At 41.3% G+C, this 253,173-nt stretch overlaps 8 protein-coding genes across 18 annotated transcripts; 5 read left to right on the top strand and 3 right to left on the bottom strand.

The window, feature by feature from the left end:
- Positions 1-9,107: 9,107 nt before the first annotated feature.
- Positions 9,108-13,178, bottom strand: LOC121187725. Its single transcript, XM_041047115.1, has 4 exons — positions 12,940-13,178; positions 12,073-12,285; positions 10,546-11,734; positions 9,108-9,853 (listed from the first exon to the last, which is right to left on the bottom strand). The coding sequence occupies exons 2-4, from the start codon at positions 12,209-12,211 to the stop codon at positions 9,667-9,669; spliced, it is 1,515 nt and encodes a 504-aa protein (XP_040903049.1). The 5' UTR covers positions 12,212-12,285; positions 12,940-13,178; the 3' UTR covers positions 9,108-9,666.
- A 12,458-nt stretch (positions 13,179-25,636) lies between these two features.
- Positions 25,637-50,905, top strand: LOC121187627 (alpha-2-macroglobulin). 3 transcript variants are annotated; one of them, XM_041046958.1, is made up of 36 exons: positions 25,637-25,862; positions 27,237-27,417; positions 28,359-28,515; positions 29,566-29,618; positions 30,607-30,627; positions 31,383-31,551; positions 31,669-31,753; positions 32,611-32,731; positions 32,817-32,931; positions 33,018-33,127; positions 33,628-33,783; positions 33,909-34,145; positions 34,313-34,376; positions 34,651-34,796; positions 34,903-35,052; positions 35,434-35,694; positions 35,898-35,988; positions 36,267-36,411; positions 37,457-37,682; positions 37,967-38,093; positions 39,203-39,324; positions 40,465-40,516; positions 40,914-40,997; positions 41,114-41,290; positions 41,875-41,956; positions 44,602-44,758; positions 44,932-45,006; positions 45,749-45,914; positions 46,245-46,441; positions 46,552-46,767; positions 47,209-47,327; positions 48,444-48,534; positions 48,705-48,773; positions 48,964-49,069; positions 49,526-49,567; positions 50,151-50,905. In XM_041046958.1, exons 1-36 carry the CDS (start codon positions 25,780-25,782, stop codon positions 50,171-50,173), a joined length of 4,476 nt encoding a protein of 1,491 aa, XP_040902892.1. In that variant the 5' UTR covers positions 25,637-25,779; the 3' UTR covers positions 50,174-50,905. The 3 variants fall into 3 exon arrangements, with proteins under 3 accessions (XP_040902892.1, XP_040902894.1, XP_040902891.1); XM_041046960.1 differs by lacking the exon at positions 36,267-36,411 and adding an exon at positions 36,068-36,206; XM_041046957.1 differs by having other exon boundaries at positions 35,898-36,000.
- Positions 50,906-53,094: 2,189 nt separating this feature from the next.
- On the bottom strand, positions 53,095-152,089 carry phldb1b (pleckstrin homology-like domain, family B, member 1b). Of its 4 annotated transcripts, XM_041046953.1 has the most exons (27): positions 152,001-152,089; positions 126,922-127,023; positions 123,374-123,497; positions 122,065-122,235; positions 100,352-100,477; positions 92,109-93,607; positions 77,392-77,709; positions 76,117-76,263; positions 75,719-75,856; positions 73,607-73,735; positions 71,441-71,596; positions 71,242-71,352; positions 71,069-71,158; positions 70,512-70,646; positions 69,655-69,777; positions 68,276-68,437; positions 65,795-65,935; positions 64,556-64,672; positions 64,284-64,389; positions 63,595-63,639; positions 62,081-62,423; positions 60,163-60,253; positions 59,355-59,501; positions 58,780-58,999; positions 56,324-56,409; positions 56,127-56,156; positions 53,095-54,224 (listed from the first exon to the last, which is right to left on the bottom strand). In XM_041046953.1, exons 1-27 carry the CDS (start codon positions 152,025-152,027, stop codon positions 54,084-54,086), a joined length of 5,025 nt encoding a protein of 1,674 aa, XP_040902887.1. In that variant the 5' UTR covers positions 152,028-152,089; the 3' UTR covers positions 53,095-54,083. The 4 variants fall into 4 exon arrangements, with proteins under 4 accessions (XP_040902887.1, XP_040902888.1, XP_040902889.1 ...); XM_041046954.1 differs by lacking the exons at positions 56,127-56,156; positions 152,001-152,089 and adding an exon at positions 128,152-128,197; XM_041046955.1 differs by lacking the exons at positions 56,127-56,156; positions 69,655-69,777; positions 152,001-152,089 and adding an exon at positions 128,152-128,197.
- A 2,706-nt stretch (positions 152,090-154,795) lies between these two features.
- Positions 154,796-164,437, bottom strand: arcn1b (archain 1b). Its single transcript, XM_041046381.1, has 10 exons — positions 164,275-164,437; positions 162,854-163,117; positions 160,219-160,398; positions 159,725-159,930; positions 159,428-159,589; positions 158,042-158,207; positions 157,704-157,851; positions 157,448-157,556; positions 157,023-157,227; positions 154,796-156,552 (listed from the first exon to the last, which is right to left on the bottom strand). The coding sequence occupies exons 1-10, from the start codon at positions 164,275-164,277 to the stop codon at positions 156,463-156,465; spliced, it is 1,533 nt and encodes a 510-aa protein (XP_040902315.1). The 5' UTR covers positions 164,278-164,437; the 3' UTR covers positions 154,796-156,462.
- A 1,507-nt stretch (positions 164,438-165,944) lies between these two features.
- On the top strand, positions 165,945-172,942 carry LOC121187726 (porphobilinogen deaminase-like). 2 transcript variants are annotated; one of them, XM_041047118.1, is made up of 14 exons: positions 165,945-166,104; positions 167,858-167,911; positions 168,267-168,339; positions 168,569-168,618; positions 169,034-169,089; positions 169,648-169,725; positions 170,435-170,512; positions 170,606-170,681; positions 170,827-170,940; positions 171,041-171,079; positions 171,241-171,360; positions 171,499-171,552; positions 171,999-172,088; positions 172,218-172,942. In XM_041047118.1, exons 1-14 carry the CDS (start codon positions 166,081-166,083, stop codon positions 172,389-172,391), a joined length of 1,080 nt encoding a protein of 359 aa, XP_040903052.1. In that variant the 5' UTR covers positions 165,945-166,080; the 3' UTR covers positions 172,392-172,942. The 2 variants fall into 2 exon arrangements, with proteins under 2 accessions (XP_040903052.1, XP_040903051.1); XM_041047117.1 differs by lacking the exon at positions 165,945-166,104 and adding an exon at positions 167,601-167,696.
- A 15,556-nt stretch (positions 172,943-188,498) lies between these two features.
- Positions 188,499-195,543, top strand: usf1 (upstream transcription factor 1). Of its 3 annotated transcripts, none has more exons than XM_041047167.1 (11): positions 188,499-188,592; positions 189,256-189,317; positions 189,462-189,511; positions 189,929-190,041; positions 191,197-191,310; positions 192,866-193,004; positions 193,329-193,416; positions 193,563-193,621; positions 193,739-193,833; positions 194,075-194,203; positions 194,734-195,543. In XM_041047167.1, exons 2-11 carry the CDS (start codon positions 189,310-189,312, stop codon positions 194,821-194,823), a joined length of 885 nt encoding a protein of 294 aa, XP_040903101.1. In that variant the 5' UTR covers positions 188,499-188,592; positions 189,256-189,309; the 3' UTR covers positions 194,824-195,543. The 3 variants fall into 3 exon arrangements, with proteins under 3 accessions (XP_040903101.1, XP_040903099.1, XP_040903100.1); XM_041047165.1 differs by having other exon boundaries at positions 188,502-188,592; positions 192,851-193,004; XM_041047166.1 differs by lacking the exon at positions 188,499-188,592 and adding an exon at positions 188,693-189,139 and having other exon boundaries at positions 192,851-193,004.
- A 199-nt stretch (positions 195,544-195,742) lies between these two features.
- On the top strand, positions 195,743-206,765 carry LOC121186759 (glucuronokinase with putative uridyl pyrophosphorylase). Of its 2 annotated transcripts, XM_041045549.1 has the most exons (23): positions 195,743-195,904; positions 196,644-196,750; positions 196,891-196,935; positions 197,041-197,194; positions 197,342-197,413; positions 197,734-197,822; positions 198,668-198,824; positions 199,217-199,294; positions 199,727-199,818; positions 199,949-200,054; positions 200,146-200,225; positions 200,317-200,385; positions 201,192-201,252; positions 201,366-201,382; positions 203,272-203,329; positions 203,636-203,728; positions 203,831-203,891; positions 203,976-204,089; positions 204,711-204,768; positions 205,065-205,133; positions 205,209-205,272; positions 205,407-205,478; positions 206,146-206,765. In XM_041045549.1, the coding sequence occupies exons 1-23, from the start codon at positions 195,848-195,850 to the stop codon at positions 206,239-206,241; spliced, it is 1,869 nt and encodes a 622-aa protein (XP_040901483.1). In that variant the 5' UTR covers positions 195,743-195,847; the 3' UTR covers positions 206,242-206,765. The 2 variants fall into 2 exon arrangements, with proteins under 2 accessions (XP_040901483.1, XP_040901485.1); XM_041045551.1 differs by lacking the exons at positions 195,743-195,904; positions 196,891-196,935 and having other exon boundaries at positions 196,705-196,846.
- Positions 206,766-207,017: 252 nt separating this feature from the next.
- Positions 207,018-249,813, top strand: ubash3bb (ubiquitin associated and SH3 domain containing Bb). 2 transcript variants are annotated; one of them, XM_041046833.1, is made up of 14 exons: positions 207,018-207,317; positions 238,792-238,845; positions 239,612-239,798; positions 240,574-240,772; positions 241,984-242,153; positions 242,278-242,486; positions 242,975-243,119; positions 243,253-243,376; positions 243,524-243,643; positions 243,757-243,849; positions 243,987-244,131; positions 245,342-245,448; positions 245,580-245,689; positions 248,234-249,813. In XM_041046833.1, exons 1-14 carry the CDS (start codon positions 207,190-207,192, stop codon positions 248,369-248,371), a joined length of 1,929 nt encoding a protein of 642 aa, XP_040902767.1. In that variant the 5' UTR covers positions 207,018-207,189; the 3' UTR covers positions 248,372-249,813. The 2 variants fall into 2 exon arrangements, with proteins under 2 accessions (XP_040902767.1, XP_040902766.1); XM_041046832.1 differs by having other exon boundaries at positions 207,020-207,317; positions 243,250-243,376.
- Positions 249,814-253,173: the final 3,360 nt, after the last annotated feature.

The raw sequence follows: 253,173 nt of genomic DNA, 5'->3' as shown, positions 1-253,173 counted from the left end.
CTACAAAAGTTACTAACGTCAAACTTTCTGCATAAGCACTGAACTGCACCTGCATGTAACTAGAGCTGTGTAACTCACCTCCCTCTTCCTTAGGCCACGAACTTAACAATTACCCCTTGCGTGTTTTATGGTGTGATGTTTTTCCATTGTGGCCTGACAGCATTCATAGTTCCTCTGCTGCTAACTGGAAGTAAAAACCACTGAAGAGTTAAAACTAATAGCAGCAAGCGCTGGCAAACCACAAAACGGTATTAATGCATTTCCTAGTCATTATGACTTCTATTACATTATACGACTTTAAATTCAGACAAATTATTCAGACAAAATATATAAATAACAAAGACCTTAACATAGTCGAACAGCACACTCCTTAAGCTGAAAGGCACTTTCAAGTATTGCCTAGATTTGTCGAGGCATGCTGGGTTGATGACTAGTTGCAGCAACTATGGACAGTTTTTGTTGTAAATGCCAGGGTTCAGCCTTTACTCTGGAAAGATTGAAACACTTTTTTTTTTTACTTATAACATGACTTACTGTAATGAGGCTTACTCACCGGTTTTTGAGTCTTAAGAAATTCAAGGAACCACAACCAACATGATAAGAGACTGAGGGCAAAAGGAAAAGAGCATAATAAGTAAGAGAGTAAAAGGTTGTGGCTGGGGTTTTAATCAAAGACACGGACAAACAATAGAAACAGAAGGCGTCACAAAATGTCCCACAAAAAAAGATCTAGTTCAGGAAATGAAATCAAGTAGAGGGAGTTTGCCTGTGTTCGTGCACATTTGCCTCCATATTCAAAAACAGAGAAAGGCAGCAGGAGGAGCCGAAAGAATGTCAGTGTGTTTTTCACCTGAGGGGAAAAATAATTATTGGCTCATCCCACCAGTTCTATATTTTAGTCTGATAAAAAGTAGAACTGTGTGAAGCTGTTGTTATTTGGAAGGAAAACTCACATTATTTATGATATAATATTACATTTAAAATCTAACTGTAAAACGCTGCATTGGTTCGACCATCCACAAATGTTAATGAAAAAAAGGCCAAGCTAAATTTAACCAAAAAGTCTATAATACTAAAACAGTGACTTTTCATGATGGTACAGAAAACAATTCATTTTTATGTCTGTTGTTTTATTATATGTACTTGTCAGTGTCTCTGTTGGAAAAATGAACTTTGGCATGCAGTGCTTTGAACACATACTTTGTGATTTACAGGCCAATGAGCAGCACTGATGAACACACACACACACACACACACTCACTCACACACACCCTGCCGGTCCACTCCAGTATCAATAGACATGATCAAAACAGGACTGACCTCATTTCTTTGGAAATATCTCTGACAGTTCTGTTTCCATCATCACTCAATTTAGGTGAAGAGATGCAGAAAAGCCCCCGAAGTGATGTCAAATAAAGTGGCGAAAATTACCTGATGTGACTGCAGTGGGATGGGCGTGGCCTGAGGTGCAACACGCTTGAGGGTTTCCATCCACAACAAGCGGTGCAGCAGTAATTTTCCACTCTTTACACATGTGCACAGGAGTGTAAACACTCATGACAACTGCAGCCACTGTCTGTCATGACCCCTCTCCATGGTGTTGATCATGTCCTGGCCGTCCGCCACATCCACACTAGCCACACGTACAGCTAACCTATCCCAGGACAGGCAAGGGAGGGATACATAGATACAAGGTTTGTGCCATTAAATGACAAAAAAATGATATGTTTTCTCATTCAGCTGTAGCTTTAGATTTTGGTTTTATTTTATTACTTCTACATCCAGCAGCTGTGTGGCAACCTTATCATTCATTTGGAATCATTGTTGTATTAACTTGGGCAAACTGGAAACCAGCAAAAGACAGAGCAGAAGACTGCTTTCCAGCAGACAAGTATGTAACCAGTGCAGGTTCCAGCTTCATTCAAAAAAATCTGCTTTATGTTTGTTTCACGAGGGAGGAAATGCAATCAACACATTCATCACACCTCAAGGAAACTCACAATGCACTTCACTGTGAAACATTGAATATAAATACAGCACAGCTCAACAAGGTAGCTTTAACTTCACAGCCAAACAGAGTGTGTTTGTGTTGTTTCCACCCTGAGGAGGACTTTCAGGGAGGATTTTGAACACAAGACAACAACATTTTTGGCCTGTGATAAGAGAAGTGTTCTTTCTTTGCTTTTCTTCCAAACACACTACCTTTCATTGTTATCATAGAGTTTTTGTTGACTCCGCCTGGTCGTTAAACACACTAAGACTTCAGGAGGGTGCTTGTGTAGAAGTATGTTTTCTCCTTGGCTGTTATGCTTTGAAACCAGCAGAAACAGATGGCATCTCTATTTTAATTCTGTGAATTATAAATACTCCAGACTGCCAGTAAAATGTCAGTGAGCACATTTGCGCAACCTGTACATCCAGCAGTATTACCTGTTTACCTGTGGTGGCACAGGGGATGCAATTGAATGAGTGAGAACTGAATGAGCACCTTATGCAGGGCGGAGCTAGTAACATTCCCTGCACGACTGCAGCATCTCCTCAGTGAAATATACAGAGGAAAGTAAAGGACATGTATGTTTATGAAAATGCCTCAGTGTGTTTCTTAAAACCAAAGTGACAGCCGCTTTATTGAGAGTTTGGATGCTTTTAAAGCTGATGGTTAAATGTTTCTGTGCCATCATGCTCAAGACAACAATAACTTAATTTAGATGAACAAACAACAAAAGCTCTTTCGTATCTGCTGGTGAAATGAAAGAACCTGTCTCAGTGTTGGTTATGAGGGTACAAATTTAGTAGCAACACCATAGTGTCAAAATTCTGTCTTACAATTTTAGATTGTAATAGTAGGTTAGAGTATCAGATCAATCTGTAATAATAAATCATAATTTATTTGTTGTTTAAATTGTATTTTCTGATCTGAATCTGCAGAGTAACTAATAACTAACTTTTTTTCCATGTAAATATAAAGGGGTAGAAAGTACAGTATTTGCCTCTGAAGTGGAGTAAAAGTATAAAATAGCATAAAAATGGAAGAACACCAAATCAAGTTAAGAGGAAAGTTATCGGAAACTTTTTCATAACTGATTCTCTGATATCAGTGGTTTATGATCTAGGTCTGGTCCAATTTGGTCTGGATATGAAAAAAAAACTGTAAAACTGACAAAACAAACAAAAGGAAGGATTCACAAATCTGAAACTGTGTTTTAGAGTTGTTAGCTTTCTAACGAATCTAATCTAGTCCAGATTTGATGGGTCTAAATTCTAAGTGTATTTTCTTTTCTTGACCTGGGAAAAAAGCAGTGAAATCACCCTTTCTTGCTTTCTTAAATAAAAGAAAGCACTTTGTTAGCTGCTTACTGAATTAGCTGTCAGCTCCAACGATCTGCCCAGAGCTCAGAGCTCTTTGTGGAGGCTGTGGATGGTTTCACAGTGTAACCGCAGGCTTATGCAAGAGTTTTAAGGTGAGACAGGTCTGTCTCTGCGTGTTTAATGAATATTGCCAAGGCTGTGTTTTACATGAGAAGACAAAGAGTGACAGAGTTTCATTTTGGGAATCAATACCATCTGAAAATGTGTCACGTTGTTATGTTTATAATTTCCTAGAAAATAAAGTTCAAAGGGGGATGCTGAATCTCTATTTTATCATCTTGTGTGGCTGATCGCTGATCAGCCACACAAGATGACACATATTCACAAGATGTGACACATATTGTCACTGGAATATGTGTCACATTAGCTGCCAGAGTTTTCCATCAAAGGTGGCATGAAGTTTAAAAAAAAAAAAGGGTACGCCATGCAAAGATGTGTATTTCATACAAATTCAATTCTAAACAGTCATCTGACAGTTTTCCATCAAGCTGCTTTATTAATAAATACTGAAAATGTCTGTATATAAGCTGTTATCAGTCTGTCACCCAGAACAAGACACCTTACAGTTCACTAATTGGTCTAAATGTTTATGCTCCACACAGGATGTTTTCTAATGATGACAGTGACTCTGAACTCAAATCTAGTGCCACACTCAGACCAGTGTTCCTCCAGACAAGCGTCTTTAATCACTAATGGACAGATTCCATGAAGTTTGGTCTGACTGATGCTGTGCAGAGGATAAATCCTGACAAGTTTTGCGACACCTTGACCTTTCCCCTGTAGCACCAGCATCAGGCAGGACGCATTAAAATCTAATGGCCTAGTTTTCAAAGACTTACCAAGCATGTTTCCCTCATTTTCCCTGGAGGATGAACCTTCTTTCTTCATTTTAACATCTCTCACCTTGGCACTTAAAATATCTGATATCTTACAACACTGGACAAATGTCTGCTTTTGATTTAATCCTACAGGAAGTAAAAAATGGAGTCCAGTGACTCCCTCAGCTCTTGTATAATGAGAGGTTAATCTAATGATGGAAGTCAAAGAGTTGCACCACCAGCCTGGTCTTCTACAGCCAGGCTAGCCCCCCACCCCCCCTCACAAACTCGCGCAGCATGTTTAACCTCAAACCCCCACCCCCACTGCTCCTCCAATGGCTGCGTACAGCTGCTCATAATGAATTTAAAACCTGCTTGCTGGTATGCACACAGCCTCAAACCGAGCTGCAGGCCATTCTGCAACACTGAGCTCCTGCTCATGCTCTACTCTCCACCAACGCTGGATGCTCGCTGTGGTCCCTCCACCCGCCTCCTTCATTTCTCTTCTTCTTGCATCAGATCCCCCCAACACCACCCCCCGCCACCCCCCCACTAACTCTAATATGATCTTGTGTTGCATTCGTCTTACTTCTTTGGCCTGCATGTCTCTGTTTGACCGCTCACAGGAATATCAATACCCTACTGAGCAAGTGAATTTGCAGTTGCTGTTTGTTACTGGTGACGTAATTTGTCCCATTTGTTGACTTGAACGTTTTGTGTTATTAGTCATTAAGCGGTGCTGTGCCCCAGTTCTGCATTCACACTGGAAAAGCCCCAGAATTCAGTCAACTCAACAATAAAGAATCTGGTTCACTGGTTAATGGACACTACTGACCACAATGCAATGCACAAAAGAAACTGCAATTGTTGACGGTAAAAGACAAAAAATGGATCTTGAGGTGAGATTGTCTTGTCAACTGATGTTTCCAAGTTCAGTCTCAACTTTTAAACCAGCGTGGACTAGAGGTGGAAATTTTCAACCACTACAGTTCCATGAAACTAAAGCAAACTCCATCTGCTGATGAAAACGGTGTAATACAGAGGAAAGCCCCAGAACAAGAAGGTAGTAAGTAAGTGAAACCTTGAACGGAGACGTTTCTGAAGTGTTTCCTGTCAGTCCAAAACATTTTTATATTAAACTATTATTAATATTATTATTATTATTTTGTATGCTATGTAAAATTGTGTTTATCCTGTGTACTGTTAGTATGAAAATGGGAAACAGCTTGTGTTAAATGTCAAGCTTGTTATTATCAGTTGCCGGTCATGTTACTCACGGTTATATTCATTCTGGTCATTTGTTACACTTACACTTATCTACAGCTGACTGTTATTTCAGACAGTCAGCTGCCAAACCAATTCTATTCCAAAAATTGCTTTTTTTTGTTTTGTTTTGTTTTTTTTGATCCTCTCAATGAAAATGTCAGCCTACGGCCTGGGTAAGATCACTCACCGTGAATCATCAAGCTGCTCCTTTTTCCTAGGGAAATCTGACAATTTCAACATTGATTACTTGTTTTGTGTTTTGGTGAAATCATGTCCAATTTGCCATGAAATGTGTGGCGGATTTTCATTTTCATAGGCCTAAAGAGAAACGTTGTGATAATTTTAGTCTTTCAGTGGTTTACTGCCTGCATTTAGGGCCAGATCTCAGCAGGCCATCATGTCACACTCGATAACCTCAGTGCTCAAGATACGCACCTCACTAGGCTGATTCACTTCATACCTGCGTGGTTTTTGAACGCCCACGCTGAGGTGTGGACACCCAGAACATCTGAAGACTTCTTCGGAAACACACTCAGATGTGTTAACAAACACATTTACTCAAAGTGTTGGAGATTAGTTTGATGTACTTAGTCACACACAGGCTTACGTGGACAAATCACACACTCATTTGTATGTGTGTGCTGTGTTCGCTCTTCCACAGCATTAATCTGTGCGGATTTAACAGTGGATCCTTTTTCATTGGTTTGTCACACTCTGTATTCAGTGACCACATTATTTAAATTTACACATATTTTCAACCACCAGCAAACTCCATGCGCATGTAAGTGTGAACCTTATATTCATTGTGTAACATGTCAAGTGAACAATAATATGTGTTAATTAATAAAGAAATACATACATACATACATACATACTAGATCTTGTAATGGGGTATTATAGTGTTTTAATTGTAATACTATAATAGTATTTTCTTTTTAATTTAATTTTATTTTTTGTCAGGGTGGTTTTTGTATTATGAGTGAAAAATGTTCTTTTTAGTAGATGTACTGCATCATAACTACCATAAAAATGGTAAATTATTTACTGCTGATTTGATTTTGATGAAGTATTTTGTTTACAAGCAAAAAACTGTAGAGCCAATATTATATGTCTATTTAAAAACAAGTGTAACTACTGTACCTCCAGACCTGTGTTGTATTTCTAAACAAGCCTCTTGTAGATTTGGTTTTATTGCAGAATCATAATGTTAGATTTTCGAAACCTTCCTACATGTATAACTTCCAGAAAATTATTTTTTTTTTCACTCCACTACATTTATTTGACATTATTATTATTAGTGGTAGTAGTAGTAGTAGTATTTTACTGATTAAGATTTTACATAAAAAACACGACAGGCCTATAAAATATAATGAAACCATCCAGGAATATAAAGCAGTTAACTATAAGTGCTATAACTACAATAGTAACTATAAGTATGTTTTGTACAGTATTAGAAATACATTTTTATCATACTGTTTGAATACAAGAATTTTACTTGTGACAGAGTATTTTTATGTAGGGGTATTACAGTATTTAAGAGTATTTTTGTATCTGGCTGGACTGATTCATGATGAAATGAATAATTGAATAATTGTGTAGTAATAATATTTTAGAAATCATATTTAACAACCCTGCAAGGCTCCAGCACAACAAGTCTTTTTCCAAGCTTAGAGGGACACCTGCTGGTGAGGGAGTCCAACAAACAGTAAAAATCTTACCGGAATATTCTGTATGCTCTCACAAGAAATGGATTAATCTCTCTCTGTGGACCTGTTCATGTGAAATTTACCCACATTTCCATATTCAGTATATATGTATATTATATATACTGCTAATTAAAATATAGTTCTCCACATATTCTCTCATCCTTATGCTATATGTACTTGTATCAGGTTTCATTGTTGCGTGTCATTTGTTTGGCTCAGTTCGATGATAACGTGAAAAACATTTAAACTTTAATTTGTGCACTTTTATTCTGTGTTTTTGTTTGAAACGATTCATTGTTCATATACTTTCCTTCTCCTCTATATGCTATATATGTTTATATATTCTATTTTTTTATTGTAATTTAACTAATTTGGAAACATTTACATTTCAAACTGTATTCATATAATTATATCCTTTACAGATAAGCAACTAAAAATGGATGGATCATCTCATCTAAAATGTTTAATAAGTTATTGTTTCTGAACTTTATTCAACACACTGGAAAAACACATTATATCATATATCATATATCACTTTTGTTTTTTACATTTCATGTGTATCAAACAAACAACAAACAGAAAGAAAACTGAATCAACAGATTTAATGGCATTCTCTGTCAACCCAGTACTTTTTTATTCTGATAGTTCACTTGTATCTCTCTCCTCCTTGTGCAAGTATTGTGTGATATTGCCTCATGCACTTGAAAGGCCTACGACTGCTAGGAGAGATACCAAGAGATTTCACACACTCGCGCACACACTCTCTCTCACACACACACACACACACACACACTCTCATACATATACATGCATTCGCACACCCTCCACGAGCTGGGAGATGAGATAGGCAATTCATGTTGTCTGTTGACTGCTGGAGCTTGATATCGCTCCACTCAGCCCTCTGGATCAATCCTAGTGCAACAAAGCACTGAAATACTGGAAAAATAACATGAGGAGTGTCCGTTTGTGTTTCTCCAAACATATTTCCCTCACTCTGTGTGGCTCTTTGGACAAGTTTACTCGCTCCTAGATCCTAAATCTAAAGGAGAGCAGGTTGTTTTGCTGCATAACGGTCAGGTGTCTTTCGAAAGCCTGCCTTGACGTGCTGCCGTCCAGTGGTGAATCTTGGACTCCGACTGCATTGCAGCCAAAAAAGAGGGCTGGACCCAGCAGTTATGGGGCCGGGCAGAAAAAAAGACGGGAGGGGTAGAGTGGGTTTATTCTACACGTCTCTCTATCTCTTAATCCCACCATCTTCGTATTCAGTGTGTGTGCTGCTCTGGGTGCAGAACATTCACATACTTTGGACACTTGTGGCAAGGCGTTTTAATGGCAACAGAACAAAGGTATAATGAACAGCATGCAGTGAAAAACAGTCCAAAGGCAGAAATGAATGATACTACATAACTTATTTTTATTTGGCTGCAATTTACCTGATGTATAATTTCCTGACATTGACATTGACTATTAAAAGAACCTGAATTTCAGATACATCAAATTGATCAATTGAAAACAAAATTCCCGTGAAGTTGTACCATTACCCAACAACAATTTATTGTTGCGTCAACAGGTGATTGTTTGTTCGCAAAATACAGCCGAGAGAGGAGAAAGGAAAAAAAAAGCCAGTGAATGTTTCTTGCGTTTCTCAGAGCCGAAAACCAAAACCTGAGCATGAATCACACTGGCGGGGAGAAAAGAAAAACTCAGAGAGAAAAGTCGCCAGCTGATGAGAAGAGTAAAGTCAACTCAGTTAAATTGACGCGGTGGAGATCTTGAAGCCATGCAGTTAACAGAATATTGCCTTCAAATAACACTCGCACATGCTTTTCCAAAATCAAACATGCATTGGGTATTTCAGTGGGGTAAAGAAGTGTAAATACTCAACATTTTAGCAATACAAATTTCTAAATGTTTCTGAAAATGAATATTTGTAGAGCATGTTACACACTTTTTCCAGCAATCCCTTTATTCACTTGATTGTTTTAAGCAAATGATAAATGAACATTATTAAGTAAAAATAAAATATAAAATAAAATATATATTTAGTATGGATCTGCCTTGATGCTGCCGATGTGTGTCACAAAAACCACAAGCAAATTCAATCACTACTACTAATTCAAAGAGCATTTTGTAAACGATCAATCATTGCAAGCGCAAACTCAGTCATCACAAGGCTGTGAGTGCAGTTCGGATCACAGTGGTCACGGACAAGTTCAGCATCTCCTCTAGAAGCCACCTAACTAAGGCTTTTAATAGTTTAGTCACCCATCTGGAAACTTCTCCTTTTCTTTTTTTGTTGGTTTTTTTTTTAGAAAAGGTGTGTTTTTGTTTCACCATCCTCTTGGAACAATTATGTTTTGTTTTTTTTTGTTTTTTAGAAAAGAACTACGAAAATCATGCAACTACCATTTCATTTTTGTGAGACAAAAATCAGTTGGTGCTCTTGACTTGATTTTTCTCTTGCTGCTGGTTGGGGAGATTTTGGAGGTGAGGTCAGCGTGGGCGTTTTAGGCACTGCCATCCTGTTTGAGCCGCTGACTGCGAGCCTTGTAGACCTCGATCAGTAAATCTTTGACGTACTGGATTTCTCGTTCCACCGACTCCGCCTTGTCACGAAGCTCCCGGTTCTGCCCCTCGAGGCCGTGAAGCTCCTCCTCTAGAGAGTCCAGCTCCGCCCTCTTACGCAGCCTGTACCTGCAGTAGGAAAGAATGCATTTTGGTTGGTTTTACAGGTTTTTGCTGCCTTGCACCTTTATTAATGAGTCAAGCAAGCGTGACCTTTGAGCTACATCAGGTGGATTACTCATTACACATTTCAGACATCCCATCCCTAAGATAACATGATGTGTTGTTTGTTCCACCTACTGCAGCATTCATGACTGATCAATATCCACCTTAAACTTAAAAAATACAAACTGAAATCGTGTCCCCTGTTGATATTATATAAACTCTGTCAACATGCATATCTCATTTTACAAAGATGTGAATAAATGAAACTTGCTCACACAGACAGACCAGACTTATAGAAATGGTTAGGTGGGGCTGAATCTGGCAGGCAGTGAGGGACTTTCCATTTCCCTCCTACACTCTGCAGGACATTTAAAGTGTCAGGGTGACTGGTTTATGTAACACTCCAGCCATGTTGAAGTGTGAAGCAAATCAACAAGTATTCAGACACCATCAAGTGATTAATAAGCTAAAAAAGCATGAACACTCCAACACTGGCTGAATTAGACATACATTGGTTGTGATTGTGTTTTGTTTTGTTTTTTTTTTACTTTTTGTTGTTGTGAATCACATGTTCCTTATCGTCCCATCAGTCTTCTATTCTTACATGTTAATGAAGGCTGACACCTGTTTTTAAGAAGAGAGAGTAAATCATTTACCTATGAGCAGCAGTTTTGTTCTGGTCTCTCTTCTTCTGCTTCCTCTCTCCGCTGCTGGTATCCAGAGAACCGGCGCCCATCACCAGAGATGGTTTGATGGAGCAGTGCTCATCCTTTAGCCTCTGGGTGGGGCGGTGGATGGGGGCACCCATCAGCGGCCCCTCGCCCTCCCCTCTGGACAGACATTCATAGCTTTGGTCTGCAAGGCATTCTGGATAGAGGTAGTGGCCATGTTGGGGCTCTACAGCCTGTGCTTGTGACGGCTGATCTAGGTCACCTATAAAGCTATGGTAAGGCTCTGTGCTGGCCATGGACTGGTGGAAGTAGCCGTCACCGGCCACCATTGTCTCTTGGGGAATACTTCCAGAAAGTCCTCCGTCTTTGCTGCAGTGCAAAACATCGAGCCCCGTGCTGTCGTAACTTACATTGACCTTCACGTTGTGCATCAACTGTCCCTCTCGCTTGTGGTGGCTCTCGTATGAGCCACCCAGACAAAAACCTCGAGCAATCTCTTCGCTGCAAAACATTCCTTCTGAAAAACAATAACTCTCCTCTTCCTTCAACGATAAAGCACATTCTCTCACCTTCTTGACGCTGCCGAGGCTGTTCTTGCTCACCGTCTTCAGTGTGGAGTAGTGGTTCACAGACAACTCTGTGCTTCCTGAGTAATTTCCCCTGGAGCCCCACGTATCAAGTCCAACTTCCTCCCCGACTTTCACAGCCTCGCTGATAATTCTTCGCCCGTTGTTGTGGTGGTAGCGGTGGTGGTAGTTGTACGGCGCAGGCCGAGCGATTTTGGTTCTGCCGATGGGACCGCCACAGAAGCTGGCCAGGTCCAATTCCCCTGTTGCCAAGGTAACAACCACAGGGCTGGTTTCTGATTGGCTGGACCCATACGATCCATAGGGTAACTGATAATAAGACTGGGAGCCCATGGCTTGAGCACCCTTGTCACATTTTGAGGATTTCTCCAACTTGCTTGTTGTGGACGTAGACTCGGAGCGGAAGTAGTCCTCCAGCTGAGCCAGCTCCTCCTGCAATAGAGAGGTCATGACCTCCAGATCCGAGGGCACCTTGACATCTTGTTCTAATGGCGAGGGTGGAAGTGAAGAGCTTGGAGAAGACTCGGTCGTCGACACAAATGAAGACAAATCAACTTTTTCCGTCATCCAATCTGAGTGACCATCACCTATAAAAATTAAAAATAATAACCATATAGTAAGTAAAACAATCCATTTTTTCATTCAGCTGTTTGTATAGAATAACAGAAATAAAAAATACAAATTCAGGAAAAAATTCTTAAATCACGCAAGTTCGAGAGAATTAAAGCTTAGACTAAAATCAAGCAATACATCCGAAAAATCCAAGTGAACAACTAACCGATCATCTGAAAATGATTGAACAGCATCGTCTGCATTCGATAAATATCCACTTAGCTGTACTCACTGTACGACATTAGCCCCGTGCTGCACTGCGGCTCCGACCTCGGGATGTGGAAAAATAAAAAAGCGTCTTGGCAAAACTCACCAATTAAGTGCTGCCTCTCCACAGGCTCCGCCCCCGTCCTGGGCCGTGATTGGCTGTGGCTAGCCTGTTGGAGAAGGGGAGCACCGAGCTCGCCTGTGCAAATGGGAGGAATTTTCCTGCGAAGGATCGATGCCGCCATTGTGTCGTCTGCTTCGATCAAATTGTTCAAAAGCACAAACCGTGCACTGGGTGGATGAAAGAGTAGTGGAAGACCTGTGGGGAAAAATTAGGGAAATCAACAAACATCACGAAATTTGATTCAGCATTTAAATGTGCCATTTCTAGCTCTAAAACAATGAATAATTACCCCAAAATATTTTTTAAAACATTATAATAATAAAAATTTTAAAACAACACTGCAAAATAACTTTATTTTAAAGATTTATTGAGTTCAAACTGACTCTTCACTATTCTGTTCACCTGCCACTAAACTGTTACAACAACTTAATTATCAAGCTACATGTAAAACAGTAAAATGACATACTTTGAGAAACAATAAACTATTTGAATATGCTAAAAAAAAATTACTAAAATCATAAATAAGACTTTAACATTACTTGAATAACAAAATTAAAGACTTGTACAGACATAACATAGAAAGTTATTTTACATAATGTAAGTTATTTGTGACACTCAAAAATGTATCATGAGTCAAAATTTAAACAAATTCTCTGTTTTTACACATGAAAAAGTAACTTTGAGTTAAAACAGCAATAATATCTAAAATAGCTCTGTAAATGACATAAATTAAAACATGAATTCACATAACATATCGTTAGTTTGAACGATGTCTGAGCTGGTTTATTAGCTAATTCCTCCCCTGAACTTTCCTCTGTTCCGCCAAAGCCACAAAACAGTTGTACTCACCCCATAGTTTCTGAATAGTCTTGTAAAGTGCGTTGCACAGGCAAAGCACACGAAGCTTTACGGTGAGGACGAAGACAGTCACGGTTTAAAAAGCCATCTTTTTCCCCTTTAGGAAGTCAGAGACTCTTCTTGAAGTGCTATTTCGACGAAAAGACTAGCAGACAGAAAGTTTTTAAATCCGCTACTTCTACAACTCCTAATGCTCGGACCTGATCACACGAGACGGAATTAATCCGCAGTTTGCAGCGCTCACCCGGCCGTTACGTCATGAACCTGGGGACTTTCCCATTATCCAGAGGCCACAGCCTGTTTGTGTAAGCAGCACACACTCACCCTGCATGTCCTGCCGTGTTTAAGTCCTCTTTATCTATTTTTTTTTTATTTGGTTTTCATTTTGCCTTTACTTCAACTAAACTGAAATATTTTTTGTAGAATTAAAAACTACAAACTACACTAACTGTCTTGTTGGTGCTTCGTACAGCAGTTATGATCTCCTCAGATGGCACAGAAATTAGAAATAACTTTAATGTACATAAATAAAGTACTGCCCTGCCATTAAAAAGTCACAAACAGCAACATGAACAAGAAGTTTTCCTCCTCACACACAGCTGCCTTTAAAGTCTATAAGCTCCCTGTTCATCTCATCCTGCCATACTCGAAATAACAAAACAACATGTTAAAGACGTTTCTAAAACCCTACGCGCACTTTTAAATAAGGACAGCGCAGAGGATCGAGGGATGTGCTCAGAAGACGGAATTGCCGGTACTAGTTTTCGGTGCGCCGTAGCGGAAGGACATCATGTTGCAGTTCGAAGGTGTAACTTTAGTTGCAGCCCTGTTGCATCAGATCCGCTGGGGATTCGCTGAACGCCCTAACAATGTGGCCACACCATTGGTTTATCTGGGGGAACTTTTCTATTTCTATTGGCCTGCTATCAGTCTTACTGATTGCTAATCATTACGCATTAGCACCAACCTGGGACTGGATCGCTGTATGTTATAACTGGCCACGGTTCGGTAAAAGGAAACCAATGACCTCCAGCTTGGATTCAAATTAGGCAAACAGATACTTAAAATCAGTGACAATTCGGCACATGCTTATTTTCTCCATGGTACACTATTTCAGCATCACTTCCATCAGTTTGTAATACCTCCTGTGTGGATTTTCTCCAGAAATACACATAAATCAGTTAATCTAACACAAATATGTAAATCATTTATATTTGCAAATGTTTTCACTAACATTAATGATATGGCAGCTAAACCCACCATAAGTACCTTTATCAAACTTTTCATGTAACTAATAAAGTTTACTACTTTACTACCACTGCACCTTGTGAGGCTTCAGTTTATATTTCAGATACAAACACATATTCAGTGTTTAGTAAGCAGCTTCATTAAGAATATATACGAGGATTTGAGGTCTAAGGTTATGGACTTTTCAGTGTGAAAATCTAACTCAGTGTTTTGTAAAACTATTTTTGGGGATTCTAAGTAAATTTTCTATCATTTTCAGAGAGGATATATAGAGACATACACAGATCAGCCACAACATTAAAACATACATGTTTTAATGTATATATTTTACCAGCTAAAATATATACATATATGCATATAATTTATCAGGTGGAAGGACTAACATTATTTTTCAGATACATATTGTATTAAAAAAAAAAACTGGTAGATTAATCTGACTTTCTTTTTAACATACATTTTCCTAAATAGTGTAATCCCAGTTCACACCCCCACATCCAAAAACACCCTGCCTGTGGTCACCCATAATACAGGATGGTGTATGAACAATGAATGAAAATATAGTAAAACACAGTGGTAATGTAATAAAATATATCCCTTCCCAGCTGAAGTTGTGTGTGAACAAACACAGAATTTGCTTCACTACACAAATCCACCTGCCACCTCACACTCTGACGCCTTTATAACGCTCATCACTGTCACAACAACATCATTATTTAACACGCCTCTCAACACAGTTCCTTTATTTAATCACGAGGTTTAATGAACCATAAAAAACAATCAATCTACTGCTGACTTGTAAATCAATAGCACACAAGATGTGGATGTTTTTACAGTCTGCAAAATGTGGCTGTCTGTCACTTCAAGTTGCTGAAGGACAGACTTTGATCCCACACTGATTGATCTCAAATCCCAAATAGAGTGAAAGAGACATGTAGCTGGTGCAGTTAAGTTTATGGACAGTGGCAGTAAAACTGCTGTTCTCCGGTGGCTACAATTTAAACGAAATAAAATGTGTGTATGACGATCACATTCTGCCTCTAAAAGGTGTCTGATAAACCAGCTGTGAACGGTGTCTCATGGTTGAAATCTATGAGGTGATAATGAGTCCGTTCATACCACAGCTGTTAACAGGTACTCAGGTTCACTTTTTCTTTAATCAGAACTTTTTATTCTCTCTCTCACCAGGCTGTCACTCTGTTTGTGTTTCTTTACACCTGACCTCCAGGCTGCCCGCGTGGCATGACAGGCAGTGTGACAGGTAGGACGTGTGGAGGTCGGACAGGCTGGCTGACACCCAGCGTTGTCCTGCTGCCCTCATTAGTAAAACCAGGACGGCTCTGCGTGGCTCCCTGGCTGGAGCACCGCTGCCTATCCTTGGCCTCCACAACAAACCAAGAGCTGATTGAAGCAGCCAGGTCTTCCTGTTGCTATAGTAATAGGCAACACTGGCTCACCCCTCTCAAAAACATGTTTTTGGCATCCCTGTAGTTGTGGCTTTTACGGCCTCCCCCTCAGAGCTCACACACTCCCATTGTTTACACTGTTCGTCTTGCTATTTTTGCAGGCAGTGCAGTTTTTTATTATGCATGATGCACCTCTTTAGTTGCGCATGAATTTGTAATCATCCTGGGTTGCGGAGATCAAGAAAAGTTGTGGTGCATATGTGCAATGCCCCTGCAAGAATTTTTAATTTAATCTGTTCCATAACAAATCACTTATCAAGATCAGATACTGAACGAATCAGCAGTAGCATTTTGATCTGACATGCCAGTGTTCTCCTAACAACATTCACCTGAAAACTCAAGATTTAAGACGATTAAATTCCACAAGGAAATAGAAAACGGTAAAAAATTATTACTTCAATTGAAATTAACTGCAAGCATCACTGTTTTATGTTTGACTATATGTTGAAAATCATTTCATTATTATTGTCCATTTAAAGAAATAAAATACTGATGTTTGCCTTTTGGAAAAATGTGAAATGTCAGTAATCCCGGCCTATGAATAACATATTCTGTTTGATATGAACCTCCCACACTGTATACTTCATATACTGTATATATTTACAGTCCACAGATTTCAGTGTTTTGTGCAATAGTGAATCCACAATGAATTCCTTAACTTGCTTTTTCTGTATTGCGGCAAAACGATTGCCTGCTTTTTGTGCAGTATTGCCCTCCGTCTGTCCTTTTGTACTGTACAACCATACAGGAGCCCTCTCCAGCAGAGCATCGTGGGATGGGAAGAGCCTCCTTCAAAGACGCAGGCGGCCATGCACTCCTCTACTATGGCACATTGGTATCAGTTACACCATAATTTCATCACCAGCAGCTCTCTGTGAATCCTGCTTACATTAACTTTTTACAGGGATTGGCAACACAGAGGCAGAGATGCATGGCAGTGCCAGCACTTGAACCCATTTAGATTTAGTCTCCCATTCAATAGTTGGTCTCAACATATTGTTATTTGTTGATGAAGTGTTGTATTTGTATGAACAAATGGTCTGAATTGTGAATAATCCCTGCAGTTACAGTGGGATTACAATGAGAGAAAAGGCGAAGGGGATTAAAAAAAACAAGAGGATGGGGAGACTTCAAAGTGGCAAAGTGTGCAGGGCTGTGTTTGACTGATGGCTGGCGTATTGTTTTGATAAGTGTTCCCTGAGGAGAACATGTGAGGCAGCGTGTCACTTTCTTCTCTCATCTCTGCGATAGGGAGCCGGGCACCGAGGGGATGTCAAAACCAGCCGCAATTACAGCATTCATACAACAATACTGCAGAGCTGTTGGCTCACGCTCACACAGCAGCGCAAATGTAAAATGCAAATGAATTAATTTGCTTTAAATATGAAATTAAATTAACATGTTAGGCCCTCAGATGGTGATAATAATCCTGGTGCACAGGGAGCGAGGAAGAATATAAAGGAATATGAAATGCAGACAGTGTAAATCAATCCCCATGATACACACATCTGCTTTCATCACTGCTCATTGTGATATTATCAGTTATTGTAATCGCTTGTTATGAGACAAAACACCGTGTCAGATACACTGTGAATTTCCATATTTGTTTACTGTGAGTCTGAAACTTTAATTAATCTTACACTGCTTCTGTTTACAAATTCAGAGCACAAAGCAGCATGAATAAACATGAATTAATTAACCCATTAATTTGGCCATGAACGTCTTTTAGATGATGAAACGATGATTATGGGAGGTCTCATTATTAAATCTGTTTATTAGGACATTTTGACTTGTTTTGTAGATTTGTAGGTTTAACTATTGCCCGTAAAATTTCGCTCACACCTTGTTTTCTCTAAAGCACACACGTGTGCATGAAAGTAGACAAATTACAATAAACAGCACACACATTTTTTTAGTGCATTAAAATAATCTAGCAAAATCAAGTAACCTCATCTTCTATGTTTTTCTCTCCATCGATTTATTTAAAGCAAGATTTTTCACAACACATTTAAATATCTGTTCAAAATAACTGGAGGAAGAAGCCCTGACCTCTATAGCAATGTCATTTAAGAGTCAGGACCTGAACCAACGGGGCCCACTCATAAGGGGCTGTGAAATGAATAAAGGGAGAGAAAATTCAAAAAAGAAATGTTACTACATGAAAAAAAAAAATGTTTTCATACCTTTTTTTCATATTGGTTTGATATAGGGCCTTTGTTACATGTCATCTCCCTGACTGCCTTTATATACTGTCTCTATCTCTCCTGCTACTGTCAAAATAAAAGGCAAAATGACAACAAAAAATAATGAACGTTAAATCTCTACAATGTCTAAAAATGTGGAAATCTCTAACATAAATAAATAAATAAGCTCTGACACAGACTTGGATGGATGATAGGAATATAAACACACACCATGTCTTGTACAGCATATTAAATTACAACAAGCTGAAGACAGGTGGGGTTTATTGAGTGAGACAGGCCATCCACCAGTGTCAGGGAACTCAGGTTAAAAAAAAAAGCCATGATGGACAAATAACATCATTTCAGTACACAGTGACTCTTTCATGGCAGGAATGCTGATTTTGTCATTATAAAACCAGATATTTTTTAGATCTCACATTTCCTCTTCAGTTTTCTAGCAGGATCACAAAGCTGAGCAGATGAGTTTACATCCAGAGAAACCCACATTACTAGATTACTGTTGTGTTTCTCTGGGTTTTCCACTGCAGTCTCTCGTAACAATGTTGTGGTTGGGGAAGAGTGTACCAAGCCATCCCAGCTATTTCAAGTCATCGTGGTCTCATTACAGCAGGCTGTTGGTAATCCTCTGCCTTTGATCTGGGAGCTAAAGGGAGCTACGTTTTACTGTAGTTCAAACAATGTTCTCCCTGCTCCCTCAGCACCTCCACCAGGAGCCCTGTGGTAACTGAGGAGCCACAGCCTGACAATAAGAAATGGAAAGTTGGGGGTTGGTTTGTTTTTCAGCTGAATGCAGGTGAGGCAGAAACACAGATGGAGGTTTGCTGGTGGTGTTTAAGTCAAACTGAGGTTAACCAGTCCACTTGGGACTTCAACAATGGGGTCAGATGGAGCGTGCTTCCAATACGAGCCTATTCAGAATTTTTATTCACGCCCTAAGGGATGAGTCAAGGCAGACGAGTCCACAAATAATGAGAGACGGGAGCACAGAATATCATTCATACATAAAAACCCACAAAGAAGAGAAAACATCAACAGCTTCATCATCATACAAGAGTCTGTTCACACACAGTGTGTTCATCAGTTTATATATCTGGTATGATATGATTGTTTATACCATAGCTTGTAGAGTCGTTTGATAAAAACCAAAGCTACTTCTGTTTTGTTTTATATAGCGTAGCTTCAAAAACACATCAGTGGTTTTAAATGAAAGACTCACTGTGAACATGTAAAGTTGATAAGACATATTCTTAATAGGATTTAGAATTGAATTCATTGCTAGAATTGATGAAATGAGTGAAGAGATTAGAATATTTTCTATAAAGAGTCAGAAAATGCAGCAGTGTCAGGATTCTGTCATCAACACAAGCTTGTCTAAATAAAACAGAGTCACGGTGAAGTCATCTGCACTCTCAGTTTGTAAAACAATACAGCAATGTCAAAGATTTTTCCCCCATGCTGCCATTAAAATGACTTCTGTATCTGGATGCATCACCTGGATAAGGAAAAACGCATGTGACTTGTGATGTAAATGCAAACAGAATGCATCTGAGATCTGATCACAAGCAGATAATGTATCCAGATACAGATCGTATAGTAATTCCAGGAATTCCAACAAGCTTGACCACACCTGCTCATTGCATCATTTGCATCATTTTGTGTCCTCAGACATTACAAGTTGAATATGCAGTACATGCCCTGACAAAGGTCACACCATTTAAAGAAATATTTTAACATTTCAGGAAATTGGACGAGCTTAGTCGTTAGGCGGTGGTTAACTTAGCTTAGCAAAGCAGAAAAAAGGGGGGAAACGACTCGTCTGACTCTTTCCAAAGGTTAAAAAATTTGTCTAACAGCACCCCTAATTAACACAGTATATCAGAGGTCTGGTTGTTATTCTGAGGGTGAGGCAACCAGTGGAGTCAAGAAATAGGAGAGGTTAGAAATGTTTTTCAAAACTATTTTAGTTTCTTTTTTTTTTATGGATGAAACACACTAGATATAGCATGTTGTTTAGTGAGCTTTAAAGGTGCTGGTTAGTGTTAGCTGTTTCCCCTTGTTCTCAGTCTTCATGCTGAGCTGTTGCCTGATAGTTCTTCAGAGCATTGTTGTGTTTCTATACAACATTGCTCCACCGGGCTCTCACTGTTTCACCGTAGATGCTTATGTCATTGAATCAGATGAACCCACCAATGAGCAACAAGCAGCAGCAACAATTAACAAGAATTGCAGCAACAATCGTCTCAACACTTTGTAACAAGAAAAAGATTGTTGCCAGATCTTGTTGATGAATGTCGTTCAGGTGATGTTTATATTTCTACCTCTGACTTACAGTGAGTCTACACACCTTTCTGGCGCACTGTCAGAAGGCATTCTGGGAAATGTAATATATGAGCACCACAGAAATATCCAGAAAGGTCTTATTTTATTTTATTTTATTTTATTTTATTTTATTTCATTTCATTTTAAACGCTTAAAGTTAGTGCTGTGAAAACATATTTCAGCTCATTTTAAATGATCTTTCATTTTCTTCATTCCAGAAGTGGCATCTTATTATTTCCTGTTTCAAGACGCACACACGCTTATTTATTGAATATTCTTGACATAAGCTGATTTCAGTTTGAAACAGTTTGAAGATTTCTATTGCCTTTTTTTTTAAGAAGCCAAACAAGCAGCGTAGCTCTGGGGATGGCAATCCAGTTTCTCTTTCTGTTTGTCTGTCTGTTTGTCACTGGATGGATCTCCATGACATTTGGCTCAGGCATTCATGTTCCCACCAGCTAAATTCAACAAATATAATTTTTCATCCATCAGGTCGAGGTTTTGATTTGTTCAGTCCTTTGGTTTATGACCAAATACCCAAGAAACTAATGACTTGCCAATCAACCGCAGCTGTACTTTAGCTGTACCTTTTTACTAAAATGGTGATGTTGCATGTTGGCATACTAGCTCAAAGTCACACAGTGCCTGAGTACAGCCTCACAGAGCTGCCAGTAAGACTGTAGACTCCTGATCTTGTCAGGATTTAAATATGGAAAGAAATGACTGATATTTCTGCAGTGAGTAAAGTGTGGACAATGTAAATGTAGACAATTCAGTTTTGGCTACATTTTAAATGTGAAACAAATAGGTCATCAAATACTAACTGCAATGTTTTGAATGCCACAATATGGTGATGTCTAAGGGGGTGTTTTCCTTTAAATCTTAAGTCAGACAGTACAAAGCATACTAAAGCTAAAAGGCAGTGTCCGGGTCTCTGGAGCACCCATGGGACTCTTGAAACAAACCAAGGCAGTGCTTAATAAACCTCTGGAAACTACACTGCCAAAAGAACTGAGGAAACCAAAGGCAGCCAGCTCTCTGCTATATCCACCACCTGAAGCTCAACATATCCTCTGCTCAAGCTCTGTACACATACACACACACAGACACACAGAGACAAACACACACAACCCGTGGATTTTCTTATATCAATATGGGAATCATACAGTCTAATATGGCCTCACTGACAAAAATTCTCTGGGATTGTGCTCATCGCTGGCTCATGTACCACCGCTGTGGGCTTCTGTTTGTCCCTGATCTTCAACATTTTGGTAGAAGTGTGGATTCCAATAAAGGCTTGTTAAACAACAGATTTCATTCTCCGACTCAAGAGGGCCCTACATGGCCCAGAGGCGTAAGCTGCTCCTTTGAACATCTAAATCCCCGTGCAGCGTCTGACTTCCCTTTGTTATTCACTGGTGGATGCTCCTCCACTGTTTTTTTCCGAGTGTGCTATCGCTCTGGAAACACTGCAGTGGACCGTGGGAGCTTTTAGCTGTAAAAGATCATCTCATTGAAATCATCAAGCCCCAGTTAATTGAACTTTTATATGATATCCTTGTAGGAGCATAGAGTGAACATATTGTTTTAATAAAGAATTCATCAGCCAGAGATAGGGAGCCAGATTTAATGAGCCCTCCCCTGAAATGGGGATGAGAGACAGGGAACAAACAGTCTGCTCTCATCCCTAATGTCTGCTGCCCTCCCGTGCCTGCTGCTGTGAACACACACATCACATTCAAACGCCTTGTACAGCAGTTATGTTGCCTCATGAATCCAGTGCGCTGAAAGTGTTATAGTACCAAAATAAATGCTGTTTATAGGCTTTTCTACATTTAATTAGAAACTTTCCCAGGCATGGCAGTATGATGGTAAAGTCCAAGGCCGTATTAAAAACTGGGAAAAGTGGACAACTGCCCTGCTCCCATTTGGTCTAGGGAATTCCTATGACTAATGTACAATACAAACCAACACAGGTCCTTTACTATCTACTCCTGTTGTGGCCACTTGATACTGGCTGAAGGACATGGCTTATTTAGCAAATTGTAGTTGAGTTTAATCAAACTGACACAAAGTACGACACTACTGACACACAGAAACTACTGGGGGGCAGATAATGTTTCAGTGTAAGAGTTATGGGTTGGTCTCTGGGCATAATAAAGCTATCATGGGATCTGGGTATATACATAACATCAAGGAGGCATTAGGTGAGATGGGTGGTGGTGTGGTCAATGGAGGCCCCACGGGGAATTTTTGCCCAGGGGTCACCTAACAGGTTAATCAGACCATGGTAAAATCCTGATACATCCTGATGACTCAGATTTGAATTTTAATCAGAATGAGAATCAGCTTTATTGGCCAAGTGTGATTCAGTTTACATAAAAGTGTGATGATTTCCAGCAGCTCCCAGTGTACTCAAACAAATGTGTACAGTGTATAAAGTACAGCCTGCCTAAATGTGATTTGACAGCAAACTGATATTTCGCAGCATTCAAACATTTAAAAGGCCAATATGACTCCATTATTTTTTAAAGAAACTACCAACAGCCTGTATGTTTTCAGACGCTATCAGATACAATATTTTAAATTTCATTCAGAGAGAGTCTGAGTATCACACATTTCCTTTAGGGCTGTCTAAAGGCATTCTGGGAAATCTTATGTAGAAGTTGTTATGTAGAAGTACTGCAGTCTTTTTGCCAAATTTTGCAAATCCAGTCAGAACATTTCGTCTTGTTTCTAATGAAAAACAATCTTTTCCCGGTATTTTCTAAAATCAAATCATTTTCCTTTTTCTAATGAAGTGACCTGCATTATTCATTCTTGTTTTAAAACACAGACTAATTTCTAGAATTTTTAGGGGTTTTAATTACGGTAATGATCATGACAGCAAAGTGTATGCAACTTAAGTTTAAGTAAAAAAGAAAAGAAAATATCTATGCCATCTGAAGTCACACAAAGCATGCCAAAACTAAAGGTGGAAGAAGCAGCAAGTGGAAAAATATTGAGTTACAAAAACAATGTGCATACACATTTTTAACCTAAGTAAAAGTAAACACGGTTTAGTAAAATCTAATTAAGCGTACAAAGTAAACACATTCAGAATGAGGATGAAGACACTTTTTGTCGCTTGAGTGCACTGAAGCCACATTAGAATCAGTGCAAATAGCCAATAACATTGTTTCCTGAGCAGCTTAATTTCTCTAAATTGTTTCTTGTTACAGACTAAACACCCTTCTTTTCTCTGCTCCACTGTGCTCCATACAGACTTTCCTTCAGGACAAGTAGAATCGTACTCTTAAATCTTAAATCTGAGGAGTGTTACTGACCTCAGTCTGTAGTTAGAAACTGTCAGAAAAGAAGAAGAAGTGCAGCACTGTGGAGAAATCTGATGCATTCACAGACAGAATAAGAACAGGGCTGCACACAGTCAGACTGAGGTACTGTACATTGTTATAATTTCTGTGCCATTCATTCCTATATTTGATTGATTTTTTTTATTCAGCAGCAGAGATCAAAGGCAGGAGGAGACAAAAGATAAAAGAAGATAAAAGAAGAGCTGGAGAAAAGACATCCTTAAAACTGTCACCTTGTCACCTCCAGTAGTGGCAAACAGGCTCTGCAGCAGACCTGATATGAATTAAAATCTTGCCCTTCCTATTGTTATCCCAATGTCCTATTCTTTAACTGGCTCATTTAGATATTTGCAAACTGGAAAAGTCAGACCACACCATGCCTGTGTAGTGGAAATTAATGCGCCCACTGATCTCTGTTCTGTTTCCTGTCCTCACACAGGAATGAGGGGAGGAAGCGTGGCTTTTCAGAGAGAATATTTTTAATATCCTGAGAGGAATTCTCCTCATGTTTACCCTCTCCTCGCAGGATGGCGGGCCTCTTCTGAGTTCCCCTTGATGCGCAATGTCATGTGCCAGATTCCCTCGGCTTTGTATTTCAATCACTCACCTCTGTCTGGTTACTGGGTGAATCTTGTTGTTCCCAGAAACACAGGTAGGACTACTTCAGCCCATCTTCCCACAGGATCCTAATGTTGCTAGAGGGAAGTGGAGGTCACTTATGTCAATGATGATAAAAGTGAGGTTGTGACCCCAGGGCTGTTTCAAGTGTTTTCTTGTCAACCACCTTCAAACTGAAAGACTGGGCACTCCATCAATTTTACTTACTCTAATCAACATGCATTTTGTGTATCCACACGTTGAGTGCATCTGCAAATATTTTAACTAAACTAACTAATGTCCCTGCTGTTTATTTCCCAAATCCATGTCCACTACAGCGTTTGCTATAAAAAAATAACACGAGAGAAAACACCACAGCTCCCACTACATAATTTCAGTGAAGTGAAAGTTTGCACAATAGAATCAACAAACTGTGTTTTGTTTATTTTCCCTCCTTAAATAATATTCATTCAACTTAGTTTCACTGCACATTTTCCCCCCAGTCATCGACGGCCCCTCTGCAGTTGCTCTGTGACCCCCAGGGGTTTCCCGCCCCACACTTTGAGAACCACTGGTTTAGCTCAAATTTAAAATTAGTGTATGGTGAAAATCTTGCTTTAAGTACCCTGTGGATGCTTTGACCATTGCTAATGCAATGGAGATACAATGGAGAGTGTGTCCCTGTTTTGCTTGATCTCATCCATGCGTGTGCATGGACGCACACACGCACGTACAAGCACAACCACACACACCGTTTTCACATAATTCCACTGCCGGTAATGCACAAGAAACACAGTGTGTGTGTGTGTGTGCTCTCTTTCAGATAGATTAGATGTGGAATAAAGGACACTGAGCATGTAGAGAGAATTTTGACTGCAAAGTCATTATCATACCTCCTCTAATTTCAAGAAATGATCCGGGGGGCCTCCATGAAGCCACTCAGGGCCCCACAGACACATTGGGGGCCACACTGTAAAGAGCCCTGCTTTGAACAGTGCAGGGGGATCCAATTGTGGGGGGGTGTTTCTTCATATACCTGTAAGACAATGAGACACAGTCAGGGAAGTCCAATGTGTGTGAAAGCTTATTACACAGAGAAACAATGGCAGGGAACAGGGAGAGTGTCTGACTGCGGCCTTAGGAGAAGTGTTACCTCTGTTGTCTTCAGTACTGCCTGCTGCGGTCAGGACTGTCGTTGCTCAACTGTGCTGAAACTGCATGGTCACCAAGCCTGTTTCACACAATGTCTCCTGTATTTGCACCTTCCCACCTACCCACCCTTTTGCACCCCTTTCTGAATTCTTCAGAAACCGGAGGAGTGGACCGCTGGCAGCAGGCAGGACTGAGTGATTCAGCTTTTGGGAAGTGAAATACTTTTGGGAATAGGGAGGAGGCTGCAAAGGTCCAACGAACTTGGGGGGGAGTGACTCAAATGGAGGAGGTGGCGGTGGTTTGGGGGTATAAACAGGAAAGCACCGCCACCGCCCCCACCGTTTGTGCAACTTTGTGTCCTGCACATTCGTCTCTCTCTGAGTCCGGCCCGCATTGGGGGGGTAACAGACTAGAAGTGCGTCCCTGTGCTCCGGTGCAGTCCGGTTCGCTAGTGTTGTCCCGCTGCTTGCAAAGCACCAACTCAGCTCTGCAGACATGACACCTGTCCTCCAAATATGTGCTGTCATCTTCGCATCAGCGCTCCTGCAAACTGCGACACCAACCCGCATCAATGGCTCGTAAGTAAACAGGCTTTTCATCAAAGTGCTGCATCTCACGCGGTCTGAAAAAGTTTGGTTTGTGCGTCACGCCAGAAGACGCCATCTACACGCGCTGGTTTTTGCAGGAGCGGCAGCTGCACCTGATTAAGTTTAGAAAAAAAAAAGTTGCAGTGTTTTGGTTGATTCATGTTGTAGAGTATTGTTGAATGTTTAGTAACGACGATGACATCGTCTCTCTGCTGAGTCCAACAGCCCAGTTGTTTTGATACTGTTATGCAATCAGTAGAGAAGATGTCCCATCAGTGTGTGTGCGTGTGTGTGTGTGTGGCAAAGTCCCTCCATCTGCTACCACTTACCACCATCTGATTAATAATCTGCTCCTTTCTACTCATGTTATCTGGACAAAGTGGAACAATGAATTGATGAGAGTTTATTTGGATAATCTGCTGTATGATGATAATCTGCTGTATCATCCATCAAAGATTTTAAAGATATGGGGTCAAACAGATGCCTTGCTTTTTATCAAGACCTTGGTTCTCAGATTAAAAAGAAAAACCCACTGTCTGTGATATTGATTTCCATTCTGATCTTTATTTTAAAGTACTGAGTGTAATGTGCACCGTGGTCATGGTGACTCGAATGCCTTTCATAGCTTAGTATCCAATGACTTTTCATCACCATGCAACTTCCTCTCTGGCAAAAAAAACGGCATCAGTATGCTCAACAGCACCACCCAAAACTCAGTTAAATGTGTCCTTTATTTCTCATTGGCAGCAGCAGGTCCCTCTGTGCCTACAAGCCAACCAAATACTGATGTGCAAATGTCTTTTTAAGCGGTGGGAGAAGTAAATCCAACATAATTATTACTATCAAACTGCACCTTTAAATCAAAAGTAAAGTTGAATATCTGATATTTTACAAATGTAGTGGCATAAAAAGTTGTTTATTTTTCTCTTATATGTGGTGCAGTAGAAGTATAAAGTAGCATAAAATGGAAAAATCCATGTAAAGTGCAAATGCATCAAAACAGTACTATCCATCTTGCATATTTAAACCTGCAGTAACTGATTTAGCAGCAGCAGAAACAAGCTGTGAACACAATTTAGACAAATTATCACTTTTCAAGTAGATGCAGCAAGTTTGTGAGGATATAGTGATCTGTTTACACTCCCAGCAGACATGGCGCAGTCTAATTTATGTGGAATCATTTTTTCTAGCCACTTGATTAATATTTTGTCCAATATTCACTCTCCTTTTAACTCTGCTTTGGTTTCCACCAGTTCCCCAGAAAAAAAAATATCTGGGTCTTAAACTGTTAAATATTCCAATATGTAATACCAGTTAGCTGCTGATGCAATGTCCTTTTTTTTTTTCTTTTTCCTCTACCTGCAGTATTTTTGCAGTGACTGTGAGCTCCCGTATGACAGGAGGTAAACAGGAGACCCTGTGTGCCCAGATGCACGGCGTCTCACTGCCCACCACCATGAACGTCTCCCTTGAAATGGGCTCTACCACGACCATGATCCTACAAGAGAATGTCTTACAGGACTTTTACCGCTGCATAAACTTCCAGGTCTGACTCAACACATGCAAGCACAGTTTGGCAACTTGCAGACTAGGCTGTGATACTTCACTTTAGACAGTTTTTAAATATTTGTAGTGGTTAAATGCATCCACGATGTTTCCAGGCACGGTGTACTTTCCTCTCCTCACACCCTAGCTCTCCATTAAACTAATGGCACAAATCCTGCCGTCATTATGTACCTAATTAACCAGGCGGCGCCGTGACTGACGCTGTCAATGCCAATGGTTCTCTGTAAATTACTGCTCTGCTTTCTGTCACACCACTGGTTGCTGTTATGCAACTTAGAGGCATTGCTACATATTGATGTGAAACAACCCGCTAACCCCAATCAGCTCTATGACAATAGCACTTAGTTTCACTTCGTTCCCCAGTGTTTGACCCCGTTGCAGGACCGGTCTGGAATTTGTTTATCTGCAACTAAACAAAGGTCGCTTTCTGCCAGAGGCCAGCTATGTACCTGCATTCCTCTGGAAACCATCCCCTGCCCCCTACTCTCATTCTCACAACACACACACACACACAAACACACACACACACAAACGCCCCTCACAAATTTTGGAAGTGGTTCCAGTTTCTGTTATGTAATGGCAGCTCCATTAGTAAGTGAAAACATATGCTGTACAAGTATGACGGCATCCCATAATTAACCTTGTGTCATGGAAGAGGTCTGTTATTGCTCAATATCGGACGAGCACAGATGGATTTGCTTCCAAGCAGTTATTCTATAACATTATAGCTGACAGATGTTTCAAAGCAAACACCACTCCAAAGAAGGAAAATGAGAAAAAAAAGTGTTTGTCAACTGGGCACAAATTATGGTTCTGCATGAGGTAAAATTGAAAAGTCCTCCCTTCCTTCCTTCCTCTCCTCCTGAACATTCAAATGAACCATGGTCCTGTCTGACAGATGTGTGTTTTCTGATATTGCAGGTCCCTGTGGTGCTCAGCAGAATCGTGGCAACAATTCGTGTCGCTATTCAGGGCCAGGTCATGGGCATGGTCGACAGTACCAAAGTTGCCATTGAGCCTCCTACTTTTATCCATATCATTCAGACCGATAAACCCATCTACAAGCCTGGACAGACTGGTAGGTGTCTAAGGTTATGAATCTGAATCGGAATAATTAAAACTCTGGCACTGTCCACTGGGAAGATGTTAGAAGCATTAGAGCATCCTGTGCGGTAGAACTGGTAATATCTCTGCTGCAGTTGTACAGTTCATCTTGCTTATATTATCCTCTCTGCACTACTTATCAATTCAGCTGTGCTTGCACAATTTTGGACTACTTCATAATATCTGCATAATGCTGAGTCACTACTTGACAACTTTAGGAATTATGTCTATGTTCAGCCCACAGAAGAATGGTTCTTGGTGAGGCTGTTTGTAATCTGAACCAAACAAAAAAAAATTACAATGCAGATTGTGTTTTTTCCCTTAATTTAGCTGTGTGTTACATTTGGCATTATTAATATGTTATTGCTAAATTAACTTGATCTTGTTATATTTAGGGTTAGGGTTTAAAAATTTTTTTGACCCTGGTTCAGCAAACGTGTCGTCTCTATCCTAGACCTGGCATATTAGTAGTATTGGTGTTTCTTTATTGTCCCATAAGACTATAGCATGTGTCACGAGACCCTTTCTAACAGGTAAACACCCGTGTTTCAAACTCCATGCCCCCAGGGCGTAACAGGGGCTGTCATTCAGAACTTTGAAGCCTAAAGCCCAGTCTGAAATAGCCCTGATGACATCTTTAGGGGTTACTCCGTGACGAGCGACAATTTTACACATTAAAACTGATGGTTGGTTGTTACTACAGCTCAGTACTTTACCTGAACGCCTCCTGAGTGGACCCACATGGACCACCAGAGCTGCCGCTGCTGATCTGCTAAGGTGTTGCTCTCACTATACCTTCTGTAGACACGGTGTTATCCGTATGAGGGGACTGAAGTTAGGAAAGCTAGGCCTCTGCAGCTTCAGCTTTAACCATTCTTTATCTTTATGGAAGTTCAATACTAAATCACTAGAATGTCCCTAAGACCACATTTCTCATTAACCAAAAACTGTTGATGAATACTTCTCTTTTTTCTGTACAATAAATTGATGGTAATTTTTTTTTCTTCTTCCTTTTTCATTATAGTCCAGTTTAGAATTGTCTCCATGGATACCAATTTCATCCCTGTAGCTCGAGTGGTAAGTTTTATTTATTTTCTTCAAACTCATGTGATATTGTGTGCTATGTGTAATAATTCCAACCAGTGAACTTAGTAATCTGGTGTGCTTTCTACTAAGCAGCCAGTGAATCTGACGAGTGAGGTCTATTTTGGTTCAGGAGAGTGGGAGGTGAAAGTAGGGCTGTTTGTTGATTTTGAAGACAGCGTGGGTGTGAAGCGCTGTGTGGAGTAGTGTGATAAACATGCTGTCAGAGTTCATTTGGCACACACTGCATTTGACCCAAACATCTGAATCAATATGGGCTTGAGGCCTTTTCCGTTTGTGTTCAGAGACTGAAAACACAACTGCGTGCAGTGACTGTGAAATCCATTCAGATAAATCACATGATGAAGGTAGCTTGCTAGAAAGTGGTAAATCCCATCAGGTATAACGAACATTTCAAATAGTCTCAACATTAAAGTTGTAATCTAGAAAATCTGAATGTTTTTTACACACTGTAAGAGCGTATCACACATTATGCTTGTTTTAGTGCTTTATCTAAGATATACTAACAAAATATTTGAACCCAAAATGTTTTGTCTGCAAAATTATCAAATGAAAATATTCTACATGTCTAGTCAATCTTTTTATTCACATTTATCCCACAATTTTCCACAGACTCACTAATGAACTATTTCAGTTTCTGTAAAAGACTAAGCTGCCCAGTCCCTCTTCTGTTTGTTTATTTAAATAACTTTCTCTGCATCAAAAATCTTGTTATTGAAAAACTGACCACATCATGATGTTTCCTCTGTGGACATAATAATCTATTATACTGGAATTATTGTACTATTATACAACATTATCATAGTGTAAAAAGACATTTTCTATTCTTAAAAATAGATTAGAACGTGGACACACTTACGGGAAACTTCACAAACATACTCTAATTGTATATTGTGCAAATTCTGTGTACTTCTAAGCAGCTTTTACAAAAATGTTCTGCTGTTGTTTCTTTGGTTTTCAGTACAAAGTGGTGGAGCTCCAGGTAAGGAACACTTCAACTTGTTGCAGCTTATTTGCAAACTAACTCTGATGTAACACTGATAACTAGTTGCTTCTCTTCTTTTTAAGAAATGTTTTATGACATTTTTGTCTTTATTCGATAGCAGACAGTAAATGGGGGGGGGGGTAAGACAAAGGTCCCTGACATGAATCGAACCAGCAACATTACAGTTATATGGTATGTGACTTGGTTAGCAGTGAGAGCATGTTTATCTGCAGCTTTAGCTTCTGTAGTGCAATGCATTTCCAAGGGAACAGTGAGTGGGGGAGGGCGTAGCAACTCGAGGGATATTTGATCAGATAGTCTGGGGATTTAATTGATCACTCAAAAGTGGGCGTGACTTTTGACATATGCACACAGAAACCAAGGATAACATAATTAACAAACTTGGAAACATTTAAAGGTGAATGGGATACACACAGGTAATCTTACACAGCTGTAGTAATGTGTAATTGTATGATATGTGCTGTATTATAGATCCTTTTTTAAATCCCCTCTATGTAGGATTTTAAAATGTTTGATGTTTGTTGATTCCTAGTGTTCCTAGGGACACTGATGAAAGGGTTCTACCTGCTCTACCAGCTCTACCTGGACTGCAACAATTTACACCATGATTTTCATTTTTCTAACAACAAATCCTATGCCATCCGCATAATTTGATATTATAATCATGTGACAAAAGAGGCTTTAATGTGGATGCAGCAGCCTTCAATAAATGTCTTTTTTACTGTTTGTAGGATCCCAATTCAAATCGCATTGCCCAATGGTTGAATAAGCCCATTGTTAGCGGCATCCTTGATCTTTCCCACCCCATGATTCCTGAGGCAGTACAAGGAAGCTACACGATCACTGCCTCAACGGACAAGGGAGAGCAAATATCCCACAGCTTTGACATCAAGGAATACGGTCTGCTGCAACTACATCTTAAAAAAATACCGCTGTCTCACATTTACCAAAAATAATGAGTTTGATCTGTGTAAATTTCCAGCTTTAACATTTTTGACTCTGTTTCCTTGGCTTTAGTTTTGCCAAAGTATGAGGTAAAGATTCACCTGCCCAGTGTGATAACCATCCTGGACAAAGAGGCAACGCTAAAGATTTGTGGAAAGTGAGTATCACACTTAAAAAGAGCAGACAGAGGTTAACAGTGGCACTGATGTTTAGAAGATAATAAGCTATCATAATAAGCCATTTATTAAAGCCAAACTGAAAATTGAAATCTCCTCACTTTTTGTAAAAAGAAACATAAATTATAATGATACTGTTGCTACTGTGCATTTTTTCTAATTCCTTAAGAGGATAAAGCCATTTTGGGAAGCTTCGAGACTCTCGAGTTTCCCATGGCAGTGGTTCAGTGGCAACAGTACCCATTCCACATACCTTCACCGATGAGCTACCATGCCCCTCCTCCATATCACCTTCATAATCCTCCTGAGCGTTTAGAGCAACCTTGGGCAGTTCTTACAAACCTTGTGAGCTTGCTCTTGCCTTCTTGACCACCTCCTGGACCTCCTTCCAGCTGGGGTCCTTACCACTGAATTCCACGTTTGGTGTAGGTCGGTTGATCAAGGACTCACAAGATCTCAGTCTGGAGCTGTCCACTGCACTTCTGCTGTAGCAGCTGTTTTGTAAACCTACATGGGTTCGCAAGAAAGGTGGATCTCTTCCTTGTGTCTCCTTCCCTGGCTCTGCGAGAACATTAAGGGGATGTAAGGGGATCTGTAACAGTGCAGAAAATGAATGTTATTTTTAAATTTCATTTTTTGGGAACAGTACAAAGACAAAAAGTACAAGAAAGTGTGTGTGTATACACTCAGCAAGTTTTAATTTCAGTTTGACTTTATGCATTACCTCAGCATAACCTAAAATGGTTAAAGTCAACTAAACACCCGCCGTCTTCTGTGAAAAAGTCTAAAATCAGGATCAGTTTAAAAAACATTTGTGTCCTTGTGTTCTTTCCTGCAGATACACCTATGGAAAACCAGTTCTTGGTTCAGTCAAAGCAGTATTTTGTAGAAATGCCTTCCGGTTTTACTGGTATTCAAGTGCCCAAGAAAATGATCTCTGCAAGACTTATGAAATGATTGTGAGTATTCCAGATGTGAGTCCTCTTTCACTAATTTTGTTTATGGTTTGAATTTTAAATTCACACACTTGTTTTTATCTTCTAGACGGATAAAAGTGGTTGTGCTACACAAACTGTAAACGTGACACAGTTTGCCCTCAACAAGAACATGTATGAAGACAGTTTTGAGGTGAATGCTGAAATAGAAGAATATGGCACAGGTAGGTTGACTGGATGGCAGATACAGTTCATTGAGTAATCAGCAGCAGTTCCTGACAAGCTGTGATCTGTGTTTATTACCATCTAGGGGTCATTATTAAAGGCAGTGCGCAGACCAGCTTCAACAGTCACATCAGGACGGTCACCTTTGAGGATGTACCTGCAGCGTACAAGCCTGGCATTCCATTTGAAGGAAAGGTAATCAGCCTGGGAGCTATAGCCGAAGATGTATGCTTCCTTTTTATACTTGCTAGTGGGGGCGGTTCAAGGGACTTTTAGGCAGTGTCAGTCGGTTGGCCCGCTACTTTAGTCCAGACTGAAACTGATTTCCATAATGTTTCATCATTCATGGACACCACATGGTGAATCCCACCGACCATTATTATCTCCTGACTTTTCTCTAGCGCCACCTTGAAGTAGACATTTTAAAGCTTCTGTTCATATTAGGCAACGAGACAGAAGTTTAAGCTTGGTGACTGTATGTTTCTCACTGAAATGCTCTTGATGTGCACTTTACTTTTTGACTTTTTATGAAAGAACCAAATGCCTTCAAATGCAGTTGCTCATTCTTTGTACTGATTGTTCAGTGGGAGAGTTTGTGGCCATACAGGTCAGTCACCTCACTGAATGATGATGAAGTCTTGTAACATCTTGAAAGTGTTCAATAGGTTACCTTCTATTTTCTGACTTGTTTGCAGGTCAAAGTGATCGGACCAGACAATAAACCTGTTGCCAACGAACCAGTGTACCTGTTTGCTGGTGAATCAGAAAGTATAACCCTCACTACAGGCACGAATGGCATGGCTTTGTTTTCTCTAAACACCTCCCAGTGGAAGGACACTGTGACTCTGAAGGTTGGTTACTGCTCTACATCTAATTAAAGAAACCTTACTTATATTCTAAACAAGTTTGTTTAGTGTTGTTTCCTGGTTGAGAATTTAAGGCTTTGACCTTTGGCCTGTCACTGCTTTGTCAACAGGCGAGGTCTACAGAGACGGAAGAGACCGAACCATATGTGCGCAATTTGCGCAGACCAGAGTACAGGTCGGCCCACCGCCTCGTCACAGTGTTTTACTCCAAGAGCAGTAGTTTTTTGAAGCTCATGCACATCAACAGGAAGCTCTCCTGCGACAGTGATACAGCCATACGCGCTCAGTACATCATCCAGGGAGAGGAGCTTAAGAAGGGACAGGAAGTCCTTGACTTCTTTTATCTGGTATGTGTTGTGGTGTTTAAAGTATGCCTTGTTTGTACTGACCTGGACCTAATTGTTTAGTTTACCGTGTTTAAAAATGGACATCGAAGCACTTCTTCCTTTTTTACGTGAGAAACGTGCACAAATAAATTTCTGTGCCTGCACTGTCTTTCTTTCTTTTTCTGTAGGTGATGTCCAGAGGTGCAATTGCGCAGCACGGCCATGTTCCAGTGGCTGTTCAAGAGGGAACTGGTACAAACTAATGTTATTTGAACTAAGAGGATTTATCTTAAAGCATAAGTTTGGTGATAATCTATATTTCCCTGCCCTGATTACCATGGACACATCCATTGCAGTATATGTTGTCAATCCCAATGGCAATTAAAACAAATAAATAAATAAAAGAATGTGCACTTATATTGTTTTGTTAGCAAAATGAGAAAGTATATTTTATGTATTTATATAATTATGTCAAACTTTCACGTGATCTTTTTTTTTTTTTGCCTCTCTGTGTTTTGTCCCTTAGTCAACAAAGGAGAGTTGTCCGTACCACTCCAACAGGTGACAAACCTGGCACCCTTTGCCCAGGTGGTAGTTTACACTGTGATGCCCAGTGGAGAGGCTGTGGGTGACAGCCAGGACTTCCCCATTCAGCTCTGCCTCAATAACAAGGTAGCTTATTAAATTAATCTTCAAAGCACCAAAGATATAGGCATTTATCACGTTATCTAATCTGCTCCCAAACTAATCACTCTCCACCTTGTTGTCCCCTATGCAGGTGTCTCTGAAGTTCTCCTCTGTCCAGCAGCTCCCAGCAGAGACGTCCACACTTACTCTCCAGGCTCACCCAGGCTCCTTGTGTTCTGTCAGAGCCATCGACCAGAGTGTCCTCCTGCTGCAGCCAGAGCAGGAGCTCACTGTCGACTATGTACGACACCGACCCTCAGTGCTGCTTTTACCCACATTAACATTTGTACCTGTACTGACGCCCTAACATGGTGTTTGTGTTGGCATAGCGTAATGCCCTGAATTCAGAAAGAGGAAAGTGGAAATAGTAATTTATCCACAAAACACAAAACACAGTCAGGCCTGAGCCTGTACTTGTGCCAACAGCAATTATTGGCGCAAGTGTAGCAATTAAGGTTTGCTGAAAGACATGTACATTCTGCATGTTATTTATCTTTAGGCCCACTGACTTTTTCAGGTACCCACTGACACACAGAAAGCAGTGATTGTACTGACCCTATTTTATCACTGAATTTAAGTCTGCTGCAGTTTTTTTTTGTTTTTGTTGTTGTTTTTTTTGCAGGTATACAGTAAGCTGCCTTTAGAGAAGTTGTCAGGATACAGCTATGACACTGAAGACACTGAGCCATATCCCTGCTTCCCTGTGCCAAGGCCAGAGCCTGAACTTGAATCAGGACCAGACCCAGAGCCTGAACCAGAACCAGAACTAGAACCAGAGCCAGAAACAGACGTTATCGTTAATGTGCAGGCAACTCGTCGAGTAAAGCGCTCAGTCTACTTTGGACAGGGCAATCAGAAGAACGATGTCTACAGCATCTTTAAGGTAGAAAACTGAGTTTGATTGGCTATTAAAGAACAGGTTTCTGGAGATATTGGCATTGATTGATAATATGTAGTCAGTTGTTGTTTACTTATGAAAAAACATCTTTTTTTGAAACAATTTACATGAGGTATAACATTGTCTTCTGTGTTGAGATAAAATAATGTACGGTATGTCTTCATTCTCTCTCTCTCTCCCCCTTCTAGGAAATTGGAATCAAAATTGTGACAAACTCCGATGTGAAAAAACCTTATAACTGCCACGAAAGGAGATTTGATACATATTATTATGATATGGGTACGTCTGATGGTATGTCCCTTGTATTTCCCATCGACTGTCCATTCCAGTGTCCATTGATACAAACTTTATTTTATAGACATAATGATGCTACAAGGCGGAGACATGGTCACGGATCTTGCTTTAGAAAGAGGAGTGAAAGTGAAAAATGAAGTTATGGTGAAGACTATTAGAACATACTTCCCTGAGACCTGGATCTGGGACCTGGTTTCTCTTGGGTAAGTTTAGTTGTATAATTAATTAATTTTTTTTTTTTTTTTGTATCCATGTGTTCCTAGATCTCGTAGACTCCCCTGTTCCCATGGCCTTCAACATGATGCCACAGAGTTCAGGTGTTTCACTGAAAGGTAAAGATGAGGAGAAGAAGGAAACCGTCAGGACATTCTTCCCTGAGACCTGGATCTGGGACCTAGTTACTGTGGGGTAATGATGATATGTCCTATAAAAAGGATCAAAACATTTCACATTTTCCCTATTTTCAGACATGCGTATTTTAAAGACTGGCAGTACGAACAATACTGAGATTCTCATCATTTTTTTTCGTTTGCCTGTTTTTGAATTGATTAGCTATCACAGTCTTTAACATGTAGAAAATAGTGAAAGTGTACATCACAGTTTTCATACATTCAGATGTTACCTTGTTTAGTCAGACCAACAATCCAAAAGCATTCAGTTTAAACACTGACCAATATTCAGCATTTAACAGAGGAAAACCACAAATCAGAATACAGAAGAAAAAAAACTTAAATACAAAAATGTTGTGTGTCCAAAAACCAAAACAGTTCTAACTTTCACAGAATGTTTTGTGTTTTATAGGACCTTATCACTCACAGTAAAAAGCTGATGGTCAAAATAGGTTCTTCTGGGCCTTTAAATGTTGGTTTCACCCCTGATACATTTGCTATGTTTTTGCCACTTTACGTATCATGGAGTACAGCACTTTTATGTACCAACAAAATTTTCTGGCAGTCAGTCTGGAGCAGACATTCCTAGATGAAGCCTCCACATGACCTCGGTGATCTCCTGGCTTTTTGCTTCAGCACCATGATGAGATTAACATTTGTGGTTTTGACTGAATGTCTGGCTGTTTAGTTAAGAAATGTTTCTGCCTCACAGAGCTGCTTACATGGCTATAGAGTCTTAGCCTCGGTGCAACTTGTGATTTGGGTGTCCAGGTGGTGGAGGAGTGAAGTTCCTGTTCACCACCGAAGACACAGTTTTGTCCTGCTCTCTGACTGACAGAATTAGCCACATTGGCACATTTCAGTGATATTTACTGTGCAGTCTATCTCCCCAGAGGAGGGAGTTTCCTTCTGCCCCACAGGCCAAACCACGAGAATTCTCACCACGTGTTACCACTGACTGTCATGAAATTTACTGAGCATAGTCATATTTCCAGTCATCACACTTTTAGGGCAACTCCGTGCTACTTGAGGTTTTTAATATGCCTTCTTGCATGTTTGTACAGAGACAGTGGGTCAGCCAATGTGGAGAAGACAGTCCCTGACACCATCACTAAATGGGCAGCCGGAGCTTTCTGCGTCTCCTCTGTGGGCTTTGGCGTGTCGCCTAACGTTGGACTCACTGCCTTCCAGCCGTTCTTTGTCAGTCTCACCTTGCCCTACTCCGTCATCCGAGGGGAGGTCTTTACACTCAAAGCCACCGTCTTCAACTACCTCTCCAAGTGCATCATGGTAAATTACAGACGGAATTCATTTAAAAAGAATTTGCAAAAGTATGAAAAAGTAGCCTATGAGTACAGTTCATTTGACTTAGATGTCAGCTCATCAAGTTGAAGTGATATGAGACATAATAATAATAATAATAATAGTAATAGACATGGGAGAAATTAATTGAGACATGTTAACACACATTGTGTCCTACATACTTAATATATTCGGTATATTTTTCATTTTTCATATATATTTCAGAGGCTGAGTTGTGATCTTTTGTATTTTTTTTCCCCTCCTGTGTGCAGGTGACTGTAACACTGGCTGATTCAAAAGACTTCACCTTCAGAAACTGTGATGGCTGCCAGTACAGTGTGTGTCTGTGTGGAGAGGAGAGCAGGACCTTCTCCTGGATTGTTACTCCAACCACCCTCGGTATGAACAGATAGCTGACCAGAACCAATGCAGACTCAATTCCATTCATTTTAGATATAATTTATTTAGCTTGGTCCGAGCCCATTAAGGACTTGAAATAAAGGCATGAGTAGGAGTAGTAGTAGACTTTGAATGTCTGAATGCTCTTCTAAAAAGGCTTTTCAACCTGACATAAGACGGTTCACAGGTAAAATGCATTCTCAGTGGAACTGTTTTAAAATAATTATCTACTTTTGTTATTATCTGTGCAAAATATCACTTGTTAGCTTCAGTTCAAAAAAACGTATTGGCGTTTTTTGTTTTTTTTTTTAAACTGATTGAACACTGTCTCAAACAGTTTCAGCCGGTCACAGCTCTGGGCTTCCTGCCTCCTCATTAGCACAGAGACATTTTTCAGTTGACTGTTATTATTGTCACCAGTGTCATAATGCAGATTTCACATCTTCAGGATCAGGATTAAATACTGATGTTGTTTGTTCTGTCCAATAGAATCTTATCTAGTTTCAGTGACAAAGATCAGACAGAACAGGCTAATTAATCTCTATTAGGGGCACTGACAGCTGTTGCATCTGCACTGCTGGAAGCAAAGAGAGGCGGCTGGTGTTGTAACGCTGGCTGGTCTGAAAGCAGAGGATTTCCATCAGCCTCCATCAGCCGGGATGGAGATGAGGCTCTTATGAATGTCAAATTGCACTCCTCTAACTCCCCCTTAGAGGAATGCTGACAATCACTTGTACTAACAAGTCAGGTAGTATCTCTGACGAAACACTCAGAAACCTCTCCCTCGGGGGGTGATCTGTACTTGTCCTCCGTGTGAAGGATTGTTGGCTGTGAAGGAAGGGAGGAGGGAGGGTGTGGGAGATGGAGCCGTATGGGAGAGAGGCAATATAATAAGACAACAAATAGGGATTAATGAGGGCAAATAAGACAGGAAACAGGGAGAGGAAGTGAAACACAGAGAGGAGGGATGGAGGATAATGAGTTGGGTTGAGGAGCAGATGGGAAGCTATTTTGCCTCCGTATGCAAAATGGGATTGTGTGGCAGAGCAAGGGAGCGTTAATCAATACACCCCTGCTTCCAGAGTAAGAGTATGTTTGTGTGCACACAGGTGAGGTGAATCTGAAGGTCAGCGCTGAGGCCCTGAAGACTGACGTACTGTGTGGCAACGAGGTGGCCACCGTCCCTGACACTGGCCGAATCGACACAGTGGTCCGCACCCTGCTGGTGCAGGTCAGTGACTGTCAGCTGTGACACATCAGAGTGGTTTTCATCACAGACGAGAGTTATAAACGTAACGTAACATATGCATATGAATATGCGTTATGTGTAAAACAGAGAGGAGATGTAAAATATTCCTAGAGAAACAAGGATCACTGTTAATGTCCACACTAATATTAGGGGCCTGACTCATTCCACATACTCTGATCTTCCAAATAACCTTTATTATGAAAAACCTGTCATAAAATGTAAATGGGATCTGGATTTACACTGTTTCTGTGATGAAACAGAGTGGAATAATCTACTGGAACAAGAGCATCCTAGGACATACTTACAATGTCTCAGGCAGCATAGATTAATTACATTAATAGATGATAGTTAAATAGTGTTGTTTAGTGTTCCAATTCAGTGTTCACTTTGGTTGTTGACTTAATTAATTAAGGAGCATTTTTTTGGACACCTGTACTGACTACACTGGACATGTGAACATGATGAACTTAGTATTGAAGATGTCCAGTAAAGTTACAGATCCCCATTGTGACTTATCAGAACACAAAGAAAAATATTCACAATGCAAAATGAAAAAATCTTAATATTTGAGTCTGTAAAAAAAAAAAAAAAAAAATCATAAATATAACACTCATCATTAATCTTCATCAAATGATCAAAATTGTCATCCATGTACTTAATCAGTCCTAGCGAAAGAACATTTACAGATAATTCTACCAGTTCTCTTCAGTCTTTAGCCACTAAAACACACTGGGGACATTTTATATAAACATCTCTGACAGCCTTTTTTTTTTTAAAACCACATTTGAAATGAACATCTCTGGAATGACTGAGCCTTTACATGTTCCACTTCTTCAGCTGGTCTGAAAGGTACAGATTCCATTTGCACTGTTCAGTGCTGCCATAGGTGTTTGGGCGTTTTTGTTTTACAAACCAAAGCTCGGAGAATGTTAGAACCACAGTTGTTTTCATTTCGTTTGTACTGTACATACACACAAAATTGTGTTGGTTTTTACAATCCGCTACTTTACTGCCGTGGTCCTCCTCTCTGATAGCAGCATTTTTGGCTGCATCACCCCCAGAAATGGGTAATGAAATCTATTATTCGCTAAGGTCATAATTTCCTTTGTCTCTCTCCACAAGGCTGAAGGAACACCACAGATGGTCAGTCACAACGCTCTCCTCTGCCCTGCAGGTGAGCTTTCACAGACAACCTGAGTATCAGCGGCTGTTTTCTGAAAGCCTCAGGGTGAACGGCCGTCTTGACCTTCTCGTTCAGAGCAGTCAGTCTGTCAGTCTGTCACAGAGACCTGTGTCGGGGACAAAGTTCTCCCAGATGTTCAGTACTGATCAGTTCTTGTTGGCTGCACATTTGCTTGTCAGTAGTAAATGGATGGCTTGCAGTGATTTTCCAACCAGACATTGCACAAGAGGACCAATTTGGTTAGCATATCTATATGGTCTATATCTATATGGTGACACATTGAATTTTAGCTTAGCTTTTATCTGTTCTGTGGACTGGAATGTAAAGTACCTGTAAGCTTATTCCTTTTTACCTGTGTGTCATTCACCTGTTGTGCTTTCTCTGCCAGAGGGGCCGGTGGAGAAGAAGATCTCACTTCTGATGCCTGAGATGTTTGTGGTTGGATCAGCCAGGGCCTCTGTCTCTGTACTTGGTTAGTAACATTATTATTTTATTTATTTATTTTTTTTTTCTTTTGCCATTGAGTTTGCTGTGTGCAGGGTGGAATCTTAAGAGTCTCTCTTATTTTTTATCTTTTTGCTTCTGCAGGTGATCTGATGGGCCGAGCCATGAAGAACCTGGACAAGCTCCTGGCCATGCCGTACGGCTGTGGGGAGCAGAACATGGTGCTGTTTGCACCTAACATCTTCATCCTGAACTACCTGAAGAGCACTGGTCAGCTTACCCCGGAGATTCAGAACAAGGCTATAGGCTTCCTGGAGAGCGGTGAGCCCTTAGGACTGTCTCTGAACCAGTTACTGTGTGTTCTCATCCCATTCAGGATGGATCAGATGTAGAAACAGCTGGAGGGATGACTCCCAGAAAACACTGTGAAACATGGACACTACTTTCAGACAGCAGACCTGTGTCTGACATGGGTCAAATCAACATGAAGTCAACCCACGTTAGACCTATTTATATGAGACAGTTGTCATCCTGCTTCTCACTGTCAGCACTGAATAATTTACCAGTTCAACAAGGCTCCACAGCGTCTGACCCTTGACCTGGGTTTAACCTACGCCACTGTGTCATGTCTGAATGGGGTATCAGATGCTCTGTCTGACACTGGATACTGGATATTGCATATTGCCATTATATAGATTATCACCTCAATATTTAATGTTTAATAAACTTTCAACAGCTGCATTTAACTAAATGGTTTCATTCAGTTAAGAATATAATTGGGGAAAAAAAATTTAAACTCCATTTATGGCAACTACCATTAGAACTATTTTGATATGAAAGGAGCTCCCACTTCTGGGGGCGGTCTTATCTAACTGTGATTTCCTGTGTGTGTCTGTGTGTTGTAGGATATCAGAGAGAGCTCAAATACAAGCACGATGACGGTTCCTACAGTGCCTTTGGAAAGAGTGACGTGTCCGGAAACACCTGGTCAGTAAAAAATTCAGACACTTGGCAACACGACTCTAGATCAGTGTACTGGCTTCATTAAGGGGGCCTGTAAGTCTAAGGTGGGACTTGCACCAGGTTCCTCTGATCACTCTGCCTGTGTATAGATCAGAGCTGAGGAGGGAGGTGTCAGTTAAAAGACAGGTCCTCTTGCCCTAAAGGGGAGTTTTAATTGCACGGTCTGCTCAGTGTTTAAGGAGGACTCCTCTGACGCTGATGAACTCACAGGCGTCGTGTGCACTTACATCTCCTTTTGCAAAGACACTCTGATTCCTATCAGTGTAAAAACATTTTTCCTAACAACAAACAGTGGATTTGCAAAGACATTAAGGGTCTGATATGTAAAAGGAAAAAATGCATTTAATGAATAATAAAAAGTATAATAAAGTATAGTAATAATAAAAGTGAGGGCTTAAACAAAGGAGGCTGAACTAAGGTGTAAGGATAAGACTGAGGCAGAGCTCAGCAGGAACAGCGGACAAGAGAGCCTGGGAGAGAATGAAAACTGTGGTAGGATCACAGAATGAGGGCAACAGGAGAGACACTGGACGGTTTTAATTCAGATAAAGGTCTGACTGATGAACTTAAGGTTTTTTAAGAGCCCAGGACCTGATGATATCTGTGGCCAGGAGCTGAAAACTTGTGCAAGCCAGCCCTGTAGCACCTTTAAGGATATTATTACACACTCTGAAGATTCAGAAGGTCCCCAAGCATTGGAGTCACTCCATTATTGTCCCTGTACCTAAGAATAATATCCCTAAAGTGCTAAATAATTTCAGGCCAGCAGCTTTTTGTTTTTAGAAAGTCTCCACCAGCCCCACTACCAACTTTCATCAAAGGAGTTGATATCAATAATCATTTTAAAAGAATACTAGTTTCTGTTTTATAGTTCACAAATGAAATTACTGTCTGGGTTCACCTTGCTTGCACCTGTCAACAGCAACTTTTTTTTTTGAAGATATAAATACCAAAATAATAAAGAATCAGTTCAGGATTATAAAACACATGGTAACATTGCAGTTACATTAATAGTTATAGAACATTTCAAACGCTTTGCTGATAAACTGAATATTTTCAGCTCAAATCTCACACTTCATTTGATGAGAGAATAAAAATGACAAGTAGACGTAGGGGGAGTTGGACACACACACAGTGTGTCCTCTCTGCGGTTTGGCACCAGCAAGCATCCTAATAATTTACTTTGTGAGGAACCTGCCAGAAAATATTAATATTTTCATTTAATGGGCTTAAAGAACAGTGCCTCAGGGGATTTAACAAACCCTCTGCTGTTCTGAAAGGGTGCTGGGCAGTTTGTGTGTGGGTGTGTGTGTGTGGTTGGGAGAAACTGGGGCTCTCAAGTGTTCAATTACATTAGAATTCCATCAGGATGCTGGATGAAAAATCACTGAACACAGTGATGTACAACTTTGCAACTTTTCACTAAAATGTGAGCAAATATATAGATTTTTTTTTCAGTATTTTTTACATGAACAATGGGTCAGAGGATTATGTTTGAAAGTGAAAGGAGTTGCTTATAGAGACAAGCCCAGATATTTTTCACCCGACTCTGTGGTTCTACTCACTGCTGCCAAAACTGCAGACAAAGTTAGTGACAAGCTCGTGGAGCTTTCAGCGGCCAAACAACCACAACTTCTGTCTCAGCGTTGGTGGAGACCAAAATACATCAGAGCTAAAAGGTCACTGAATATTGTAATCCACATCCATCGTGCATGATGGCTCCTGTTGCTCTGAGGCTTTATAAGGTGATAACACTTCATGTCAGTGGTGTTTGTTTGTTTTTCTTTTGTTTTTTGTCTGTTCCTAAGTAGCCAACAGTAATTAATGCAGCTTAAAAGCTGTGTTAACCACAAAAATAAGACCATGTGTAATGTAGAAAGGAAATCACTCACCTTTGCTGTTTCCCTCCATTCTAATGAGCATGTTAGAATCTTTTAGGTTACTGCTTTGGTGTAGCAGCCAGCCAGCTGTGTTTAAGCCTCGCTGCCTTAATCAGTCTGGTTTTCAGCCACAGTAGCACTGTACACCACCTGCTCAGCACCAAACAGCAGACAGACAGACAGACAGACAGACAGAGAGACAGAGACAGACAGACAGAGTCAGTGATGAGCTGGTGATCGCAGTTGAGCATTTAGCAGCTAAAGAGCCAGATATTTTTCAGGAGAGACCAAACCAGAGCTAAAAGAAGAGCAGATATCAGACTGAATTCCTCAAGAGGACAGAAACATGATGCTGGATGTGGGAATAAGGAATTGTTTGCTAACATACTGAAGGCGGTGATACAGTGTGTGTGAATTTGTGAATACAGTCTCCAAATCTATGGGATGTGGATATTTAACTTAAAAGGACCTTTGCTGCGTCTCTGTCTGCTCCAGCTGTCATTATTCTGCTGGGCTTGCGTGCAGCTCACAGGAATATAATTGTGTTGTTGTATATGAAACTCAGGCCAAGCGCTCTGTGTTAGTGTGAGACAGGAGGCTGTTATGTAATTGCCCTGAAGCTGGGTTCATTTCAGGGTTACCAACACAGGAACACGTGGTTAGATTTATTTTCTAAAAAAACGTGTGTGTGTGTGTGTGTGTGTGTTCACATGTATGTGACCTTTCTAGGCTGACCGCGTTTGTGATGAAGTCCTTTGGTGGGGCGAGACCATACATTTTTGTGCAGCCCAAACACATCAAAGATGCAAGGAGGTGGTTGTCAAAACACCAGCGACCTGATGGCTGCATCAGATCTGTTGGAAAACTATTCAACAATGGCATGAAGGTAACGACAGCAAACATAATCTATGCAATTATGTGTAGAGGACTGTAATAAAAGAGTAAGACAGTTTAATATGAGGTTTGGCGTATGATCATTACATGAACAGAAACGCATTCGATGAATCTGAGCTGGTGCTTTGCTGACTGTTCCTACCATGCTGCTGTGTTTTACACCAGGGAGGAGTGAGCGACGACGTCTCCCTGACAGCCTACATCACTGCCGCCATGCTCGAGCTGGATGCCAACGTCACGGTGAGTCCTTCACAGCCTCCCATGTTCATCTCAGACCTGTATGAGCACTTGTTGCTGCAACTGTGAGATGTTCACAGGTCGAACTCAGTACTCGGTCCCCATTTTAAATGTTTATTACTTCAGTTCAGTTCATTTTATTTACATAGCGCCAAATCATAGCCTTGAAGAGAACCTGGCTCATGGTGGGCGGCCGTCTGCCTTGACCGGTTGGGTTGAGAGAGAGAGAGAGAGAGAGAGAGAGAGAGAGAGAGAGAGAGAGAGAGAGAGAGAGAGGGAGGGAGAGGGGAGGGGGGCAAGAGGGGATGAAAGAGAATTTGGTACAGTGCAGGTTTCATGAAGACAGCAGGATTAAAAGTAGTGAGAGGACAGTAGCATGATTAATAATAGGACTAATAGCAATGCAAACAATAACAATAAAAGAACTAATGATGGTAAGACTAATAGTAGGAATAATAATAACAATTAATGAGACTAATAATGGGGGCAGTAGATCCACAGCAGCAGATCCAGACTCTACAGCTCTGAGGGCAGATGAACCTGTAGAGAGCGACAGCAGAAGAGAAGAGAGGAGAGGAGAGAAAGAACAAAACAATGGGAAAGGGAAGAAGTTGAGTTAGTAATGTGTATTAATGGGATAGGAATGAGAACAGACAGAGAGAGAGAGGAGCTCGGTGCATGATGGGAAGTCCCCTCAGTTGTTAAGAGTTCTCACAGTCTCATCTTTGTCTTTGGTCCCTCACAGGATCCCATAGTACAGAGGTGTCTGAGCTGTCTGAAGGAAGCTGTGGCCAGACAAATGGACAACCTGTACACCACTGCCCTGCTGTCATACACCTTCACTCTGGCTGGAGACGAGGACATGAGGAGCAAACTCATCACAAACCTGCACCAGAGGTCTAACACACAGGGTGAGACAGTGAAACCATCAGCAGTGTGTGCACTCCTGGCTTTGCAGCTGAAAATGTCCAAAGCAGTCGACTTTAGTAAGACTAAAAGAAAGTTGAAAGAACAGTTCAAGTCAGGAAACAGATGTAAAGTAAGAAAAGAATAAATAAAGAAAATGATTTTATTTAGGGAAACTGGTAAAAATGCAAAACTAGAATTTCTAAAACTGAAACTGAAACATTAAGACAGCCTCTGAAATACACCTTACACTGTGTAAATCTGTATCTGTACACATTTATTTAACTGAAGTGCCCAAAGGTAGTTATTGCTGACCTACTAATGGATGATTCCAGGGGGCGCCCGTCACTGGGACAGAGCAGGGGCCTCTGAGGAAGGCCTGGACTCTCTGGAGGTGGAGATGACCTCCTATGTGCTGCTGGCTCTGCTCTCTGGTCCAGCCATGCCAGACTTTGGTTTGGACTACGCCTCTGGCATCGTTCGCTGGCTGGCTCAGCAGCAGAACCCATATGGTGGCTTCTCTTCCACACAGGTAGGACAGACCACACACACACACACACACACACACACACAGGTGGTTCATGGGAAACTTTTAACCCTGAATCGACTCTAAACGACACGTTTAACCTCCCTGCTCTTCAGGACACGGTGGTGGCCCTCCAGGCCCTGGCTAAGTATGGAGCTGCCACCTACAGTGTGGAGGGCAACACTGCAGTGACAGTCACGTCATTAGGAGGCCTGAACAAAGAGTTCACGGTGGATCAGAGCAACAGGCTGCTGTACCAGGAGGAGAAGCTGACTGAGATCCCCGGAGAGTACACTATCAAAGCCGAGGGACAGAGCTGTGTGATGGCACAGGTACAGTCAGTCACTGCATGGGCCCTGGACAAGGTCAACTCCACAATATATGAAATAGGAAAGAGGGAATACAGTGAAAGGAGGAAGGTAACAGGAGAACTTACAAAGAAACATGACTGAAATAAGCCAAAACATAACGACAGAACACTGAACGATCTGCGTTCACAGCGAACAGGCTGTGATGCACTGTGCGTTGTGACCATCATTAGTTTAGATTCGGGTGTAGCCTTCTTTCAGGGAGCTTGAATTCAAAACGCTGGGTGGAAATCAAACCCCTGACTTTGGTAGTGTTGGTGCCTTTCTCTACTCACTGACCCACACAGGTCGTCTTCAGACTACAGTCAGTGTGAGCTGAGTTTACGTAGCTGCCGTCTTTATCAGTGCTGTGTCACTTCAATCTGATATGTCGATGAGTGTTTGTGACGTTACGTCTCTCCACAGATCTCCATGCATTACAACGTCCCCCCTCCCCCAGACTTCACTGCCTTCAACATCACCAGTAACACCATGGCCAAGTGTAATATCAGCAGGCCTCAACTCATCCTCTTTGTGCATGTCAGGTACTCGTGTGTGTGTGCGCGTGTGTGAGTGTTGACATACAGTGCAGATACAGATCAGTAAGATAAGACTTTATTGATCCCACAGTGGGGAAATTTACTTGTTAGGCTGCTCACAAGAAAAACTGAAAAACTGCTGATTGTGTTTTTGCTACCAGGTGTTCTGAGTGTCGCTCAGGTTCAGGTTTAGGTTTCAGTTTCTGTTTCAGATTCTCTTTACCGTAAGTTCTTCAGGTTCTGAGCTTCAGCACATTCAGTTTGAAATCAAATCATGGATACTACACTGAAGTGACAAGTCTCAGCTTTAATCTGAGTTGGTTTACATCAATGTAGAAAGAAGTGTGTGGGAGGAAGATCCATTGAAGTTAGTGACTGGAGTTTTTAACCCAGTAGCTGCTTTGTATTCTCTCCCACACCCTCAGCTCCTGCTTGGTGTGGGGTCTCTCTGTCTTCAGTCTGGTCTTCAGAAAGGTCTTCTAGACTATATATCTATAATGATTTTCTGCTCATCCACATGACCTATGCTCTACCTCTAACTGTTGATATCTCTCTGAGAGATTTTTGCTTTTCATCGCATCTCATTCTCTTCTTCACTTGCTTCATCACCTCTTTACGCCTCATACTGACGGACAACTTCACCTCAGTAAACCCTCAACATGCAAGCTCTGCATGAGCGAACGTTCAAACGATACACAACTGTCCAAGAAAAGAGCAGTATCTCACACACAGCTTCTTTCTATACTGATGTAAACCCGTTCGAATGAAAGCTTAGAATCAGTACTGTCATGTTTCATGTATCCATCATTTGATTTCAAACTGAATATTTGAAGCACAGAGCCTGAAGAACAAAAAAATGTTTAACTGTCCAAATGCTTACAGCATTAGAACAAGAAGAAAGAAATGTTAAACCAGACTAAAAGTCCAGCTTCTGAAAAGTTTCAGTGTAACACAAATAGAATTCAGGTTAGGTCAGCTGAGGACCAGAGTAAAAATACAAGATTATAGTATAAATAAAATATACTGAATGCCAGAACACATTGCTCATGAGAAAACAACCAGTTCTCTGGTGGATCCTCAGCATGTGAGTGTCTTCAGCATGTGCTGTTTGACTGTTGGCAGGTACCAGGGCAGGAGAGAGGAAACCAACATGGTGATCATCAACATCAAACTGTTGTCTGGCTACATTCTGGACGAGAGCTCCCTGAACCTGGTCAGTCATCCAACAGAGACAGAAATTTAAACAGCAAACAGCCGGCGACATACTGTTTGTGCTGGTCTTATATCAGCCTGCAGCTTCTGCTGGATGATTGCGTTACATGCTGCAGTGGGTTGTTGATATGTGAGTGTATTGATTGCAGTCTGTGCTCTGTGCTGTTGTAGCTTAAGAGGGACTCCTCAGTGAAACGTGTGGACGTGGAGGAAGGATTCATCAACATCTACTTAGACGGGGTAGGAAGCACTGCCTGAATCCACTTGGGGGGGGTAAAGGGGGGCGGGGGGGACTCTCCTGTAATATTAGTACACCTAAACAAGTAAATATTCATAGGTTATATCTAAACATGAGGTAAATAAATATTAGAGTTGAACTGATTTTCATTAACAGTCTGCTCTGTGTGTGTGTGTGTGTGTGTGGTTGCAGCTGAAGAAGGATGAGACAAAGATATACAGTGTGACAATAGAGGAGGATCAGCCTGTCAGGAACCTGAAACCAGCTGTGGTCAAAGTCTACGATTATTACCAGACAAGTAAGAAGCTCATCAACATCCTCTCACACGTTTTTTTCTTTATGTATCTGAAGTTCAGTTTTCTCTGCCACAGGTAATAAGCACAGTGGCTTCAGAAAGTATTCAGACTCCTTCACTTTGTTCACACTTTATCATGTTGCAGATTCATGTTAAATGGATAAAACTGCATTTTTTTTTTTTTTTTTTGCCCATGAATCTCACTGACTGTTCCCATCCAGTCTAAGAGAGCGTGAGAGGATCTAACAGCAAGAATAAGATGAATGAGATAAACTGTCCAGATGTTTCCACTTTGTCATTATTGTTACTGAGTGTATCGATGGGCAAACACTGTGAAGAAAGTGAACAGATCTGGATGCCGTCTGAAGCCATTGCTAATGTTTGACCTGAGAGTGACTCAGCTCTTCTCACTTTCCTCACACTTCTGTATTTCTAATGATTTCTTGTTTGCATTTGCAGGTGACGAGGCAGTAACTGACTACACATCCCCCTGTGCAGAGAGTATGTAAAATGTCTCAAAGCTTGTAGTGAAATAGTTTGATGTCTTTCAGCTGTCTTATCGTTTATCTGTTGTGCCAGAATTGACCAACCTTCTTATTTAGCACAGCACAGGTGTAAATAATAGAATCAGTGAAGGCTGAATGCAGCCTTACTGTCACTCTGTCATAGTTTAACATAGAGACCTTGAATCTCTAGAGTTTAAAGATCAGATTTTTAAAATTTGTCTCAAAACAATGCACAGTGCCCATAGGTTGGAGGAGTTACAAGATTGTTACACAGAATGAAATCAAGTTAGCAAGGAAATTTTTTTTTGAAAAAAAAGTGAACCTTTGATTCAGTAATGCCACAATGGTACAACTATAACTACTCAATAACACCAACATAACTGCCATGAGGTCTGCTTATCATTTTGTTTTCCAAAACGTTAGTATCCCATTTGTCTTAAAGCCAGTGGATAATTCATATGGAATTTAATCCACAGAACAGTGAGAGTGAAGAGTTTCCATTTGTATAAGAACAGTGGCTGTGAATGCAGATGAATGTGTGTAGTTTAAAGGTGAATAACAGTTTCTCTCCTCTCCAGGTGACAGCATCAACGAGCTGTAAAAAATCAGTTTGGGAAATCCTGCAAAGTCCCGACGGGACTTCTGTCAGTTAGAAGAATCACTGTGCTAAAGAAAGAAACTTCTAGATGTTTATTTTCTTAGTGTTTCTTTAATGTTTTTTTGTTTGTTTTGGTTTTTTTTTTTACTCCTTTTAAACTTTTTTAGCTGTTTCATGGAGTGAATCCCACTTTTGTGTAATTTTAGGAACAAATTTTGACTTTTTTTTTTTTCTGTTTTTGTTTTGCTTCCTGTTACTTGGTGTAGGCTTGTTCACGTTTTCAAATGATAACTGTTAGTGATGAACAGATGATCAGTTACTGAGCAGCAGCTGCTGCTGCCTCTCCTCAACACTGGAGCCTTCACATTATAACCCGCTGAACTGAAGAAAGACAGAGCTCTGTAACAGTTTTGTTTTTAATAGATTTGACAAAATCCATATTATTCATACCTGAAAGTGACGCATGAGACGTACAGGGTACCAATAACACAGTATGGTCCAAGTATTGATTCTGAGTGTGTGTGTCTGTGTGTGTGCGTGTATACGTGTGTGTGTGTGTGTGTGTATGAAACAGGAACTACTTTCTAGAAAAAAAAAAAGTACAGTCATCTGAGTGCTAGGTGAGTTATTCTGTGTGTGTTCTGCTGTACCAGTAATTAAAAAAAGGTAGAGTGATACATCACTACCATACAATTTCAAATGTAACTGACAATAAAATTTCTAAAATGACAAAAATAAGTAAAAATTGTACTCATTTTCATACAATACTGTTTCATTTCAATAGTAAGATAGTTTTTTTCATTCAGGCATCCTCTACAGTATATTTATTTTCCTTTCTTTTCAACATAGATAACAACAGTAATATACCATCTACTATCAACAGACGTGATTTAACAGCCTTGCCAATGTTGGATAGTTTGGTTTGCACATGTTAAAAGGCAAGGGGGATGGGGGGGAGCAGAATATATTAAGGTCTTTTCACTGGTCTTCTACTTCATGTTTTAGAAGTAAACATGTCACTATCTCAGGCACCACAATCATAAATTATCATTACTGTACCAACACATGAAACTAAACAACAGTTCCACATGCTCCATAAATCACAGCGTTAGTCCTCTGCTTCGACAAAACAGAAAACAGCACCCGGGACCTGTTAACGACAAACCGACCGATCAATAGATTCACAACGTGATGATCATCAACACAGACGACAGTTAGAGTCTGTTAAAGCTGAAGATACAAGGTTTCTTTATCCTCTATCCTCGTGCATGCAGGCCTCAGCTCACAGTGGGGATTCAAAGCAACTTAACAATAGATGTTTTTTGTTGGTTTTAAGGCAAATAAGTCCAATATTGATTCTGTAACCAAAAATCACGTTTTTTTTTTCTTAACCGTCCCCATTATTTTGAAATTACTTAGAATATTATACTGTACATTATAGTCTGAACTGATACAGTAAACAGTCTTTGCAGATAAAAAATTGGAGCAGAAACAAAGATATCTGACTTTTAGTCTTTGGTATTGGTCAAGAACACTAAACACTAAACAGTGTCATTCTTTAGATCCTCTTTGACTGGCAAGTGCCTGCATCTTTCAAACTAAATACCCCCAGTCTGGAGCACAGGCTTTCTATTAGAAATGTGTTGTCTCTAACCTCAAGCTGATAATCATCAGAGGTGTTTTTTTTCATCAGAGGTGTTTTCACTATGCTCCTCAAAAACCACAGAGACATGATACGATGTTTGAATAGACTGATTAATCCTCCTCATGATTAGTAGGATGATTATGATAAATTAAACTGGGGAAATAACAACGGATCTATTTAATATTTTGGTAAATGAAGGTGAGCTACTTGATCCCCAGTGTGGTCAGGGCCTCTGGTATCTCTGCCTGTACTGATGCTACAGGAAGACGTCCCCATAATGAAGTAGTAAACCTCATGCTAATCTGTCCACATACTGCATTACAGCTCAGAAATGCCTTCAAATGCATTCCTATGATTGTAGCCTTCCAGCAAGGCTGTGCTGGACTCACAAACACAGCATCAATAACAACACATAGTCAAGGCACAGTTCTGAATTGCATTAGTCCGTATTGTTGATCCTGTGTTAGTGTGGTCTCTGTAGCGCCCTCTAGTAGTTGTTGTTTTAGGCTGGCAGTGATGATGGCTGCTTCTCATCTGTGTAGTCACATCATCAAGTTAGCTAAAGGCTACTCGGCAAATAGTCAAGCTTCTTCTGTTTGTGTGTGTGCACACATAGACATGCAGTTGGCACCTTAAGGTGGCAACATGATGGCATCGTACAGACACAGTGAGATATTCCTGTTCAACGTATTCACAAGTACACACAGAGAATGTGGCAGCTATGGTTAGACAAATATACAGGTGAACCTCTGAGCGTTGGACATCATCCGGCGAGTCCTCCGACTGATATGATGGATTGATCACTTTTTTCTTACATAGTAAATAGTAATAAAATTAAAAATTTAGAGATTTAAAGGCATGTTCAGTCTTAGCTTAGCACAGAAACAGGAAGCAGATGGAAACCATCCCACCAAAAGAGATAAGTCCAGCTCCAAAAGAATTAACAAACAGAACTGGGAGAGGTAACAATCTTATCTAACTTTTGGCACGAAAGCAGCTACAGCTTAGAGAACAAAGCTAGGGCAAGGAGACTGCTAGCTTAGCTTAGCATAAAAACAGGGGGCACATTGCAGGCTGAGCCAAGAAATGTAGCAACTCCCTGGCTGGCTGTCTGTATGCTAAGTTAAGCCAATTGCCTCTGGAAAGCAAATAAGCACACTGCATTTCCCAAAATATCAAACTATTCCTTCAGTGTGTGCTAATCCTGAAAAAAAAAAAAAAAAAAAAAAAAAAAAATATATATATATATATATATATATATATATATATATATAGAGAGAGAGAGAGAGAGAGAGAGAGAGAGCGAGAGAGCGAGAGAGCGAGTGTGTGTTCTGGGTTTAGTGGAGCATATTAGTTATTGAAATGTACTAAATACAGCAGAAAATAATGCTTATTAGCAGCTTCAATACTAATATGAACCACAGAGCGAACTGCAGAATGAACTCCTGAGCTATCGTCTAACCAAACACCTCCAGTTTCTTTGATAAGCCTATGTGGAGCTATATGACTGGGATGTAGCCCTGGATACCTTAACGTGCTGGATATGCTGCGCTTGATTTAGTGTTAATCTTCTGTCTAAAAGCAGCACTGAGGTGAAGTGACTGTTGTGGACATGGAGGATGCAGTGTTTTACTGTGTCACAGTTACAGACAGACGTGCTGGACTCTTAAATCATCTCCAGTCCCTGCTGACTGTCTGATTTCAATTATGTCTTATAGATTTGTACAACTTTTTGAATGAGATTCTTTCAGATGTACTCCTAAAATGATTACACCCTCTGAAGTGTCTTTTAAACTCTTTCTGTATAAACTGAGCATAGTCATGATGGAACACTCAAACAAAACATTGGCATATGTCATTTGGCAATTTTCTCCATAAGTAAAAAAAAAAAGAGAAAGAAAGAAAGAAATGAAACATAATACAAAATTTCAACAAACAGTAAGTATAAGATCTCCATTTGGCAATATAGAAAGGCTTTTTAAAAGTCTCTGACAGGTATACATTTTGGTTTATATACAATAGGGTGTGTAAGTGTGTGTGTGTGTCCTTCAAGGGCTCCCTTTTTAAATCCAAACAGAATCACGTAGAAAATGTGGAGGTGAACATCTACAAAGTAAAATCAAATCGTGAGATAAAAATGAGTAACAAACAAGGCGCTGTGTCTGCTGTGGACTGGAAACAGGAAGGGCCTGTAGAGTCTGTGATGGGAGAGTCCCTGCCGAAACTATATGCTCCTCACCTTCACTCTCACCACTGTATACGTGTCTCTTAGTTCATGAACTGTGTGTATCCCTCTGCTCCTGTGACGATAACGTCCATCCAGATCCTCATGGCCTCTGCTGAGGGGGCCACCATGTAGTAGAGCCGGTCGTGGGTCTTCACGCAGAAGGTCAGCGAGGGGTTGGGGCTCTGAAGGAGGAAAAAACAGAAAGAAAACTAGAATGAAACTTTCATGCACAACTTCCAGTCCCGCTGCCACAGACCCCCCACCAACTCCCTGATTTCTCACTGGACTCTTACATGTATCAGGTATGGACTTATGAGGATTATATGAAGACTCCAGTCTACAGTGGCTTCAGAAAGCATTCAAATCTCTTTCTTTTTTTCCCCCACACTTTGTTGTAAATTTAATTTTAAATAGAAAAAATGACATTTTTGCCTATCAACCTACAAAGTGAAAACATGTTTGTATAAATGCTTGCACATTTATTAAAATAAAAAAAAAAATCTCTTATTTACAAAAGTATTCAGTTAATACAGTCCTTTGTAGAAGTCTCTCCGGCTGCAGTTAGAGCTTCTAGTCTTCTTTGGCAGGTCTTGATGGTTATTGAGTGTAAATTTAAGGGCGAAAGAGGCACTTTTACCAATGTAAAATAAAATCTACAACACAAAGTGTGCAAAGAGTGAATAAAAGCCAGTGTTTATTACTGCGTCGTGACCGGAACTATACTGGTTGACAGTGGGGAGACAGTTCACTGACTCTAATGAGGTGTTTTGATAAGAGTCACTCATTCATGTTTAATAACTGCTGAAAATTTTGGTTTTCAGTGGAATAAATGCTGTTTTAGAAGCTATTCTTTCCTAGCACCAGACTATGCCTCACATAATGTAATCTTAATTAATAATTAAAGTCAGGAGTCATTTTCTTAAAAAACTAATAATAATAATAATAAAATAAAAAATTGCCCATCTTTGAACAACTGTTTGCTAACAACTATTAACTATGTTTGTGTTTTTGTGCTGTCAGCTTGTTGTGCTGCCCCCTAGTGACAAAACAGATGAATAAATTAATGCAAATTTAAAGTCTTTAAAACATCACACATCTGTGGTTAAAGGTTTTATCATCAATCAGATTTCTCTTTGCATTCAAGATCAAAAATTAACAGTCACTAATATACTTTGTCTATATAGTTGTCATTTTCTAATACTTTATATTTTCCTACAAAATAATGTGTTCATATCTTTTTGAGTGTCTTGCGAAAAAAGCATGGAGATGGTTACCACCTGGTTACCATCTTAGGAAACAGGCACAGCTTGGGACACCACAGGTGTTTTCCCCATGATGTTGTTGTGTTATTGGAAGAACAACCAACCACACAACTGGACAATTCACATCCATCACTTTGTCTTTTCTAAACCGTCACACTTCTGTCTGTGCTGAGTGAACCAGACATTCAACTTTTTCTGTCTGTAATGTGACATTAGAAGTGACGAGTGAAATCAAAGTTCCAGCGTTGATCAGAGCCACCCAGTTAGTCAGAGTGCGACGCATTACGACAGGCCATCAAACACACACACACACCTATCAACACACACTTCAGATGAGGAGGGAGCAGAGGATCAGTTTTACGTTGGAGGAAAAAAAAAGGACAAGATGTGTCGGGCTGAAGTCAAACGGCGAGCAGGCCTGACTGTACAGAACAGAAACATGGTCAGAAAGTAGGAAAGTATCGTTCTTACCTTCATCAGTATATTTCATACAAAAATGAACTCTTCTTAAAAAACACAGTCAGGATATTTTTCTGTGCAAGAGCAGAAGCATACAAATAAGGAATCTCCTGTTTTTTTTTTTAACAGCTCCACTGGTTTACACTGGGATCACTGGGACAGACAGAGGGATCAAGCAGGATTAGCAATTCAAGTTACAAACTGACAGGAATCAAACCAGTGGACTTCCTGTAACTAAACACATCTCATAACCATGCAGTGTCAGTCGTTGACCTTCCATTCTCTAATGACCACAAACAGTTTGGACACACCACGTGGGGTTCAGTGGGGTTAGATGGGTGAACAGAGAGCACGGATACATACACTGGTCATATTCAAGTTGAAAAATCCCTTCTGTGACAGCAGCCGCCCCAAAGCAAAAGCACAAACAGGGAGAAGAGAAGCGAACCACAGAAAGTGCAAAAACATGGTTTAAATAAAAGAGAGTGTAGGATGAAAAGAAACAAAGTGTGAAATAACTGAGGAAAAAGGAATATTTTCAGACTTCATTAGAAGCGTACCTTTGTGGCACTGCGGAGGTGATCGTAATAAACCTCTTCTATTGCCTGGAAGTAGATCACACCCTTCAGTTTGGTCTCATGTTTATCTGTGGGGAAGGGAAAAAACAAAAAACAAAAAAACATGGGTTTGTTTAAAGACTAAAACACATTGACAACAACAGACTCTTCTCGGCCAGACGAGCCAACGTGCATCACTTCCATGTCACCTCGAACGACGGCGGGGAGAACACGCGATACGGTCATTAAAACGGAGGAATCAAACTTTGATCATGACCAATTTATGGTTCGTGATGATGGATGGAAAAAGACAAGCACAGCACTTTTTTTCTCTGTTTTTAAACCAATGGTGCTCTCATTGTATTTTCAGACTTGCCTGCATTCTTACGCTACTCTGGTACATCATTGCAGTTTGTTTCATCAGCCACTGCAGAACTGCAGTAAGGAACCGGTAGGGAACTCAACACCCCTCTCTACCTCCAGGCACAAACACTCCACAAGCCAACTTAAGAGTAGTAGGTAGAAACGCAGTGCTTCATTTCGAGGAATAACACTTTCCTTTTAATACGCAGCTATTATCTGCTAATGACCTCTTTAGCATTCAAATAACCCTGCATTTGCATCTCATCTGACTGCATCTAAATTCCCAAATTTCTGCTTGTTGCAGTGGTGGAGGCTGATTGAACGTGAATTAGCGCCGCTCATGACTTACGCTCATCACCTCTTGTAACTCACTGTTCAAGGTCAAGAGACAATGGCAAGCAACGCATCTCAATCAGCGTCCTCAGAGAGCGCCGCGCTGTGTGCATTTTAACTACCGCCGGAGTAATCTCAGCACACCTCCTCACCCTGGATCACTTTCAACGAGGTACGCTTTAAGCAGCTTTAAGCGGAACCTTCTGAGGACTTCAAAGGCCTGACAGCAAACAAGTGTCCCAGAGCTCACAGCGCAAGATCAAATTACACGACTGTGCACGCTGCACCTGCTCAAGGTCTGGAGGACGCATGTTCTGACTGTCGCTCATCCACGGCAGGAAATTTCTGCCACTTTACACGTTAAATGTAAAGCTTATTGCAACCATTTTCCATTTGTAACCTCTGATATTTCCATGTAGTTGCTATAATGTTCTGCCTTGGCCGGTTGGTGACAGCTGTAGCAAAAAAAAATCCCACAGGCACTTTAATGCATCGCATTAGTGTTGCATCACTTCTATTAACGCAGGGTGGACAAATTTAACAGGAACACCTTACAATCTAATACTAGCAGAGGTGGAATGGAAATAATTAGGATCTACTGAAATAAAGTACTTCAGTATAAATCGGAGGTACATGTACTTTACTGCAATATTTCCATTTCATGCTATTTCATCCTTCAACTCCACTGCAGTTCACACAGAAATATTGTACTTTTTATTCCCCTGCATTTATCTGACTCAACCAGTTATAACAGTAAGATGCTACTTACACATTACAGCATCAGTAATATTATATATAATAAAACAATATTTTTTTCTGCAGTATGACATTATTTAATGAAGACTTTAACTTGTAATTAAGTATTGTTATGTTGTTATTGGAGTATTGTCACTCTTACTTAGTAAAGCACCTGAATACTTCTGTCACCACTAAATGTAATACACTACATGAAACCCTGTTTTTGGTAAAGGTTGCCAGGTTTGATTTAAGCTGGGACAGTTTGTGGTTACTGTGGCTGGGATGTTATGTTGGACAGGTGCTGCTGTTAGTTTGCCCACACACCTTATAACACCTGTCCAGCACCCACGCCTCCATCTCCAGCTCACTAACATGAAACTTTCACTGCTAAATATTTCTCTTCTCTCATATAAAGCACAGCAGCCAGGTTTGATAAACTAAACTTTACCTGCAGTCTGCTGGTAAATACACATAACATTCATCTGTGTGTATAGCTCAGGTAGCTATGCTGGCAAAGGAAGCTCATTCTCTACTCTGACAGAAAGTGTGATTTACACAGCAGACGACACATTTCCAGACGTGTGTGTTCGTTCACTGGTGTAACATTGGCTCCTACAGTGTTGCATTATGGGGTTTTTTTCTGGACATAATGTTGCTAGGCTAGAACTTTCTTCATGTCTGTTTATTCTGTATTCTAAAAGTGTTTAGGAAGCCCAATTAAACCTGCTGGTTTCTGCTGGTTCATGTAATGTTTTTGTTTTTTTGTGTGTTTTTCTGCTGCAGACAAAATCAGCTCCTGTCTGACCACAGACTGAATCAACTGTCAAACGGCCCAATTACCAGTGTCACAGAATGTCATGGCGAGGACGTCAAAGACTGTCTGAAAAATGCCAACAGCCAGGGAAAATAATTCGGACCGCTTCAAGAGCCTGATGGTGTGTCTGAGCATGTTCCCCTCTCTGAGGGGTAGAGAGCAGAAACACCACAGCAGTGAGCACACAGCACAGCGTCCCAACTCTTCTTACCAACGTAGTAGGAGAGGGTCCTTTTGAGACGATCGAAGACGAACCAGCGTTTCTTCCAGGACTTGATCTTGCCTCCCATCTTTACCAGGTAGCCCTTGCACATCTTCTCAGAGAGGATCACGTGGTAGCAGGTGTCCACGCTGTGGCCCGACGACTCGACGTGAGAACGCAGGTCGAACTCCTCCTTCCTAATGGGCAGGTAGCGAGTCATAGGACGGGCCTGGATCAAGTAGAGAGAAAAACACAGGAAGATAAACAGCTAGTACATCAGATATTAACACCTCTAACAGGATGGACAGTTTGGTTATAAATTTAGTGAAATGATCAATATCAATATTTATGTTGTATTTTTTGCATCTTTGTCTTCAATGTAAAGGTTTTTTGTGTGTCAATGGTCTGACGGCTGTTCGGCACAGCACTGTCATATATCACACATCACTCTAAAAAAAAAAAAAAACAAGAAATCAACATTCAGGAGCCCACATCTGTGAAGCCCTGCCACGTTTCCAGCAGGCAGGTGGAGTAATTTTATACCTTTCTACCATGCAGACTCAATTATGTCTCATTTTACTGACCTGAGAGAAGTTCTTAGCCCTCATCTTGACCTCTTTCTCCACTAGCTGCTGCCGGTGGAAAGTTTCATCCTGTAGTCTTTTTTCCGCCTCCTCCCTTCTCCTCCTCTCCTCCTCCAGCATCTGACGGCGAGCCAGGCTCTCTCGTTCCTGAAGGAGAGCGCTTTCATTAAATATTTTTTTGATCTATGGAGGGAGAACTCAGCCTCACATTCATACATTCATGTACATTTTTCTGTGCTCAGAGTTGCCCACAAACTCACGCTGCTGGCCACCATGCAGCTCCGCCACAGTGGTCGATTCTTTTAACAGAAACATTCTCTTATTTGGAGAAGTAACGATTGACTCTGTGGACTCTATGTAGACCTATTTGAGAATATTTATTATTTGTTGCTTACAGAACAGTGGCATTCTGCTTTAAATCACAGAAACTGACTTGATAAATATATGTTAGCTTGTGAAAAGAGGCTGGTTACATATAGCAGAAAAACTGAAAAGCTAAACGCAACATGAGAAATGTGGGAGAAAAGGCTTCAGACCAGAAAATTGATTGGATCATCTTTATCGGCCTTTGTGCTTCCCACTAAACTTCTTCATCAGGGCACAAAGAGATGAAGACGTCTGATCCAAGGAGGCCAATAAAAATGAACGAGAAGACTGAGTTGCTGTCATGAAGCTGTGTTTCTCTACTTTATGCTCAGTTCAAAACTATTGACAGGAGCGCTGCAAGAGCTCTCATCAGTTACTATGTATGGATTCAGGATAATCGAGTTCTGGTGCTGTAACACACTCTTTTGAAGTTGTGTCTTACCCGCGATTCAATAAGTCTGGCTTTCTCCAGCTGCGCCTCCTTCAGCATTTTCTCCATCTCCTCAATCTTTAGCGTGTCCACTCCTCCAACACTGATATCAAAAAACAACAACACAGAGTTACCACATTAATGTTCGTCTGCATTCAAATCCATTCCAAGATATTAAAATGTTCACAACAACCCCTACACTGAACAACTACATGAAAGCATCATTACACAATTACACAACATAATTTATTTCCAACCAGGGTTCAGACAATATCTTTAGGGCAACTTTGTAGACAATGTTTTGTGAATTAATTTACATACAGATCTGACAAAATTCTTGTTCTTCAGTATTTTCTACAAACGTGTAAAAAAAAAAAAAAAACAACTCTGAAAATGATTTAAAACCACAAAAAGTCTCCCTTAAATTCCAGAGAACAATAGCCTCACTGAGCCTGAAATCAGAAGCTTCCCATCAACATCCACTGCGCTATTGTCCAGTGGTACAACACGGGTCCACTCATGTTGACGACTGTGCATCAGCAGTGGCTGAGACCAGATCTAAGAAAGCGGGCCAACTCCGATCTGATGAGTCGGTGTGTTTTTATCAAACTGATCCTGCTTTCAAAGTTATATAGGAGTTAGTGTAGCTGCAGTGGGTAAGCTCTTCTGAAGGGTAAATAGTTTAAAAAATGTATGTTATTGTGTTGTGAGGATCCATGTGTGGAAATATGATGAAATATAGGCATCTTCTGTGTGCCTCTGCTCACCAACACAACAGTGTCTCATGTTCTTTCCTCATTCTTACTGTTGCATAATAACTTTTTCATTACAGGTCGTACAGCTCAGAATCTTTGCCCCATTTGTAAATATGTGGTATTTTCTTAATGGCTGATAACATGTACATTATATGATGTAACACTGATACAGAGCTATTATTCATTTCACAGAGGGAAACATTTTAACATACCCAAGAAAATGGGGGCAAATGAAATCATTTAGGGGAGAGTGAATATTTATCTCTTCTATAAAGAAGTAGAACTTAAAGAACAAATGTTATATTGAAATTTTGTAACCAAAGCTGATACACTGCTGTGAAACAGTGTTTTTGAGCCAAAACGTTACCGTTACCGTTTCCTCCCTCCTCTCTGTCTCCACTGTGCATTTTTCTAAGTCATTTCAAAAGAATTATTCCAGCAGTTTTTGGGATTTGACTCTTGAGAGCTATAAATGAGATATGAACAATGGGAGCTGCTGAGAACCTGCTGCGGTGAACACTGCTGTAATGTAGCACACAGCTTCGCCACATAAACAGATGGTCTCCAAATTAGCCGACCTGTGGATAAAGACTTTAACCGGTGGGAGAGCAGCCCGGTGTGTGTGTGTGAGTGTGTGTGTGTGTGTGTGTGTTAGGGTCTGATTTTAGCTCCTCATTCATGTCTTGTTTGAAAAACACGCTCATCAATTTTCTATCAACTAACTGATTAATAATTTCAGCCCTAATTCTGACTTTTGAGACATCCGATACAACAAGGAGTAGAAAATACAGCAAATATGGACTCAAATATGGAAACATGGATCCTCAGTTGCAAGATGTCATTTGGTGACAACAGCAGATGAGAAAGAGAGCGGTGACTGTAAACATGAAACGAGATATCACCAGAACAGTGTTGATATGACCAGACCTGACGCTGATCGACTCAAGATCAAAGTCTCCAAATACTGACATAAATCTTTCAGTTTGAATCAATGTGCAGCTCTTATGCTTTTATCAAATTCCAAAAAATGTGGCACCTTTTCCAGTGCGTGTATAACCAGACTCCTCTCTAACATATTCTTTTAAACAATCTTAGTAATACTCATAAACCAGATTCATGTTATCAATGGTTTGACTGAATAAATGACTCTGTGTGTGTCTCTTTCTCTGTTGTACCTGGACATGTTATCTGGCGAGCAGGCTGAGTTGTTCCCCGTGGACACACTGGTGTCCATGCTGTCGGAGCTCTCCAGGCTCAGCGTGTCGTAGGGCTGCTCTCCGGCTGACGGTGGCTGGTGGTGCAGGATGGAGTGGTGAACCAGAGGAGGGGGCCCTATAGAGCTGTGGCTCAGTGTGGGGCTGTAGGCCATGATGGGGGAGTAGGAGGGCGATGAGGAGGACGCAGTCATGAGGTGGGGCTGAGAGCCGTGGAGCGCTTCCCACTGGCACTGAGCCTCTGCCGCCGCCCTCTGTTTGAGCTCGGCCAGACGGCGGCGCTGCTCTTCGATCACCTGCTGACCTGAAGGGAGGAGGGTGAGGATCTGATCAGTGGATTAGTTCTGATTTTGATCTGAGGTAGTAGATGGTTCAGCGACTGAACTTCAACCCTGCAAGCAACATCACCAACAAGTCAGCAGAGGTCCATTTGGTTCCTACAGAAACCAACAAGCTAGCTGAAGAGTAGGTCATCCCAAGCATCTGAAACTGAAGACCCGCTAAATTTACTACCATCACCAGCACCAGCCCACAAACTACAAGACCATAAACCATGCACCACACATACAGGTATGTGCTCTCTCTCAATCACAAGCTCAAAGGTAATTATGAAAACCAAAAAAGTCCCACCACCACAAAGTTGGAGCGAAAGTTAAGTACAGGTATCTGTATATCTTCTCTCATTTCAGATCCATGCTGCTCTGCACCTGATACCGGGCAGATACATCTGGAAAGAGGTGCCCAGGTCGGTAACTCCAGAGGAGGGGCGCTCTGAACATGCAAGATTTATTCTCCACTAGCAGGAACATTCATGGAAGATTGATGGAAGAAGAGAGAGTGTTCGGTGTTACAGATAAAAGAAAAGATGAAAAGAAATCTTTTGGGGAGAGGAGTTAATGACACACCCGAGATGGAAGAGACGGAGGGAGAGGGATGAAGAGAGGAGGGTTAGGTGAAGACAGGGTCTGAAATTAACAGCCGTCAAGTGTCAAGTTCTGGTAAACGCTACCTTTGATGGATAAATCAAGAGAAGTAACCTGACAGACTGGTTTAACTTTTGGATGAGACTTGGGGGTTTTTTCTCTAGGTACATACAGACTTTGGTCTTTAGTTAAAGACCAAGTCTAAAGACAACTGCTGATTGGCTGACTGTTATGCTGCTCTGTGTGAAGTGATGGCATCTAAGTCGCTGCTGCTGCTGCTGCTGCTGTTTGAATGGTTAACTAGCCACATGCTGTGTTAAATTTAATTTATGTGAATGATGAATTTAAACTCTACAAGTGAATTTACTTGTTTTTCAGTGATTAAAGGAATAAAACAGGGTGAGGAAGAGATCTTCTTCACAATTCTGTTCATTTCAGACCCTGCATGTGACATATAAAGAGACAGAAGAAGAAAAAACAGGATGAATCCCGCTGAGTGAAATGAAGAAAACATGAGGAATCATCAACTCCTGGACGCAGTGATCCGTCTACCTGCTGAGCTTTCCTCTATGGTGTTCTGTCTGGAGGTCTGGGGCTCTGTGGTGCAGCGGCACAGGAAGAGACAAATCCACAGACAGACAGAGACAGACAGACAGACAGACGTGAGGAAAACCTGTACTGCAGACGCTGATGAGCGTGACCGGCTCCTATTTTCCAACCCAGCACCCGTGGGTGGCAGCCAGCTGAGCTAAAACACCAGACGGCTTTGCTCTGATCCATTTAGTCAAACAGCACTCGACGCATAAGGAACAGTGTTCTCTGTAAAACTGCACCAGTGTCCCACACATCCAAACAGCTCAGAGAAGAAGAGCAGGGCAACACTGAACAACCACCAACACAAACAAGTGTTAGGACTTCCACACTGACTGGCACTGACTGGGAACCACTGACCCAGACGACGTGAGATGTCTAAGCAAGCCCATATTTATTTAATGTATGAATAACTATAGTACTATGTATTAATGAGTGATTTATCATCATTAAATGAATTCATGCTTTAATTATTTGCCACAAATCATTTACTATTAATGAGTAAACAATGTAGGGCATCTGTGTGGTGTTCAGATAGCTGCTTCTGAGTTATTAAATGACAATGAACACTGACTGCTTCATCAATGTTTCAGTGCTGAGGACTGTTGGTTTTTGTAAAGTGACACTCAGGGACAGACCAGGCCAGTTACCTTTCTGCTGCAGAGCGAGCTGTCTCTTGGTCTCAATGTCCTGCAGGGTTGCAGCCAGGTTCCTGGGCAGGCTGCCGGTGCTGTTGGCCACCAGCAGGGGGCTCTGCTGGGTCAGAGGGAGCAGGCAGCGTGTCAAGATTTTTATGGGGTTTGAATAATTATCAGGATTGTAGAATTGTGGTTGACATTCTCAAAGAAGATAAAGACGCAAGACTTGATTAGAGACCGATGGCCACATCCCTGCACCTGCTGAAGATGAACAACCAGCCTACCTTGGAGCTCGTGTTGCGTCCCAGTGTTGCTGCTCCGTGCTGAAGAGGGGACGCAGAGCCTGATTTAGGCTGATGAAGGGAAAGGCCCGGATCACTGTCCAGCTTGGAGCGGAACACCTGAGGGAGCAAGCACAAGACACCACGATCAGAAACAGATAACAGCATGTATTAAATCTAACCCATGAGAGGGCAGATGGAGTGTTAGAACAATGTTAGAGGTACAACTGAAATCCACCATGGATGAGTTGCAAGCACCTGATGGAAAATAATGGTTAAAAGCCTGATAAGCATTTGGCTGTGAGTGCTTCTGATCACTGATGCAGTCACAGCAAATAAAAAGCTGCAATCAATAAATCTAATGGCAATCAACAGTTGATTTCAGTATAAAAGCCTGCATGAAAAATATAAGTGCCAGCAGACAATACATGAGTTATGATGTGGGTTAATGCACACACACATAACACACACACACACACACACACACACACACACACACACACACACACACACACACACACACACACACACACACACACACACACACACACACACCAGAAATAGCAGCCCAGTCCCTTTCATTGAACAGCTCTTTGATCAGGCCACTTAAGCTAATGCTGCATTCATGTACTATAAAATCTGTGTGGACTTGATGTTCAAAGTAATGACTTGAAAGTGTTCGCACATTCTAACTTATTTAAAGCAGCGATTGAAGTTTTTTGCAGACTTCTGCTACAGACAGTTACTCTCAGCTTTATTCTGACCTTAAACACATAAAACGGCTTCCTGTTTTATTCCAGAGCAAACACTGAGATTCAAGTCACAATAAAAAAAAGCCCCAGCACACAGATGTGACCTGTATAACATCTGTGTTAACAAAGTAATGAATGAATCCAGTTTGTTTTCATTTGACTGAAATTAAGACACCCTCAGTTTTAAAGTCAGAATGAATCACTATTTAAAATGTGAGCTTAACTGTGTTTTCTAGTAGTTTTCAAGAGGCTTCAAGGGGAGAGGCTGTCATTGCAAACTTCTTCATATGATGTGAACGCAGCGTGATTAAACCCCTGACATGAAAAAAAGCTTTATTGCCGTCTCTCCTCTTGACACAATCACATACACAAACAGAAACAGCTTCTTCTCTGGATGTGACCTATGGCAGCAGGTTGAAGGCTGGCAGAGAAAAAGCAAAAGGATGAGTGGGGGGAAAAATGAAGAGAAAGAAGAAAAGAGGCCCTGTACCTGCAGCACAGGCCTGCGGCCTGAGAGAGACTTGGCTGGCAGAGGGGGAGGACATAGCTGGCTGGAGTCAGCCATCAGCTCCTGGTACCACTGCTCTAAGTCTAGCTTGGGCAGGTGAGGCCTGCTGCCCTCAGACTGGTACTGGAGAGCACACGGAAGAAGCAGCAGCACAGGAGAGAGGGTGGAGGAGAGAAGAGAAGGAAAAAGAAGACAAGAAAAGATTAGAAAGCATTCAAAGACAGTAGGAAGAGGGTAGAAACATTTGTTTTATACACTCTCAAAAGCTGTAATTAAGGTTTTTTTATACTTTGGAAATTAAATATCTGCAACACATTATTGTTGTCAGCTGCTTTATGCGTTATACCCTCCAGCAGCTAAATCTCTCTTTTACATGTCTGTGTTTTAATTCTCTGATTCTGCTGCAATGACCCAGTTTCTCACAAGAACATTAAAGTTTTCCTCTAATTTTATGTTTTACTTCACTTCAGCTTTCTTTAGACCCCAATACCCACAGTGTCTCTGCAGGTATTAGTTTAGAATTTAAAGTATCTTAAAGAATAACACCAGATTTATTTGGGTTTTCCTGCTGCCATTATTGTTGAGATTTTTACCACAGTGACAAGCAGCCACCGTCGGCTACATCTCAACTGAAAAACTCATTTTAAACAGCTGACTGAGACATGCCGCTTACATAATACAGCTGTTACTAACATGACGATCATGCAGCTAATCGCCATGTTAAATAGAACTGTCCTCGTTTTTTTGCATTGCTGCACAATAGTTCTCTTCTCCTTGTGGAAATGAAGGGATAAAAGTGATTTATTTAAATTCAGTTCTGGCACAGCAACAGTCTCATTTTAAGACACAGTGGCAGTGACTGAGAAAAATGCAGCACACATGATCTTAAATATGATGGATTACATAAGTAAGATCAGGAGTATGACTGTGAGCCACTTTTAGCAGATCTCTGAAAACAATGGGAGTCTGTGACTTCAGGCGAACCTGCAGTACAACAGACAGTCTCCAGCCTCTGACAAATACAGCAACATCACGGGGGTTTGGAGTCTTCATTGGCTTCAGCAGTGACAGGAAAAAAAAAGCCTGGTATTATTCTGTAGCGCCCAAAGCAGTACACACTGACTCCACCTGTAAGTAAGTCAAAATAGATTTTCTTTTTTTGTATTAGGCTGGGAGAAGCAGACGGACTGCAGAGCAGGGGATAGTTATCCAAAGGATGGAGACGATTAGAAGGAAAAAAAAAAAAGAGGAGGGTTGTCTCATTTAAGTGTTGGTTTACTCTCCTGGAAACTACAATAACAACAGTCCACCACAAAAAGATGTTTTGGGATTTGGAGTATTTTCTGTTGGGGTAAACAGAAGAGAATTTGGGCATACATAATCAGAAGGGATGAAGTAAACAAACGTAGGGCTGATCCATTCTTTCATCTAAGTGTGAACGGATTACAGCAAGGTTTCCAGGAAATCTGCATCTGTCTGTTGCTGCCTCTTCAAAACTGCACTGACTGGCACGAAGAGGGGCCGCAATGATGCCAGGTTCCACGTCTACACTACATAATAATTCTGAGCAGGTTCTGAATGGGTGTAATTAATTCTAAATAATTAACCAGTCAGTTTTTGATGTACACTATTATCCCACAATGCAGTGCAAGGAACTGCTCAGAGCACAGCTTTAGAAAACAATGACAGAAATAAAAAATCTTGAGACTAATATTTTTTTAACTGACATTTCAAAGTCACAGTTTGACTGATGTCTCATGTTTCACGTACTAACAACATGTACTATGACGACTAGCATGTAGTACAAATTTTGTATAAATAATATGTAGAATGAACTTTGGAAACAGATATTGTATTTGTATTGTATTCAGTTTAAAGCATGTATATTCCTCATATTCATTTTTTTGTGAGGTACAACAACAGATATTTTGTAATGTCAGAGCAGAAAAAGGACAGGAAGTGTAATTAATAACACTGATGAAGGCTGCATTCCATTTATGTGAGCCAGTGTTTGGTACTGTACATCAGAAGAACTGGAAATGCTTCCCCGGACACTTGATGGAACAGAGCCATTGTTCACATTAGTGGCTGTGAATTTGTTGCACCTGTCATATGACTTGGAGAGTACCTTACAGCTCCCAGCCTGGGGGTCGGGACTCACACGCAGGGTCACGAGATAAATGTGAGGTGTGATGCAGAGTACAGGAGAGATGAAAAACCAAATTTCATCTACAGCACTTATGTATTTCATGTTAAATTTGATAAGATTTCCACTAATATTTGCTTCAGTTCTTGTGAGTTACTGGATAATGTGAACCTGAAGAAAATACTTAGATAAAACAATGGTAAGATCCTTTGGTCACAGCAGACATTACTGTTCTATAAGCTATTGCCTTACACCCTCAAACAAGTGCACGCACACAGGTGTTTAGCAGGAGAAGAATAGGGAAGGACAGCACACACCTCCACAGAGAGAGACAGGGAGGAGCCATGAGGAGAGGGGAGGCAGGAGAAGGCGGGGTCTACTGCTCCAGACTGCAGGGGCTGGCGAAGCGGGGAGGTAGGGGACGATTCCACCTTTGGCATCCCATACATCTGATTTAACTGGCCCACTGTCACATACTCCTTTTCCAGAAGCAACACACACACACACAGGTGGAGAAGGGAGAGGAGAGGAGAGGAGAAAGAGACAGGAGTGAAGACAGACACGTCAGCAAGACAGGCAGCAGGTGGGGAATGTGTCGAGTACACTTAGTGACCTTCTGCATCATGAGGGTGTGAGGGAAGGAGGGAGTGAAAGGAAAAACACTGACCAGAATAAAACAGAGCACAAGGCAACACTATACACACAATCAACATTAGCATTAGACCCATCATATATGCAGCCAACACTGGCCTCATATCTCTCAGACCACCAATATGCTGTGATTAGTTCCATCACATATTCATTGTACAGGTTGTACAGATCAATACTACACTTTTGTCTACAGGACATCTTTCATTTTAATTTCTTTAAATGTGAAATTTTGATCAGAATCCCGACGAGTACAAATTACTTTTAATACATTTATTTTCATCCTGGGTTTCTGTCACATGTAACTAGAGTGAGCAATCACTGGGAACCAGTCAGAATATTTCCTCATTTAAATCATAATTTTGGTAATTTAAGACGTTATTAAGTTCTTTAATCGCTAAGGTCCTGTGTTCAGAAAAACATAGGAAACATGAAAGATAAACACGAACAAAGGGTTTACAAAAATGTTACTTTCTCAGTGCAGGTATTAATTAAAATAATGTTTTGGTGGGATGTCCTGACTCATCCATCTCACTCTACCCTCATCTCCTGTCACTTTGCTACTTTTGGCAATCAAATAAGCACATGAGCACTTGATCAAATACGTTATTCTGGTTCCAGTACCAAAGCCCAGATGTCACACAGACATTTATATAAAAAATCATATTATATCCAGCCCAGGGAGATGTTCTTTTCAGAATAAAGGCATGAAATGTTACAATTTACTACCTGAAGTTCTGAATAAAAATACCAGTTTTTGTTTGCCTCAATAAAAACCTACAATTTGTAAGTCAAACCCTAATGAAACCCTCTGTACTACTCTAAATTAATCTGTGCCTCACAGCTACAGAGGGTGAGTATAAGCTGCTTACACCAAAGGCCCATGTACCACAGAACAAGGCAAACAGTACAGTCAGTTTGATTAACTGCACGCCAGCAGAGGGAGCAGCATGACATGAAAATGGAAGGATGGGGAGACAAGAGAGAGGAGAGGAAGCCAATAAAGACAGATCAAGTCAGGAAAGAGACAGACAGGAAGTGATGGTACCTCGCAGGCGCCAGCTAATGCAGCATCAATGGCAAACGAGCAGCCGTGTGAGGTGGGCTTGCTGCCGTCACAGTGGCTGCTACCGCCGTACATCTTATAAACGTCCGACAGCTTCATATACTCCTGAGGCCAGCAGCCGACAACAGTCAGACAGGATGAGAAGCCATGAGGACAACGCAGTACTGCACTTCTAACACACACACACACACACACACACACCCCCAAGCACAGAGCCGACCCACAATGCCTTGAACTTTTTAGTTTCTTGACACTTCTTAGCAAACCAACAACCAGGCCCATATTTTATGTGGTTGTTGTTACGGCAGTTAAAAAGTGCACAGTGTGTGTGAAAACAGACAAACAAGAACACACTCAGCAACAAACACAGGGTGTCTTTAGCATCACGAGTGGCTGACACACAATCAGGTCACAGACAGGCACTTTGCTGGTTCACAACAACCAGTGATGTAGTGGTCCGTTAAAAAAATTAAAAACTGTCACTTCTGCTTGATCCTAGTGCAGAAAACAGCAGTGAAATGGTACCAGTAACTGTTCTGAACATAAAAGGTGAGCAAAGGGAGATCTTAGGTGGATGCTAATCCACTACATCCCTGGACAAAACCCAGCTCCAGCTGAAAGCTACTGTGCTGGCTCCTCTTAACTGGCATTAATTAAGGTCTGGTAGAAAAAGCGACCTGGGCCACCACAGCACAGCACAGCACAGTACATCACAGGTGCAATTGGAGCCACAGTGTGACCGGGACACTGACAGTGCAATGAGTGACCTTTGGGGTGAGTTGCACACGAAAGCAGAGAGGAAGTAGTGGGCTTCATGCAGGGATCATTAGTCTGATTACCTCTGTAGGGCTGCTGGGGTACAACTGACAGGGAGGGGAGGGATGTAAGTAGGAAGGAGAGGCTTGACAGAGGGAATGCTGGGAGGAGTAGACATCCTCCAACAACAGGTCAGCCTCGCTGATATGGAGCATTTCCTGTTTCAACAGTCAGGGATAAGTGTTTTTAAATTGCCTGCAGAAAACGTATAGGACACTGGACACAAGTTCATAAAGTTAAAGGGAAAGTGTGACACAGATGTTCTGTCACTTGCCTTCCTCTCTGTTGCAGCTTCAGCCTGTGTTGTCCAAAGACAACATGTAGGTAAACACTTATCAATGGCATTTTCCATCGTAAATCTTTGGATTAGCCTGATAACACCATGTTAGGTTCAATTCGACCCAAATGATTATCAACAAGTCTGCACACCAACAAATCGCTGCCAGTTAAAGGGGTTAAATGTGGTTACGAATCAGCTGTGAGTCATCAAAGCTCCATTTTGTTTTCAGGCCAGGAGCACTGAGGGTGGATGTGTGTTTGCTTTCACCAGATCCACTCTGAGGCTCAGTAGTTCTCTCACCTCTCTCATTGCAGTGGAGGATTTGGGGAAGCTCTTTCCTCCAGTCAGGTTATGGTATCTCTTCTCCAGGGCCAACAGTCTTTCCTTCTCCTGGAACATGAAGCCATAGATTCAGACCGAGGCTTTATTTAATGCACTGACAGTGTGAACAGTGTGGACAGGTAAATGCGTACCTTTTGGAGCATCTGCAGTGTCAGGGTTCTGTCTTTAGCTAGCCGCTCACACTCCTGAGTCGCCTGTAGGCTGAGCTGGTTGGCCTGGCTCTCCAGAGCAGACACTTTCTCCTACAGAACACAAAAACCCATAGTGTTCAAAACACTCAGGTCATTCTTGTATTCCTGTTCCTCTGCAGTCTTTCAGGTGTGTCCTCACCTTCCTCTTGGCCACACTGCTGTGGTACTCGGCTCTCTCCTGGAGCAGCTGCTGGCTGATGGTTTCTCTCTCCTCCTCTAGGCTGCTTTCTCTCTCCAGCTGCTGAAACTCCAGGTCCTCAAACTTTTTGGTTCCCGCTTCCAACGCCTCTCCGTCCTGATGGAGGCGCACACCCGTGTTATCAGCGGTTACAACACAAACAGAAAACGTGCTGCTTACACTTGCTCATTGTAAAGCCATCCACTATTGCCAGATTAGCGTACTTGCTAACAGCGACGTGAAAACACCTTGACATTCGTATCTGAAATTGTTTAAAACATTTTCCCAGCACAGCTGAAGCTCATTCTGGGGGACAACTAAAAGCTCAGCGTGCTCAGTCAAGCAGACAGCCATGTACAACATGCCCCTACTGCAGCACAGCTACTGGTGTGTGGTCATTAGATGTACTATTAAATACAGGAGCAAAGGGATGGTCAATTACACTGAAAAAAAAAAACAATATTCCAATATTTCATACTGGAAGACTTTGATTTTCCCTCCATCACTTTCACTCCATTCTTCTACTTTAACTGCTCCAGAATAACAACAATATGAGCTAATAAAGTTATAGCCCAAGTACTATAAGAAAAAAATAAATCTTGACTGCAAAATATATGTATCAATAAATCTGCTCTGAAAACAGTACTATGAAAACAGTGCTGCCTTCAATGTAAATACATATTCTACTGTGTATTGCAGAGATTCCTCCTGAGCATCAGCCTGTCCTTCCTGTTGTTGCTCTGTCACTATGTAGTTGCTGACAAGTTTTACAGCACTTCCTGTCAGCAACAGAGACGGGTGTTTGAGTCTGAGGGCTCTTGAGAGTCTGAGTAGCATTTGTGACCCAACAGCCTGCAATGTCAACTCACTGACATGCAGCCTGAGAAGAAAATGACTTATTTTTTTTTTGCAAGTGATCAAAACACAGGAACAAAGGACTCACAAAACGTCAAACAGGTTCAACTCATACGCCTTGGGAACAACTTCTGTTCTTCGTTTAGACTTTATCCTGCTTTGCACCACAGACTGAATGTACCTCTGCTCTCCTGGCTGAGCCTGAAATTCCCTCCTGCCCATCATAAAAATTCTGTAAAGTCATATGTCAAACTTCATACCTGCTGTTCACTGTACTCTCTGAACACGGGCTAAACTAATTACTTATTAGCTTTACTGAATGGTTGATATAGTATCACTGTCAACTGACGAGATATTTCAAGAAATAAACATAGTCTTAAATGATTCTTCTAGCCGGTAGAAACTTTTTTCTTGTTTACTTTCCTGCAGTAAGTGCAAGGTCCGACAAAACCAAACAACAACATTAATTTACACAGGAGAAGTCACAGGACGAGAGCGAGGAAAGACACAGAATGGATCTAGTCAGGGCCTATGTTAATTGATTAGTGCTGAGTTATACAAATTTATGCGAGCCGTGGCAAAGAAGAGATGCAGATCAGACTCACACATGCAGTGCAGCGGGGTCATGTCACATGACCCACATTTTTACCAAAATGCATCACTTGTAGCCGAAGTGACCAGAGGGCCATTTGTGTGCTGAAGGCTCCAGTAGCATGTAGGTGTGGTGTGGAGGAGGGAGCATTCCTGCAGCTGTGTGGGGCACTGAGAGGGCTTCTCATAAATACAGTGTGTGTGTGTGTGTGTGCGTGCGTAAACCATATGTAGCAGGTCCCTGCTAAAGGGTTAAAGGTGCCTGTAGCACTATGTGTGTTGGTATGTGTTGGGTTGTGGCACATGTGCCATCTTTACACTGTTAATACTACTTATCAAAAGTAATATAATAAAATACTTCACAATTTAATACATTTAAATGTGTCAACCAAAGGTGCTTTAACATCAACAAAAGTAGCCTTTGTGGGTGCAGTGTACAGTGGATCGGACATAACACGATAAACAGATGCTCCACTTTGTTAAAGCACCAGATGCTACAAATTCTAAACTGGTGTTTAATACCAAATAATCCCTCTGTGAGTCAGGCCGATGCACCTCGCCTTCTGTTTAAAAGAAGGTAAATCTGCAGCTGTTTCAAAGTTTCAAAGGGGGCAGGCTAATGGGACTAGAGCTGTTAGGTGACGGGGTGGTTTAGGTGCTCCTGCCGGACTGACGACCCACCCTTTTGAGCTGTTCCTGCAACTGTTCCCGCAGGGACTCGGGACAGTTATGAAGCTGGTTCTTCAGCTCAGCGTAGCCCTCCTGGAGGCTCTGCAGGGCCCGGCGCTCGGCCTCAACATTAGCCCTCTCCTAGAAAGACATAACACACACACCCACACATGGGATGGATGGGTGAGGGGAGAGAAAGAGGGAGAGAGAGAGAGAGAAACACACTTCTCAAAATCCACGCCATGCAAATAAAAAAAAGCTGCAAGGTGTTAGCAACAGACACGTCGTGACAGATTTTTAGGGTTTGGCAGAGCACAGGAAGCAGGTACGAAGCCACTGGGATGTTACAACTCACAAGACAATTACACTTCCCAAGCTTTTCCTATGACAAAGCCCTAATTTTCTTATACTTGACATATTTTTGAAATGTCATATTCTCTTTGTGGCTCCAGTCTTATCTATATCCATTCTCCAAATGAGAAAAGCTTGTGCCAACTTCGGACTTGCTAAATTGGACCATTCATTCTGTCACTGAAGGTTATGGACAGTAAACATAACTTCAATAAACTGTGAGACAATTGCCTCATAACTGACTTGAAATGTTTTTGGCCCCAGAACATTTATATAGTCACTGCGGCGCAACACTATCTTGACAGCAGTGAAAGTGTCTCAGTTTAAGTGCAGAAACATCGCCTCTCCTGGGGGCTGCTCTAGTTTCAAACTCTGGAATCAATCGATAACTACTAACTTTGCTGTTATTGGCTGTGTTGGAACAAAGGTGGCTTTAGAATTTCACCTTCTGCCTTTCGTATTTTGATGTGAAAAACTGAAAAAGCAGACAGGTCCTCCAGGACTGAGAGCGCTAACAGGAGTCTCACTTTAAAAAGAAACCGGTAGATGCTCTGTTGTTCTGTTCTCCGAGCTGAAGGGAAGCTTAGAGCAGTTAAAAGAGACAACGACTCCTTTTTTGTAATAAAAAATGCCAAAAGTATTTTTGTCAGTTGTACAACCACGATTCAATGAAGAAATTATCCTCTAATTTTCTACTAACACCTGGGGTTTCCCAACATTTTCATGCCTAATACGGATCCAACTTTGTGAAAAGGATTTCCACGTGTTCTGATTTTCTTGATCATAATCAGGCGCAAAACTCTCAGACAGGTTGATGGTGTAAGAGGTCTGGGAACACTGAGAGATTTAACCAAAGCAGTCAGTCGGTTCACTGACTCACTGGCTCATCCTGCAATAAAACAATCGGGAATGACACCTTCACTCTTTGGTGGCAGATGCAGACAAAAACTTTAGACTTTGAAACTTTTAACAACAGTTTAACAACAAAAAGTTAAGAAACTAGTAAATGTGTTTCTCTACACTTCCTTTCATTCTTACGATACTGATTGATTAACTGTGTTGGATGTAGGTAAAAGAAAAAAGGATCCCCCTAAATCCACTATAGAGGACATGCTAGTAGTTTCACCTATCAGCTACTGGAACACAATAAAAGTCTCTTGTAAGACCCATGCACTACAGAACCAAAGACCACAGAGGAAGGCAGGTGTCCTGGCCTGCAGGGTCTGACATGCAGACGGTGAAGAAAAAGGTGAGCAAAGTGGATCAGAGATCCAGTAACTTGAGGGCTGAAGAGGCGGGGAAAGGATTAGAGGTTAATGGATGTCAGTTAGTTAGAGGAGTCGAGCTGAGGAGAAAACAAATGAGAACTGACAAACCACTACGTTGAAAACATGCGAGGGAGAACACCCAGGGAGGTGAATCCAGTCCTTTACTGAGCCCTTTGCATGGCTGCAAATTCTCTAATCATCATGTGCAGTAAATTCACTTCTCCCAGTCCAGGAAACAGACAGGAAAGCTGACTTATGCAGGGACTCCAACAGTGACGGACCAGTAGAAAAGGTAAGAGACCAAAGAAGACTGTTTAGAGGACTGTAAAAACACAGGCAGTGAGTGTGTGTGTGTGTGTGTGTGTTTTCTCTCTTTTCTAAGTGTCAAAAAACATACATAACCTCTGGAAGTATCTGAATCCTGTATCCTCTGGAACATAACGTAATCACTGGATTCAATGTGAGGTGTGTCCACCCCACTCTCTTTATCCGCTGCTCTCTCTACCTTGTCTTTTTCCCTCTGGATGGCGCTCTCCAGTTCATCCAGCTTGTGCTGCAGCTGAGTGATGATGTCCGTTTCAGCCTCTATCTGGTCGAGCTCCGCCTGCCTCTCGCCCTGCAGCAAGGCACGCTCCATCTCTGCCTGGAAGAGGACACCACACAAAGTCACACCTGCCAGTCTGAGCTTCAGCCCTCCACAGACTAACACAACCACAAAGTAACAACGCTGTGATCATGAACTGATTCCAGCTTATGCTGTTTGACACTGTGGAAAATTTAGCCCTTTCCTCTGGTGATTTAGTTCAGTAAAAAGCAGCTTTAGCTGGTGTTTAACCTGAGTCTACACTGGGTTTAGACTGAAAACACGTAATAATCCATCAGCATCCACTCTGGTTATGCTACCTCTTGTTTGGACTCCTGGAGTTGTTGCTCTAGCTCAGTCAGTCGGGTTTTGAGCTCATCGATCCGAGCAAGAACACGAACCCTCTCGTCCACCAGGTAACCCAGCTCCAGACGACCTGCGCCGCCTGCACTGGACGAGTCCTCATGCTGCGGGGAGGGAGAACAGAGGAGGTCAGGCTTTCAAGAGAAGACGTGAAGTCGGGGGGGGGGCAGAAAGGCAGAGGTACACACCTATTTATTACATGTTTACAAAACGTGTATTACAAAACGTACTCATTCAAATCATTTCAAAATTGTTGGGTAATGACATATGTCCTGCTGGCAGCTTAAATGTAATAATACTGGCAATAAGAAGCCCTTGTTTGTCACAGCAAATGGAGAGAGAGAGAGAGAGAGAGAGAGAGAGAGAGAGAGAGAGAGAGAGAGAGAGAGAGAGAGAGAGAGAGAGGAAACAGAGGAGAAGGAGCACACAGAGAAAGGAGGTGACTGTTAAATGAGCTTCATGCAGGAGCCGCTGTAAAAACAGAATCCCGCTGTTTAAAGGTAACTTGTAATTGGAAATAAAAAAAGAGAGGGAGGTGCAGGAAGTAGCTGATGGTGAGTTTGTGAAGCTCATGTTTCCTTTTGCAGATTTTTCCTCACCTATGCAAGAAATATTTACAGTAATATTTACATTTGTTCAGCTGTGCATCTTCATATTTTAGCTAATGTTTCTTTGTACAGGTGTTGTTATACTGTTAAACACACTGTGCAAAACATTCACTGCAGTTCTTGCTTTTTTCCAGTCATGCATGGTCACTGATGTACAGGACATATGAGTTCAACCTTACATAGCATGCATGATTGCTCACGTCATATGCATCCATGCACAACAATATTCTACATGATAACAGCAACCTTATTCCCCTGATAAAGCCGCATCGCTGCAGTGCTTCTTCATCCTATTCACACTCTGCACTAAACAAATGCATGAAATCCGACAATGTGAGGAGTCACTGTGTGCATGTTTTTGTTTTTCATGACTTGAAAGAGCAAAATATGGTGCAGTGTGAAATAAGTGGATGTTCTTGTGCGTTCTCTCGTGTTCTTGTAATTTCAAACTTGTCCTTTCCTCAGGACCCCACTGAAGACTCTCATGAATCCCCTGTGGTCCCTAAAACCTCACTTCAAGAGCCACTGCATTAGAAAAAGCCGAGCACTTTACTTGCACATGCTGGTTCCACAGCGGCATGCAGAGAAAGCGTCTTTGATAGGGAACTATGCATTCCCTCTGACCTGTCTGTCTCCATTGTGCAGTGCTGGTGCTGTGCTGGGAGCAGGAGATGTCCTCACCTCCTGATGAGTGCTCTCTGTACTGCTACACTCCTCCTTCAGATTTTCGTCTTCGCTCTCCCTCAGTCTCTGCGCCAGGCGTAGCGTAGCTGAAGACGGTGCCCCTCCTAGGACGTTCTCCACAGACGGTCTCCGCCCAGAACCATCTGCCAGTGCCCCCGGAAAACCTGTCTTCCCTGAGCCCAGAGGGTCCAGACTGGCATTCTCTCCTTTGTTGTATTCAGCACAGAGGTTTAGGATGGTCTCTAGTCGCTGTCTCTCCTGTGGTAAAATACAAACACAACAACTGCATCAGGTCACGGTTGGATACGTGAGAGTATTTGTCTAATTGAAACTACAGACTCTCACACGTTCATATTATAACATGTTTGTGAGGAGAAAGCCTCTAAACTACCAAAAACTAAAACAGTAAAAATTAATTAAAATTTGAATAAAGGGATAATATTAGCTTCATATTTCATCACACTGATTAATCTGTCCAAACCTACATCAGACCCAGCAGTGATAATCTCATAAATACTAATATGAAACCCAAACTGGTGATTTGCCACCCAGCCTCAGTTTCAGTTAGAGCAGACGTGAAGTCTGTGGAGACTCCTCTCACGCCTGAAACAACACAGCAGTTTGCACACAGTGTTCTCTCCTGGGTGCTGCCCGGGAGTCAGACTCTGTGACTGGTTGTCCAGCTGTCACTATGAGGGGTCAGCCCACCTATGGGGGATCCGGCAGACCGGGCTAACCGAGTAACCTCTGAACTCTAAATGTCAGCTGCTGTCTGCAGCTGAACCACACAGATGCAGACACAGCGTCTCAGAGGTCTCCATGTTCAGACTACACCTTGATTTCATGGGTCAAATGCTAATTAAAATTAGCAGGTGTATCAATTAAAGTTTAAATAGTGAGTAATCGTAAACACAAGTGTCTTCATGTGCCAGAGGTACACTTGCTAGCTTTTTGGCAGATTTCAGCTAAGGCCTGTGTAATGTGTACGCCAAAACCAGTGAGGAAAAATATTACTGAAAACACATAAATTAAAGAAGTGGTAAGTTGAGTAGAAACCGGATTAGCATATTATTCTTTCTCTGGTGTGAAATGGTCAAATGTAAAGACACTGAACGCTCAGACAAGTGACAATGAAAACCAAAAGTATCAGAATGAGCTTTCAAAAACTCATATCAGTCAAACCTTAGCACAAACACACCTCCACAGTTTTTTTTTAACAGTTGTTAACAAAGAATAAGGTTTTGGAGCCAAAGAAACACTCTGTTACTTTGTGCTCTTGTGATTTAGTTCAGGCCCCCGTCTGCTTCTTGTTGTGTAGGAACACTTGGCAAGCCAAACTGTTCTCACCCACAAATAAACTCCCTGGTGTATCAGCTCCCTCGGACTGCAAGTGAGCATAGCTCTCCCTACTGAGGGAGCATCTGCATGATTATCAGGAGCTAGTTTTAACCTGTAATTTGGGACCAGCTAGCTTTTAACTGAGTGGGTGGGAGTAAAAGACCCCTTTAGGCTGTGGAACAGTGCTGTGTATTCACTACAACAGAGTCGAACTTCAAAACATTCTCTGGCAAGTCTACAACTACTCATGAGTCCTCCCACTCAACATCTGCTCGAACGCGCACACAGATTAGACCACTCAGCGTTCTGATGCCTGTCTCGTTTTTTTTTTGTCAAGAAAGTTGATTGAAAACCAGAGCTATCATTGTGTTTGCCAGACAGCCTTCAGGGAACCAAACCTGTAAGGAGGCTGAGCAGCAGGATCACAGACAGATTTTAAAACCCTTTAATGAGTTTGGTCTTGACATAAATCAACTTGATGCAGCATCAAATGTGATGCCCGACGTTTGTGCTCAAATTATGCTCCTAACTGACTGCATGCTGACAGATCTGCGTGAATCCCATATTTTCTGTGTTTTCTCATGTGGGTCTTTTAACTGTCAGAGGAATTTTTATGTTCAGAGGCTGTTGATACCACAGGTTCTAAAAAAAATACTTTACAAGTCTCTAGGTCTCCCTGTAGATATCATTAGAAAGTCTGAGAGCTGGCTGTGAAGGGAACAAGGTGGTACAACAGGTCAGTGTGTTAATCCAAACCTTTTAACCACATGTCCCAGTTGGAAACAATAAGGTTTTGGCTTGAACAACAGATATTTCCACATTTGTTCAATGAGCCAATGCAGTGTTAGACCTTTTAAACTTTAACAAATAGCTTCTTCTTCTTCTTCTTTTTTTTTCTTTTTTTTTTTTTTAATTAACAAGCCTATAAAAAGGTGTTTCCCAACCATTAACCTCACAGAAAATTCAGTGTGAAAGAATGAAAATCTGGGTTTACTCACTCTCATGATGGACACCGCGAGAAGTAACAGTTGAAACCTTGGCCAGCTTGGCCAGAAGACAGATGAACAAATACTGGCTTTTGGAAGCTAGTAACACCCACAATCCCTGACACCACCGCAACAACAAACCCCCATCCCCACCCCTCTGCTGGGAGGTTTGGAGGTAACGGTGACAGAACTCCACGGCAACATTCAATCATCTGCTGTTTAGAGAAGCTTTTCAAATCCAAGCCAAAGACTTAATCTTGATTTATATTGTTTATAACTGTTTTCAAGGTCAGCATGTGGCAGGTGTGAGAAAGGAGAAGCTGCTATCGACACTAATGCTGAACCAACTGACTTCAAATGTACAACACAAAATCAGCTAAGATGCAAAATTATTTGTTAAAATGATTCTAAGCCTTTGCTCAGGTATCTGTGTCTCAAGACAAAAAACAAACACTGCTGAAAAAAGTTGGAAAAGCAGTAAACTGCTGTTATAAATAAGGCAAAATTAAAATCAATAAAACATAATGCTCCGACACGCAAGGATAACTTATTATCAAACACCTTATTTTCAAATATCCGTGTCAGTACCGTTTTTATCTGAGCTGATCTGTATCTGTAAACCCAAACTGCCTCTGTAAGCCCTGCTGTGTCATTAGGGCATAGAGGAAAAAAAAAAAGTCAAGTCACAAGTCTGACACCACCAACAATGTGATGCACACAAACACACAGCTGAGCTCGGCCATGTTTTCTAAACACCCCCTGAAAAAGCAGTGTAGTCATACACTGTATTCCATTTAAAACCCATCTATGTATCTATGAATGCACACTTTCCTGTATGGATTTATCACTAATGTCAGTGCCATCAGTCTCAGTGCTTTCCTAGATACAAAACTAATTATGCTATAAAATTACAACCTAGAATTTTGCTCTTAGTTTCCTTAATTCCCAAAGTTCCCATTAAGACACAGACATCCTTAAAAAAGCAAAGCAATTAAACCTTATGTTGTTAGAGGTGAACAATTAGTCTGGTGTACAGCTAGTGTAAACCCCATGCACGCAAGTTTTTATGAACCAAACAACCATGGGGTTGTGAAGGAATGCCTGTTTCCCAGAGTTCTCCACGTTCGCACATTCCACAGCCCTCCACGTCTCAGCTAGTGGGTGGTTCTCATGACAACTGGGTTTGATGAGAAGATTTTGAGGTTGAAGCTGCTGCTGATTTATCTCTGAAATGTGGTTATTTCACATAAAAAAAGTGTTCTTAAAGTGGAGATTCAATATTTTCTATCCTTTCAAAATTAGTGAAATAATAAAAAAAAATGACTTGTCAAAGTTACATTACAGGATAACTGCAAACTGAATTTCCCTTCATGTGCTTTAAAGAGCTGCTTTAAAGGGAAAAAAACTAAAAACTAAAAAAAGCTAGGTTTAAGTGTAAATTCTACACATCAGGGGCCCCTGTGCCTGTAGTCTGAAAGCCCTCTTTTAACCTAAATGACAGCCTGCAATTGGACCAAAAACAGAAAACAATAAACCAAACATGTCTCCCTGTGAGAGGCCACGTGCTTACTTCTGGTTTTATTGTTGTAATAAAACCACAGAAATGTTCATTTGGAACGTACTGAAACACAATGTAACCCTATCACAGGTAGAGTAGAGCCCTGATTGTCTAATGTCACCAACACAACAATGTCAATCCCTGCTATATTAGCCACCTCATGCATCTGGCCACACCAGGCTAAGCAGGCCGTAGTACAAAAACCCTGAGAGAAAAAGGTTGTTTTAAGTTGGTTGTGAATTCAACATTTCATCTATGAAAAACCAGGTCAGCTGAAGTCTCTTCTTACAACATACTTTTAATGGATGCAGCAACATTGTTGTGTTAACCACAGTAAAACCTTTTCATTAAATGTGCAGCAATTAAGAATAATCCCAGAATGTGACATCCTGCGTCTCTCTCTCTGTCACTTCTCTCTCATTTAGTCACTTTGCTTATTTTCATGCTCCCAGCAGTCAGCATCTCTTCCTCATGTCTCCCTCTCTCCCCAGAGAGCCCTTTAATGTTTCTCCCTCCTCGTCCCCTCCTCCTCCTCCCCCAGCACCCCGGGGCCGCTCCCTGTCTCTGCACCTTTGATCAGAGCAGTTACTTCTTAAGTATACAGCTCTATTTTTTTCTTTGTTCTTTGTTCACCTATGTCATAGGTGTAAACACAAATCTCACGCACATAGTATTTTAGGGTTTCAAGAGTAAACCGTGAAAGTTCAACAAAGCCGTACTCTCTACACACAACTGCAGGCGGAGGGGAAGATTCACACTCAGCGTCTGTAACAAACCCCATTCAGGATCAGACTCCGATGCTCAGAGGGTTCATCACGCTCAGGTCCCAGGGGAGGAACAAACAGATGATCCTAACAAGAAATATAATATTTCTATTTTATTTTCTGCCTCTGGTTTTTTTTCTCCCTTGTTGAACACACAGGCATCAAAGCCAGACAGGGGGGGAATAGGACAATCAGGCTCTCCAGCGGCAGCCGCCCTCTCTGGATAATAGGCTGGTGGTCCTCCATGTTGCCATGGCTGGCACTGATCTAAAAATGAAATTATGGAGTTGTTGCTCCTGGTGGGGGTGGCTGGCATTTAAACCGCTGAAGCCTCCTCTTCAACTGGGATCCAAGCCCTGGAGGCATCTCTCAAAGTGAAGACCGGGCTCCAGTTATCTTGTCAAACACTTCCAGCACAGAGATGAGAACATCAAAGACTAGATACAGTGATTACAGGCTAGATGGGAGTCTTATTTTCACATTCTCTAAACATTGCTGGGGATAATAAACAGGATTATGGTTTGATTATTGTTATGGGAGATAAGATCAAGTCTGAGAGATGTGCAGCCAGTTGAATCAGCTTTGTTAAGTCAAATCCTTTGCTGTGCAGAAGAAATTGTGAGATTAAATATCAATATCATTCAAAAACTATGAGTCAATAGCATGTGGCTGGTTCAGTAGTGAACCATTATACTGAATATCCATGTGACACTGTATTAGCCAGAGGAGATTTATAGTGAGCATCCCCGCCAAAGTAAACAGCAATACCAAGCAAACAGTGGCCAAGCTGCCAAACTGGAGGATGCACACAGCTGCATGGAGCTCAACAGCTCGCTTTCATGCAAATTACAATGCACTGTATCTTTACTGTATATTTAGGAGCTGATACAGAGTATTTCCAACCAAGTGACAGATCTCTTTACGATTTATTTATTTATTTTTGTTTTGTTTTGTTTTTTTTTAAAAACAATGTCAATTTAAAATGTTTGAGTTTTAGAGTGTTGGTTGGCAAAAATAAACAATTCCAAGACGTAAGAAAAATTGCAATGGAAATGCAGTTACACAGTAAATGATGAATATAACACGAGGTGAAAAATGTTCTCAGATGATTGTAAAACATCAACATCACTGGTATCTGTTGACGGTACACACGTCTGAAATGCTTCTTTGGTCATGACAAGACCAAAGACTGTTTTCAAGTCAGATTCCTTGTTGTTTACTTTATGATTTCTTAACTGTTCTCTCATGTTTGAGGGACAACACTGGTTGTTGGTGATACTGATGTTTTCCATTTTACTGGGGTTTTATTTTGACATTCTGAAGCAGGATGCTGACACTTTGCTTGACAGTTGGATGGGAACAACACTCTGGCTTCAGTTTTTCAATTTAACATCATCCTCTTTCCCAAACATTCATATTCGCCTCCAACAGTCTCTGGCATCCGTCATCATTACATCCACATACCACTCTTCTGCTCCAAGTCCTAAATCAGTGAAGTCAGCCCCTCAGCAGGACCTGGTGATCTCTTCACCTTTCTCTGCAATAAGATTAGTCTTTGGACAACGTATGAGCTCCCTGATAAATCATTCTGACACTTCAGTACATATTTCTACTGTATGATTGTTATTTTAATTGTTTAATTAAAAAATATATTCCTTAACTTATTTGCTCGCTTTCTTGCCAAGACTTAGATGAGAGGATTGATACCACTCTCATACACATATATGACATCTGAAGCCACGGCTAGCAGCTGGTTAGCTTAGCTCAGCATAAAGGCTGGAAACAGAGGGAAAGAGCTAGCCTGGCTTCACTCAAAGCTAATTCATTCGTGAGCTTTACAGGTGCTGGTAAGCAGATTTCATTACCTTTGGACAGACTGACTCCCTCTGTTCCTAATCTTAGTTATACTGCCGCTTAAAACACTTAACACACAGACATGAGAGTGGTATGGATTTCCTCACGTAAGCCCGGTTAAGAAAGCAGATAAGTGCAATCCCTGAAATGCAGAACGATTTCATCCAGTATTTGACAAACTTATTCCTGTTTCCGAGGATTTTTCGACAATACAATTCCAGAGATTTTCCCCCTGGGTTTTTCCCAGGGGAAAAAAAGGGAAATTTTTGTGCAAAATTTCAATAGAAGCACAAATTCTGCACAAATATTGCACAAAAAATAATTCAACAGCTTCAAATCAATAACAACAACAGCTTTGTACTTCAACAGTAAAACCAGGTCCTTCTATTCCAGCATGGATACCAAAGAGTCTTTATGCCCTTAACATGCTAACAGTACTTGAAAAGGTAGCTCTTAAGGTTTATGTGTTCAAGTATTGTGTTATTTATTTACTGACAGACTCTTGGTTATGCCGCTTTTGAAAGCACCCGCTGAACACAGCCAGTTTCTCCCTGACTCTCAGGTTTACTACAGGACTGTAACTCCCACACTGTGCAGGTTATGTCATTTCACCTGCCATAATGTGAATATATGCAATACATTTCTGAAGCTCAGCTCATAAAACCCCAGCAGAGCAGTCTGAGGGCCTGAAAGCTGCCCTTGAGCTTCAGCTTAACGACTGAAACAGCTGAAAACTTGCAGCCACACAGCATCACGTGTAGTCAACAGGCCCCCTGAACAGTACACGTATTATCCACATCAAAAACAAAACCACAAAACCCCAAAGAACCCATCACAGGAACATCACTCGTCTATTTAAAATCCAGTCAGAGAGAAACGACTGGCAGAGCTTCGTTAATATTAGCAGTGGCATCAGTTACCTTCATGAGTGCTGCCACACTGTTGAGAAAGACAGGCTTCTCTTTAGCCAGAGCGAGCATGTACACCACGGCCTGCTCCCTGCTCTGACCTCGTCTCAGCGCCGGTACAGTCCTGCTGCCACCCAGAACATGATACCGGTCCATGACAGACACACACACACACTCTGCACCAGGACCGGAAGATGTTGCTGCTCTCTTGGGTCTCAGTCCTCAGAGCTGTGCTTCCATACAGCTCCTGCTGTACTGTAAAGTGATTTCACAACTGTGCTACTTTGGGACGGATGGAGAGCAGCCTACCCCCCACCCACACCTCAGCCTCCCCCTCCCCACCCTACCCAAGTCTTGTGGGAGGTGGTGAGGAATCTGTGTGAACAGGGGCGGAGTTAAAGACCAACATGTGTAGGGACTTCCTCAAGTGGGAGGACTTTTTGCTGGCTGCTTCTAAGAAAAGCAAAGGGGCTAACTTAATACAGCACGGAGAACTTTATACTGTATGCACTGTCTGCTCTTTACTTGAAATAGGCTGATAAATTTAATCCAGGCAAAAAGTGAAATGACTTCAGTTTCAGATGCTACATAGAAAACCTTCTAAGTATAGATAACAGGGATGAAACAGGCTTTGAAGCATATCTGCTTACACTCTAAGTTCTTATAATTATTTCTCTCTTGGCTCTTTAATAATGCAGCAAATACAGTCCACACTATAAGCATTTGAAGAGTTACACATTTCTTTTTTTGTTCTTTAGCACATTCAGTTTGAAATGAAATATTTGATAGCCCTTTAAAAACATGGTGCCCAAAGTGTCAAAGTTCAAAAGTACTTGAACAGATACACATGAAGACAAACAAAATCAGCACATTTAACATTATGTGGAAAATGCTTTGCTGTCAGTGACTGAAGTCTTTGACCCTCAGACATAACCATGGTGATGATGATCTTCCCGCCTCCTTCAGGCTGCGGCGTTACACAACGGGAGGAGGCCACAGAAAATCATGTTGCTTTCCCCGATAACATTTTAGTTAGGAGCTTTAAATTCAACTGAACAGCAAATACAAGGAACTGACTTAGCTTAGGTAGCTAAGAAATGCTAATTATGACTTTGTAACATTACTGCTTTACTGTGATATTGTTACTGAGAATATTTTGTTTCTTATGAAGTACAGAAAGAAAGAAAAGATAGATAAATCACAACTCTGAAGTCATAGTATGTTCATGGAGTTTTACACTGCCCTATGAACTCATTTTCCAGTGCAGCCATAAATTGTTCAGTGTTAATTAATTAAATAAATAAACTGGCATCATAATAAATTCAGACAGAGAGCGCATTGCTTAACCCTGAAATTGTGAAATAATCCAATAAATTTGTGGAGCTCAGCTCATTATTATGATGAAATGTTTTTTTAATCCCACATCTTTTCACAATAACAAGCAGGTCCTTTTTTTTTTTTGTTTTTTTTTTTTCTCACTTTTTTTCCATTTTAAATGTAATGCCAATTCATCACAAAGTCTTTGTCTGTCAGTGAAGACAGCCATGGTTATGTGGCTGTCTGCCTGCTCTTTCAGACCAAGGCAACAGCCCAGAATAACGGGATTATTTCAAATTATTGTTGTTGAATTAAGTGTTTTCTCTTTATTTATTCATATGACTTGTCCACTTCATATTATCTTAATTATTAATTCATTTATTTAGTAGTGAACATTTTGGATCTTTATCATTTCTGAACAATATCTAACACATGATCATTTATAATCATCTTAAAGGACGTGAAAGTTGGACTGTGAGGAATTACATGTGTGACCTGAGACTGCGTGGACTGCACTGTGGTACTGAGCAGTTACATGACCCCCTCTAGTGGCCAGGGCATACAACAGCAGGAAGCACTGCTGCAGTTAGGACAGCATGTTTAGTGTTAAAAAATATGACACATCAGCAACAAAAAAAATGTCAAGCCAAAGAGAAGATGGATGCAGCTTCATCTAAAGAGTGATAATTAATAATTAAGAAGACACAGGATAGAAAGAATAAGAGGAGCACTACATCGTGTGACGTGACGAGTCCTGATCTGGCACTTGTTCTCAGTAGAGAAAATCCACACGTGGCATATTTGTTGGTGCTGTCTCAAGACTGGATTACAGCAGCTTTCCTTTGGATGGGCAGAGAAACAGATTTATTGCTGTCCCAGATAAAGAGCCACAGAGTGGACTCAACTGTCTTATCTGTCCGAGCCTGTGTCCGCCGTGCTGTTTCCCAGTCCTGTTTAGCTTTCAACCAAAACATTCAAAATCATAGTAATCTGCCCTCTTGACACTAAACTGATGATTTAAACACAAACATGCAGATGGGCGGGACGATCCAGTAGTCTAAATATTTACTGCTTCCTCTTATTCCTCTACCTTAAATTACAGAAGGCTGTGTGCAATTCTGCAAAAACAGCACTTCAGCATGAATAAAGTTGCACCCGCTGGTCAGTGGGTGTGAGCAGCTCTATGTATCAGTGTAGTGCAGGATATATTTGGCTGCCTAGGTGGGCAGGTTTGGTGTCCCACAGTAGCTGGATATATTTGGTCCTGTTCTACAGGATGCTGGTATATACATGTGCAGTGTTCTGTTCGACAAGTGCGAGGGTATATTTGGGTCTGCTAATCCTCGTGGACAGTAGCAAAGATGCCAACCATGTAGGGAAGACTTTTCTGCGTGTCATGCACAGATAACATTTGTGACATCCTGTGGGGCTAGAAACTGACAGAGCAGAGAAGGGAAGGGAAGAGGGGACAGGGCAGATCGGTTCAGGTGGTTGGTCGGTGGCCATATGATGATGATAAAGGCCAGAGTTGAACTTCCTTTTGAATTTCCATTAAATGAAATCTCTGCCTGAGGAAAAATACTCAGAACTTTAGCCCAACCCCTGATATTTCAAGGACAGTTCCAAAAAAATATCACTTGACTCCAGACAGAGATGTGCTTCTGAGAAAAGGCCTTTATAAAAGATGTATTAAGCAATCTGTGACCTTGACTGTAGCAGGGATTGCAACAATAGATCTCCTTTTCCACAGGACTCTAAGCTACAGGACAGAGAGAAACTCAAAGTAACAGCAGACGCATACATGTCTGATCCAGTGTGTTACAAAACATGACTGCTCGTTAAAAACAACAGTGTAATCCTGAGTGAACGTCATAGGAAAGATGAGGTCATCTTTCACAGAGAGGAGAACGGTGTGTGTGTGTGTGTGTGTGTGTGTGTGTGTGTGTGTGTGTGTCTGACACAGATGAAGCACGCTGTGGCTCTAGCTTCATATGCCAAGTGTGTTTGCCAAGACAGCGTGTCAGTCAGATGGAAACGTAGAGATAGAGAGAGAGAAGAGCCAGGCTAGACAGCTTGGATCAGATGGACACAGGAAAGAAGTCTTCCCTGCTGACTGGCCATTAGACAGGGCTTACCTCCGGCCTCTAACGGAAAACCTAATTTAGCTGAATTAAATGCTGTTTAAGGACTTTTCCCCATCGTTAGACACAGGCATCATTTAACAGATATGGGTGGGTAGTGATCTTTTTAAATGATACTGCTCGCATTTCCCATGTGTACATATTTCAAACTGCTGCACATTTTTTTTTCTTCAAAACATGAGTAAAAGCTTAAAAATATCAAGTTCATTTCTTGTCCGAGTGGTAAAGTCTCCTTTAAAACACCATGGGAAACTAAGGCACTCAGGATACACAGGATAATATTACATTGCATATACCTTAAACTCCATGTTCCCAGTGTATAACAGGTTTTTACAGAGTAATATGGCCTTAATGTGACTGCCCCTTTAAGGGCTTCCTCTAATTCACCAGTGATTTCTGATAAGTGTGAGGGGGGCTCTCAACTTCTGTGTGATATCTGTCTATGTGCATACAGTCATTTTTATCAGTACATCATTTAAAATGTACCACATTATCACTATCAACCACATCTGCAGCTGAGACAACAGTGTTAAACTAAAGGGTTCAGAGGAATATTCAATATCTTGAAATTGTCTTAAAAAACTGTTTAGTATTTCTTATTGGGGTGCTGGGTATTACTCAGTTATACGATATAATTAAACCTCACTCAAACATCAACTGGCCAAAACCCGTTCAAGTCCAATATCAGGCTGATGAGTCAGTGCATCAGTGTAAGAGTGTAGCTGTATCTCCCTGCAGCCTCCTGCAGCCTCCTGCAGCCTCTGAGCTGTGTACTCCTGTTGATTTCACAATAAGACTCATTTTCCTGAATCAACTTCTCTGAGGATTCCCTGTTCATATAACTTTGCTTTTTGGTAATCAGTTGTGTGAATGAGTAGCAGGCTGTGTGTGAAATGCTTTAAATGCAGACGCTCTGGGGCAAGAAAAAAATCTGTCATGACAGTGAGTCAACTGTGACTAATTACAGGCCCTGCAGCTCCACGCCCTGCCTCCTCAAAGAGCTGCGAGTTTCTGCGCTCGAAAAATACAATAACATAACAGGCTGCAGAGGAATCTTTCCTCTGCAGCTCAGGCAGCCTCTGCTTGTCCCTGTATGTCTTATTTCCTTCTTTCTGACCTTGTATGCAATGATCTGTTTGCACAAATCGAATGTAAATATTATTCTTTGTGTGCCTGCTGTTGTAATAGTCCAAAGTCTGTTGTGGCTGATGGCCATGCAATGAGAACAAAAGATTTAGGTTTGACAGACTGGGATAAGTGAAGGCTAATATGAGCAGGAAAGATGCTAATGGTCTGTTATTAAGTATATTCTGCAAAGAAATTATGACTTTAATGAATCTCCTACAAACTCTTGCTGCTGTAAGATTAGCAAAGCTTCTAGACCACCGTTAAAGACTACAACTCTCTTCTGAACCCATGCTAATGGCATTCCTTTCTGTTAGCTGGCGCTGTAACCCACCGCACCCATTCAGCAGCGGGCTCTCTGAAATAAGTTACAGGTTTGAACAGTTAATTACCAAAAATAACACTGAACAACTGAATTCATTAAACGTGCAAAGAAAAGCAGTAAGTAAAAGCAGGTTTGTCCAGGCTGCTTTTAGACTGTAGAGAGCTGAAGGCCTGATGTCACGAGCTAGCTGAAGTTCTTCTAGCTCCTGTAGCTCAGTGCAGTCTCTCATTAAGGGTTATATTACTACAGCTGTGTTTTATGTTTACAGCACAGCTGTGTGCATATTACACGTCATCCTAACAGTTTCTCAACACTGCCTCCCTCTTCATTCTCATAGGTCGTCTCTCAGCTGGTCTTAGTCTGTCAACCTGGTGTCATCAACATGTTGATGCCAAACATCAACATGTTGATGGGGGCTTTCACACTCCTGTCAAAACACATATGGAGTATACCTGTATGTTGTTAGAAACACCTGTATACCTGCTTATTCATGCAGTTATGCAAACTGCCAATCATGTGTCAGCAGTGCAATCCATAAATCCCTGCAGAAACAGGTCAGGAGCTGCAGTTAATGCTCACATCAAACATCGGAATGGAGAAAAAAAGAGAAAAGGCACTCAAAGAGCAAGGAAATGCTGCTCAAAGGAGAAGAAGACTCTGTATCTGAGGTGAAGGCCAAATCTAACACATACTGACTAGTGTCTGATAATTAACAAAAAGTCAATATGCCAACTGCTGCTATCAAATGAGACATCAACAGACGTTCACAGCCTGTCTTGATGATAAAACTGACTTGAGTGGATCTCTCTCTCTCTCACTGGACTTGCAGTAATTAGCTCAGTCCACTTCACTATCAAGAGTTAAACAGTTTCGGTGTGTGCATGCGGTGCTGCCGACTCACTGTTCTACTGCCATGCCTCTATGGGAGTTACCAGAACATGACCTGGTATCGTCCAGTCTGTCCAACTGAGCTGGCTTCACTCAGTCGCACACTTTAAAAAACATGCACTTTGTAATTACATGCAGGGCGGACAGACGCCTTCTCACACAAGCACAAACACATATGAAGGCTTTTTAAAGGACTTTGTCTCTGCAATTTCATTCAGACTGGCAGACAAGTTCAAGATGTCTGCCGCCGCTCCCTACCCCCTCTGTGCAGTTTAGGAAACAACAAACAATGCGGTTGCTATGGGCTCATCTGGGCGCCCTGAGACCGCATGTCAGCAGCAGTTTAGACAGCCAACAGCCAAGTTACAGACAGTTCATGTTTGTTTGTTAAAGGAGGAGTAACCAGGCCCATAAATGATCTCAATGGAGATACTGCAAGCGTTACACTCCCTTCCTCCAGGAGGTCAAGCAGATTAGAGTCAGACCAAGTCTCTGCAAGAATATTTGCAACATTTCATCACAAACTCAAACTGTTCCAGTGATAATTCTACTAATGAAATTCCTTCAGATGAGTGAGAAGCGTGCCTCAGGCTTGCTTGAGGCAGTTTTCCGACCTCAGATCCTCAGTAAAATCCTCCCACGTCACACTGGAGAGATTTTCTATGTCAAATTAAATATCAAATCATATCTATGCTTACTTTTGCAACTGATCAAAAATTCTACAATAAAATCATTTCAACAGACTCATTTTAAAAAGATCAAGAAAAGTGCATACAAACTTTAAAAAACTACTTGCCCAGTCCTCATCAGTACCAGCACATTCAGTGATCCTAAAAACACACGTACTATCACCAGGATATTGTTAAGTAGATCAGTTCGTCAAAATCCAGAGAGCTGTGAGCAGCACTCCTTGCCAGTGAAAGAGCTGAAATGTGTTGTGCTGATTTAACTGCAACAGAAATGGCCTCTCCAAAAAAGAGAACTTAGATGAGTTAGAACTTAATGGAAGTATTTACATAATTCTCATAATTCTAGTTATAAATAAACATAGTCCATACATTTCAAATGGACTCGCACAGTAACTGTGGAACAGTTGGGGGCTCAGTGCCTTGCTTGAGGACATTCCCAAGACTGATTTAGAAACTGCGGTCAGGTACAAACCACGAATAACCTAGTTGCCGAGTACTAAGGCTAGCTAGTAAGTATGTGAGAGCCAGGAAAAGATGCTGTGTGGGGAAACTACAACTAAAATGTAAAATTAACCCAAAATCATGAGTGAAAAACTTTGGCCTCTTCCAAATCAAGTCAAGAAATGAGTCCAAATCCTGTGATGTCTTCAGCTAAATTGCTGTAACCTTTGAGTATGGTGTTTTGAGTACATGAATGAAATGAGTTTGTTTTACATGTAAACTGAATCACAGCAGTTTCCTGGTGATGTGTGTTCCTGACTCACCAGTCTCTCCATTTCCTGCTCTCGAAGCCTCTCCTCCCTCTGTCGTCGGTGGTACTCCAGCAGCTCATCCTCATTGTCGCTGATTTCTGTGATGCTGTTCTTCCTCTCCCTCATCCCAGGGTGGGGTCTCCCTGCAGACATCTTCCTATGGGTCCTGGGGCTGGCTACAGGGGACGAGCCAGGTAGGGAGCCCAGACTGTAAGCAGGAGACAGAGAATTCCCAAAGCTTGCTTTCCGTACCCCCACACCACCACCCTCCATCATCGCAGAGGTAGGTGACGGACTGCGGGCTCTGATCCCCCTGCTGCACACTGGCTCCTCAGATGTGGATCCAGTCTTTCGTCTGAGTCTGGGACTCTCTGGAACAAGCTTACCAAGACTTGAGGGACTATCTGGAGTCCTTAAGATGGGGACTGTCCCTGGTAGCGCTCCTGGGAGTACTGGGACCCCTCTCCGGGCCATGGAGGGGCTAAGAGGGGGCAGCTCTCTCATAGTGCTGCTTGCTCCGCTGCCTCCGTTCAGCTCCAGGTTCCTCCTGGCCATGCGAGGGCTTTCAGGGGGCTGCAGCGAACGTGGATGCTGTTGAAGCGGCGATCCTTGGATGACATGGACAATGGGATCCAAGGGAGGCTGGAAGGCCCTGGTGGGTTGGGAAAGCTGCCTGGAGGGGCTAGAGGTGAGGGAGCGATCAGCTAAGGTGGTCTGCTCTCTGAAGGGGCTGGCAGGCCTTTCCTGGAGCACCGTTGTTGTCTTGGTCCTGGGACTGGAGGGAGATGGGGACGAACAGGTAGGGAATTTGGGGGCGAGTCTGGGGCTACTTGGCACAATGTTTCTACTACTGAGAGATTCATTAGAGGACAGAAGGGGGGTCTGTCGAGGGCTCTCAGACCCATCTTGGCCTAACCCTCTACGGCTTGGCTTGGGGCTCGGAGGAGTCTCTGTTAAGACCTTCCTCTGCAGCCTGGGACTTTCCTGAACCTTCTGGCTAGTCCCACCGCTGCTGAAGTTAGGCAGTATGGTCCGTGGCTGGGGTACAGGCGGAGGCTGGGAGGTGAAATTGTAGCTAGAGGAGCGTACAGGCACTGGTGGCAGAGAAGAACTCTGGTCCTGGGGTCCTCCACTAGGAGACGGGCTGGTAAAGCTCCCACTGCTGGCTGCTGAGGGTGAGGAGAGAGGGGAAAAGGGAGGGGATGTATTCTCATAGCTGGACCCCACAGACATGGCCCCTGGGCTGGTGGGAGGGGACAGCAGATACCGGCCCCCTCCATTGACCATGGGCGAAAGCGGGGATTGGGGAATGGGTTGGCCTCCAGGAGGCTTTTTGGCCTCCAAAGAAGAAGGTTGTGGGTCATCCATGACTAGGGAGTCCATGATGTCCTGGAGGTCTTTCTCAATGGAGCTGACAATTGCACTGTGCTCAGACTGGATTTTCTCTCCAGGAGCTGGGGGAGACTGGGCTGGACTGGCCTGGTGATTCCCATTGACCAGGCTCTCTGTGTCTAAATGGGGAGAAGACAGAAAACAGACATCAGGCTTTGGAAACAAAAAGAAAATGTACCTAACACAACAAAGGTCCTCCAGCAATGTTTAGACTGACATAAACTGTGTTAATTCCTTCAGGAGAGCAATCCATTGGCGGTGGGATCCTAATGTTTACAGCTCTGCCAAAAAAAACTACAATTTTCTCCAAGTAAGTTGTACTTGGCAATGACATGTCTGTCAAGGTGCTGCACTGGTCAATAAAATAGGTGCAAGTCTACATTCCTGTAAAACCCTGTCTCATAGAATTATAACTCACTGTGCAATCCTCTGGTCTCTGTTAAAACTTCAAACTAACGGCTGTATTACTCAAACTGGCCTTCCTTAACCACATTTCACCGTCTCATCAGCACCTGAAGAGCACGCCCACACCAAGGCAAGCACTGTCATTCTCTGTCTTTCCCCAGAATTAAAAGCTTGTGCACAGTTCTCTTTACCACTGGCCTGAGCTATTAACACAAGTACCTTCAATGACTCTTACTCTGAGAGTCTAACACTGCATTATCTGTGAAAAGGTCTAATGCAAATTTGCAGGATGACCTAACCTTACCCATCTTTCCCTGAGAAAAAGAGAGTGACAAAACGCACAATACATTGTCAGACTTTCCATACTTAGAATGAGGTGCTTTTATGACCGCAAAATGTTCTTTTCTTCCTGGTTAGGTTGTGTTTCTGTGCAGAAAATATCTTAAGAGGATAACAGTCTGGGTTCACCTCCAGCTGGACTGAACAATAACATCTTTTGCATTTGTGAGACAATTCTGAAAATACATAGAAATAGTCCCCGACCTGCCCCGAGATTAGATCAAATTTCCTGATATTTCAGGACCTGCATGTCCAGTCGTTAACCCCTGCTATCTGAGATATTGTTCAAAATCATGATCACATCCATGTTTCCTGGCTCAGCGTAGAAGCCGGACAAGCATGAGGGCACAGAAAGGATTAGTGGTGAGGAAAGAAGTAAGGACACAGGCGAGGAGATGAACGGACAGACAGGCCTGTGCATCGGATAGGGATCAGGAGAAAATGTGCCTACATAACCCAATTACTGTCCAGCCCGAAAGCAACATAGGACACAGGCCGGGTAATCTAATCTTAACCGTCTCTCTTTAATGTCTGCATAGTAGATTATTACAACAGAAACACACGGCCACGTGGGAGATTCACCAAACGTGGCCTTCAGGCAAGGATCAGAGCACAGATCAGGTTTTATTACTGCTAATGAAATCTGTTTAAATGAACTCGTTGTCTCTTTCCGTGGAAACATGAGGATAATTGCAGCGTGGAGTCATCAGTGGTAACACGGGGGTAACAGAAGACAGCAGAAGAACAGAGCTGTCACGTTCAATAGCACTGTGATAACATTAGAAATCATAGAAATGACTGTGGAACGGAGCAAATGACAACACCAACACAGAGCAGGACAGCATTTAATGGAAAAGTCAATTCGGTCTCTTCGTGAAGATGATGTCAGAGGCAGATGTCCCAATAGCAAAACTGCTCTAAAATATAGAAGCTTCACAAATAATGCATTAGCTGTGCTTGTTCAGCAGAGATGGGAGCAGCTTCCTGCCTGCTCCCCTATAATGACTCTGCCATACAATGAAGCTCTGCCTTCATGACAGCCTGACCACAATTAAATCTGAACACATTTTCATTGAAATTACACAGCAGCGTGGTCTGCAGGCCGTCACAATAACGCATTTTATCTGCTGACTCCAGCATGAATGTCAATGTCACATCGCTTGTCAGACAAACCCGAAAGATTCTTCTGCGCGGGGTCAAAAACGAGGGGGGGGTGGGGTGAATAAAAGCATCCGTTTGCTGAGGGAAAGCCCATGCAATGATGTCATGGGATACAGACTATCGCCTACAGTACACCATGCCAAACTTCATTTAAAAACCTGGAAATTTAATGCTCGCTCTCCTGAAGGTAAAATTGCGAGTCTGATACGACGTGACTTCAGAGATTTTATTGCACACGACCACCTCTACATTTCGGCATCAATGTCATTATCAACAGCGCTATTAGCAATAAACATACGGTAGGATCATCTGTCATCCCCTACATCTCCCCTTCATAAGAACACACTGTGATATTTTCAAATTAAGGACATATTGATTGAAAACCTGTGCGCTGAATAAAAGACCGAAGTTCATTTTTCATCGCATGAGGTGTGTGATGTCCTATAAGCTGTGTGTAGCCTCCGAGATAAACAAATGAACATCAAACCAACAGATTCTGAATAGCATTTGGCGTGTGGCCGGTTCGTATCACTTCTCTCGCCCAAAGCTCTGGCATTAAGCAGTAGGGTTACTCACATGAAGGAATAAAACTGCGACCCGGTCAATGTCAGTGCGCTTCACATGCTATATGACACACATTGAGGCCCACATCCTCCAGACATCGGTAAAAGACCGAGTGTGACGGAGCCCTGCCGTGCCTGGCTCCACACACACCGAGGGAGATTTGGAGATTCACCACCGAGGTGATATTTCAGCCGGGGGTTGGGGTGCTAGGCACCGCCGCTGTCTACGGTACCACTGCCATCAAGTTACCTAAAACCTAAAACGTAACACAGCCTTTCCGGTCTAAACCTTCAAAATAAAGTTCTAATGTGGTTTAAGTACACGTGGAAAATACTACTGTAAACATGCGATAATCGTTACCAACGAGTAAATATTTAAAAATATAATTTAATGTCCTCCTCAGTGCGACAGTAAGTCCGTTTTGACTGAATACCTTGTGTACCGACAATATTCCTACAGTTCTAAAAAAATAACGATACGCTGGCTTTTGGACTGTGGATCCTACATTTAAAGGACCCTTAAATTCAAACATGAGACCACACAGCTCAGAAGAATAGCTCTCCTAAATGAGCCAATCCCATCAAACGATTAAGTGATGTATCGTATTTTGAAGACAACTCCACCATACTTCCGGTGTCAAGGCTAACTTGACGTCGCTCTTCCTATCCAGAGTGCTGTGAACCTCTGCGAGGTTTGCAGCTCTTTTAAAGAGTCACAGTAGTGGACTTTATGGCTTATCACTACTATTGTCTTTGGAATGCAAACTGTCTCAGTTTTAGATGAGACAGGAGAGAAAGCATCAACAAATCCAACTGAACTACAAAAAATTTTACCATACTGACCTTTTACTGGAATTAAATATAAGGTTTCTGAATGATTTGGGTTGGTATTGCGCTATAATTAAAACCGATACACACTGTTGTAATCCAGTGACAATGGCAGGCCACAATGATTTTAAAAATGCTTTTTGCAATAAAGCCTGATCACCAGGGAAACACATTAGCTTAAATGGGGACAACTTCCAAGAAGAGAAAAATGTTTTAAGAGTCACAGAGGAAGAGTTGTCTGCAACAAAAGAGTTTTTATCAAAGCTGATTCCTCAAAAAAAACTTTGTCTGTTTCGAGTTGTCAGTGCGCATACAAGTGCCAATATTGCAGTACAAATATTACTATATTACAAGTAAAATCACATTAGTAAAAAGAATTATTACAAAAATGTACTTGAAGAATCAAAAGTGTAATCATTCATAAAGCAGAAAAACTGGCCCTGTGACTGCTACACTATTATAGTTTTATTACTGTCTTATTATGTTTATGTCAGTGAAATTCTGCTGCAGTAGTTGGTCAGGGTGGAGCAATTTTTTTTTACTTTTCTATGTACAGTTAGGTATGAAGTAGCATGAAATGGAAATACTTAAGTAAAGTACAAGTCTGCATAACCCTGACTCTATACATTCAGAATATGAATACAGCCTAAACAAACAAACTTCTAAAGTTGTCACAGAGTAAGTTCTTGATGTCTAAAAATGAAGTCAGTAACCAAAACAAAGTTTTGAATTTCAGTAAAAACTACAATTATTTGACAGGTTATGTGTGTTTTGGCTGAACTTTAACACATAAAATACTGAATGAAATAAAACAAAATAATAGAATAAAAATCTTAATGATCAAGCATGGTGAAACATTAAAGGAAATAAATATTTCCCTCAGGGATGAAAATGTGGAGTTAAACGGGTTTGGAAATGGACAATAAAGGAAATAAAGGTGAAAGAAATGAGGTGCTGACATCTTTAAATGGCAAAAAGATTCTGATTTTATGTCCAGAATTTAATCCTATTTTACTGATGGACACTCAGTTTTATTGCCTAATACAACAAAATAAAAAAACACTTGAACATTAGAGATTCAACTGCAGCATGGTGCCATACTGCAAGCACAACAATCAACTGCACCACAAACATTCAGCTCTGTCTTTAGCTCTGCTTTTTGCAGACTGTCAAGCAGCCACTGACAGACACAGTGGCCAAATCACAGAAAGATAAAGATCTTTTGTTGAAAAGCCAGGCTCACACATAGAAAGCAGGTGGGTGGGTGCAAGAAGGGACCGAAGGGGAAACCCAGGGAAGGAGGGTGGAGAGATGGCAGACAGTAGAATGAAAGTGGAGTTTTATAAATAGTTCCTGAAAAAGATACTGTAACCCCAACCGTCGGCCACTTTAAGTAAGCAGCTCTGGGCCACAAAGCTGCCTGCTGGCCTGGCAGAGAGGCACAGGAAACATCCAATCAGTGAAGAGGTGGTAGCTGATAGACAGCTGGCTGAAGACAGCTGGTCAGTGGACCATCACTGACCTGGCAAAGCTCGCCAGAGCTCCACAACAGACAGGTGAATGTGACTGGCATCACAACAATACAGAAGCATCACAGAGCTGTGTTTCACATGCTGAGGAACATAAACACAGGAGGAGGATGTTTTCAGAACAGACAAGCACATTTTGTCCAGCTGGTTTTTATCAAACTAACTTCAGCCTGGTGTGTTTTTTTTCCCTCACATTTCACCATCTAAATGTCATCGATTGAGCTGTTTAGCTCTTTGTCTCCCCAAAAAATTCAAAAATGCTGTTTGTGGCTGTGTTTCAAACATTGCGATCTGCTGCTGGTCGTTTCTATGTGATGTATACTTGTTTTAACGCATGCTTTATAAGCCTAATATTATATTTCATAAAAAAACAAAAGTTACACAGTGAAGGCAGCCGTCTGACTGAGGTTCCAGGGTGGTGCAGAGCAAAGGCCAAAACACATCAAGTCTAGTTTCAAGCTTGGGGACAATTCACAGCTTATTTCCATTGTGATCCACAACTATGGACTGTCAGTGATGCTTCCACTAGTTTCAGCACAGGTAGAGCAGAAAAGTCCACACACTTATTAATCTTCTCTTGCTGACAGCAGTCAGCAGACATCTGGCTTGTTCGTGTTAGTGAGCTGACAACACGGCAGGGACGGACAGAATAACGTAGAATCTTTCTCAGACTGCTGCACACTGGAAAAAATGAAGCCCTATGTGTTTTAAAGGTATTTTAACAGGGCAGTGAGCAAGATTTTATGACCGTATAACACAAACTGACCATGTATATGTTCAGACAGAAAAGCTGGAAAATTTCTAATTCTCATAATTCTAATATAAAACTGTAGGTCTGTAGAGTTTTAATGGGTTTGCCCTCTGTTACAGCTCTGGCTCTAAAATTCATGCACAGATAACACGTGTAATTTTAAAGTATCTCCAAGCAGATATGACAGATATGTCCTCTTTATCGTGGGAGTGGTGTAAGCAATCTTCATCTGAATGCAACTCAGGAATGCATAATTGAGGAAAATGGTATGTTTCTAAACAACGGAAGGCTTTCATTACTGGATCAGGAAGTCCGCAGCAGCCAGCGTGCCCGTGTGCTATACTTATCCCCTGGTGGCAGGCAGTGTCAACAGTAAAGGGAGGGAAATAACAAGATGCTATGACAGAGCCCTGGTAGCAGAGCTGGCCAAGAAAAGATCCACTTACAGTTGTGAGCCTGTCAGGAGGAACATTCAGAATAAACACACACGCACGCAAGCAGCTAAAAACTTTGCCTAGAGACGCAGAGGAATGAGATGCTCATAAAACATGCATGGTGTGAACTCCGGCACCAGGTCCCAGCTGGGCACCATTCAGGCTTCAGAGTTCAACGGGTACTGCATTTTAAAGGCTGACACTGACAACAACGGTCTTGTAAGAGAGCTGCAAACAGGTATAACACGCACATTTGTGGCTTTATTTAATGCAGATGTGTTCAAATACGACCGTCTCAGGGCCTCAAAATCATGAGATTTTTCCACAGAATATTTATTTTGTCAGAGGAGGAAAATCAACTCTGGTCCATTCTTTAAATGGGTTTCCAGGTCCTACAGCAACAGTGGCGTAAACTCATTGGCCTTGAGCAACTTCTTTATGAAACAACAAGAAATAATCGAAATAACTGCAGACTGTCTTGTGCTGCTACACTTCCTCCACCCTTGCCAGGCTATAAAAATGGAAAAATGCTGGGGGTTTACTGCAGTGCAAACAGCCACCTGTAAAATCAAAGACCCTGCCTGTTGTGCTCTCCAACAATCCGGCCCATTCATTCATATAGGCCACGCTGAAACTGGAACTTCACGAGGGAAATGCTCTTTGCAAGCTTTCTTATTCATGTGACAAAAGGTCAGTGTGTTTTTATTCACACTGCGCCTGTGTTCGTGGAGGAAGAAAACCCCCGATATGATGCTTAGAGTAGGATTGCTGAGTGAAAACGGGCAGAAAACACAGTAAAACACACGAATGAAAAACTGTAAATATGAGAATGCACTCGAGTGCCATACAGTACCTGCACATATTCTGTAGTCCCCGGTGGAGACACTTCCTCCCTGGGGCATCATGCTCTTCATCCTGAAGGCTTCTTCAGGGTGGTTGAAGCGGAAGAAGCTTGACTGGCCAAAACACAGCATACAGCCTGGAAAACAGAGCGTACATCATTTTTATTCATTTGTTCCACACACACACAAAAAATGGCAGCTTAAAAAAAAACTACCAAGTTTCAGGAGATGAACTGAAAGTACATGGCTCTTAAAATGACAGTGTCCATTCACAGTAACATATAAGGATATAGCATGAGATGAGAAGACTGATACCACGCTGGCACTGTACAAGGTTTAAAAATGCCAACCAGTACCTCTGCATATCACTGTTATAGTTTTATTAACTTCCCATGAAACCACAAGGTTTTGTTTTTAAATTTCTGCTTGTACAGATACAAATTATTATTATTATTAGTAGTAGTAGTAGTAGTAGCAGAAGTAGTATTAGTGGTCCTTCAGCCACTTCTGAGTGTTAAAATAGTTTAGTTTATATTATTTCCAGTTGTTTCCATCACTTTGCCAGTGTGATAATCTGGTGTACAGTTTTAGAATGTATAGTTTATTATTTTTTAAAAAGTAAACTAATTATAGGGCATGGTCTGATGTGTATGTCATAAATACATGAATATTTTTTTTATATATACATCAGCCCAAAACCTCTTTCCTAGTGGACAATGCCACAACAGGTGCATCAATGTAGCCTCTGCATCACAACCATAGCAGAATAAATAAATAAATAAAGTACAATTAATGTTCTTCAATATACATTTTGTAATGTAGGCCCTGTGTATTATTCTGATGCAGTTTGATAGTTTTGAAGCACTGTGAAATACTATGTCCCACTGTGTTGAAGACATGAATATACTCATGTCACATTCCCACTGTATTTTTGTTTTCAGGGTTACTCTCAGCAGCCTGTCCACTGTTGTGGACAGGCTCTGCTGACATCAGTTTGTCTCAGCTCTTCTTTAAGGTTTGTCATACAAGTTAGGTCTGAGTGCGTAGAAAATAAAGGTTATAGTAAAATAAAGACTACAGTTGCGTAATTAAATTTAACTATGAACGTGATAAGAATTCTGAATCTTTCAACTCATACTGCACCTTTAACTGCTGAGACCACATTCCCACTGTTTGTGTACAGATTAAACAAACCAGATACAACATGTTAATCAGTAAGCTTTAGAGGCTAGCTGTTTCCCCCTGCTTCCAGTCTTTATGCTAAGTTAAGCTAATCACCTGCTGGATCTAGCTTCATATTTAAACATACAGATAAGACAGTGGCATCATCTAATAAAGGAGGTGAATAAACATATCTCCCAAAATGTCAAACTACTCCTTTACGTTGGCCAATGGAATAATCACCACAAAGCTTTGTGTTTGACTCTTAACAGCACGTTGGACAGAGAAACAGAGGAATGTCATAACAGCCAACAGAGGTAAGTGAGGTGAACACCAGGCGTCAGAGCTGGTCTGACAGTATCAGAGAGGAAAGCAGTGCAAACTGCTCAAACAGGGACCAACAGTACAAAGAGGCTCTGCTGACTCGGATCACATTATGTTCACCATCATCAGTGCAGACACATGAAAAAAACCAAGCATGAGGGCACACAGTCACTTGCCACTACGTAAAAGAGACGATGGGTGACACTTTGAGCTGATAAACTCACACGAGGAAAACTGCAGCAAACATGAAAAAAACAGAGCGGAGAAAACATCAAGTACTTCAAGTACATTATCCAAGTTTGGGTTTGCATCAAAATGAGAAAAGTTTGTATTTCCATCTCAATTTTTTTTCCCTTTCCTGAAAAAGCAGGAAGCTGCATCAGGAATGTAAACTAAAATGTTTAACGGCAATGTTTAACGGCATCATATTGCACAGTCAAACCGCCTGATGTGCCCTTCCCCAACATCCTGTTCCTACAGGAAATACATCCAATTAAGGAGATAAGATGCTCTAAAAATGCTGTTAGACATTTGAGCCCACACTAAACAACGATATGACTGACTGAATCTTCTATTTAAAGAATATCGTATGATACATGTCAAAAGGACAAATGCACCAATCCATACAGCCTGTAACTCATTTGAGGTTTTCTGAAAAGTGTGCATCTACTTAAAACGTAATGTCAGCATTGTGTTCATAGCTTGTTTCGGCATCTAAATGGCCAAACAATTATTTATTGCAGCTTTAAGGGTATAGGTGAGAGACACTGAATGTAAACAACACAACACAAAAACTCCACGGGGCACCTTTAAGTTGCCAGTGCTCCACTGAAATGTCAGCAGGTGCACAATATTACAACATTAGTCATGAACTGACAGAGCTGACCCTCACACTGATCAGGCCTGTATCTACTCACACGGCATAACTGAGACCCAACAAACACGCTCGGTCGCTATGGTAATATCAATAGCATCCGCTTTCCATACTTGTTTGAAATGTCAAAACACATAATGCACATAACTAATTCAGCCCCTTCAGCAAATAACTGATAAGCAATCACGTTTATTGCTTTCTCGATATAGCAGCATTGTCCCGCTGACATTATGAAGGAAAGGTCTTGCAGACCGAGCAGAGATAAGATCCCTGCCTGTCGTCACAGGAGAACATGAGGCCTGAAGACGGAAATTTTCTCCATCACACAGGATGCTGAGGTGATGAACAACAAAGCCAGGTGCCCTTTTATTTATTTATTTATTTTTTGGACGGACACACACTGACAGCTTGGAAACCACTTGATTACATCACAAGCTGTGAGCAAGGACACAACTGAGGCACAGTGATGGAAAATAAGTGATTGTTATGTTATGTTGTATGTTGTTATGTGGCAAGTTGTGTTAAGTGCATTCAAGAAGCAGTAGGAAAAAAAGAAACATGTTGAGACCACAAGTTGCTGCTACAGTCACTCAAAACAGACGTAAAACACAAGTTCTGACAAGAAAATACTGTAATTCCCTTTGTATTTTTTCTAATATGTACTCTCTATACCCACTAATACTTTCCAGGATCACGGCAGGCCACAGCCTGTCCCAGCACACATTAGCTAAGGGGCAGTGTGGACCCAAGACCACCATTTACATTCACAGTGATACCTACACGCAATTAAAGGTCACCAGTTAATCTAACCTGTATGTCTTTAGATTCTGTGAGGAAACCTGAAGCACCCAGAGGAACCCCACCGAGACACACAGGCAACATGCAAACTCCACACTAAAAAGGCCCCAGCCAGCTGGTGGATTTGAACTTGTGTTGCTGAACTGCTGACTAGTGCAGTGGTGGTGCTAAATACCGCTTACACTGATATTTTATATCTGTACAATAAATGCCAAATGCTGTGTGAGCCATCCAAATACAGAGTTTTGCTTATTTGCATAAGGGTTTCTTTTTTGCCTTCAATATCTGGATAAAGTGGCGCAGAGGCCTGTTTTTAAAGTTTCCATCAGCGTTCCCAGTTCAGCGGTTACAACACTGTCCTCAACATAATTTTGGTTGGTATTTTCCACAGCTGAAATTGTTTCTCTTGATATTTGGAAGTCTCATCAGCAGGAAAATGAGCGCACCATCAGTTTGGTCATGAAAGGGAAAAACAAAAAGATGCTGAATAAGGTATTTTGAAGGCAGTCATCAGGATGTTAATACTGCGGCCTGCAGAGCCACGTCAGCTCAGCCACCGTGTCTTCATGCTCTCCACCTCAGCAGTCATCCGACTCCTTCACCTAGCTCCTGTTTCCTCTGGATTCTGCCAGCAGCGCTCTCCACCCTCCACCTCCCTGTCTCACGACATACACTTCTACCTCTGACTTGCACGAACATGATTTCCCTGTTGAAGATCAATGCAGGCACACTTCCACAGAAAATGCTGGGTGAAAGAACGTAGCTTGAAGCAGCATGTATCTGGCACAGTCATCACAGAGCAGGAGGGGGGTTTGATGACTGCTCTGTGGTATGCCGTGTCATTTTTACTCAGCAGTTCTGCAAAAACAATGACAGAGGATTTGGGAGAACAATGATGACTAAGGTTCATAACTGCGCTTCCAACAGCAGTGTTTTTTATGATCCTCCTAAAGCCAATATGGGCCTCTTATTAGGATCAAATAGAGATCATATATCAGATATATTATTTGTATATATTTAGTATATGCTAACATTATGTCTATTGTATATTGTATATTTAACATTCTTAAACTAAGGCTGAGAACATGGTTAACATTAATGTTATGCTTGCTAAACATGTTAGCATTAACATGAAACTCATTGATGGCAGCTGATGCTCTGGAAGGTGCACATATGAGTTATATAGACTGGACCAGCCACTTCCAGACACAGAGTATCTGTGAGCAACTCACACTGAGCACAGGCAGCATTGTTGAGTGTGGTGATGCTGTGTGTATACACATGCAGGCCACAGTGGTGCAGAGGCTGCTGCAGGCTGATGGATGAGGGGAGACGTTTCTCCTCCTCTCCACTGTTTTCTCAGCACAAACTGCTGCTGACAGCTGACACTCACTGACTGACTGACTCCTCTGCTGGCCCCCTGAGGGAGCCTGTCCCAGTATCTCTGCAGCCAAAGGGCCCTGTGGTGTGGTCACTCACAAGACAGGGGCCACTGGGGATGAGTCAGCAAAATAGAGAGCCCACACAAACACATGCTCATTCAGAAGCAGTGGCAAGGGTGTACCAACATCCACTGTGCTACTATATTGTCCTCTGAGAGAAAATAACTGGATGCAGTGAAAGCAAAAGCTACAGCTCAACCGACACTTTAACGGCAGAACAGATTTCATTACATTTCAGTGGGTAAAGTCTGTGTTTAAATACATGCTGTAATATCGCTGTCCAGTGACGACAATTACATGTCGAAATTTAGTGATTTTGTGTTTGTCAGATAAAGTGTTAATTAACAGGATGGGAAAATCCTAACCCTTCTTCTCAAGGTTAATGAAATAAATTAAAAAACCCACTTAATAATTTGAAATTACTGTCACAGGCAAACAGGACTGTTTTTATCTTAGGAACAGCTGATGTGAAAAACATGGTTTTCACAGATCACTGTGTGGTAAATGTATGCAAAGTCATATTTAAAAGAATAAAATCTGTGTTGTGACACTTTCACTGTTACACATTTACTTTCATTATCAATTAGTGTGTTGATTGTTTTCTATAAAACCTAACAAAACTGTGAAAATGACACATCACACTTTCCCAAAGCCCAAACAACACCATCACACGTCTTGTTTTGTGCAACCAATAGTCCAAAACAATAAGACAATACTCAATTTATAATTTTACAAAAGCAAAAAATAATCCTCACATTTAGAAGATTTAAGAATCCGGTATTTTTTACTTGATATATAAAATATATCAAATGACTATGAAAACTGTTTGCAACTGATTGATTCAGAACGCAAAAGTTTCTCCACTCAGAAACAGTGACTTCAACATCTGACAATTGTCCAGTACGTGGTGCAGGATATTCAAAACAATGAGCTCCCACTCGACCACCAGAAGATCTGTAAGCTCTATTAATTTCATGAGGGTGAAAACACTTTGAACACTTGTCCCTTTATCAGTGTTTGCTAACTCAAAATCCATGTCTGTCTGCAGCAGGACGTTTATTGGGCAGAAGGCATTCAAGATGTATTAGCGCGCACTATCTAAGAGTATACCAAAGATCAATAGGTATTGGCAAGGGGTTAAAGATGAGGATCGTAGTAGTACAGTAGCATCCCATTTACTAAAGTTTAGAGTTAGAAATGTCAACTCAAACCCTGAACTTGATCCTATTTATGAAAACATTTTTTCTTCAATAGTCATTCAGTGTACTTGTATTCAGTAATTACGTCTCTGCACAGTAGTCCTTCCAATATCAAAGTCATATAGTCACATAGAGTTATTTTCTTTATGATCACCAATCCCAAAAATCTATTCAGCATTGAACATTGTCCCATACTGAACCGTTTCACACTTTGTTCAATACAACCTGATTTATGACTGAATCACAGAGCAAAGCCAGTGTCTGGCTGAACACACAGTATTTTCCTAATCAATTCATCTGCTTTAAGCTCGCAGTGAAATGCTGTCTGTAAAGACCATTACTGGCAGTCTCTTGGTACCAATTAGCACTCATCAATTCAGCCATTACAGCACCACATAGCTACTTATCATGATGGATCCTCCCGCAGCGAGGAGCCACGCTGCAGCCAGCGTCGGACAATAGATCTCCACAAAATAACTGCAGATTTATGGTCCTGAGAGACATGGAGCATTTATCCGGGTCCCTGGAACGGGTCGGGGTATGGAGATGCTCTAAACAGGCCGTGTATCATAGTCGGTGGGGAGGAGGTAGGGGTGGTTAGGATCATTAATCATGCAGTTATCCATTATAGAGCACCCATACAGCGTTGACACTGAGAAACTGCAGAGCTTCATTTTGCAATTACAGGAATGAAAGGTAACTTAATGGAAGCACTTGGCGTAAAGTCAATAAACTGGGTATGTCCAATGTACGAGGAGAGGTCTGCTGGGACATTTCCGACTTGAACAACATTTAAGATCACCAAAATAAAATCCTCTAGAAGGAGCAGACAGAACAGGAGCTTGTCAGTTCAGCATCTGTTTCTGATCTCAAACACCAGTCTCCACCCAGACAATGGGGGGGGTTTTCTCACCTTATCTCCAGCACTGGACAGATCTGCTTGCAGACATGCCACTCTCGTATTAAACAGGCCGATGGGTGGGGCTGTTAATGAGATCACGGAGATGCCGAACTCTAACCATGCAGAGAAATTAACCACACCTCAAACCACCAAGTCCTTTATTTAGACTGGACGGGCTTCAAGTGAAAGATGTTTGGGATGAGTCTGTTTTTCTGGCACGTCTGCAGGCTGCTCAGCACATTCATGACTTTATCTTTCTCACAACAGGACTTCACATTCTTCACTTCTCCAGAAAGCACCAAAATAGCAGTGAGTTAGTGATAATGTACAGTACTGTATAACTCAAACACCAACGCATTCTTTCCAAAAAAAAAAAAAATGCCTGAAGTTCACTTCACAAAATGGCTTCCGATACTCTCTCACACGTCTCCCTAGGTGGCCTGAGTTTAAACCCGTGAGGCCTCGTCTTCAAAGGTCACTTTCCTCTCGGTGATCAGTCATCATAGGAACTAATCAGCTGCGGTGACTGGAAAGGTGAACCCAGGGGCGACGGGGGTTGAGCTCACTGCTGATCAACTTTCTCCACAGCAAGGAGGGTGGTCTCTTTCACATTTGGTAAGGAAGCTTCAAAACTTGCAGCTACTGTGGTGGTACGTCTTTGGTTCCAGTGAGAAACGCCAACAGTACTTTTTGGGGTAAAGACAAACATTGAAATGTAAGCTCTGCGTTTGACAGAACACCACTGCAGATTAAGATCTGTACGTTTAAGTTGTTTCTATTCTGTTTTTCAATGCTGACAATGACAATTTTGGTCTCTGAGGGAACAAAGATTTACTGAAAGCACTGGCATCTTTCTCCTTCTCATCAGTATGATGAAAAATTAAGACGTGAATCTTGTTTTTTTTTGTTCTGTCTTTCTGCATCTTTAGTTAAAGCAGCATTAATTGATTTTTTGCCAATTTGTTGCAGAGAGACAAGCTGGTAATACAACACTGTCATATTATCACCATATTAAGATGTTACGGCTTAAGTGTTTTTACACACCCAGCAGGTATGGAGAGACATTAGCATTAGTGTTTTTGGCAACCTGAAGAATGTAAGTCTCCAACTGGTTTCCACCAATGGACCTGTGTCCATCAGCTAGGTACTGGCTTTGTTTGGTGCTGAGCAGGTAGTGTACAGTGGGTTCATCAGAGGCTGCTGTAGCTAGAAACAAGGTTAATGAGAAACTGAACCACGAGACTGAAAGAAAAATTAAAGCTGTGGGTCAGGAACCAGAGCAGTGAGGTGAAAGACACTGAACTGCCCCATGAAGCTCAGACGAACAGCAGAGCTGGGTGATAATTCTCTGTGGTTTTGTTAGCATTTTGTGTCATTTGATCCATTGTTTGTGTAAAAATACTGTTTAGTACAGCTTTTTTGTTTAGGTCCATTCAAAGGATGAAATGTTAAATTGATTCTCTTATAAAACATTAGCTTTTTAAATGATAAACCATCTGGTTTTTCCTCAACTCTAAGGCAGCTCTACTGTGTCACTGCTCAGTGCTTCAAACTGTATTTTGGCTGCAGCCTGATTACTGTTAGAGTATTAGTGTCGAATATATTTAATAGAACACATTTTCAGGGGTGGAGAGGCTACGACATTTCAACAATAGATTCACAAGATGTCTACTACATCCAGCCTGTTTATATCATGTCTTGCTTCCCGATGTTTCCTCTATTGAAAGTCTCATAAAAAGCCATAAAAAGCTCTTTCACAACAGCGCACATCTTGACTGTATTATTCTAGACATGCATTAAACTGTTATTTAGTCACACTGAAATAAAACATTCCCCTTTTGTCACCTCAGTTGCTACTTTCCATGGTAATTTGTGTGCAACTATTTCTCAAAGAATCTACCAAATTAGATTTATATCAAAATCCCATTATTTTTACTGTCTGGAAAGCAGACAATCTGTTTTCTATCTAATGTTCACGACATGCAGCACCAGGAGGCATTAATACAAAAACCAATCATTCAAACCATTATAGATTTACGGTGTCAATTTAAGCTGTATTTTTCTCCCCACGGTTAAACACATTAGAATGATCTCTCTACATGATAACTCAAGCGATGTCTGAGATTTAATTTAAGACGAGGCAGCAGACAGGACCGCTCCCTGTCCCTGCTCGTATTTGCATTGGCCACTGAATCTCTAGCAGCAGGTAGATCCAGGTACCAGTGGTGTTATGGTAGAAACTAAGAAACAAAAAGGATCATTATATGTGCATAATGTATACTATATTCTTCTTATTTAGATGAATATTCTTCCCTGCCTGTAGTCACTATTTCAAATGATACCAATTCCACTTCTTAGAGAAGACCACAGCTGAGAAGTGCCAGTATAACATTTATCTGCGTAAAGAAAAGGCCTCGGCTTAGATTTAGTTTCCTTTCTTTTCCAGCCCAAAGCCCAAGAAGAGTGAAGCCAAGAAATCTGAAAAACAGAAATCTTTGACTAATTAAACCAGAAAGAAAGGTATTTTGTGCTTAAGAAACGACTGCAGCGAAAGTCAGTACATTCTTCATTGCTGCTCTTTGCTGGACGGGTTTTGTTGCTCTACCTTCTACTTTAAAATACTCCAAAGATGTTTTATTGGATTCAAGTCAGGGGGACATACTTGGCCAGGTCATAGTTTTGAAAAACGCTTGTGTGATCTTTCCAGTGTGTTTTGGATCATTGTCATGTTGGAACATTCCTCTCCTGCCAAGCTTCTTGAGACTGGGAGTCATCTAAACAAACGTGCATTCATAGTACCATCTCCCCCTGACAAACTGTGCACTCATTCAGCTCCATATCAGCACACTCCCACCTCCATGTTCCTCAGTCAGCTCTGTGGAGTCACTGTGGCAGCCCTGGCCAGGCCCATGCTAAACATGCTGGACGCCATCTGATCAAAATATATTTATTTTGCTTTCAGTATCAGTCGAGGTCTGATCAGTCACTGAAACACAAATTTCCACAGATAATCACTGTGCCAAGTGAGAAGAAGCTATCTGTTTTTCAGTTAAGGTGTATTTGGGGCCTGTATTTTGAATGTAGTCTATTGAACCTGTTTCTAATTATATATGAGATCAACTTGTTGCATATTGTATCTTGGGGGAAGCTGCCCATCCCCAATATTACTGCAGAGGCAGATTAGAAACACAGTATAACAACACTGATTTGGGTTATTCCAACTTAAAATAACAAACCTCATTCACTTATATGAACCAGTCACAGGTCATCAGCAGTGATTTGGATCACTTCTGTTATGCACTGCCATAAAATATCAGCTCTACATCTGGCGTGACCATGCTGGCTTCAGTTATTCAAAACACACCAATATCTCTGCTTCTTCTTCTTCTCCCTGTTCCCTCCTTCATGAGAACCCTCTGACCCAGGATAAGCACGTCAGGATTCTTCCAAGAAGCAGTGGTTCGCAAACATCTCAGGATTAGTTTTCTGAAAGGCTGACCTCAGCGAAATGAGCTGCGGTCGAAACTGAGATCTGTTTAATCAGCGGCTGTGTTTCAAAGTCTTTCCAACGGGAAAATATGACAGATTTCCATTTTCATAATTACAATGCAAGAAGTCCTATAGGAAAGGAAGGGCAATGTTGGTAAGAGGGGCTGGATTCACAGAGAGGAGCATGAGTGGAGGTGTGCGTGCAAGTGTGTGCATGAGTTCCCCCCAGTTAATCAGTGAGATTGATTCCCTGACCGCTGTGCAAGAGAACAATTTCTTCCACAACACTCCAGGAACTACTGGTCTAATCACAGCCTTCATCACAGAGAGTGCACTCTGAGCATTACTGCAAGAACAGCATCTTCCACCAACCCTGCACTGTGCTCCACACAGAGAGGCTCCACCCGAACCAAGAAACAACCACATACTAACCAGGATTCTGTGTTAAAAGTGCTATATCAAACAAATTATGGGTTTTCATCCATTACATTATGCAATCAAAATGGAGCATCTGCACAGAGCTTTCCACACGTCTCATCTTCAGGAGAGAGGACATGTATTGTATTGTGAAGATCATCGCTACCTTCCCACAAGGACACTATAACCCCATCCTCTAATAAAACTACAGGAACACCTAAGTGGATTAAAGAGCACATACTGTAATGCAAACAGCAGCTGATAGAGATTGAGTCAAGGTGGCAATCTATGTATAGTTCTTGTTAGTCAGCAAAATAAAACACCCAAAGGCCTTTTTTTGCATCAAAGTGAGCTACACACTTAGAGGAGCACTATTCGAGAAATACCTTTTAATTACGTATGAACACCTTTGTTGCATAGTATAGACAGTACGTGTGAGATGTGTAATGTAGATATTTACATTTGTTTTGTTTCTGTTTAATTCACTCATTTTTGCAGGCAGTATAAGACTGACAGGGTTACAGCCAATGGTTATTTTCAATAATCTGTTGAGGATTCTTTCAAATAAAGAAAAAAAAATCAATTGTTTAGTCAATAAAATGTCAAATTCCCCCCCAAAAATTCAATTCACTATGATGTATTGATGAACCCATGTCAATTTAATCATTCATTCATAATAAATTAATCATTTAAGTAATGTTTTAAGTTAAAAAGATAAAGATTCTCTGATTCCAGCTGCAGCTTTTCTCTAATGTGAAAACAAAACACATCTTGGGCTTTTGAATGTTTGTTTGCCAGAACTCGCAATCTAAATACATCCCTCCAATACACTGGGTCTCCAAGATATGATGATATTATGATTTTTGCACTATTTTTCCAGATTTTATAAACCAAACGATTACTCAGTTGATCAAAAAACAATAATCAGCCGCTTAATTGAAAAAGAAAATTATCATTAGGTGCCCTACAACGATTTGAAAGAGAGAAAACCACAAATCCTCGTAATCTAGAAGCTGGAACCAGCAGATGTTTGGTGCTAACTGGTGAAATACTTAATCACTTAACTGATTATCAGTCTGTTGGGGTTAAGTATCTGTCAACTGATCAATGAAATAATTGACTTATGGTCTCTGCACTAAAGCAGATTTCCAAGAAATGCATCGCAACTAGGGCTGGACATGGAACCTTCTTTGAAGGAGCAAGGGCTTGTGGGTATTGTAGTATTTAAACCGGTTTGCCATGCCAAAATTACAGTCATAACACATTACTTTTTCCAAGAGAGTCGAATTCAGGACATCGTTTCAAGAAAAAAAATGGAACCAGTCCAGTTTAATCAGTCAGTCAATCGGTCCATTTTAACTGGAAAGCCTCCACTCAGCGGGTTTACTTTATCTGAACTTTATCTCAGCCAATCAGGATCCAGTATTGTGACAGTTCTGCCAATAAGGATTTTATTTAAACTACATAGGGAACATTTTTCCTAACCCTGAGTCAGTCCATGGGAGTTTATATGAAAAAAAATATCATAAAAAGAGAACATCTATTAAAACTACTAACTTAATACCAGAGCTGTCAAGGATAATAATTTTAAGCCCTTGTGAGTTTTCATTTGCGACCGTTCAGGCCAATCAGCATTAATGCCACATTATGCCTCAAGGGTATTGTGGCATTAAAAAGGGAAATGGTTGGCAGCCCTGGAACATTCGACCTATCTGAAATGTGTCTGTGCACCAAATATTCCATCATTTGTGGTAGGACCACATTAAATCTTTCCAGTACGTCGGCCTGGCCTTAAGTACATTTCCCAGAAGACTAGATCAGAGGAACCAGAGGTGGTCAGAGCAAGAACGCTTCACATTCTACCACAGTGAGTTCATGTGGAGTCAGAGGAGTTAGTTACACTTACGAATCGACAAAGAAACGCAGTTATATAAACACATGTTAGTAGCACTGGCTTGGCTCGGTGGAGGAGCACATCACGTCTGTGGCTTCAAATCCAGCTCATGACTGCTGTCACGTTATTCCCTCTGCACCATCCTGTCTGTGAGACGCCGTGAAAACATATCTTCATCTCACACAAGCACGTTCAGGATCACTGTCATCCACCAGACACCAGAGCAAAACGAACACGGAGAAAGGAAGGAAACAGGAAGAATAATGGTAATGAAGCATTACATGCAGCACTGTGAGCTCATTTTTAAGTTGGATTTTCCCTCGATGAAGCTTCTATGTGTAGCTTTTTCTTTTTCTATTCAAGTATGATGGTTATAGCCAGTTATCAGATTTCTAACTGTGAGTTCTTCCAGGAAAGACCAACCAGATCCTGAGGGCTCTGACCAGCACAGGGGTATCATTTGAATAAGCCTTGCTGGAGAATGTAGAGCAGTGACTTGTACATCGGTACGGGTTATTAAAAAATGGCTTATGACAATAATAACTCCTAAATGGGCAATGTGGTCAATCGACATGTCAAACATTTGGTATTTGAAAGTTTTCCACTTGATACCATGAGGAAAGGACTAAACAAATCAGCAGCAGAGGAAATCTGCCTTCCTAAATCCTGACTGTAATTCCAATAGCTGAAAATCACCCTAAAAACCCTGATGTTATTAATCTGTGGAGCTCCACTACACCTCACTCCGCTCCTCCTGTCAGACGAACTGAATTCTCCTCAATAAGTAACTGCAACTTTTTAGTCATTATTAGTTAATGAGGAAAAACTTCATTCGGTCATTTTGTGATTTTTCTTGTTGTACATGACAAACAAAAGCGTTGCCACTAAACCACATCACTTAAGTGGCGGAGGAGGTGCAGACAAAGGGATGCCCACAACCATGGCTGACAGTTGCTATGGAAAGCTGATGGTTTACAGCCTCAGCAAAGGCCAGAGAGTCAAACCCACCAGTTAATCAATGACTGCCTTTTGCCGAGCCAGGAGCCATCAAACACAGATGCACATACCAGAGGAAGATATGGGACTGGTCTGAAAGGAGTACACAGAGAAAGGGGGGGGGGGGGGGTCTAAGCCTGATCTAAACCTGCCTTCCCACCATGTAGGAAAAAACTATCTGAACAAATAAAAGGTGGGAAGAAATGATCTGGAAGAAGTGATCACATATGCGAACCACATGGCGCCAGCGAGATGCCACGATGGAAGAGATCTCAACAAGTCCTCCAACCTGAACGTCCCTGTACGCCGTTTGTCTGAAATAAGGCCCTTACAGTGACAGGCGTACAATCATGTCATGGTGACAGTAATAAAGACACAGGTAAGGTTGGAGAACGGTCATCGTTAGAAGAAACAACAATGATGATTGGTTTCAAACGAGAAACAAACAGCAGTCTCCTGAGTCAAAGTCCCCAAAGTAACATTTACCAAGTCAAAGCCGATGAAGTTCAATGTTGTTTTCAATTAGGAAGCTAACATGCACAACCCCAGTATGATGGAAGCGCTTCAAAGGACTGTTAATAGAAACAATAGAAAGACTGAAAGCTGGATGTAATTAACATAAAATGAATGTAACATGTATTGAAAAGGGTGTGATCTATTCATCAAAATCAACTTTCCAAAGTCTAACTTCCAGACACAGTTAAAGCAGTCAGTGGAAATCCAACTTTTTAACATGGATTAAGGCTTCACAAACACTGAATCCCACATTTCCCATAATGCAACTAGTTAGCATCTTTCATTAAGCTCCCTCCAGCGCCACAGAAGACATTACACTACTGTTTTCAGAGCCTGAACAGCATCGCTCCTGATGAGTGAACTGAACTTTCTGTGTAAAATTAGCAGAGTGCCCCTTTAAAACATTTTGTCATAGTCACATCCCCGCTGCTCACAGCATCCACACCACACAGACCAGATGCAGTATCCAGCAGGCTGACAGCTGCTGTCTCAAGTGGATGCTCATCACAGTAACAGACAGAGGCTGGATACTGCTTGTCCGAACAGATGTTCGCTGCCCACCCACCCACACCCCACCAACCCCATCACCCCCCCGCCACCAACTCCCTCTCCTCCTTTTGTCAGAACAACTAAAGCCAATCCCCCTGCTGTTAAACATGCTCCCAGAGGCAGATGGCTGCAGGCCTGAGGATCAATCAGCCTATCAAACCAAACTATGTGAGCTGGTTTAGAGGTATGCTGCTCTGATGCTTCAAATCAAAGCATTCCTTTTTCACAGGTACAGTCTCTCTATACTTTCCTGTCAAATTAGTTTTTGTCTGAGCAATCATTGCTTCCCAACCGTAGCTACAGCCTAATTTCATATATAAGAAGGCCCTGATTTTCTGAGAATAATATCATATACATGGGTGGAACTTCTGAGGACACTATGCAGTGCATAAATTCTACACTCAGAATTAGGACACTCAAAAAAATGTTGATTTTTAACTCAGCCATTGTACCACCTTTTAATCCATATGCATCCTATCAATTAAAAGCAGAAATGCCACAAACATTCTACATTTAAGTTGTACAAAGATGCTAATATTTCAATTACACATGAACTGATCCAATAAACTGGATCAGTACTGGTGCCGATACAAAACCAACCTGCTGTAAACACAGGACTTTCTGCTCACAGCAGACCACGGTGTGTTTCCTGTGAGAAACCGACATTGTTTCTTTTACCTATGATCGTTCCTCAACCTTAACCCGTTTTACTCCTGTAACGATGAGGATGAAGGTCCTCTAATCTTGAGGAAATACTTATTTTAACCCAAACCACAATCTCTTCCAAAACCTAACCACATAGTTTTGGTGCCTAACCAAACCCTGACCATTCCACAACCTTAATCGTTGGTACGCTCCTATGGGTTGTATCTGAGGGCAGGGACAAGCGACTTACATGGCATATTTAGATAAGCATCTCGAGTTACAGATTTGCTTTGCTGAATTTTATGGACATGGATGAAACAAAGTTACAATGACACAAGTACCTGTGTGTATATTTTCATGGGAGCTGTAGTGTTTTTTTTCCTGTGCTCACAAAGTAATCGTTCTTTGATTTTGTTTCTAACAGCAGCTGCTGCAGTAGATGAAGATTGTTGTTATAAACTCAAAGGAACACACTTCAGTATTTCACAAAGAGCAATTAAGAAATTCTGAATGAGAAATTGTATTGAGTTGCAGAAGCTAGTGGAACAGAGGCTATTCCAGATGTGGGCACATGACTTTAGCTCTCTGTAATGAAATCTTTGTTTTATTTAACCGTAACAACTGTCTTAAAGTTGGCTCTGTCAAAGGATAACACACAATATTAAAAAAAAAAAGAAAGGCAACAGAATTGGTACTGTGGGGTTGGGCCACTCTTTCAGTAAAAAGTGATGACACATACTTAAATCAGAATTTGTTGAGACAAGTAGAAGTGGGGTAGAAGAGAGTCAAGAGTCAGTGTGATGTCTTTTGTAACTTGTACTGAACATACGCTGGTTCTAGGTTCCTTTTATAAAAACATTAACCATTTAGAAGAAAAAGTTAGGAAGAACAGTGTGGAATTCATTACACAGACCTCCAGTGTGAGCAAAACCCTCATCTCAAGGCCTGGTGTATTTGTAGTATTTAACCACCGTCTCATTTGGACACATTGCCTTGACCTTGGTGTAGTCAGAGGATGTACGGTCAAAGATTGTGTAAACAACAACATGCAGAGACACACACACTGACCCAGTGTATGCACACCAGCTGCTACCAGCCTCTTTCCAATCTCTGTCTGTGCTGTGATGCCCTCGTCATCCCTCACCCACCTGACCTGTGCTCTGGGCCCACTGGGAGCCCACATTACACATTTGCAGCAGCCTGAAGAGTGTTTGCACAGGGGCTTCTCTCTGACTTCTGACATCCTCTCCTTACAATGGGGTCAACGCAATGTGTCAGAGATGACAGATGTTGAGAAGGTGCAGCAGAGGGGAAAGAATGACCACATTTCTAAAGCAGTGTGTTCAGCACAATGGCTCAGCAAGAAGCTCCTGAACTGTCTAATACAATCAGAAGTCATGGACCCAGAGGCCTCTGATTAAGCAGAATGCATGAAAGGAAAGCTCGATCCTATTCCAGGTACCAGACCTGATTAGGTCACACTGGCAACAAGGAATAGCAGTGTAACAGTAGACAGACACGCTGGGGTCTGGTTATGCCAGGCCAGAGAGGGGTGAGGGGTGGGTGGGGGTATCTGCAGATCTGGCAGACTTGTATATGTTTGTGGTCTATAAACAGAACTCACATGGAGGAAGGGAGAAGTCAGGACTCAGGGTAATGGGGGCTGAGTAGCAGGAGACAGCAAAGTTAGAGCAGGTGTTCATGTTGCATGTGTGGGGTGAAAGACCAGACTCGATTGAAAAAAACTGGCCATTTAAACTATTCTTACATTTAGGCAAAATGTGCTCATGAACAAGTAGGACTTAAACAACCAATTCGTGTCAAAATGATAATTAGAAATCATTCGGCATTGAAAATAATCAGAATGAGCTCTTTATGTAAATAGAATCGAAACTCATTTGCTAACACAGCTAGCTACCGCCCACCAGAGCAAACTTTTGTTGGACGACCAAGTTGTGAAAGAGCATAGTAATCAAAAAGAGCTAGGGTAAGTCATGCTCAGTGGATGCACGCCGAATTGCATGTAGACACATATTAATATATAAAAAGCCTTGAATAATGCTCCATTATATATGTAGTTACCCCAAATCAGAGTGCAGTGTTACATTTTTTAGATTTTTGAACGGAGTTTGGCGAAAGTGTGCATATTGACCGGAAAGATCTCAAAATGCGCAGCGAAAAGCGAAGGTAAAACTATGTATTTTCCACATCAGCCAGTAGAGTCCACATTACGCCACTTAATGACTTACAGTAGCCTACAAGAAGCACTTGGGTCTAGTTGTTAGTCTGTTATTTGTCTCCCTACAGCCCGTAGCTTTCACTCAGCCAACCACCGGCTTAACAAATTACAAGCCCGGCAAAGCAAACACCATCACAAACCCCGACCTTAAACCACCGCAAACCTTACAACTTGTACATAGTAAAGAAAAAAAACAAACAGATCAACTTACTTTAACTGCAATGAATGAAATTCCTCTCTCCCTCCGGTGTTTTCATCGCCTCTGCTCCTTTAAATAAAGCCACGTGTTTTTCTCCGTTTCTGCGAATTACTGTGGAACAACAGGAGCGTTTACGGGGTTTTGTCCCGACGCGCTTTTGTTATGATAATCCTAAAAACCCCATAGACTAATATATTCTGCAGATATCTGAATGTTCACAAAGGGAGCTGTCTGCTTGCCCACTTGTTAAAACACGGGTTCATCCACTGATGGCGTTGGTATATCCCAGTTCATTCAAACCAGTGCGGGACTTTACAGTCATTGTGATCTTTGTCCATTGTCTCCTTCCTAGCCGGTCACACAGTAAAGACGCTTTCTCACACCGCCGGGGCTTCTCTAAGAAACAGCTGGCTCACAGTCATCTCTCAGCCCGCAGAGAGAGAAAGAGAGAGAGAGTCAGTACTGTCAGACAGCAAGGGCTGGGAGAGAAACCAAAGAGGAGGAGCAGGAGGATGAAAAGAAGGTGGAGATCCTGAGTCAGAGCTGTGCAATGAGAGAGAGAGAGGAAGAGAGAGGGGGGAGATGAAGTGGAAAGACAGAGATAATGGACGGGGGTCTAAAGAGAGAGACCACAGGAGAGGAAAGCTCGCTATTACTGGAACACACACGAAGCTAACTGATCAATAACATTTATTGATTTATTGATTATGTAAATATCAGACATGCGGCCTGAACCTTTCCTGTTTGGAAACATTCACTAGTTGTTTAATCTGCCATGTCAATAAAGCTGAGAGCCAGAGTGAGAGCCAAGGTGTCTCTCCCTCTCCCTCTCTCTTATAGTCTGCTTTATGACTATATCAAAGAACAAAGGTGAAGCCTTGAGTGTAACCAGACATTTATTTGAAAGCCATAAAAACTCACATTAAAGGGAGCATTCAGGATAAGAGTTCCCTCCAAGCACATTAGCCTCTGCAATAAATGTTATAAGTTTGTGGAATCAGATGATTTGCTTGGTTATGGCCTGCTCATTTGTCTGTCCCACTGATTTTTGTTTTAATATAGTTTATAGATAAAGTTTATGACTTTCAATAAAGTCAGTGTATTCATTTTTTTTCATTCCTACTAAAACATCAATCATATACTGTAAACAAAAAGGCAGGATATAAAATTCTACAACTTAAGGGTAAGTTGCAATAGAACATGCAAAATGTTATCATGGCAGAGCTGTTTTGAGCTCCTTTTTAAACTGCTGGGAAGATTAATCTATAATAATGCATCATATTTTATAAGATGTCATATGTTTTATACGCTAAATCTGAATCAACAAAGTCATTATAGCTGTCAGATAAATGTAGTACACCTTCTGAAATACCTAGTAGTTTAGCAGAAATGTGAAGTAGCATTAAATGGAAATAAGTAAAGAAAAAGTATCTGAAAATTTGTACTTAAGTACATAACCAAAGATTAAATATATATATACTGGGAATACGGTATAAGAAGCATTATTGTTGAAGAGAGAGAATGTAACTTTGTGATTAGGCTTTAAAAAAAAACAGCCAGTGAATTAAATTCTATGAACTACACAGTTTAAGGGACACTTCAGTTCTTTAATAATGGGCTTCCATAACATCAGGGGACTTATAAGAGACAGATTTCCTTTTTTAAAATGGTCAAAAATTGAAGCAACAGAGGCAGAGATATCCTGACTTTTAGTCCCTCATATGGATCAGGTTTAAAAAAAAAAACTAAAGAAAAACGAAAAGAAAAACAAGCATGGATCTTTCCTTTCCCATAATGCAACTCAGTATATTTTCCTTAGAATTTCCCCCGTCTGGTAAACACTCACATCTTTCAAACTCCACAAATTGAGTTTGTCTCATCATTTTATTTTTCCCCCCAATAGGCTGAAGCAAGGCGACCAACCGTTATCCCTTTAAAACATCAGCTCATCCCGCTTTGAACAAACTGGCTTAGTTTTTACATGCCCTTTCATTGCTGGGATTTCCCTCCACCGGCTCCTCTGATTTATATTGTAAATCCTAGAGGATTACCACTAAACGCATGTTGAGCACATTTTCATTTTGTAACAATACCAACTTGCCGCTGCTTGATTTTCTCTAAATTGTAAAGCTGGGAAGTCAAAGCCGTTCCAAGGTGTAAAGTATTTATCTGCCAGGTGTGTACCTGTGACACACACCACTGTCATAGTCTTATAGTCATAGCTTACTGTGATTCAGCCTCTGCACCATACAACACTTCACTTATCATGCAGGGAACTTTTAAAGTGCCCTGTAATGTATTACTCACATAATGTACATAACTCATTGCGAGTAGTAAGTAACCAACTGAGTCTGATCTACTTCCTTTTTTCATTTGTATCATCCTACATTAACACTAAAGGAAGCAACGTGTAAACAACTCAAACTGTTCCCACTGTACATTACAGCTCTTACAGGACCCTGACAGTGAACTCTGGTTTACCCTCACACTGACGCTTCAACCCGAAACCCCCTCTGGGGCTAAAGTCGGATCCGTCTGGGGTAAAAGGGGCAGTATAAATAGCCCTGTGTCCCCCTCTCAGGTTACCTAGCCAGAGTCCAGGTTGAAATACCAAAAGACAGAGGGCCACACTGACAGGCAAACACGCATGCTCGTCTACACATACACACACGTCACAGAGTCATGCAGGACACTGGATACTGTGTGCAGAGAGCATCTGGAAAGGAATGACAATAGTCCATGTAGTATGTATGTACTCTTTGTTCTACAGGTATTTTTTGTAAAGTCGAACACTGTGCGAGGATGAGAAATAATCCCACAGTGTGTGATTACACATCAGCAGAGAGGGAAGTTCACATCCTGTGAACACTGAGTAATGATGAGTAGTGTCTCTTTAATGCTGGTGTAAACTTCTATGAATTTCCCTGAAACAGCAACAAGATTTACAGTTTTACTTCCTCTCTGATTTGTTTAAGCAGCGATGAGTGGGATCATAATGCAACTGAAATTTAACTTGACAGCTTAAATTACAAAGGATCGCACATCACACAGTGATCCCAACTGAAGCTTCATATTACACTTGTCTCACATGCAAACTTGTTTTCTGATGTTGGTATATTATACATACCGTCTAGAGGATGAAGCGTGGTATATTAGACGAGAAAGGCTCCCTACAAAAGGCTTGATCTGTTTTTTTCCCCAACATCAAAACAAATATCAGAGTTACAGTTACACCAGTGAAAATAACAATGAAGAACAGCAGCCAAAACTGTAAACAGTTATATACTGCAGCGACACAATAGTCCCTGATTTCAGAGGTTTTATCAAATTTCTTTTCCTCCTTCTGTGCAGCACATTTCTCTCTGAAAATTCCACCATCATAGAGAGAGACGTCCTTTAAGTTATATTATCTAAAAAAAACTCTCTACTGTGTGGGTTTTGTTATTGGTAGACAGATGAGCCCGTCTAAGTGTCCAGTTAACCATGATGCTGTAGCTTCTAGGTCTTACCTTCTATCAGAACAATCCTTCACCTCTACAGTGACAATCTCAGGGGATCATTTCAGCAAAATTCTCCACAACGTCCAATCTAATATCCACCCAGGCTGCAGCAGATTGAAAATCAATTCATCTCCCTCTCTGGTTTGTTTAATACCTGCATGCCTGAGCACAGCAAAACTCACCCTGTTAACTCATTAACACAGGAACCTCAGGCTGTTCTTCGATCGATTGCTATTTAAAAGCACACACTGTGCATTTTATTGAATAGACCCGCTGGCTCTCGTGCTGCATTTTCATTGACCATGCAAAGAGCTGATGGATTGATCTCTGGCTCAACTGGGATCATACACATTGGTAGGCAGGACAAATTACAATGTATGGCCATTGGTTTCCTGTAATGTTTGTTCTGCAGTGGGGAAAAAGGAAATCCATACAAAGCAGAAGCCATGTTATCAAGATAAACTGAAATGTTGATTCAGTGTTGCTGACAATCTGGTTGCACTGCTTCACACTGCACATTAGATGAGGTGCTACCAAACAGCAGAGTGAATTATGGGAGAAATGTTTGAGCTGACTCCTACCTTGTGACAGACGGACAGGCTGCGTGACCTGGAGCCCATCTACAGCACAGAGGTTCCCGCAGGGGTGCAGCGTGATGACCCCTAACCTGTTCTCTATGTAGCAGTGCTGGGCAGCCACCCCGGGACCCTGGATGTTGATGTCCATGGGACCATGACCCAGAGTAGTCCGGCCTGGGGGAAGGAAGAAGAGTTAGACTAAATTCTGATGAGGAGCAGTAAATGTTTTAATCATTAATAACGTTAGTACCAGTTCAGGTTTTGTTTCTGAAGTGGGTGGGACACAATGAAGTTTTAAAAAAGCTAATTAAAAATTTTTCTTCTATAGATACCTGCATCTTAATGTTGACTGATGTTCAGTCCTAGTCCATTTTAGGACAACATTACCTGTGGATTAAAATGATGTTGCCAACGTCCCTTTGCAGCCTGTGTGTAACCTGAGAGCCAAAACCTGAGGCAAAAAATGTCTCCAGACTTGTCCCAGGCTGCTGCTCTTTAAGGTCACTGCTCTGAGTGCACAGTGATGACTGAAGGCAACAGTAACAGTAAGAGAACAGTGCTCATCTTTACTTTAAATGGCTCAACTCCGAACTACAGAATGATATTGACACGATTTGGGGGAAACAGTGGCACAAACACACACCTGATCTCTACAGAGCCTAGTGATGAGAGGCCAAGGCCCAATTAAACGTCACACACAATGTCACAGGCAAGTGTAACAAACACATATCCACTCGCACTCATACTCGCACTCGCACACACACACACACACACACACACACACACACACACACACACACACACACACACACACACAGTCTCCTTGCCTGGACATAACCCCTGATAGGGGAATCTCCCTGCATACCAGCCTGCAGACGCACAGACAACAGAGACAGGAAGGCCAGTAGACACACACAGGTACTGACAGACCAACAGACAGAGGACAGAGTCACACAAACAGACAGACCAAAGGTCACGAGGTCACCAGACAGATTTACAAGGTGAAACCTGCATTGTTCGGACAAAGAGACAGAAAAGGATGAAAGTGTGTGTATGTGTGTGTGTGTGTGTGTGTTCTTATGGCTTCCTATAAAAGCCTGTACATGTAATATAATAACATTCAACAAACGCAATGTATTAAAGCCAATACCACAATAAAAAGCCAATGATGTAATTATGAAATTAATTAATTTACCCGTGATGTCATAACTTATTATAACCGTTTTTCTGGCTGAATAATGCAGCGTTGATCAATCATATGAAAACAGTGATTTCAGTTGTTGGTGTGTTTGTGTTAAAGCAGCTGTCTCACCCTCAGGCAGGGGCAGCAGAGTGATGGCAGTGCTCAGGCGTCCACTGCCCAGGCTGACCAGATGGGGGCGCTCTGCCTGGAACTTTAGCCCTTTTCCGGTTTCAATCAGGTCCAGCGGGGTGCTCTGCAGAGGAAGTCAAAGAAAAGGTCACAAAAAAGTAATTGTTCATTTTCTAAACCATCACCTGGAGTTTTTGGGCTGGACCGTTTTGTGTTAATGTGCTGTTCAGTCTGACGGATTAGTCCATTTCCTTACTTTTGGCAGAAAAAGGAATCTGTGGAATATGTGGTGTGCTCATAATCACAGAAGGGGATTTTTCACTGTTCATGGGGGTGGTTATAAAAATCCCACTTCTTTGTTTTTGGCATTTTAGAATTTCACCATTGCAACTGCTTGATACTTTAACTTCAAGTATCAAGATATCTTTAAGATCAAGTATATGTATAAAGTATCTATACCTCCAAACCTAAGGAGGACACATCCTCTGTCTCCCTTTGCACAGCTATGTCTGGACTGTAAATGGCTCACCATGATTGGGACCTCATAGTCAATCATTTCCTGTCCATTAGCTGAACTAATTGGCTCTGCGTGACACAAAAATGTGAATAAGTAGTATAACAAGAGAGACACAGAAAGGACGCTCATCTTTTCTGTCCAGCGCTGACTGGAGTTCTACTGCTTCATTAACGTATCAGACTTACAGAGACAGGCTCATCCTCCCCTCTGAATGTCTGAATGTCTTCAGAATGGGAAGCCATTTCTATAGCCGGCTGCTCTGGCTGTTTACATATTCCTCTACACACTGAGGGAAGTTTGTGTGTCTGTGTGTGTGTGTGTGTGTGTGTGTGTGTGTGTGTGTGTGTGTGTGTGTGTGTGTGTGTGTGTGTGTGTGTGTGTGTGTGTGTGTGTGTGTGTGTGTGAGAGTGTGTGTCATCTCCCCCCTCTCCCCCTCTGGTAACTCCACCGTGTGCTGTCGGCTCAGCAAGGGGGAAGGGATGTCGCCATGGCAACTGCGCTCTGCAATTAAGAAACACGAAGCTCCTGGAGGGTGTTCAGTGAGCTAACTTGTGATGAGCACTCTTCAGCGCAGCAACGCCTAAATGCAAAGACAACTCTGCTTTTTAGTTCTCTCCTCATTGTCAAATTACTCCCAACACAGATGCAGCAAAACATGTTATTGCTGTGTTGTTCTCCCTGCCCCTGTAATTAGACCTTTGACAGAATAAAATGAACTAGTTCTCCTGTTGGGTTACATCCAAAAACACCAAAGCAGCTAAACAGAATTCAGTTATCATTCATTTGCTTATCTACACTTGTGGTTTTCCTCCTGTAACATGTCAAAATGTCTTCTGAGAAAATGGCCAGTGATACAGAAGTTACAGAGCTGGTTCCAAACTTTTTTGGCTTCTGATGCTTTAAATTGAAGCGATGTCTGCATCTGTGACTGCATAAGTCAGTGAGTTGCAAGCAAACTGATGTTCCCTCATTTTAATAGTTATTAGAGGCCTGAAAAGGTATGTCTGTCTACAGTTTAATAAACAAGATTAGAGAAAAATCAGATAAAAATACATATATTTTCTCATATTTCCGATCTTTGTAGTTATCTCATGACCCCTCTGATTTATTGTGCGACTGAACCACTGACTTGCAGTTTATGTCAAACCTGCTTGATTGATTAAAAGACAATTTAACCCTCTGAGCAGCTTCTTTTATGATAGAACATGATGATTCACCATTTGCTTTATCATCACAACCAGTTTTTCAGTTACACTAATTTTGACTTGATAAGCTCTGACTGAAAAAAATAGTTTGTTTATTTTACAGTGCTGGAAGTGTTAAATGAACCCTGATGGGTGTGGAGACACTCCCTGGCACAGACTGCGTCTTTTTGTCCCAGTTTGTCAATGATCGCGTACATTTACAAAATGCATGCGATCATTGACTCAGCCTCTTGGCTGGTTGGCTAACCGTGTGTGTCCTAATAGGATTATCTGATTGTGGCGGTGCTGTCGGTGGAGTGGGGTCAAGACTAAGAGGATTGCTGAGATGGGGAATGGCCGGGAGGCTCACTGGGAGGCATACTGGGAGCGATGGGAGGAGAGGGGAGGTGCCAGTGGGGTGGCACTGCAGGATTCATACAGCCTCATCTCCTGTGTGTTGCTGCTCCCATGTGGTGCACACACCAACAGCCTGCCTCTCTCTTTGTCTGCACATCGTCTTTACACAGGCTCTGGGCACTGTAATGTAAATGCATGGATCCAAATTTGCATGCGTGGAAAATACTGTACGTCTCCAACATCTGTAAATTGAATGTATTGTATTTGATTCAGTGATTTTTTATAGTATGCTATGTTATACTTTGTGTTATATTTCTTTTTTCATTTTATAACTAAAGATGGATTTTAATAATATATAATCAGTAACATTCCTCAACAACATTTAAACAGTTGCATCTTAAGTGGAAAAGGCCAGAAATAATAAAACAATGAAAAATAATGAAACCTTGTTGCTGGACAAAAGCCACACGTACAGCAGTTGAGCTTCCTGTCTTAAAAGGAGCTATCACTTTATCTCCTCCGTGACCAATAATGGTCTTTCTGAACATACACAGTACATAAAGTACATATTATACATGAATGTACACATATACACAAACTGAACCAGGCTGTCTGCTAGTTAAACATGTCAAGATAAGATAATAATCTTTTACTGTTAGTCTTACTGAGACACACATCCTCCAAGACATGTGAGTACAGCTGTTCAAACAGAGGTCCATTACACACCATCATATTTTCCAATGTACAAACTTGCTTAAGCCCAACGCTCTGTTGTCTAATGCTGGGTGGTTGATTTTTTTTATCCAGCAATAAGAAAACATTGTCTTTTCTGTTTATTTTTTGTTTGTTTGTTGAACATACATTTTTCCTTTCCTTTCATCCCAGTTTCCCTCATTAAAGTTTAATCTCATCTTGTTTTATCTTCCATTTCTTGCTCTGTCTAACTGCCATACATGCACAAGAAAGTAACTGAACACACACACACAGCCCACCCCTTAATGCCTGATAGGATTGTCTGACCCAGCAGGTGGGAAACGAGACATCCAATCTGCGGGTCTGTCTAATTACTGACTCTGGCTGAAGATTCCTGCTTTACAACGTCCTGACATATGCTGTCAGGACGCGTCACGGCTGTGCTGCCCGCGCTGACCTTCTGCCTCCTCACTCAGCCTGTATTTATCATCCACGGAGAGTTTTAGAGCCAAAACTCTGTCAGAGCAGCCAATGTGGTGACATTTAACATCAATGGACACAGTTATCAGAAGAAGAGAGCGCTCACTGTGTGTGTGTGTGTGGATGGATACACACTGGAAACACACTGATGACACATGACAGGCTTTTTCTGTGAAGGCTGCCAAGTTGAGAACAATAAGGCTTCTGGCTCTCTCTCTCTCTCTCTCTCTCACTCATTCCTTTTCTCTTTGTTTTCTCACTCTTCCTCTTCTCTCCCATCCCCCGCCTACCTAAAACACACACACAAACACACTCACCTGTAACACCTGGTGGGTTTGCCGTCCACACTCAGGCATGTTCCTATTCAGGCGGTCCATGTCCACTGAGCTGTCCACGGCTCCCTGCGACGCATGAAGATCCTGCAGGAGGAAATGACAACATCAATATGAACCACAAAATGAGTAGCAAATGTCGTCACGGCTGACTTCATCCCAGGAAAATAACGGCTGAAGAATTCAGATCTTGTGTGTTCTCATGGTCAGCTTCTGATTACATCTGAAGCAAGTGTACAAGTTTTAAAAATGTCTCAAACTCACACTTTTCCCACAATTATTTAAGAAAGTTGAACCATGTTTACTGGGATTCCCCCCGTCCCCACTCAGAATGGACACTAATGTGCCAAGGTGTGAATCATACTGTCGGCACACGCACACGCACGCGTGCGCTCACACACACACACGACAGATGGTAGACAGCATTTAGCAACACACTCTGAGGAAGTAACCCACACACTTACAGACACACGCATGCATTTAAATCTCTTGGTAGTTGACACATTAACTGGAAATCAGCCACCTTGGCTGCACTCTCAGTCACTATGAAAACACACACACACACACACACACACACACACACTGCACCCAAATCCCACAAATTCCTCACTGCTTACTTGGTCATTTTTAGGTATTTCCATCAAGTCAGCACTGAACAAATGGCTATAAATATATTCCATGTCTATATTAGTACATGTGTTAAGTGGATTGTGTATAAGGGTGAATATATGTGAGAAAACACTTTTGCAGTCATTATCTTGTGGTTGTGAGGAAGCACAGAAAACCACACGGAAAGGTTAAAAAACACATAATTACAGGAATCACAGAGAAGCAGAGCGTACCCGCAGTCGTTTGCATGCCTAAAATGTTGTGCAGCCGGGATGGAAAATATGGTTCTGATGTACTCTACCCTCAGGATAACAAAACGCAGCCGCAGTATCATCATATTTGCTCTTCTGACAGACCCGTGAAATGATATTCAGCAGAGTCAGCCTCGAGCGAGTCTCAAACAGCAAATCACAAAACAGCCAAAAAAACAAAAATAAATGTTTAAGAATTCCATCTGCAAAACTCTTTCATGCAATAAGAAACACTTATCTGAACCAGAGGAGGAAAGAAACTGTTCTTCCACTCAAGTTTCATGCAATCTTCCACAATTTCAGCCAACCCTTTAATGATAGCCTGCGCTCTGTTGCCTCGAAATGTGAAAATTACCTTTCTCCAGTTGTCCAGTAAATGCATCGCCTCCATAGCAAAGAGCTGCTCCTGGCTACTGACTCAATCCTATCAGTGTGAACCTGATTGAGCAGGACACCTCTAAGACTGCACAGTCAGTTCAACACAATGTCTTCAATGCTGCTTCTTTCCATGAAACACAGGTTGTTTCTTTGTCTTGATCTGCGTCTTTTGTCTCAAGCTATCGGTGCTGTCTCCTCCACAAACTCCCATTCAGGAGGTGGACCTGTTGCTGCTTGCTCCACTAAACTAAGACCTACATTCCTAACTGGCAGCACCAAAGTCCCAGGTGTGTGTGTGTGTGTGTGTGTCTAAGTAGTGATCAAAAGAGAGAAGGAGAAGAGAGGAGGAAGGGAGGAAGAGAGAGTGATGAGTGACACCATTTGATAAAAATAAAGGTCATAAATAAAGTGGTGGACATGTAGAAGCAGGAAGAGGGAGCTCTGCTGTTATTCACAATGAAGATGTAACACAGCACTTGACTGAACAAGCCACCATGAATAAACCATGCATGGTATAATATAAACAGCAGGTCTTCACCAACATAAAGACAAGAACAGGTGAAACATAAACATAAGACTTACAGTTTTTTAACAGCTGCAAACTCATATTTCTCCACACTGAATTCACTTCTGTAAAAGCCGGTTTTTCATAGTTTTCCAAGTGCACAACATCAAAGTAAAGTAACTCCAGCAAAGTGATACAAAACTATACAAATCCACTACATATATGCTATATTTTTGCGGCCTGATCCATCCTGGTAATCTTATGCATATAGGTCCAGGCACCCAGCATTCATTGTGTCCAAGACAGACATCTGATCACAGTGGTCATAAACTTTCCACGTCCACGAGGAAAAGAATTCCTCTGTGCAGCGGAGGAATGCGGAGTAAGGTGGAAGGAAAAGTGAGAACGCCCTGGAATGGGCTGTAAACTGATCTGTTACTGCAGGAGAACATTGAAACGCCACATCCTCCCATACAATTAAAAAAATCCCTCTCCTCACCTGGCATAAGTCTTTCACAAAGGTCAGCTGAGGCAACCCTGTCTCCCTGAAGTTATGTTTCTATACTACTAAACTGTAACAACAAATTCGCAGCCCAACATCTCCTACAGCATTATTAAACTCTTTTATGGCTATGTTTAGACTTTCACAGCACTGAGACACTAATAAGATCATGGTCTGGTTTAATACAGAGAAAGTTCACAGTGACCTCAGACACAATGTGTTCATTTGCATTTAACAAAAACCACCATCTTTCCCTGACGTCACACATGGGACTCTCCCAGATGGGGTTCTGGATCCAAACACTGGTCTCTGGTGTGACAATCGTGAGCTTTGTACGCCTGCTATCACCCACAACCCCCTCCTGGCAACTCCCCGTACTGCTTCATTTATTCAGAAAATATGTTGCCTCTGAACATCATCCAGCCAGAGATTACTGTTCCTACAAAAACCTATTTGCTGCTGCAGTTTATTTGTATAGAAAAGTAATTTCTAGGAGACAAGGTTGGCTGAGGATTCATACACATTTAGCACTCACAGTGAGGGGACCCCAGACTTTTTAAAGAAATCCATGTTTAACTCATCAAAAGTTTCATATTTCTAAGAGCTGAGAGGGAGTTTAACTTGTCATGTTGTTTCACTTCAATCCTCAAAGAGGCCTGAAGGGATAAAGCTATCAACAAGAAAAAAAAAGAGATAAAGGTTAAAACAAAATAAAACAAATTTATGGAGCAGAAATATGCTTTTCTCATGACCTCTCAGATACTTCTGGTGAATCCTTGATGGATCCTGACCCCCTGGTTTAGAACCGCTCTGGTAAATACAGCAGCAAGGCATGTTGGACTGATTCAAAATACACTACAGCGCCCATGTTCACAATAATGAAAGGACATGTCAAGCAGTGACACAGTGGCAGTTTTATGTCCAGTACGATCTGATTTCAAACTTACAGTAAGTTCAGTCAAACACTTAGTAGATCCTCACAGATACAGATCCACATAAAGAAAACATAGCAGTAAAGCAAGCGATTAAAATTATGAATCATATCAGTCCTGCTTTTGAAAATGGAATAACAATACCCAGCTGGTTGATCCTCCAACCTCAAACTACTAACATTAGCCCACTGTATAGCTCTCTAAGTTAACTAGTTAACTAGTCTGCTGATTCTCAAAAGTTCCCAAAATAAAACAGTGAAGCAGGGATGAACACAGTGGAGCAAGAATTCCCTCTTTGCTGTTAAATTAAATTTTCTAAACTAGAACTCAAACCTTTGTTCTGCTTCAACGGACACGGGTGTTTGTTCTCACCACATCAAAGCCCGGTTCTGACAGACAGTGGGGGGACATCAGTCAGCAGCTTTTCTCTCCCTCACATCTACAAACTCTCACTGGGCACACAAAGAACTCTCAATCTCTACATTTCTTTCTTTCCTTCCCTCCCTCCCTCTCTCTCTCCTCTCATGCCAGGGCAGAAAGGCTGGCATTGTTTTCTGTTGAGCAGGCATGGATCTCTTCTCACACATGAGGGAATCTTTTTTTTTTTTTTTGATGGGCTTATGAAAGCGAGGGAGGCTCACCATTTAGCTGGAATGCAAAATGTAGAGGGAGGGAAGCTGCTGGAGAGTCTGCCAACAAGATGGTGAATAAAAATGTACGGTGGGATGAATAATAGAGACAGAAAGAGAAAAAGAAGGTGAAATGGAGTGCAGCTGCAGACCATGAGTTTTTAAAATATCACCTGCACAATTATTATTGTTTAATCCATATAAGCGTTGTGTTTTAATGCTTTTCAATGTGTTTCTTTTTTACCTACATTCTAAAATATCTCCCTGAAATTTTTGTATATCATAATATACTGCAATGCGAAACGGCGTGCATCATTTAGACATCTTATTCCTATTTCCCATTTTAAAAAACAACATATTCTATTTGCTCATAAAAAATGTATGTAAACACTGGACATTCAAAAATAAATCTTACTAATACATGAAACAAACATAAATGCTCCTCCATGTTTTCCACTTTGTTTTTTTACCATGAGCTTTGACTGGTGCACTTTTAATTACATCTTATTGCGTTCTCTTCTTCTGCAAAGGTTTAATGACACAGGAGTAGAGATTTAGCGCCACCATCTGTTTATCATGACAAACTAACTAATATAACAGTTGTGGTGGATGTATAAATTCTTTTGCTAACCAAAGAGGTTAAAAATTTGACTACATTTGGATGGAAACCCACCTAATGGGAAAGCAGTGAAATGATCAGATGTAAACTGGATTATATGGTTTGTAGCTCTAGACATATCATGCTCTGGGTGACAGATTGTCTTAAACCAACTGTCATTCAACATCTTCCTCCTTGGACCCCTGCTGCTAAACAGGAACTTGCAGTTTAGCAACAACCAGTCAAAGTTACCAAACTGTTAAAAACACAGTATAACATTGTCAAATAAAAACCAACTTGTCTGGTTTCACAGCAGAATAAAAAGGTAAAGAACAGTACAGGGAGACTCCGGAGGTGAAGTGTGTCCCTGCTGTACGGCCTGTCTCTGGGACAAATAAACTGGGCATTTAAAGAGGCCGGGGGGCATCTGAGAGAATGTGGAGATAATCAGGAATGTGAAGACAGAGAAAAGGATGGGTCATTTCTTAACCAACTGCGGAGTGCATGCATCCACCCCTTCTTTTACATCAGTCTGCTCAGATGTTGTGCTGCTCATAAAACGCTCACTGTGTACAGTTATTATAACTATGTCAATATTCCAGTGATTCCAGTGATCACACAAAACTACAATTCACATTATATAAAATCAATATACAGTGTATTCTATAGACTCACGTATATCTATTTGTCATTTACCTGTAATTTTACACGACTAAGATGTTAAAAGTTTCATCTATCTACTGGTACTTATTATCATACACAGAGATGCACTGACTAATACGAGCACAGCTTTCAACAAGAGATTTACAAGATGTGTTGAGAGCAATCATGCCAACACACACTCACCCTCTATCACTATACTCAGACCAACACCTTTCTGAATTTAACAAATGGAGAATCTTGTGTGTGACTAGTCACCTCTGGTCAAGAGCAATAGCCTTTGTCTCTGAAAGGTCAAACTGTCACAGTTTGAAATTCAGCAGCAAGTTTAGACCCTAAAGGTGCAAAGATGTGTTTGATATAACCGCCTGCTAAAACCAACCTGTTTGAATCATCACAGGCTTGGTCATGTGTTCAAATGCCTTGAATAGATGCAGAATAAATGCAGAAATACTTGAAAATGCCATATAACTGTCTGGTCTTCATCCCTTCAGAAGACAGGACAAAGTGCTTTACAAATTTTGCATCTCATTCACACACACACACACACACACACACACACACACACACACACACACACACACACACACACACACACACTCACACACACACACATACACGCACACACACCGATGGCGTTGGAGCTGCAATGTGAGGCGCTGGCCTGCACGTTGGGAGCAACTTTGGGTTCAGTGTCTTGCCCAAAGACACTTTGATATGTGGACATTAGGAGCTGGGGATCGAACTGCCAACCCAGAGATTAGTGGACGTCCTGCCCAATCACCTGAGCCACAGACATCTTTCTTTTATATTTTGAAAATGATTATTTTCTAAACTAAAAGAACTTTTCACAACAAACACTGTGACTTGTCTTAGTAGGAAAAGCACAGGTGTAACATTAATGACGCCATATTCAAGTGTCCCAGTAAGCCATGTCTCCAACATGGCTGCCGGAGAGTGGAACCCCTCGCCCCTCAAACTCAGAACGGGAGTGTCAATGACTCAGAGCCAATGAAGAAGGAAGCGAGGGACAGAGCAGCAACAGCAGGAGGATGAAGGCAGGATGGTGGAGGAGGAACATTAGGACAGATGCAGTGGAAGAGCTCATAGCTTCTCTCTTGGTTCTATCTTGTCCAGCCAGCTGCCACCACACAGCTCTGCTCTTGTCTCCTGAGCTGTGATAACGAAGCCTGCTGGATAATCCTCCTTCTGCAGGGACATCCATTTTTTTCATCCCTCTACATGTCTCTCTGTCTATCTTGCTTCATTTTCTCTCTCTTCACAATTTGTCCTTCTTATCATTTTCATGCCTTCTTCTACTGTCTCTTGTTAAAATTGTGTCTGACCTTGGGGTTTCTTTTCACAGATATACACACTAAAATTTGGCACTGTGACACTTTTTCTGTCCTGTTCACGTCAGAAATACACAACGAGTTCAATATTATCAGAAACAATGTGAAGGACAAGTTTGAAAGCATACTGTTTTGTTTTTTTTTTGTTGTTTGTTTTTTTTTTTTTTCTTTGAAAAAGTCTGAAAAATGAAAATTGGACAAAATCTCTCATAGACAAGTTTGGGGTTCCTCTAGCAGCCATTATAAACTTCACAGAGTCCTCTACTCAGGAAACTGATGAAGAGTCTAAGAGATAAATTCTTGCCATTTCAGGCAGTGTTAGTTTTTCTCTGCTGGATGTGGCCAAAACCAAATGACACATTCTGTTTTTAGAAACAAACCACAGAAATGCAGTTAAGTTGTGCCGTAGGAAGAAGGGTGGATCCACTATAGGTTTTCAGACATGACCGCCAACAATATGCTCTATATAAATCTACAAATCATAAGAGGTAAACAGTCTGAAAGCTGTAACATTCTCAGAGATACATGCTGTATTTACACAGCTCAGCTGAGTGCTGTAAACTAATGGGTTCAGATGAGGTAACTGATTTGAATACAACATCATAACAACTATGACAAGATAATTAAAACATCTAAAAACCTAACATAAATTATACAAGTCTGCTTTTATGGTGCACACAAGCCGACATTCAGCTCAAAGTGGATTTATGGCAGCGAGGAGGAGGCAGAATAGTTCACACACAAAACATATGGAACCACAGTCTGACAACACCCAGCAGACAGACTTCATCTGGAACACCCACAGACCCTCACAGTTCGGTCTTACTGAGAGACCTAAAACCTCTTCCACCCACTGCATGTTATTTATTCATTTGTAAATACTGTTTAAGTATGGCTGGAGAAAGCATAAAGCATTGGCCAACAGAAAAACATGTAGGTCAGTAACAATGTTGGATATATGTACATTTATGTACTGTATTTACACGTGTGTTATTACATGAACCGACGCCACAAACCACAGCATTTATAGCCTCAGCTGGTCTGCTTATCCCTAGATGAGCCATTAAAGTGCCATATTTCCATCATGTTTTCCACATCTTTTTTGTTTGTTTGATCTTTTTGTCATCTCATTATGTCACACATTCTCATAGTGCTGTGCCCTCTGTCACTGAGACACATGAAGCTGTTGTGATGTTTATAGTAACACCTTTGCTTTTCCTTCTTTAACAAGTCAAAAAGTCGGCCGTCAGATGACGTCGCTAAACTAAACGTTCACCAAGGGGAACTTTGAATGAATTGACTTTTTTTAGAAGTCCATCTTTGGAAGTTTGAGCGTGACAAAGCATGTCCTTCAACTTTTCTCCATTATTTTTTACTACACGATATCCAGCAGACTGCATGAGTCTCGCTGTTCTTCACTCCAGTGGTGGCATCCAAACCTAAACATGGCATTTACCAGCTTTATGGGCCCAGCATGAATAGCTCTGGTTAGAGTCGTCCTCAGTTGTGGTGTCTCAGCTTCAAGATACAACTGCCACAAAAACAACAGCAACAACTTTCTCTTTTGTGAGCTTTGGCAGCTCGTCGACACAAATAACATCAGAAAGAAAAACAATGTGATTGAAGTAATGAGAAAAATAAAATGAACAGTTAAGTTAGTGGTAGTTTCCTATCGACGTACCTAAAATGCAGAGAGTAATTTCCCCCGGTTGAGAACAACTCGAGGGACAATAAAGGATTAAAATTAAATTAATTAGATTTAATCAGATATGAAAATAATCAGTGTATTTTTTTCTTAAAAAGACAGACACTAACGTACAGTGTTAATATTTTAATTATGATTTATGTCAGACTAAAAGGAGGGTAAAATTAAACAAGGTTGATTTGAGAAAAAACAAACCTTTGTGTTTAAGCAGCACATTTATACAAAGACACATTCCCAGACTCAAAGGGGACAGAAAAAGAGTGTGTCAGCAACAGGAGGAAGTGTGAGACAGACAGAGGAAGAAGATGGCATACAGAGAGACTTCATCTTGCAGTCTGAGTGTCACTATATGTAGACTTCCTGTACAGCGAGCTCAGCCAGGGACCATTTCCTGTTAGTGACACAGGCTAAGGTCAGGGTTAGCCTCTGCCACAGGGCAGGACTGACCTCAGCCATGAACACCACTGATGTTTGCTATTATCACATCTGCTCAGACTTCTCCATTTGAGTTTTACTATTTGAGTTGAGCAACTATCCAAATACAAAGTGAGTGGTACTAAATGTACAGTTGTCTCAAGCGTAATCTGGCTAGAAAAGCTGCTGTCAATACAGTGGTCAGAAATCTGATGCAAGAAAGGATTTTTTTTTTTTTTTTTTTTGGGGCCAGGCTCACTTTTTAAAGGACGTGGTTTGGAAGTGCACTGACAAACTCTTCTGTAATCATACACTTGCTCCAATCAATAAGTTATGTACCGACATCAAAAGCAGGAAGATGCTCCAGGCTTCAACATAAATGCTTGAAACAGACTCATATTGAACTTTTCACCACAGAAAGGTCATTCTTGTTTACTGGTGTAAATAATGAATCACGTTTTGTTCTGAATGATTACCTCTGTGCAATACCGTACTCTTCCACAGATAAGGCTAAGCCTAACAGCTACACATTAAAATGCTAATCTATGCACAGTGATACCAGCGTATCCCTCATAGGCCAATGGCATGAGTAAACACAGATTCATTATTTTGGCATGAAACACCAAGCATTGGAGAGACGCCATTATCAGCAGGCAGCTAAACACACCAGCTGCCCAGTCTCTGTGTCTTGTGCAGACACAAAGTGGTACAAACACAGACACGCACAACTCTACACACACACACACACACACACACACAGACATAGTGTACACACTGGAGTGGCAGGAGTTGAGAGGTTTCCCCGGACTCAATGGCAGAAAATGGGCGAGTAAAGTGAACATACACCTCACCTTTCTCAATGACTACTGCTGAGATGTCCTTGAGCATGACAACGTGTCTGACTACCTAACAATAGAAACCTGTGGTTGTACAGGGCTAAAAAAATGACATGATGCTCAGGTGACTTTCCTCAGATGAATACAGGTTGCTACATATATACATACCTTAGGTAAACAGAGCAAATAGCAGGACATGGCTGACTATCTGCTGTAATGTGTGTTTTTCACCAAAGCTATGAAATTACTGGCAGCAGGGATGTGTGAAATTGCAGCTCAGCACTTCTAAGGATCAGAGGCCTTGTCATTATCAGATTATTGTCTCCAGTGACAGCAGAAATTACATCTCAAAGCCTCAGTGAAGGAATACTTGTTGTCATCATCCAAACCACTATTATCCAGAACAGCAAAGCTGCAACTTTACTAAGACACTGAGCTGGAGCCACAGGCAGAGATGACTCAGTGTTTCTCTGACTGCCTCATTACTCAAGAGTAGGAGTGGAAACAGTTATAAATTTTTTTTCACTTTCTGAAATGAACCCCCACACCCCATGCCCACACACACACACACACCAATATTTCCACTTGCTGTGTTACTGATAATAAGTCGTGAAAAGTTTACTCTCACACTCAAAATCCATCTCTTTTGTATCAAATATTCAACCCTATATAAAACAAACTGATGTCCTTTGTCAGGAAGCACACCACAAACTTTTCTGGGTATTTTTCAATCTTTCCGAGGGTCAGTGTTTCACTCAAAACACAGGCTGTTAGCAGCATGTTCCTTGAATTCCACTATGTTTGAGCTAATCAATTTACAGAGACTAATCTTAGCTACAGTCCAAGACTAACAATGATGGTGAGTGTGCTGCTGTGCCAACAAGTGCTCAGAGCCAAGGACTAATAATATGGTGATAAGAATGAAGGTGATGAGAAACATGACCAGCTTCACAAGATAGTTACTCACAGCACACATTTATCATCAGGAGAGATCAGATGAAATATGAACCCGTGCATTAATACTATGCTCAGCCCCCCCCCCCCCCTCAATAACGGAGAGGGATTCAGGTTTTTCCAGGAACTACTAAATTTCTGAATCCACTCCTGCCAATGGAATCACAGTTTAATCATAAATCAGCAGGTTGAATTCTCAAGCCAGTGCGCATATGTTTATGCTGGATGTTTCATCCAAAAAAGCTTTGTTATAGGAAAGTCCACCGAAAAAGTCTCCAGCCCAAAACACATTAAAGCTGCACTAATCAATATTTCATATGAACGATCAATGAAATGACTATACATAACGTAAGGAGAAGCTCATAGTGATTAACCCACAGAAAATGATCACCAGACTCTGCAGCTGCCATCAGCTCTACGGAGCGTTTCAGCTTCATAGTTTTGGTTTTAGTCAGCACCAAACAGCTGATGACTGTGATAAGCTGGTGAATATAGTGAAGCATTTAGCTGCTGAAGAGTCAGATATTTTTCTCAGGTACTGATGTAGACAAAAGCAAATCTAAAAGGGGAGTGAATAGTACATTTATCAGGTGGACACAAACATGACTCTGAATGAATGCTAGAGTTGTTTGTTAACATCTTCATGGCAAAAACATTGATTGATGCAGTTTTAAAGTCTCAACAGGTGATTTAATATTTTTTTTCAAGTGTCCTGGTGGTGATTTCAAAACTAATTGGATTAAATAAATATGAAGGTTTTAACATAAGTATGTTTTGAGGTCTGTCTGCTTTACTGACAGGTGCCTCAGCCTGTCACAGTCAGCTGTGCTGGTTGGTTGCTGCTCAGCTCCAAAATCCAGACCCTTCACAAACCATTGCTTCATTTGACAGACATCACATCCGTCTTCTTCTATACTTTGTGACATACATAAAAATATGACCCGCCCAGTGACCAAGCACCAGAGGCTGTGTGGTGCTGTGATTTCCATTCAGCCATCACAGAATGGAAATGAAAACACCTATAACATAGTAATAAAAGTAAATGTCAGCTGTCACTTCCACAGCAGCTCCTGAGCAGGGGGACTGTGCTGGGAAAGCAGTGGGAAGGGGGACTCACAATGTGGTATTCCAGTGGTATTCCATTGCTCACTGGTTCCGTTGACTTTCGGCTCAATGTTTCCCAAAGACGTGGAGCTGGACAGGCATTCCAGCCTTGCGGGTACAAAGAGGCTCTTTCAACAGCAGTAATCCTCTGGAGGAGGAGTGGGAACGCTACTGGCCTGGTGCTGCACACTGGACTACAGGATCCACACTAAGGTTCACACACACTGCATGGCCACAACACACCAGTGGGGACAGGAACATGTGTTTGTGGGTATGAGGGTTAGACTGATATATCTATGGAGGCAATACTGGGCTGTGGATATGAATGTAATATCAGAGGTGGTATTAGATAATACAGTTTGAATCATTAATCATTAAAGGTGTTAATGGGAAGCACAAGCCTGAATAGATTCTAATGTGATATTTCCAGCCAGATGTGAAAGAATATGCAGTTTTGTAGCCTAGATTCATCCCAGCCTCAAATTAAAGTCTGGAGGAAAACATCAAAAGTTCAGAAAGCTCAAACACTAACCGCAGAAACTAGTATTAATCTAACTGTATCCTCACTGTTATTATAATTAGCTGACAAAATACTTATTCACTTCAATGAAATTGTTATAAATTATTACTTTTATTATATTCAGTACGAGGGTCAGGACACCACCAAGGTTTCTCAAGAGAAATCTGAGTGGATCAGTGATGGTTAACGGTGATAATTACAGGTTTAGTTAGTCATTGCTGTTTGTTTTATCTATGACCATCCCACAACTTTGTTTGCGTTTGTAACCATGATGACGAAGGTCCTCTAACCTTATGGAAGTACTTATTTTATCCCAAACCATGATCTTTTCCTAAATCTTACAAAGTCGTTTTTGTGCCTAAATGTAACCAAACCATGACCATTACATAAGCTTAATCCCATGTTTATTACTGTAACCATGATGACAAAGGTCCAGTACACAGAGGAGGCAAACGACCACCATGCAGTCGCTTTGTTGATTTTTGAATGAAACATCGTAAATACAACCTCTGCAGCAAACAGAATTTACTGTATATCTATCTTTCACCTTCAGAAATCAACAAAATATTCAATTTTCCCAGAAGTGCCCAGAGCTTTGCTTACATTTGTAATTGTTTTATAATCAATATTCCATAACTGGACAGTTTTTATTATCAGTAAAAGTACTGATTAGTGTTCTTGATACACTAAATCCCATCACTGAAATCCTGGATATAAACAGCATGTGCAACCAATACAATATTAATTGAATTCAACAATACATATTCAGTCAGTAAAACTATATTAGTACATTATACAGGAGTTAAAAGACCAGTACTGATAAAAGCCTAATACAGCTTTTCATGCCAGCTAACTAATATGACAATTTACTGCACACGCTCCATTACTTCAGATCAGTTCAGTTCAGATGCTCCTATGTGAGTCTTGGTAGAACTGCTTCCCTAATGAGCCAACAGCTTCCTGTTTGTCCCCAAACAAACACAACAGCATGTTTCTCTCCTGCCAGCAGCCGGAAGGAGCAGCCTTAACTTCAACAGGACATGAAGTAAAACACTCCAACACTGAAACACACACATACATTTACAGTGTCACTCACCCTCCTCTCTCTCTCTTCTCTGTTGATGCTCTCCTTCACAACTTTCAGCTCATTCCAAAGTAAGCTTTAAAATCCACTCTGCATCCATATTTTAATACTTCCAAAATCCACCCGGCTTAGCCGTATGTTGGATTGAACACTGTTGGTGGTAAACTATGAAAGAAGGGAGTGACGGGGAGTAGGTGGAGGCAGGGGTGGGGAGGGAAGGGAAAGGAAGGGAGGCTGGGGGCAGTGTGGGATATCCCTTTGAGTCATGGAAACTGATCCAAAGAGCAGACATGCTTACAGACAGCCAAACAGCCCTCTGTATCTCTTTGTATTGTCCTGTCATTCAGCCTCATTACACCGTGAGGACATTCAGCAGCCTCTGGAAACACTTACTCTACTTCCTTCTGGGTCAGTCTCTGGAAAACATGCCTAATATCACCAGTCAATACACAACACAACACAACACACAGCAGTCAATGTGGCTTAAACTGTGGATCACATTTCACTGCTTTGAAACAAAATGCATGTGAGGTGAAATCCAGGACATTTTGTTATTGTGGGGTACAATGTGTTGTCGTTTCGCCTTACTCTCTGCATTCCTCAGCCCCACAGAGGAACTCTTCTCCTCACGAAGGTGGAAAGTTTAGCATCAGAAGCCCCCCCCTACCGCCCCGCCCCGCCCTGAACGTAAGGAATGCCAGATGCTTGGGCACACCTGTAGAAGATTGTCAGGGATGGATCAGACACACAGATTTTCATACAGAACTGTGTGCGTGTGAGTGTGTTTCCAAAAAGGCCAGGTGAAGATGAGGAGCAGCAGCCAAACACAATGAGATCATCCTTTCCCAGACCGATGCCTCTGCCAAATTCTGTGTTACTGTGGCAACCCCTTGGGGACAACACTGTGACGTGTGCGTATTTGTTTTTTGACGTGCACGTTCGCGTGTACGACTGCAGCTCATTCCAGCACGGCCGGTTAGATGCTGTAAATAACTGTGTTATAAGCACAGAATATCTCAGACAGTCTTTACATCTGAGTCTGTGAGTACGAGAGGAGAAAAGGCTGTCAGAGAACGAGTGAGGTGAGCAGTCTGAGAATGATTATGTCTTTGTTTTGGGATGAATCGCTGGCCTGAAGGCTTGGAGCAGATAAAAGACAAACACAATGAAGGGAGGAAATTATGGGGGAGGAAAAAAAAGAAAGGGGGAGAAATCTGCAGAGGTCATATCCCAGTCTGAGAACGACATGCATTCTGATTGGCTGCCTGTTTGGGTGTGTGTGTGTGTGTGAGAGACAGACTTGTACATGCTGCAGCTGTTAGAGAGGCAGCAGACAGTAGATTGCACAGCTGTTTGAGTGAGTAACAAAGTGCAGTGAGTATGTCAGGATAGAGTACAAGCTTGACCTACAGTAACCTCCTCCTCACTACTTCCTCCCCCGTTAGAGATGCAGTTCTGGGGGCAGTGACTGAAACAGTCTAAGACCCAACATATGATCCAACATATGATATGAAATTCAATCAAAATATGACAACTTCATATGAATTCTTATGAGTTAGCTGTTATTAAGAGAGTGGGTAAAAATAAACTGAATTAAAGCACCTAAAGTTTTTTTTAATCTGATAAGGCTGTTACAGATTACATGCTAGCATTGATCTGGAGTCATGTTTGTATTTGTTGTTTCCTTTAGCTCAGCTTTGCTCCTCACCAACTCCTAGGCAACATATCTGGCTCTTTAGCTGCTAAATGCACCATCTACACCAAGGCGTTGCCAGCTTTGTGCGTTCGGTGCTGGCCAGCTGGTGCACAGTGGGTTTATCAGAGCTTGTGTTGTGAAAACCGCTTCCAGCTGCTGCTGTAAATAACACTGAGGAGAATGGTGACAGTAAAGCAAACAGTAGAGCTGTGGTCTGGAAAACCAAACCAGTGAGCTGAAAGGTGCTAAAACGCTCCACAGAGCTGAGGGAACCACAGAGTCAGAAGGCAATTCTCTGTGGGTTTGTCACCATGAGCGATACCTTACACACGGCACACAGCCATTTCAGCACATTGCTGATTTATACTGACTGGTGCAGCCCTGAAGTGATCATCCATATAAATTTGACCAACCTGAAGGTTTGTTGTACAATCTGCAGATGACATACACATCTAAGAAGAAGCCAGTCTTCTTAGATGTGTTGCTGAGTTTCCATATATTAGCAGTTAACTTGAATTTAATGTTGTAATTAGTTTTAGAAACGATGGCCATATATTTGAATACACATTTCTACCCTGATAATCTGTGAAATGTTTTCAAAGCCATGCAAAACTTATACTGGAGGTGTCTGGTGCTTTACATCTCTACAACATTTTTATCATTTCATCTGGATTCCGACCTTTAATCATGAATTATACAAATCAGGCCAATCAGTGTAACATGCGCAAAATTCATGTGAGTCATCAGAAGGTTGATTAGAAAACTGCAATTTTAATTATATTAAAATGGAAACATATTTTTGTTTGTTTTTTTTTTGTTACATTTGTATTATCATTACTTTAAAAGTGAACCCCTCATTATGCACTCAGGTCTTGAATCGAACAATTCACTAATCAATCAAGTCAATTAGTGCAACATAAAATAAATGAACACAGCCTCATCTGTAGTACACACACACTCCAGTTTACACACGGAGGTCGATTACCACTTTAATCAACAAATAATCACCATCAGGGCCCTGATGTTGTAATTGTGTGACTCTGAAGCAAACTGGCTGCATGTACTGATGATCTGACTCCTTCTCCAAAGTTACAACCAGACTTTGCCAGCATTTCCTAATTTTTCCTCTATAAATTCATTCGTCTCCCAAGGGTCATACACTAAGCAGCAATGATACGCTGAAATTAATAGCGTATTACAGTCCTCTGGTGGTGAAAATACAACAAGACTGGTTCACTCCAGGAAAAAACATACAGCCTGATCACATTCAAGGTCACCAGTATTTGCTAATAGCAGAAGTGGAGCACCCAGAACACACAGAGGGGGCATTAAGACCCAACACAGGGGAGCCAGTAGGAGAATGAGACTGGGTATGGATAAATGTTGGGTGTGGGGGTGAGGGTGATGGGGGGAGTAGATAGAGTGCCTCTGTGCTGGCCTGATTATGCTCTTAACAGAATGAGCTCACATAACAAAGGATTTATTATCACTAGCTGGAGAGTCGCTGCAGTCTGGGAACTCTACATAGGCGTTTTCTCTGCCAGGCGCCCGAAAAATGTGGCCCGGCTCTGCTTTGGTCGGGAGGTTCAAACAACAACAAACCCTGTATGGGTCTCTCTCTCTCTCTCTCTCTCTCTCTCTCTCTCTCTCTCACTCCCTCGGCCTATAAAGCAGCCTGTGTTTCAGGAGGCCGAGAAACTAACGTGGCAGTGAGAGAGCCCTGCCTCTCACAGACCGTTGCTTCGCTGATTTCGTCACCGTCTCAAACTTATTTTCCTACATGTACAGCAACACTGTCTATCTGTGCTCAGCGGTTATCCCAGGTTATATTTACTCTATATTTGATTGGGCTTTCCAATATCACTACAACAAATGTAAATGTGATTGTGTTTTGGATTGTTTAAACTAAGAAACTTAAAAAAAAAAAAAAAAAGCATATTATTACTCTTGGGTATAAAAACTGAAATTCCTAAGCAGTAAAACACACCTTAATGCAATCCTTGATACACTGACTACTGCTATAGGTTTGCATGGTTTGGTATAACCAGTAGCTTATAGTGGCCAATGTTGCTGTGAACAGCTGATTAACCTACACTGTACGTCAGTTTGCTCACTCAGTGACTCTCATCTATTTGTGCTACTTGTCTGATAAATCTCAGTCCCATAGTCCTTCTCCTTTTAGCACTGTTTTGGTCCCCACCAACTGTCTCTACAGGTGCACCAGCAAGCTAGCTGCTAACTTTGTCTGCCACTTGGTGCCGAGCAAGTACAGTGTGTTTATGAGTGACCAAAACAATGAGCTGATAGACAAAACACTCTGAGCTGCTGAGTCAGGTGACAATTCTGGGTGGGTTCGTCAGTGAAAGAGTCACCTCTTTCACATTACACATGGTCACCTGATCCAGTGTTAATGGGAAAATAAAGATTAGTGCAGCTTTAAAGCTCATTCAGCTCTATGTGTGATACAACATGCAAATCAGTCCTAAGTGTCTCAGGCTTTACAGTGAGCAGCTTCCACCTGACAAACTCAGCCTGAACTGTTGTGACTGTGCTGCTGAAAAACCAAGGACAACACTCAACCTCCAGAGAAGTAAACATTCCCAAGATCCCACACAGGGAAGAGACAATGATCAGTTAAACTTCTGCTGAATGATTTGTGATGAAGGCAGTGAGCAGCAGGTCCATAATTAGATCTGACACCAATGTTTTGGTTCTTTCCTACATTTTCAGCAGCTTCTATACTGTGATCACATGGAAATCACAGAAATATCATTTGCAAATCATGACACAAAAAGGCAAGTCCTTTACTGCTTTAAAATCTAATTACACATTATTGACCACAAAAAAAGGAAAGAGAGCATGCACACACACACACACACACGTAACCCTAGTGTCTTGAAAACAAGCTGCCTGTGAGAAAACAACAGTCACTCTTTAATCATAAACGTGTGACGCTTCAACTTTACCTGACTGAGTGGTGGGTGTGTGTGGTGGGACGGTCCAGTAACACCACAGGACTAAACAAACACACCACTGCTGCTCATAAAGACGGGACGGGACTGCTGGTGTCACACTTCAAAAACACAAAGAAAGAGACAAAACTCTGACTGGCATCCAAAGGGGTGGCTTTCTCTGTGTCCTCTCCCTCTCTCTCACTCTGTCTCTCTATTCTGTCGTCAGGGTCTCTCACTCAGTGTCTCCTCTTAGACTAGACTCACACACTCTGTCTCTTACGGTCATAGCACACACTTGGCTAAAGCCATGTGGCCAGCACTGCTGACACACACTGTCTGGCTGCTGCTGGTCCCCTCCCTCTCACTCTCTCTTGACTCACATGCATGGTCTTTCACTCTCTCTCTTCCTTTGGCATTACTCTCTCTCTTTCTCTCCCTATCTCTCTCTCTCTCTCTCACACACACACACACACTGCTTGAACACATGTACCTCTCTCTCTCTCTCCCAGCTTTCCTGTCCGGTCAGCCTCGCCCCAACACGGCTACAGTGCACAAGGCACTCATTCTTCTGGATAAAGAAATCCTGCGTTGTTCGTGAAAACCTGCAGAAATGTTAACCTTAAACTGGACTCGCAGGTAAACAAGGTGCTGAACATGAGTGGGATACAGTGAGGGGGCAACGTCTCACTGGAGAACAGACATTTATTCTCTCAGACTGAAGCTAGTTATTCTGAGCCACATTTTCCCACATGTTCACTTCTATTACTGTACACTGTCTACAGAAGCCTTTTAAAAACTCTATGAGTGTACAAGCCTCATTCATTCTCAGCATCCAAAGTACCAACATAGCCAACTCCATCCGTTGATAAATGAAAAGCTAGTTAGCGGGCACTCAGTTACGTTTTTTTTTTTTTTTTTTTTTTCAGACTACTAGTATTAACATGGTCAAGAGCTTTAACACACACCTGTTTAATCTTTCACACGCCGTCCAAAGAAAACCATGTATCCCCAGATTTGGTGATCAGTATTTTGTCCTTTCATTTGTCACCTGTCTGCAGGTCTTGCATGATAAAATTTAATAAAATCCTCAGACTGAGGAGCTGCCTGTGCACGGCAGGATGTTGCATATCCTTTTCATGTGGCCTCATGCATATTTGTGTTCTCACAACAGCTGTGATAGATGAAGATCTGACTGAGTGCTGACTTGGCAAATTCATAGCACTGTCATACATAGAAGTCGGTTCTGGTTCTTGTTTCCACATGTTGTTGACAGGCAGCACTTACAGATTTAAGTGGACAGAGGTCTCCAGACACAGAGGTACACTGTGCCGTAGATTTCAATGGTTGTTCTGATTGGTCCACGCTGCCGTGACACTGATCGCTCCGTTGGCTCTATTCTAGAGAGGATGGACGTAAATAGAATACAAATGTCCAGACAAACTCACAAACAAGACTGAGGTCACGCAAATGTGGACGTGTACACCCACAATGTGCTGTGGTGAGTATTCTGGTGTCTGAGCTACGTTTGTTGTGGCGAAGAGTTTTTCCTGCACAGACGTGAAATAACACTAACATACTTTCTGTAAGGCTGATTCACACAGCTTAACAGAGAGGGAAAGTAATGCTGTGTTTCTGTGATTCCACAGTCTACAATAATGTATCCAGCGGTGGAGAGCAGAACCACTGCATAGCAAGTGATTCCTCTCTGAACCAACTGGTTATTGGATCTAACCAGCCTCTCCACCATGAGAGGCCACTAAACCACTGCATGCGTTTGTGTGCGTATACGCTGCATGTCCTGCTCTGGAAAAGCTTTATTCTGAATTACATGACAAACTGCACATGCCTAACATTCCTGTGAGGCTGGGTGGGATTTATCATGATTTATATGGAGTACACTCATCTGTCAGCCTAAATCACACAGCTGCTACAGAGAAAAACATCCCAACGTATTGAATCTGTTTATCCAAATGAAATTCTGATGTGGTTATGGCAGCTGCATGGGAAATCGTCTCTCTGCAGACACTTAAAGCTGCACAGAGCAGAACTGCGATAATACATCCACGTAGGCTGAGAGGAGTGTTAATCACTACTGAGATGCTTGGCTCTTAAAACTCCTTCTCTTGCTCAGTCTCCACTTTGGAAACAAGCTCTGCCTCCCACCATGACCACCTCCTCACATTCTCCACTGCTCAGCAACACTAACAACAATCTTCTTATTGCTCTAGTTCTTCCAGCAGCAGGGTTTTGTTCTCTTTCTATACCAGACATCTGTGCTCTAATATTACAACATTATATTTTCCTCAATAAATTATGACTGTGTCTTTTCAGCCTCTCAGAGTCAACCTCTGAGAATTAGAACAGACTAGGATTTAGACCAAACAGTAAATATGTTGGCTGTTAGCCAGCTAGCGTGAAGCGACTTTGTGTGTGTCTGTGTGGCAGCTTAGCCTCTGACTGATCTCAGAACACACAAGAAAACTCCACTTCCTTCTGTCGTTTTTACAGCTGTCCCACTTTTTCCTTTTGTCTTAGTATGTTTCTGAGGTAATGCTAGATTCCTAAAGCTCCAGGATAAGGGTAAATCTTTCACTCAAGTTTGAACATTTACAGCTCGGGCTGATGCTTCTTCACCTCAGTCTGCACTGCCCCGGGCAAATTAGTGTCTATTCTTGCCCGTTTGCGTCTTTCCATTGGCTTTAAACACTCACTGCGTTCCTTATGAGGAACATCTGTACACCTGCTTATTCAAGAGATTATCCAATCAGCCAACTGTGCAGCAGCAGTAAATGCAGATACAGGTCAGGAGCTGATGAACATGAGTCCACTATTTACTCTGTTTTAAGTTCTTGTGTAGTCTGACTTACTCCTGGAAAAAAAATCTGTATTTTCATCCTGACGAGACACAACTTAGATAACCTAAGCATTTACCAACTCACTGTGCTGAAAAAAAAAGCTGTTCACTGGAAACAAGGTTGATAAGGTCAGTGACACTGAACCATAACTTCTAAAACAACAAGGGCCTCAGGCTGTTTCAAAAAGCTTGACTGTGTAAAAGTGTAAATGCTGTCATCCACACTTAAATGATTCATTATGTAAGTTTTGTGCTAAACAAACAAAAACTGCACTTCATTTCTTACTAAATGCACATGTTGAGGACATCTCATTCCTCATAAAACATCTGCAAAGCCAGTTTTATTCAAATATATGTTGAATCCCTCATTGTTTACACCCAGGTTTGTTAGCTGTCACTCTTCTTCCCTGCCTCTGAGGGCATATTGCTAATCTTCTTTGCACGTTATTACCGCCGACGACCGATTAGCAGAACAGCATGAAACCGGTGGCGTGAATGTGTATCCCACTGCCTGCGTGCTCACACATGCATCTGCATCCTCCAAACAAGGATCAACAAATTAAAACACTACTCCATGGCGCTACTAGCGGTCAAAACATTCCACGGGGTTCCCACAACAACATGGAGTCACTGCGAGTGACATTTCACATTACATGTGGACATTTAATCCTTTGGTAAAACAGGAAATATTGTCACCTCACATTATCTGTTATGGGATTGGTGCCAACAGAAGCTTGGAATGAAAACTTCTCCCTCTGAGCTGAATATGTGTGAGATTGCCTTGAGCGGCTTTAATATGCATGCAGCGAATATACAAAGAGAGGCGACAAGTGCAAAGAAGACCTTAAATTGTCTTTTCTGTTTTGTCTGTATGGATAGAAAAATGCTAGCCAACATGGCACTGAGCCTCATCTGCTCATCCACGCAGTGCCCCCAGGTAACCACAAATCACTGGGGGTCAAAGGTGAATTTCTCTTTTATGTGTGTGCACACACGCACCCTCACACTTCGCATAAGCAGACGTCTGAGACAGTAAAAGCTCTCACTCCTTTCATCTTTAATGAAAAGCACATTTGGTTCGGCTCCCCTCCTCCCCTGCACCACAACAGCACCCACGCACCCATTCAAATCCTAACGCCTTTATAGAAACATACAGTGAAGCGCTGCAGGGCTGAGCTGAGGGAAGCGCTCATTATGAACATCAAAGGGCTCGATGGGCGCTGACTTGATCCGTGCAGATGATTGGAGTATCTCACTTCTTGAACAAAAAGCTTGGACGTCTCTGCGCGCCTCTGATACTGTCGACCGGGGTGGAAATTCAATTACCAAGCGATTCGGGCCCGGCAGAGGGGGAGGAATGTACTGTAAAGATTTGAAGGAAATGGGTCATCATTTTTTTGCCAGGATGTATTTGCAGTTGATGGGTGGTGGATCAGACTCCCACATGTTGCCCCCGCACCCCGGGGCCATATTTGAAGGAAGCTGCAGCTCTGTTGTGGGCCTACAATGTGCCACCAGAGAAATGTTTTATAGAACAACACTACTGCTGAGTGACTGAGTATTCCTACAATCGTTTCCCTGTCAATCTTCATGTCATGCTCCGTCTTTCAGTGCTGACATGTTGTTCCTGTTTTTGACAACGGCCAGCAGTGGTTTAATATAGACAAATGTCTGGGAGCACTGGTGTTCTGAAGGATTACTGAGAGTTTAGCTTCAGGCATCATTTCTTTAAGGTGATGTCTGAGACGGAGAACAGGGGGAAAAGCAGAACACTAGTGCCACCTAGTGCTGCTGATGTAAACTGACTCACAGCTGACAGGAGAAATCAGTGGCAGCAGCTTTACAGATATTAACCATGAAGGACGACACTTTGGGTCATTATCATTCACAATTGTTAATTTATCAAGACTGAGAGTTGACAACCAGGTCAGAAGCTCTGTGAGGCTTTATTTAAGAACTCTGTGCTAATGCCAATGGCATTCTTCACCTTTTTAATTTCACGTTCCACTTGTTAATTAGCAGTGAACACAAAGTCAAGCTGAGGCTGATGGAAATGTCATCAGTCTTGTAGGTATTAAGCCATAAACCAGTGTACTGTGCAAAGTGAAGCACGACTGGCCGACATTTCCATGCCAGACCAGGCGTGGCTAAAAATCACCATTAAAGTTAGCTGTGTCTAGTTCTTCAGCTTGTGAACTTGCTAATGGCTGCCAGTTTTAAATTTAATATATGAATGTATTTTTGCCCTGCATGTCAGTTGTATTTCCACAGCTGCAAGATGAGGTTCCCCTTTATAAAGTGACAGGAAATTTTGTATTTCAGAATCTAAATGCTGTCTCAGAGGATCTGTCCTTGTCAACTAAAAAAATGTCAAAAACGCTTTTCATTAATGAAAAGGTCTATTTAACCATTTATCAAAAAAAAACCAAAACAAAATGAAGTGAATCGGTATGTCAAAGAGATGCCTATGTTTAGGAGGAGGTGGCAGACAGAATGTAGCAGAGCAGTGTGAGGAGAGATCCAAACAAAAAGCTGCTGAGGACAGTTTGATGGTCAGCAGACCTGCTGCTGTGAACTCTCACAGAGAGGAAATTCCACATATAGATACAGAATTCATCCAACATCCAGCCTGCCTGTCTTTCTGCCATACTTTACTCTTAATATAAAAATTGTTGCGTATGAAGTAGAACCCAGTGGTTCTACAGAATCACACCTCTGTGGTGCTACAGATAAAGCTGGGGAAACTGCACCGTCTCACTATTTTTCTATGTGCTTAAGAAATCAGGAGCTAATGTGAGACATTCATTCACCCTCCACCTCTGTCTTCCACTGCTTTTGTTTACTTGGCTTCTCTCACTCTCACTTTTAGGGTACCTGACCCTCTGCCTCACTCTCTCTTTGACACACTGCCTGGGAAAAGTGTCACCTCTGAGTGGATGGCAGGAACAGCTGGCAGGAACAGGTGAGAGCAGGAGTCTGTGACTATGGACGAGACTCCGATCTCTCCCATCCACTCTGCCCTGTATCATTGGACTAAACTCTAAACTTAAAGCATGTCAGTAATTACATCCTCTCAGTTGTGACAGTAATGATATGATCATGTGATCATGATGGCTGCGACATTAACAGCAATATGTGACCCACAGTTACTCTCACACTTCCCTGATGTGACCCCTGCAGGCTCTTTACCTCCTGCAGGGACAACAACTAATCCATCAATACATTGTGTAGCCAGGTTCTACTGTGTAAAGACTCCAGACTAAATGCACTAACTGCTCCGAATACAGTCAGACTTGAATGAGAGAAACAGTATTGTTGGCAGCATAACAGAATAAAGCACAGGGAAAATAAAGTGGGGCATACATAAAGAAACTGATAAATACTGCTTTAAAAAATGTGTGTTCTATAATGTTGTAGCCTGTTGCTTTCAATATCTCTGAAGCACTTTTATTTTGAAAGGTATAATGGTGGATTAAGCACATGAAAATGTTAAAAGGTAAAATACAGAAGCATGAACATAGATGTGCTCAGTATAAGCAAAAAAGCACAGGATAGCAAAGGAATATGGAAGAAAACACAACAAGCAACATTAATGATATGATATATAATTATTTGATAGGAAGAAATGTGGCATGTTTCCTACCCAGACTGGGGACAACAGTAAACCTTTTATGGTAGTGTTTAAAGTTGGTGAGAACCAGCAGCTAAAGCTCCTCTTGTTGCTGCCCCTGTGCTGTAATTATCGCCTCAGTGTCACCACACAGCCTGAGCAGCAGGCAGCAGGTTTTCCCTTTGAACTGAGGCAGGGCTGCTGATGAAGATCCAACAGAGGCCCAGCACAGCTTTGTTCAGTCACATACTGTAGGTTTTTGTAAAAAAGGATGAGACACAAAGCTTGTGGATTACAGGTGGATTAAGAGTTATTCAACGAGGGTAAAGTGGATACAGATAGATTGGATGAATAATCTGTCAGAGGTTCAAATATTTTATTCTGATTTTTTTTATTGTCTTTGAAGTAAGACTGGTATTTTTCATCTTTTTCAGTGTATACATATAAACAGATCACAGGTCAGTCAGAGTGTTTTGTAGTTCTCTGACAGACTTTTCTTTTTTCCCCTGTTCACTTTATGATGGTGTTCACTAATTGAGAATTTCTTCTCTTTTTAAAACTGGAGGAGTACATATCACTTCCTGTGAGACAGATGAGCTTCCTCAGGAAAGAGCAACAAGCCGTTAAGAGTTAGATCACTATGTTAATCTCAAGATTGAGAGAAACAAGATGGATGTTTTTCTTCTGTGAAAATGCCACAGATTAGTTCTGTGAATGGAGCATGGGAGAGAAAACACTGGGCCACCTCTACATGTTATTAGCTTACAGCTTAAATTAAAATCTTAATATGACTCTAAACAGGACTTCTATAGAAACTAGCCTGGATATAGTGATGGTGTGGGCCGTCATCCCGCTGAATGTGTCCAAACACAATAACACAGAACATCTGTGACACACACACAGGTGAAATTTCCTACCTTGAATCGCACTTTCTTGAGCATCATCCTTGAATCCAGGTGAGACGTTTCCCAAACTTGTCCAACTCCACACTCCGTCCAGGAAAACCGCCTCCACCAGAACTCCAACCAGTTGATCCTCTTGATTCTAAACCCAGTCAAAACATCCAAACTGAATCACCGTGTGCTCTGCAGTGTGAGGTGTCTGCCCGCAGACTGTGTGTTTAACATGCCAAAGACAACAGTGTCTGCTCCAGTGTCGCCCTGCTCTCCCCTCTCCCTCTCCCTCCTCTGAGACCCTTTACAAAGCTTATCAGCCTGCTCATTCATTCGGAAAACAGACACACCCTCTTTTTATGACTGGAGGGCTGCTATTAACACCCCCCTCCTCCAACAACACCCCACAGTCCAAATATGGCCGCTGGTAAGCTCTCTTGAACTCGCCCCCTCTGACCCTTTTAAAGCCCTGCTCCTCCCTCCCAGACTCACCCTCCCACCCCCCCGCCCCCCCCCCCCTCCCTCACACTCTTCATCTCCCAGCATTTACCCATCTGTTGGGCCACAGCGTCTCAGCTCAGCATCTGACTCGTCTCATCTTCAGGGCAGTTTGGCTTCTTCTGTCCCATAATCCATCTGTGTGTCCAGAATATAATGTCAGCCTCTACAAGCCAAAGCCTGCTGTTTCCACTTGTGAAAAAAGATTATCGAAATTCTAACTAATTCAGCAGGAATGATCACTGCAGTGTAAGATTATACTGGTCTGAAGTTACTGACTTGAGAACACTGCTTTGATGTTTTTACTGGAGGGCAACATGTTTTTATCTGTGAGGTTAACACAACAAGACCTAATGTGACTAAAGAAATAAGAGAAGGACTGTTTTGACATTTGATTTGTTTGTTTAACCTTAGACCCCGAGCTGCTTAAAACACAAACACATTGAAAAGTGCCTATACTCTGCAAAAACCACCTCAGTTCACAGCGTCAGTCACCTGTCAACTCATATCTCAAATCAACCCAGGTGACTTGAATAATGTGATTTTTGTTTTAGGTGGATTATCCCTTTAAGGGCACAGTCCATGGTTTCATATTTTGGACAATTCAGATAGCAATCATTTAAAGACACGTTAGAAAATATTTTTGTGAACGACAGTGCTTTGTGTCATCACGACCATCTCTGAGCCCATCTCAGTGCATGGTGGTGAAGTGGTGAAGGTTTAGGGTACATCACGTGATTTCTGGGAAGTGACGTCTTCTAACCTTCAACATTCAAGCTCTACTTCCTCACTGCCATCTGAGGTAGTTGGCTACACCTTTAATTTAATTTTAACGTGTTCAAATAGTTTTCAGCCTCTCACATTTACCAATGTATTTTTTATCATTTATACATTAAAAGTGTCCCCTTGCATGGTTCTTGTAATGCTGTGATGCATACACTGCATGTACTTTAACACTTAAACTACAGTGTAATACAATACAGTGAATATTTACAATAATAATAATAATTACTTTTCACAGATGGACAATGGTGCAGTTTTAATTTTTTTCTCATCCTTGCAGCCATGAAAGTGTGTGTCTGACCCTCACAGGAGGTCCTCTGAGGCTGTGTTTGCTTACCCAGTTCTTGGGATGTTTACAAACGGTCGCAAGATAAATCACAAGATGATAAACACAAGAGGAAAGCAGGAAAAAATACTTTGCTAAACAAAATTGTTCTTTCAAACTTCCATTTGCTTATTAGCTATCCACACGCTGTATCTATACAGAGAGCATTCTCAGCTAATGGATAGCACAGATTTTATTCTGCCTCCTCGGGATGACCTATAATCATTTTGGTGAAGTAGGTGAATTTTGGTTTATGATCAAATACCCGCAAAACTAATGATACTCCCGTCAGCATCATCTGTAATTTTTGTTTAGTGATCTGTTTAGATTATTAAATGTTAGCATGCTAACCTTTGTATACACAGTCTATGATGCTAACATGCTAAACAAACATCCCGTGAGCATTAATCCTGCTAAACACCAGCGTGTTAGCGTGCTGTTAGCGTTAGCGTGCAGCCTAAGGCTAAAACGCGTCCTCGTGGAGCCGTTAGAACGGCTGTGGACTATTTGGTCGTGTTTTCTTGTGAATTTCTGCACAACGTTTTTGTTAAACTGCTCACAGTTCACACCGTAGGCAGCTGCCACCACTGTACCAAAGGAGCCTGCACTTTAAAAAGGTACAATAAAAAAAAACAGACATGAGTCACACATTCAGAGTACAACCAACCTGTGGCTCACAGCTCCATGTTTGGTCTGACCTCTGACCCTCTGCCTTAATGCTCACACATGATGTTTAGCAGACAGGATGAATCACTCTGAGGGCTTAAAGGTGACTGTGATCAGTCATCACATGAGACCCAACAAAATGAAATACTTTAAATTTCTATTGAGTTATGCATATTTTGAGTAGCTAAAGAAATAACAGGTAGTATATAACGTGGTGGCTCAGTTATTCATACACTATACTGTCTGGACTGCCTCTGACTGCCTCTCTTTGACATTATATTTGAGTTATCAGTCCAATGCTATACCATTAAAACATAAACCCTTGCAAGCAAAGGAGGCACAAAAGTCATCCTCTAAAACTACTCCAGACACTGATGAACTAAATGACTGTACACCTACATGAACCATAACCAGAGCCAGACACAGCCAGAACTACTACATTATAATACACTAATATTTTTATTTTTCATGGATGACTTCCAGCTAAATTGCTGGTGCTAATTAAGACAAACTGAGTGCATTAGCAACAAAATCAGCCAAGTCAGACTTACATTTTCAATAATACATTTTATTCCATTAAAGATTCTTTTTTTTCTAATTGTACACTGGAATGTTAAGATTCCCCTTCAGTAATTTAGTTAAAAATGCTCAAAACAGCCATTTTCAACCCCACATCCACACAGCCATTGCTAAATTGAAACTTGGGGAGTACAAATGGAAGAAAAAAAAAAAAAACAAGAACATGAAAGACAAACATTACATTTTGAATAATGATGATGTACTGTGATAATGTAAGTAAAGGATGACTGGGTGAACGAACAGGTGTGTCGGCCGGCAGAGGTCACTGCGAGGGCTCCAGTAGTCGCTCTGCTTACCTTGGATGTGAGGGGAGCGGGCTGAGTACCAGGCTGGCAGTCTGTGAACCCTGCTCTACTAATGTGTATGGATTTCTGCTATCATACCAACACACATCCACTCCCGTGTCGGATCTAAAACGCAGAGTGTGATGTTAGATTAGGAGCTTGGATGTTGTTTCTGGGCCGCGTTCAAAGTACTTTTTATTCCGTCATATCTAAGCGCTGATCACTGGACTTAAATGGACCAGAGTCAAACATGGCGTTTCCGTTCCACAAAGTGAGGAGTGGTTGTAATGGTGTTACAAAAAAAAAAAAGGATCATAAGAAAATTCAACAGATGTGAAAGTCAAATGTATTTACTGGTAGTTAACTTTGCCCTGCAGCTGAGAATCCCTTACAAAGTCCTGCTCTTCACTGTCAAATTTCAATATCCAAATTAGTGGTAAACAATGACAAATTATACAGCAAACAGTAAAAAATATCAAAGTTAAAAATAAAAGGACACAATTTTGCTGATGATAACCGCAGACAGTACAGACAGTACATGTTTAGCACAGAGCCATATTTTGCTTTTCAGCGAAGAACCAATGTGTTACTTCTACAAAAACTGAAAAATCAGTGTTCTCACAATAAAGGAAAAAAAAAAGACAATCATCTGAAGTGAGATATCAATAGAGCAAATCACAATAGTTGAACGATCAAAGAGCGACAGGCTTATAATGATTGAGACAGCTACGATGCTGCAGTTATTATGGATAAGAAAATCTGAAAAGACAGAAAGCAACAACCCCATTCAAGATTTGATGAACCATTGCAACGCGAGTGTGAAGGAGACAGTTTGTGGAGGATGTATGATTCTCGGGGGATGCTAAACTACCAGCGCTCATTCTAGTGGAGACTGATACAGTGGCCTCAGGTCCCTGTCCTCCCTCTCTACCACCTGGCAGGGTTTTACTGATGGACTGATAATGAGATGGACGTTGGCTTCTCGTGGCCTCACCCCCACAGTCATCCTCTACTTTGTCTGAAGTTCTCTTTACAGTTCTGCTTGGCCAACACAACAGCATCAGTGTAGTTTTCTTTTTGTGTGGTTTTGTTGTTTTTTTTTTTTTCCTGCTCAATTAACTCTATATATAGATGATCCTCTCTCATACAAACATATAAATACACCACCACTGCTCTGCTCCACCACAGGAAGAGGCTTTGCCAGAGGGCTGACGTAGTCCTGTCGATGTACACAGTCTCTGAAATCGTATACAGGGTGGGCAGGCAAGAAATCTTCAATCTTTCTCTGTAGCATAGATTTGGACTCTTTTTGTTGGTGATTTTTTTTGAATTTGTCGTTTTGTGAATATTTTTACAGGATTTCGTACTTGTCGACAACGAAGGAGGTTTCTGAAGAGAATCTAATGGAGCTGTCGCCATCTACGTGAGCCACTTTGGTAACCTGGGAAGAGGGGGGGAAAGATAAAGTCAGTTACCAGCATGTAAACAGTTTATCATAAGGAACAGTTCTGAGCACCATCAGGATTCATTTTTATCTGTACATATCTACACTACATAGACAGTCTCTATCCATAACAGTGCTTGCAGGGCCTAGTTTACTTCCACACCTAAAGACAATGAGGTATGTTTTGCTTCCCTCTGTCTGCCTAAGGCCAACACAGTTCATGGTTGAGAAACTGGGGGGAGGGAGGGTTGTTGCTGATCAATAACTGCTCATCAGTAAACATGTAGGTGCAGTCTCACAGGCCTTCTGAATGCCTCTGACAAAATCAAAGGTAGAAAATGGTAACAGGGACGAAACAAACGATTATTTTCCTGATTAACCGTTTTGTCTGTGAAATGTCAAAAAACAAGTTTACAACCACACACAAACAAACCCATGACAGGTGACATTTCTGTTCAGTAACTCACCTGGATGTCGCAATAGTTGCGCTTGGACACAAAGGACACATTGATAGGGAAGAAATCATTGGGCTGTCCGGCGATGCTGAACTCCAGGCTACCGGTCTTGTTGTTGGCATCAATGACAGGTAGGCACCACTCCAGGACGTTTCGCCTGCTGTCATGTTTGTACTCTCCATCCAAATCACCAATCACAGGAGCTCCCACCCCGGATCTGCAGAGGAGCAGGAAAACAGAGACATGTCAGTACATACAATGCTAAACTGGCATGATACTGTATAAAAGAGTGACTTTTTTTGTAGCAAATGGCCAGATCTCAAATCTGAAGACAGTGAGGATGAAATATATCAACTACAATTACAAAGGCTCACAGTCAGGTCACAGCCCATCACTCAAAGTCAGTCAGAGCTTATAGATTTGTCTGATGTACTTACGGTACGGGGATGCTGATAACCACATCATTGAGCTCGAGGCTCTCCTCCTGCAGCTCATATTCGATGTTGACATCACAGCCAGTACCGCTCTCCGAGGGCCAGCAGTTTACTGTGAGACAGATGAGAAGGGGACTGAGACTATAGCAGGACACTGTTCAGCTGTGCTGTGACACTACATTTAATATGCATTAGTATAAAAGCTACGATACTGGATTGTGATAAGGACAACAGATAAAGCCCACATAATAGAACTTACTGGTTAGAGGTATGAGGGACTCGTCTGTGGTCTGTAGTCTCCACTTGAGCACACCAACATCATTGTTGAGAGGGAACGACTTCTCTGGGTTCTTCAGGCCAATCACTGACTCCGCTGTGAACAACTTCTTGTCCACGTTGGGATGTGTCTGAGTAGAGGAAACAGACAGGAACACGACTCTCACTATAATTGTCATTGTTGCATTGTTATACACTCAGAAGTCACGTGAGCTGGTGTATGTGCACCAGACATAGCAACAGAGGCCACTAATACTACTGACAGGCATTTTAACACATTGTTTTTATGAGTCTGGACTGTCACAGTATGTGTTGACCTACTTGCAGCTGCAATCCTTTGTTGTCATTATTGTTGATAACAAGGCGAATGCGCCCGTTCTTGTCGTCTGTGACTCGGAGCGTCACCATGCCCAGCACCTCCATGTTCTGTAGGCCTCCGTCACGACCACAAGTCAGTGAGATCTTTTCCTCCACACGCAGATGTACACTGGGGAGGAAACACATCCACACAGAATGTATATGTATGCGTACATAGTGTATCGTGCTGGATTGGGGAAAACAAAAATTCTGATTAATAATGAAAACATGTACATCTGCTCTAAGTGTTATGTGTGTTCAGTGGTTACTTTTTGTAAGTGGTTCTATGTGATGTGCAAAGTGTGCCCTTAGTGGAAACTGAGTGATTACAACATGAGCAAAAATGTTATTCTAGATGAAAGCTGGTTATATTAGCTGCCTCACTCACAACCACCCCGTCAACTGTTACATGAATAGCTACACAGCCTATGTGGGCCTGCTGCAGTTTAAAAAACCCTGCATACTCATCTGAGCTCTTGGTTTGTCTTTGTTAAAGAGATTTTATCTCTGGCTACGAAATATGAAACCGTGGAAGTCGACTGAACAGTGTGTGGATTCTGCTTTCTGCAGTCTGCCCCTGCTGGGGAGCTAACGCTAGTTAACAGCTGTCTGCAGGTGTCAGGCTGATGTGTCGTCAGCACAAACAGCGCAGAAGAATTACTCAGCAGACTCTCACTTTCTGCCCAGTCTGTGCTCAAACTGACAGTTAAAGTGTCTGCATGTTTGCTACTGAGAGTCCATGCGTTAACTTATCAAAGTCGCTATCACAGAAATGTATAACTCTATTTCTACAGTGGAAATGAGCAGCTAATACAAGACGAGGGAGGTTCGCTTAAAAAAAAAAAAAAACACACACTTGCTTTGTTTAATCTGAGCTTAGCTGTATGACTATCAAATATTTGTTCAACCTCTCATGCTTCACCCACTTCATATTTATGTCATAGTTAGTGGTTTAGTGGTTTGACTAACATGATACTATGTGAACGGTCATGCTACATCAGCTCTGAATCACATTTGGCCAAACTGTCATTTGCTATTTTTTTTTCACCCCCAATCGTGATCAGTGTCTGAAGTGTTAGTAAAGACAGAACATTTATATTAAAAAAAAAGTGTGATCATAATCATAATTAAACTAAACTAAAACAGAGCTAAGTCATATCATATGACTGGATCATTTTTTTTAATGACAGTCAGGATGCAAACTGTGAAGCACCTTCTATTTAAGGAAAGAGCAGCCCCACCCAGTTTCTGAAGTGGCCAACTTTGGCCATTTAATTGGAAACTACTGACCTCTGATGACACCAGAAGAATAAACATGACTTAACCATAGAGACCATGTTGTGTCTGTACCTCTCCACATTGACTGGTGGTGGCAGAACCTTTGATACATCTGAGCCTCTCTTTCCTGTGGAGGGCATGATGGTTTCACCCTCAGACTTGAGCTTGTCGACGAAGTTGTCCACTTCTTTCCCTTTAGCACCCAGTTTCAGAGCCTTACTGGGTCCACTTGGTCTGAAAAGAAAAAAACAAAAAAAAACAAACGCTTCATCAGTTTATGCAAAACTTAAATGTTTGGTCAGAAAAGTCAGTGTGCATTGTGATGTAAACCAATACAACAGCAATTTGATTTGTTTCCTGGTCTTCTACCTGACTGGAGCAGGTGTGATCTTAGGTTTCTCTGGCTCGACGATGGTGTCTGTGATGATGGACCCTGAGGAGACGCTGGTCATGCCAGCACTACCGAAGCCGCCGAAAGCTGGCACCTTCTTTCCAGAGCGCTCAGCGTCCCTCCTAGCCTGCTGCAGCTCCTTGGCCTTCCTCCTCATCTCTGCCTTGGCCTCTCTTTCCTGAGTCTATGTATTTAAGAAAAACAACATTTAAATTATATGGTAATAATACATTGAGAGAATTACGTCATTTTCACTGGTGTTTTAAGTTTACATTACATTTCTACCTAATAAATGAATAAAACTGCACAACAGTTTTAAACTATTCACTGTATTCATTCTTGTATTTCACCACCTTCTTGTTTCTTTATAGCATTCCCTTGTTTTGTTGCTTTAATGACCCAGTTTCTCCCCAGTGACTGATAAATCTTACTTCATCCAATAAACAAGCCAGTCTTAACAGCGTGATCTCACCTCTCTGACAGCACGGAAAACCTTCTCCTCATGGGAGTCCATCTCTGTGAAGGTGCGGATCTGAGCCAGGTTGACGTTCTCTCTGTAGCCTAATGCCACAATCTCATCGAAGGCAAAGATCAGGTCAAAACAGTGCTCTGATATTTCGCTCTCCTCCAGCACACGACAATATTCTGGGATCTGCACGGGTAGGGAAAAGAAATGAATATCAATTAACTGCACCAGAGTAAAGTTCACACCAGAGATGTGAACTTTTAGAACAGTAACACAAAAATTATGTCTATAGGACAGTCAAGGCTAATAGCTTGACTGCTGACAACTACACTGATCAGGAGGTATGGGATCCTGAATTAAAATAAAACATATTGCTGTAAGACTGCTTAAGAAATGGATTTTTTGCTGAACTTAATTACAGATGGCCGGAGGCAATCCGGGCGTACTGTAGTGGATCAGTATAGGCTAAAATAACCTGATCCTTTGGTCACTGTGCTCTGCTGTGTTTTGTCCCTCTCAGCCTGCTAGTGTTGCAGCTCCTTTCCTTTAAGACAGAGGGCTCTACTGTGAAGCTTCCCACTGCATTAACCAGTGATGATTAGCACATGTGAATGTGAAATAATATTTGGGCGGTGCAGTGTGTGACTCTGAATTCAGACACTGAATTTAAAAAATGTAGGAAACATTCAGTGAGCAGCTTCTCATTTTTAGCAGGTGCACTTTACTGGTTAAAATGACAAATGTCGCCAACATATCAGCTATGACTAATTAATGTTAACTCTGAAGCTAACTTGATGACAGGCCTAAATTAACCAGGCCAGGCCCGGTTTGTGTGCTCTCTGCCTGCTGCTGTCAGTACTTCCTGAAAGACTTATTGTGAGGGAAGAACCTCCACTTTGTAACACCACTGTACAATCACCAGTAAACTAAGTGTTTCTTTAGTTCCAACAAATCACACAGAATGAGACATCTTCTTTCAAGCAGAGCATGTCGCCTCACTTTCATTCTTTCATTCATATACCAAATCAATCATTTAAACTTACAAACTTAAGATTTTTGAACCATAACCTTCAGTATTTAGATCAATAAGCTAATAAAAATAAGCTGTGTGAGATGAAGTAGTAGCTGTGACAAAGTGAGAATATACTGACATGACCATCAGCCCTGACCCCATTTCAGTGGTATTATCTCCCCATTGTGTGTTAGTTAAAGGTGATGCAGTTTAGTCATCAAAATACCCCAATATTTTTTGTTCCAATTTCTGCATATTAAACAAAAGCCAAATCCAAGGTGTCATATTACTAGTGCAGCAATGATTCTCAGAAAATGAAGGGGGAAGGTAGTGCACACTAGTTTGTTGTTCCAAGGTGGATATAAATTAGTTTAGTCAACAGATTTACTTGATGGACTGATCTGCTTGCTAGGAGAATAGGCTGAATAAGCTGTGGCTGATATCATTTTTTGTTTTTTTCATTTAGTTAGGGCAGGTATCTGTGCCTTTCAAGCACTACAGAACAGCATTAGTGTTTCCCATTGATTACCCAGACCGTGGAGGTCCACAGAAACAGTTTTATAATAAACTGAAAATATTTTTACACTTCTCAGTGTTTCCCACACATTGATTTATTTGTAGCGGCCCTCCATAATATCAACACTTACCGCCACGTATTGACTTTCTTTTTCTTTTTTTTACTACTTCAAATGGGTAAAATCCTGTAGATCTGTGCACAATGCATTGATTCGTTCTGCCCCTCCTTGCCATGCTCTCGCTCTTTCTCACAAACATATTGACAACAAATCCCTGTGTCACAGTCAAATTGGCCATCAGAAGAATCTGGAGAAATCCTGTCGCTGGTGGACTGTCAAAAATCCATAACATTTTTACTGTCCCTGTCTGTGTCTTAACCAGCCCTCTCTGTGCCCCCGGTCTGGCCAGATCCAAGTCGGTGAGGGTTTAACGTGAACCAGTGGAGCTGTATATATTGTTCAGTTAATTATTTGTCACAAACGACTTGGCAATATAAGATATTCAGTGGAGCCCCTTATATACGGTATTATTTAAGAATTAATTTAAGAAGCTGCTACAACAAATACAATCTAACTGTGGAAAACACTACAGCATGAGTGTCATGATCAAAGCTACATAAGAAATGAAGAAATTGCGAGTGCATGGTTGCACCTATGAACTTACACTGGATAATTAAGAGCAGCAGACTGCAAAAGTATTTTAGTTTTTTAGATTTCAAAGGTAAATGTTGGATATCTACAATCCAACATGACACAGATATGCCATCAATGTGCTTGAGATACTGGAGGTATCTTTGGTGCATGGTGCAGTAACTTAGACACTGTGAATGTGGAGACACAGCGACTGTATGCAATGCCTGAAAAATACAGACCTTGATTTATGTTGATTTATAAAAAACTAGGATAAACATTTTTTTTTTTTTTGTTGTAAGGGACAATGTAAAGTTTTAAACATAACTGTTACCATTTTATGTGTTGTAGAGTTAGTTTTTTCATCATATTAGCACACTGTCATCTGATAATGTTAACTTTATCTTTCACTGATGGTAGACATAATTTAATGTACAGGCATAGACAGAAACAGAAACAGAAAGTCAGCTCCATTATTTCTTACCACACGGGAGAAGAGTCTGAGTGTCTCGAGGTCCTCCAGGATGTTGCTGTTCTTGGTGGTGATGAGAACCATGTAGAGTTTCTCGAGCGGCTGGTACACATAGCGAACACTGTCTGTTTCCACAAAGGTGTGCTGCTTGCCCGTGTTCATCAGTTTGGGGAATGCAGCCAGGAGACCCTCAATACGTGTCCGGGTCATTTCCACAAACTGCCGCGATACAATGGCCTTGCCAGCCTTGGTGCACACCGCCGCTGCCAACAGCACCTGCGGGTGGAGAGAAAATACGAATATTATTGTGCCTACAGACCTTTAGAAATAACACATTGGATAGTCAGAGTGTGATTATACAAAATGTTACCAAAAGGCAAAAACAAATTCTAGGGCTACAGAAATTTAATAATCTACAAACCAAAAAAGTTAACATTTCTCCTTTTACTTTAACTTCAAATCACCAACCACCCCACAAATGCTTGGTTGTTTCAGTGGACAGCAAGCCATGCCAAGATAAACATCATTATCAATGTATAACTATCATGTTTGTGTGTGTAATTTTAACTATCTAGCTATATCTATATATACATGTACATACAATGCATGTAGATATTTAACAGTTATGAGTAGCAACTGAGCAGAGTGGATATTATGTTGTGTTTATGCCTGCCAAGAAGCAAAAACAACTTTAAATCACCGAAATTTTGAATGGTGTTTGGTGAAATCTTCTCTTCAAGCCAGCGATCTTAGGTACGTACAATACATTTCCGTTACAGTAAATTAACCCACACAAAATTGTCAATTTAGCTCGTATAAGTAAGCTTACCATTATTAACACTTTATTTCACGCTGTTAACTGAATGAAGGAAACGCAATCATTCCACGTTGACAATGGCTGAAGCTGAGAATGAAAGACCCCTGATGCAGTGTATCTCAACTTGATGTGAACTGCGGTTAACGCTGTCCTGAATACAAATTGTCGCACCTGGTAAATCATAATGATAATCCAAATTTACATATGGTTATGGTTTGCTTAAGGACCGAAACCGCTGTTGTCTGGCTAAGGACAATCTGACAGCAGGTAGCGTTAGCTCGGATCCGGCTAGTGACAGGAGCTAACCCTAACGCTAGCTTGTAAAGCTAGTTAACGTCAGCAATGTCTGCACACTCAGTGTCGCTTATTCACGTCAAATTCGGCTCTGAATAATAAAACGACGGTTCATTTACTTAGCTTTAGCGAGTAAATAAAACACTGACGCTGTCGACCCAGCGGAGATAAACCTTGGTATTTCCTCTTATTTCGGTCCCGTAGAAGCTAGCTAGCTGGTACCTAACTAGCTTTAGCTACTTGCCAGATTAGCCAATGTTATGATAATTGCTAGGCCCGATAAAAAGCAAGAAAATGATCACGATTTTCGACTGTCACTCACCATTTTGGTCTCTCTCTATGGTACGACGGTCTTCAGTCTCTCGTTTTTCTTGCTTTGGGGGATTTCTAATCACTCTAGAATAGCAAGGTGCGAATATGCAGCTGACTCCAAGTTGTATGGTTGTTAGCTAGCTAGCGTCAATATGGCAGCAGTACAGAGCCACGTCTCCACCGGAAGAGCAGCGCTGGATCAGCCCACCGTGGAAACCAATGACGTGGTCCCCAAAATGTTGGCCTTCTTGCATAAATAACTTGCAAGCGCTACTTCCACAGGTCCTCCAGCTGGTTAGACTTCCCAAATGGTGCCAACGACTTACGATCTCCATAGGCCTACCTTTCACCTCTTTGGTACGTGCGGAATAAGCTATAGTGACAGGACACACTGAAATATTGCATCCCATTATTGTTAACAACGACCATTATTGACAGAGTCCATTCAAACTTTAACATGTTTTCACTTACTAAAATATATGTGCCCAAAAAACACACAAGCAAAAGTTGTATGTATGTGTGCAGGTACACTTTGGTACAGAATATAAGTCGATGTTCACATAATATTTCACACAGTGCACTTCAAAAACGACTTCTGACTGATTTGGATTGTACCTCATTTTTACATCACTCTGAACAAAAGTGTCTCCTAAATGAATGAATGGAAATATGTAAAATGATTCAATTATTGTTCTGGGTTTTTATTATATGTTTTAAATTGTGGACAGCATTGCTAATAATAAAATAATACACATGTGAGACAATAAATACACTGGTTTAAACAGATGAATTACATACATGTGTTATAGTAAAGAAGTAAAAGTCTAAAACAGTTAAAAACAATAATAAGCCTTTTTTGTGGTTTTCATGAAGTGATGTGGTGATCAAGTTGCACTTATCACACAGCATAAACTGTCACTGTATGTTCAGTAATTACAATAAAATACATTTGAAAAAATCAAAACTTCCTCTAAGATCCACTCAGTTTCTATTGACTATTGAGTATTTTATTGCTCTATAAACTACCACTGGGACACTGTAGCTAGTTAATCTAACCATGGCCCTAATAATACTGAAGACTATAACAGATAAACATTGTACTCCACCATAATACTACAAAATGAATAGTGTTGCAGTAACGTAGTTTGGTCACTAGATGTCATCATTCAAACTGTGTATGGAAAATGTAGGCACACACTACAAGCTGTTTATTCACTGAAAGTTGGTTTTAACACACGTCAGTGGTCCTTTCTCTAATGTGTTCAAGAAAACGCATTAAGTGTGACTCTCACTCACACCCCGAAGACTATCTGAATCTCTCCTCATGACCTTATAGTCTCATGGATACAGCTAGGTGTGGCACTTGACATGCAAGTTCAAAGTTGAAATACTGGTGTAGTTATCATGGTCGCATCATCAGGTCCCATGTGCATAAAAATGTCTCACAAGGGAAGCTGTAAATTGTTACCCCTGATGATCCAAGTACACAACAGCAGTTCTGAGCTTGAGAGTCGTCAGTAAGTTGTTGTACGTTCGAAGAAACACACATTAGACCACTATTTTCATTGGTCTTCTGACTTCTTAATGCAAGGACGCCTTGCACACCCTCCGCAGGAGGAAACTGGTACACGGAACAAGGAAATGACCTCTATCCACTCCAATGACATCATGAGGTTCCGCGTTCATTCATAGGGAAGCTGCATGAGAGTAGCGCTCTGATCGTTTCCAAAGATTTCGTGACTTTTCATGGATTCACTGTCTAGGAAAACGCGCTGTTGATTCAAACTACATCGGCAGAGTAAAGCGGATCACCGATATGTCGGAAGAGAAAAAATCTCCGGTAGGTTTTTCTCAAATTGACCCGGTCGTTTTCACCATGCATGAAGCACGCAGCTCCATTTCCGTATGCGCCGTCATTCGGGGCGCTGTGATTGGCTGATATTTACGCCCGTCTTACTACTCTGTTTTCCATTGGACAGTAAAAAGTAGGACGTTGACAGATAGAAGCTAGAAAAGGCGAATTAGCATGGCAAAGTGTTGGCTTTGGTTTAGTGCTTCTGTGAAAAACACAGTGGCGATTGATCACTGATGAAGTCCCTGTCGTACTGTAGAAACCAAGCAGAAATACTTTGTGCTTTAGCTTCTTTTACACCCGTTCTAGTTCAATGAACACGTTTTACGACCTCACGTTAACGTTATGAGATGTCCACTTGTTAGAAAATAAAGTGCTATTTGGGCTATTACACTGATGCCGAATGGAGCTGCGCCCCATTATTAGCTTTCGTAAAAACATATGTCATTTTTATGATATATTAACCTGACCTTGGCAGGGAAGAATTAAAGTGGTAGATTTTTGAGGGTAGTTTTCTAACAAGCAGAAGAAAAGCACAGTTAAAACTGCTGCTTCAAAAGGTTTTTCTGGTAGGATAACTTCATGTTTATGGAAACCCTTAATAACATAAAGGAAAAAAAGAAATAAGATTTACTGTCATAAATAATCACACATGTATAGTAAACAGAATATTACATACATGAAAAAGGTAAAAGCGTTTAATAACCTATTAAACCTCATAGTTATGAAATGTTATTTCTGTATTTTCACAGTAACATGATTCAGTCAGTCTTTCTCTGTTTCTCATAACAATGTCCAAAAATCTGTTATATCATATTGGTATATTTCCCAGACGTGCTTTTCTAACTTTTCTGTATTCTAGTTCATAATATCAGTCCCAGCCTGTTTAACCTTCTGATAGTCACATTCCTCCTCCCTCTTCCCAGGCTTAGCCAACAAAATAAAAGTGGCCAATGACATTTTTGATAAAACCTTATCAGTTCTTTATCACCTGTAGGGATGATACATGTAGACAGTTTTTTTTTTAAAATAACAATATCAGTGTACAACGTTAGAGATATGGTACCTCATTTTGTACACAGAGGCATATTTTAATGGATAATCAACTTTCAACTATTCAATGTGTGTTTCAAATAACAGCATTAACAACTGTGATTTAACTTTTCATTAATTTCAGAGTATTATTCTGTTCTCATCAGTGGCAGTGATGTTGGCTGCCGACCCTCCAGAAAATAAAGAGTAGAGTCAGAGCAGGAAAGGTTCCTCACACATCTGTTTCATGACCACACCTTATATCCAGGACCCTCCTTAGCTGCCCCTCCCTGCCTTTTATAACGGACTCAGTGAATTGGCACACTTATCTTTTGGAACCAGAGATATCTTGGGGTGGAGGTCCTGAAGGAGGGGGGTGGTGTCTGGTAAAAAAAAGAGTACTGTTCAGTATCTAGAGGCTATATGACCTCAGCACTGCTCCTTACCAAGACAGTCCCGGCCACACAGCAGACACAATAGCCTCTACAGTTGCAGACGCTCAGTACGGACACAGAATTATGGAGGATGGACCTTACAAGTACATCAGGGTGAGGCGAGCAGAGAAAATGTTTCATCACATTTGCAGATGTGGTTGTAAATGTGCAGGGGGCGAATGGAGGACACCAGCTAGAGTATCAGGAGGAGGTTCTGCAGAAAGTGAGTTTAAACTCACTAACTTCTTTTGCTGACGTCTCTTTTGCCCCTGCAGGATGGGAATGGCAAGGTTAGTCGGGTCATCCGGATCGGAACCCGCAAAAGCCAGGTAAGGTACTATATTTATTCAGTTCTGAGCTTGAATTCAGTTATTTGACTTAGGTTTTAACTATAATTTGCCTGTGAATGTAACTCATGCAGAGTCTTAATGTGTCAGTTAATTGTGAGTTATCTAATGCACTGTTCCACCATGCTGGTTTAGATACAGCAAAGTAAGATGTCTGGAGCTTGTCTTGCCGAGATAACATAGTTCTGACTCCACAATGTCTCTGTCAGATAACTGACAGAGACCCCCTTCAGTCTGTCATACTGATTTGATGCTCATTCATTCTGTGTATGGCTGTTTAAATTTTTATCAGTATAGTCTAGTTAAAATCAAGAGGCGCTGTGTTCTTCTCTCCCAGTTGGCCCGCATCCAGACCGACAGCGTGGCGGACAAGCTGAAGGAACTGTACCCTGACATCCACTTGGAAATAAGTGAGAATCATCACAAACTTTCTTTTGTTAGACATCCTGACAAAAAAAAAACAACTTTGTAGCCCTGTTACAAATTTCTTAGCAGATCAACAACACTGATCAAAAACCACTTGAGGTCTTGCTTTAAAAATGAATGACCTAATGACCGAAAACTGCAGATCAGTGGGTCCATTTCTGACCCATTCCAGGTGTTTGTTTTGTGATAAATTGTTCTGTCTCTGTCTTTCAGTTGGCATGTCAACGACAGGAGACAAAATCCTGGACACAGCTTTATCAAAGGTGAGGCTTGTTTAAATCAGTGTTTACTCATCTCGGCTCACAACTGACAGTTATTTTTACTATCAATGAATCTGCCGATTATTTTCTCGATTATTAAATTAATTGTCTATAAAATGTCCGAAAATTGTGAAGAGTGCCCAGTACAGTATCACAGAGGCAAAGGTGGCATATTCAAATAAAACCCCCCACGTTTAAACTGGAACCATAAAGTGCTTGACTTTTTTGGTTGAAAAGTGACTCAAACTATTAATCAACTTATCTATTCAGTGACTAATCGTTTCAGCTCTACACGCATACATACATCATACTCAGCATACTTGTATAATCATCCTGCTTGGACGTGTTATTTTCAGTGTAACAGATAAATGTAACAGAAAATCACTGTGTTTTTTTTTGTTTGTTTTTTTTAATGCAGATTGGAGAGAAGAGTTTGTTCACCAAAGAGTTGGAGAATGCTTTGGAGAGGAATGAGTGAGTGTGACCGGTGTCATCTGTGTCTGACACCACACTGTCCTCACAGCATTGTTTCATGAGCAGACACTAACTGTTAGGGTTTAACTGAATGGGCAGGACTTTAGAGGACTGACACTTTTGTATTGTTGCTGCCAGGTGCAATTACTTAGTGCCATTATTCAGCAGTAATACATTTGAAGTATTTTTGTCAGAGCAAAAATGACATAACACTGTAGGTAATAACTGGCTTTATGCTATTGTCTACATGCTGAAAACAAACAGTATGGACAAAACTGACTGCTGAATGACTTTGCATAAAATACTCATGTCAGCCCCAGTAACCCAAGTCATCATCAGTGACCAGGCCATTTTTCCCAACTACAAAAACATCCATAGCATACATCAGATTACATCCGTGCAGAGGGAAACCCTCTGACTTCTCCTGCAGCCTCAGATGTTGCCTCTGTTCTGTAGCTGCCTTGAACATATAAAATACAGCACACCACTGAATGGCTGTATTGTACCATGACACATAAAAGGAGAATGTATACATGACTGTTCCTCTGTGTCCTGCAGGGTTGATCTGGTTGTTCACTCGCTGAAAGATCTTCCCACCTCTCTGCCTCCAGGATTCACCATTGGAGCTGTGCTGAAGTAAGTGAGCTCGCACCTCTGCAGTGTCTGCATACATTTACAGTGCGTCACGATGGTTGTGGGTTGTAGCCGAGCACAGGCAGTGGGGAGAGAAGACTGTTAGCAAGCAAACATGTAAACTATTAGTTTAAATTAAATAATATTTCAAAATATTAAAAAAAAATGTAATTAGCAAACTTTGAGGGAGGAAATGGATTCAACGCAAGATGACCTCAAGACTATACACAGTGTGTTTGGTGAGAAATACTAGACGTAAACATAGCACTGTTTATGAGAAAACTCAAACTCAATTCACTTAGTTGTCTCTATTTTAATTTTCAACTGTTTTGTTCTTTCAAGAAATGTCTTTAGCCTTTTTCCTGTGCTGTAAGATAAGCACTGCTGTGAAAGGCATGGTGTTTGGGAGACAGGAAAGGGGGGGGTGACTTTTGACAAAGTCCCAGCTTGGATGAGAACATAATGTAAAACCTTATCAGGAGGCCTTTATTGTTTATTACCAGCCACTGTCACTGAAGCGGAGTAGAGGAGATAGTGAGGCTGTGTTTGGGACATAAACTCTTCCTTTGTTGGAACAGTTCCTCAGAACAAGTCAAATGTCACTTATTGTCCATTCTGCAGATCGCTGTAGTGTTTGCTGTGTAATCTTAGTGAGGTTGTGTTTTGACCAGCTGTAACCACTCACTGTTGTTTGCCTTTTTTTTGCTTTTAGGAGAGAAAATCCCCATGATGCAGTGGTTTTACATCCAAAAAATGCAGGGAAAACTCTCGACACTCTACCAGAAAACAGGTACAGTCTGATGGATAATGGAAGTAGCTGTATTTATTTTCACTGGTATCAAAGGTAACGGATAACTTGACTTCATGCTGTGTGTTTGTGCAGTGTGATCGGTACCAGTTCACTGCGCCGCGCTGCTCAGTTGAAGAAGAGATTCCCCCACCTGGAGTTCAAAGATATCGTATCCTTTTAGGGGGCAGCCTGTGAACGTGAGAAAAGAAGACGGAAATCATTTTTTATTTTACTGCACAACAAACCACTTTATAATGTGGTGTTTGTGTTTGGCGGAATGGATACTAGTTTCTGTCCTTAGCTGTAGTCTTCAGCGTGGGAATCTGAACACACGTCTGAAGAAGCTGGATGAGAAGGCGGACTTTGCTGCCATCATCCTGGCTGCTGCCGGCCTCAGGAGAATGGGCTGGGAGAACCGGATCAGCCAGGTACAGTTCTGATCCTATTATGTCCTCAGTGTGAAGCCTGTCTGACCGACCTGTTTCCTCTAACAGTCAAACTGTCGGATTTCTCTTTTTCCACTGGTAGATCCTGGAGCCTGAAGACTGTATGTATGCTGTTGGACAGGTAAGAACAGCGGGATACAAATATGACTCATAGACTAAAGAGACGGATAATTATAATTGATGGATAATTCATAAGTGAATATGATAAAAAGAACAGACTACATCTATATGGGTGTATAAAATCCATATATGCATTTGTGTTTGTGTGTGTGTCCCTCTCAGGGGGCTCTGGCAGTGGAGGTCCGGGCCAGAGATGCAGACATCCTGGAGATGGTGTCCGTCCTCCATGACTCTGACACTGTACTGCGCTGCATAGCTGAGAGAGCCTTCCTCAAACACCTGGTACACCACACACACACACACACACACACACACACACACACACACACACACACACACACACACACACACACACACACACACATTCCTCAGCTCATTTTCCTTTTGTATGAACTCAATTTAACATTTCGTCATTTGCAGGAGGGTGGCTGCAGCGTCCCGGTGGCTGTACACACCGAAGTGAAAGACTCCCAGGTAAGAACGTTAGGTAGAGAGCTGTGTAAAGCCTTTTCCTGGCACCAGAGGGAGCTGAACATGAGACTGGCATCTCAAGGCTGCATGAGCCGACTCTAACATAACACACCTCTGCTGTGCGGAATAACACACATCAGACACATCATAACACATCTGTTTTTCCATTGTGAGTCTGGTAGTGTTACAGAAGTGCAAGGCTAAATCAGTGAACCCCAGCTACCAAGCTCTGATAGGTCAACAGTTTATCAGATTTCTACAGATGTCAGTGAGCACAGCACCAAACCTGTTTAAACTGCTGGACAAAGCTGAGATGTTGGCTGTGAGTCAGAGGCCTGGAACCAAAGCAAAGTAAAGCAGACAGGATGGAAACAGTAGTGGACACAGATTTCGTCCTTAGCTGTAGAAGAAGAAACGGTGAAGGACAGTTTGTTGTTGTGTTTTCCCAGCTCTACCTGACGGGGGCAGTCTATAGCCTGGACGGATCAGACAGTCTGAAGGAAACCATGCAGACTAGCATCACTGCTGCTGCTGACAAGGTAAAATGTCTGATATCGCCACACACACAAAGAGACTGGATGGAACATATAATCATTCTGTTATGTTTGTGTGTCAGCTCTGATAGCACCTACCAAACTTTACACTGATAATGTGCTTATGTGCGACAGAGCTTAGAAGAAGTGGATGAGCGGGTCCAGCGAGTGGGAGTGACAGCCAGCAAGATCTCAGGCGAAGCCCAGGACAGAGCTGAGCGTCTGGGTGTCGACCTGGCCAACTTGCTGCTGAGCAAAGGAGCCAAGGAGATCCTGACGGTGGCCAGGCAGCTCAATGACGCCAGATAATCCTGCTCTGCTGAGGGGCGGGGCTGCGGACGTGACCCGGTCCTCGAGCACAGGACACACCCACTTTTTTTTTTTATGTTACACATTTGACTTGAGCCCAAAACGTCAGATGGTGAGGTGTCTTCCATGTGAGTTCAGTCAACAGCAGGTAAATTGATGAGGATTTCAAACACTACTTGGACCAGTGTTGTGCTCAGTCTGGTAGAACGCTGCTCACCTGACTGCCATCATCAGCTCGCTGAGAATCGGCAGTCTATAGCAGTCTTGGTCTTGGTTCCAGCCTGCTCTTACATACAGTACCTCATGGAACCATCTCCTGAGCCGTGTAGAAACTGCCTTACAGGGATTATCAGAGGCAAACACAAAATGGCCTTCAAGCACTACAGTCAACACATAGAGTACCATCACCGGCTGATAGCGCTTCATTGTTTTTTAAAGTGTGTCAATGTTAGTATCAGTGTCTCAGTAAATGGAATACCACTTGCGTTGTTTCACCAGTGTCCAGTATTGTTTTCCACATGCAGGTAAATAAAACGAGAAGTTATACCAGAGTTCCTCTCTTAGCTTGTAGCTGCTTTCTCATTGGGCAGAGCTGAGCTTTCGATGGTACCAAAGACGAGTTTCCAAGCATGTGTCCACATGTCCTGCTTTGGTGCAGGCAGACCTGCAGTGAAATATGGGCTCGTTTAGGTGGGAGAGTGTGAGAAATGTAAATATAAATGTAAATTCAGTCCTTCGTTCATCAGCTTCATAATCTTTATTCACCTCATGTTGAATGTAACATGTTCAGCTGAGGAGGTTTACCATGTTTTAAGAGTGTGCTAACTACCTCTTCTACAGAGAGAGAATATATTAAACAAGGTGTGATGATAAGCTGTTGGGGGGGGCATTTTGTTTTACTCCACCTGTGGCCCAGCTAGGGATGCTTTGAAGTTTGTACAGCTTTTTACTGAGCGTCTATGATGTTCAGTTCTCACTAAATGACTGGAGAGTACTTATTTAACACTGGAGCTGTTGATCTACAGCAATCCCTGCATCTGTTTTCAGGTTCATGCTCTGATTTTAAATGTGCACTGGACGGTCGTATATCAGCAGTTTGGCCTGATATTGCATCTTGGGTGTAATATCTTTAAAGAATGGCTTGCAGCACCATGCTAGGCACCAGCTGTTAGCTCATGAGTTTTAAATATGGTGTAAATAAGAAAGTTGTGGTTATACAGTGGTATAATGGACTGTTTGAAAGGGAGAGGGCACAGAAGTGGACCTACTCATTGAGTTTCATGGACTGGCTATGGAGCATATTACTTTCTGTCACAGAGAATAATGCAGGTTATCACTTTAAACCATGGCAGTACTGTATTTTACAGCCGTATTGCCACACTCATGCTGATGGTACCATGTTGTGCTGTAGTCCCACAGACTCACATTACATTCACCAAACAAAACATAGTTTTCTTCTACTTCTGACTTCTGGAATCTTTTCATTTTGACTTAGTATCATAATAACAACATCCATATCTCATAGTTATGAGATAATGATTTTGAGATCTCATGATTATCAGGTCATTAATAATCATAAAACTCATAAAGACAGAATCTTTATCTTCACAGCTACAAGACCTTTATCCTGTAATTGTGAGATGCTAAGTCCTAATTACAACATACAGAAGTAATAATGTTTGGTGAATGCAGTGCACCTCTGAGTAGTTCATCCAGAGCCATTAAAAGTTTTAGGAGTTTTCTGTATAATTAGTGAAAACTATTTAAATTTGCTGTAATATAAGATGCTGTACTCCACATGTCACAACTGAAGTGTTTCCTAAAGCAATAGATTGTTGAACTCGTTGACCTTAAAAACTTGCCTAATGAAATAAATATGTCTGAAATGCCATTGTTTGTTCTCCCATAGCTTCTGTCAAAGTGCCACCTTAGTACATGTAATATTTTTGCAGTACACTGCAGTATTTCTTTTTATTTTATAGGTCTTTATTCTATGTTATACTTACATTAAACCTCCTGAGACAACGTGTGGCGACATTAGTCACACTAGTTTTTCGGCTTTTACTCCTGAATGAGTTCTTTGTCACAGATCTCAGCAACAAAGTGTTTTGCCACTTGTCAAATTAAAAGCACTGTCAAGGAACAAATGTCAATAGAGACGTGTGTATGTGTATGTGTTGTACCTGTTCATTTTTATGTGATATTGAGCTGAATGCTAATGTCATACTGCTAACACTGAACACAAATTACAGCTGAGGCTGATGGGAGTGTCAGCTGACCTAACTTACTGGCCAAAATGTTGACAAAAATGATGCACAACAGATTTATTTTATAACCAATGCAAATACTTTCAGCGTCTTGTCGTCATCATGTCCCCCCTGACCCAGTCAAACTGCAGCCTTCCATACTGAGTCGTCCCACGGCGATCCGAAGTAAAGAAGCCATGTTGGGAGGCCATTGGGATCACATGATGGAAGTGGGTTGAATACGGCCCCAGGGTATCTTTCATCTGAATCCTCTGCACCACCCTCTGATGCGCCAGTACCTGACCAAGCTGGACTGAGACTACGGATGGTAAAAGTTGTCTGGCTTTGGAAGGCTTCACTGGATGCTCTGTAGAGGCCAAAGACGCTGCCCTTGGTGAACGGAAACCAGAAACCTCAGTCGTGGGCATGTGGCCTCTGAGGTCTCTGATTGAGTCGATAGTTTGGGCAAATTGTGCAGGGTAATCTGAACCGAGTGGGTGGCTGGGACATTCAGGATGGATAATCCTGTGGGGCTGAGTTTGAACGGTGGACGTCATAGTCCTAAATGCAGGAGAGCTACTCAGGCCCCCATTCAGATTCAGGCCCCCTGTATTAGTCTGAATAGTGGAGTGTGTAACCCTCGAAGCAGGACGGCCCTCAGCAGTGGTGGAGAGTTTTCCACGGTGTAACTGCTTCTTGTTTCTGTCTTTGAACTTTCTAAAGAGCTTCAAGACTTTTTGATCAAGGGGCGCCCATACTTGGTCTCTGATGCTGTCATACTTGGCTGAAGACAGGAGGAAACTTTTATCTCTGACTGGTGAGCATTCAGGGGGCCCAGGGTCTGGTTGAGGTTGAGGATCCTTTGGGACTGTAGAGGCAGATCTCTGGGGAAGGGGCTCTGTGGGTTGTAGGCATTTGGTAAACCTGGGTTCTACAACTATACAGGAGCACACACAGAATGTGAAATCATTCAGTCATTGACTGGGCCCCATGCAAGAACATTTTCCTATTCTTATCTTAAATCCTTCTTCTTTCCTGAGGACATGGTAGACCGGGTCTTTAAGAAGCAGAACCTGTTCATATGAGTGGCTCTGACATGAGGCCCAGTGTATCACTGCACTGCACAAACACATTCAGAATGTAGTTAATGACAGTGACCTTGCTTTGGGATGAACGTATGTGGAGACACCACAGGACTTGCCACTGCAGGTTCTGGCCACTCTGTAGAAATCAAAAAAATATTTTGCAAATGAAAAAGAGGCAAAGACATTGGAAATGAGGTGGCCAACATATCCACCTCAAACTCCATTTAAGCATCATGTGCTTGTACCTTCAGGAATGAAGCTGGCTGTTCTCTGTCCGTTTGGCACAGAGAGATGTTGCAGTGGGGGTGTGATGGATTCACGAGGCTTGTCGTCTCGCCTCCGCTCTCTCACCGGTTTATGTCCATTTTTAAAAAGTTTACATAGATTCACAGTTATTCACAAGGATTTATAACTTGCATAAGAAGCTGTGCATAATTGCAAACTGTTATTCAGTTTTAATACTTACAGGAAGTTCACAGTCTTTGTCGAACTGCGCGTTGAAGCAGCTTCTAGCCCGTGAGGCTTCATTTTCCCCTCATCAGATGTTCTGGTCACCTGGTTCTGCAGATCAGTCAGTAAGTCGATGGGCTGCTTCAGGAGGTCCGTTCTATCCATCATGTCTTCTTCCTTTTCTTTCCTCTCATCTGCCATTTCCTTTCCCTTCACCTCTCTTTTTTTCTCAGCTTCCTTCTCTTTCCTTTCTCTTTCTTCCTTTCCCTTCACCTCTCTTTTTTTCTCAGCTTCCTTCTCTTTTTTCTTCTCTCTTTCTTCCTTTCCCTTCACCTCTCTTTTTTTCTCAGCTTCCTTCTCTTTCCCCTCTCTTTCTTCCTTTCCCTTCACCTCTCTTTTTTTCTCAGCTTCCTTCTCTTTTTTCTTCTCTCTTTCTTCCTTTCCCTTCACCTCTCTTTTTTTCTCAGCTTCCTTCTCTTTCTTTTCTTCTTCTCCTTTCCCTTCACCTCTTTTTTTCTCAGCTTCCTTCTCTTTTTCTCTTTCTTCCTTTCCTTTCACCTCTGTTTTTTTCTCGGCTTCCTTCTCTTTCTTCTTTTCTTTTTCTTCCTTTCCCTTCACCTCTGTTTTATCCTTCTCTTTTCTGTTTTTCTCGGCTTCCTTAACTCTCTCCATCAACAAGCTGCGGATCACAGAGTTGGGGATGTAGCCATCAGGAGCTATGGGCCATTTCAGAGGCACATCAGCGGTTTGAGACATGATGTGAGTGTCAGTCCTCTTCATCAGCGCAGGGTTCAGATGCTTAGCCTATGGCTATGATGACCCCCCTCACTGACCCTCATTTCCTTAGCAAGTTCTTCCTGTAGGTTGGTATCACCCCCCTTGCTTTTCAAGAGACGCCTCCTTTAGCTCAGCTATCATCTATTTCAAATTTGAACTAAAACATTTAAATTTGAATTTTAACGACTTCACAAAATGGAACTCACAACATGTTTACCATTCCTAAGACAGCAACATGGATTTGTGTGCTTGGGAAACAGGGACAAGAAAAAGCCAGTGAACCCTTTGAATGACCTGGTTTCTGGTCATAAAATTTAATCTGACTCATAAAAAGGTTAAAGAAATGGTAATGGTAAATAGTAAGTATTTAAGAAATGACCTATTGTCTAACACTAAATCTGGTGGGAGCAGTAGTAAGACATCAGGGACGAGGCTTTTTGTCATGTACCTTCTAAACATAAAGACATTCTGGGATTCATCAGTAATGTTATGTCAAACTTCTTTCAACTTATTATAATCACTGCTCAGCAACAAATATCCAGTATGAAAACATCTGCCTTGAGTTTTGGGATTAAACTGTGCTCCGGTGCCTTTCAGTGTTCATACTTTGATGTAAAACTCACATGTAAAGGTATGTGTGAGCTGTGTGGCAGCAGTGCTGGGCTGCAGGTTATTCATGCACAATGACTCCTCTGTGCAGGAAGTACCCGGAGCTTCCTGTTTCTGTGGTCACAGTCCACTTTACCACATCACTTCCTCCAGCTCACATCACGCTCCAGTTTTTGTCCTCAAGACTTGAGCGATCCACTCGACTGGACAAAGAGAAGAAGTTGTGTCTTGGACCAGCAGCTTCAGTCTCCTACAGGTCCACAAAACAACTGCAGACCGAGGTCTGACAGGGCTAACTGGAGGAGTAGTCCAGAATCAAAACACTGTCTTGTCTTGAAAAGTGCCCTGAGAGAACTTCTGTTATGATTTGGCTTCATTTGGATAAAACTGACTTGACTTGTCCAGAAAAACGTTGCTTGCTTTAAATTATCCACCTGCAGCGAACCAAAAATGCCGTCTGCTTCTGTGTTCCGTCTTGAGCTGTCAACCTGAAACCTGAAAATGTTGCCACCAGGTGTCTTACAGCGATGTTTGTGACGCATATTATAAGCGACAAAAAATCCAATTTTAATGTGACAAGATCACTGTAATCCTCAAATTTAGAATTACATTTAAAAAACGAACAAACTAAAATAAAATACATTTAAATTAAATACTCATTATTTATTTTCCAAAGGCACAGGGAGCCACAGCAGAGGGATGAAAGAGCCACATGCGGGTCTGGAGCCGCGGGTTGCCGACCCCTGGTCTAGGCTCTGCAGGACTTAGGTTAAGAAAGAGCTTGTTTTCTTCTCTTCTGTCCCAACTCCCTACACAGCAGCGCCCCCTGCAGGCCACTTCCACGCCTCAGTGTGAAGGAAAAGACCATAGACACCACACTCCATCCTCAGAGAGCCTTTGAGGACACTGAATACCAAACAAAGCAGGAAAATAGAGTGCAGATTTTATTTAATTTATTTTTTATTTCAGCTTAACTGCTTCAAAGCCAGGTCAAATTAGATTCTTTTACAAGCTATCCTCTGGAGAATATTATTAAAACTGCTTGTGTTTCACACACAACCACTAAGTACAATTGTGCTTAGATCTGAGAGAGGAGAGATCAAATAAATAATTGTTAGAAAGGAATCAGTATATTAATCCTATCAGGGGAGATAAAGCATCAACCTTGTTTTTTCAACCTTAATTTAATCAGGTTATGAAGTTGGGATGAACTCATTTTGTGATTGCTTGTATTGTAAACCTCACTGTGCTCATTTAGTGGCATTTTCTGCTAATTGATAGAGGCTCAGAGTAGAAGGTGGTCTCCACTCCACACTGCGTATGTGGTGGGAGGTCGTGTCTCAGTTCTAATTATGTCATTTATTATGCCATTTATCATTGTCATGTGTCACTCACAAGATGAGCCAAAAACACAGATTTGCCTGGTGATTTTATCCTTTAACACTTTCTCAATAGTTTTTCAGAAACTTTATTGGAACACAGTGTATGTTGTCCATCTTCTTGTACTATGCTAAACATGCACTTAATACATTACAGCTTTTTATCACAATCAACCTGAGTCTAGAGGGGAAAACAACTAACTAAAATAAAAATGGGGTTTTTTTTGTCTTTATTTAGAGATTTTAATTGAAGGGGAAATGTGGGGAAACCAGAACACCTGGAGTAAACCCACAGTAAAGGGGAAGGGAATGGTGGGGTGGGGTATAGGGTATGGGTTGTGTTTTTTTTTGGGAGGGGTGGCCAAGGTCCTTTCTCACAGCTTTGTTAATTTTCTTCATGTTCTTCATGTTTTTTTTTACATTTTGTTCACGTGTCTCATTTGACAGTCGCTTGATAATGTTATTTACATCTACTGTATCAACAAACGTTTTGCTTTTCCCCGGGGATTTCATGAGCATCCTCAGGAGAAGAGCACTGAGGAGGCTGTGGGTCACCTCCTCTGATGGAGAAGAGGACCGATTAACTGGCACTGATCCCTTATTTTGCTGTTGCACTATTGACACCGGACTTTGGTAGGGGACTGGTCTAGGCTCATAGGATGTTTCAGGAATTTTGTCGTCCGAAGCACCCACCACTATGACCACAAGACTGCTTTCACTTTGTGAATCTTTATCAGAAAGTGATGTCTGAATGTCGCTGGCTTCAGTGGACTCTGGCCTGAGGGTGTTTCCCTCTGCCTTATATATGATGCTGTCAGTAGTATCTGAGCTCATTTCTGCATTTATCATTGATGTACATCTGCAGCAGTCTCAACATGACCCCTGAGCTGACAGGACCCTGAATACTTTTTCAGAGTCACCAGAAACTTTGATTCTTTTTTTTGCAAACGTGCTCTTCAGCTCTGCCATCATTTTGTGAAGCTGCTCTTGGACAAAGCCGTTAAAGCATGCTTTCTGGTTGGCAGTGTCTTCTTTTTTTGGCCTGGTATGTGCAGAGAAACAGTCTTTCACCTTGTCCATAATTAACATATAAAAACGAGGTCTTGGTGGTGTGACATTTTCCTTACTGCCAGAGGAATAGCGGGTCACATGATTATGGGCGTGTTTATTAGTTGATATCACCTGTTGGTCTCTTTTTTGTTTTTTTTTTTTGAAGAGAGAGCGGGTGGGACGATTTTTTTGTAGCGCGTCAGACAATAGGGCCCATCCCTCTGTCTCTCAGCGACTCTTAGGACTGTGAAGTTGCTACATGTCAACAAAAAAGGCTTTAATCACAGTCACAGTCATAAGCATCTGACGTTCATGATCGTTCATTGGGAACTATTGTCTGGTTGGTGGAGGACTGGATTCTTCGGCGCAATGTATTCCGATGCTGAAATTATCTTGGAGCTGTAAAAGTAAATCTGCGCTCTGTCTCAGAAGTTGATGTTTCTCCGTTCAGTGTGGATGATCTGTGTTGGATAAATTTAGCTTTTGTTTTTAAATGCACAAACAATACATTGATGGAAAATCAAACGGAAATTAAAAGAGGAAACGTGTTAATAAATGCTGATGTTGCAGGCTGTGGAATGGATGCGTTTTAAATGCATAAGCTGAGAAACAATCAAGGAAAATGAGTGAAATAAATCCCGCTGAAATGGAGTGTGGGAAAAGACAAAGCAAACTCACAGCCAAAGCCTGGGCAAATAAAATCGAAAAGCTTCAACATGAAAGCACTCGTACCAGAAATGAAATCTCTTATGAAAACAAAGGAAAATGTTTCACATGAAGTTTTGACTCCTTTGCTCGTGGAGGATGAACAAAACAGACAAAATGATGATGGTTTTCCAACATCATGAAATACAGTGACACATTTAAAGAGGATGTTATAAAGAGGCTGAGTGAATCAGGGGAATCACAACAGCATAACATCCTCAAACCACCTCAATCTGATCCAGCCACAGTAAATGAGGAAGTGCTTCAATGCCCAACAGAGGATGAACCTCAAGTTCCAATTCAGGCTGCATCAATTCTCAGTACAGAGGACATGCAAGATGACATAAAACCAAATCACAGTGTGTCAAATGTGGGAAGCAAAAACTCTTCTACTGGAAGAAAGTCTGCTGTTTGTGCTGCTTCTTCTGCACGAAGGCCGAGGCTGACTTGGCAACATTAATGGCAAGACAGAAACTGTTAAAAGATAAACACAAACTGGAGGAAGAGGAGGAACGTCTGAAAAGGAAGAAGGAGCAGCTTCAAATGGATGAAGACATTGCAGCACACATGGCAAAATTAAATGTGTTAAGGTCTCAGAGCATCCTTAGTGGAAAGAGTTCCACAATGTGTTCAGATGGAATGAACTCATATTTGGGTAAAGGAAAATCAAAAGCTCTCAATGCTAATGCAAATTCATTTATTCCACAAATGCCAGAGAAACAAAGGGAAGCTAAACATGACTGCCTCCATCCAGAGAAAACTGCACCTTCATTCACTCAGTATGAGCCTGTGTCAGTTAATGAACCCAAACATCATTCAGTGAATCACCAGGCAAATGATGTCACAGAAACTCAATATGGATACACTTTGAATGCAGGATTTGGGTCAACAGATGAATTTCAAACAATATGCTGGTAATTATGAGAAAGCAAAATGAAATAACATCACTCTTAATTCAACAGCAATGCCTCTCATCATTGCCAAAAACAGAAATCCTAGTTTTTGATGGGGATCCATTAAAATATTAAAGCTTTTCAGAATGGTGTGGAGAGAAATACGGAGAACTGATAGACTGTTGAGGTGATAGACTATTTCCTTGAACAGATCACTAGGGGTCACCCGAGTGAACTGTGGTACAGTTGGTACAGTTCAGTGGTACATAAACAGCCATTATAATGATTGTATGTAGAGTGGCCGGCATTTTCCAGTCAGGAACTCTAGATATGGCGAGCAGTGGGTAGAAACCACCACGGCATCCTGGCACCATGAGTTGTTGATGTACACGACCTGACCGCCGCCCTTTAGCCCCTCGAGATGGATTGTAGCGTTCGCGATGGTCTCATTCAGCCAAGGCTCGGTGAAAATTGAGAATCAGCACTTTCTCACACTGCGTTGAGAAGCTCTCCACAGTCTGATGTAGTCCATCTTGTTGTCGAGGGAGCAGACATTTACCAGCAAGAGTGTGGGCACTGCTGGCTTGTGTGGATTAGTAGTTAGTCTACCATTTGCTCCACGCTTACCTCGAGCATTGCTTGCTCCACCATGATGTATTTGTTGCTATAAATTTTTGGAATGATTTCTTTTTTCAAACATAATCATGACAGGGGCTCAGTTCAAGTCCAGTCAAAGTTGTTTATTGGAACCAGGGGTGCAACGGTATCTGCTCCAGACTGACGCGCTTAACAGGGTTTTCGTCCAAACAAATGTCCAACAAATTCTTGCAATCTGAGAAGAGAGAGCACAGAGAACAAAGAAGCATGAATCTATTGTAACATGCAGGGAACACTATTACTGCACAGGTACTGTATTTACACCAGCATTGTTTTACCTTTGGACAGCGCGTTGTTGATGTTAATCTTCTTGCGCATGAACTTGACAGTGTTAAACTGTGTGTATCCATCCAGCAGTTCAAAGAGCAGTGCACCCAACTGCCAGACTGTGGTGGGGCAAGCCTCGTACGTCCTACATTCAAAGTACTCTGGAGGAGCGTACGATATAGTTCCTACAATAAGCAAGATAGATGGATGGAGAGAGAAAGGATGAGTTGCAGGTTTACATTTAAATGAAAATGGTCACTCCAGAGATCAGCAGACCAATGAAAAGCAGGAGCAGAAGCCAGGCATCGTACCAGCAAAGGAGTGGTAAGGTCCGTTCCTCACAGTGCAGCCACAGCCAAAGTCAATGATCCGGACGCGAGGGCCACTGGAGGTACTTTGAATCAGAATGTTTTCAGGCTTGAGGTCTCGATGGAAGACTCCTTCCACGTGCATTTCTATGGCTGCCTCCACCAGCTGCTTCATGATGTTCTGAAACAGAAACAGAGAGACACAGATGAGTTAGAGTGGTGAACAAAGCTCTCTGACATGGTCATGATTTTTATCCTCAACTAATATTAAAGCAATTAGTTACAACTGAAGAAGCCTTTATAAAGAGAGAATGAATAGAAAGTGGTACCCAAATAAGCAACAAATCCAGATTTTCAGCTTTGGTTGGAACCAAATGAAATGTGTGTGTGACAGCAGCCTAAAACTCTCCACTGAAACTCACTGAATTCAGAGTGATGACATTTTGCAAAGCATTCTGGGGCAGCTTGAGTAAACGACTCTTCTGAGAAACTGCACAGAAACATGCTCCACTAGATTCAGTACCTTAGCTGTGTCCTCATGCACGGGACCATTGTTGTCCTCCAGGTAGGTGAACAGGTCCACAGACGGGACTGGTCTCTCCATGACCAGGAGAACCTCATTCTCCAGATCATACCAGTCCAACAATGACACGGTCGCCGATTTGCCCACGGACTCTGGTCCACCTGCCACTTTCTGCATGAGGAACACCTCCTTGGGGATCATCTCTATCCTCCCGTCTGATACCTACAGGAAATAAAATTCACATTACAGACAGACAGTTTTAGTTAACCTGGGTGTGCATGTGTGTTTGTCTCATCAACAGCAAAGCAACAAGAAAAACACAAAAGTTGTAACAATGATTTCAACAGTTCTGAGACGTCAGATCAAATCACTCACCACTGCTTCACGCTTCACATCTGCTCTTTCGATGTGTTTGATCGCCACCTGCAGGACAGAACTGTCAGTACTCTGCTCGCAGCAGGGAATGGTGACTGTGTGTGATGTGATGTGAGAATTCATACATACTGGTATGTATGAATACTACTGGTATTCATATATACTTACTGGCAGCTGATCAGATATTCTTTGACCAGCATAAACTGCTCCGAAGCCTCCTTCTCCAAGCTTGAAAAGCTGCAGATACTTGGCCTCGAAGCTGGCTGCACAGACAAACACAAATATAGATACATGTTTTACTATAGTTTGGAAAATGTCTGTTGATCCCATCACTGCCTCTGCTCATAAGCCCTGTATGTTTAAACTAAGGCTGGGCGTTATGGGTCAGAAAGTGAAGAATCAAATTTCCCAAACTCTTGAATTATCCCTTTAATTTGGTCAAACCAGTGTTTAAGAATCCACTGAAAGTCAATAAACAGGAATATTGACACTAATCCTAATTTGAACCTTCATCCTGAATTCAAAGTCTAACCATACAGTCATTTCTAGTAGGAGGGTCTGCTACCGATCTTCTAGCTTCCTTTCAAACAGCAGCACAGTCATTTTCTTTCTCACTGTCAGCTTACCTCTGCTGGTTCTGTCTGAGAAGGACGTGTCTCTGCTGGGCTGTTCGGAGGTTGAAGGTCCTCCGGAGCTCAGGATTCTCTCAGAGCCACCGTCCTTCCTTGTGGTCCTGGGAGTGTGTGATGTTTGCAGGTGCTCAGTACAGGCCTCCTTCTTACTCCCAGTCTCCCTGACGTTGTCCACTGACACCTTGGTGGTGTTGGTGTCAGTGTGGTTGTTTCCACCCCTCTGCTTCTTACTGGGTGTCTCTGTTTCAGGGGTGGCCTTTCTCTTGGTGCCCTTTGCTGTAACATCCTCCACCGGCACCTCAGTGGGTTTAGCGTTGTTACTGTGACACCTCCTCTTCTTCTGGGGACTCTCTCTTCCTGTGTGGCTCTTTCTTTTGGTCCCCTTGGATGTCACAGCCTCTGGGTGACTAGATGACTCCTGTTTTCCGCTGGCCTTGGTCGTCACCCCACGATTCTCCACCAAGCTGTTGTTGGGTTTGGTGGTGCTGCCATTTTCTACAAAGAACACACAAACTCAGTGAACATCACTTTGTTACCTGACTGCATGTAGTCAATCTTCAATCCTGTGGCCAGATAGGATGTTTATATTGGAGACTTCTGCTAAATTCTGTTATATTCCAAAGTGTTTTGTAAACTTCAGCACCAACATTTTTACATGAAATGATTTTTTTCTTCCATTTTCTGCACATTTACAGATAATGTTGAGTTTGGTGAAGGTTAGGGAAAGTACACTTATTCACAAGCAACCGGCTACTGAGCTACACAGACCTGACACTGCAAATAAACTCCAGCTGATAAAGTCATTTTGTTTATAATTGAAACTCTTAAACTTCCTAATCTTAGACTTTGATTAAAACAAGTGAAAATTCTGACAGTGAGGTGAGAATATTTTAACCAGTTTCCAATAAAAATCAGTGTTTCAAGATTTTTCCAAGTGTCTGTATCTTGGCACAAGAAAGAAAAAGGCAAGAAAAAATAAATTCACTTTCCAAAATGCTTGAAATACACTGATTTAGCTGAAACTTTGAACTAGTTTAAAGAAACATACACTGAACTACAGACAAAAAGACTTGATGAGAAGCTTTTTGCAGAGCATGAAACGCAGCTGCAGCTGTTTACCAGGACTTCACACTCACCTGAATCGTTCTCAGAGGCCAGAAGACGAAGATCGTTTGACGTCTTAGAAACCATGTTGGGTTGTACTCGCTCTCAATACCAAAATGTCAGAGAAATTATGTTGCTGTCTATGTCCAGAACACGTGTGTAACTCTACCGATGTCTTGAGTGTAAGTGGCTTTATGTCTGTGTGTCCTAAGGTTCTTGATCAGGTTCCGTTCTATGACCTCACAAATAGAACACAGGCTTTAAAGACCAGAGGGAGTCATAATGAGGAAAACTCTAATTTAATATAAAGAAAATAACAACACAAATTTGCCAAAGACACAAAGTGAAAAGATGAATTACACAATGTGTTGGGTTCCACCAAAGACATGACATTTCCTTTTCAGTCAAACAGTGTAAATCCTTCGTTACACAGTGACCTTAGAGGAACTGATGTAGGTGTGTTTTGGCTGCTGAGCTGTATTTGGTTGTGTCCAAACCAAGCTCTTGGACTTCAGTCCACAAAAGTCAGTGTTGGTCTCATCTGACCGCAGCATTTGTCACATAACATCAGAATCTTTCAGGTGTGTTTCTGCACAGCACAAACGAGACTGTGTGGCACTTTATCAGAAAAGTCTTCTTTCTTGCCATCCTGCCACACAGGAGTGAGATTGTTGTCACATGCACAGATCCACCAGTCCCACTGCTTCAGAGTTGCTGCTGGCCTCTTGATAGCTTCTTTCATCAGGGTCCTGGTTCAGATGTCTAGTCTGGACGGACGGCCTGACCTAGGTGAGGTGTTGCTGGTGCTGTACACTTTCCACTCCTTCATGATGCTCTGATCGGTGCTCAGAGGAACAGCTAAAGCCTTCAAAAGCTTCCTGTAGCCTTCTCCTACTTTGTGCCTTTTCACAACTTAATCCTGGCCTTTTGAAAGCACTTTCCCAACCATGTTGAATTCTTTGCAGTACCATGAACTACTAGAAGTGGAATAATCCAGAAATATTATCATTGTACTAGAAAGACAGCATCAAAACTGACATTTTCCTGTAGTATTTGCTGGTACAATGGCAAATTCATAGCTCCATCAATGATGCTGAGCTGTCCTGGTCCAGAGGCATCAAAGCAGCCTCAAACCATGATGCTGCCACCATCGTGTTTCACAGCTGAGATGAGCTTCTTATGCTGAAACACAGTGTTTGTGTTTTGCCAAATAAAAAACTTTACTCAAACTCATTTAAGACAAACAGTTTAATTTTGGCCTCAGATCAAATCAACAAATAAATAATGATGTATTATTAAAGATTAAGATAATTCCTTATTGGTTCTGTGGGACAATTCACGGACTTTGCTGCACAATGTAAAGACATAAAACTGGTCCCAACTTCAGCAGCTGCAGCTTTAAAGTGATGTGCACATGAATGCATCAGTAATTATAATGAAATTAATTTTGAATGCAGGAGTTTTATTTCTAACAGATCATTTCAGCTCTGTGACATTGCTTCTTTTACTTAAGTCAGAGGTCTGAATACTTTTTCCATCATTGCATAAATAAACGTAGAAATATTCAGATATAGTTATAAATGAATGTAGATTTGTTGAGAAACATTATATATATTTATTTATTTCGCATTTATTTGCTCATTTATGCCTTAGATTTATTTTTTTTCTGTATTATTTTATTCATATCTGATCATATTTCAGCTTTTATATATCAATGTATCTATTACATGACATTTTTATTTACTACCACATATATTAATGCAGTTATTTTTTCTGGAATCCAAAAAAAAGAAATCAAACATACAAAAAAAAAAAAAAAAAAAAAAAAAAACACTCTACAGTAAAATTGTTCCATTTCGTTTCCATTATCCTGGGTAGAGGTGTTATGTGACTCTTGACAAATTATCTTGAAAAAGTCATTTTTCTGCGCACTCTGTCGTACTGGTTTAGCTCAGTGGCTACTTCGACCAACAAATCTCTCTGCAGAGATTACGCTGATCACCCTCCCGCCTGGGATCGAGCCACGGGCGCTGTCCAGTGCATTTTTCCTCCTGGATGTCTTTTCGTCCAGTTCAGTTAACAAACAGCACATCCTCTATGGAAACCTATTGCTTTCCAAAGTTCACTGAATTTCAGTATGAACCAAGACAGCAGGTGCGTCTGGATACTGTCTCACTGATATTGCATATATACTAATTATATAATGTACAGTATCTGCACTGTTTGTCCTGTGTGATACATAGAAAGAACAAGAAAGCAGCAAAGCATTTTTTATTTTATAACGACTCTATACGTGCTCGAATGGGTCCGTGAGTTAATGCACCACAAAATAGTTTCTGCAGCACTCATAGCCTCATCTTTATAAAGGCAGATTCCTTTAATGCTCATCGCGCTGGTTTAGCTCAGTGGTTACTTCGAAAATTCTACTGTGAGTTTCCTATCGGGTCTGATCCCGGTTCAAACCACGGGCGCTGTCCAGTGTTTTCTCCCCCCCATATCCTGACCTGCTCTTTTTAATTCTGTTCCATTCAGTTTAACACTCTCATAAACACCTCACTTTACACCTAAAATAAGTAAAGTTGTTTGCTTTGGCGGATAAAAGAGTAAACGGTCATTTCCGCAAATCGGTGAAACAGCTCTGATTTTGTTGCTGTTAATCTTATTGTATTTCCTCTGGGGTTTTGTTTCAAGTCATATAGTTACCTATAAATGTTAAAGTGAATATTGTGAGTAAATTGTGACCAGAACACCGTAACAATCCCAGCTGATAGTCACCTCAACAGTGAACCCCCGCGGCTGCAATTTTACCTGCGTCAAGGTAGCAAGATTTAGGTCTTCCGGTTGCAACTTTCGTGTCAAAACAATGCATTTTCACATTTCACTGTGACTACAAATGTATACTGTATGTTGTGCAAAATATTTAGGAGGCATTATGTCATGAAATTGTACCTCCATGCCTCTCTCCACCGGAAGTGGGGCAGTATCACAGACCGAGAGTCATTTAATCACAGCGCTTTGTTTTGTAAAATTCATATTCAAGTTATCAACTGGATCTAGGTGACTTAATTTCCTGTGGCGCATGCGCGTAGCAAACACCGAGGCAGGTCTGTTGACAAATATCGGGGGAGGGACCACTGCGGCGTAAGTATATCTTTGTTCAGACCGGAATGTTTTTAACATAATTGAGCATTGTGTGCACATTGTAGCCCATTTGATATGGTTTTACGTCGTTTTTAGCTACTGTGGGCGCTGCTTCCAGTAAGCTAGCGCAGGGGAAAGTATTTTATTAAACATCTGTAAAAACCGCTGGGGCCGAGGGGTAACGTAGCCGAACGGCAGGATTCCTGTCTAGCTAGCCGCGACGAAACACTGTATTTCCGGTTAAAATCCCAAATTAAAAAAAATGATCACACACATATTGAAACTTCACTAACTAACAGGGCATAAAAGTAATAACACAAACCGAAAGTACACAGTGTTTTATTTTAAAGTAAACGAAAAGACTCTGTGAAACTACCGCTGTTCATCGCACTCATGTTCCCTGTTGTTTTGTGCGCTTTAAGTTCATGCTTTAATTGTGAAAGCAATAACAGCCAGTTTCCGTCATCGCCTATAGTAACGTTCGCCCTGGATCAGCTCGCACAGTCCACAGCTAGCTACCACCAACCCTCTTCTAACGTCGTTTCAGGTTTAAACTTCTGCTTTAGGGCCATTGTCTCTAAAAGCCACATTAATAGTTAATATACTGTAGTCTGGAATAAGTTTCCTCCGTAATTTTGTTAAACTTATGAACTTGTTTTGTAGTCTGGCTGTGGGAGCGAGTGAAGGCGGTCTGCTCGTTCAAGACTGTCGGCAGAAATGAAGAGGTGAGTGGGACGGTAACGTGCGCCATTGTCAAGTAATGACAGCAAAAATATGTCGATACGCCAGGTTTGTAGTTAATTAATTAATTAGTTAGCTAATTTAACCTCAACATGACCTTTTTGCTGTATTTACCTATGTGTGTGCAGCCAACAGAAAAGCCCCGAGCCTGATGGGAGTGTTACCGTCAACGAGGAAGGTAAAAGAAATAAAAATATAAAATACGACCATTTCTAATTAATTGGAAATCACTGTCATTATTGTGTCATGAAAGGGGATTTAAAGTTAAAAATAATGCTCTATAATTGTTTGTGCTCTCATGAGCCAAACACCTCGGTTACAGCCACTGTCTATGAAAGATTAAAACTCATCCACTGGTTAGGGTCAACACTTTCACTGTTATCACATGCTGTGTACATCTCTGAAGTGTTGTAGTCCAATCCAGTGAAACCCTTCAAAGCCACTATGAGTGCCTGTTCTTATTTTAATTATTAAAACATGCTGTCTGGACACCTGTAGGACTGATTATATGGTGTTAAGCTGTCTTAAAGATTTGCTTTCCCAGACTGTTTTTTGACAAGTTGACTTCATTTTATGCGGCTCTGTGCTCCTGCAGGGTCCGTAGCCACTGCAGAGGATCCAGCAGCTATCGCCACCATTCAGTCTGCAGCCACCTTCACTGACCAACCCATCAAATATCTCTTCAAGACAGAAGGAGCAGGCGGGCAGGTAGGAGGGAGCGTTGACAGAACAATGTGGGAAGCAAAACAGTCATTTGAGTTAACCTGTGAGGTTGGATTTCAGATATGGCAGGGCATTCTTTGACTTGTATTTCCACCAAGGGGCACTTGAGCTGACATATTTGCTATGATATACTATACATAATCACAAATACACTCCTGTAATATAAGTCAGCAGGAGGAGATATTATCTCTCCGGACATACAGACCTCAGCACAGCAACTAAATGAAAGTGGTTTTAGGATTAATACTGTAGATATTGAATGTATGTAATGTAAGGACAACACACACCAGAGGGAATATAAAATGTCAATTTGTGAATAGAAATCAAGTGTGATTTAGATTGGTCTACTACTTGGGTTGAAGCAAAGTATAGTCACTTCAGGAAGTATTCACATGGCTTTGGTTTTTGCATACTGTTGTAGATGTAATTTACTTATACTGCATTTGATACATTTAGTACATTTCTGAAAACATCCTTTCCCTGTATCATTATGGGTTAATGAATGTACATTTATGGGCAGCAATGCAATTTTATCAATTTAAAATTAAATCTCCAGCTCAATAGCGTACTAGTTTCACAAACGCCACTGTAGATATGCACTACTGAATCCACAGGATCTTTACAGCACCTTAAGGGTCACGTGACTGACACCAAAGGGGACCCCCCCCCCCCCCCTCCTCCCCTCCACCCCACCCCTCTAAAGGGCTGAAAGGAGAAGTCATCACAAGGTCCCCCTCAGGCTCTGATCAGGTTCTCAGAGACACTTCTGCTACCATCACAGCAACATTTGTGGCAAAATGAGAGCATGGGGAATTTTTCATTAGGAGCAGAAAACAGGATTTTACACACATATACATATGACATATTACAGGCCAGGCTTTCTACCAACAATGCACAGATACAGCTTTTTACAAGAGCATATCTTGTCTGTGATGTCACATTTCTTGGTAATTGTGCCATGATACTATAGTAGTTATAATCCTGGTCTCAGTACTTGTGTCCCACTTCACTTAATGGGCATGGACTAAAAGTAGAAGTAGAAGAAGATATAGATTCTCTATCTGTATGCTCCACAGTATGTATGTACCACTTCAGTTGGAATGAGATATTGAGCATTCAGTGTAATGTGTTGTGTTGCAGGTGACCTATAGAGTGATCCAGGTGTCAGATGGCCAGCTGGAGGCTCAGACAGATGGAGCTGCAGCAGTCAGCCTGGTCGCTGGTTTCCCTGCAACCAGTCAGACTGTGACACAGGTGAGAACAACACTGGGTAACTGTGGGATCATGCATTAGCAATGGAAAGTGCAATGGAAAGAAAAGGGATCAACATAGTTAGCATCTCTGTTCAGATCATGGTGTCCATGGCTGTACACCCTGGAAGAAGCAGCTGCTCCATCACAGGCTGCATGAAGTTTGCCCAAAAGCACCATGACACCCCACAACACTACAAGAGATGTTTTTCATGGACTGATGAAACTAATCCCTAAAATTTAAGCGGTGTCAGAGCATGTGTTTGAAAGATTGTTATTACACCTCATCACTCCATACCTGCTGGAATTCATCAAACATTTATTGGGCTTAGGAGAGTTGGATGGTGGAAGTGAAGACTGAACTTGATTCACCTCTAGAGGTTATTGGTTAACTTATCGCCACCTCAGGCCACTTTAATTGAAACTGGATCTCACCCTGCTAACAGCAGCAGGACACTTTACCCTCCACCCAGTACCACAACTGCACTTTCTGTTCAAGTACAGGTTTTATGTATCATCACATTTCTAATTGTAACTTCATTGTCCTCTCAGTTATTTGTGGCTATTTTTGTCTCAACACATTGTTTGCTGTGTGTAGTACCTTTATTTGTATTCCTTCACGCCAGCGACAGCCATGGTCGGCAAATAGGATTTATCTAATAGGATAAAATGATGAAGTGATGACCATATTATATCCAAAAGGTCAAAGGTCAGCTTCTTTGCAGCAGCATCCACATTTGAAGCATCATCTATTGCCATGGCTACAGCTTTGTGTTGTATCAGATTCAGCTTCATTGGCCGAGCATGTCAACACATACAAGTGATTTGACTCTGTTCTTTGTTTCTCTCAATCAGCAGAACAAGAACAACAAAGCTTAACAAAGTCAAGTCAAATCAGTTTTATTTATATGTCCCTATAACACAAATCAAATATTTGCATCAAGGACCTTCGCAATCTGGGCGGCCAGTGACATCCTCTGTCCTTGTGAGAGCAGTGCAGTTAGTTTGACCTGCAGGGCTCCTCTCTGTTCACTTCCTTCTGTTAGTCCTCTTCAAGCTTATTGGTTTTGCTGACACGGAGCTTCAGGTGATTGGTGTTGCACCAGGTGAAGATGCTCTTTATCAGTCCTCTGTACTCCACTGTAAAAAAATAGTCTCTAAGTGAACAGTGTGTTTCTCACTGGAAATTTTTTCTCTGTTACTGTGACCCTTCAGTTTGCCTGTGTGGAATCTGTAAAGATCGTCTTATTTTACAGCTGGGCTGCATCTGTATATACAGTCCTGAGTTTCTGTCAGTTGATCAGAATAATCTGATCTGGTTTGGTCTGTGTACGTCACCACTGATATGTCTGATATCCTTAATCCAGTCACATTCCATGTTTAGTTTAGTGCTGTTTTTGAGGCTTTTAAATGCATCCAAGGTAGGAGTACATTTTTCTGGTGAAGCCCTTAAAAGTTAGAAATGTGCAGGTGTTTTTTTCCTGTAACATGTAATGGTAGTTATTCAACACAAGACAGTGGAGCTCATGCCTTTTTGACTTCAGGCTGTGTTCTCCCAGTCGGAGGGGTTGGAGGGAGACGGCAGCACTGAGACGCAGTACACATACTACCCCGCCACCATCGCAGATGCCACAACTGGCACCATGGTGACCACAGTTCAGGCTTCTGACACACTGCTGGGCCAGACTACACCCACAGGTAATTACTGCACATACTGTACATATGACCTGACACATGACTATGGCAAAGCGTGTGTACGCTAAAGCGTACGCTGTTATCTTCTAGGTAGAAAAATACAGTACGGCACCATTTTCATTTGACACAGGATTTGTAAAGTTTAAATAGCAATAGTGATCATGAACTTAAAATTAGGTTAATAATGTTAAACTATTAACAAAAAGCAACCAAAGCTAATTTTTGTAATGCCAGAATTAATGAATGATGTAAAGATTTTCACTGTAAGATGCTGTGTATCTGATTATACATTCTCCCTGCAGCTGACGTTAATGTTTCGTTTTACAGGGCAGCTCTACGTGATGATGTCACCCCAGGAAGTTTTGACGGGATCCAATCAAAGGACAATCGCACCTCGTACTCAGCCATACATAGCGTAATTACATCATAACCATACATCATAACAGAATTATGGCACTGTTGTATCTTACCAAAACTAATCACGTGAAGCTAAATGTGTAAAATCTTCCACATCCAGCAGGTTGAACCAATTTAATGTCTTTGTTCTGATCTGTTCTCTAGAAAGCAGGAGGCTCCTCGGGCTTCCAGAGATGAGAAACGACGAGCCCAGCACAACGAAGGTCAGAGCTCACACCTGATGTGAGAGGTTGAAGATGAAAACTGTATTTCACTACAAATGTCTGAGCACATATGAATGATAAAAGTATAGGTCTTAAAGTCAAATGCTGTTCCAACAGTTGAGCGCCGGCGGAGGGACAAGATCAATAACTGGATTGTTCAGCTGTCAAAGGCCATCCCAGACTGTAACGTTGACTATACCAAGACAGGACAGGTGAGTTCAGCTGTCAGTGGACTGATGGCTCAGACTCTGCTCTGTATTTACAGTGTCAGTAAAGTTGAACCCCTTATGTTTGTTATGGCTCCTGTTTATGATCAGTTTGTTCGCAAAAGGACAAACTTCATCCTTCAGAAGTAGATACAGAAACATTTTTACATTAGAGAAGATTGAAAAGGAAACTAAGGTCTGTTCATTTTTTCCCCTTAACTTTTGAAGTTCTTCTGTTTTGTTTCAGAGTAAAGGGGGAATCTTGTCCAAAGCCTGTGAGTACATCAAGGAACTCAGACAGAGTAACCTGAAGCTGGGGGAAGACATCGGCACTCTTGATCGTCTCAGGATTGACAACCAGCTGCTCAGACAAGAGGTATGTCAGCATGCGTTTTAGGGTGTATCTCAGAACACTGATTGAGGTGTAAGGTTTCGACGTATTTAGTGTAAAGCGTCATTACTTTTTTGCCTTTGTACAAAATTTGTGATGTTAACCGGTTGGATTGTTCTCAGTTGCATAGACAGGAATGGCAGAGATAAAGTGTTTTCCCTGAATTTTGAGCTTGTTGGAGTGAAAAGTGTGTGAAAGAGAATTTCACACTACCTGTGTATCTATTTTAGGGCTGCAACTGACAATTATTATCTTCATCAATGAATGTGCTAATTACCTTCTTGATGAACTGATGAATGGTTTTGTCTGAAAATTGTCAGAAAACCGATCAATTAATTGACTAATTATTTCGGCTGTAATGTTGTTGATTTCGTGGAGCAGAGCCTTGTGGATTTTGCTCTGGTTTTCGTCAGTGTTGACGTTTATTGTTAATAAAGTTAATACAACGATTTGCACGTGAAGCTAAGTTTAGCAGTCTGTTTCACTGCCGTATTAAATGTGTTGTTATTGCTCAGGTGGAAGACTGGAAGTCCAAGAATCAGATCCTGAGGAACCTGCTGCGACAGCATGGTATTGTAGGATCATCCAGCACAGACCCCCAGTGAGAAGCATGTTGCCAACGGGTATTTGAGGACAACCACATATGGGCCAAAAGAGTACTTGAAACACTTTGAGATACTTTGTGATCGTGTTTGCATGTAATAGGGGAAAATAATTGAATATTGTCATTAATATTCAAATCCAGCTTCTTTGCTAAACAACAACCTTAAATATTATCTTTGAAGGTTTTTACAAAATCGAAATCCTTTGCCTGGTGATTCCAACCCAAACATAACACAATGTATCGTAAAAAAGAGAAAAAGAAATCAACATCATTCTCAGTTTGCGAAGTCAGATCAGTTTATCTAAGCCCTCATTGAATGCCTTCCTCCACAAACATTATGATTGATCATTAACCTCCAGTACAGTAAACTCTAAAACATGACCAACTTCTCAAGTCAGTTTGTTTTTCTTAATCTCTGCAGTACTGTGCTTCTCTGTATCAAATGCACTCATGTTACCATCTCTGAAAATCATTGTATTCATGCTTTGACTTGTTTTCATCTTTTATCAATATCACTCTGACCAGTCGATACCAAGTTTTTTCATCCGTTCATAGTTAAGCTCTTTTTGCTTTGTATTTTTGTATGTTGTTTCATGAAACCTCACTGGGGACAATAATTACATTGCAACAATGTAACTAAGTAAATAAACAGGGGTTGTAAGCATTGCAGTAGCTAGGCTATGTATGTCTTTATAATAATAATAAAAAAACAAACAAATAATATACTGTATGTCATAAACCACTTTCAGTTGTGTTTATTAAAGTTGGTAAATTAGTTAAAAAGATGTAGAACTGATTTTTGTGTGTGTGTGTGTGTGTGCGCGTAAAAACTGTGTTTATGTCAGTGTCTGCAGCTTAAATATCGTGGTCGTGAGTAGATGTTTTATTTTGAAGTTTCTTTCCGGAAGTAGATTGCTTCAATGACGCTGGGAGAATTAAGCTTTCACCCAAACTGATATTTCTCAGCCTCTGCTCTCTGTTTTTATCCTTTCAAAGGTGCATCTGGACAAACAGAAGTTTCACAGATGATCTGTATACTGCTGGTAGCCGGTCACGGCACCGTCTTAGAGACACAAATAAAGGTAAGTAGTTTGAACGTTGTAACAGAGAGGGAGCAAAGTTCGCATTGGTTGTGTAGTGGTTAAACTACACCCCCGTGTACGCTGAACTGGCTTCAAAAATCTGCAACTTTCCCCACTGCGTTCCTTGTCGTCCATCTTGTTTACTCCCAGACCGTCTTCTGGGATATTTACGGGACAGTATACACGCATTTGTGCACCCGGCTTACAAATAACCTAACAACCATACTTCAATTTTCGTTAAATGTCATTTTTATCATTGGTCCACAGTGTCCTTCGTCGCCCCCTACCGAGCGCTGAGGCGAAATAAAATTGGAATATTTATTTATTTATTTATTTATTTGAAAGGTTGAGTTTTGTGAAAGTGATGTTATCTATGCCGAATTATTTAAGATAATATAATGGTTAATATTTTAGTTTGTTTGTTTGTTTTTAAGTTTGTGTCTTTAGCAAGAGTGAAAGACAACTCAACACAACGGGGCTAGTTTTCTGTCAAGTTTGGGATGTTACGTGGTCCCTTGTAAAATACAACGGGACACGTTGAGAACCCCTGATAGTCCACATACAGCTATTGAAGTGCACCTTGAGGGTAGGAATTTTATCACAGTATCATCTGCATTGTTGGCATGTAGTGACCTGACATCATGACTGGGTTTATGGTTGGGTTTGTTGGTGTAGTGATGATGTGCAGCCTCTTCAGCTGTTTTTACCACTTCTCCTCTCCTCTCCTCTCCTCTCCCAGAACGATGACACAGGCTTGTACAGCCACCTGACTGGGGTACCAAAGGCCTTGCTTCCTGGTATTGGAGGAAAGAAGATCCTTGACTTTTGGTGGGAAACTGTCAACATGTGCGTAACAGTGAAATGTCGCCCGAACATGAACAGGCCTCAATTCTGAGGACCTTTTCCATCCAAGTCACTATAATTACTGCATACACCACACAGGTGAGTGCAGAATACGGCTGATTTCATCTCTCATTTCTCTGCAGGCGACAGCTGTTCACAGAAGTGTATCTGGTCACTAATGCAGACAAGTGAGCCCATAAAGAGCATAAACATCTTTATTAATGGTTCTAACTCTTAAAACGTTTGCTGCTAAAGCTGGTTGAATTTTGTTCTGCTTTATTATGTGTCACCAGGTATAAGCACTATGAGCGCTGGGCCACAGCTAATGACTTCCCAGTGGAAAATGTGGTAAATGATGGCAGCACTACGTTGGAGGACCGACTTGGGGCCGTGGCTGACCTGGAGCTGGCCATACGCAGTCGCAAGCTTCAGGACGACATCATGGTGGTATGATAAATCTGTTACTCGCGTTGGAGAATATCCATTTACAAAACTGCTGAGGAACATTTCATTGTGTTGAGCGAGTCGGTGTATTCTGTTGGAAGTGGATGAATGCCCTGTCACACAGTGAGGATTTCCTTTCTGTGCAAACAGATTGCAGGAGACATGCTGTGTGCAGACCAGAACTTTGATATTGCTCAAGTCATTCGCTTCTTCAGGTCAAAGGTGAGATTTGCCACAAGTGTGCAGTAACAGCTTGTGCTTCCTGTATATTCACATGCATATAATCATTTAGCTTAGCTATGCAGATGTGAGCTGTAGGGACGTCTAAACACTGGTCTTCCTCTATCAGACATGTGAAAATCACCTGCACAGCAGTGTAATTAAGTTAAGTCCTGAACCGAACACAAGCAGTCTGAAACTATCCAAAAAGAAAGACACTTTTAACATGTAAAAGAACTAATAAATCTTTGCTCAGGGCCTTTTGGTGGAGGTGAAGCTATTAGCAACTTGCAGTAGCCCAGCTTTTTGTGTCTGTGCTGCAGCCTGGAGAGCTGATCATTTACTACGAGCTGGAAGAAGGAGAGAAAAGCAGCTCCAGGGGCATCGTGGAGGTTTGCCCTGACACCCACAGGTGAGAACAATAAAATTATTTCCACTGGTCCCTAATGGTTCCTGTCAGACAGGAGTCAGCTCGTGAAGCGGGATAAACATGTCTCTGAGTCCCAGACCATCAGCATCGGTTCCCCCCAAGGCTGCGTTCCTTCCCTCCTACTCTTCTCCCTCTGTACAAACAGCTGTACCTTCAGTCATCAGTCTGAAGTTTGCAGACGACACCACCCTCATCGGGCTCATCTCTGATAAGGATGAGTCCACCTACGGGAGGGAGATCGACCATGTGGTGTCCTGGTCCGGCCTGAACAACCTTGAGCTCAGTGCTCTGAAGACAGTGGAGATGGTTGTGGACTTTAGGAAGAACCCAGCCCCACTCACCCATCACCCTGTGTGACTCCCTGGTCAACGCTGTGGAGTCTGTCTGATTCCTAGGCACCGTATTCTCCCGGGATCCTGACCTGCTAGCAGGTCACCCCCTCAGGACCTGGACACCTCCAGGACTCTGAGGCGAGCAGAAAAGAATACAGCTGACCCCTCCCACCCTGGTCGTACACTGTTTGAATCACTCTCAGGAGGCTGTGGTCCATCAAGACCAAAACCTCATGCCACAAGAACAGCTTCTTCCCCACTGACCCTAATCAACAAGGCCCAAGACAGAACCCCTCCCCACCCCACCCCCACCCCCTCTTGTGTGTAAAAACGTACTTGGCAATAAAGCCCAATTTTGATGCATGATGTGGCGTAACAGTAATGCTTAGAAATATTTATTTATATTATGATCCTGACATTCACTGATATGAGTTTAATGCCTGGCACCATGTGACACCAGGCTTGATTTTAATCAGCTGTAGTTTCATGCATCAGGATAACACGCTTCTTGGAGAAACCCCAGGATGGGCTGACAGCATCCCGTCTGGCCAGCGTGGTGTTTTACTGCATTCAGAGAGATACGCTGTCCTACCTGTCTGACTTCCTCAGCCTGCAACCTCAAGCCACAGACAGGACCTTCGGACGATTCTGGGTTTGTTTCATACAGGCTAAATTTAGCCAGGGAGGCTTTTTGATTTCTAGATAAGCTAACAAGTGTTATTTTAGCTAAAAACAATGACCTCTTGGTCTCATTATCTCGTGCAAGACTGAATAATTGATAAAGTGTTGTGTTTAGCGGTGAAGATTGATTCTAATCGCTGCCTTCATGTGACGTCTTTTTAATCTGTGCGTGGTTTACTGATAAATTTGTGGTAATTTATGCTTTGACTTGGCTTTTCATGTTGATGATAAAACTCTTAAGATCAAATTTTGACTCACTTAGATTATACTTAGTCCTGCTTTACTAAACCCAAATGACACCACTGCATTGTCACGAATGAATGAAGTAATGACCAGTTACACTTATGGCTCCTTCATCTTCAGGAGTGGCTCATCAATGAGAAGCAGCTTGATGTGTTTGGGATGAAGCTTCCTACTGGCTTCCAGCTTATTGGACAAGTGGTCTGTATCCTCAGTTCATTGCTTGTATTTTACGTTTTTTGATTTTGTTTTTTTCTGTTCTTACTATTTTTTTTACTACTTGAACTTTACCCTGAAAAGCAAAACATATTGCAGTGTGTTAAAGCTGCACAAGGCAGTTTTGTAAGTGGCAGTTTAGAGAAAACGCTTAAATATTTGAAAGTTTGAAAGCTGCCATTACCCAGAAATTATTTAATGTGACATCAGCAGCAAATGGGCCACTTAATCCTTAATGCCCTCTGCTTTTACTCAAAATGTCTGCTGTCAGTCCAGGGTAAGGTCTCCCAGATTATGAGCATTTACGTGGAGAGTTAGCTTCCTGTTAAACTAAAGCATATAGTGGACCAGATATGATGAACATGTTCAGCCAATGTTACTTTACTTGTAACTACATTCTTCCTCTTGACGTCTCAGGGCCTGTCAGACTACACCAAGTGGCTCACCCACTACTCTACCAAGCAACACGACAAGCCCGCTAAACCGATCACATGCAGGTCGTATGCCAGGTGAGAGAACATCCACACAAATGACCCACTCTGCTGCTCTGAATTCAGTTCAGATCACTGTGGACTTCAGTGTTAAAATGCAGACTGACAGACACAGCAAGGACTGATCCACATATATGATCACTCACAGGGTTGGGTTAATGGGGAATCCCTCAGATGGCTTCAATGGGAAAACCATCGCCATGACCATCTCTAACTTCTGGGCCGAGGTCACTCTAGTGGAGAGCCAGACTTTGGTAACACACACTCACACACACACACACATATAAAACAGCCTCATCAGACATATATTTTTTGAACACCATATGTATTTCTGTGACTTTGTAGGTCTTGGTCCCTCATCCACTCAATGATCCCACTGAGTTTGGAAGCTTGCAAGATCTGTTCTGTATCAGCAGGAAGGAAGGGTGAGTGCACAGGAAGTTTAATGAAGTGAATGCATGACAGTATTGGTCACGTTAAAACTTTAAAATCTTTTTTTTTCATCGTTTACTGTAGGTACCTCGGAGGCCTCCGGCTGCTGCAGGCTACCTGTAAGAAGTTCTACCAGTTCTGCTCCAAACAAGGGTGAGTTTAGAAACTGAGATAACACGAAGATATTAATCACTGACACAAATTACAAGAGACTGTGTGTATGTTTAATCAGAGGTAGATATGTTTCTGTTGCACTGCGCAGAATCAAATAGCATCATTTTAACCACACTATATATTTGTGCAGTCCATTTTCCAACACCTCATGCCACAAGAATATGAGTATATTTCAACTTGTTTTTAATCAGATGAGCTCTCTGGAGAACTTTCTTTACACTGATGCCACTCATATCTGTAGGCAAGAATATGAAGCTGGAACCAGGAGACGGTTAGGTTAGCTTAGCATTAAGACTGGAAAAAGGGTAACACACAGGTTGGGCAGAACAGCAGCAGATTTCCCCTGACAGCCGTGACAGAGACGGCACACGACACAGTTTCTTTCTGTGGACATTGCTTCTTAAACATGCTAGTAGGTGGATTTTATCGTGTTTGGACAGAACCAGGCTACCTGTTTCCCCTTGTTTCCAGTCTTTATGCTAAGCTAAGCTAAGCAGGTTGCTGGCTGCAGTGTTGTATTTAATGCACAGACATGAGAGTGGTATCACTGCTCTCTTCTAACTCTTGGCTAGAGAGTGAATAAAAGTATTTCCCATTATGTGAAACTATTACTTTAAGATGTATTTTCAGACACTGACACTCAAGTATAGCAAGTATGGGTAAATGTACTCAGTTACTTTTTCATTTTGCTTTTTGTTTTTAACTTATAACAGACACTCTGTTAAAAGGAAAGTCCCCTTCACTGCTAACGTTTATTTAAGGTCTGCTGCTTATTCTTCCTGCAGTATCGCTTTGACAAAGCAGAACTTCACGCTGAAGTACGACACCAACATTCCTCGGCAGGTGGTGAGTATTCATTCAAATACAGACGGTGTGAAGTGTTAAAGTATAAAAGCATATGGAATCTGATCAACATCTATATAAAACACTCTACTGATGAAACTCTGTCTCTGTTTCAGGGCCTTGCTGGAAGCAGGTAAACAGTTATGTTGGTGGATTTCTTTCTGTATTCCAGTGGATTGTTTGTGATTTAAGTTTTATTAACTTTCAAACATAATTTACAAACAAGTATTGATTTATAAACATAAATTCATATATGAATATATGGATTTAGATATACAGTGGGTACGGAAAGTATTCAGACCCCCTTAAATTTTTCACTGTTAAATTGCAGCCATTTGCTAAAATCATTTAAGTTCATTTTTTTCTCTCATTAATGTACACGCAGCAGCCCATATTGACAGAGAAACACAAAATTGTTGAAATTTTTGCAGATTTAAATATCACACAGCCATAAGTATTCAGACCCTTTGCTGTGACCCTCATATATTTAACTCGGGTGCTGTCCATTTCTTCTGATCATCCTTGAGATGGTTCTACACCTTCATTGGAGTCCAGCTGTGTTTGATTATACTGATTGGACTTGATTAGGAAGGCCACACACCTGTCTGTATAAGACCTTACAGCTCACAGTGCATGTCAGAGCAAATGAGAATCATGAGCTCAAAGGAACTGCCTGAAGAGCTCAGAGACAGAATTGTGGCAAGGCACAGATCTGGCCAAGGTTACAAAAAAATTTCAGCTGCACTTAAGGTTCCTAAGAGCACAGTGACCTCCATAATCCTTAAATGGAAGATGTTTGGGACGACCAGAACCCTTCCTAGAGCTGACTGTCCAGCCAAACTGAGCAATTGGGGGAGAAGAGCCTTGGTGAGAGAGATAAAGAAGAACCCAAAGATCAATGTGGCTGAGCTCCAGAGATGCAGTCGGGAGATGGGAGAAAGTTCTAGAAAGTCAACCATCACTGCGGCCCTCCACCAGTTGGGGCTTTATGGCAGAGTGGCCCGACAGAAGCCTCTCCTCAGTGCAAGACACATGAAAGTCTGCATGGAGTTTGATAAAAAACACCTGAAGGACTTCAAGATGGTGAGAAATAAGATTCTCTGGTCTGATGAGACCAAGATAGAACTTTTTGGCCTTAATTCTAAGCGGTATGTGTGGAGAAAACCAGGCACTGCTCATCATCTGCCCTATACAGTCCCCACAGTGAAGCATGGTGGTGGCAGCATCATGCTGTGGGGGTGTTTTTCAGCTGCAGGGACAGGACGACTGGTTGCAAACGAAGGAAAGATGAATGCGGCCAAGTACAGGGATATCCTGGACGAAAACCTTCTCCAGAGTGCCCAGGACCTCAGACTGGGCCGAAGGTTCACCCTCCAACAAGACAATGATTCTAATCACACAGCTAAAATAACAGAGTGGCTAAACCCAATTGAGCCCTGACAGAACTGGAGAGGATCTGCAAGGAGGAATGGCAGAGGATCCCCAAATCCAGGTGTGAAAAACTTGTTGCATCATTCCCAAAAGGACTCATGGCTGTATTAGCTCAAACGTGTGCTTCTACTAAATACTGAGCAAAGGGTCTGAATACTTATGGCTGTGTGGTGATTCAGTGGTGTTTTTTTTTTTTTTTTTTTTTTTTTTAATAAATCTGCAAACATTTCTACAATTTCGTGTTTCTCTGTCAATATGGGCTGCTGTGTGTGTATATTAATGAGGGGAAAATAACTTAAATGATTTTAGCAAATGGCTGCAATATAACAGAGTGAAAAATATAAGGGGGTCTGAATACTTTCTGTACCCACTGTAGGTGTGTCTGTTAGTCTCACACAGGTAGCATAGGCTACTTGAAGTGCCATTTGTATGCAGCTTAAGCATCACAGTATTACATCTCAACCACCAGATGCAACGATCCAAAAAAAAACTTGAGACAATACATAAGGAAACCAACAAACTATTCCACTATTGCATTTTAAATGTAATATTACCAACTTTTCATTGTTTGCAATCTTTTCTTTTGTGCAGTGCCATTGTCTCAGCCACCCTGAAGTGTCTCATGAAATTCTACAACATCACAGACAATGTAAGGATGGTAGTTATGTACCACATCTGATGGTGTTTCTAACTCTCTGAAATATTTTTTTTTCCATCTTCCTTTTACTCTTTTGTTCCTTTACTCTTTTGAAACTTTCTGTTCCTGAAGAAAACATTAAACCTTGTCTAAATATGAAAACCGTTTTTAAAAACTGACAAAAAGTAGAAAGTGGAAGGAAAAAGTAGTCAAAAGAGGCACCAAGTCATAAATATAAAAGTCTGACCTTAAGAAAAACAAAAGATGGCGAATATAAAATCACAGACTGTGACTTTACATTCATCTTTTACCTGCCAGGATCTCCCAAAACCAGTCCGAGCCAACTTCATCCTCAACGTGGAAACTGATGAACTTTTCATCACTGCTGGTTTGCAGGACAGAGTTGTTCAGGTTGGTAACATTATCACTGCTACACACTGTGCATGCTGTTCATGAACACTGTTCTTTTTACACCTCCAATAATGGGAAGTGACCGTCCTTTTGCCTTTCCAGGTCTATGAAGGTTTAGTCTACATGGATTTCAGCAAGAAGCTCATGGAGGAGCAGGGCTACGGTACTGATGTCGCTGTCAGTAGATGCTAACTCGATGATAACAGTACAGTCTTGTTTTTAAAGGGCGTATGTTTTCTGTTCTCAGGGAATTATGTTTCCATGGACATGAGTAAGCTCCCATTGTTCTGGCTGGCCTACCTGAGTGACCCCAGTGACTCTGGACGCATCCACAGCAACATCCGACAGCGCTGGCTCAGCGGTACTCCTTCATATCAAACATTAGATGATGATAGTCATGTTATTGATGACTGGTTCTGCTGAACCACTGCTTTGGTCCAGAGCGAAATATGTAAACAACTCATGGATGGGTTGCCATGAAATTTGGTAAAGACATTCATGGCACCCAGAGGTGACTCTGGCCGGTCGTCACTAGTATAAGGTTCACATTTGTGGGTTTTTTATATATATATATGTGTGTGAGAGAAGAAATGTATATCCAGGAAGGATGTCAAACTACTTCCAGGTGCTGATAGGAACAGATGGGACCTAATGACATTACAACCTTACCATTTAGCTCAAAGCACAGTGCAGCCTCACAGGGCTGCTAGCACAGCTGTAGACTCTTGGTCTTGTTCTACATTCAGTGTCATTTCTCAGTCCACAAAGTAGGTCAGTCGTACAAAGTGTTCTTCGCTGGGCAGAAAAGCTGCTGATAAGGAGAGCAACAAATTTCAGTTTTCTGTTAAGAGACAGAAAAAAAAGTCCCTTGGGTATTTACATCTTTCTGTTCCTTAAAAGAATAAAAAAAAAACAAAAAAAAAAAAACAGAAAGCCGTTGATTCTTTTGTTTGATCTACTTTGATGTTTCTCTGTTACACAGGGGAACCTTTGGTCGTTGAGGCCATGAAGACTTTTGCTGAGCTGACTGATCAAGCGAGGTTGGTTTGTTAGAAGTAGATCGTTGATGAAGAATTTATGCAGTAAATTAGCAGGGGAGGCCGCCTCAAATACGGGCAGAGGCTGGATGCAATTAATCATCTGATTGATTATGTGCAGCCTTTGCACAACAGTCTCAAAGTGCCTTTGGGATTGCACCGTGAGTTCCAGATACCACATGCCAAGTGTTTATTTGCTAACTCTGCGGACAAAAGTAGTAGTTTTTGTCTTTGTTGTTGCATTTCAGAGTTTCTGAACATTCGCGTTGAAACACTGATTTAAAATGTTTTCCTCTCAGGACAGCTCTGCAGGACAGGGACTGGAGCCACCTGGCACAACTGATGGACCAGAACTTTGAGCTGAGGAGGTAAACTGTATGTTTTGATTTGATGCATTCGTATCACATTGACACTCACAGCTGAGGTAACAACATAATCCACAGGTCTGTCTACACTGATGAGTGTCTGGGTCCGGGGAATCTCATGATGGTTCAGCTGGCGAGGCAGGTAGGTGCTCAAAGGTTCCACTACTTTAGCATGTTGTCTTGAATAGTGATCACTTTTCTCTCCTTCTGTCTGTGTTTGCCTGCAGGAGTGTTTTTCTGTTTATGCATTCACGAAGTTTCTGCTGTTTCTTGCAGTTTGGCTCAGCAGTAAAGTTACCAGGTAGTGGGGGGGCTGTGGTGGGTCTCTGCCTGGACCAGGCGAGACTGGTAAGACTGCTTTACACAGAAGCTGTCGTCTTTAGCTGACATTCCCTACCTATACCCAGCGTGAGGCTGTGGGTTTGGAGCTGTATTCATTTTCATTTTGACATACCTGTGTTGTGTTCACTCGTTCATTAGAAAAATTGGGCAGTTTCTGTCCTAATGGAGAGGCTACAAAATGTTAGTGATCTGTGAGATTTCAAGATTTTCAAGTAAAATTTAAAAACATATAATAATAATCTACTGAACCAGACTACATTTTCATAGCAAGAAGAGAACAATCTTACGCTTTTAAAACCATGAATCTAGTTTATGATGCAATCAAAAGAAACCACCTTCAGTTTCTCAGCTGAATCAAAGACTGACTTTGACATTTTGACATGTGTTTCCATGCAGGGATATCCAATATATATCTATTACACTAAGATGTATTGTATATTTCAAAATATATTCTACCTATTTTGGCTGTGTATGGTATGTCTTTCCATCCTGAAAACCTTACCTTCAAAAAATAGCTCTCCTTTCATCCAAACATCTCCAAAGTTTCCCTTTTGTGACATTTTCTTCTTAAGTTCTCTGCTAGTATAATGATGAAACTGTTCTGACTTAATTCTGTGGTATCATATTGTATTTGTGCCCTGCTGTCTGATGCAGTCTGTGTTTGGCCCACTAGGTGGAGATGAGGCAAGCTTTCCAGGAGGCAGGCTGTGTCTTCTGTGTCATCGCACCATACAACCCATCTGCTGGCGCTGTCGGTGGCCAACACTAACCTCATCTCTACCCACAACTCAGTCAGGCTGCTCAGGGCCAACCTGCGGCCATCGGCTGGATATGGCACAGTGTGGCCCTCTGTGTTCCTATCAGTCATTTCAATGTCATTGCATTGGATTTGTTATTGAAATTACCCCCCAAAAAAAAGATCATGATCAGTTACATGAAAATTTCCTAAAGCCAGATTTAAACCATAACAGTTAGGGTTCCTATCAGGATCTCCAGTCTTTGGTGATAGTTTCCGCAGTAATTTACCAGATCGACCAAATAATGTTTAGTCAGACAGCAAGTTTTTTTTTTTATTTTAATCTTTGTCTCAATAGAAAATCAGTGAATCTTCCAATTTTTGCTGCGAATTATTCCTAGGTCCAGTGAGTTGACGCCTTTGTTTCAAATTTATTATCCACATCAATGTTAATGTGATGGAGTTATTTTTCTACCTGTCATACAATTGTATAGACTTAATTCTATTATCATTTTATAATGAATGTAATTTATGTATACAAATTAAAAGCTACTTTTATACCACTTAGAGTTGTGTCATGTATATTGTGTAGCTTGTATATAATAGTCATGTAGTACTATTATAAAGCATAATTAATCGACACGTACAGTATAGTTTAGGGTAAACCTACCATCTCACACATCATAGTTAGAATAAAAAAGAAGTCACACTGTTTTCCCTAAAGCTCATATATTGTGTAGTATTATACTGTGCTCTGTATTCTGCCTGTGTGTGCATCCAGTGATCTAATTTGCTGTTTCTTCCAGGGGGCGGAGTAGCAGGGCTGTGCCTGGCCGCACAGCGCTGCTCTCTGCTCTGCTCACTGTTGTTGCCGCTCACCCATCCACTCATGCGGACCCTGCTCAATCTGATGGACTAACCGGAGGTCTGGTGGCGGACTGTTTTGGGCTTGTAGCGGACCGGGGACTGACCCGCTGGACCATGGCTGCTAAAGACGACCTCTACAGTAAAATCCTCCCTCGGAGGCTCCGGCAGAACCGGCCGGGCTCAGTGAAATGTGGCTCCAGCCTTGATGTGCTGTTATCCATGGGCTTCCCCAGACCAAGGGCGTAAGTAGCCTGACCTAAACACCGTGTGTGTGTGTGTGTGTGTGTGTGTGTTTGTGTGTTTGTTGGGTGGAGGACTGGAAGGGTACATGCATGTCAGAGGTCTCAGGGAGACCCGACGGAGACACGGCCGGTGTCTGGGCAGAGAGTAACGGGCTTCTCTCGGGAGTTTGGTTTAGCGGACCGGTCAAACGCAGCATCCCTCCACACTCGCCGCTTCCCCGTTTCTGTTTGCACTGTGCGCAGCTAGCTGGTGTCCAGTGTCCACAACTGTCCACAGCTGGGGACACACAGCAGAGTAAAGTCTGATGTGGCAGAATTAGACACATTAAAGCAGCAGAATAAAGTCGGCTGTAATTGAAGGGAGCTTCTGAGCGAAGAGGCGAGCGGAGCTAAACACAATTAGCAAGACTGGAACAATTAAAGTGAACGGAAAAGTAACGTTAGCATCAAACAGAAGAAAAACACAAGCTGTTTCATTATATTTTACTTTTTCACTCTTTACCTAACTTTAAGTTGCAGCTCTGAGTAAAAACAAAACATGTCAAAGCTGTATTAGAAATACTATTTATTTAAATACATGTTTTATTTTAGTTATTTTCATTTTAGTCAAATCTACCATAAAAAGGAAACTTGTGTCAGGCATGTTCATGAGGAGCTGTCATACATGAACTATTCAGAAAACTGGAGTCAGGAGTCATGAAGGCATGACTGTGTGTGTGTGTGTGTGTGTGTGTGTGTGTGTGTGTGTGTTAGGGTGGGGTGGGGGGGGGATCACCCTGTGTCCTCTGCTGTTGCTGAATGGAGGGACTGTCTTTGACTTGGCCAGATCAGTGAGTTCATATCTGTCCTGTCGGCTAAAGGCTCTCACTGTAAACACAACACTACTGTCTACTGTCTGTCACCGGCCAGGGAAGCACAAGCAGCAGTTGACTCTGAGTTTACAAGCAGGGCCAGAACTCAGTTTGCAGGGTTTGTCATTTATCTCTGTTAGCCGGTCGTTAGTGATGTGTTCACACATTGTTTGGTTCCAATGCTGTTGCTCAGAAAAATTTAGAGGAGGAAAGGACAAATTGCTAAAGTCACATCAGTTAAAGAGCACTAGCCATGCTAGCACTACTAGACTAGAGACTGGATTTACAGGTCTGTGGTGTCAGACTGGTCCTCGGTTAATCAGTGTCCATAATGAAATGGATTCCTACTGAGTATAGGTTACTGATTGAATGGACACTGAGTCAGTGCAGTAAGACGTGATTCTGGGGCAGCACATAATAATAATAATAATAATAATAATAATAATAATAATAATAACAGCAGTAACACTGGATAGTGTCTGTAACATACTCACATCCACTGTGTAACTGTGTTTAATTTGTATGTTGTCAGGAAACTTGCTGATGTTGACTACGTAGCTTGCACAGAGGCTTTTTAAAGCTAAAGGGATTGAGTTTTTTTTTTGGGGGGGGGGGCCTGAAAACACAACACTGACTTAACCTAACAGGGTCGATACTGTAAACGTGTTAGGAAACGATTACACATCCAGCAGATATGGAGCAGCAATGACATTTATTCAGAGTGATGAAGTTCCATATTTACTCTTCTCTTTTCTCTGTGTTTCCTGAGGGAAATATCTGGCTCTTTAGCTGCTAAATGCTCCGCTGTGTTCACTGGTTAACTGCTAACTTGGTCTGCCGTTTGATGCAGGGCAGGTAGTGTACAGTGAGGACACCAGAGGTTTTCGCAGTGAACAGCTGCCTAACGTAGCCAGTGATGATGAGAGGGGAGTTTGTTATTATCCAAAATAGACCGAAAACCTTTGTACAGCTGAGCTGAACTGCAGTGAAGTTATAATTCTCTATGAGATGGTAACTATGAGTGACCTCTTTCATATTACACAGACATTACCCTCAGTTCCCTGTTATCATTTTTTTTTATTACTGCAGCTTTAAAGAAAAATCAGACCTGCAGAAGCAAGAATGTTATTTTTAATATAGCCATTAAACTTTGCTAACTTTTACCTATGCTTTTGTAACCATTAGTAATAAAACTCCAATTATACAATGACTAGGACAGAAACTAAAAATTATTTTTTATTATCGATCTGCTTATTATTTTCTCAGTTAATTGATGTAGTGAAAAGCATAAAATCTTGACATTTCCATAGTAAAGGAATCAGTGAATATTTGGCAGTTTTGCTTAAGAAATGACAAAAAAAAATGTTTCAGTGTTTTAAAAATACTAGTAAATAGTAGTCATTCATTTTCTGTCAGCTGATCAGCAAGTCAATCGTTGGACTCACTGCTGCAGCTGTAATAATGACACACCAATGACAAGGGTCATTCTGCCTGAAAATGTTTTACCGTTTAACTGTATTTTTCTTACTTTTTTAAATGAGGATCCTTTTCTTACCTTTGGTTGTTAAAAAGTGTACAGAGCAGGACATTTTACAATGCAAGAACTTGTAAGTCCTCTCTGACAGGCAATCTATGTAATGGAAACTGCTGTGTCTAAATTACCATAAATATTTCTTTGGCAGTTCCTTGTCACTGATCACCTGAAATATACACCAATACAGATACTTATACAATAAGATAATATTTGCAATTCTGTCCGTGTGTTTTGTGCTGCTGTGGCCATTACTGTATTGATTTTCCATGTTACTCACGCAGAATCAATACTTTATTTTTTCTTCTTCTTATTTTTTTTTCACCTGTGCTTCTTATTCTAAACAAACCTTAAATGTAAAAAACATCTCTTCCTGTGTACTAAAGGACTTTCCAAGGAATGACCTCTCTGACTCCAGCTGGTCAAAACAACAGATGGAAAAGCTTTAATAGCTCATCTATGGTACAATCAGTATGGTGTCACATCAATTAGTGAAAGTGTCCAAACCTATTCTTGTCCATATTATTTGAAGTCAGGGGGGGAAATCTCACAGGGTTTCTGTTTCTTTCAGTTCATATTGGGACTCTTTCCACCCCTTTCACCCAGACAGATGTCACACATCAAGAGTGTTTGTGTAAGTGTTTGCCAGTGTGTATGTCAGAGGAAGTGTGCTGTGGTTTGCTGAATGGACACAGCAGACGACGACAGGCCCCCAGGCAGGCAATTGCTGGCCTAGAACACACTCCCTCAGGGAAGCCGCAACGTCTTTTATATCAGCCCCGCTTGGCCTGGACACGGCCACTTATTAATTCCCTTTCTCTGTCTGTCTCCCTCTTTTTTCTGTCTAGTGGGTGACCCACTAAATTTCTTGACCATCTTCAGGTGTCCTGGTTCCGTTTTAAAAGGATTATTTATGTGTAGAAAGATTAAATTTATCTGCTGCTGTTAGTCAGGCCATTGTTTTGGTTTGGGGGCATCCCCCACATGGCTGTTCACACAATAAAGAGCAGTTACCCACAGGCTTTATATAACAGAGTTAAGTGATAACAGTGCTGGGGGATATGCAGAAATAAAAGCTGCACACACACACACACACACGCTCGCGAATTCCCAAAGGGTAGGGCTTAAGTTATTGACTGTGATGATTTTTTTTAAAAATCATTCTGTGTATTCTAGTGTGCCATTTAATATGACTGTCTGCTCAGACAAGAATGAATTCCAGAGAGTACTGAATAAAAATGTATATATCTTAGATGAAAATTTTTAATTTTATTGCAGCTGAAATGTCTCTTAATTAGTTAAATGTAAAATTCACATGAGAATTTTATCAAATCCCCAATCTTATGTCAAAGGAACACAGAATACTGATTAAAAAAATCCATCTTGCTATTATTAACATTACCATCATCATGGAACCAGGAAATGACTTCAGGTCTAGTGTACATCAACTCCAGGTTAAATCACTCTGAAAAAAAAAAATCGATTGCTCACATTATTCTTCTCTCTGGAGAGAAAAAAGCTTCCAGGAAGTCACAAGGTGCAGCTCTCTGACTTTGTAAATGACAGTCTTGTGCATGTCAGCTAAGTCTTAATGTAATGATCAATTATACATGAAACAAAGAGTCATACTTGTTTTTACAAGAATAGCCTGACCAGGCCACTTAAACGTCTCTGCACGCTGGCACAGGATGATGAGAGCGTGCATAATTGGGAACTAAAAAGATCAGTTAAAACCCCTTTTACACAGAAATTAGTCAGTATATTCAGGTTTTTTTTAACACAGGAAAACCAGTGTCATGTTCAACATCTCGAATGTGCCAGGAAACAGGGTTAGTAAGCAGCAGAAAGCACTATGGAGGCCAGTGACTGTGTTATGGTGTTTACTTTGTCTTTTACCTAAGTCTCTTCAAACTCAACACATGCAGTGTTGCATACAAAGAAAAAAAATCATCATTTCATGTTATTCCCTCACTGTAAAAAAACAAACAAAAAAATAAATGTTCCCTGCTGTTTACGCACCAATGTCCGTAAATTCGATGCGCGTCCTAGCATGTCCACCTAGGGTTCATGTTTTCATCAGTGTCGTGTTGGAGCTGGAGCCGATAAATATCCGCGTCTACTGCAGACAGAGGCCAGATGTTTGTGAGTGTTAGTGGGTTTTTTGTGTGGCATGAAAGGGGGCTATAGAATCAGAGCCAAGATTAAAAATTGTTTGCTCAGGAAGACATGACACGAGAAATCAGAATTTGCTCAAACATATTCTGGGTCCATGGGTAAAAATCCTGGCTAAACAATGCCAACATCTCTCTGTCTTCCATAAACCCTGCCGTGTTTTGGCAAGTTGATTTGGTTGAAGCTGTCCGTCTTAAAGACCCTGAAAACATATTTTGTCATTCAGCTTCAGTCCTGAGGAATGAGGTCCTCCAGGAGTACACTATTTTCTTCAAAAGTGCAGAAGCACAAGAAAAGTCCTAGATCCATTGTGGAGACATGGACATGTTATGGCAATAGAAGCATATTATCTGTGAACTTCTTACACCATGACACAGAAACTGTAATGTGTGCAGGACCTTTAGCAAAGCAGTGCATCTCCGTGTGTGTCTGCATAAGAGGTGGAGGTCAGGCCCAGCATTGAGTTGTGTGTAATCTCTGTTTTGGAATCGCTCACAGTCCGATGCACAGTCTCTGCAGTTCCACGCACAAAACGCAGGGAAATAGATTGGGAGCATAACCATGTGTTTCTGAGTTTATACAGTGATCCAAGAGCAGTATGCAATGTATGTCTAATGTATGTGCATGGACTGGTGTAGTTTTATGATGAAAGTTAAGTTTCAGCAAGGTAGATAGCTAGCTGAAAACGCTAACGCTCTGTCTGTCTTTAGCTAGCTAACCACACAGCTCCACTAATACTGATGATTAAATGTTTGCCAAGACGAAAAATAAATAAATAAAAAAAGAAACTTGGAGTGGAGATAAATTTATTTAACTAACAAAATTATTTATTGATGGATTCAGTTATATTTTGATTTGTCTGATAAACTTACATTTAGTCAGTTCTAGGTCTCCATAGTCGAATGAGTCAATAAGAAAAGAGTAAGTGCTTCAGAGATCTAAACTAAAGAGACTGATGGATGAGGAGTGACATCTTTTTATTGTCTCTCCACTCTGTCTCCACTCTGCATTCATTGAACCCACAGCTGTCTTGTTAGTGTGATGGGATCAGTACTTTGAGATATAAAGTTTGAGCTTAATAATTAAAGCTCCTTCTCTGTTTGAAACTGTGTCATCTTCTCTTGTACCCCCGATAGAGTCGACGATATCCAAAAGATGTTTCATAAGTATGCTTTATAGCACTTTAAAAGCTAAAATTGGACTGCATTTGCATTGCACTATATTGCATAGATGTACCAATCTAGTATTTACCCACTTAAAATTTTAGAAATCCAAAGGAAGACTTGTAACATACGTGATGGTTAATGGAGCCTTATTTTAGGTCAGCGCACAATTGTTTTCAGTTTATGAAGAAAGATTTCAGTTCCGATGGACACCCACGCACTTCCTCTATAGATAATGTGTTTTTGTACAATTAATATACTGGTCATAAATTTGTACAAGGTCACACCGAGAACCGTAAAGCACAGCTAATGTATCTTCTGGGCCTTAGAGGTACATTCGAAAACAGCATGACAGATGAACGTGCAACCTATTTGCATTTGCTGTGCTGTATTTACACTATGCCCTCTCAGCGCTGATTTGGCATATTTCCTACGGTTTCACAACAGCTGTTAACATAGGAAATGTACTTTTTGTGCAGCTCAGCTCAAGGTTTGCATATCCACTGATTTGAATGAGGAAAGGAAAATACAGAATGTGGGTTCGAGTCTGCTGCATCTATGAGAGCTGCATCCCGTATATCCCAGCTATGGGAACTCTCAAGTGCTGTGGAGTTGGTAGCTCTCATGAATTATTGAGTCACTCCCTTGTTTTTTTATCCCAGTATCTTTGAAATGCAGATGAATATGAGCTTTTTCGGACGATTTCCGCTCTGGCTTCACAAATTGGTTTCAGCTCTTTGGGACTACTTGAAGATGATTGTAAAATCAAAGCGATATACCTGTTATTACATTTGATGTGTCATCATTATATGTCTGCCTCAGTGGGGAGCCTCTAACAAGGTCATATAAATGTCATTAGTCTCCTTCCTGAAATAGGAGAGGTGCATCTGTGTCTAGATATAGCTGCCGTCGTTTGCTGGTGCACTTCCACTGCAGCTTGGTGATCATATCATGGTTCACTCGAAGCTCTGTCCGGAAGCAGGGAAACAGACAGCGCTATCAGATTATGGGACCATTGTCTCCACTCAAATATCTCACCATGGTGGTATGAAATTCAAGGTATTGCAACTGCCATGGTTCGGGCAGGTTTGCATTACAAATTTCCCACAAGCAAATGTTATTCCTAAAAAAAAAAAAAAAAAATTATAATTTGTTTAAAACACTTCTTCTGCTGCCTTATTTTGGAGGCAGGTTCTTGTGTGTAGTATTTTAGGCTCGGTTTCTGTCGGTCTTAAAGGTTCACAGTGAGCCACAGTATTCATCTTGCTCTTGTTCCTAGATGATTTCATTTGACTCCTGGAAGAGAGAGGCTCTGTGTCAATATCAGCCTGTGGCCTAAGGCACTGATGGAGAGATACTACATGCAGCAGCACACAGCACCAGTCAGTTTGCATCATAGTCTGAGCAATATACATTTTGGAGAGTTGATATTGATAAGGTCAGTAGGTTGCTAATATATTTGGTGTGAAGCAGATGATTTCTAGTATCTTTTGCCAGTATTTACTATCTTGCAATTTTAATGCCCTGTATGCCCAATATGAAATGATTTAGTCATTTTTGTGTCTCTAAAATATTTATAAATCATTATAAATAAACAGTATTTAGTAATGTTATTCTTTCAAGGGTAGTAATGTTCTGTTTCTGATGTGAAAGCAGCTTCTCAAGGCAGGATGAGGCAGCTACCACCAGCTGCTAGCAATGAAACTGTGTCTCTTCTTTATTTCTTTATTTCTTGATTTATATCAGCGTAGTGGTTTTATACTATATAAGGGTGAGATGAGCATCATGTAAAAAAAATTGTCAGCCATTTGTCTGTAAAATGGTCATTAACCCAGCCCTCTTTTTCATCAACACTTTTGCTTGGCTGAGGCTGATAAAGAAAAAACATTTATCTGCAAAATTCTTGTAATAAAACTTCTTGTTTCTTTCTTGTTTTTCTTGTTTTTTTCTCCTCAACAAATCCAAAAAGAACAAAACTGATTAGTTGTTTCTGTTGGCACAGCTATTCAAATGTAGCCCTCGACTTCTCAGGAAATATGCAGAGGCAAATGCAGATTAATGTGCAATGCCATCCACTGATGTTTTGCAAATATTAGGAGTTGGACGCATCAAGATAAAGTGTTGGTGGCGTTAATTCTCTAGCTGGGTGCCATTAAACCGTTGCAGAAGGAGATGGAAGTAATAGAGAGAAAAATGTGACATTTCTCTCCATCTCGTGTTATTGTGAGAGAGATCTCCTCATCACTCCACACAGATCTGATGTTTTCCGTCTCTTCACTGAAGCAGAGCTCTCACTTGACATTTAAGTCATATGCTTCTTGTACGCCATGATAATTCACTTAGTTTCCTATTGCATTTTGTTTTTATCAGTCCATCAACTTTTCAACCTCAGCCAAGCATACAGACTTTTTTTTTATAACACTTTGACGCCTTTCAAATTTCTGTTGTTTGCAGTTTTTTAGTGGATGGAAACACACTTTTAGAGAAACGACCAACATGACACATAGCTTTACTGAGTGTTTTACTCCACCGCCCTATGTACTGCCCCCAGTTCTGCAACAGAAAATGTTAGCAGTGCAGGGTTGAGTTATTGGGCGAAATCCATATTAACGCCCCTATCAGTGGTTATGCTGTTGGAGCTGACTGATGCTGGCCGGCTGCTGTCAGACTTTTAATAAATGGCCGATATCGGGCCCAGTGTATCTGTCTAATCTCAGTAAGCAGCTCCCAGAACAGCTGCCTGCCTACAGTTGCTGAGCTAGCAGCAGGTTTCGTTTAGACCTGGAGGCTGCTGGGATTGACAGCTGTCCTCTGTCTCCCTCTGCAAACCCCCCCCACCCAACAACCACAGCACTCCCAACACCAGTGTCACAGCGTTTTTTTCTGCTCAGCTCACAGTTGGTGTGTTACGGTTGAAATCGAAGGAGAGTTAGAGCACCTGAGTATTTATAACCGAACTTTTACCCAGGTAGGATCAGCCGACAGTACTGCTTCACAGTTTCAGGAGCTAAATAATGTGAGGCACCACAGTTAGCTCAGCTGTTTATGACAGCCAAGTGCAGCTGCCAGAGAAAACCTTGTTATAGCCTCACTATGAGGAAAAAAAGGTTCTTTCTGAATGTGCAGATGAACTGTAGTGTGCTGACGTCTGTCTCACACAGTGATCTGCATATCTGGTTCTTTTACAGCTTACCTACTGGTTGTGTCACAAGTACTTTGGTCAGATATGGTTTCAAGACCTATCTTTCAATTATTCAGATTAGGGGGGGACAGGCAGACATTTGATCAGCACAGCTATAGTTGCTCATAACTTTATCTTATCATAAGATGATACTTTCATTGTATAAGCACATTCATTATGATAGTTTACTCCTAATAAGGAACATTTGTTTTTATAGCAAGATGAATTGGTTTTTATTTAACACCAAGTTCTTGCATGTTGCGTGTAAACAGCTCCTGTGAAAGCAAACACTGTGGTACTTTTTCAAATCAAATATCTGTTTTTCTATCTAATTCTAACACCACCCAGGTTATTGACTGTTTCAGTGCTGGCATGACCTTGAATTCAGAGCCAAGTTAAACCTGCAGGGATTTCCCCAGATCTGAGAGCAGAACACCTCCTGATGGAGTAGTTTACTCCAGGACTGTACTGTATTCATGCAGCTTTGGGTTTCCCTTCATCTGATTGATGACAAATAACACTACCTTGACAGTTGTTTCCTATGTACAGCTCCTTACATTTGTGTCTTATTACAGTACAGTCTAGTGTGCGTAGTAATATCAGAATCTCACTATGTCTCACTCCAAGCATGAAGTAAAACCTCATTTGTGTCAATGAGTCATTGATAATTTAGGCATTGTGAGCAACACAGCAATTCTGCAAAGGTTAAACTAATCAAATTTAATATCAAGACAACAGTATCAGTTTTGGTCACAATGTTTTTAGCAGCTACTGTCCAATGCTGTGCTCTTAGGAAGCACGTACAGTAGCATTATTGATTAAATGCAGTGGTACTGTGAATGCATGGTGTGGTCTTCTTTCAAGACAAATTTCAGAAGGAGCATGTCACCTTATGATAATGTGATGATACAGAGATGCAGTATACGCAGGATATTATTGTCTTTGTAATCAAGATAAAATGTTTCATGGCCACTTCAGCTAAATAAATAATCAGTTCCAAACATTTGCTGTTTTGGTCTTGTGGGTGTTTTGACCTGGGTATTTTTACTCTGAGTTGTCTTTGCTGATGAGTGTTTGGACTCAGACTTGTCTCGCCTCGTGGGTGTTTTGACATGGACTGGTCTTGTGGGTGTTATGACTTGGACTTTTGTTTTGACGCAGACATGTCTTGGTCTGTTTCCAATGTAATGCTCTTTTTTTCAATGCGTGATAATCCCAGTTATAGCAAATCATGCAACATTCAAGCAGATAAATGTTGTTTCTGAAGCCCCGTACTCAGTGACTGATGTTATATCACAGCTGACTGTCACTGTGAACAACACGAACACAGCAGTGTGAAGAATAGTCTCAGCCTTGACCTTCTCTTGAGCCCACTTCAACCTGGCTGTGCTCTTATATGTGTGGGGATTGTGTGAGACAGAAAGTTCGTTTGATGTGATGGTTATGATGCAGTTTATTAAATATTTATTGTGGAAGTGTTAAAAACTGGTTGTGTGTAGGAAGAATGTTCAACAGGTTTCTCCACCCAGCCTGAAAATATCAGCATAAGACAGCAGCTGTCTGCGCCTGCAGTCAAGTTCTCTCCAAAGAATCAGTATCAGCCTGCAGACCATCATTATTCAAACCCTGCTGCGTTGCCCCTGCTCATGAACCGACTCCATGCTCTCCTGCACATTTTAAAAAATTCATTCTCTCTTTCTCAGTTTTTTAAGTCCTACTGTTCAAGCTCAAATTCATAAACCATGCAGCTACTGCCTGGTGGGAAGAGTGCAGACTACATCTGCTCTGTTTATTTGCAAAATAAGAATGAAATCAGGCTGTTTTCTTTCACTGCACTGCTTAGTCCAGGTAGAATATAGGAATGTGTCCTTGTCTCATGCTCCTTCTGTGACTGTTCCTTCTGCCTCTCGCACTAAGGAAGGTGAGAATAAGAAGGATGGTGGCGTGCAGGGTTGAAGCGACTTCTCCGGATCTGGGCGTTCGTCTGCATGAGTGCTCGTGTGCATCTGCGTCTCTTAATTTGTCGTGTGCACACAGAGACAGCTCCAGGTCATGCTGCACATGAGATACCCCCCCACCCCCACCAACCTTAGACCCCCACCACTTTGCATATCAGTCCAGCCGGTCCACTGATGGTGCAGTATCCTCTGCCCTGCACCTGATCCCAGCCCACGTGGAAAACAAGGGGACTCATGTTAGAATGTTGTTCACAGACTTCAGCTCAGACTACACTGTTGGAGTCACTTCCAGCCACATTGTCAAGTTCACTGATGACACGACAGTAGTGGGTCTCATCAGGAACCATGATGAAACACAGTGTAAAAGAGGAGGGGGAGCAGGGGGCTGTGCGGTGCAAAGACGTGGGGAGGACTGATGCTCATCGACTTCAGAGACCAGAGTGAGCGCCGCTCACTGACCATCAAAGGAACTGCCGTCGAGAGAGTCAGTAGCACAAAGTCCCTGGGGAGCCCACATTGTGGACAACCTGACCTGGTCCACCAGCACCACAGCTTTCACCAAGAAGGCCCCGCAATGCCTCTGCGTCCTGCGGAGCCTGAGGAAGGCGAACACCCTCCACCCACCCGTCATGACCACGCATACAGAGGCACCATTGTGAGCATTGTGGCGACTTGTGTCACTGCCTGATACGGGAACTGCAAAGTCTCAGGCCACAGGTCCCTGCAGAGAATAGTGAACACCGTGGAAAGGATCATAGGTGTCTCTGTGCACTACAAAGCCTGGTGTGTCTCAAAGGCTGCTAACATAGTAGCTGACCCCTTACACTCCTCCCACCACCTCACAATTCCAACACACACACACACACACACACTGAACAGCATCAGACACTTTCTTTCTATGGGGCTGATTCTGCACTGTTCCCTCGCTGCTATTCTCTGTACTCTGTCATCATACTGTATATATACTAAATTATTATATTTACTTATTATCATCCCTACATGGCACACAGAGTCGACCCCATCGTGTAAATCGTTCTTGTTTATTGGAAACACCACAGAAATGTACAGTAGAGTATGCAGGAAGGATTATTACTGCTCTTAAACCTGTTCAGGACCAACACAATGTGTGTATCTGTGATCCTAACTGACCTTTGGTGGTGTCTCGTCTGTCCTGTATGTTGCACTACAGAGAACGATATTTTTCTCCCATGTATGTTGAGTGTGTCCTGTGGATGTAACAATGCAGATCTTGAATGCAGAATCTCTCTCTTCAATACACACACACACACACACACACATACACAAGCACACTCAACTAATCTGTGAACACAGTTACTGTTTTTTATTTTGGTTTTGTAAAGGAGGGCACTACAGGGTTGAAAGGATCAGGAACTAAAGTAGATTTTATGTGGCATTTAATCTCTTGCCAAATTTGATTTGTGTGTGTGTGTGTGTGTGTGTGTGTGTGTGTGTGTGTGTGTGTGTGTGTGTGTTCATTCACATATTACAGTCTGTGGGTGTCTGTGCACTAATATACTCGGTGCTTGCTTACTGCTGTTTGCATGTGCGTGTGTTCGTGTGTCACTTTCTGTCAGTGTATGTGTGTATATGTGTGTGTGTGTTAGTGTGTTAGTGTGTGCATTCAGTGATGACTGAGCCATCTGTGCCTGTAGTACCTTTGCCAATACAGTGACTGGAGCGGCTCCAGAAACCAGCTTCCTCCAGCTCCTGCCGTCTGCCCTCACATTCACTTCACTGATACATGACAGGAAGCTCCTCCATCTTGGACCGGCTTCCTGCTCCGTTCTCCCTCCCACTGCGCTCCAGTAATCCTGCTGGATGACTGGATTGAAATGATTGTGGAGGAAAATAGATCTGGAGAGACATTTAATTACAGGCCTGATTGGATGTGGATATTGCTGCTGTTAATGAATGTTTCCTTTAACCAGACAGTAAATGCTGGTTGCACTCTTCAGTATTATGAATATGAATTTCAGAGCTCTGCAGTGCATTTTCTCCTTTTAGTGAGTCTTTATTTTTATTTAGTCTACCTGCACCTTCTATTTCCAAACACAGCAGATAAAGCATCAGAGAGATACGTAACGCATATCTACTGTTTCCTGAGACTCGGTATGACCAAGCTGACATGGAGATAAAACGCAGCTCCTGTACGACAGCGCTTCATTTCTAATGTTACATGATATCTAATCTGTGACCACATGTAAAGCAGAGTGCCGTATCTTCACAGGAAAAGCAGCTCCACCTTCCATGGAGAGGCACCCATGCATTCTGGATCAGACTGAAGGCTTTTTACTGTGGAGAGACTAAAGACCATTAGACAAAGCATTATGATCCTGAGAGAGAGCATCGTTGCAAGAGACCCTTTCCAATTAGTTATCCAGGGATGTACGTAAGGTATTGATATATTGATCATTTTAAACGTGTCCTGCACAAATTGATGCTTTAGGCTGAAGAGAAAGGCAACAAGAAATAGATAGCTTTAGAAATAAAACTGATGTCACCTGTAGTGACGTTTCCTCTCAGTTACACAGAAGCAGCAGAATAGACTGAGCCTAATGAAAGAGGTGAGCATATGTATTTAATAATAGTTACCATAGTTATTATTGATCTGCATTAGAGAGTAGCCTTCTATGGTCTTGAACATTTTTAAAATGTAGCTGTGCAAAGTTTAAAGAACTTCATGATCTGAGTTTGAAGCGTAGGACAGAAGTAAATTTCGACCTTTTAATATTGACTCAAATAAATTTTCTCACGTTCTCTTTTGGCACTAAAACAGACATGTTGAGAGTCTGGCTACAGGTATCACACACTGACAGCTACAGCTACAGAATATCAGACTGTTTGTTCTGTTGTTGAATAATGTGCCTCAGCCACGTAAATAATCAGCCAATAATGAACCACAAATTCAATTATTCAGTCAACATTAAATTCCTTTTAAGTCTCTTCAGCAATTTCAGGAAGCTCAAAAACAGTAAATGAAGAAATGCATCTGACACCTTTATTTCCACTGTATGTTTTAGAAGCTATTTGTTTAATCCATTGTATCCCATGAACCTTAGTTTTAGTCTAAACTGTAGAGAATGTAGCTTGTAATGTGTGTTTTCCCATTAATAACCTAATATACCTACAGACAAATGCAAAGACTTTGTTTGTATCTCTCATTATTGAAAAAAAAATCTGCTGCATGTGGCGTATGCACATATTATTCTATTCTGCTGTGACCCAAATGTGGCACATGTAGCATGTTCTTGTTCATGCATGTGCTTCCATATGGGATGAGAACGACTGCGTTTAGGGCTCCAGTTAATAGGAATATGGTTTTCTCTTGTACAGTCAGATGTTAGTCGAAGAATTTCTAATGGTTTGGACTGTGAGATGTAAACGAATGAAGACGGCAGAGGCTGGAAATGTACTGTGCGTGTGCCGTCGCTTGTTTGTTCTCAGACAAATTCATTTTTCACTAAAAGCATCTCGAGAAGATAGAGCTGAAAACTACATTTGTTCCTGCAGGGTGACAGGTCGCCCCGGTCTGTCCTGCGCAGAATGACTGCACTGCATTTTAAGTTGGCAAAGTTTATGCTTTAAATGCGATTATCTTAGAAGCTTGAGCTGCTCTTGATGTGTGCACAGCCTTCTGATGAGCAGCTCTCATTAATGGTATGATGCACTTCCAGTCTTGTCTCTCCCCGTTTTCTTCACGCGCTGTCTGTACGTGACCTCTTGAGCTGTGGAACAGAGCTGTTAAACCCTGCTGTTGTTCTGTCGCACAACCGCAACCTGCTCGATTGGTTTTTGTTCAGGATGTGAATCACTGAGCTCATTAACATATGTGAACCTATTATATCTTTTAACCCATGAGTGGATTCGCTGAGATAATGGCTTCGCTGAGATAATGGGGTCACTCACAATGAAAATCCAGAACAGAATAGTCACGTAACTCTGAAACTCCTCACAGCTTTTCAGCTCCTTTTAGCATATTGTTTTTGCTTATCTGGTAATAAAATCGACATCATCATTTAATCTCAGCACTGTGGGACATTAACCCACTGTATGCCACCAGCCCCACAGCAGATAGCAAAGTTAGCAACTGAGCTAGTTATTGTTCTCAGGAGTTGATGGAGACCAAAGAAGAGCTTATGAGAGACTGAATATTGAACTTGCGTTTATCAGCTGGACAGAAACATGACTGCTGATGTAACTCTGTGTCTGCTGGATATGAAATTAGACAGGCTTTTTTTTTTTTTTTTTAATAGCAGCAGCCCTCACAGTGGTGGCAGAGGTGGAACTGTGTCGAAGGCCAGTGAGAAAAATGGCTGGTAGGTCAATATCAAGCTTTTAACTGTGAAATATGAATGATATTCTCATTCTTTCCATTAGTGTTAATGTCCGTGTGTGTGAACTAGTTTATGTGTGTATCTATATGTGTGCATAATTGGAGTGGAATCAGTGAGTGGATAAGTTGTCTGAACGCTGAGCAGTCCCTGTGGTTTTTGGATGGCTGGAGCGTCTGTTGTCTTTCACCAGCAAGGACCAATTAGGATTAATGAGTTGGGAGGACAAACAACACAGAAATGAGTTGTGGAGAAAGATGCTTATTGTTTCCCTGAAGACGCCAACAAAAGGCTCTAAACCCAGAGTTCATTTTCACCATGAATAACAAACAGGCTGAATCTCCTCTCATTACTGAGCAGATTAGAGTTTTAGCTCTACAAACATTTCCTTTAGGCAGAGCAGGCCCAAGAAGTCACTTCACTGCACAGCCAAAGCTGAACTCTGCTCAGGCTTTCTCAATCAGGAAGCTTAAAGTGCTTATTATGCTCTGTTTTTGTTAAGAACACGCTACCAGTTTAGAGGCCAAAAGTGGTTCATATTAAATAAATAATTGTGAAATAAATCGTCGGATGAATGAATTGTGTGAAAGTGAAGAGCCGGTGTTAGCTGTTGGTTTGAGCAACCGCAGGGAAAAAGACTGTGTCGTTTTGATCTTCAAAGAGTTGTGTACCTCTTGTGTGTGCGTGAGGAACGTCTTTAAATTCAGAACACTGTCAAGGTAACTCTGAATAGACCAGCTAGCTGCTGCTGTTCACCCTTCACTTTGCTTCTTTTTTTAATTCAAAGTTAAAGCTGCAGTTTGTAACTTTTTGGTTACTTTTTAATGTTTTGAATTGAAATATGCTCTAAAACACTCTAAAAAGTTAGGTCCCAAATTAATATTAGCTGCTGGATGACGCTGCTATGGCCAACTCACAGTCTAGCAGGCTCCTGTGTGCGTCAGCTGGGACATTAATGTGGATGTTAGTTCCCTTGTGATTGGCTGAAAGGTGTGGGGGCGGGGACTGCTATTATGAAAGTGATAATAGCAGCACTGCTATTATGAAAGTGATACGCAATAAAAAGTGAGATCATAAAACACTGGCTTTATTTAATAATAACAAATGACTTTTAGAAAAGGAGAATTGAAAATGAAAACTTCTATAATGACATAAAAATGAATCCCATGAGCACCAAGTGTTAAGAGATTGAAAACAGAATATTATTTAGTCCACAATGTCTCTTTTTTTATTTTGTTTGTTGATGATTTGGAATATTGTCACATTATTTTTCACTGTATCAGAAATGAAACTGTGACATTGATTCTTATATATATTGAATGGTTTATGAGTAAGTGTCCCATTATGTAAAGTGTGAAGCATCTACGTGTCTGCCCGTCCTAACTTACTCATCCATGCAGAAATTTAAATGGATCCATGACTCCACTTATTCATAATGCTTTATGGTTTTAGTGTGCCTGCTAACATCCCATTCACAGAGTGTTTTTCCGTGTAACTTTAATAAATGCTGTCAAGGAGGCGAAGAACTCAGTTGTGGAGAAGACAGCTTGGCACAAAACATAAGCTATCTGCAGCTTAAATCCAAAAATATCTCTATATGGATTTGTGCTGATCTCAAGTAAGCAGTTTGAGCTAAAGCTTAGTGTGTACAGTATGTGTGTTCTTTTGTCGAGCTGGAGACTCCCCTGGAACAATGTACAGTAAAACAGGAAAAAGATTATCAGTTCTATTATTGTGAGGACGGAAGTTTGTATCCCCGTCCGCCACACACAGCACAATGCTGGCTCAGTATAGAAACAAAGTCTCTGAGAACAAACACACACACTTCTGCCAATACAACCAGAGCTGCTAAAGCAGCTTAGGAGCAGCCTTGAAAAAGCACCACACTATCGAACAGCGAACACACTGCAGAGGCTGCTTTCAAGTACCTCTTTTCTGCTGGTATTTTAAGCAACATGTTGGGCTGAAAGCAGGGAAGTGGTGCAGTGAATGGTAAACATATTTCAACTCAGCTTATTCATAATGATATAAAAAAAAATGAAATATAACCTTATATAACCTCTATAGGTTTTGCAACAGTTTTCAAAAACTGTATGTTACATTATACGGAGCAGTAAGTGCAGGCCCAGTTTTTCCATGACATTACTACAAATTTGCATTTTCACATGATGAGAACCAAATTGTCACCAGACCTACATCTTTTTCATTTTTAGCTCAGTTTTTGGGTTGAGGTTACGTTAAATTACTTGAATAGATTTAGGTCACACTAAGTTATTTTGGTGAAAGTTACACTGCCTGGTTTTATCATAACTTGCTCATACAGTAGCTCACTGTTGATGCTTTGAAACTCACTTGTGACCATCAATGATTTCTAAAGCACTAAGCTGGGAGAAATATGAAAAAAAAAATCCCTGTGAGATGAGACTGAAAAAAACCCCCAACTTACTACAGTCCACAGGGACTCGAGGGAAAGTGAGGCAAAACAGTTTATATTTATGAATCCAGCTTTTCTTGGATGGAGCACGTTCCTGCTGCTGCCAGTGACCATAACATCACCAGATATTCATTTCAATAATATTTAATAAGGAACAGTTGATGGGACTGGGATTGTCTTCTGTTGTAACCAGGCTGGATAACAAGTTTATTTTAAGATTTTATCCTATCTATATATTCTATCTTCTAATAAGGCACCATTTATGAAGTGTTAATAAGCTGGCATCATTAACAGTCAATTAATTTCAGATGTTTTCACAGATGTTTTATAGATCATTTATAACCCATTAAGAGGCGCTTTGGGGTTGCCAGGTTGTGAAAAATACTGTTATTTCTAATAAACCAACAGCACAAGTTTGTAAGTCATCTGGAACAGTTAAAGTCAGAACAAATGGGTCCTTATGATAGTTTATTTCTTGTGAAATAAATGAAAGAATCTAAGGAGCTAAAGTCACCCTTTGATCAAACTTCCAGCTCTCACACACATGCCACACACATGCAGCCTCGCTCTGTATTAAGGCCACAAAGGTTGGGAACCACTGCATTAGATCACAATCTGTCTTCCTGTGTGTGTCAGTGTAAAGCACAGTGAGACACAGGATCCTGTGGTTTTACTTCTGTGGATATTGTTGAGACCTGCCTCATGAATCTGTTCCTGTTCACGTATATATGTATATGTACACCTGTTTATATGTTCATATTTCTATGTGTGTGTGTGTTTGTGTGTGTGTGGTCATCTGCATGTGTGCCTCTTAAATGTGTGTGTGTTGTCAGATTTGTAAACAGGAAGTGTGAGGATGCATGCAGTCAGAGGACAAAGAGCCATGGGATTTCCCACAGTGACAGAGCTGCTCAGCTGAGCAAGGCTTCCCATGAGTGGGTGGTGTGTGCGTATGTGTGCGTTTCCTTTAACATGGGTGGGCCCGTTTATGGTCTGTGTAAATTCTGGACAGCTGATAAACAGCATGAGACTGACAGAGTTCAATTATCACAGTGAAATATATGTGTTTAATCTGATCAAACACAAAGAGTTTGGCTCAGAGGCTCCTAGCAGATGTACTGTAATATGGTCATTTTAGCACCAGAGAGGTAACGCACCACACTACAGCACTTCCATCAGTGGACCAAACTGAGCGGCTCTCAGGTTTAACAAAAGGCCAGTATCAGCCCAGAGCGTCTGCCCGTCTGCTGTCGGTGCAGTTGGAGGTATCAGGGCCTGTTTTTCACATGTGTTACATCGGTCTGTGGGAGCAAGCGAAACAAATTAATGTTGAGCAGTTGTCAGACAATTGCAAGGAGGGGCCCAGAGCGTCCCCAAATTAACTGCCATCCTCACTGTCAAGACAACTGGGTTTGGCAGCTGGTTACAACTGGTTTGTTTTTTTTTTTTTTCCTTATTTAACAAAGCTATTCACCTCTTCTTCCTCCTCCTCCAAGTGAAAAAATATGTTACACGCAGTATTTATCTCAACTCTATGCCACAGTACTTTTAAAATGAACAGCATATATGCTGACTGTTGCAATGTTAGTAGGCTCATGTGGATGCAAACTGTTGCTAATAACACCTGCTGCATACAGCAAAAGACAACTGTTGCTGGCTCAAGCTACACTGGGGCCCCAAGCAGAATTTAATTTCTCTCCGTGCTGCATTGTATGGCCACAGCACAGCCTGACATGTTTTCTGTTCACTGCACTACGGCTATGTGGACGTTATTGTTACTGTCACTCAGAGAAGATGCTAGAATCGGGTCTCTATAGCTCGTTAAGAAGACATTAACCTTTGACCTCGCAAAAAATAATAATAATAATAATTTTAATAATACATCAATAAATGGATAAATATATTAACAATTTATGAATTAAAAAATGTTAACAATGAGTTTCCGTGGTGATATGTGTGTGAACCCTCCCTGACCAAACCTAGTGCGTGTCAGCGTATCAGTGAGGTTATAATTTTTTGACATTTTGGATCTTCTTGTATGAATGAATAATCATACAAGTGGCTTTGTTTTTCCAACGTGGTATGGGAATATTTTACTCAATACCACCGGATGTGTCAGTTTGTAAAACCTGCAGTGCAATGGCTTTTTATGGAGCGTTTTAGTGTGATCGAAATTCTGTTTTCAGGTTTTCCGTTCTGACAAGAGATAGTTATGTTTATTGCTATATCACCGTCTCCTTATTATTATCATTTTTAAAAAATGTTATAAAACTCAGCAATTAGCAGCTTCAAACCACAAACTGAAGGACAGTATCTGCCTGATAAAAGCTATATCATTAAAACTTACCTTAAAAGAGCACTGCACTGATTTAGCATCGTATGCCTGTAACATTGTTGGAATCACGATGGACAGTTTTTAAAAAAGGAACACATGCATCAGCCATCACCACATATATCATTTTCTTTTTAATCAACATATTAGTCTTCCTTGTTCCTGTGTTACCCACAATGCAATGCGATCAGCAACAGTTAGGGACAGTCTTGTCTTGTACTAGTACCAGCTAATGTGGTCTCACTTCTTTCTAACACCACACCACCAGACTTGTTTCCTTTTCAAACCTGTAGTCTTCACAGCCAGCCTACGCTGACTCAAGTGACATTTATCAGATTTCACACAGCTCCCTCTGGAGCCACACAAGACTTTATACAACTTTTCTCACATATGCAATGTTGTCCCGCAACACCTGGAAACAGACTCTTCTGTGTGAAATCGGTGTAGTTCCCCCTTCAAGGTTCTGACTTTTTGCCTCTGTGGTCATGGCCGTGGTTTTTACATTAACCTTCATGTCGTTTTCAAGAAGTAGTTAATGGATGTCTGTAAGAACACTGTTGGGGAGTCAGACTAGTAAACTATGGTAGCTGTAAATTTCCAATAGGGGTTGCCAACATAGAGTTCTATAAATTCCTCTCAGATTTTTGATATTTTTATTCCGAAGGCCTTTATGACGCATCTCTGATTGACAAATTGGCACTAAATATCAGTCATGATTGACTTTTTATGATGAATTTGGAACATTCTGGGTGCTACATAGAGTGGAAAAAAAATGACTAAAGATGTGGGCACAAAAAGTATAAAAGTAAAGTAACCCCAGGTTTTCTTTTGTTGATTGGAGGGAGTTTAATTTCTGAGTCATGTTTCTCCATGATGGCAGCAAAGCCCCACTGCATAACAGATGCAGGATGTCTGATGCATAATTGAATAATCAATGGAAATAACATTTCATATAGCAGTGGATTAACTTTTTAAGCAATTGAAATGTTAAACAAATGTCCATCACAAGTTCCAAGTGCTGAAAGTGAACAAAAGTGAGAAGTTATGAAATGAAATAAAAGAATAGGAAATAGCAAATTGAAAGTCAGAAGAACTGCAAATACTAGCACATCTGATAATATTACTGATGAAATGATTTAAATTATTAATTAGTTATCCCATCGATTATTAAGTGTCCGTTGCTGTCAGTTAATTTTTTTCAAACTGCCAAGGTCAAGAAAAAATTTCATGCAGCAGTTTCTGATTCTACAACACAAAGGAAGTGAGAAGTTTTTCAAAATATGTGCCCGTTCAACTAAAATGACTGATATTTTACTAAATATTTTTAATTTAAATTTAAATAAAATCTTTACCATGTGATTGGATTGCTAAAAACTGGGCTTAGCTTATAGCACAATACGAGCTGTTTCCCTGCTCATACACCTCCCCCACCCACGCTGTTAAATCAGCAGGACGAGGATAAGGCTGAAATGAATGAGCTGGATCTCGACCACATACTGAACTCCAGACACACTCCTGTGATGCTGCTCTGCTAGCCATGCAGTAGCCGACTGTTCAGTTTTATGCAATTGGTGGAGTCAGGTAGTAGTTATGTTACTGTCCCTGAGTTCAACATGAATCATCAAAAATATTTTGATGTTCACACGAGGAAAAAGATTCACAAAAATTCACAAAAAAATACTTTTGCCGTGTTTAGCATGTATCAGGAGATTCATGAATAATCAATACAGGCACACAGGATTTAGAGGATGTATTTTCCATTTCACGGTGTCCTTAATATAGAAGAAATCTTGTTAATGATGCATTGTGGGGTGTGAATAAAATGTGGTCTTTAATGGACGCTAAGAATATTTTGTTACATCCACTTTTGCATATATGGCCTGTAAGAGACGACACCCATTTGTTCATCCATCCATCAAAATTGGCATTTTGCATCTGGCATGTTGCATTATACACCGATAATTATTGCATTGCATAGTTTTATATATCGCGTCTCAGTGGGTCAGCTAACTGTGCACCTCAGTATTTTCTTTGACAATATAGGGTGGATATAAATCAGTAGGGTCCGTATACAGTAGAGCTACTACAGGCTACAAACTTTTGTTTCTGAGTCTGTTCTTGGCCACATTTAGATTTTACACTGATAATGTTCAGAGAAGGGTCTTTGTTTCTGAAACCGTCGAAGCCAGAACACATAGACTTTCAAACCTCTGTCCCCACTTCCTCAGACTTTCAGTCTAAAGTCCAAACCATTGTTCATATTAATGTGTCTTGTATTTCTTTATATGTTTTGTTCGTTATGATTATGTATTGTGTTCTAGGTCTCGCTGTAATGCACTTAGTTTAAGCTTCAAAGTTCAACATTATCTGCTGCATGATGTATAGGTCTGAGCAGTGTTGTGTTGCGTGGGCGTGTTGCTCTCTGCCTTGTCTGTTTCTCTTCCTGTCTCTCTGTGAGTCGAGCTGTTAACAGAGGATCTCTCTACGGTTGGAAAACTTGCTTTCACATCTCTGTGGGCGAGAACAAGCAAGTGGTTTTCTCACAATACATGTCTTTAAGATGATAGATTGACTCTGTATGTGTTAATTAGGTGGCAAAAATGTTCAGAGCCATTGCACGTCACATTACACATCTTCGTAAATTGTTACACTGAAGCAGAAGTACGTTTTCAGCCCGAAAATGACTGTGATGCGTGCGTTTAATGCGCCATTTGACAAAATGAGTTTGATGAGTGAACGAATACAGCAGCTCAAGGGGAAACAGCCTGCGCTCTTTGTTATTTTAAATTTCAGACAAACCAGTGTGGCTCCCACAGCCTGTATTAAGTTTGACTATTTTCTCATCTTTTTTTATTTTCAATGGGGAAAATCATCATCGAGGGACACGTTCCTACAAAGGCCTTTTATTCAGTCAGCTCTCAACCCACACTCTTCAGAGTTTTTTTGGGGGGGGGGGCTGTCAGGCAGTGAAACAGCTGTGGACCGGTCATTTCATCATAGGGACACAGGGAGTGGTAACTAATACAAATACTTGCGGTGGCCTTATAATACTATCCTGATATTTAAGGCTGCAACTAACAATTATTTTCATTATTGATTAATCCACCAGTTATTTTATTGGTTAGTAAATTAAACTCAGCCAGTTATGAAAAACACTGATTACAATTAAAACTTCTGAATCTGAACGATTAAGCAGTTATCAAAATTATCTAAGATTATAGGTGTGATGCACTTTACTGTACATTTTGGGGGAGTACTGCGGCTTGCTTACTACTCATGTAATTTAATGAGTTTAGAGACCAAGTAAACTGAATAAGCTGGGTATTTAAATAACTAATTCCAGTATTCCAGTTTAAATTGGACCAAATATATTCAGTAGATAAGAAATTCATTAAATATACAAAAATTAAATATATAATAAATACATAAATTATTTCACGTATGCAGATGTGTTCCTGGAATTGGGGACAAGACTTTAAAACAGCATTTAGATATTGATGTAAGAAAATAAAAGTCAGTGAAAATATAGTTTAAGGGTTTGCTGAAGGAAAGAAAATACAAGAATTTCTTAATGGTGTCTGAATGAGGAAGATAAGACTCATGACCTTAATATTTGTGAAGTACTTGTTGAAATATAACTTGATGATATTTTCTTAATGCCAACAAGACTACACTGCTCTTTCTTACAGTGACCAGTTAGCATCAAAGCTAACTTCATTTGCTTTGATGTTTCATATAGGTTCGTTGCTATAGTTGGTCTGTCATTTTCTAGTCCATAATTTGTGGCTGTGCTGTAGAAGTAGTGTTATCTTTGGGAAGCAGGAAGCAGGAAGCAATCAAAACTAGTAGAAGACACTTAATACTTAGCCTGCTGGTGGCTTTTCTAAATGGTATCATTGAAATATGTCAGCTGTTCTCGTGTCCCTCCTGTGCTGCTCACAGACAGTTTGTGTACACACCAGTGTCAAGCAGATAGAGACGTCACGGTCCTGAGGATATTTCAGCTGAGAGCTTGATTTTATGCTGCGACTGCAACTGCGTGAAGCCGCTGACTTCTGATCGTCAGCATTAAGCTGAGCAGTGTTGTGGGCTGAAGGCGTGTGTGTGTGTGTGTGTGTGTGTGTGTGTGTGTGCGTGTGTGTGTGTGTGCGCGTGTGGTGTTGCACTGTCATCATGAAGGCTGAGGGAGTGGTGAGTAGCTGGCCTTTTGGGGCTGCTGCGAGGCAGCTCTCTGTTCCATTGATCACTCCCTGCTTTGATCAGCAGACCTCAGGCCAGGCTGCTCTTACACCAGCTTTCTGAACAGATCAGATTTTTTTTTTTCATGATTCAAACTGAAATTTAGTTTGCTCCCAAAAACAGCTCCTTGCTGTGTTTACGTGGGATCCTCCTTGACTCTCCACGAGCCTCTAATCGACATGTTTGACTCAGCTTAGGGTTTGCTTTATGAAATAACAACCCACAGCTGTGGAAACCCTGAGAGGCAGCTGAAGCTAAAGGATACAGAGCTTGTCAAAGGGGATCCATATACATATGTTTCAGTAGGTTTTTCTTTTTCTTGTGGTTGTTTCAAAGTCATGACTCAAGAACAGATACAAAAAAGTTGTCAAAAAAATGAGTCATTCAGGTTTAATTTCGTTTCTAATTGTCTCTCTGCACTTACAGTTATTGTCATATATATATATGTAAAAGAAATCCCTTTATACAACACCACAGGTAGAAAGTAAAATTAATCTGCAGGAAATCAAAAAGGAGACCAGTGAAACATGTGGAGCAAAGGTCATACAGTTACAGTTCAAAGAATCACATGTCATGGAACATTTGGTTTCGAAAGCAGGAAACTACACAGTAAAATAAGAGAGCATAAAAAAAAACCTAATTCATTTATAAATCAGGTGGTGTTGTGCAGCTTCTCTGAGCCATATCAGCTCTGAAAACATCACTTTTTAAACCTGAAAAAATAAAACCTAAGACTTTATTCAGATTCTGTAGTTTTACATCATTTCTACCCTAAAATGACCCGAAGCTGCAACAAGATCATCTCGAGTAAAAAGACACAAGAGCAACAAAAACAAAAAATTACAACATATGATACAGTTATTGCACTCTTGATTCTCAGATGATTTACTTACCGAGGCAAGTAATGTAATATTGCTGTGTGCCTCATTTAGATTAAGCAACTACACCACATTTAGCAGCAATAACTGAATGCAGACAGCAGGACGGTCTCTCTCAGTGCTGTGTAGAAACTGTGGCTCATTCCTTGATATAAATCCACCTCAGCTCAGCGACATGTGTTTGCTTTGAAGCGGAAGTTGCTTGCATGAGGTCTGGATTCTGGACTTTGTTGTTCCAAAACCATAAACTTCCTGTTCTTCAGCCATACTGATGTAGCATTTCTGGTTTGTATTCTATGATTGTCTCGCTTCATGATCCTGTGATGCTTCATCTTTAGCTTATGAACTGAAGGTCTGATGTGATTGTGCAGGATTCTCTCACTCAGCGCAGAATCATGAGGTGGCTGAAAGTCATACAGGTCTTGATGCAGCGCAGCCTCTGCAAACTGAGGCACCGCTGCCACCACCTGCAAGGGTCTCACTGTGGAATGCAGCGTTTGCTCTTCACCAGACACGACGGGGGCTGCTCTGCCAGCCACAGATATCCAGCTGTGACTCATCGGTTCACTGAGCATCGTTCCAAAAGTCCTGATAATCACTCAAGAGTTTTTTTTTTTTTTGTGCACCTTTGAAACTCATGTTTGTCTTACTAAGCAGTCCTTTCTGCCTTGCTGTCATTCTCATCTTTCTGAACATGGAGTCATAAACTGAGGCTGGTGGAGTCAGCATAGAAGTCTTGTTGGTTCAGGTTTTTCTGTGCCATCGCTGATGATTGTACACATTTTCTTTAGAAATGTGTTGTAAATACAGCCTGTTGTGCAAAGATTAATGCAATACCTTCTTCTTGTGGACAACATATTTGTAATTTAGTGAGGCCACTAAGCTTTAAGATGGATCCGTGGATTGACTAGTGTCAGCGTTTTTATTCTTTAGCGCCCCAAGAATTTGATGGTGGGAAGATTTGAATTCACAGCTTGTGTGCTAACAACCCCCACCACATTTGTGACTCCTGGATGCTGGCGTTGGGGGATTGTCATGCATCGTCTCGTTAGGAGATTATGCACTTACTGATGATTATGATGATGTCTAAAGAATTGCGCTCATTTGTGCAACTGCTCAGTGCTGTTTATTTTAAAAAGAAAAAAGTATGACTTTATGTGTCATACCAAAGACTGTTCTTCAACAACAACACTGCGTCTCTGCTGATCGTTCACTCAGCCTCGACCCCTTATTATTGTTGCTGCACCGGTCAAAGATTTGTAGTCATCGACATAATTTGATGACAACATGTGATATCACGCTAAAAGGCTAAAGCTAGCACTTCCACCAGCTGATCAAAGCAAATTTAGAAGATGTGGCAATAAAGCGACAACATTGTTTTTGTGTTGTGGTGTAGAGCTAGTCAGTCCTGGTTTTATGAATATGACAAAGGAAAAGATAAGATCAGACTGTTACATGCAAACATACAGAAGCAAGACAGAGATTAGATCTATGATTTATCGTTTGTATGTCAAACTGTGTGTTTCACAAGTTTGTCTGAGTTTGTTGGAGTTAAACTTCCTCAAACCCAAGAGAGCAGGACAGAGGCAGGGCCATTACTGAATACTCTGATGTAGCTGCATTTAGGTGGACCGGCCTTTTTTTTTTTTTTTTTGGAAATACTGACATGAAATATGTCTTGCCATGGAAGTAACACTGGGCTAGATTGCCACTTCAGGTAGTAAGCTAGTTAGCCGGTCTTGCTAACGCTTGCAATCACCCCATGCTCAAAACTCTTCACATGCTGATTATCGTCAGGCCTGTATTGGACAGTCGCTGTTCAGTGGAGGGGTTTAGTGAATGGTTGGGTTGTAGAAATCAGACACTGATATCACATTAATCATTTATTTACAAGAAAATGTTACTGTGCCGAGTGAGCTAGTTAGCCAGACATGCTAACATTCTCAGCTCACTGTGTGTAATGTGCTTGATTCACACTAATAGTTATTTATAGTTTCTTCTGACAGCATTTTTTTTCCATCTGCTCCTTTTCTTTTGAGCTCTACAGTTGTCATGACACACAAGGAACCAGACAAATTTAGCTTGTAAATACAACGTTGTTTCTCTTGTGATATGTAGCATCTAGATAATGAATATTTCTTTGTAAGGAATGACACATATTCTGCCTCCTTTCAGAGATGTGGACTGTAAACGGGGTTGTCATTGTTTCAGTGTTTCATATTTCCTGTATACACAAAGTGGAACTGCATTTGTGTGAGTATCTACAAGTAGTGGCTGTCTGCCTGTGTTGTGTGTGTGTGTGTCTGTGCTTTCTGCCTTACACACTGACTAACGTGGTGAATGACATGTGCATCACAGGAACCACTTCTTCTTTCCAGTTCTCACATGGTTGTGAAAGCCTGATGTGTTCGTGTCAGATAACCGATCATCATTAATGCTAAACGTAACCAAGGTGTTACTCGGCATGCAGCAAAGCTTTCCTTTATGTTCTTCATCGCTGGCTTGATTTACTGTTTGTTTGGTGTGTGTTCCTTAAACAGCTTCCTCCCGCTGCCACCTCGCGCTCTCTCTTCCTTCTTTCTGATTCTCTCACACACAAATGCAGTGGTATGTAGGTCTACACCTGTGGGACACAGCTTCATAAAACCCCAAGCTGCCGCCAGCGCACCAGCAAGCGGACTCTTGATGTCTCTGCTGTGGTCAGAACTGCTGCTTACTGAGCTCACTGTGGTGAAGTTGCATGAAAACAGTCAGGGTGCTTTTTTTTTTCTTCTCTTGATAGATATGATTTGCATCTTGTGTGAATATGGACAACTTTCAATCTCTGGCTCGAACAAAGGGGGCCCGGGCCTTTTCACTCAGGGAGCTGTGATTATGAAATAGCCTGGCAGAGGATCTGAGGCTCACAGATTCTGTTCACACTTTTATATCTCCTTTAAAAACGTACTTTTATAGATGTGCTTTTATGTCATGTCCTTTATTGTCTTTCTTTTTTTTCTCATGGTTTAAATTTTCCCTATTGATTGTGTGTGTGTACCTATGAGCATCATTGTGTTTTAATTCAAACTTGTATTTATTATTTATATGTGCTTCTGTTGTGTGTTGTTTCTAAGTGTGTTGATAATGTTGAAGCACTTTGTAAACAATGGTTTTAAACAAGACTAGTGTAAACCCAGTATATGCCTGGATGGTCAATGTGCGAAATTGAGGATGGAACCGCTGAAAACAACTACTTTCATTGGAAAGTAGCTAAAAGTTGCTGTTCTCATTTACATATTGTGTGTTTCTGCTGTCAGACAGCAGAACAGGTATGAAATAGTGACTGAAACGTGGCTCATTAAGACGACATATTAACCAACAGTGACTTTTCCAAGCTGCTGCTGCTAAAATCCTGATTTTAAAATAGTGATGTTGTCTGACAAAATCACCACACACATAAGTTAAAGGCAAATAGATATATTTACCTGTAAAATGATCCCTCATAGAGAACATTAGAAGCTCATTCACATCTATGTCTGCTGCCGTATGGTCACTTGAATGCGACACATAGAGAGGTGTGCCAGTGGAGGGAAAGCCCAGCCTCGTGCTCGCGGGGCAATGCTGCCAACTTTCCTCTACAAAAAAAAAAGCTAAGGTTTGTCCTTAGCTGGAGTTGTTACTAGGTGCTTTCCTAGGTGAGACTGAAACTTTTTTGTTTTCTTTTTGATGATAATGTTCAAAGCACAGTCTCAGGTAGCATATAGTGTGTTTTTATCAGACCTAACTGAAAACAACTGTCTGCTGCTGAAAACTGCATCTTAATTACCAATCAAATCCACAATCATATCAGGCTGTTTCTCACACTGATACGATTCAATCTGGTGAAAACACTGCATTTTTTTTCCAATTATGTTTAAAATAGTAAATTCAAAATTAGAGAGTCCAAGCATATCAGCCGAAGCCTTCAAAGACATGTGATGATCCAGCCTGGTACATACAGTCAGCATGCATACATTAATTCACACATGTATGTATGCAAACACACACACTGATGCACCTCCACCCGTCCCATCCCATCCCACAGGCACAGCATCTCTCACCGTGCTGAGGAAGCCGGCGCTCTCCCCAGAGAACAAACCACATTAGCATGTACGAGTTCTTATCTTCTGAGTGGTGGCTAATTAGATTCTGTGGCTCTAATATGAATAATCTGATGTGTTGCTCCTTCTCCTCCTTATCAGCCAGGCCTCCAGGTTTTGCTGAGGTAAACTGGAGGCCTGAATGGATGAGTCTCTGTTCTCTGTGCCTCTTTCTTTTACACCGGTCTTTAATCTCTGTTAATGCGTTACACAACCTCGTGAATGAAAACTTATGTAGCTGCTGTGGCAAAATGAAAATTGAGACATTTGTCTTCAGCCCAGTAACTAAATAGTGGGAATGCTAAACACTTAGTTTAGCATTCCCACTATTCTCTGTTTTATTGTGAAACATTCTGTATTTGTCTCTCTGTGAGCAAGCCAGTGGTAAACACACAATTAACAGCAGGCGCTCTTAATATGCACGATGACGGTTCTTTACTGACAACATGCAGATGAATCACTGTTTCACAAGTTACCCCGAGCCCTAGTTATGGTTAAGAGGAGTCACCCCTCTGTGGTTTGCTCACACTTATGATAACTCCTCCTGTGTAAGGAATCAACGTTAATGTCTTCCTACACAGTCTGTGTATCATCTTTCATGCTGCATTGCAGAAGCTTATGAGGAACTGCCACCTCCTCCGACCTGTGATCCATATTGTTCCTCCCTCAGACCTTTTTAACCAGTCATCTGCGTTTTACACACACTGTGACTTTTGGTTTGAGATACGTTTACAATTACTCATTGATACACTCTGACCTTTTGAGTCAAGATGGGAGTGGAAAGAACTGTAAGAATACTGCGCTTAAATGAAAGTGTTATTCCTTTAAAACAGGTACATTTTATTTGAAAAGAAAACTATGCACCTGACTGTTGTGCCGAACAACAGACTTACTTCATCCTGCCCAAAGCCATGGCACGTTTGTGCATGGATAAAAAACATTTCCTTATTAATGAACAGTATATATAATATATAATGGCATATACAATACATAATATATAATACAACTGTGCTTTTCCTGCTATGGCAAATCAAAATTTTTGCTGTTCAAAAAAAGTTTAAAGAAACCACAATTTAAACTGCTGTGGTTGTCTGGAAAGCTAACGTAGCTAATAATATTAATCAAATACGCTACAGGCCCAGCACTGAAGCAGATAAGTTAGGTGAACCTAGTGGAACATTTAGCAGCTAAAGAGCCAGATATTGCCCTCTGGAGTTCACCAACACTAAAACAGAATTAGAAGTAGAGTGAATATTGGACTTAAATTCATCAGGTGGACACAAATGTGACTCCAGATGAATGCTAATGCTGCTCTGTGTCTGCTGAATGTGTAAATAGGCAACTGTTTGCTTACACAGTCATGGAAAAGAACTTCACGAGGTGATAATATGTCATTGTTGGGTTTTTAGCTTGTTCCACTGTTTGTTCAAAATCAATTATTGTGCTGTAAAATGAAATGCATTTCTCTGTTGACCAGTGTCTGATGTGATGTTTGCACCGGGTGTTGAAGTTAAAATGTCGTGAACTTAAATAAACCTGTGTAAACTTAAGATAAAAGCCTTAATGACTTCAACAAATGTTTCGACATGTAAGCGCATACAAACGCTGTTCGTTGTAATTTTAGCAGTGACAGAAAATCTAGGTTGTTACTTCCACTCCTGCCAAAAGCAGTTTTCTCTGAGCTGTAACTAGTACACAGCGAGAGAAAAAAGACTGCACTTCCATTTGACACCGTAATGTTTTTCTGTCTGAGACGACAGCTGCTGAATTTCTATTTAGATTTTCTCTACAGCCAGTCAAACCAGAAAAAAACCCTGCATAATTCACCAGTTTTGGTTTTCCAGTGACATTGTACCCAGCTCCAGCGGCATTTCTGTTCAGTCAACAACTTTGAATCTTGTCCATATTTTCTTCTCCTTCCTTTAAAGCCCTCACTCGCATCTCTAACTGTTTTTGTAGTCAGAGTTTCCACATAGGTGTGGAACCATAACAGTCCTCCTTTTATTTGCCATCTGCTGCCAGAAAAGTCCCGAGGATACAAACGACTGTACAGAGAAAGAGAACAGTGCGTGCCTCTGCTGCTTAACTCGTTCACACAGAGAAGTGTACGGGTTTCTCACTGCCACATCGCACGCGCTCGTCATAAGCTGTCACTGCACACATTTTATAATAAACAGTCCATGAGTAATTTGTAGATGAACAGTCACAGTGTTGCTGAGGTCTTAAATTAAATTTTCTTTTCTGCTCTGTTGTGCTCTTTTACAGACTGAAAGCTCTGGTATCAACAGGAGGTCGCAGTGTGCAAGCAGCATGTGACTGGTAAGTTTAAACAACAAATGTGTATACAGTACATTCACATATACACAGCACAAGCCAAGGGGAAAAAATGTGTGTTATGCTGCCCTCTGCTGTAGAAGGGTGTTAGAAGTCGATCCATAAAACTTAGAGCCTTTCACTCAGCGGAAAGCAAACTCAGTGGCAATACCTGGAATAATAAATGTTTAAAAAGAACATAAACCTGTAAAAAACAAAACTAGGATCACTAAATGTTTCTTATTCTAAACATTTATTACGTATTATAATAATACTAAAATAAGGTTAACAGGAGCCTTAGAATAGAGATGATTAAGGATGGAGAAATGTACCACTGAGTTTCCAGTTGTCTTGAATTCTGTCATAGACGTCAGGTTCATCCAATTAAAGTCCTCCTGCAAACTTTACTTTTAGTGCTTCGAAATGATTGTAGAGCAGATCAGGTCCTCTGAACTCTTGAGTGAAGGTCAAAGAGTTTATTCGTTCAGTCACTGCTGTCATTGCTGCAGGGGAGAACCATGTTACCGGCAAACAAGCAGACGAGGCGGAAAAGTTTCTTGTCCCAAAATCTCAGTTCAAAACAGAAAATGTTTGAATATTAAACGAGCTGTAGGGCTCAAATTCAACTTTTAAGGTTTTATTTCTGCCACAAGTGAATAACTCTTTTGGCACTAAACATTAAACAGAAAATAAAGACATAAAGACACAGCACAATACTGTACAAAGACCTGATACCTTTCTTTTATTCCCTTCACCTCCATCTCTCCAACAGGCTGTTTTCCCACGTGGACGACCCGTTCCTGGACGACCCTCTGCCCAGAGAGTTCGTCCTCTACCTGCGACCGAGCGGACCACTACAGAACCAGCTCTCCCACTTCTGGCAGCAGAGCCGGGTCACTTGTGGCAAAAACAAAGCCCATAACATTTTCCCCCATATCACTCTCTGCCAGTTCTTCATGGTGAGTCGAGCTCACACACTGCTAATACAGCGTGTGAGCAAACAGGAACACCAGAGTGCCAACTTCAAGAGGAACTGCAAACTAAACAGAGTTATGTTTACATTCAGTGTTACTCACCTAAACATATTGTGTGTATCTTCGTATCTTTCCTGCGTTGTTTACATACAGGTTTCCTCGTTATTTACTGTACACATGTTGGTGCATTGCTAATTTCCTTTGCACATAAACTCTGTCAACTGTAAATTAGTGGAACAGGCTGAAAGTGGTGGCAGGAATGTGTATCACATCTCTTACATGCTCATCCTCGTCACGTGTACCATACGAACACGAGATACAAAACATACAAGATACAAAAACATTGCTACTAGTGTTACACTCCACAGGGACATTTAAGATATTGTAAGATATTGAAGCACAGTGTTCTGCTGTTTATGGTTTCAGCAGCTACATGATGTTTATAATTCATCCCTGCAGCAGCTTTTCAGGGAACTTAAAACACTTTTCTTCCTTCATATTGCACCTTTCCCACTCACCGCTGCTCGGGAACAGTAACATCGCTCCCTTTGTTCACCAGCTGCCACATGTTACACGAGCCGTGTTGTTCTTTCTATAAATGCCCCTTCATATCTGAATCAAGCAGTAATGAGCATTTACACAATGCAAATATTTATTTAATAAACACCTGTCTGAACAACGAAAAGCATCACTTCAGCAGACACATGAAAACAGCAATGTTGCGTATTAAAAGGGTTTATATCTTTTTCCTTCTACACAGTGTGCAGACCACAAAGTAGAAGCTCTATGTGAGGCCCTCCAGGCCACCGTACAGCAGTGGCGGGGTCGATTTCCCAGCCCGCTGCCCCTAGAGCTCTACACATCCTCCAACTTCATTGGTCTTTTTGTGGAGGAGCAGGTGGCCGACGTCCTCAAGCAGTTCGCAGCCGACTTTGCCACGGACGCTGCTAGGAAGGCAGGTGGGAACCGCAGGCATTAGGGATAAGGGGCGCTCCCCATATATATATATATATATATACCCACAATGCCCTGGGTTTGGAACGCATTTGGGGTCTTAACTGCATGTCTTCCCTTCTATCTGCCCCATCTTCACCTGTCTTTCTTCATCACTGTTTGCAGTAGAGTGTTTAGAGTATATCAGCATCAGTGGATGGTGGTCGTGTCGGGTTATTGAAGCTCTCACTCCTTCTGTCACTGTAACTGTTTTTAAACACAGATGATAATGAGACTGACTGCCAAATGGTATAGCAGGCTGCTAAGTGCCAAATCAGATTAGAAGCCGTGGTGTTAGTGCTTAGTGGGCTGTCATATTTCTGCTTCATGGTAAAGAGACAAATTAGAGTGTGTCATCAAAATCAGACATGGAAACGAGGAGAGGTTGTGCAGAGTAACCCTGCTGCAGCTTCTTAATGTGTTTATGAGATGCATGTTCCCTCAAAGAGGTACATGGACCAAAGCTTGTACAGAGGTGCAGAGTGTGAGGCTCTGCTGGCTGGAAGTGATTTTCCTCTTTCCTCATTACAGCTGAGAACAAAATGGTGCCGTAGTTGTTGAATTCTGACTTTTCAGAATCAGAGAACCAGATAGTTTGCAGTCCTTCATGTTTTGCCCTGATGTTTTATCAGGAGGGTTTCATCCAGATCCAAGCCATAAACATGTTCCATCTGTGAGACGACATTGTCTGTGGGAAAAATGAATGGGACTTTGACTTGGGATTCCCAAAATAGCTCCACCCACTGTGCACCCAGTATTGGCAAGGCCTTCTACAAAATTATAGAAGACCCACCAATCATGTTTTTGTCTGGTAACTGGTCAAAGTCAGATCCTGATTGGGCAGGACACAGGGGCATGTGTTGTGCTTTGTACAGTACAGTACAAAGTGCAGGGACATTGGGAAGGTTCATTTTTACTTAGAAATAATAAGAATTTATGGTGAATTATTTTAAGATCATAAATTAATACAAAATAAGAAATAAAACTTTTCATAAGGAGATTATGTACAGTTCTAATTTATATCTCTCCAGCAATATGTAGTGTGTCTGTTTACTTGCAATCCCACAAAAACACCAGTATTTTTTATGGCACAGTTGATCTCTGTGGCATAATATTAACACTGATGGACAGTGGGTTTTAACAGCAGATGATATTTCCTTTATCCCGTCTCATCCAGAAGTCCACGTGGAGCCTCACAAGAAGCAGCTCCATGTAACACTGGCCTACAACTTCCCCGCCGATCACCTCCCATCACTGGAGAAACTGGCCAAGGGCATCGAAGTCAAGCTGGGCTGTGATTGGCTGGCTGTCTTGTTCTCCCGGGACATTCGTTTTGCTAACCATGAGGTAGCTATTCGTCTTTCTAACAATGAATGTTTTAAGATAACAGATGATCAACTGCATCAATACATGTTGATGTGTGTCAAGCGTTTGTTATAAGTGTTGGAAACTCTACATGTCACTTGTGCAGACCCTGCGGGTGATGTACCCCTACATGCCTCAGAATGAGGATGAGCTAGAGCTGGTTCCTGGGGATTTTGTCTTCATGTCTCCAGTGGACCAGACTAGCACCAGTGAGGGCTGGGTGTACGGGACCTCGCTGGCCACCGGGCTGTCCGGCCTGCTGCCTGAGAACTACGTCAGCCTGGCCGATGAGTCCGACACCTGGGTCTTCCATGGGTGAGCAGAGCACCTCACACACTCTTACTCTTGTTTGTAATATTACAATGTATATCAGTAAAGTTAAACCTTTTTGGTCTCAAATTAAGAGCCAGAGTTTGTAAGTAAACTAACACCTGAGGTTTTAAAGGAAGTTTTAACAAACAAGATTTATTTTCAAGATCTCATTTTCACATTATTCCAACTGCAATTTTAATAATTATTTTACACACACCAAAAAAACAATGGATACGAGTTCTTTGGGACTCATTACATTTAAGACAAACACCAGAAATACTGCCATTATACTGTATTTATTTAGTTTAACTGGAGTTTCAAGTCCCTAACACACACTTGTACTGAAGCAGCTGTGAGTTAGTGGTCTATTAGTCAGATTAGTTGCAGATATATTTGGTTATAAATACTCCATGGATCAACTTTTCTTAATTGCCAGGAGAAAGAAATGATCCAGTTTGTTTCTGATCTCCTGTTCTCCTTGTCCACCACAGCTCCCACTCATTCTTCAGCTGTGGGCCCAGTGACAAGACCAGTAAGGAGAGAGGGATGTTTGATGGCCTGCTGGACAGCCGACGCCCTGACAACACGAGTCCTGGAGACACACCCACCCTCAGTCTCATTTGTCATCCAATGCAGGTGTTCATAGCTGATAACTGTTTTCAGACGTCACGCAATACCTGTATTGTTTTTACATTAAACCTGTATGGGGCTGTGAATACAGGTTTTCACAAAGCCCTGTAATTTATTGACGTTTTTTTATTTCCAGCAGGTCCTGCGGATCAGTGGTAGTCACTCTCGGCAGTCCAAGCGAACACTTTTCGTCTGCCGGCACGGTGAGAGGATGGATGTGGTATTTGGCAAACACTGGCTCTCCCTCTGCTCAGACAGCAAAGGTGAGCACTCCCACCCTGAAGCCCACAGCTCATGTGAACTAAGCCGGTCACATCTTCACTGAGACGACAGAAAAAGCTGCAGAGAAGAATTTCGTTGTACACACAGAATCCTTACATTTGAGAATGTGTGTATTTGTTGTTCGGCAGGTAGATATGTACGTTCCAATCTGAACATGCCCCCCAGTTTGCCACTGTGGGGGGGACAGAGAGACTATGACATGGACACTCCTCTCACTGTGTTTGGATCCACACAGGCTCGACTAGTGGGTATGTCACCTGTATAGATCTAAGTGAAGTCTTACGCCTGGTGTTAGAGAACCAGGAAGCAGTCTGCCGTTTTGTTTATGAAATGTGCGTGTGCTAAATATGTGCTTTTCCAGGTGAGGCCCTGTTAGAGAGTAACACAGTGATAGACTTTGTGTACTGCTCTCCCTCTCTGCGATGTGTTCAGACTGCACAGAACATCCTGAAAGGTAAGAAATATGATGGGACGGGGATTCTCCAGTATTCACTCACTGATCCCTGAACTGTCACAGAAAGATTTGTTAAATTTGTCGTGTTGATGTTTTTTGTTGTACGCAGCTATGATGAGTTGTGTTTGTGTAAACAGGACTGCAGCAGGATGGTAAACTGAAGGTGAGAGTGGAACCAGGGCTTTTTGAATGGACCAAGTGGGTTTCTGGGAACTCGCTGCCTGCGTGGATACCTCCGTCTGACCTGGCTGCAGCCCACTTCAGTGTGGACACAATGTACAGGTGATACAAATGACTCAGCTATTGTTGTTTGTGTCATGCAAAAACAAAACAACAGGTTTGAGGCTTTTGAGTTAAATGTGTCTTGGTTCATTATCTCATCACAGAACTGTAAAGTAAAGCTCTTTGTGCTACTGATCAAAAAAGGCCTGAAAAAAAGAAACGAATGCCTGATAGGTTCTTTTGTATCTGACTGAAATGTTGGCTTTGTAATTTACTGAGCTAATTAACAGTGTTTGTGATTAGCATGCAGCAAATTTCCATTTATTTGGCCATTTACAAGTCCTGTTTGAAACTAAGGACACGCTAGTGCAAAAAAACATTTCTTCTATCTCTGACATAATTATAATGGAAGAAACAAACAATGTCTCTGCTGCTCCATGTCATGATCCTGTAGTAATGAGGCAGCACTTTTTTTTTTCCAGTGATCTGATTGGTCGGTAATCACGCTGTTGGAAGATTTTGATGTGACCTTCTGAAGCTAATTTGCTCTGGAGCAGGTTACCCCCCGCAGCTTAGGTTACCATGGTGATCTGTTCTGGTGGAAAGTGAGCCAGCCTCATGACACCAGAAAACTTGAGCCAAGCCCAGAGAAAGCTGGATAAGCCGCTAATCTCGCTCCATGATAAAGGCCTTTGATCCCTGACTGTGGGTGTTTTCATTATCATTTTTTTGGCTTTTGCCGTTTTTAAAATCTTTAAACTCCTGCCCAGTTCCTCTACCGACGCAGAATTTAGTGCATACAGAGCCCAAAGGTCATTGACATTAAAAAAGTTGTGCCATATCATATGCAGTATCAGATCTTATTATTCTTTCATCTTGATTTTTTTTCTTTTCAGCATTACCTGTTGTCTGTCTGGGTGTTGTTTGAGTAGAATGTCCTGATTCTGATTGGACATCCTGTATATACAGTATATATTTGTGCAGTGTACAGTTTATATGCTCTACCTGCAGCTGCAGCTGTGTTGTTTATCAACTCTGCCTGCCCTGCAGAGATGTCCTCTTTTGTAGCTATAGTTTTATTTGTGTATTGGATGAAGGATGTCAGATGTCATCTTTTCCTCTGAAAACAACAAGCCCAAACCACGGTGCACTTCCAACAAACGTCTCCACTCAAAGGCACTCAACAGAAGTGAACTTCTTTGCTAAATTTGCAACACAGTTTTTACACGTGCCATTGATTTTCTTATAATTAGTATTTGTCTCCATCTAGACCTCTGATCCCAGTCAGCAAGCTCACTGTGTCTGAATCCTATGAGAACTACATGAGCCGGAGCTACCAAGTGACCAAAGATATCCTGTCAGACTGCAAAAACACTGGTAAGAGAAACACCGCAGAGCTGCTGGAGCTTTACGAAGAGGTTGTTGAGTTTGTGTAGGTGAACTCTCACATTCTCATGTGTTTATCCACTGGTGATGCTGCATCCTGCCTGGGTTTCCACTCTCCGTAGGAAACAACGTGCTGATTGTAGCCCACGCGTCTTCCTTAGAGGCCTGCACACGCCAGCTGCAGGGCCGCAGCCCACAGAGCGCCAAGGACTTCATCCAAGTCGTCCGAAAGGTCTGTTAGCTGCATCCTTTTTGATCAGATTTTTTTCTTCTTCTGTACATCCCAGTTCTCTATCCATCCATCATGACTTCCATCTGGTTCCCTCAGTTCCTTTCCTCATTCCTATCGTGGCTGGATGTGTAAAGCATTTGGGTGAGATGGATAAACTCCTTTCATGTATAAATGAAAGGAGCGTGCACAACCACACTGAAGGAAATAAATGTCCAGTTTGACCTTTGGTCTGAATTAATGTGCTGCGTCAAACAAGTTGTACTTATATCACAAAAAATTACATTCAGTCTCCAGCTTGTCCAGTCTGACCTCTCTGAGTGAGCAGTGGGGAGACTGGGGACTCCTGCCATCATGTTTCTGGTGCTTTTGAATCCCTACCAGACTAAACTTCCTCTTTAGATAATGGTTCTTTGTTGAGTTGCTCATTAGTGAGAAAATGGAGTTGCAAGCTTTTGTAACTCAGGTCAGTGATGCCTCAGTGTTTGTCTGCATTTTATTTTTAACAAAACAAACTTGTTTTTTTTGTGTTGTTTCTGTTTATTCTGAAACCACCAAACACAATGTGGTCAGGAAAGTACGGACAGTTTAAAATTCTTAAATAAAAATAAAACCAAAGACATTTTTTTATTTTGGCACCTTCTGCTTCAAAAGAAAAATACCTTTTCAAATGCAATGCACAGCTTCACTGTGCTTCCTGTGTTGCGATTTGATTTTATTGTGGCATGCAAAATTCACACAACAATAAAAAACAATGACAATCACTTACTAAAGACACAAAGCTAAAACACTGTCCTTCTAATGTTTTTGTTTAATTACACAGTAAATGCATCTATACAGAGGAAATACCTATGCCAGTGTGTACTGTGTCTCACTTGATTTCTTTGTTTGGGTTGTTTTAATGTGGGCATTTTAATCAACAACAGTAAATCAATGAATACACATAATGCAATTAAATGCACTAATTCCTGCCATCCCAGTATGTCCATACAGTATATAAACATACAAGACAGAAACAAAGGGCAGAGATACTCAAATACCGTGACAGACCATTCATCCACAAACTCACTAACGATCCTTCTAGTACATTAGATAATCTGTCATAAGGTAGAATGAACTGATGTTTGGAGCTGACTGGTTGAATGCAGGATGAGGCTTGAGGGGCAGCAGACATATTACAGAACAAACCTAAACAACTCATTTTGTCATGGCAACAGAGTGCTCCCAGCAACAGGCTGGCTGACCTCAGCCAGACACAGCGACCTGTTGCTTCTTCATTAACCGGCCTGCTGTCTGTTTTGATGCATTGAGATCAATAAAGCTCTTTAAACACAGCAGCTGTTTTCCTTCTTCCTGCTTCAACACCGTCCACAGTCGCTCTCACCTGAGCAGATTTTAACCAAGAAGAAGATTTGTTTCTTCTGGCCTGGACTTCGACAGTTAATTAGCACCAACATTGTATAAACAAAAAAAACGGTGTAAAAATGCTCCCTTACAACTAAAGGTCCTGCATTCAAAATGTGTAATAAAAGTAGACATATAGTATCAAAAGTATTGTGCTCATTATGCTGAGAAGCCCCTCTAAAAGCATTACATCCATTACACAGGAGTATTATTGTGTGAGAAGCTTTTTATTTGGTTATAAAGACATTTCTGTTTATAACTGAACAGAATATTTCAGATATAAAGTTAAATCAGCATGTTTAGAAAAAGTTCTATCGATCGAAAACTCTTGAAACAAGTTCAAAACAAAAATAATTGAATAACTGAATTCCTGTCTGATTTTTTTCACCTTTGGTATGTAAAATATTTATCACTAGTAACCTACACAGTCAGATAAATGTAGTGAAGTAAGAAGTTCAGTGTTCTCCTGTAGTGGAGCAGAAATATAAAGTGGTATAGAATGATACCTCAAAACTATAGAAGTACCTCAAAACTCTATTATTATTATTATTATTATTATTATTATTATTATTATTATTATTATTATTGTTATTATTAATAAGTAAATTGACTTTGTTACTAAAATACAGACACTGGACATCTACTGGCTTCAATCAGCAGTATAATGAGGACTAAATATGTTTCCATTTTGATGGGATTGCACATGAGGGCATATGTATGCTTTAATGTTACTACTACATTTGTAGTAATAGCAGTAGTAGTAGTACTCCCTGTACTTTTTTGAGAGGCTTTTCCACTCCTGACTTCACTCCTGAAAAAAACACTTTACAACAGCCTCATGTAGAAGTATTTAACATCAAATAAAAGTTTCAGTTCACAAAAAAATTAGAATTAAACGGTTCAGCTGTTTTATTGTTCATGCCACAAGATGGCTGCAGAGCACCGTGTCTAAAGAGCCACCAGCAAGCAGTGCAGCTTCATGCAAATAATGACAGAGCGGTTAGATACAATAAAACAGCCACATTCAGCTACACCTTTTCAAGTACTTCAGCTCGAAGCTACTCGCTCATCCAAAAAGCATCAGTCATTTCTTTGAATTTCTCTCCCTGACACTAACCATTACTTCCTCTGCTTGGTCCTCAGATCCCGTACCTGGGCTTCTGCTCCTGTGAGGAGCAGGGAGACACGGGGGTGTGGCAGTTAGTGGACCCTCCCATCCTCCCCCTCACACATGGACCAAACCACACCTTTGACTGGAGGGAGACACTCCTGCAAGAATGATGTCTGGCTGATCTGAACAACTTCCCCCTCCAACCCGATCACACTGTACTCCCACAGAACGCAGTTACGAGTATCAGAGCAGTTTCCCCCCCAAAAAATACTGGAACTTTTCTCTTTTCAGCTTCTTAACACAGCTGCTGGTGTCGGAGCAGTGACAGTTGAAGGAGTTTGCTGCCTGTGGACGAGGAGTCGAGTCCCAGTCAGTGAATTGACTGGTTTCAGCAGTGATTTAGGAAATGTCCGTGGCCAGAATTCAGTCTTTTTTTTTTTTTTTGAAAGAATGAAGGAGAAGCCGATCTGGGGAGTAGGGCTGAGTGTCAGATACAGCACAGTCTCAGGAAATTTTGTGAAATTAGCATTAGCTCCGCCTCTGTGTATGATTAACAAGAAAAATATTTTCCTCACACAAATATATCTGATAAAGTAAACAGGATTGTGACACTGGGGTAAAGCCATTGAAAGCAAAGCTGTGGAAGTTGGAGAGTTCAGCTGGCTTTCAGCTCAGAAGACTCAGGTTCTGTGTCTGTTTAGTAACGTTTATTTTAACTGAACATTTTCCACATTTCACTGAGCCAAAACAAAGCTTTAGCTAAACAACCCGAGCACGGAGCAAACACTGCTCAGCTGTGCTCTGACCTGAATTCCAGCCAGTCTCGTGGTAAATGTTAGCCATCTTGTTAGCCTGATAACACGCTGCGTTAGCGTGTCCTTATTACAGAGGATAAACCATCTTTGGGTAACAACATGCCAGTTTTCACTCCACTAATATTAGATAACAAAGTTGCTTCACCGTCATTCATTCATCCAGACATTTTATTTTCAGGTTTGTAATGACAGCCTCAGTGGGTTGCTGGGTTGGCCGCAGAGTTTTAACTGCATGGCAGAGTAGCAGCTGCAGGTTGATATTTGGGCTAATATTAGTTTACATGGGTGGACAGTAACTACATGTTTGCATAAGCAGTGTCCACAGCATACATAATTTGCATTTGAGTTTGTGCTTATTTCACAAAATTTATGGAGTATTAAGAATTTGTAATGAGCGTGACAACAGTATTGCTTTCCTGCACAGATCCCAGTTAGCATGTCCACATGGGCTGTTGACTCAGCTCAGCCTGAACCACAGAGCTCCAGATCTGAATGAAAACAGATGGTTTAAACAGTTTGAAAAGAAATAACACCTTTTGTCCTGCTTGCCTCTCTTCAGTAGCTGAGGGGAAAAGCTATCAGATCGGGCTTCAGGTCTTCATCGGGGACTTTCCTGATGCTCCTGATGTGGCCCCTCATGTTGTCTGTATTTTGGCGCCACATGTAGCACATACAGTACAGCTGTGTTTTCTACCAGTCATGTAGTGTATGTTAAAAAAAAAAAAAAAATCAAATGTTTGCAACTGTAACAGCACAACCTGCACTAATGACAATCATACAGTAGCTTCTTGATTCTGGTCCAGCAACATGTAGAGTCTGTGTTTGTTATGTGTTGTTCAGGGGTTCAGAGTAGCTGTAAATAATCATAGTTTTGGGGAAAGAAAGTCTTCCAATTTTATTTCTATTTATTTATAAACATTTCTTTCAGATGTTACAAGCAAAAACATCAAAAAGAAAAACAGAGGACCATCGCTTTTAACAGCATGCAAGAATTAATCTCAGGTGATGACTGCATTTAAGACACGTGTATGCAGCTTTGAAAACTGTTCCATTGATTGAGTGACTGTGTTGTTGTGAGTGCCTCTTGGAATTAAAGTGATGTCTCCTGATGTACTGACTGCCCACTCATAGCTACACAACACGCTGTGAACTCCATCTGTTGTAAACACAAACATTTGCCTCAGCTGATACTTGATGCACATCACACATGTAGAGTTTTAACACGTCATGAAAGTTGCATGTTTTGAACTCATCATAACACGGTTCTTTGTTGATTCCACTCTGTTCTGGGTGAAATTCGGAACCAGATATTTTATTGTTTAGAGAACAGGCAGTTATCTGGCTTGTCTCTGAGATCAGGCGCTTTCTAAAGGCATATGGTGAAAACTCATTCAGAACATTTCAGTACATCATTCAAGTCAAATCTCAGTGGTGTTCAGTAGGATTTCCCCCTAAAAGAAGACCCATCCTGTCAACTTACAACGACAGGTGTGTCTGTAACAGAACACAGGCCGTGTAGTTCTTCCACAGAAAGAAGTCTGTAGTTTATTCTGGTCACTTCACTCACAGAAGTAAACAAATCAAAGATAAACTGTCAAATACAAGTTTTGTCCCTCCTTCTCAAGACCAGATATGTTGTGAGTAAACACAAAGGCTAAAAACCCACTGTGACATTGCGGTGAATCCTGTATTTAAGTACAAATAGAATATTAAAAATCCAAACAGTTGGCCCTGGTGCAGCCCACTAGTACGGCACAGTGCTTTCACACATGTTCTACCTCTTCCTCCAAAACGCAAAGCTGTGTTCACACGTAGTATTTTTCTGATTGGACAGAAAAGGCTGCACCCTTTTGTTCAACACAGTTCAGTTCACTACGCACTGATCTGTTGACTGAGATAAAAATGACTTCCTGTAGCACGTTTTCTGATGCCCAGCTGAAATCTCTGCGGGGTGCTGAGCTATTTTGATAAAATAGTGAAATGTGCTTATTCACTTTGTTGCAGGGAGCTAGATCAGCTGATTGGATTGGAGCAGATAATCTGGCTCTGGCCAAAGTTCAAAAATATGCCTAACAAAAGCTCATAATATTAATAATTTACATTTTATTTTGTTTGTTTGTTCCATACACAACAAGACTCCAGGTTGCGAGAGATAGTTTCAGCACGTAGCTCTCTGTAAAACCACAACTTGTTTTTACTTTTCTGTTTCTGTGCTGATCAAAGAAATGAGATACAGTTTGTCAGTTTTAGAGGTGATGATAGATGGTGGATTTTTGAGCTGTTGATTGAGACAGGCTAGCTGTTTCCCCCCTGTTTCCACTGTTTATGCTAAGCTAAGCTAAGCCACTTCAGGTTCTAGTTTAAGATTTAAAGGTTCCCTGTGGAGGTTTTGACCTTTAGTAGTGCTGCGGAGCTCTTTATCTGTGAGAGGGCCCTGGATTTGTTGGATATGTGCTGAAAAGCTCCAGGATGCACACAGTGCACTATGATGAGAAACACTGGATATAAATATGACTTTTATTTGTTTACAAGGAAACTCCAGGAGGCGCCATGAAACATAAACATGAGACTGACATCGATCTTCTCATCTAACTCTCTGAGAGACTGTGAACATGTGCATTTCTTCAGATCTTTACACAGCCCGTTGTGGTGTTAAAAAAGAAGAGATCACAATTAGGAAAATGAAAGCTACACGAACACACCTTTACTCTAATAACTGCATCACAGATTGATTTGATCTTATTGGGTCTCACCACTCACCACTGCCCATTTTTGGTACACTTCCCTGGGAAACATCAGCCTATTAGATCCTCATCAGGTGCTTTGTTGACACAGACACTGAGATGAAATACACTGCAGACATACACAGGAACCAGAAAGGTCATGTAACTTTCATCACACGACACACAGGAGCAGCACATATTGCTTTCAAGACTGACGGTTTGTGTTTCTAGACACTGATGCATTGATCTGATGAGTGAAGAGCCATGTAACAGAAACACAGAGGAAGAAGCCATGTTGTTCTTTATTTATTGTCTGAACATATCAAACATCCACAGAAATGAATTTAAAGCGACTTCTTTCGGAAATCAAAACCTGTTTCTAGCTTTGTAATGTACTTTGAGGTGCGTGGGGAGGGTTAATGTGAAAGTTATTTTGGTTTTAAGGTTGTCTGAAGGTTGTCTGGTGTTCTTGGGTTTGTGAAGCTCTGAGTTCTAAAGAAAAAAAAGTATTTTCATATGTTGAATCTTCTTTGGGCTCAGGAGAGAAAGTCAGAAACGTCATTCTCTGAGACAGTGTTTTATTTGCAGTTTGGTTTTGTTCTGACAGAACATGAAATAAAAAGCATATTTTTTTTTTCTCCATAGCAATAACATTGTAAAACAGGTGTGCAAAGTTACTATTTATGTTTGTTTTGCAACTATGCTGCAAAAACTGTAAAGGAGTACAACTTCAATAAAAGTCTCCATCCACCCGTCTTTCTATTCTGATTTGTGAGAGCGTCCAGAATGGAAGTTAAAATACCAGAATGCTCTGTGGAAAACGTCCTGTTAAGTTATATGCAGTGGCTCCAGGTGTTTTCTTTTCTGTGGGAGATGGTCCAAATGGCTCTTTGAGTATTTAAGGTTGCCGATCCCTGGTCTAGAGACACTTACCTCGCAGCCAACGTGTGTGTGTTTGTGTGAAACACAAGCAGTTTTAATAATATTCTCCAGAGGATAGCTTGTAAAAGAATCTAATTTGACCTGGGTTTGAAGCAGTTAAGCTGAAATAAAAAATAAATTAAATAAAATCTGCACTGTATTTTCCTGCTTTGTTTGGTATTCAGTGTCCTCAAAGGCTCTCTGAGGATGGAGTGTGGTGTCTAAGGTCTTTTCCTTCACACTGAGGCGTGGAAGTGGCCTGCAGGGAGCGCTGCTGTGTAGGGAGTTGGGACAGAAGAGAAGAAAACAAGTTCTTTCTTAACCTAAGTCCTGCAGGCTGACTGCTAACGTGAAGGAGGCCATGGCAGAGCTCTACGACATCAGAGAGCAGCAGAAGGATCATCCTGACACCTTCTTTATAAAAGCCGGATATTTCAACCTGGCAAGTCTTACATCTGTTCTGCCCAATATGTGGACATTGCCACCAGGGGAGAGAACACACTAGACCAGAGG

Source organism: Toxotes jaculatrix, chromosome 9, assembly GCF_017976425.1.
Source record: "Toxotes jaculatrix isolate fToxJac2 chromosome 9, fToxJac2.pri, whole genome shotgun sequence".
NCBI classification, from domain to species: Eukaryota; Metazoa; Chordata; class Actinopteri; family Toxotidae; genus Toxotes; species Toxotes jaculatrix.
This window is presented reverse-complemented; position numbering and strand designations above follow the sequence as displayed.

Excerpts from the sequence above, each read along its gene's own strand:
- LOC121187725 (XM_041047115.1), bottom strand. The coding sequence starts at position 12,211 with ATGGCGGCATCGATCCTTCGCAGGAAAATTCCTCCCATTTGCACAGGC. Across the intron at positions 11,735-12,072 it reads GGAGAGGCAGCACTTAATTG|GTGATGGTCACTCAGATTGG; the intron begins GTGAGTTTTGCC and ends TAATTTTTATAG. Across the intron at positions 9,854-10,545 it reads AACAAAACTGCTGCTCATAG|GTACAGGCTGCGTAAGAGGG; the intron begins GTAAATGATTTA and ends TTCCTACTGCAG.
- phldb1b (XM_041046953.1), bottom strand. The coding sequence starts at position 152,027 with ATGATGCTCAAGAAAGTGCGATTCAAG. Across the intron at positions 71,353-71,440 it reads GCAGTGTGGCCAAGAGGAAG|GAGAAAGTGTCTGCTCTGGA; the intron begins GTGAGGACACAC and ends TGTGTTCTGTAG. Across the intron at positions 64,673-65,794 it reads GCCGCAGGCCTGTGCTGCAG|GTGTTCCGCTCCAAGCTGGA; the intron begins GTACAGGGCCTC and ends TTGCTCCCTCAG.
- LOC121187627 (XM_041046957.1), top strand. The coding sequence starts at position 25,780 with ATGACACCTGTCCTCCAAATATGTGCTGTCATCTTCGCATCAGCGCTC. Across the intron at positions 36,412-37,456 it reads TGGGACCTAGTTACTGTGGG|AGACAGTGGGTCAGCCAATG; the intron begins GTAATGATGATA and ends ATGTTTGTACAG. Across the intron at positions 46,442-46,551 it reads GTGGCTTCTCTTCCACACAG|GACACGGTGGTGGCCCTCCA; the intron begins GTAGGACAGACC and ends CCTGCTCTTCAG.
- LOC121187726 (XM_041047117.1), top strand. The coding sequence starts at position 167,667 with ATGGAGGATGGACCTTACAAGTACATCAGG. Across the intron at positions 169,090-169,647 it reads AATGCTTTGGAGAGGAATGA|GGTTGATCTGGTTGTTCACT; the intron begins GTGAGTGTGACC and ends TGTGTCCTGCAG. Across the intron at positions 170,941-171,040 it reads GGGAGAACCGGATCAGCCAG|ATCCTGGAGCCTGAAGACTG; the intron begins GTACAGTTCTGA and ends TTCCACTGGTAG.
- usf1 (XM_041047165.1), top strand. Across the intron at positions 193,622-193,738 it reads ACGAGCCCAGCACAACGAAG|TTGAGCGCCGGCGGAGGGAC; the intron begins GTCAGAGCTCAC and ends CTGTTCCAACAG. Across the intron at positions 194,204-194,733 it reads ACCAGCTGCTCAGACAAGAG|GTGGAAGACTGGAAGTCCAA; the intron begins GTATGTCAGCAT and ends GTTATTGCTCAG.
- LOC121186759 (XM_041045549.1), top strand. The coding sequence starts at position 195,848 with ATGATCTGTATACTGCTGGTAGCCGGTCACGGCACCGTCTTAGAGACA. Across the intron at positions 197,414-197,733 it reads TTCGCTTCTTCAGGTCAAAG|CCTGGAGAGCTGATCATTTA; the intron begins GTGAGATTTGCC and ends TCTGTGCTGCAG. Across the intron at positions 198,825-199,216 it reads GGACCTTCGGACGATTCTGG|GAGTGGCTCATCAATGAGAA; the intron begins GTTTGTTTCATA and ends CTTCATCTTCAG.
- ubash3bb (XM_041046832.1), top strand. The coding sequence starts at position 207,190 with ATGGCTGCTAAAGACGACCTCTACAGTAAAATCCTCCCTCGGAGGCTC. Across the intron at positions 243,377-243,523 it reads CCTCTGCTCAGACAGCAAAG|GTAGATATGTACGTTCCAAT; the intron begins GTGAGCACTCCC and ends GTTGTTCGGCAG. Across the intron at positions 243,850-243,986 it reads TGCACAGAACATCCTGAAAG|GACTGCAGCAGGATGGTAAA; the intron begins GTAAGAAATATG and ends TTGTGTAAACAG.
- arcn1b (XM_041046381.1), bottom strand. Across the intron at positions 158,208-159,427 it reads CCACCAGTCAATGTGGAGAG|TGTACATCTGCGTGTGGAGG; the intron begins GTACAGACACAA and ends TTTCCTCCCCAG. Across the intron at positions 157,228-157,447 it reads GTTATCAGCATCCCCGTACC|ATCCGGGGTGGGAGCTCCTG; the intron begins GTAAGTACATCA and ends GCTCCTCTGCAG.